This window comes from Lethenteron reissneri, chromosome 26 (assembly GCF_015708825.2).
Source record: "Lethenteron reissneri isolate LAM-NWPU_2019-01 chromosome 26, ASM1570882v1, whole genome shotgun sequence".
Lineage (NCBI taxonomy): Eukaryota > Metazoa > Chordata > Hyperoartia > Petromyzontiformes > Petromyzontidae > Lethenteron > Lethenteron reissneri.
Genome location: NC_083804.1, coordinates 17,165,101 through 17,424,013, shown reverse-complemented (window position 1 = coordinate 17,424,013; position 258,913 = coordinate 17,165,101). Strand labels below are relative to the sequence as shown.

General features: G+C 46.3%; 14 protein-coding genes and 1 long non-coding RNA gene across 37 annotated transcripts; 8 read left to right on the top strand and 7 right to left on the bottom strand.

Annotated features, from left to right (window-relative positions):
* Positions 1-4,853: 4,853 nt before the first annotated feature.
* LOC133347404 (uncharacterized) lies at positions 4,854-8,835 on the bottom strand. The gene is made up of 3 exons (XR_009755707.1): positions 8,536-8,835; positions 6,543-6,672; positions 4,854-5,293 (listed from the first exon to the last, which is right to left on the bottom strand). It is a non-coding gene; the product is annotated as an uncharacterized LOC133347404 (long non-coding RNA).
* A 4,454-nt stretch (positions 8,836-13,289) lies between these two features.
* LOC133347744 (ADP-ribosylation factor-like protein 6-interacting protein 1) lies at positions 13,290-21,757 on the top strand. Its single transcript, XM_061560288.1, has 6 exons — positions 13,290-13,520; positions 17,110-17,243; positions 18,478-18,597; positions 18,921-19,038; positions 19,398-19,482; positions 20,145-21,757. Exons 1-6 carry the CDS (start codon positions 13,488-13,490, stop codon positions 20,261-20,263), a joined length of 609 nt encoding a protein of 202 aa, XP_061416272.1. The 5' UTR covers positions 13,290-13,487; the 3' UTR covers positions 20,264-21,757.
* Positions 21,758-24,553: 2,796 nt separating this feature from the next.
* On the top strand, positions 24,554-32,777 carry PTCD1 (pentatricopeptide repeat domain 1). Its single transcript, XM_061560284.1, has 9 exons — positions 24,554-25,075; positions 25,978-26,118; positions 26,490-26,714; positions 28,081-28,182; positions 28,800-29,501; positions 30,103-30,222; positions 31,189-31,305; positions 31,973-32,155; positions 32,514-32,777. The coding sequence occupies exons 1-9, from the start codon at positions 24,662-24,664 to the stop codon at positions 32,619-32,621; spliced, it is 2,112 nt and encodes a 703-aa protein (XP_061416268.1). The 5' UTR covers positions 24,554-24,661; the 3' UTR covers positions 32,622-32,777.
* A 177-nt stretch (positions 32,778-32,954) lies between these two features.
* C26H16orf89 (chromosome 26 C16orf89 homolog) lies at positions 32,955-43,786 on the top strand. Its single transcript, XM_061560285.1, is given in 9 exon segments — positions 32,955-33,710; positions 34,422-34,592; positions 34,907-35,138; positions 36,365-36,479; positions 37,886-38,021; positions 39,223-39,339; positions 41,159-41,221; positions 42,312-42,471; positions 42,473-43,786. Coding segments are annotated over 9 exon segments (1,458 nt in total). The 5' UTR covers positions 32,955-33,325; the 3' UTR covers positions 42,552-43,786.
* Positions 43,787-43,953: 167 nt separating this feature from the next.
* LOC133347743 (XK-related protein 8-like) lies at positions 43,954-54,591 on the bottom strand. Its single transcript, XM_061560287.1, has 5 exons — positions 54,557-54,591; positions 52,050-52,392; positions 50,890-51,080; positions 49,843-50,162; positions 43,954-48,904 (listed from the first exon to the last, which is right to left on the bottom strand). The coding sequence occupies exons 2-5, from the start codon at positions 52,376-52,378 to the stop codon at positions 48,506-48,508; spliced, it is 1,239 nt and encodes a 412-aa protein (XP_061416271.1). The 5' UTR covers positions 52,379-52,392; positions 54,557-54,591; the 3' UTR covers positions 43,954-48,505.
* Positions 54,592-58,024: 3,433 nt separating this feature from the next.
* Positions 58,025-118,597, bottom strand: ZMYND8 (zinc finger MYND-type containing 8). 14 transcript variants are annotated; one of them, XM_061560280.1, is made up of 26 exons: positions 108,847-109,119; positions 104,443-104,535; positions 98,230-98,303; positions 91,602-91,810; positions 91,232-91,438; positions 87,630-87,743; positions 83,403-83,495; positions 81,030-81,117; positions 79,545-79,600; positions 78,404-78,481; positions 77,049-77,164; positions 73,721-73,950; positions 71,977-72,168; positions 71,536-71,676; positions 70,041-70,196; positions 68,673-68,965; positions 67,668-68,049; positions 66,098-66,568; positions 65,390-65,673; positions 64,336-64,416; positions 63,406-63,484; positions 62,039-62,278; positions 61,181-61,377; positions 60,385-60,417; positions 60,110-60,199; positions 58,025-59,667 (listed from the first exon to the last, which is right to left on the bottom strand). In XM_061560280.1, the coding sequence occupies exons 3-26, from the start codon at positions 98,252-98,254 to the stop codon at positions 59,581-59,583; spliced, it is 3,942 nt and encodes a 1,313-aa protein (XP_061416264.1). In that variant the 5' UTR covers positions 98,255-98,303; positions 104,443-104,535; positions 108,847-109,119; the 3' UTR covers positions 58,025-59,580. The 14 variants fall into 14 exon arrangements, with proteins under 14 accessions (XP_061416264.1, XP_061416255.1, XP_061416256.1 ...); XM_061560271.1 differs by lacking the exons at positions 104,443-104,535; positions 108,847-109,119 and adding an exon at positions 118,420-118,597; XM_061560272.1 differs by lacking the exons at positions 104,443-104,535; positions 108,847-109,119 and adding an exon at positions 115,885-115,993.
* A 5,702-nt stretch (positions 118,598-124,299) lies between these two features.
* LOC133347738 (EF-hand domain-containing protein 1-like) lies at positions 124,300-139,508 on the bottom strand. Its single transcript, XM_061560267.1, is given in 10 exon segments — positions 124,300-125,740; positions 128,121-128,334; positions 129,019-129,159; positions 131,017-131,240; positions 133,482-133,668; positions 133,884-134,030; positions 135,146-135,433; positions 137,330-137,380; positions 137,382-137,564; positions 139,206-139,508. Coding segments are annotated over 10 exon segments (1,677 nt in total). The 5' UTR covers positions 139,266-139,508; the 3' UTR covers positions 124,300-125,558.
* Positions 139,509-142,212: 2,704 nt separating this feature from the next.
* SPTY2D1 (SPT2 chromatin protein domain containing 1) lies at positions 142,213-166,596 on the top strand. Its single transcript, XM_061560266.1, has 6 exons — positions 142,213-142,384; positions 149,007-149,121; positions 150,235-151,833; positions 153,152-153,314; positions 161,344-161,421; positions 162,224-166,596. The coding sequence occupies exons 1-6, from the start codon at positions 142,325-142,327 to the stop codon at positions 162,327-162,329; spliced, it is 2,121 nt and encodes a 706-aa protein (XP_061416250.1). The 5' UTR covers positions 142,213-142,324; the 3' UTR covers positions 162,330-166,596.
* Positions 166,597-169,376: 2,780 nt separating this feature from the next.
* On the bottom strand, positions 169,377-173,115 carry LOC133347965 (uncharacterized). Its single transcript, XM_061560730.1, has 4 exons — positions 173,110-173,115; positions 172,309-172,755; positions 171,027-171,160; positions 169,377-169,966 (listed from the first exon to the last, which is right to left on the bottom strand). Exons 1-4 carry the CDS (start codon positions 173,113-173,115, stop codon positions 169,795-169,797), a joined length of 759 nt encoding a protein of 252 aa, XP_061416714.1. The 3' UTR covers positions 169,377-169,794.
* Positions 173,116-179,002: 5,887 nt separating this feature from the next.
* Positions 179,003-185,009, top strand: LOC133347733 (uncharacterized). The gene is made up of 2 exons (XM_061560258.1): positions 179,003-180,272; positions 184,078-185,009. Exons 1-2 carry the CDS (start codon positions 179,010-179,012, stop codon positions 184,090-184,092), a joined length of 1,278 nt encoding a protein of 425 aa, XP_061416242.1. The 5' UTR covers positions 179,003-179,009; the 3' UTR covers positions 184,093-185,009.
* Positions 185,010-186,763: 1,754 nt separating this feature from the next.
* On the top strand, positions 186,764-189,891 carry TMEM258 (transmembrane protein 258). The gene is made up of 4 exons (XM_061560265.1): positions 186,764-186,879; positions 188,751-188,860; positions 189,310-189,464; positions 189,788-189,891. Exons 1-3 carry the CDS (start codon positions 186,877-186,879, stop codon positions 189,434-189,436), a joined length of 240 nt encoding a protein of 79 aa, XP_061416249.1. The 5' UTR covers positions 186,764-186,876; the 3' UTR covers positions 189,437-189,464; positions 189,788-189,891.
* A 153-nt stretch (positions 189,892-190,044) lies between these two features.
* On the bottom strand, positions 190,045-218,106 carry LOC133347734 (guanine nucleotide exchange factor for Rab-3A-like). 6 transcript variants are annotated; one of them, XM_061560261.1, is made up of 12 exons: positions 217,993-218,106; positions 212,185-212,588; positions 202,746-203,262; positions 202,308-202,403; positions 200,722-200,799; positions 199,940-200,167; positions 198,616-198,744; positions 196,139-196,251; positions 194,580-194,603; positions 193,460-193,562; positions 192,804-192,870; positions 190,045-191,855 (listed from the first exon to the last, which is right to left on the bottom strand). In XM_061560261.1, the coding sequence occupies exons 2-12, from the start codon at positions 212,577-212,579 to the stop codon at positions 191,773-191,775; spliced, it is 1,833 nt and encodes a 610-aa protein (XP_061416245.1). In that variant the 5' UTR covers positions 212,580-212,588; positions 217,993-218,106; the 3' UTR covers positions 190,045-191,772. The 6 variants fall into 6 exon arrangements, with proteins under 6 accessions (XP_061416245.1, XP_061416243.1, XP_061416246.1 ...); XM_061560259.1 differs by having other exon boundaries at positions 190,045-191,847; XM_061560262.1 differs by lacking the exon at positions 194,580-194,603.
* Positions 218,107-219,516: 1,410 nt separating this feature from the next.
* Positions 219,517-224,563, top strand: LOC133347732 (DBH-like monooxygenase protein 1 homolog). The gene has a single exon (XM_061560256.1). The coding sequence runs from the start codon at positions 220,161-220,163 to the stop codon at positions 221,988-221,990; it is 1,830 nt and encodes a 609-aa protein (XP_061416240.1). The 5' UTR covers positions 219,517-220,160; the 3' UTR covers positions 221,991-224,563.
* Positions 224,564-224,601: 38 nt separating this feature from the next.
* On the top strand, positions 224,602-238,694 carry LOC133347731 (bestrophin-2-like). Its single transcript, XM_061560255.1, has 10 exons — positions 224,602-225,355; positions 226,213-226,307; positions 229,142-229,375; positions 231,132-231,286; positions 233,120-233,197; positions 234,456-234,608; positions 235,250-235,330; positions 235,633-235,784; positions 236,637-237,033; positions 237,348-238,694. Exons 1-10 carry the CDS (start codon positions 225,204-225,206, stop codon positions 237,384-237,386), a joined length of 1,536 nt encoding a protein of 511 aa, XP_061416239.1. The 5' UTR covers positions 224,602-225,203; the 3' UTR covers positions 237,387-238,694.
* Positions 238,695-240,782: 2,088 nt separating this feature from the next.
* INCENP (inner centromere protein) lies at positions 240,783-258,592 on the bottom strand. Of its 5 annotated transcripts, none has more exons than XM_061560252.1 (16): positions 258,511-258,592; positions 257,583-257,753; positions 256,880-256,966; positions 255,860-256,248; positions 255,238-255,322; positions 254,360-254,414; positions 253,400-253,580; positions 252,265-252,301; positions 251,615-251,717; positions 250,593-250,742; positions 248,719-248,831; positions 247,538-247,628; positions 247,272-247,342; positions 246,546-246,603; positions 245,292-245,460; positions 240,783-244,619 (listed from the first exon to the last, which is right to left on the bottom strand). In XM_061560252.1, the coding sequence occupies exons 2-16, from the start codon at positions 257,729-257,731 to the stop codon at positions 244,423-244,425; spliced, it is 1,935 nt and encodes a 644-aa protein (XP_061416236.1). In that variant the 5' UTR covers positions 257,732-257,753; positions 258,511-258,592; the 3' UTR covers positions 240,783-244,422. The 5 variants fall into 5 exon arrangements, with proteins under 5 accessions (XP_061416236.1, XP_061416238.1, XP_061416234.1 ...); XM_061560254.1 differs by lacking the exon at positions 258,511-258,592 and adding an exon at positions 258,307-258,476 and having other exon boundaries at positions 257,583-257,751; XM_061560250.1 differs by lacking the exon at positions 258,511-258,592 and adding an exon at positions 258,357-258,433 and having other exon boundaries at positions 257,583-257,751.
* Positions 258,593-258,913: the final 321 nt, after the last annotated feature.

Genomic DNA, 258,913 nt, shown 5'->3' with positions numbered 1-258,913 from the left:
GGAGGCCCAGGAGCGGTTGAAATAATCGTTACCGGTGGTGGCCGTGAGCGGGAATCGAACTCGGGTCGCTGAGTTCGTAGCGCAGCGCACTACCCGCTACACTACAATGCGTTACGCTTCCACGTGCGCGGGTCACGTGACAGATTTGACGTCACAGCTCACTTGCCGTGCAAAAAATATCTGCATTGTTGAGCTCCCCCCCCCAAAAAAATGTTTATTTTTTATCATTTTTGCATGGTGTACAGTCTGGAAAGTACACACAAAGAAAATTTCCAGTTTGTTGCATGTCGGGAAGTACGCTAAAGATTTGGAATAGACACACAATCACAACTTTGTCTTTTTTATATATGGAGATAACTCGTAGAGCACAAGTCAAAAAAACACACGGAAACGTGTACAAAAGCATGCAGCCTTTGCGCAGTGTATGCAAAAATCAGCAGTTCCTGATTAAATTCATTGTTGCCACTCTTGCAAACGTGACAACCCTTACTAGTTGGCTGTGTCGGTGGTGGAGGGTTTAACGACACATTTAGATATTTACGCGATCTAACCCGAAAAAAACCCTCTATTATGGACACAGACAACTGTAGACCGGTTTTGTTCTCATGAGAACTCATCAGCACAGTAGAGTCACCAATGCTCACTGCTGAAAATCTTGCCTCTGGGAACCAAATACGTAGACTCCCCATTTCCACACTCTGGTGCAGATTTACAGATCATGAGGTCCATTTACGGATTTGATCATACAACACATTACAGCAGCCGAAAGCACAGTCGTGATTTGCTGCACTGCACGTCTCTCCGATGCGTTTTCAGGAATGATCCTCGTGCTGCTTTGGCACGATGTCTGACATAATTTCCCTCGTGTTTGTGGGGCCGTCCATAAATGACGTCACGCGATTTTAGACGATTTTTGAACCCCCCCCCCCCTTCGTCACACGGCGTCACAAAAAGTCAGACCCCCCCCCTAAAATATGACGTCACAAAGCTCCCCCCAAAAAATTAAACATTCCTCAAATCACTTTAAACTATTGTCATCGTAGTGCGTATTTAATGTGGCGCTGCACTCTGATGTTGTAGGAGAACACATTCATTAAAACGTCTATTTAATTAAGTAGAACGCGTTGTCTATATTTATTTAAAGTTGCGCATTTTTATGTGACGTCACATTTCTCACCGCCCCCCCTCCCCCATCGTCACACATCGTCCCAAATGTCTGACCCCCCCCCCTCCCCTAGGTGCGTGACGTCATTTATGGACGGCCCCTGGGAGCTTCTTTTGGAACGCAACAACGATGTCAGGAATTGAAGAAGCTCCCAGTACACGGAGCGAAAAGTCAGACATGATGCAGAACAACACCCGGCACAACCTGAAAACACATTGAAGAACCACACAGCACAACTGATTAAAAAATAAACCCTACACCGCTGTAACTGGTGTCATGTAATGATCATTTTCAGCATTTCCCAACAAGTCACATTAGACTATGCATTCTATCATTGTAACAAAGCGACCGTACCTTGTGTCCTTTTCCCATTTTCTTTATTGCCTCAAGCAGAGCACAATCTGTCACATGTGATACCGAGAGCCAGTTTGATCAAGCGTTCTGGAATGTTTACCATAATCAGAGGACAGTAATGGTGAATCATTTTCAATGCTATTGCGCTTATATCACTGTTATATTTTTTTTATTGCACTTCATATGAATTGACAAAATATTGCACAACAATTTTCTAAGCATATGTATAAATTCGATGCTGTATAAACTTACGACAAAGTCTGCACGATTAATAAAGCTCTATAATGTACTGTAATTGGTGATTTTGTAGGAGATAAATAATTTGCAATGCCTTTATAAAATGTGTCACGTGTAATTTTGTCTCATCTCTCCCGACGTCTCTCATTCGTCCAAACGACAACAATGCACTCTCAATTCTACCAGTCTACACATCGCGTCCGGCATGGCTACATTTTCTGCTGATAATTAGCTATGTTGGGTAGTGACGGCTTTAACGACACATTTATATTTACGCGTTCTATCTCAAAAACAACATTTATACTGGAAGGAACCTCCTGGTTCCAGCAGCCCACAGGGGATTATTGTGTCCGTGCATCCGTCGTGCATCCAAAAATGGCCCCGCCCCCCTCCCTCCCGATACGTTCCATTCATTGGCTACCACATTCTGATGAGCTCCCTCCCCTCTCCTCCCCCCTCAACTCGCTTTTAAGGGATTACATCTTGAATCATTGCCTCACTTGATGCAGCTAATCTGGCTGTGACGGTCCCACCTGATGACGGAGACTTGTGTTGCCTCCGAAACGTCGTGATCTTTATTTTATTTTTATTAATTTTGATATTTTACCTACGTGACTTTATCGAAAAAACCTAAGAATATGGTAGGGGTGAGGCTGGGTGGAGAGGGGAGGGTGGGGAGGGGCTGGGTGGGGAGGGATGGGGAGGGGAGGGTGGGGAGGGGCTGGGTGGGGAGGGTGGGGAGGGGCTGGGTGGGGAGGGTGGGGAGGGGCTGGGTGGGGAGGGTGGGGCTGGGTGGGGGGTGGGAGGGGTGGGGCTGGGTGGGGAGGGGCTGGTCACCCCGTGGTGCCCTTATAAAACTCAACGTTTAACCTACTCATGCCGACTTGTGCCCGCCCTCACAGTCGGGCATATTTGCGGAATACACCACGCCGCCGTTGACCCTGGCCATTGACTGAGCAACCCAACGTTCCTACCAGCTCCCTCCGCAGGAATGTGGTTATGGATTATATTGGTCGTAAACGCCGACGTGTTATACATATACCACACTCGCGGAGTATCAAGAGGAGGAACGTGCTCCATTGGGATGTTTGGCCAGTTCCTTTTTAAGGATTACTTTGCATAGAATAAGACATTGGGATCACCAGGAGCAACCGCACCACACACACGATGGGACAACTCAAAAGTTCACGATGATGGGTTCAAAAGTCCACACGAGTGAATCCCATATTGTACTGTATATCTCCTGGCACCAACATGTTTAGAAATGTCTCCTGTTGGCTTTGCTTTAGCCCTCTTCAATTTCTTAAAGCCAAACTTAATGACTATATCTTTTCCTATACGACTATACACGTATGTTTTATTTGCACGGTGTATTTACAGCGTTTCAACATACTTACCTAATCTGATTTTATGGTTGCCTTTGACAAAATCACCCGAAACGCACCCAATGTTGTTGGTTCTCAAAAACGAAGATGTGCAAGCCAAGTCAGCACTTGTTGGATAGGTGGCCCCCAGGGCTTGCCAGGCGAAGTAGGAATGGAGTTGTGAGGTGGCCAGGAGATGGCAGTGTTAAGCATCACGCCTATATAAAATGCGTTTCTCTCCAGACACTGACGTTTTTTTTTTAAATAAGGGATATAGTATTCTTGGTTCTGTTGGTAAAGTCACGTAGAAGGGAAATAAAAAATAAAATAAACATTAATATATTTGTATATTTTATTATTTCCATTCTACGTGACTTTACTGAAAGAACCAAGAATATGAATCCCTGCAGTAACGAAAGCTTTAAATAACAATTTAGGAATATAGTCGTTCAGTGTCCATGGTGGGGGCTTCTTTAGGAAAAAACTCAATTCAGTTACTGTAACAAAAACATTCTCAGCAGCACATGGAGCGAAACGTCAGACATCTAAGCCAAACAACACGCGGTACAACTCGAAAGCACATCGGAAAGCGATGCGACACAACGGCGAAAGCTTCGGGGCAGGAGTATTAATGGCATTGTCCAAACATCCCAATGCAGGACCCTTCTGGGGATTCCTAGATACAGGACTGCGTGTGTACAGTGGATCTACCTAAATTATAAATCACCCTTGTCAAGCCTGTCTCCTGTGCAATGGTGAAAATAAAACAATTGTAACGACTTAGCATGGAGTTTAAATTGAGTGCAAAGTTAATGCAAAGTTACACGTGCGGGATGCATCGTGTAATTACGCGATATTATTTTTTTTCTCCCAAATTCAGTTGCCGGTTCGATGTAATATTGATCCGTGTATTATTATTTTTCTTTTTAATGTCGCGTTGCTGGCCCCAGAACAAGCCTCGAACAAAGCGGTGAACCTGCCTTGCAGGCAAAAATGCGTGGGGCATGGTAACTGGAGCACGAAACAACACATCGATGACAAGTGGAGCATGACGAAGAGTGGCGGTCCAGACACGCACAACAGCAGAGACAATGCCCTCGCCTGTGCTCTGCCGTCGCCCGTTAAATTAATAACGCTCGCAATTCAAGGGCTTTCGTTTGAACGAAAACTACAATATTTGTACGTGCAGTGGCTTGCAGACTGCGGGTGCTTTAATGGGTGCGCTTCGTAAATTGTGTCTACAGCACTGACGATTACTCGACAACGTTAATCAACGATCGGTTGTTCATTCACGGCAACGTTATTAGTCACAGCGGCGTTATTCAAGTCACAAGGGCAATGAATAAACATTCATGTACAGTCGTATATACAAACATATCTTTTTTTCCCCCCAGTTAAATCCCACTTCTCTGTACAGTATATCCCAGTTTTACATACACATGACACCACTTGATATTACAATATGCTCAATAACCCCTAATAGAGGGTTTTTTTTGGGTTAGATAAATAATGTTAAGGGGCATAACCGTGCAACAATCACAATCATTTAATAATATACCCGAGGATCATAAGGACTCTATAACACTAGACATTATACATACTGTAATATGAACAATATGGAACTTAAACGTAATGGAAGAGGGTAATTGATAGGTAGAGAGATGGAAAAAGGAATGAACATGGGCAGATAGAGTTGTAGGCAGAAAGAGGGAGATATGAACAGTGAGAGACATGGGCAGAAAGGGCAAATGGACAGATGGACGTGGGTCAGATAGAATGAGTGGCGACCACCAATCCACGCATTCCGGTGGTGTTGAGTGTGGTTTCATGGATGGTCCAACTCCACCTGTGACTGCCTCCACAAAAAAAATATCCCAGACTAGGCACAGGAAGATGATAACCAAATTTAAGCCCCTCGGAACGATGTGGAAACGGCAATCCAGGCAGCGAGGGACTTCTGGATGACTTCTTGATGAAGTCCCTTCATGACGAGTAAAATGTTTGAGCTTGAGTAGCTGGTCACATGGGATCTGCAAGGTGGTTGTTGGTGGTCTAGCAACATCATGGACTTGGTGATCCTTTATGTAAGGTCTGGAATCATGAGGGACAACATTTTGTCCCTCGCAGTGTCGCACGTGTTCTCCTTAATCACGGTCAATTACATCGGCCCCACCTGCACAGCCATTTAGAAACAACAGGCTTAGAATGTACCCCATCACCCCTGTGTCCGACACATGCATCACAGTCCTAGATTCTGAAGGCAAAGCAGTAGCAGAACCACAACATGTACTCACCCATTCAGCAGAGAGATTGAGATAGACTGTCATCAGGAATAGATTAACTCCATGATGATAATGCAGAAGCAAGTGTGAAATTATTATTTTAAAATGGGTTTGTCCCATGGACTGATAGTTTGCGAGCAATCGTAATGTAAACAGATTTTGTGCAATACAAAATTAAGTATCTATTTTAATAACATACACAGCATAATGCATTTCTGGAGTGTTGTGTACTCATATGTGTGGATTTCGTGAAATACTCTGGTTTTCTTCCACAGGAAAAAACACTGATTGAGCCAAATATTCCCAGTAGAGCCCTATTGAAATACAGTCTTAAGACTCAGGGAAGCTTTCGTGGATATATAGCATTAATCATCTGGATGGCACGGTGGTTAGATCATTAGGCTTACAATAGGAATGTTGTAAGTTCAACTCCCGTTTGCGAGTCAAATCTGCTTTTCAGTACTGTACCACATTGTGGAAAGTCAGGATTGAATGTTCTTATAGAAAGACTGGCTCCCACTGTGAGAATATGGATTTTTCAGCTGCACCAACAAATATTATCACAAGCCCAATACTTACACTTTGAATAGCATTGCATATTCCCTTTACACCTATGACCAAATCACTCGGAATGCACCAAATCTCGTCACATCTTGGAAGCTAAACAGAGTTAAGCCTGGATAGTTCTTGGATGGGCGACCATCATGCATAACAGGTGTTAAAGGCTGCAGGGCTGCGTTGCGAGCAGCACAACACCCTCAATTGTACTTTACAATGATCCCACGTCTTTCCTTCCCACCTTCAGCAACCCGCACCGACAAGTGTGGTGACGTACGGTCAAAAAACTCCCACGACCTGCATGCACAACGTCTTGAGACCCTCATACATTGATTTAAAAAATCGCTATATATGTATATAGTACACTTTGGGTCCTTTTCCACTGGTTCAATCTAACTACAGGTGAACTGACAGAATACACCGAATTGTTCGCTTGTATATAGACAGGTGATGACAACTAAGCATGCCTTTAGTAATACCACTCGGAAATACTTCAGCATGTACCGCCCATTTGGGCAGTATGTAGAGCAAGGGGGCTATGGAGTCTGTGGAGATGCGATGCAGTAGTTCACATCTACACACGTTTGAGGTGAACCATCTTCTGCACTGCATAAGATGACACCCCGATGCCCAGGAGGCCAAGCAGGATGGCCAGACGGTTCAGACGGACATCTGCAGACTTTGTCATCTCCACTCCGGCGGAGACCTGGTTCTAATAACATCCCAAAAATTATAACGATTTTCTTGGTGTTAAATTCCATTTTTAAAGCACTCGTTTTTTTAAAGCGAGCATTTTGAAATCTGTAATAATAGCATGCTGTAAGCATTTGGATGGGATTCTCAATAAAAGATAATTAAATTTGGAAAGCAACCAATATTATCCATAATAGGTGTTTTATTGGGTTGTTAAACCCGCCACCACCCAACGCAGCCAATTATGTGTGTCACATAAACTAAACATGCCAATTCGTTACTAGTAAACATGCCAATTCGTTACTAGTAAACATGCGTCTGTCATGGTCATCTGACCTCAGGTATAAGGATGGCATTGAGACTGAGATGTTATAGCAGGCACAGTATTCATGGAAAGTTCGGCCAACATTGGTCCAACGTTTCATGTTTACTGGGGATGTACATGATGAGACTAGTCATGTAATATGGAAAAAATGGTAACACGTTTAAATGATTGCACGTTAGAACATGTTTGCTATCAAGGTGTTTACTGATTGTGATCTCTAACTCTGTTATGATGTTTAACTCTATGGATATGTTGCATGCAAACCTATTTTGCTCTTGCTGTGCTCTTGCTGTTATGATATTTGACTCTGCGTATTAATATATTGCACCATGACCTTTGCTGCCTCAGTGTCTCTATTTTACTCACGTCTCCCTTTAAAAATAGACGTCTGAATCTTAATTTTGGAGCTTTTGTGACTGCAGGAATTATTCTTTGGCTTTTTCGGTAAAGTCACGTATAAAGATTAACAATTATTTAATTTATTATTTTATCTTTATACGTGACTTTACAGAAAAAACCAAAGAATAATAGACGTCTGACCTCAATTGCATTTTTAAAAAAGATGACACTGGATGAGTGGAAAGAAATAATGAAGGTTTTCGCAAGATGGCCTCCAGGACATGTACAGTAGCATCTGACATTTCCCTGTATGTTGACTTTACATAGATTAAATGTAATTACTGCTTATAGGGAGTGACCCAGGGACAAAAGCAACACGAATATTGTATTAACCTGTACCAATCATAACCCTCATCAGCCGTAATAAAGGATTCCCCAAGCTGTCGCCATCTCTCACATTCTCGCATTACAACGATCCATGTCGCTGCGACACACAACCTGGCCTCATCGCTCCATCTCCTCCGTGGACGTTCCCTCGAGCGTGTACATTCCCTCGGATGCCACTTTATCGTTATTCTCAACCACTGGCTATAATTCCTGTTGACGGTCTGTATTTTGGTGCCAGTAAAGTCAGTAAAGTGAATGCAAATGGAAATTGAATTGCGTTGGTGCAATTCATATTAAACGCGCATTACTCAAACGTAGATATTTCCCCTTCAGTATTTACATATTATGTCTGTATATTCAGCATTTAATTTTAGAATATACCGTGTGCTTCCACAATGATCCAGATCAATTGCCTATGAGACTGGGTTACAAGCACCAATATCATTGCATGACAATTCCTTAATAAGCAATAACATCCAAATAAAAATTACACATTCAATTAGGAAATAACATGCATCATAATACATTTTTCTTACAGTATTTGTTTAGTACCTCAAAGTACTTTTTATTTTCCTTTTCGATATAAAATCTGGAAGTAGTTTAACACGTAGGTTTCCGAGACCAATATCATCCATCCATAAATGTGTCTTTAAACCCAACACCATCACCACCCGCCAGCCAATTAGTAAGGTTCGTCACGTAAACAAAACGTGCCAGTTAGTTACTACTTCAGCAAACCGGTGTGTTGGAGAGTAAACCCATAACATTTACAATTCGAATACAACGTTTCCTTTATTATGGATAAAGCGGTTATAACTTCATCAATCGTACCTGAAGTAGACGGGAGTAGCTTGGAGTAAGTCTCCACAGTCCAAATGCCATGGTGTTGACAGCATAGAAAATATACTTGTTGACGGTGTATTCTGGTAATTATTGTATTTTTCTCATATTTCGATCGTGCTTGTGTTCTTGTTTATCAATGTCCTCATCCGGAATGGAATCTGCCCACAAAGCTGAAATGTTTTCAAGTTCCTTCGATAAAATCCTGGACATGTCAGTCTGACTCCCTTCAGCGAAAGCGGTGAAGTGTGTGTAAGACCCCTGTGCGTAGGCATGCGCATGCGTGCGGGGAAAACTGGGTGCAACCATGAACCAGCTATGCCGAAGCAGAAAAAAATATTAAATGCACCAAAATTTTACACGCACAAACGAGGGAAAACTTTACCTCGGCCCATAATTCTGGAGAGATGGCCCTTTGGTGGAGTTCTCGACACATTCGGAAAGTAGCGACTTCAAATCTTCTAGATTTGAAGCTTTCGTGACTGCAATGATTCATATTCTTAGGTTTTTTCGGTAAAGTCAAAACCTAAGAATATACTTCAAATCTTGTCCAGGAGTCGCCTCAGCTCATCGTTTCTGTGACGTTGACAAAATGAGCACCGCATTTTTGGAAGTCCACATTGACTGTCGTCTGGAAAAAATGGTCCCCATTACACGAAGTTTTAAGTTCCATGAGTGGCTCCCTAACAGAGACACAACTTCGTAGGGTTCTGAACCGTAGATCTGCCTGAGACCCTCCAGTACTGTGCGTGTGGTCTCAATCACAGTTTGAGTCTGGTTGATGTCTTTTTGAGGTCTGTGAGTGAAAACACACATTCCTAGTCTCGTATATTACAGCAATTTTGCTTATACTCACAATGTGTCATCTTACGATCAACTTAAACTATTTCAAAGTAGAGCAGGAACGTCAAATATATATAAAAACAGTAAATGTATGCATAATAGAGCACACTGCACTAACGTTTTTGAATTAGTAAGCATAATGAAGACACTGTAATATTAGTTATTAAAATATTTGCTCTTTCAGTCAGGTAATGAAATGTCAGCTATGAATTTCTTTCACCTTATCAACTTGACGTTTGTCTCGGTCCTTATCTGTGGAAGGTACAACACTAACACACATTCATGCAGGCATGCACACAGAGCCAACGTGTTTGTCAAATCTCATCGCTGATCACAATTGTGCAAACTCGCCCATCTGCCAGCTAAAGCGGATTTGCGTTCATTTAAAGCGTTCCCTATCTTGTGTACTGCTAAATTATTTTTTAACGTTTTAAGGGATATGGGAATACAAGTTTTGTTTCAAGTGTACTTTTATCATTATAATCTGTACATTGTAGTTCTTTTATATATACACAGTCATGCGTGCAGTGCTCTGTCATTCCCAATTTGCAGTTAATAATGTAAAAAAATTCTGGATAAAATACTGTATTATATTGGGCATTACATGCCTCCTACACGTAAACAGTACAGTATATGCGCTCATAGCACACACTGACTGCAGGGCAGTCCACATAATACAGTTAAACTACGTAAACTACAAGGTTAAAATATAATAATATAATATTTCCAGTTGTGTAAAAAATCAATGGTAGTGTCTTTCAATGCTTTTAAATTAATTCATTTTTATTAAAACATACAATGGCTGAAATGTGAAAATTTGTCACCAATCTTCACCGTCCTGTAATGCAACAATCAATCCCTCTGGCTCCTGCACATAAGCTGGTCTCATCACTCCACGTGCGCGGTGATCATCCTTTTTCGGTGTGTTCCCTACTTTGGCTGACATTCAATCACCAATCTCGTCCATAGGCAATCATCCCCTATCGTAAAGTGTCCTGCCTAAGACCACTAAGTATTTTCTAAACAGTCATGATGTATAAAATTAGGCACTTGTTCCCTGATCCGTGCGTTCTTTATCTCAGTGAAATTCCAAATATAAGCTGTTCTGATCAAAGCAACGCGTCCTTACGTTACACTCATTATAATTGGTGACAATGTGTTGGCTATTGCCAAAAATGCCATGTTATATATTTTAGATTTTCTCAATGTTATTGACGAATATGTTGAATTATTTTCTTACATTACACTGGTGGTCACTTCTGATACAAGCATACTTCGGATATAAGCAAGGCAGGTCTTCCTCCAAAGGAGTGTATTTATATCCTGAATCTACGGTGCATGTATAGCCTGCAACACGTGTATCTTAATGTCCCTGAATGTGTCCGCAAGACACATTCCATTTGCAGAGTCCTATAATGTAGTTAAAAAAAAAACTGAACACATTCGCCAGTAACGGCAAATTACACAAAGTAACACACCGGTGGGCAAAAGCAGTGAACTATTTGTCTTTTGTCAACGTGACACTTTTTTGCTAATTGGCCGTGTCGGGTGGTGGAGGGTCGTAAATTTATAAATGTGTCGTAACACATTTATAAATAACGCGATCTAAACCCAAAAACGTTGATTATGAATAATATTGGTCGCGAAAGCCTACGTGTTAAACTTACACAAAGTAAAATAACACGCTGGCGAACAGTGGAACAACACGGACGCCCAGAATAAACGCCTAATTCCAGACCCAAACATCACACCTTCTTGAATTCCGCCCAAAACGCTGGTAGAACCATAAATAACATCAGACCATCAACAGGCACTTCTTTATCATTGCAAATTTTAAGACACGCCAAGTTAGTGCGAGTGTGGCCATGCAAGCCAAACTATGGACCACATAGCAAACCACTATAGTCTTAGCTGCTTCAATGGAGGAGGAATAGCAGCAACACGATACGAACTCTCTCGTGACGCCCTCTTGTGGCAAGCAAACGTAGACGTGGCATTTAGCTCCTGAACAAATTGCCACCCGCACGAAAAGCATAGAACCGCATAAAGACATAATAGGCGACGTTTCGGGCAATGGCCCTCATCCACCACTGCCAACGCAGTACCACCAAATAATTTGTATTGTATTTGGGAAAGGTGAGATCGTGGACTTAATTCAGGATCCGATGCTTGCATTGGGCCGTCAAGACAAAATTAAATGCCTCCACCTGGTGGCAGCACCACGAATCGTGGAAGTTCTGAAATCGAGCACAGATGGGCAATGTCAGAAGAGCTACAACATCGCAAGGTATAAAATATTCAGTGACTGCTCTGGTGAGGTTAGCGATGAGATGGCAAGTCCTCTCAGGTGTTACTCTTTGGTTATTTCGGTAAAGTCACGTAGAAAGAGAAAATAAACAATTAAATAACAGCATACAACGTTTCGATTGCAACACAAGCAATCATCATCAGGTACAAATGAATAAGAAAACAAACCTAGTAAACTTATAAATATAATGCAATACAACACAGAGAGTCGGCTAACATAACAGTCAACACCCCACCTGGTTGATTACGTTCTTCCAAAGATTGCTAAATTTGAGAGAGAGACAAAACACAGACACGGAGACACATAGACAGACACAAAAGCAGAGAGAGATAACACAAGAGACACGCAGAGAGAGACACACACATAGGTACACAGAGAAACAACGCCTCTATGTCGAGGCCTTAAATAGAGAGAGAGGGGGGCAGAGAGAGGGGGGGTAGCGAAATTAGAATGACAATGAGAAAACTTGGCGCAATATTAGGAAACAAAGCAACAAAACGAGGGGAGACAGAGAGAGAGAAACCACACTAAATCAAACAAACTTAGTACAATTTGGAAATGTAATGCAATGCAACACAGAGTCGGTCAACCCACAATTAACTTATGGCCTAGTTGATTACGTTCTTCCAATGATTGCTAAATTAGAGGTTAAGGTGAAATTTGAGAAAGAACCAGTCACGAAAGCGCCAAATAAAGTTTTTTTCATCTCAAGTGTTCCCTGAAGCTATTCTAGCTTTCTGCGTCTTACTAATCACGCCATGACAAGGACATTATTTTAAGTTTGCATTTTGACTGCTTGTGTTGTGGTTATTGCAAACATGATGCCTTGTATAAAGGTGTCAGTTTTTGTACCAGTTGAAAGGATAAAAACCTATCACTATAAGGACATTGTTTTTGCAAGAGATGCAGTCACCAAGCTGGTTGTGTGTGGTACACAAACATTTATGTTTTATTTGGAAGTGTATGGTCCATTTATAGGGTTGTCACTAGTCCTGGTTTGACCTGGACAGCTCTGGGATTTGCATAATGGTCCGGGTGGCGGGAATTGTTTTGTATCGAGATCTTGTGATTCTGTTTTGAACTGTATTTAAGTAAACTGCACAGTTTTGATAGACCGAGGCGACTGAGATATTTGTCCGGGTTTGGTTTGTGGATAAGGGAGCCACCGTCATTCTCATCTCAGCTGCACCCACCCACCCCTTAGGGGCCGTCCATAAATGACGTCACGCGATTTTGGACGATTTTTGCCCCCCCCCCCCTTCGTCACACGACGTCGCAAAAGGTCAGACCCCCCCTCAAATATGACGTCACAAAGCTCTGCACCCCCCCCCCCCCCCAAAAAATAAAACATGCTTCAAATCGCTTTAAACTATTGTCATTGTAGTGTGTATTTAACGTGGCGCTGCACTCTGATGTTGTAGGAGAAAACATTTATTAAAAAGTATATTTAATTAAGTCGCACGTGTTGTCTATATTTATTTAAAGTGGCGCATTTTGATGTGACGTCATATTTCTCACCCCCCCCCCTCGTCACACATGTCTGACCCCGCCCCCCGCCCCTCGCCCCGCCCCCAGGTGTGTGACGTCATTGTGGGCGGTCCCTCAGTCGTCAGTGACGGGCGCTGGATCCGCTCAGCAGCAGCAGCAGTCGCCTTTTGACTCGCTCGGAGCAGCAAACAACAACAACAACACAACCACCACGACCACCACCACCGCTGTTACCTCCACACGGACACACACAGGGAGAGAGAGAGAGAGACAGGGGCCGGTGTTGGGCAGCCACAGCAGCGATATGGACGGCGACAACAAGAGCACTAGCGCCGTGGTGAGGCAGTGAGGCCTATCTGGGGCGGCGGGGAGAGGCCTCGCTCGCGGGCGGGTGGCCACTAACACGCTCGCGAAGGGCGCGGCCATCAACAACAACAACAGCAGCAACAACAACAACAGCAGCAACAACAACAGCAATATCAACAACAGCAATAACAACAACAGCGAGCAGAGTCGAGGATTTAGTCGCCTCGCCCGTGGTGTTTGGCCTTCCCTGCCGCGTCGCATTCCAGTCTGGGACGTGAGGATTGCTTGCTGGCGGGTTGTTGTTGTTGCTGTTGTTGTTGATGTATAGGAGGAGGAGGTGGGCGGGCGGGGGGGTCCATGGTAATGGCCTAAAGAAGGCTGGATACTGTCGAAGGGGTTTGTCTTTGTTGTTACACAAACAGGGGTCTCGGTGTGCACAGAGAGAGAGAGTTGTGTCGGGTTTGTGCGGTGATGGCCAGGGTCTTGTGTGTCCTGCGGGGCTTTGGTTGCTTCGTGCATTGTTTTATGGCTTTTAGGAGGTTGAGTTTGGTGCGTTTATAGCACAAAATCCAACCATCGTGTGACGAGAGGTCTGGGTGGGTCTGGCCGGGTCTGTGCGATGCAGGGGGCCTGCTGTGGCCTTGCTGTTGCTGGCGGGGTCTGGCCCCGGGGAGTTTGAGATGCGAGAGGGCCCAGGCAGCCCGTGGGGACCTAAGCGGCCTGTTCATGTTTTAATTGCGTCTCAAATTATTGTGTAAAAGTGTATAGTAGTGGGGTTTTTTTAGACACGTGTCGCAGTGTGTGGCCGTGTTGTAGAGTAAGATTTGGTATTTATATTATGTCTGTCTTTATTGAGATCTGTTAACGCCGTAAATATTGTCGGAGGCAAGGACGCGGCACAAAATACCATCCCAGGCCAGGATTTGTGGCCACCTGATGTGGGATTATTTGCTGTCTGGAAAATTTACCCAGTCCCGCAGTGTTGCAGTAACTCTGTGGTGAAATACTGTTTCTGCATCCATCCCTTGCTGTAAATCTCGACATTAAAGTGGTTTCGTAAAAACACCTTTTAAAGATGTCACCCCCACCCTTGCAGTTTCTGTATAAATGACCGCAGGCGAACATCGCCTTAAGGTGGTTTATGTAGCTTGGCCGCATGCATCTTAGACACTTAGGATAAGTAGATGTTGTGCCTAGGCTTCGGTGGAACAAAGGAAAAAAACCTAAGATTATGGAACAAAGTCAGTTTGGATGTGGTGAACACAACCATCCTATCCGTCGAGTTAAGAGGGCCAGATAATGCATTTGTTGCTTTTCAAATGGCTGTCTGTTAAACTATGGACCGCCCGGAGGTTAACATTGTGGAATTCGCCAAATACCCGGCATGGTATGGAGTCTCCACCCCCATGACACAATGAATTGTCTGTCTGTCATGGGTCATGATCACGATTTGATTTTAATAATAGATTACCATGTTGTGAATGTATAATCTCTTAAGAGTGCTTTCACAGTTTACGTTAACAAACAACGCACAGTATACGAATGGGAAATACAGGACTGTAATGGAGTATGCACATTTGGCGCATGCATTGTGAGCGTAAGAGTCAAATGTAATTTCTGAAACTGTGTTTGTTCCATGCCTCTCGAATACCACTCAACAAGATTTCCCCCTGTATTGTGATAATCATTAAATAGTTTAAATTGACACGAAAGTGTTCACTGACTAATAATGCTCTACTGCATTTAAGTCACGATTTCAAACAGCGTGTGATGCGGTGTTTCTTATGTTAGCATTGCAGTAATGCATTCTTCAATAACAAAGTGGACGTTATAAAGACACTAAATGAGTTTTTGGTCCACACCGGCGACGAGGTTTAAACAATGAGTGATGGGGGATGGGGGTTGTTAAAGCAGCTGGTGTCGCGGCCGCAACGCGGCCATGGTTCACGTTCATTAATACTGCATAGGTTGCGGATTAGCCAGGTCCCGATACAACAATGGGACACCATTAGCAATTCGGCTGTAGTGTAGCGAAACAAGCCAAGTGATGCACATCGACACATGTATACCTGTGAAATATTAGATATACGCTTACTGCTAAAGAGAACTCGAACAATAACTAAACAGCTCAAATTTTAAAAAACGAGGTTATGTCGCTGCGAGGATATTTTATAATGCCGTGCAATTTAGGCTCATCCAGCAGTGGATTAATATTTTCTGATGGTGATGATGGTAACTGTATAATGAATATAATGTAAGCATACACAGTGATATGAAATGCTTGTGTACTAATGGTATTATTTTTAATGTGCACAAGGTCGTACAATGTCACTTTAAATGGGTTCACGAAATCATTTGCAACATAGGATTGTAATTATGATCTCGTGAATTTTTAGCTTAAAAAGGAAAAGGCCCTCTATCCATACTTATTGGAGGCCCCCTCTGCAAATAGTATGAACAAGACCCGTTCTGTGAATATCAATGTTGAATAGATAATTATTGTAGTACCATTGCAAAATGCACTGGCATGCACGCGAGGTCATGTTGCCATGTCACGGCTGTAACTCGTAGAAGGTTGACACTAAACATTTTTTGTTATAAGTTAAACCAAAAATAACAAGCATTGACTTGTACATATTGGAGGAAGCACATGACTGCTGTTTATTATGCTTGATATTTGTATTGCTGTTTTATTGGCACAGTACAGTAAAAATGTGTGACAAGATATTTCAAATGACAATCTGATGTATCTTTTGACATCTTTCAATGGTGTAACCTGCTGGCTTCAATTAAGTATCTACTAGACGGATTTGGTTTATATTTCAGATTGATTTTACAATTAAGGCCAATTTTTTTGTTTTTTCCTGCAGTTGCGCTCTGTCATGTCACGAACAACTCTTCGAGTGCGCGGTTTAACATATCCTTGATGGCAGAGAAAGCCTCGTGAAAGTAGATATCACAGTCGTATTTGAACTCATTAATTATTGTTTACATGGCCCATGTGTTTTTTTCCGTGGAAAACAAATAATCTAATATATTTTCGTGCAGTGCAGAAATTAAATACTGGGTTGAGACAATCAGCTGACCACACTGAAAATCCAGTTTGGTTTAAAGTGGCTGAAGCCTGTATTTAAACCAAGGATGTCAGTGGAGCTGGCGCTCAGTGCTTTTACACGGCCGTTTTGAACTCTTTGAGCCACCTAGCCACCACAGGTGTCGGTTTTTCCCCATGTCTCCTGGTGAGTGGTGGCAGAGGTCGCAACCGGGTACACGATACCCGTACCCTACCCAATACCCGGCTACCCGTACCCGGCCGGGTACGGGTACCCGTTTGCGACCCTGGTGCGGCTGGGTACGGGTACGGGTAGACGGTGAGTAACTGTTTGTCACTCATTTCCCAACGTCTTGTCTCTTCTCACAATTCAAGTTCCTAGAATCAATCCACCCACGCCTGCAATATGGCTTCATCCCAGAGGTCGCAATCGGGTACCCGATACCCGTACCCTACCCGTACCCAGCTGGGTACGGGTAGGGTACGGGTACGGCCGGGTACGGGTAAGGAATCAAAACCCGTTTGCGACCTCTGAGTGGTGGTAATCGCTGGTGTTTGGTCCTATCAGGCACAGGAGACGGCCCGCCTGGAGGAGCAGCTGCAAGGCTGGGGGGAGGCTCTGCTGGCTACAGACCGTGTACTTCGCTGGGAGAAACCATACTACCCAGCTCTCGTCGTTTCTGCAACCACTTTAATCTTCCTGTAAGCTACGTTCGTGTCAGTTTGCGTTCAATACAACCTCAACTCTCCTGTATAATATTTAGTGAGAACCACAATGTTCTGTTGCGGTACGTTCCGAACTACACATTTTGATGCACAGTACTTTGTGAATGTTAATGAGTACTACTGTGGGGACGTTGACAGTCATTGTCATCTATGGATAGATACATCCTTTCCAAAGGAATGTGGAATTTCCACCACTGCTTCAATGTTGTAAACAGGATATGAGCACAGTACTTTGCTCAGCTGAGCAGGAAACCACTGAAATGTTTGTTTATATTTCAAAACATTTTAAATAGGAACCTGCATGTCATTGTATTAATATAGTCAGTGTGTACAGTACAATGATGGATATCTGACCATCTCAGATCCACCCTGATCAATTGACCACCCACACCCAGTGCAGTACTTTTGCATGGTGCAACTTGTAATTTTCTATAGATATTAACAAATACAACCTTTTCACTTACAACAATGTATATTTAATCTCGGGTATATATTTACTTCTAAAGCACAGTCAAGCATATTCCCATGTCTAAACCAGTTTTTGCTTAAATTGTCCAGTGACCTATTTGTGCACGGTATATAACCATCGTTTTTATAGACAGGCGATCCTCGACTTCAGTTTGTTCGACTTATGTCGATCCACACTTACAGAATGACGCCAACTCATGCGCCGGTTCTGCACACAAATGTCGCCCAGTCAATCTGCCTCCCCAACGTGATCCAGTGCAAAACCTCTGTGCATTCGGAGTAATATTAAAGTTTTTTTTTTGTTTATTTAATCCTTAAAATTGTTTGATAAAAGGAAAGGTCATTGCTCTCGTGAAGATGTTAAAAAGATTGTAGCAGGCCAAATAAGCCAGGAATTGCAAAGAATCAAGGTAAGAACTTTCTAAACACTATTATTTTTCTTTGCATATCATTGATAGTTGATTAAATATTCTATTTGTGATCATATGTATAAAAAGTAGCATTTTGGAGCCTTTGTCAGGAACGTAACCCACGATTATATCATTGTTTCTCTGGGAAAATCAGTCTCGACTTGCGTCGTTTCGACTTACGGCACCTTGTCTCGTAACGTAACCTGATGTAGGTCCGAGGACCACCTGTATAACTGTTCACATATGCCTCTGTCCCCAGCAAGTGGTAGATGCAACATTGAACTGGAACTGATTATGTACCATATAAATAATGGTGTTCATTGCCGTTTCAGAGTGATTTACTGGCTGGACCCATCTGTGCTTACGGGCCTCTCAATCGTGGTGATGTTGGTCTGCCTGGCAGATTACCTTATTCCAACCCTCACTGCTAAGTTCCTCAGTTCAAAGCAATGGTGGGTGTACATCTTTCACATCCTTAATTATATTTCTGGATCCATGTGTTGGCTAAAATCCTTTAAAGCTCAATTTTTGACTGATATCCGCGTTTGTGATAATAGAGTAATTTGCCAACAAATAACATGGACAACGCAAAAGCATAGTTGTACAGTGTTGCCCAATAACATTGCGGTTTGAAATGTTGGTAGTGGTTGGGTGCTTCCAGATCCTTAACCCTGCAGCTGATAAAATGCATGGGGGTTCATCTTTAAACCAATCGGTCAATGCCATTGTCTGCAATTTAAGATGAAGTGATTGCCTCTTGTCCTGTACGTGTTAGGACTACGGAGCAGCAGCAGCGCTTTCATGAGATCTGCAGCAGTCTGGTGAAGGCCCGCTTGTCTGTAGCTCACTGGGGACACCAACTGTTGGCACTTAAAGAGGAGAAGCCAAAAGTGGTACGTCACAGCTGATTAGCAAACATCCTTATGCAAATAAATCGTTCAATATAGCGTTCGCTGATAATGATGACATGTTTTTTTTTATCCCTTCTGATAAGTTTCTGTACCCTCTTAAAGTGAACATAACCTATTTTAGCAATGAAGCCGATTCGAACCCAGTGATGGATATTATTTGTGTAACCTGATGATATTCTACTAAGACCTCACCTTAATTTCCTTCCACTAGATTCTGTACGAAAACATTTCCTTCCTCAAGTACAAGTGTGGAGATTTAAAAATACTGAAAGAAAGTTTTGAAAAGCACAGTGTTTTAAATACCCCTCTGACTTGTAGTTTTCTCCTGTGCCTTTCTGCAGTACTTCATCTCCGTGACTACTGTCCTTGCTCTGGCTGCTTGGATTGGTCAGCAAGTTCATAACCTTCTTCTTACTTTCCTGATTGGTACGTCTGATAAAAGCACAGACTGGGAATAAGATGACCTTCATGAGATAATTTTGCTTCATGAATATATATGTTCAGTAGGTAAATGACAAATTGTGCCCCTGAGATTGAATGCAATCTCGTGATTTTATGGACAACTCTATTCAAGAATCAATAAAATGTTATATTATTATTTCATCCATTTGTATTCTGTATATCCAATCTCGTCCGTTCCATCATCCTAATGGAAGCTTTAATTTGCATAAATTTTTATGGATGGATTCTTACACATGACATACATACTATGCACGTATCATGAGGGTAACAATCTATCAGGGTATCATAAAATGCCTACATGATTCACAAGTTATGTATAGTATACTGCCCTTATGGTGCACAATCTGTAGTAATAGGAATCCAGAGAATCTGTATATTCTGATACTATGCATCATAAAAAATGTATTTTCACTCCCACAATGGGATGCATGTATTATGAGTGTAAAAATATGTCTATGCATGCATAACTTACCTGATTTTGTATAGTAAAACCACAACAATGGGCTGCATGGATAAAAAGGTAAAACATTTGTCCAAATATCATTGTCAAAGATTTTTTGTTTAAACCCATTTGAACATGCATTTTAACTTGTTTGTAAACAATTATTGTGTTGATGTCATTGCAGTGACTTTTCTGCTGCTCTTTCCTGGACTCACCCAACAAGGGATAATCTGCAGTTATGTGGGCATGGCAAAACGAGAGATCAACAAGCTCCTTAAACGCAAGGAGAAGAAAGCAGAATGAAAAGCCTTTCTCATTGCTGCACCGTTCTGGTATAATTAACATAGAGTGGACCAGTCGACTTGCTCCAAGTTAGCCTGCAAAATGTAGTTGTACGCTATAGCAGAACATTAATGTGTTAGGATTTTGTATTTACTGGTGTGAACATGTGTAATCTATTTTGAGGTTTGATGCAAATGCACTGTGCATCAATATTGCATGATGGGTTTTCTGCCTAAAGGTTGTTTAAAGAAGTGGCATTTTAATAAGCTCTCATGACTGAATTATAATTAGTAGTAGTTGTGTCTGCATATTTCCGAAACGTCTTCAGAAAACATTTCAAGGGCGCTTCAACAGTGGGACTATGTTATCTTTGCTCTGTAAATGTAGAAACGTTCAGATGTTCTACAAAAAACTATATTATGCATGGGGTGAATTCTCAACCACATACTTTGGTGTCACACTGGAGATTCTTGCACTAAACGATCGGTGTTAACGTTTTACTCTTTGCCATTCTTATTATTCCCACAAGTATTTACCAATGTATTTTTTAATTTGGTTGGTCCTTTTTGCATATGTGCTTTTCTAGAAGAGAATCTTCATTTTAAGTAGAAAATTTGCTTTCAAACCTTTAAATACACTGAACTAAGCAGCCGCAGATACAGTAAAACCGCGATGTAATTGTGGCGTGAGAAAACAAATATATAACGTAAATGGATGGAAGAAAAATACAAATAAAGATTGGTTTGCAAATGGTGTGTCACCGTAAAGTCCCAAATGTTAAGCGGCGAATCCAAAACCCACATCCCCTCCATTGGTCACGGGGTAGTTGGCAAACGGCCATCATCCCTTTCAGCTCCCTCAGTCGCACATGTGCAATTGGGCACACAGATGCATGCATTTTCCATTATCACGTGGATAGCCGAAAACGAAGGTGTGGTATGTATTCCAATGCCTATGAAATATCCAGCCTTTACTGGATTGAATTATTGAACCCACAAAAAATGCATTAACTGGAATACTAGATCAGAGTACTGAAACATTGTGGGATGACAGAACTATTGTGGTTTTTGAGTCCAGAATTAGTCATCTAAATGGCAACTGAAGATGCAAATTGAAATGTGGTTTAATGAGTATGCAGCTCGAAGAAAATAAGCAATTACCAACCATAATAATGGAAGCTTTTTTCTTATTAACTTAAGATTTTGTTCCAGTAACTTATTGGCAGTGTTTTTCAGTCGAGGGGATCCCTGCAAAGTCTCCTTTGAATGAACATTAAAATGCAAATTTTATAAGCCACAAGTTGAACTAACCGCACCGGCATACAAAACTTAACTTCATTTATAAATTTGAATATTAATATATGCACAATGTCAATGCATCTTGGCACAGTATCACGAGGATGGAGAATAATTTATTTGCTGGTTCTGTTAAGTGAAATTGCCTGTAAGTGCACAATTGTACATGAGGGAAGTTTGAAAAAAAGGCACCATGTGTATTAAATTTATGCTTAAAGAATTGTGTGGACACAAGCTTATTTCCATGGCAAGAGTACAGATGTGTTTTGCTCTAATTAAAATATAGCAGTTCGGTTGTGCAAGTGGTGGCCATGAGAGCACTACAGATGGGTGAAATATAATAGTAATTACTTAAGGGTATAGATGTTGTAAAAAAAGTAAGGCCAGTGGTATACGAAGTAAACTTGACTACAGTAGACGTCAATCTGCTTTGAAGGGCCATTTATAGGCTAAAATAAACTTTTGGTAGTGTATATTTTGCTGTTGTAAGACCGTAATAACAATTGTGGGGCCGTTTTGTAATTGTCCTCAACTTTCGGGAGCATAAATGAGTGGTGAGCCAGTGAAATTAAGGCTGACGTGAGGCTTAAGTTGTGAAGCTGTTAAATTACATGACAGTCTCATCTTGTAGAAGGTCAAGTGAAAATTCCAACACCAGTAATTTGAAACTTCAAGGGCAAGCATTAATTTAACTCCAGCAAGGAAATGCTACAAACGAGACAGAATAACCTAGAATTGAAACCACTCAACTTGGTTTAATCGTCTGTGCCCAGATAGGACAGAACAAAACCCAATCCAGAGCAAATAGATTCCCAGCATTGAATCATTGACGGAGTGTGGAGCACGCTCCTGTATCGACGTATCGGTAGTCATCGCCTTAAGAACATCCGCACTTACGAACGAACTTCCATCAGGTATATTTCTTTAACCATCCGACTTGCCAACTTGCATGAGCGAATCGAACTGCGGAACTATTTTGTTCAGTGGAGCAATCTTCAATCTTCCTTGATGTAATGGGTCGCAGCATGCCGCTGGCAGTGTGTGTGCGCGTACGTGAACACATTCCTGCGGAGGGAGCTGGTAGGAACGTTGGGTTGCTCGGTCAATGGCCTGCAGGGTCAACGGCGGCGTGGTGTATTCCGCAAATATGCCCGACTGTGAGGGCGGGCACAAGCCGGCGTGAGTAGGTTAAACGTTGAGTTGTATAAGGGCACCACGGGGTGGCCAGCCCTTCCCCACCAGCCCCATCCAGCCCACTCCCCACCCAGCCCCTCCCTGCACGACGGACGGACTGACACAATAATCCCCTGTGGGCTGGTGTAACCAGAGGTTCCTACCAGTAATATGAGTGTGCATTGTGGGGAGCGGTAGTTTAGCGGTTAGCGCTGCGCTACGAACCTCGCAACCCGAGTTCGATTCACGCTCACGGCCAACACCAGTAGCGATTATCTGAACCGGTTATTGGCCTCCCCTAGGTCGACTCGGCCTTAAACGAGTACCTGGTAAGGTGTGTAAACATCGCCACTGGGGAGACAAATGCGGCCGGGCGTGGTGCTGGCCACCCACCCCCTCGTGTGCCGTCTCGTGCCTTTATAGGCGATGCTCGCGAATAGCATTTCCCCCCCAACAGACTTAAAGCGAAAAGGGGGATCATTGTGTGTGGACGTGCTATTGTGGGAACTCATTGTGCCCCTTCCGACAAGCAAGCCAGCAGCCTAAGGGCTCAAGGCAAGTGAAACGAAAAACTGATATTTGCTTCTATTCGTGTTCCTTTATTTTACGTGTTATTTACTATACAGCATTTCTCACGGCAGTACATGCAAGCGTACACTTTATACTGGTAGGAACCACCTGGTTCCACCAGCCCACAGGGGATTATTGTGTCCGTCCGTCGTGCATCCAAAAATTGGAGGGGTGGGGCTGGGTGGAGAGGGGCTGGGTGGGGAGGGTGGGGCTGGGTGGGGAGGGTGGGGCTGGGTGGGGGGTGAGAGGGGTGGGGCTGAGTTGGGTGGGGCTGGTCACCCCGTGGTGCCCTTATAAAACTCAACGTTTAACCTACTCACGCCGGCTTGTGCCCGCCCTCACAGTCGGGCATATTTGCGGAATACACCACGCCGCCGTTGACCCTGCAGGCCATTGACCGGGCAACCCAACGTTCCTACCAGCTCCCTCCGCAGGAATGTGTTTATTACGAGTGTAACAATACCTCCCTTTGTGTTGCTGTACCTTAGGGGCCGTCCATAAATGACGTCACGCACCTGGGGGGGTGGTCAGACATTTGTGACGATGTGGGACGAGGGGGGGGTGAGAAATGTGACGTCACATCAAAATGCGCAACTTTAAAAAAATACAGACAACACGTTCTACTTAATTAAATATACTTTTTGATAAATGTTTTCTCCTACAACATCAGAGTGCAGCGCCACATTAAATACGCACTACAATGACAATAGTTTTAAGCGATTTGAAGCATGTTTTATTTTGGGGGGTGGAGAGCAGAGCTTTGTGACGTCATATTTGAGGGGGGGGTCTGACTTCTTGTGCCGCCGTGCGACGAGGGGACGGGGTAAAAAATCGTCCAAAATCGCGTGACGTCATTTATGGACGGCCCCTTAACATTTCGATTTAAAGCATTCCTGACCGCAGGGATTCATCTTCTTGGTTTTTTCGGTAAAGTCACGTAGAAGGGAAGTAATAAAATAATAAAAATAAAACATATTAAAATGAAATAATAATATAAAATATAATTAAATAATATTTTTATATTATATATTAATTCTCACACTTTTCTTTTTATTATTTTATTACTTCCCTTCTACGTGACTTTACCGAAAAAACCAAGAAGATGGGGCCCCTTAACACATTGTACCACTGACCCTGTGTGCTGTGCGATGCGGTCCATTGCGTTCCCGACTTACGAACCGCCCGACGAAGGAGCCGACTCTGTTCGTAAGTCGGGGCCTTTGGAATCGATTCTCGCTGCTTGCACGCGGAATCGTTTCTCCGCGATTCCTAAAAGGTCAACCCGTTTGACGTGTGAGGGAGCTCGCTTGAGTTGCCGCTCCACACGCACGCACAGGAGGAGGGCGACAGGAACACACGAACCCACCGTCCCCCTCGAGCGATGCTCACCGCCGCCGTAGCGCGCTGCTCCCGCCGGGGGCCCCTGGGCTCCCTGGCTTCGCTCGGCAGAGCCCTCGCCGCGGGGCAGCTGCGGCGTGCAGCGGGCTGCGAGAGGCCTAGTCCGGGCTGCGGGAGGCCTGGTCCAGGCTGCGGGCGGGAATCCAGGCGAGCGGCGTCTGCCTCCTCCTGGGAGCGCCGGGAGAGGACGGAGTCGGCGGCGATGGAGGACGCCGAGGAGGAGGAGGAGAAGAGTCTCTCGAGTCGTTTCGCGGCGCGCTCCTTCAGGAAGAGCGCGGGGACACACGAGGAGGAAGAGGAGGACGGGGGGGAGGAGGAGGAGAGGGTGCGGGGAGGCCGCAGGGACACGGCGTACTGGTTCCACGTGCAGTGCAAGCGCCTGGCGCGGAGCGGACAGGTGCGGCTCGCCACGCGGGCTCTGTACCGTGCGTCTGGGGTGGTGTGTGGGGTGGTGTGTGCGTGTGGTGTGGGGGTGTAGGGTGGTGTGTGCGCGTGGCGTGGTGTGTGCGCGTGGCGTGGGGTGTGCGTGGGGTGTAGGGTGGGGTGTGGGCGTGGTGTGTGCACGTGGCGTGGTGTGTGGGGTGGTGTATGCGCGTGGGGTGTAGGGTGGTGTGTGGGGTGGTGTGTGCGCGTGGGGTGTAGGGTGGAGTGTGTGATGGTGTGTGGCGTGGTGTGTGCACGTGGGGTGGTGTGTAGGGTGGTGTGTGCGGTGGTGTGTACATGTGGGGTGGTGAGAGCGCGTGGCGTGGTGTGTAGGGTGGGGTGTGTGAGAGTGTGGGGTGGTGTGTAGGGTGGTGTGGGTGGTGTGTGTGATGGTGTGAGAGTGTGGGGTGGCGTGTGCGTGTGGGGTGGCGTGTGGGGTGGCGTGTGGCGTGGGGTATAGGGTGGTGTGTACACGTGGCGTGGCGTGTGGGGTGGTGTGTAGGGTTGTGTGTGCGGTGCGATGGTGTGTAGGGTGGTGTGTGCGTGTGGGGTGGGGTATGCATTTGCGGAGCGGTAGTGTTGCGGTTAGCGCGCTGCGCAATGAACGCAGCGTCCCGAGTCCGATTGCCGCACACGTCCAACACCGGTGACGATTATCTGAACCGGTTCTGGGCCTCCCCTAAAGCCGATTCGTCCGCAAAATGAGTACATTGTGTGAGTGTGTTAACATCGCCACTCGGGAGGCAAAGGCGGCCGGGCGTTGTGTTGGCCACCTACCTCTTCGTGCGCCGTGCCGGCCTTCAATAAGTGCTCGCTCACAGCACTTGCCCTAGCAGTCTGTTATAGCTACACGCGGGATCTTTGTTTTTGTTGCAGCTGGAGGAGGCGCTCCGTCTGTTTGAGGAGACGGGGCTGAAGCAGCAGCGCCTGCAGCCCGAGGAGTTCAACTTCACGGTGTTGATCGGGGCATGCGCCCGCGCTGGCCTCACCCGCCGCGCCTTCCGCCTCTATAACGATGTGAGCGGTGGCAGCTGGCGCCCGTCCCACAGCACAGGGCCACTTGGTGCAGCAATAAGCACCAGTGCGGCTAAATTACATCAAGTGTGTGATTGTTTGCTATCGCCACAGCATCCATGTGTCGTACTGTGCCAAGTTCCACATTGCCACTGTTGGCTGAGATTATGTCGGTGGCCCCCTAAACAAATCCACTCTTTTCCCCCTTTAAAATATTTTCCCGAGAAATTGGTTTGACCACCTCCCATAATCTCATGCCTCACCTAGTTAATCCATGGTGCCCCCTACTCTTTTTGATACTTGTCCACCTCCGATACATTGTTGTGAGCCGCTATTTCTCCTGACAGTCTATCATGGTGTCCCGTGTCTCCCAGATGAAGAAGCGTGGGCTTACCCCGAGCTCGCACACCTACACGGCGCTGTTTAACGCGTGCGCGGAGTGCGGACGCCCCGAGCAGGGCCTAGCTTTGGCGGAGAAGCTGTGGGCCGAGCTGCAGCAGAAGTCTGGAAGAGCAGATACGCATCTTTTCACGTACCACGCGCTGCTCAAGGTGTACGCACGCTATGGTAGTCTGGCGCCCGCCATCGAGGTGCTCAAGGTACTCGCCACACCAATCGTGACACTCTTGGAGTAATATAACTTTGTTTATTAGGAGCAAAACTCAATTAACATTCACAAAAAAGTATTGCCATGCGGTACACCAAGTTTCATCCTGAAACGGAAGTCTTGCTAAGTTCTGGTGCTTGTGTAATGACAGGGTGCCACCTATCGGCCTGAATGGGTTAATCGCGGTTATGGGCATGTTACGTAATCTCAATTATGAGGGGGGCATATCTGGGGTAGAGGTGAAAGGCAGAATCAGTCGGGAAGCTTCGGGAACCTGCTCGAAGGTTCTGGAAGGGGGCGTGACCAGAGGCGGGGCTTGGCCGTGCCAGGGTGTATATAAGGGGGACCGAACCAGAGGTTCAGTGCTGTTGCGGGTCCTGGGTCCTGGCTGCGTCGCTGCTTGCCGTCATCTCTCTTCATCGTCCGACCACGTGGTCAATCTTCTGCAAGGCTCTCATCGTCGCCGTCGCTGCGCTAGTCAGACAGCTGTGCAGTTGGACGCCGACGATGACGTGTAAAAGGGTCAGCTATGTGTAGCTACGTAGAACGTTACATAGATGTATCGCCTAGTGTTGTGCTTAAGGTGTGAGAATAAACAAGAAGCCTTCTACACGACGTGTCTCGGAAGTCGCTCACGACACTTGAATGTCACACAGGCTTCACGTGTGGTGTGCAGGCAGCCTGAATTGGTTGGTTGTGGGGACGTAATAATTCTCACATTCTAAAACTAGGTCAGTGGATCTCAGGGAGAAATATTGTTGATGTCACCACACCTTGTCGATTTCTTCTGCTAGGATCCATAATCGGTAAAACATAAAAAACCCCACAGTCATCCACATTTACAGTATCCCACCATCCAGTTTCAGGGCTCCTCTTACTGTCTAAATGCTTCCACTGTCTGGCTTTAGGTCTTCCCCTTGGTTGCAGACCTCCTGAGTGCTACTTGACTACCCATCTCCAATGCCTATTGGAGAACAGATCATTGTATTGCTCGTTGTTGAATACCCACAGCTGCATCTGTGCGTCCACTTTCAAACCCTATTCTATCAACACATTTCTGGTGGCACATGGAACTAGCTGGTGTCCTAAATCAGACCTGATACCAGAAAGTGAACCGAGAGCAGTAGGACGTTGCAGTTTATGCTCCCAGTAAGTGTAGCACCAAGTGTAAGGTGGAAATGTAACTGACGTATTGGATGGGAAGTGGGGTGGGTGAATTCGTTCACACAAAACCTGGGGGGGGGCAGGGTTCACAGTCAATTGTAGTGGAGCACCTCCTGGTTGCTGACTGTGCTCATGAAATCTTACCTTTGTGGGATGCCTCCTGACTTGGTTTGACTTTGTTGTTTGATTGCCAGGAAATGGTTGGCAATGGTGTGGTCCCAACCTCCACCACGCTGAGCTTTCTGCTGGAGGCAGCCAAGCGAGATCCCTCGGAGGGCTTTCGCCACGCCCTGCAGGTTCGCACCACAGTTCTATTGCACACACCACACGACTGACCAGTACAGACGCACAACACAAATACATACACAGCAACATCAATAAAGACGCCGCAGTTCAACGACAACAATTGCCGTTCGCCACTTAGTGGCGGTGACATGACCAGCGTACTTGTACCAGGCTAGGTGTACCTTGAGGCCACGGGACAGACCCAGCTGTTATCAGTTGACTGGGGCGACTGGCAGATGCACCACTTGTGTTCCCCACTGTGCCAACTGTGTTTCTAAAGACACACATACACATGACCATCAATACACAGGTATCCTAGTTAACATCGAAGATTACCCACACACACACACCACTACACAAAACACATCCCATTAAAAATAAACATACACCACCATTATACACAAACACCACTACAAATAGACAGATGCTATATCGTTTCGGAGTAAACACTGATTGGTTTAAGTGACTTGACGACATCACTGTTATGGGTATGAATGTTGAACTTCTTTTGCACCGTATGAAGCCAACCGTGCTAATCAGAGGTGTGAGGAAGGACAACTTAACACAAAAAGGGTCGTGAGTGAAGCTGGTTGTTATACGTGTGCCCTTGTGTGATTTGTCGTTGTAGCTGTGGCGCTGGATGGAGCGTGTCGGGGTGGCACCAAACCTCCACAACTACAGTTTCCTGCTGTCCGTTGCTCGGCAGTGCGACATAGGCGACCCGGCGGTTGCCACTGCTCTGCTGCTAAACGATTCCAGTGAGAGTAGAAATATCGGGAATCTTCCAGTCCGCAGCCAGAAGGGAGCCAAGAGACGGACTTCTACGAGTGCAGCAGTGGCAAGTGTCCAAGACCTTCAAGGGCGACTGTTCAACTCTCAAAGAGCTTGTCCACATCCAGATTTCGTCCAAGAGGACAAGAGTACGAGGGGTGCACACGAGAGGCAGCTCGCCCACGAGCAAGCACCACAGACGAGAGCTGACCAGCTGTCCACGAGTTGTGCATCTAGGGAGCGAGCCGATGTCGAGGAGTATCCCGAGCAGATGGCAATCGCACAGCGGCACTCTGACCAGATTCCCCAGCACTCAACATCGCTGGCACTTTTGCCCGAATCGCCGGGCAGTCGCCTCGAGTTACAGGGCAGTCTGCTGGAGCCAGGCCGGCGCAGCGCCAAGGGCCACGTGCTGTCTCTGAGGGCGGCGCCCGACCCCGCCGATCGGCTGGCGCTGCTGGGCGGTGTGGCAGGAGTGCTGGGGGCTCTACGCAGGCACGGCCTGGCCCCCAACGTGCTTATCTTCACACAGCTCGCTATGCTGTTGCCTGCTGATCAGGTTCGCATGCTGCTGATCCGCACGGACAACGGCAAATACTCAAATTATTCATCGTTACGCTTAAAGTTTGAATGATTTGTTGACGGTAATAGTTGTCCCAATTGTATCAATCTTATGCCTGGGTAGAGTGACGGGGCAGTGGTTACCTGCTGCACTGTGAAATCGGTGACCTGAGTTTGATTACCAGCCATGGCTGACGTCAGCGGCAAGGGATATGTGAACTGGTTCTGGACATCACTTTGACCAACCCACACTGACCAACATGCCGACATGGTTAAACGTGCCCCATGACTGACACGGCGTCGGGAGGCATTTATCCATCAGCGAATTGACAAAGGGCTGCGAATTATTTATTTTTATCCTTTTGCAAATCATATTTATTAGAGATATGACTCGCCATGATCCCGAATTGTGACAATTCATGACATGCCACTACTTTTTCACACAAACCCTGTGCCTCACAAGGCCACGCTGCACATTGCTCTCCACGGCTTGTAACTCGTGCATTGCCCACTAGGGCACGGTTGCCCTTGAGTTTCCCCAAACTCCCCCCCCTTGTGTGTTTGGTGTTTCTCTTTCCTCACCTTTACGACCCGGGCAGTTTGATCAAGACGAGCGGCTGCTGCAGGAGGCGAAGGCCTGCGGAGCGGAGCCAGACATCACCTTGTACAACGTGTTGGTGGGGCGCAGGAGCCGCGCCGGCGACCTGGCTGCAGCGCGCGTAGGGGCCGCAAGCACAAACACACACACACATCCTCGCCTGTTTACACGTACATGTGTGTGCATGTTGAACTTCTTTCGCACCGTATGTAGCCAACTGTGCTAATCGGAGGTGTGGGGGAAGGACAACAAACTAAACACAAAAAGCAGTTCTGCACATTCATACCATAGTCAGCCTATATGAGTTTAATTTGTAACTTAATTTTGTAGTTGGACTGTGATCAGTCTAAAAAAGAATCGTCCACAGCCAGCTTTTGCCAGCAAGGAATTAATTTAACGTTGATTTACGTTAATGTGTTATTTTCTATTGCTCGCATGACGAGGCAGTTTGTTTTTGTTCTGCTTTCTATTTGCTCTCCTTTTTTTTCTTTTGTCGTCTTGGTGACCAAGCTCGCTCCTGTAAATCAGGCTCTCCTGGGCTCTTGAGTTCTCACCTGGTCTAAAACAAAATAAACTAGAATGACACATACGTACACTCTGACGCAAACATGCGCGCGCACACGCCGCCTACTAGCATGAACACATGCGTGCACACACGTCGCACTTGAACGCTTCCATGCAGACACACACACTACCTACACACACACGAATGCTGTGATGAAAGCATGCACACACTGTATACACGAATGAGCGCTGCCATGTACACAGGCACGCACATATCAACATTTCCATGCACTTACATGTTACGTCGCATGAACATTTTGTGCAATAGGTTGATGGAACAAGAGACAGAACCAACTGAATAGAACGTACAAAGCAGACCTACGAAAAAAATAATCCATCCTGCAATCTTGACCCCGGCTTGTGACAATTTGTCAAACTGCATGAGTGGATACAGACTCGTTACGTGCCTACTACACACGCATGCCCCTGTCTAAAGCATGTGTGCGCGTGCGTGCGTGCACAAGTGTGCCTGTTTTTACACATACGCTTGCCCGCTCATGAATGTGCACTTGCGAGCTTGCAGGCGTTGGTGGGGGAGCTGGTGCGGGAGGGGCTGTCCCCTGACATGCACACGTACAGCGCGCTGGCCGCAGGCTGCCAGCATGAGGAGGACGGTGTGCAGCTGCTGAGAGACATGAGGGTGCGCACCTTGCGATGAGCATAACATCGTCAGCTGTGATCAGTGGCACTGCTAGATGAAGACATCCTGCCCTACCCGACAATGCTTTGACATCTCACACTGATCTCATCTCATTATGGCGGATGTCTTCTCAGGCGTGTCCTCTCCTTTGGTTGCTGCTCTGACAGAAGTATTGACCCACCAGCCATCGTCCCTTCTAGCGACGCGTCATGCCCAAACCAAATTTTCATCAGTTAATTGGAGCAACTTTTCCCGCTGCAATGATTCTTATGTAAACATTTGTACTCATGTCGCTAAGTTGAATATTAACCTCAACACTGGAGGAAATGTCTTGCCGTGGGATCTGATTTTATTGCCGAGTGCTGTGTACGTGTTTGCGCATCTCGTAGCTTGGTATTTTTACGCTTCCCAACCAAGTTTTAAATCGTTAATGCGTTATCTCTGTCCATCTGTCCAAATCGTGGCAATAAAAAAAAAGTTTTAAAAGTATCCTAAGTGGCCAAGGGAATTGGCATGTCATCTTTTGTAGTCATATGTGGCTTCATGTAACTTGTTATGCGCTTTAAAAACGTACCGCTATCGCCAATTTGGAGGACAAAAGTTTTTTGTGAAAGCTTTGTAGAATCCATGCGTGTGTGCGATTCTTGTTGTTTTCTGCTTCCTACAGACAAGCGGCTTGACTCCCAATTCCCACGTGTGCGGGGTGATCATCTCCGTGGCGATCCGTCGTCTCGACTACTCGTACCTGACCGCGGTGCTCAAGGAGATGGCTCGGTCGCACATCGCCGCCTCGCCCGCCATCCTGCGGCAGCTCGACTTCGCAGCCCGCTACCCACCGGGATACGATCACGTCAGCACACGCAGCACACGGCACCACACGCCGCACACACCGGCAGCACACGTGGCACAACAGTTGGCGCTTTCACCGAATAAAAAATTATTCTATTTATATATAGTGCTTTTCATCAACGATCTCAAAGCGCTGTACAGGACAGCAGCAGTAGCAGACACTCAACGTTAAAAATAATTATATTATAACTACATTTAAAAAATCTACTAAACGAACGAAAAGTTTAATAAGCGAAAGCATGGGGGATAATATGTCTGTGTTGGAGAATTCAGCCCCGTTAAAATTATAGTTTAGATATTGGGAATCTTTGTGATGTGTGTGTCTTTGACACAATGTCAATATGTTTCTCTGTGTGCAGTACAGCGCATCGAACGCCTATCTGGATAAGATTGACGGCTTCCGTGGGTTCTACCAGCTCTGGCTGAAGCACACCTCTGCCGTGGACGACACAACGCAAGTCCGGTGAATCTGTTGGCCTTGTGAGCCAAGGGTGTAAAGAGACAATAAAATATTCCCCACGAGAGACCATTCCCACACTAGGCTGCAGTGCTGTGAGCTGCATTTCCTGTGCCAATGACGACTGGACAAATATGCACCCCCCCCCTCACCTATCCGGCTATCGTACTTGGCACAAAGCAGTGCACATCACCCTGCCTCCATGTGGGAGCTAACAAAGAGAGAAGACACTCGTGGAAATAATTCATCTCGAACTCGGCGCTGTTACAATTGCAACTTCATTATCGCGATGAAAGTAATGGCCAAGTGAGGTGGTGGTTGTTTGCAACATTCGCGTGCGTACACTCATCCCTGTCTCAACACTGCACAAGAGAGCGAGAAGTGAGCATTACGCTGCCATGTCAATAAAACCCGACTGCATCTAACGCTTATGAGTTGTATGTTGCCAAAGAGAGAGCGTGAGTATGGATGTGAGAGATATCGGGTGTGAATGCGTGTAAGAGGATCATTACACCTCCTGCCGCGTCTCTCGCGGAAGACTACACCATTGATCGCATTCACCAGCGGTGTTAACGTCCACGCAGCCGTGACGAGGAGGTGGTGGGGGCAGGCTCCGTGTCGTTTGTGTGCGTACCAGTCGAGGAGGGGTGCTGCCCGTGTACTTGTGTTGCATCAGATGGTCCCGTTGCCAGTGTCAGGATACGCAGAGTGTGCATGCGCATGCTACAGGGACGCTTAGTAGGGATGGCGACTGCAGTGCTGCTAATAATCGTAACTTTAATCGGCGCTACTACTCACACCCCTTCACCTGGGACCGGTCCACCTGGGAAGTGTCCTCGGGGTGAGGATCTCGGTGGTGCTGGGAGTGTGGGTCTCAGAAGAGCTGGGAGTGAGGATGTGGGGAGAGCTGCGAGTGAGAGTCTGGGAGGATTTGGAGGTGAGAGTCCGGGAGAAGGTGGAATCGAAGACCTGGGAATGCCGTCTCGAGAGGAGGCTCTTCACGCCACGGTGCAGGCGCTGGAACGAGCTGCTCGTTTTTTGGAGGCGTCGCGGGAGCTCCTGAACTTTGACGGCGTCATCGGATTCCGCATGATGCACGGTGGGTACTCGCTCGCATCGTAGGCCAGGGCAGGGCCACTTGTAAAGGAAATGATTACGCTGACCACAAGGGCTCTTGTCAGGTATTCATGCACGCTTACGATGTGATACACAGGCTAGAGGGCAACAGTTATACAGTAAAACCTTGGATTGCGAGCATAATTCGTTCCGGAAACGTGTTTGTAATCCAAAGCACTCGTATATCAGTTGTGATCACGTGACACTCGGCAGACAAAGTGTATACGTACTACTCGTATTGCAAGACCTCGCTCGTTTATCAAATTAATATTTATTTAGAAAGTTTACTCGTCTTGCAAAACACTCGAAGACCAAGTTACTCGCAATCCAAGGTTTTACTGTACATTTGGATACAGAGCGAGAGTTACCATTATATTTACTAGTCACCATTTGTAGATTTAATACTGACCACAGTCGGCTTAACTCTATACCAGTTTTGTCATCTGTTAAATTAGGTCTTGGCTCGGAGGGCTAATAAGTAGTCATGTGGTGAGCACACTGTGCAATTCTATCGTAGACCCTCGTTTAATTTCGCAACCGGAGCTAAAACAGGTAGCAAGCGGCACGTGCCCTGGGCCTCGCCGAGCTTGGCTATGAAAGAGACGAAGGCGGCCGCTCGTGCTGTTGGCCCTTCATAGGTGCTCGCGCATGGCACTTCAAATGGGGCCTCCCCTTCGTCTTTGTGCGTGTGCAGCTCAGTTGGCGGACGGTCTGCAGCTGGAGGCGGCGCTGTGTGGGGAGCGTGGTGGAGCGCTGCGCGTGACCCCCATGGTGGAGCGCGTGCGGGAGCTCGCATTGCGCGTGCACGAGCTCAGTTCAGACGCCCTGCAACACGCCTGCCTCTCTCTGCCCCATTACTGCTGGAGTAAGCAAACAGCAGCGCCGGGCCGTGTGGCACGGTACTCCGCACCAGACTCTCCACCTTAAACACGCCCCCCACAATCGCTGCCAACTGCCAACAACGCACACCCACCGCAATAGCTAACAACAGCACCATGATCACAAACAACACCACCGCTTCCTGCGGTACGAGCCCCCAGAACAGCCAGGCTCCGTGACGCCGCCTATAACACCACTGTCACCACCATCTCCGTTATCGGAAATATACAGCACACTGTCATTTTATCAAGAAGATGACTCTTTTTTCCCTGTGTGCGTGTGTGTATGCGACATCTCCAGAGATGGCTCCGTTGGCTATCTCAACTTTGTGGTCAAACACAGAGCCAAGTTCCCGCTGCTCGCACATGCCCCTTCCAAACAGCCGGCGGCACGCAACTCGCATGGAGGCAGAGGAGACGGCTGAGAATTCACTTGAGAGCTCCATGGAGTCTCTCTTCCCTCTGCCGAGCTCGGCGTGCATCCGTGACGAAAACTCAAGCGACAGCTGCCTCAGCAGCCTGCTGGGCACCAGGTACTGAAACAAAACTAAACTATTTTTTTTATATTTTACTCGGTAAAGCTCACTGAGCCATATAGATCTTTTCCAGAGGTGACCTGGCCACAAATGATAGCCCAATGAAGTGGCTTATCATCACGTGGAAATGTATAGCAGTCACATACTCTAAGTGCATGCTTTTCTAAATGTGGAGGGAAAACCGGAGGACGTAGATAAAAATCCACGCTTCCACAGAGAGAACTTGCAAACTCTATACAGGCGTCAGGGTTGGGGTTGAACCCACGACCTCTTGTATACCAGGCAAGGTAGTTAACATCTCGCCACCAAGATGATGATAGTTATCAGAACATTTGGTATTCGCACCATTTCCCATAGCGCACGTCTATCCGATGGGCATGTAAAATAACCACCACACCCCCACCCGCAATTCGGTGAATTGTCACGAATACGGATCGCAATTCAAATCAAGAATCTATATTTTATCGTCTCGTATAGACATCAAATATTAATAGATTCATCCAAATATCCCAATTTCAAGATCTTCCCAATAAAGCCTGGTTGATAAAAGTGCTTGAGTATTTACTGATATCCATAATTTCACTAATTTTCGTGCAAATGAAATCCTGATTTTGGTTACATGACATCATTTTAATTTGAAGCTTTCGTGACTGCAGGAATCCATACTCTTTGGTTCTCTCGGTAAAGTCACGTAGGTATAAAAATAAAACAAAACAAACACGTAAATAACCTCTTGTTGTAATAGCTCTCTCGCTGGTTCAGCAGTTCCACTGCTGGATTATTTTTTCCGCTTGAGGACGATCGCTTGTGTTGCGATCGAAACGTCGTGACATAATTTTAGCAATGAAAAGACTAGAATTGCCTAGTTCTGCTGGTTGTCAGTTTATAGACGATGTTTTTAGGGTTCGTTTGAAAACACATTTATTTTCTCTTGCGTATTTGTCTGTTTAGGCTTGTTTGCCTCTTAATTTTAACGCTCAGGGTTTTTAATGCGATGCTGTTGTAAAGGCTCTGCATAAAACTGAGTTTTCGCTTACTACCAACATTTTCAATCAAGGCACGTTTGGGTCAAGACTTTTGACTGTGCCGCCGATATCACCTGCTCGCCTCTCATCCCCTCTTAACTTGCGAGCCTCCCCCGCTTTGCGCAGCCTCCCCTGCTCCGCTGGCTAGCGAGCCCGGCACTATGCAGTGGAGGGTAATGATTGTTGGTGTGCGTGTAGGCCCGGCGTGGCAGTGTGCACCGTGCCGACGCCGTGTGCCCGCTGGGCGCGTGCTAGTGGGTGCACAGGCTACGCGCTCTCCCATCAGCTGCTCTACCTGTTCGTGGCAACACAGGTAAGCACCTAACACTCGCCACAAAGACAGAGATCCCCCCGTGTAGCCTCAACAGGGTTTTGGGGCAAGTGCTGTTAGAGAGCAAGGCCGGCTCGGTACACCGAGGCAGTAAGTGGCCAGCACCACACCCGACCGCCATTGTCTCCCCAGTGGCGATGATTACACACCGCACCAGGTACTCATTTGAGGCTGAGTCGACCGAAGGGAGGCCCAGGGCCAGTTCAGATAATTCATCAGCACTGGTATTGGCCATTTGTGGGAATCATATTTAGGTCGCCGGGTTCATAGCGCAGCGCGCACGAATCGCTCCACTGCTGCTCCCCACTTACCAAAAAGACACGCACACAAGATTGCCTTTGCTCATCTCCAGTCGGGTCCATTGAGAGATCGTCTATTTTGCGAGGGAGATCTGGGGATCAACAGAACTATCAAACCAAGAATTACAACCTTTTGTCACTCCACTGCTGGATGAAGGCCTCTCCATGCCATGTCGGTACTGTATGTTGGTGCATATTGCCTGCTATGATGTACGTGTGTAGGGTGCATAGATTCGGCAGCACTGGTTTGTCGCAGGCAAACGTTGGACCAATTTCAACATTCAGTGTTTCACCAGCAGTGAGGTTTGCTTGAAGAAATGCTGGTGAACTTCCAGATGTTCATAGGTGTCGTTCGTAGTTCGACACAGAACTATCATATACACATACACAAGATAATCCATTGGCATTATTGTGGAGAACACGAGTAACAAAAAAAACTGAGCAGATGTGTGCCTTGTTAATCTTGTCAAGGAGCATAAACCATCACGCGGACCCTGGTCATCCTCGCGGAGTCTTTTGGCTTGCCATCGAACAAAGGCGGTCACTGGATCACACGCTTTCGGATGCGCTCCTGTGGCCGTCTGGAACGCTCTTCCGATATTAGGAAGCTACCGGAGCTATGCACTTTTAAATCATCTAGATTGAAAATTCATGTCGCTAGAACTGCTATTTGTATTTAGTTTGTTGTCGTTCCCCGCACACCTCCGATTAGCGCGGTTGGCCATGTACGGTGTGAAAGAAGTTCAAAGTGCAGGACATACAGATTGGCAAGATGCCTCCGTTACGCGCGTGTCTTCCATGTTATAGGTTTTTTAGGTTCGATCGCATAAATATAAATGTGTCGTTAAAGCCGCTACCACCCGGCAATTGTTAATGTGGATTTGCTCTCGAACACACCGGTGTGCTCGACTCGTAACGAATTGGCACGTTCTGTTTACATAACAAACCTCACTAATTGTCTGCGTTGAGTGGGTGGCGGGTTTAACGACAAAGTCATATATCTACGCGATCTGACCCAAAAAAAACCTATCATATGGATGATATTGGCCGCGAAAGCCTACGTGTTGAACTGATGCGCGCGTTCCTCAGATCGGCTGCCCCTGGTCTCGGGGCCCGGACGTATCGGCGCAGCAGGGGGCTCTGTGCGCGCGGATGATGCGGCACAACGGCGCCCTGGCCGCACTGGGACTCCCACAGCCGCAGGAGGACCTCTTCGTGGAGAACAGTACGGGAGTGAGACACTTTAGGCCCGGATGTCGATGGGGCCCATTCGCTAATGCCAACGATCATCAAATTTGTTGTGGGCCGCTAGAGTGTGGAGGTGTGGACTCCCCAGCGGATGGCTTCCCACAGGCAGACTTTGCAGCAGTGAGCATTGGGGACTGTGCAGGGCTGGTCCAGATGTCTTGTGACTGCCAATGAATTGACCCCTACCATTGTTTTTCCTTTGCTTGTTGATTCCTGATAATAGGGGCTGGGTGGGGGGTGGGAGGGGTGGGGCTAGGTGGGGAGGGGCTGGTCACCCCGTGGTGCCCTTATAAAACTCAATGTTTAACCTACTCACGCCGGCTAGTACCCGCCCTCACAGTCGGGCATATTTGCGGAATACACCACGCCGCCGTTGACCCTGGCCATTGACCGAGCAACCCAATGTTCCTACCAGCTCCCTCCGCAGGAATGTGTTCTTTTTTTTATCAGCGCGAGTGCAATCATCTGTGGTGGTGAGGCGAGAGAGTCCTCGTGCGTGCAGTGGCTGCTTTCCCGAATTTTATTCTCACGGCAAACCGGTTGACGAATATTTGAACCGGGTTTAGGCCTCCCCGAGGTCGACTCCGCCTTAAATTTACTTAAATATCAGCACTCGGGAGACAAAAGCGCCCGGGCGTGGGTTGGACACCCACCCCATCATGTGCCTTGCCTCCTTGCCTGCCTTCATAAGTGCTCGCTAACAGCACCTGGCTCAGCAGTCTGTGAAATATTCTTAGGTTTTTTCGGTAAAGTCACGTAGGTAAAACATCAAAATTAATGAAAATAAAATAAAATAAAACAAAAAATCACGACGTTTCGGAGGCAACACAAGTCTCCGTCATCAGGTGGGACCGTCACAGCCGAATTAGCTGCATCAAGTGAGGCAATGATTCAAGATGTAGTCCCTTATAAGCAAGTTGAAGGGGGGGGAGGAGAGGGGGGGGGAGCTCATCAGAATGTGGTAGCCAATGAATGGAAACGTATCGGGAGGGAGGGGGGCGGGGCTCAAAGACAGCACGGAGTGCTCAACACATGCGGCAGAGAGGGGGAGGGGAGGCCTGATACACATGATAGACAAAAGAACGAAAATGCCCCTGTTTATACCAATGCTGGCTGAACAATGAAGAGAGTACTGTCTGTGAAAGGCTACATGTGGATTATTTGTCTTTGTCGCGCAGTGCTGTTGTGCTCCATGGCGGGGAGGCGCATGGGGCTGCAGGCTGCGTGGCTCAGAAGAGTCGTGCACATGCAGCACCCACACAGCGGCTGCTTCAAGACTCCCGCAACACGAGGCAGTGAGAGACGACCACACACCCAGCCACTCACACCTTGGAAGGCCACCACAGCATGGGGGGGGGGGGGTTCAGAGTGACTGGCACCACACCCTGCGGCCTTTGTCTCCCCAGTGGTGATGTTGACACTTTGCACTCATTACGCCTGTTGATCCAGGGAAGCATTTCAAGTGGTTCTTACCAAGTGTTTGCAGCATTTACATTTAAGGCCGAGTCAACCTAGGGGAGACCCAGGACCAGTTCAGAGATTCGTCACTGATGTTTGCTCTGAGCAGGAAGCTACGTGTTCGTAGCACATTGCACTAATCACCACCGCTCGCCATACACTGGCAGTTCCCCACATGCACGCCATCACTGCCAGAGTTGACATGCACACTTCTAGGATTTTAATTTACAACCTTCCAACTGAAAGCCATGAGCTCTAATGACATCTTTCCACTTGGCCAAATTATGTGGCAAATTGCTAAGTACAGCGGTAAAGGCAAAGGTCCCCCCCCCCTTGCCTTAACAGATTGTTGGGGCAAGTGCTGTTAGCAAGCATGTATGGAAGCCATCATGGCACACGAGGTGTTTGCCAGCATGGCACGCAGCACCTTTGTCTTCCTTAGTGGCCATGTTTACACATGGCACCAGGTACTCGTTTGGAGGCTGAGTCGACTTAGGGTAGATCCAGGACCGGTTCAAGTAATCACTGGTGTTGGCCATTAGCGGGAATTGAACTCGGATCAGCGTGTTCATAGCTGAAAGCACTAACCACTACACTATTGCTCCCCACAATACACACAATGGGTCATTAACCCCCCCTCCCCAACAAATTCGTCATGTGAACGTCTTCATACAGCAGTAGATTGGCAAACGCTGATGATAATGATGTTTACTGCGCCGTTGTTATTATTCGTAGCTGGCATCACTAATATCGTTTTCTGAGGAAGCTCACTTGTTGCGTGCATGACGGACACAGTGGCACGGGAGCGAAACTTTATATCTTCACCTGCGATGATGCTCCAAGAGCAATCGTCCACCTCCCGACACGCGCACGCATCCCAAACCGATGGGTGTTCCAACCGTAAGTTAATGCTCAATCATTGCAATCATCCCTCATGTCAGCATCGTCAGAAACCTGTCAATACCTAGATTAGCTACAAATATAGACACAGATCCCCCGTGTAGCCGTAACAGACCGTTGGGGCAAGTGCTGTTAGCGAGCACCTATGAAGGCTGGCACGGCACACGAAGGGTGAGTGGCCAGCACCACGCCCAGCCGCCTTTGTCTCCCCAGTGGTGATGTTTACACATAGCAACAGGTACTCATTAGAGGCTGAGTCGACGTAAGGGAGGCCCAGGACCGGTTCAGATAATCGTCACTGGTATTGGCCGTGAGCAGGAATCGAATTCGGGTTGCCAGGTTCGTATCTACAGCATCACGTCTCAACACACACACAGCATTTTAGGAAAATGCAAACCAAAACACAAATGTCTGTTGTAGGCCGCATGCTGTCGGCTATCCTACAAGAGTTGTAACCTTCGGAATTGAGAACATAATTTTCGAAAGAATCACTGCCATGCGCTCTGTCACTGTGTTCTTGTGATGATGCTGCATTCATGTAGTAACATACCAGTGATGTCGAGTGGTATAATGACACACTGGCCCGTAAATTGAAAGTCTTCTTGCCCCATCAAGACCGCTTTAAACTCGCATAGGACAGCCAGGGATGCACAACCTCGGTTCGTGTCTGCAAGATAACCATTTGTTCACTGGGTTGTCGTCTCCTTTAATCCCGGTTCACCACACACGGCGTGATGTCCTGCACCGTCTCGACAGGTTCCCACAGGGAGCCAGTGGGACTCGAGCGGCTTCACAAGAGGAGAGAGAAGCGGATCGATGGTGAGTTTAATCCAGCAGCACTAGTCTCATCATTTATACGCGAGCCTCAAAATCTTTCCTGAGTGAATATTATTACCTGTTGGAGTACCCACAGAAACCTCGTGTGTGTGTGTGGATAACACAAAACAAATGTGCGTCAAAATGAAGACGTTAACATAAATCAATGGAGTTTTTTTTTTACGTAAAAGTCTTGCTTTGTTCAATTAATTCTAGATTTGAAGCTTTCGTGACTGCAAGGATTCATACTCTTAGGTTTTTTCGGTAAAGTCACGTAGGTAAAAAATTTTAATTAATAAAAGTAAAATAAAATGTTGCCGCCGAAAAGTCGTGATTTTTATTTTATTTTACTTTTATTAATTAAAATTTTTTTTTACCTACGTGACTATACCGAAAAAACCTAAGAGTTTGTTCAATTACTTCACAAGCTCTGCCACTTGTCACATCCATTGTGAGACCACAGAGCAACCGCACAGGACCCAGCTTCTCCACACTCACCCGGCTGAGACAGAATGAGGGGCGCTGTGGCGATTGAATTAAATTCGTGAACGGAAATAAAAAGTGGCGATGTGTGTGTGTACGTTTTCATCGGTGCTCGCTAACAGCACTTGCCCCAACAGTCTGTTACAGGCTACACGGGGGATCTTTCTCTTTTGCATACGGTTAGCGCGCTGTGCTACGAATGCGGTGACACGGGTTCGATCCCCGCCCGCGCAGTCAACACGAGTGACGATTATCTGAACCGGTGCTGGGCCTCCCCGAGGTCGACTCGGCTTCAAATGCGTTCCTGGTGCGGTGTGTAGTAAACATCGCCACTGGGGAGGCAAATGCAGCTGGGCGTGGTGCTGGCCACCCACCCCCTCGTGTGCCGTGCTGGCCTTCATAGGTGCTCGCTCACAGCCCTTGCCCCCAACAAGTCTGTGGTTTTCACACCTGATGATGATTGCTTGTGTTGCAATCGAAACGTCGCTGAGAATGTTATTGGTTTATTTTTATTTCTCTTCTACGTGACTTTACCGAAAGAACCAAGAAGATGAATACACGGGGGATCCTTGTTGTTTTGCCTGTGTGTGTGTGTGACCGTGCGGTGGAGGTGGCTGCTCAAGCCACAAGACTGCGGTCGCCGTGGGTCTCCTGGGTTGCTTTGTGCGCGAGTTGCTGCCCCTCGTCTCCTGCGCCGCGGAACCAATTCTGCCACGGAGTGGGCGTCGTGGATGGATGGATTCCCTCCTCGCCCTACCCAGCGATTCGGCTCCCAGTCGCAGGCAGGTTGTGGAGTAAACGCCAACAGGGCTCGTCGGAGACGACCGCTCGGAGTGAGAGTTTTCTCTAGTACAGTATATCCTTGGATTGCGAGTAACTTGGTCTGCGAGTGTTTTGCAAGACGAGCAAATTTTTTAAGTAAATATTAATTTGATAAACGAGCGAGGTCTCGCAATACGAGTAGAACGTGTATACGCTTTGTCTGCCGAGCGTCACGTGATCACAACTGATATGCGAGTGCTTTGATATACGAGTGCTTTGGATTACAAACACGTTTCCGGAACGAATTATGCTCGCAATCCAAGGTTTTACTGTAGTTTTAAGAACAGCGCCAAATAAATGTTGATTGCGATGAAGGTTTCAGTCGGGGAGAGACGCTCTCTCAGAAGTATTTCAGAATCACAAGACTCATTCAGACTGGAGGAGGAATCTGCCGATGAGCTATAAGGCTCTTTCACAGATGTTCAGCAGGAGCGGGTCAGAATGTTACAACAGCAAACAACACAAAGACACCATAGGAGGTGCAAACGTATCAGAAAGGTAAACAAATGACGAAGCAAAATGAGCTTATTAGCTTCTATTTGTTGGCGAGTTGTCACAGGGTTTCCAGTTACCGCGACCCACGTGACACACTAAGCAATCAACACTGGCTTATCACGTGGAACACGTATGCACACACACGGAACACGTGCACACACGCACCTCCGTTTAGCACGGTTGGCTACGTACGGTGCGAAAGAAGTTCAACATACACGCACACTGAGATCTTAATTCGAATTGGCTATTAACGCAAGACGGAGCGTTCATCGCTTTGCGCGTCACACAGGAGCCTGCTGGAACGAGCTAATTCGTATTTGAATGGGGAGTGAATTGGTAAACGGAGAAAGATGTCGCGTGGTGGTTCGCGAGGACTGGAGTTTGCGAAACCCGATCTTTGAGTGGACATCTCGTTCGTAAAAACAAATTCGCTGTTTACATCTGGTTATTAAAACAAATTCGCTGGAATAAACGATTCACAATAACAACACATGAATGCTCCACAAGAGCTTCAAGCCACAAAGTTTCACAACAATGATGCAACATTAAAACAAGTTCGCTGCTTAGTTGAAGCTGCCTCGTGTTTGAGAATTGTTTTTTTCTTCTGGGTTTGCTTCACCTTCGTTTGTTAAGACTCCGTACACAACGCTTCTCCACTTTCCCCGGGGGGTAGGAATTGACAGTTACAGCGATGTGCTTCTGTGAGCGTGATGTGTGGGCATTTGTGACTGTGGATCGATTCGTTCGTCATTAAATGCCCTACAAACGCTTGGTGTGGAAGTGCTTTCTTGTCGGTCTGATGTGAACAGCTCATTGAGACCCGAGTCTGGAGAACCAGTGTCATACAGCGTATCCGTTTTGCTCTCTCACAGCCAATGCATGAAACACTCTGAATGCATTTAGTCAATGTAACAACATAAACATACACCGATATGTACAGAACATATCCAAATGTTTTATTAACACAATGTTAATATTTAAAAAAAATCATTGACACAAAGGTAGTTTGACTTTTGTTTACAAATATTCAGGTTTAACATTGAACGTTTGAAACGTAAACCTCAAATAGTACCCAGTTAACAAAGTGTACGGATTATCTCCCTGGGATATTATTGTGCTGGTCAGAAAGGCACCATCAAATGACATGACATTAAAACATTTTAGGAATCATCCTTAACACTTTCACCACAGATTTTCTCAGTGTACCAGACATCATTGGTTTACTGATATCACAATGCACATTTCACTACACAAAAACATACACTTTACCACAAGTCCAAACCGCAAAGGCAATTTAGAAGGATGCGTTGCAACGGCAGAGCGTGCGACTCACAAACGTTTGTGAGTTTAAGTCCTGGTTGGGGCACGACTCAAGCAATGAACCTTTCGTGTGGTGAGACTGGCCAGACAAGAATACGGCATTTCCACCACCGGCTCAGAACTGCAAATGACAAAGTGCACTGTGCAACACTCAACTGACAAGAGAGACATCTTTTACTGAAAGTGAATTTAAATAAAATACTGGAGAAAGAAAATATCAGTTCTAATAGACATATAAATACGTCCTCGGAATTAAACAAATCGCCATCCATTAACGTGGTGATGGATTTCCACGGCCCGCGTCCCACATATACCGACAGAACCAAGGCTTCGGGTAAAGAAGCCCCCATATTTCAGCAAGTTCCCACAAACAACAGAGCCATATCATGTGGCAGAACGACGTCACAGCTCCAGCTGCAACCATGATCAGTAGTGCATCTTCATGCCAAGCGAAGCGAGTGTTCATCTCTCGCCTGCTATCTACTCATATATACCAGCTGTCTTGAATACAGTAATGCAGTCAGTTGCTGCTAAGCACAACAACACCAGGCCAGTTTTAATATCGGGTAGAAACCTGGGATTCACATCCGGAATCTCAGCTGAATTGTTCCCATAAGCCATCCAGCTGCCTCAGAGGAATAATTTCATATTTTATGGCATCCAGTTATACCACGTATTTAACTTTACACAGCAGCCACACAGCATCTGGTCACTTTAAGAAAAACACAACGGTTTAGAGTCTTTTAACATTTCTTTCCATACATTATTTGTGAATGAACTTACCAACGACTATTTCACGTTAACTTCGGATAGGTGCTGGGGTAACCCCATAGAGTTCCAGGGGGATTTTGTGCCTCATGAACATTTATCAACTGGAAAAGCTTAATGTGTTATGTAATCTGTATAAAAAATTTCTCCAGTAAGTCACGGACAAGACTTGGACCCCATTTGGTTCACAACATTTGCCAATCGGTCCAAGATAAGAAAGGCACCGTGCAGTTTGAACAAATAAATTCACATCCATGAATCTACGCGCTCAACAAAAAGGCTCTTACGACAAAAAAACGTTGTATCTTGTTTAAAATTGCTAGGAATCTCTATCAGCTGGTCGCGAGCTATTACGTTGTAAACAAACTTCAGTGCTTTCAGAAAGGCAACGTGAAATATACCAAGTGCTCAATTATTAAAATCACAGGTAGAGTGACTCCATGTTTTATACCTGCCACAGAGTAACTACACAGGATCCTTGGGGAAATAGATGCCCTGAAAGGGGCTCTTATGATCACCGGTGGCCCACATGCAGGGAACAGTCTTGTTTATGTGTAGCCGGTACATGATTACTGAAAACACACTGAAAGCTAGGAGTCAGATTTACATCTTAACAAAGCAGCTTTGGAGATTTCCTCCATTGTTGGCAAGACATTGACACATTTTCACCAAAAATCTGATGCAAAGCAACATTTGTTCACACGTGAACTGTATAGTATAACTGAAGTGTGCAAATGGTATAGCAGAGGAGGGAACTGTCGTATTTGTACGCTGGAAACTCCCTTGTAGAAACTCTTCAGCTCCTAATGCTTCTCCTGACCGACTCCACCTTTCACCGCCTCCTAAAGTCACCTTGGTTCCTTACAGGGTCTGTTGACTCCGGTTAAATGAATGTATAACTTCTTTCGCACCGTACGTAGCCAACAATGCTCATCGGAGGTGAGAAATATGAGTGCACCTGCACGCGAGTGTGGATGCTAACGCACACTACTATTTTGCACAAAGTGGCGGTGACATCACCACGGCGGTTGTGCCAGGCTAGGTGCTGTGGCACACACTGCTTTGGAGAAAAGGGATGTTGGACCACACAGACATTTGTCAGATTCGCTGGGCTGCGAAGTGGCCACGAGATGGCAGTACAGCAAATGGGTTTATGAACCCAATGCTGTGAATTATTGGGTTACACCCTTGCAAGCATGTGTTTTCTCCAGATACACGTATTTTCTGTCAAATGCAAAACATTCATTAAAGTGGAATAGCCAATTATGCTAAGGCAGGAGAAGTCTTAAGACTCAGCAAGGCAATCTGGATAAATACATGGCATTAAGTCTTGGGCTGTACTCTTACATTACCATTCTGGACACATTCCCACTTCTCTCCGTTCTGAGGAGACGATGGTGGCTTTACACAGCCGTGCCAGCCGCTAATCTCAAGCACAGCACAACATTCTATCTTGGCTGTCTCCCCAATCAGTTGTACTTGATAGAACAGACATTCGTGTTAAATACTGCACAGTGTTCGTACAAAAAACACTATTCATCAACTTAACATCCTGATGGTTAAGTTGACATGTACAAAACGTATGGGAAATAATAAAGTCTACAAGTAATTGTGATTTAATTTAGTTATTTCTATTTATTTTTTTATTCTTAATTTTAAATTTTATTTTTTCACCTACGTGACTTTACTGAAAGAACCAAATAATAAAGTCGACAAATAGTTATTTTAAATCAGTCCGCTGCTGGAGGACGGGCTTTCTCGTGTCATGAGGATTGTGGGGGGACATTTACACAGCTGGTCAGTGTGGGTTGAAGGTGGGTAGCATAGATGTGTTTGCACAGTACAGTACAATAATAGAATTTGCTGCACTCCCCTCCGCCGCCCAACACACAGCCCCAAAGCGGCCGATAGCAATTCATAATAAAGTTTTTTTTGGGTTAGATCGCGTAAATGTGTCGTTAACTTACCACCACCTGACAGCCAATGAATAAGGTTTGTCACGTAAACAAAACGTGCCAATCAGTTTCTACTTCAGCGCACCAGTGTGTTGGAGTGTAAATCCCCGATATTTACAATTTGAGTACGAAGTTTCGCTGGGAATTACATCCAGCATCATTGGGCGATTTTGCCAGAATTGGTCAAAAGTCATATATGTGTCACGCAAGCCTACGTGTCAAGCCTATAGCAACTTATTATGCATTGTGATCTCCCATCCAAGCTTGTACCAGGCTCGAACTGGCTTAGCTTTTAAAAAATGCCAATTTGGTCACAGGCATTGTAAACTGTAAATACAGTACAGTACGTACAAAATTAGGAAAACTACATTTGGCCGGGTCTTATAACAATCTAATATAAAAAGGCAGTAAAAAAACAAAATAACTTTGACAACGACTGTTAATCAGGACATAAAATCCAACTCTTGGCCTAAGTGGAATGTAAATGTTTAGATTGTGTTAAAATAAATTAACACAAAATGGCAGCTTACAGCTAGGGCTCAGGATAAAGTAATTATGAACATGTTGACAAAAAATAATTAGGGTTTTTGCACAACATGGATCTCAACCCGCTCTCTCTCGCGTTTTCGGGTCATACATCAGAGTGCTGTTCAGCACAACTTAAAACCTAGTAGAGGCAGACCTCGCTTAGCGCTCAAGATGAGTTCCTGGAGAAGTGAGCGCTAATCGAATCGGCGCTAAAAGGGGTCATTATACCATTCTATATGTGGGGATGCGTTCCTGATAGCGTTATTTATTTCGTATGAGCAATATATGAGGGCTTCATTGGGGTATCGATAATAGCACGAACAATAATACAGAGGGCGAACATTATTTCATAAACAAATATAAAAATGTATTTTTACATAAGTATTTTTTACTGTACTCACGAGTGCATTCTACTGGACTCCTCCTACAAGGCAGCGGTGGTGGGAGATGAGGTTGGAGGAGCTGTTGCAGTCCCAATGTGGGTCACTCTCAGAGAAGAGCTCCCAGGACCTCTATGATCTTCGCGATGACCTCAGTCTAAATTTCAGTGGTAAGGTTTATTTTCGATGGAGCCTGGGACTCGTGAGTTCTCACCGAGCTAAACAAATACTGTACTGTAATAACATCGCATAAAAACATGTAAAAAAACAGATAAAAGTTTTATCGTGACTGAATCACAATCACGGGGGTTGGGTCTGGTTGGCTAGGCAGGTACGTTTCCTTAGCCAGCGCTTGCGAGTTCTCACTCGTAATCGCTTTTAGATTTTCTTAAATTTTTAGGAAAGATTATCTCCAGGTTCAAAGAGCGCTACAACGAATCATCATTCTACGGCGTAGCATTAAGCGAGGTCTACCTGTAGTCCTCACCCTGAATTAAAAATAGGCTCAGATTGTAAAACGCTGCCATTCCCTGCTGCTATACAATTCTAGAGCGGATGTTGCTGCCATTACGCTGGCTGCTGCGGCTGCTGTTGGGCAAATGTGGGTACCCTACAAACTTTGTGATTCGCTTGTTCACCTGCTCGGTGAATGGCTCCACTGGCCCATCTGTGTCCACTTCAGGCTGCACAGACTCTACGGCTGCCAACGTCACACTGGGGTGGAGGCACCTATAGTAAACACAGCGTACCACGATTCCACAGGCATAGATGAACACCAGGGGGACAAAACACAAGACCACCAGCTTTTGAATGTCCTCGCCAAGGAAAACACAATACACCACGATCATGATGATGATGTCGACGAGTACAGCGGAGTGGTAGATGATGCTCCTCCACAACGTCCTGGCTTTCGACACATTGAACCAGGAAAAGATCTGTACACAGATACACAAACATTAACATTAGTCAAGCAAACCATGGGGGCAAGTGCTGTTCACGAGCGCCTCCCAAGGCTAGTGCAGCATACAATAAATGGTTAAGGTAAATGTTGAACCATCACTGCCGAGAAAAAAAATATTCATAACAAAGCGGGAAATTGACAGTGTAAAGACCTTTCATCAGCTGCATTCAGCTGCATGACAAAAATGCATTGCAACACATTTGAGATATTAATAACATGTAAAAAATATAAATAATATTCCTTTACTCAGGTAAAAAAAAACCTCAATGATTTTTTAAACAGTTTTTTTCAGGAGGGACCTATATTGGGATGTTTTTCCCCAATTTAAAAAATGAGCATTTGGCACTTGAGATGAACCAGGAGTATCTGGAGAAAACTCAAAACTCTGAAAAAGATCAATTCACCTCGCAGTCCAAACCCTACAACAACTGGTATTCTCAATATCCAAACCAGACTCAAATCCTGCTTCGCTTCTAAGATCCAACAGGATCGGGCGATTTGGTTCTTGGATTACATTGCAAAAATAATGGTGAGGAAAGTTGGTGCAGGTGCACGTTTGTGATGTATGCATGTTGGACTTTTTTCACACCATACTTAACCCACCGTGCTAATCGGAGGTGCCGAGGAAGGACAACGAAACACAAAAATCAGTTCTCAAGAAATGAGTTTTAAATTTAGAATTAAAAGTGCATGGCTCCAGTGGCTTCCTAATATAAGAAGAGTGTTCCAGACGGCTGCAGAATCGCATCTGAAAATGCGCAATGCAGAGGCTGTTTTTGTTCGAAGGTTATCCAAAAGCCGCTGCTAGGATAACCGGGGTTCGCACAATGGTTCATGCTCCTTGACGAGATCAGCAAGGTACTGTGGTTCATTTATGTGTGTAACGAGTGCAACCACATAAATATCACGAACCCATATGACGGCCACGACGCTGTTGTAGACGAACTCCTTCTTCTTGGAAGTGGTGAAATCAGTGTGCTGCAGGCGGGCCCACACCAGCATGGCGAACCACCACAGCGCCACGTGCACGGCCACCATGGGGCCCACGGCCGCCACGTAGAAACCCAGCGTGACGACGCGCGGCACCACCAGCAGCAGGTTCCACAGCAGGTAGACGAACGAGGCCAGGTAGCCCTGCAGCTGGAGCTTGTGGTTCAGTGAGATGCGCAGCGCTTTGTGGTAGTCGAGCAGTATCCAGGAGATGGAGAAGAGGCAGACGACTGCACTGAGGCCTGCACACGTCACGCACATGTGCAAACGCACGCACGCATGTGCATTCATATTTGCACAAATGTGCACAAGCATGGTAGTAGACATATATATCAAAGAAGAAGATCCCCCATATAGCCTTAACAGACTGTAGGGACAAGTGCTGTTAGCGAGCACCTATGAAGGCCAGAACGGTACACGAGGGGGTGGGTGGCCAGCATCACGCCCGACCGCCTTTGCCTCCCTAGTGGCAATGTTTACACACCGCACCAGGTACTCATTTGAGGCTGAGTCGACCTAGGGGAGGCCCGGGACCGGTTCAGATAATCGTCACAGGTGTTGGCCGTGAGCAGGAATCGAACCCGTGTCGCCGGGTTCATAGCGCAGCGTGCTAACCGCTACACTATCGCTCCACATATATATACACATACGTGCACATTCATGCAGACACAAGGTGCTACTCACGAGGAATCTTCCTGCCGCCCTACACAACCAGATTTGTTTTTGTTAATTTCATGCAAAAGCAAGATGGATCACTGCATCGCAAGAAGGGCCACAATTTGGTGAGCCGTTTGTCATCAGCCAAACATTGAATGGCTGATGATGTTTAACAATTCACGCAGCAACAACACGAGAGAAGCCAGCCATTAGTGAAAGGGGAGATCTGTTCACTTTTTGGGTTTCGTCTTTCTTCATGGATAAAAGTGTTCAAATGGATGCCCGCGTGCAGCACAAGCGTGGCGAACGCACCCTCCATCAGGTTGACCCGCTCCGCCTGCACCATGCGTCCGATGAGCAGCACGAGCTGCGGAGCGTTCTCTATAAACGTCTTGAATAGGCGCAGCATGGTGATGTCTGTCGAGCGGTAGACTGCCTCAGCTGCCAACCCCTCGCCGCCATCCTGTATCGCTTTCCAGCCCTTGCGGAGCGCGCACACAAATCTGACAAATAAATTGCGACATTGCCAATGGGGAATATTCACGAGGAATGTGTCACGAGTCAACTCCCGCCTCATAGCGATTCAACCAATGGGTTCATAGCCCAACACACAGCGGAGAGCTATAGCATTGTCAATTATTGCACAAAAATGTTTAAGTAACTGTATGGGCAGTGACACATTTTCACAAATTGAAAAATATCACCAGGTTCATCTTGAACACAAATACATATATCTATCAAAATCTCACTTTCGGTTATGATTAAGGGCAATTGCTTAACGCAGCCTATTATTTGTTATAAGACAATTTTCATTACGAACGTGGTAAAGATTCTGTGGAGACTAAATCATGTATTGTGAAAGTGATCATTGACTTGTAAGTCTTACGTAGCTGAATCAAAGTTAGTTTTGCATTTGAGAATTTTACTTGACTGGTGTCCACACAGCTTTTTGCAAAATCCTCAAGTAATCCACAAGGAATGATTTTCATTCATCCAGAAAACCCTCACCAAGTCGAACCCTTTTTTTCTAACAGAGTCTTAGGTTTTGCCAATTCCAGCTGTAGAGAACTTGTTTAGAGGTTATTTCAATTTACTATTTACATGCTGGCCTAACGTGAACGTCTTGTAAGAGGTCAAAGTACCCACACCTTACCCCATCGCACATGACCTGTTAAGACGGTGGTGTTACCCATATTTACACTGCTGGATAGACAGTCAATGTGACACCTCTTCTTGGTTCTTTCGGTAAAGTCACGTAGAAGAGAAATAATAAAATAATAAAAATAAAACATAATAAAATATTATATTATAATTTTTTATTATTTTATTATAAAAAAATTAAACATAATAAAATATTATATTGTTATATTTTATTTTTATTATTTTATTATTTCTCTTCTACGTGACTTTACCGAATAAACCAAGAAGAAGAATCCCTGCAGTCACGAAAGCTTTAAATCGAAATGTGACACCTGTAAATGAGGCCAAGCTGCAGCAAGTGCAGCACTTTGACCACCCATGAAGGTCGCGGAAATTCCAAGTTTTGATTCGTGCGTCGCTCTTCCCAGTCATCGTAGAGCCACGCCAGGCTGAAGAACTGCACCACGATGTCGGCCGTCAGCCTGCACGCCAGCAGCAGGGAGGCCGACACAACATGGCTGGCGAGGTACAGCTTCGTGATGGTGTGGATGTCGGTGCCGAGGTCAAGCAGCGTAGAAACGAGCCCCACGCTTGCCCAGAAGAGGTCAAAGTAACCGAAGTGGAACCGGCGCAGGCCCCCTGGGCTGCTGGCGTTCGTCATCTCAGGAACAAAGCCTGCGCGACACACGCACGTGTACGGTTTAATAAGAGACGCGACTCGAAAGTGAAGAACATACACATCTGCGTAGGTTTACACGGTCATGGGTGAAAACGTCAGCTCAATTCAGTCATCCACTACTATTTCTATTTTACCAGGTAAGGCCCATTGAGCTATGTAGCTCTTTTTCAGAAGTGACCTGGCCACAAATGACAGCTCAACGAAGTGGCTTATCATGTGGACATTTATAGCAACCAAACACACGTTGGTTCTAAATGTGGAGGGAAAAACTGGAGGACCCCAGAAAAAAAAAATCCACGTGACCACGGGCAGAATATTCAAACTCCAAATACACAGCAGGTGTCAGGGTCGGGATCGAACCTAGGATCTCTGCCCCAGGCGAGAGAGATAACATCACGCCACCGAGCGAAGGCATCGGACACCATGCGGAACAACACGTGGAACAACCAGAACACGTCTAAGAAGAACATAACACAAACATGTGACTCAGTCCTGTACGGAACAATGTTTTTCAAATACAAATATATTTTATGTCCAGCCTATGGCCACATTATCAAGAACGCGCCCGATCTCGTCAGATGCTAGAAGCCAAGCAGACCTTGTGCCTGAACGTAAGAATACCTGGTAATACCAGATGTATGTACAATACTGTAGTCGTGTGTGGCAGTGTACACACACGTGTGTTGTACATTGCCTTGCGAGTACAGCATATACCATAGCGTTGCACAACAGTAGCCTGTATTTTGGACAGTATACAGGATGGCCCAAAAGTCAGGACACACAAGGTTATTTTATTTATTTTAACACAAGCATTAAATATGTGTAAATGTTTACGATTAAAGTGAACATTGTATAAATTATCATTAATATATATTCTTCTTCTTCCTGTGGGTCAACCTTAAATTCGTCTTTTACAAAACTCGACCAGGAACTCTGAAAGAATTGAGACAAAACGCAACTGATGAACGTAATCAAAAGTAACCCTGTGATGAGTTAAAATAAATATAACCGTGTGTCCTTACTTTTGGCCCACCCTGTATCCTGTCGTGTGTACACACAACAGTATTGTTGTGTGTATTGTTGTATGTGTGTACACATTACTTATTGTGTATATACACATTACTTATTGTGTATACTGCACTGTGTTGCTGTCGCGTGATGCAGTGCGAGGTACAACAGCATATACAGGACAGTATTTTATTAATTTTCATTCACTTTATTTTCATTTTTTTTCTATCTACGGGACTTTACCGAAAGACCCAAAAAACAGGAAATATACATAAAAACAGGAAATATATATGTGTACAGGACAGTATATACATACACACACATGACTATATTTATATACAGTGTATACATACACACACATGGCAGTGTATATGTACAGGACAGTATATACACACACATATTATATTTATATACAGTATATATACATACACACATGACAGTGTGTGTGTACAGGACAGTATATACATACACACACATGACTATATTTATATACAGTATATAGTATACACACATGACTATATTTATATACAGTGTATACATACACACACATGGCAGTGTATATGTACAGGACAGTATATACACACATATCATTATATGTATATACAGTATATACACACACACACATGACTATATGTATATACAGTATATATACACGAATGACAGTGTGTGTGTACAGGACAGTTCACACATCACCCACACGAAATAAGAAAAGAAGCCGGGACGTGGTAACGCAATGCCTGTGGTTTCTCTCTGTAACACCCCCTCCCACATCATCTACAACATCTACAACATCAACATCTCAAACATCTACATCTCCAACATCAACATCCCAACTGAACATCTCAAACATGATCATCTCAAACATCTACATCTCCAACATCAACATCCCAACATGAACATCTCCAACATCTACAACGTCAACATCTGCAGCAGCAACAACAGCGACATCGTTCCACGGATGAACGCGTGGGAGTCTGCAGAGCAAAGTTGCTCAACATTGGTACGGTATTTATTAATCTTATCCAGTCTATTCGTGTACACCCCACGCAGAGAGGGGGTGCCGATAACGAAGTGGGCGAGCCGAGGGCGTCTTGAGAAAAAGAGTTCGACACGAAATTGGCGAGAAGCGAGAAGACGTCAGAAGGAACTCACGACAAGCCGCTCCGTCATGGCGGTCGGGAAGCCCGTGTGACGTCATCCCCCATAGCCCCCCCATTCTTCCCCGTCCCCCCCATACCCCCCCCCGTCCCCCCCATACCCCTCCCCTCCGTCCCCCATACCCCCCCGTCCCCCCATACCCCTCCCCTCCGTCCCCCCCATACCCCCCCGTCCCCCCCATACCCCTCCCCCTCCGTCCCCCCATACCCCCCCCCGTCCCCCCCATACCCCTCCCCCTCCGTCCCCCCCATACCCCCCGTCCCCCCCATACCCCTCCCCCTCCGTCCCCCCCATACCCCCCCGTCCCCCCCATACCCCCACCGTCTCCCCCCATACCCCTCCCCCTCCGTACCCCCCATACCCCCCCGCCCCCCATACCCCCCCGTCCCCCCCATACCCCCCCGTCCCCCCCATACCCCCCCGTCCCCCCATACCCCCCCGCCCCCCATACCCCCCCTCCGTCCCCCCATACCCCCCCGTCCCCCCATACCCCGCCCCCTCCGTCCCCCCCATACCCCCCCGTCCCCCCCATACCCCCCCGTCCCCCATACCCCCCGCCCCCCATACCCCCCTCCGTCCCCCCATACCCCCCCGTCCCCCCCATACCCCTCCCCCTCCGTCCACCCCATACCCCCACCGTCCCCCCCATACCCCTCCCCCTCCGTACCCCCATACCCCCCCGCCCCCCATACCCCCATACCCCCCCGTCCCCCCCATACCCCCCCGTCCCCCCATACCCCCCCGCCCCCCATACCCCCCCTCCGTCCCCCCATACCCCCCCGTCCCCCCCATACCCCCCCGTCCCCCCCATACCCCCCCGTCCCCCCCATACCCCCCGTCCCCCCCCCATACCCCTCCCCCTCCGTCCCCCCCATACCCCCCCGCCCCCCATACCCCCCCTCCGTCCCCCCATACCCTCCCCCCACCCCCCTCCGTCCCCCCATACCTCCCCGCCCCCCCTATACCCCCCCTCCGCCCCCCCCCATAAACCAATTTTTTCCGAATTGGTCGAAGAAAAATTGGTTCTTGTTATTTTGGTTTGACGACCCCTTGGGGGGCCGTCCATAAATGACGTCACGCACCTAGGAGTGGGGGGGGTCAGACATTTGTGACGATATGTGACGAGGGGGGGGGGGTGAGAAATGTGACGTCACATCAAAATGCGCAACTTTACATAAATATAGACAACACGTTCTACTTAATTTTTTAATGTTTTCTCCTACATCAGAGTGCAGCGCCACATTAAATACGCACTACAATGACAATAGTTTAAAGCGATTTGAAGCATGTTTATTTTTGTGGGGGGGGGGGGGGGGCAGAGCTTTGTGACGTCATATTTGAGGGGGGGGTCTGACTATGTGACTAGGGGGGGGGGGTCAAAAATCGTCTCAAATCGCGTGACGTCATTTATGGACGGCCCCTTGCGCAACTCGGCAGACAGCCGCCTCGTGCAGTTTCGCTGTTCCCCTTTGTCGGAACGCATGTACCGCACGTGGCGAGGGAGACCTGTTGTTTCATTGCGTGCGGAGGGAAGTTCTTTTCCCACTGCAATTTGCGGACTTCAACGTTGTGGACTTTGTTGTGTCGCAAGTTAACAACTACAGTCATGTACAACACACATAAAAAAACAAGGCATCCGACGCAAATGTTAACCCTCAACAAACGCTAGCACTGGGCAAAAGCGGGCTGCGCATGAATGATGGATGTAGTATCAGTGACGTCACTTGGGTTGGTGTCATCCAGTGGGGTAACTCATGGTGTCACCCCACAGGGACCTCCGTCCGTATCAGACCGTACAGAATCCTTAGCAATATTCTTAGGTTTTTTCGGTAAAAATAAAAATTAATAATTTTAATTTAAAATTAATAATTTACATTTTTTACCTACGTGACTTTACCGAAAAAACCTAAGAATATGAATCCTTGCAGTCACGAAAGCTTCAAATCTAGAATCCTTAGTAATGTTTTTTTGGTACTAAAGTTACTCGTACATCGTAATTCCCGTAATATCACTGAATGTAATGGCAATAGTAGTCACATAAACAAATAGCACAATTTAAATTACACCTTTAAATTATAAATATTTCCTTTAATTACTTCATTCTCAAAAAAGTTATTGATACAGGTTCACAAATACTAATTACCACAATATTGTAGCTAAAACACCTTACAATTTGACAAAACCAGCGACTATAAAAACACGAGCAGCAACGAACACAACCGCGCGTGCTCGAAGCGCGTGGCAGACGAAACCACGTGACTCGAGGCGTCACTGCAGTTGGGTAACAATGACAGGTCTGATCGGAGAGCATTAGGTGGTTCTAAAAGTAAATTAGCATAGATTTTAAGCCTTGTAGGTATATTGATACAGTACATGTAGCTGGGCTTACGAAAAAAATGTTGATATAACTATGGGGAATTTTTTTTCTAAAAAAAATAAATGTCTGCAGAAACACTGCACAAAAATTGTCAGACAGTCGTTTTGGTATCACCCCCTCTGATGGTGTCACCCGGTGCGTTCCACACCCCCCGAGTGGCGCCACTGCCTGGAGCATCACTCCACCCCTCCTGTGATGTTTGAATGCATCTATCACTCAATATTGTTACTCTTGACAGCCCAAGGTACAGCACAATGTGGGCACGTTGTGACGCCTTCCCATTTCGCATGCAAATGATAAACATGCATTGCACATTCGATATTTTAGTCTTAAGCAATGGCTGTGGTTTAATAACACTATGTAACACGATTTTTGTTCCTGGGTAGTAAGTGTTCTTTTCTAATTGCTTATGCCTCAAAAGTATAGAAAATGGCTATTATTCCCCACAAACTTTGCTTTTGCGACCAGGACTTTATGTGAAGGAAAAACACAAATGCACACGTTCTCACAGAAAATAGGTGGGGAATAAGCCATTTTCTGTACTTTTGAGGCATAAGCAATTGGAAAACAACACTTACTACCCAAAAACCAAAAAAAAATTGTAACAGTGGAATAAATGGTAACGTCAGGCGGCCGTTTAGGAATCTGGTACAGTAAACTCGGCTCTCCTTAAGGCTTGAGATCTGAATGGTCTTATCTGGTTAATATATCATTCCATTTGACTTAATTTAGCATTGCTTCCCTAAGTAATGCAGGTGTCAGATTTACATCACTTTCTCATCCTTATTGTAAATGTAAAGTATTCGTGTATTTTACATAGCGACTCACTTGTACACTGTTTACCTAAACATGAATACTTTGGACAAAGCCAAAACACTGCTGTGAAATACTAAACATTTTATGTGCTCATTACATGTCCACATTTGCACTTTTAATTATAATTTCTTAGAAGTCAATCTGTGTAAAACATGCTACCATCCAGCAATAATCATTTTTAAATGTATCATATATGCTAGGGCTAATGGCGTGCTGTTTTTGTTAATCCTGTTTTAAATCTGTATGATACAAAAAACGTAACACACCAATTTTCAAGCATATAGGTTTAATATTCAAAACAATAAAGTTAAATTTACAAAACATACATTCATTCATAAGGTATCTTATGGTGAGACCATACCGCAAGTTACACACAACACTCTTACTTGCTGTTCCAGAAACAATGTGGACTGTTAAAAAATATCCATAAAATGTTCTCCAGCGTTACATTTCAAGGATCACAAGTATGCCACCTGTGTCAGCCATTATCTCCCAAAAATTCGTTGGGGAATAATCGCAGAAATACTTTACAAAACAATGCTATCGTTCTCTATATGTACACAAGTGCTGTTTAAACTGCTCTTTATACAATTATGAAGGTCTGGTAAAAAAATAACAATTAAGGAGGAATATCCATTTCTTATTTAATAAGCAAAGACATACGTGCAGTTTACACAAAGCCGATTGTGACACGAGATAAATTGTCTGCAATGGACGTTTCAGAGCCCCCTATAAGGGGACTTTCCCACCGCAAACAAACGGGCGACTGTTACCACTGGGGTAGACACATGCACTGCTGCACCATCATCCACAACCACGAGCTCCTGTGGAGCTCTGTGCTGCCACCAACCCAGTCAGGGGGTGCACTTCAGCCGCTCTTGGCCCCTGTGTTTATTACAAATGTAGTGAAGGGAAACTATGTACATTTCACAGCTTACAATTTATATATATAAAACTCCCTGCAATTGCACAGAAAGCATTCCTGGTGAACTCCACCCTAAACTCGTTCTCAGCACAAGAAATCAAGTACGCACATGCTCTCCCTTATATGCATTATTAATACACTGTGTTACAAAACTACTGTCATTTGAGACTGACTGCATACTACCGGGTTTAGCATGTTTCTATTTTGAAGGGCTACATCGAGATAAAGCACAGATGTCAACGTGGACATACATTGGTCACATCCCAGTGGTCTTATACAGTGACGTACCCAAGCGCAAAACCTCCGAATTGTGTTCTTCATGTTTTATCTTTGTTCTTTTATTACAAAAAATTATTGTAAACAAAAACACACGTCGTATATGTTAATGGGGCAGCAGGTGCATGCTTGTCGTCGGTGGGCATGACAATCTTTTTTGTTTCATTTACAAGTCCTGGATACAGCACCTACGTTTTAACATTGGCCTTGTATAGTGTCATGAACGTACAACAATTTACAGGCGTCTTCACCGATGGCTTGACCTTTGTACAGCATACCTGGCAGTGTGGATTACCCCAGGCTCTGAGGGTATTTGATTATTACAAAAAATGTAAGTCTTGGAGTGAAGTGATGTAGACAAATTTGGGAGTAGTGGCAAGAAGAGCATATTCCAGCTTCTGTTGAATTATCCAGAATTCTTGATTGCATCACAATCCTTCAATCAAAATTTCTGCTAAACAGATCAAGTTCAGTTTCAGTCTTCTCGGATCAACAGTTTTCTTGGCGTGATCAAGTCTCGGTTTTTCTTAGGTGTTCAAATAACGATTCTTTGCAAGAGCTTGTATTCTTGTCTTAACAGTTCAGGGAATTTTGCATATACAGTATAAACATGCTCGGGGACCCTCACAGCCGGCGGACTTGCAGCGGCATGCTAGTTTGCACGTACTGGACACCTTGCCTCACAGCGGTTCCCATCACCACCGGGATGGCCTGTGGGAAAAGTAAAGAAAGAGATAAATGTGCACGTGTTCGCGGTGCATAGTCTGGTATACCGAGCGCAAGCAGCCGAAACTCACTGGTGACCTCTGCGATGAGGCAAAGCCAAGCCAGTGAATCTTGAGGCTGCTTACTGGGCACAGCAATACACGCCTGTGACCTAGTGTTTCTAGGTGAAGGTTGGTGGCCTGTGCATATTTGTTAAAAACCCAACCTCAGCAAACTAGGCAATGCCCAGGAATAAAAATACGAGTCATTATGCAAAAGCGTCTCTGCAGATATTTCCACGGTACCTCTTTTAATGCACGAGTTGTTCCGTATGCGAAACAGTCTTTAAAAAATAAATTGGGCCAAGCATCCTCCCATGTAACAGTTCCAAGATTCAGAGAGGGGTTTCTGGATAAATTACTTTATTCTCATTATGATTACCACTTACAATTGTGGGCTGTGCTGTCTGGATGAACGTTGTCTGTGGTTGCACAGGAATCAACTTTATGGGCTGGTTTGTGGATACGCTGGTCACTATCTGCAAACAAATGAGACCGTGTGGAATTAATCAGGCATAGCAGAAAATATGTTGATGCATAGAAGCAACCAACTGGTTCACATTGGGGAGAAGTTTTGGGAAAGACACCACGCCACAAAAGAGTTAGGTTGGAAGACACTAATCTCTACGATGCCATTGTTAGTGCACACTGTCATTCATAATACCTGGGCAGTCGGGCTTGTTGGAATGAATTTAACCTGTGAGAAAATGCCAGAAAATGTATTGACTCACCACCATTGCAAAGGTAATATAATAAATTGCATTAATGTATGTAAACATTCCTTCACACCGTACTTGGTCAACCGTGCTAATCAGAGGTGCGGGTTAAGTAGAAACTAAACACAGTTTTATGCCTCTTCATGTACATTGAACATGAATAGGCATATACGATAAAACCACATCACTCCAATATGGGCCATGCCAGTCTGCATAATCAGTACAGGGGCTAACTAGAGATGTGAGCAATCCTTGGAGTTTTAATGGGTTTGGGTAGGAAATGATCATGTATGGCGACATGCCATTTATATGAGGGGGTAATGCTAAATCCCCTCAAATGTCTGCAACCTACTTTCTGTACTACCTGCTAAATGCTACCTTTCTGATACAACATTTTTCACATCACTGGATATTCTTTGACATTCATATTCCCGCAGGCCTCAAAATGTTCTTACTGGTTATAACTCAATGTACAATTTCACCTACATGCAATTTAATCAGCATCATTCGCAAACAATTAATTCTTACGTGCACATTTTGAAAGTGCATACAAGTAAAGTGCAAGAAGCTATTTCAAGAGATGAATCGAATAACCAGTACATTGCTTAGAGCACACAGTACGGCTTTACTGTCTAAGAGACATTTCAATAAGTGAGCGTGCTGCGTGAATGAACGTCACATGGGGGCGAGTGCCGCCACGTGGCGACGCAGCCACGAGCAGGATGGTTGCCCCGCTCGGCGTACCGTAACGTTCTCCTGCCCCTTGTCCTTGACCTGCTCCTTCACCCCCATCGCCGTCGCTGCCGCCGCCACCACCACCGCCGCCGCCACTTTTCCCTCCGTGTGCGTGGCCGTGGAGGTGGCAGTAGCTACCTGCTGGGCCGTCACCTTTACCGCCGTCTCCGGCACCGCCTCTGCCTCCACCTCTGGCTGGGTGCTCGCTGCAGCCAGCCGCGGGGCACAGCAAAGAGACAAAACACACTCGTGGTCAAAAGCGATCGGGCAAAGCAATGAAGTTAGTTACTATTTATTTGCTCTTGCCAAAACCGAAACCAAATTAACCGGTGAGGAGACATTTCTAAGCCTCTCTCGTGAGTAATGTCTACTGTGGTGGACCTGCTATTGTTTAGGAACTGCTAGTAAAATAGGAACATTTCAGGGATTCCTTTGACTCGTAAGTTGACTTTAAACCAAAAAAAGTGTTTTAGCTTTTGACAATTCATTCATGAGAGGGTGAATCTACTTGCAAACAGAAGAATATTTTAAACCTCCTTTACAAAATGTTGAATATATGCATTTCAGATGCAATGACTTTTAGTAAAAATTAGCTAAATGTAACAGATTCTATCCAATGACAGTTAAAATCAGGTTACTCCTGCCAAAACGGCAAACAACTCGCAGGACACCATGTCAGTTACTGGCATAGCAGTGAGTTACTACTCATTCATTTACATGTGATGAGAATAACCTAAGTTATTTCGCCTATTCCTGGAATCTCAGACCGAGTGTTGTGAATTTGGAAACCCAGAATTAGCGAGCACTGCAAGAATCCAAATGAAACCAAACCGGCGTGCGTACCGAGATGGGCGGGTTGAGCCCCACCTGACTGCGTGCAGGTCTTCATGTGCTCGGGCCAGTGCGCCTGCTGGCAGGGGTAGTCGCAGTAGCTGGTGTTCCAGCAGCAGTAGAAGATTGCCTCCTTGCGGCAGTAGGCGCACCACTGCTTCTTCTTGGTCTCCTCCACCACGGCCAGCTTCTCGATCTCCGTCTGCTTGCGCACCTCGCCCATGAGCCGGTCTCGCTCCTGTTCGAAGCTCTGCCGCATCTCCGCCATGGTGAGCTCTGAGGGAAGAGGACGCACGCGCACGCTCCCCTCAGCACGGAGCCCCCCGTGGCAGTGGATGCTCAATAAGTGAGCGTCAACACGGTCCAAGTGAACATGGGTTGGTGCCCGTAGCAGATCCCGTGCCAGTGGTGGAAAATCCACTTTTCTATGATAGAACAGGTCTGTCAAAAATATTTTCGAGGCCCAAGGCAAATTGCCAGATGAGGCCCCTTCTCATTTCCTTTCCATGGCCCTTTGATGTCCCCTTGGACCTGAAGTCTGGGTCAAATGCCCCAACTGCCCCTCCCTTTAAGGCCCTGATGACGGACAGCACTGTCTGTGGGAAGTCAATCGTGGTTGTACTGTATTATGGACAGGCATGCCCTGCCCATTACAATTCCCACACTGGCTCAAGGCTGCAAAACAAGAGGATGAGCACTGCTCTCCACGCTCATTTTTGAGAATTTTTTTTTTAAGAAATGTGTTGAACCTCTTTTGCACTGTACATTGCAAACCGTGCTCAACAGAGATGTGAGGGAAGGACAACAAACCAATCAACAAATGTGAATATTTGTACTTTCAAAAATCCTTTTAAATACAATAGTCTTCAATTATCCTTGCTAATGACGGGGAGGATGGCCGCGGATAATTTAAAATCGCCAATAATCGACAAATATCCATTTTCCGTGGATCTCTATGCCAAAAACCACTAATATAGGTATAAATTAAGTTTAAATTAAGAAAATCGAATTTGTTAATGAACAAAAAAAATGTAGTAAAGAATCGACGGATCAATACATTTATTTAGTTTAAGCATGAATAAACATTTCCAAGAATAATAATTACCTTGAAATTATTCATTTTGGTTAAGGTAAAATCCACGAGTTATTCATTTATGTAAAATTTCAGGTTCGGGGTTAATCCGCAAATCGGATAAACCGCACGCGGATAATTATAGAGAGTCTACTATACGTGGTTTGTTCTCATTCACCCACACCTTTGATTAGCACGGTCGGCTACGTATGGTGGAAAATAAGTGTATTGGTCAAAATAAAGGTAGTTAAAAACAACATGAACGCTGCCAATTTGGTCAGCGCATTGGATTGCACCAGGGATTATGTGTGTGATTCCAACGGTAACTTGCCTGCATTGTGCTTCATTTCCAACAACTCCTGTTGATGAAGCCACTGAAGCTTTTCAATTTCTATCCTTAACTTTCTTATCTGTGGAAAAGGAAATTCCGTAGATGAATACAGCACAACAATCGCGGGGATTATGGACACCCACCGTTCATACTGTGGTAGCCCATGGGCGCCCCAAATATCAGATATTTTACTTTTCCATACCACTTGGGGTGGCAAAACTTCAGTGGTAGTGATATTTATATGTTCATTACAAATGAGTGGATTATCTCGAGCGGAATAACGATGCATCCATTCAAGTATAGATTTTTAAGCTAACGATATCAGATCGTGTGTGTATAATGTTTTTTTTATTCATATATGTTATAAGTTATGGGATCACATGACCCCTGTAACCACTAGACGTCGCTACATTTACCACGATGTTCACAAAATGTTCACCATAATTTTACGGGACATTTAATTATTAGGGTGTTGGAGGGGGGGACAATACACATGTTATTGGGCCAATAAATATATCGAATGTTTTGCCACCTCAGGTGCTAGAAAGTAATGCTCCAGCCCATGGACTATTGCAAACAAGGACTAGCACTCTGCAATCATTGCTATAACCTGGACACACCACAGCATTGCTTATTAAACAGCACAGGCGACTGCTGTGACACGGGGAGGCTTGAGCATTCCATTTGCGTAAGAGTGCGCATGCAAACAAAGCTCTACTTTCCCTTACCATAGCCTGTCAAACGAACAGGGCAGGGAGAAGATAACTTTCCCTGTCCTCCCCCCCACATCACCCTGGGTACCTCCCTCAAGCAAGCCACAGAAATCTTTCTCAACCAGTGAAGGCAGGCAAAGCAGCTGCGATGTCTCTGTCTGATTCACATTGGTATAAGACGCTACGAAAGGCCCAGAGAAAGGCAGGCAGTCTTTACCTCCGCTAGAGTGTTTCCAGAAGAACCCGAAGACAGATCGTTGTACATCTCCGTTACGGTGCCTTTGATGGCTTCCATCATCTGCTAACAGAACGCATTAGAAAGCAATGAGCTTAGCCCTTGCTTCCGGGCCGACCCGATAACCCGTCTAAGTCACGCAACCTGCATGGGTAAGGAATGAAGTATTTGTCAGTAACACTGCTCCTCCATTGCCACTTGAGCTTTTTCTCTACCACCAAGGCTGCTGTTTTATAGCACTATGCCGTGGTAGAGAATTCCTGTAAATTTTAACTGCTTGCCTGACCAAAGAGTGAAAAATAGGAGTTAATAATTGGAAATGAAAAAAGAAACTAAAAAAAAAATGTAAATGAAATGAAGCTGAAAAATGGTAACAGAATGACAATGGCAGACAAGATAACCCTCCTAAGCTATGTGCATAACTTTACATTTTGCCGTCGCTGTGTTTGAATTGTTAATGTATAACTTAGCTGGCATACATTGGCTTTTGTTCATTAATCTGAATTGCAATGGCTTCATTACTACTGCAAGATATAAACCAATTTTTTGCAAACTAAGACCGCACTATTCATGCGAGCAACTATTATGGAATGAACTATCGTTTCTGAGCCTCCCTTCAGAGCCTCCCTTTCATTTCAAACCTCTACACACACCTTACCTTGCCAAGCACTGCGACAGAGACACCAGCTATTTTTACACAGAAGAAAATAAACTCCAGAGCAACCAATCGTTCTGACGATACAAAATAACCTACCGTCATTCATTCAGGTAGGTTATAATTTGTAATCAGCAGTGTACCGACAGATCGATGACTCGATTAAAATTTACCTTACACCCACAATACATGGAATGAATTGTGAGTTCACTAGTTCACTAAAACGTGACTGCTGCAGCTACTGGGAGCCCATTACATTCACCATAAATGCAGTGAACTGGCTTATTTTCTTTTGTGTAAAGAGGGCTTCCGTAAACCAACCATTTAGCCCAGTTGCAAGCCAAACCCATGCACGCATCAGCGAGACTCGTCTCCCCGCACCTTGCTCGTGTACTTGGCGATGTCAGCCGCCACCTCTGCAGAGTTGCTCCCAACGCTGGTAGTTTCGGCTTTGGAGAGGGGGGGGATATTAGCACCCCCTGCGCCCCCTGCTGCTCCTCCTCCCCCACCACCGCCCCCACCCTCGCCAGTTGCAGGCAACTTCCGACTCCCGGCAGATGAGGTTGCTCCCGAAAACGAGCTGGTAACCAGGGTGACTGTCGCCGTGGTGACAGTTGGGGTGGATTTTGGGGGTGGTGCTGGCAGGATATCTTTCTCCTGGGTGGCTGCATTATGACCAAGCAAGGGGGGAACACAGACATGGAGTACATGTTATGCATAACACAAGGGCGCAATTTTACTAGTGCTTGAGTGGCCTTGTTAACAATTTATTGAATGAAGGAACCTATGTATTACATCATAGCATACATTTTACGATTTACTGGTGTTTTCAAATTCGATGCATTTCTCTAGCAAATCAAATCTCCTAACAAGTATATCTGAACTCGTTTTACTGTAGACTGTGTAAATAAAAATGGTCACGATGACAAAAACATTATCAATGATGTCGGAGACGATTACAGAAATATTGCTGATTTTTATAACAGTAATGATGACAAGACGATGACAAGACCATAAAAATGGATGATTAACGATAACGGCAACGATGTACATATTTGCGAGTATATTTTCAGGAAGCTGCCTTCTGACCTTTAGTTGCCTGCCTGGTGGCGTAGCGGGAGCCCATCCCTTCTCGCTGTTGCTGCTGCTGCCTCTGCATCCGCTGGTTGTGCCACTTCTGTGAGGACGTCTGGAACTTGCCGGGGACTGCCCAGGAAGACGAGCGAGTGGTTGTTGTGGTGGATGTGGTGGCGGTGGCGGCGGCAGCGGCAGCAGACCCACTGGGAGTAGCACCCTGCCCTCCAGCACTGTCCTTGGGCAGAAGCAGCCGCTGCTTCTTGATGGGACTCACGACTGCCACCGTCGCAGGGGTGGCTGGGGTGACAGATGAGGTGGAGACGATGGCTGGTGGGGAGGTGATGGATGGCGAGGCGGAAGGAGAGGAGAAAGACGAGGAGGACGACGGCTTGGGGTTTGCAGTGGAGGTTTTCTCCTTACCAGTGGAGGAGGGCTCGGGGAGCTTGGCCACTGGTGGGGGGCCTGCCGAAGAGCTGGCACGATCTGCAGTGACATACGCGCATAGCACAGCCACGCTGGGAAAAGCTCTGTAATGACGTTTAAAACAATCAACTCTTAGATCTGCCTGTGAGCACAGTGAAACCTTGGATTGCGAGCATAATTCGATCCGGAAACGTGCTCGTAATCCAAAGCACTCGTATATCAAAGCGAATTTTCCCATTAGAAATAATGATTCGTTCCACAACTCAAAAATATTCATATAAAAATGATTAATACAAAATACTGTACCTTTTTATATTTTAATTTAAAATTAATATAAAGTAATCAAATTTATTAATTAAATGTAATCGTGGCTGGTGTGAGGGAGACGAGAGAGAGGAGGAGGGGGGTTATTGTGTTGGACGACTTTCACTGTCAGTAACGGAATCACTGCCATCTGTTGGCTCACTGGAATCTTTTTCTTTTTGTGCGACTTTCACAAGGAACCTATCCAATGACACTTGCTTTTGCCTCCTTTTGAGGAGGCAAAAAGCATTGTTGTAGTACAGTTACTAAAGAACAGTAACTACACTTGGACACAAAATAAAAAAATGCTTTACGCACACTCGTGGTCACAACACTACAGTAAACAATCTACGCTCACACGGATGTTGACTATACGAGTGAGGCACGCCGACTGAGACCGAGCATGGGAAACGATTACCCACAATCCCGCAGCGAGAGAGAGAAGAACCATTGGCTCAGTTGATCACGTGACGCTCGGCAGACAAAGCATATACTGTATGTACTGCTCGTATTGCAAGACCTCGCTCGTTTATCAAATTATTATTTATTAAAAAAATGTGCTCGTCTTGCAAAACACTTGCAGACCAAGTTACTCGCAATCCAAGGTTTCACTGTATACATTAATATTCAAATGCACTTACGAGCATGAGGCAATGTCTGCTTACAATAAAATTAACTTGACAGAATATAACTCTTCTATGCCACTCCTCGGCGCACTTTAACAACCCGACTTTCACAGCCATTTCTCTTGTTCGTCTTTTGCGTGGGAAACAAGGCTACAGCGCAGTGCCGCCCCCCCACCACCACCCATGTTCCGCGTAAAGCGGCCAAAGGCACAGCACGACAAGCGACTCACTGTTGGTGCTATGCTGCGTGGGATTTGAGGGTGCCTCTTTTCGCGGTGGAGATCGGCTCGTCCGTTTCCCTGTCTCGCCATTCCTGCCCTTTCGCCGTGAGGATGGTGGCGGTGCTCCCCTTTCATCGCGGCTCTCCTCCCCCAGGTCAATGACGAGCTCGCTCTCCGAGTCGCTGTCCAGGCCAAGGGAGTGCGGCGAGTCTGGGTCGTCGTCGTCGTCATCGTCGTCGTCATCCTCCTCCTTGCAGGGAGCCGCCCGCACACGCAGGGAGCGATGTGCCTGCTTCTCATCAGCATCGCTCGGGCTGCTCGAAGCTGCATCCCTCCGTCCAGAGGGTTTCTCCTTGCCCGCTTTGTCCTGCCTGGCGCTCATATTCCCGTTCTAGTAGCCGTGAAAACGCATTCAAAATAAACGACAAAAGACACTATGGTGAGATAGCTATTTTTAATATTAATTTAAATAATGTACAGCGCTTCCCCACACAGTGTCAATCGTAGGGGTTATTTGAGAGTACTTCAAAACGCTAATCAGTGTGGGTTGGTGAAGGAGAATATTCAAGACTGCTTTATGTATCACTGATTATTGACATTAGCTTTAGCTGGGAATAAAACTCCTGAATTAGCAAATAGAATACAAATAATCAATTGCATTTTACGGAAATTTTTGGACATCAAACTATCAAGCCATGTACTGTCCTGTAGTATACAAAAACTACCACACACTGCACCGTGAGGGATCACAAAGATTGGAATTTGACAAACACTGGCCAAGTCATTCTTTAACAAATTTCAGACTCCCTTAATGGACTGGACTGGCTTCTTATTATTTGCAGCAGCGGCACGTGGCCTGGTCCCCACAAGTACTAATCACCTGGTGGGGGGGGGGGGGATGCGGTATCACATGAATGTCTGAATAGATTGGAGGCTCCCTTAAGAGACTGGTATGCGTCACGTTATGTCTGTGTGCAGCCAGCCAAGTGTCCTGGATCCACCCTTACGACTCACCTGGCTCAGATCCTGCTTGACACCACCGCTGTCACTGGCCGCCGTCTCTTCTCTGCCAGCACTGTTGCCGCCGCCGTCCCCCTGCGCGATGGCGCCACCCCCGAGTCCTCGGCCTCTGCCGTCCGCGCCCAGTGCGCCCGGTGCCGAGGTGGCAGAGGCCGCCACGCGCCGCGCCCGTCGAGCCGCCAGACCCCTCTCGTCGTCGTCCTCAGCGACGCTGTCGGCCTCACTCTCGCTCGAGTTCTCCGACATCTCCCAGTCGCTCTGCTCCTCGGATGCCATCTTCTTGATGCCTGAGTTGGTGAGCGGGCAGTTTCAAGGAGACAAACAAGCACCTTTAAAAATGGCAAAAGGTTAAACGTCCCGTTTTGTGTAAGAACACACGACATGTAATGCTCCAAAACGTGCAAATAATTTTTATACACTTTGGTTATTATCTTGAAATGTTTTCCTAGTTAACTAATTTCCTAAAGCCCATACAAAATACTATTAGTTAAACCACAACAAGTTAACAGCTGTGGGATATTACCTGTTGTTATCATGAACATCAGCAACGACCAAAGGCCCTTCAGAATGTACCCAAGTATCACAGGTTTAAACAAGGGTCACGGCAGGCTGTAACCTGTTCATATTACACTGGCCGTATAATGAACTAGGCACCAAATGCTAAAGGTAGCTGTCAGTCCAAATAACATCAAAAAGGAACTAGGCACCAAATGCTAAAGGTAGATGTCAGTCCAAATAACATCAAAAACATTCAAAGGAGAGGTCATCAAGACAATACCATGACACTTTGCCATGATTTGTTCCATTAAAAGTATAAACTTATGTGTTTCATGAGCATGTGGCTGTCTGCCTGTCTCCTCTTCAAGATTACATCTACAATGCCATGACATTTATAGCACCCTCGTGCACGAACGTTTTTATCGTTGCTTTGTTCAATTTCAGTAGACAGTTGCATAACACACTTAAAAGCGGAATTTCCATTTACAGCAGTTTTCTGTAAATAAAATGCAAGGTATTGGTGAGAAAAGCTTTGCTTAATGTAGTTGTTTTGCTGATACTGCTTGGCATCTGGGGGGGATACTGGACAACCCACGAGGGGAAAGCAGTCAAAATTCTGTCCGGATGACTTTAAAGCAACGCTGCGCTGCCATCTCCTGACCACCTAACAGCCCCAGACCTACAATATCCGATAATCCTGGTGGTGACTTATCAAAGTACTACGCTTTACCCGACGTGACTTCCCTGGTCCCCATGGTGCACTGACCATGACGGTAACATAGTAACTACTCCTGCCTCGCTCAGTCTACTAACACGCATAGGCAGGAGGGGGGGGGGGGTGTTATAAATAACAGGTGGCTGTACCGAGGGAGGCTTTGCAGTTGGCGATGGTCTTGTCGAGGTTGAGGAAGAAGCTATTTTTGATTTGTTTCTTTGGCGACGGGGCCATGGCAACGGGCGCGGCGCTCTGCTGCACGGTCTCGCTCAGCGCCTCCAGGTCCATCTCCGCCTTGCTACGGTCTGGACGAGTTCGCAATCAGAACAGAGGGCACACGCACGCCGGGTGAGTGTGCTGCTGCTACAGCAGAGCGAGATTCAAAAGGGAGGCGATAGACGTCGATGTTTCGTGACCCAACCCCGAACGGAAACAAGGTGTCGTTTGTGCAGCAAGCAGGCTGGTGTTTTATTATGCATGTTGCGGTTTGCCCTCCCTCAAAATTGCATGAATCGCAACAATTTGACATCGCGATTTGACTTAAGAATCAATGCTTGAAACAAATGTGGTAAATTCTGTGCTTCTAGTACCTGCGAGGTTTTACGTGAAACAATTACATACAATACATATATACGAACTGAAATGTATTGATTCTGACACGCACGTTTTAAGAGTAACAATGTAATTTAATATATATATCTATAAAGAGCTTCACATTTTTGTAACATATCCGTGACATTAATATGCACAGAAATATAACGTGCCATCATGTTGGACATACGAAGTAAGATTTAAAATTATGTTATATACATAGCCGTGCACCCTGTTTCACTTTACCCAATCCACAAAGCATTCTGGGTCTACATAAGCCTAATATTATGGTGGGGATTCTCTCATAATGACAGGCATGTCAGTATATATGACCAATGAAGAGCAATCGTTAGAGATTCAGTTCAAATTATTTAACCATTGAATGATTTTGTTTTAAGAATGAATTGCACAATCACCACTTTCAAATTTAGATACGGTCCATAATTTGGTGTTCATGGCAGCAAGTTTCAGAATCCCCAATTCAAAAGATATGGGCTAGGTGGCACTAAATTTGTTTGCATCCTGTATTTAACCCGGAGCCAATATGAAACAGCACTGCCCATTTTGCAAACGCGAACTGGGTTACATCAAGAACAATAAGAACACAATATTTAGAAACCATTTAAATAACAAATAGACTAAATGTGTGAATACAATATAATGTGAATAATACCAAATAAAAAGGTAAATTGCACTTAACACATAAATACATTACAAGCAACAAAATTCCTTAAGGAAACGAAAGTGAAAAAATTTGGCAAGTCGAGGTAATGGGAGAACATTTCACAAAATATGATTCAATGTAACCAAAATGGTTCGGGAAAAGTCAGAAAACGTTAAAACAAAGTCAATTTAAAAACATATTACAAGAGTTTACACATTAAGCCTCTTGCTCATCCATGTTTCTTCAAACTCGGCTATGGTCGGGACTGACTATGAATGCTCGACATCGTGGGAGGTGGAGCCGCCTTTGCACTTCAGGCGGCTAATGAGGGCAGCTGCTGCAACCCGTGTGCTGGGTGCGAAAGAGGCAGTGGCCGCACGGCCGCTCACCCAGCTTGAGGTTGAGGATGCTGCTGGCCGGTGAGGTGCGGGACAGCTTCTCCGATTTAGGAATCACATTGCGGCTTGATGACGAGATGGAGGAACCCGGGCTCTCCACCTTAAGCGAGCCCTTGAGAGTACTCGGTGACCCTGTAGACCCAAATGCAACAAAGCGTGCTATTGCAATAGAACACGGGCACAGAGCTGTGTCACGTAAAGCAGGCACATTTTTAAAACACGTTTTTATGGCGTTCAAAATGGACGCCAAGCACTACTAATAGATAATAATGGTCACTACCATAATTTTAGGTGAAGAAACAAACTTCGCACAAATTAATTTAGCGCTCTATTTAAAAGTCAAACCACAATCCTCATTCTTTGCCGCGCACACACGCAAAGAGCATGCACGAGTCAGCAGAGGACCCGCTATTTGTGATGTGCGGTACGCACCCCGGTCTCCTTCCGTCTCAGCATCCGAGCCCGTGGGGACTGACGACACGTTGCTGAGCGGGGAGCGCGTGCCCACGGAGGAGGCGTGCCCGCCGTAGCCCAAGGAGCCACCTGACATCCCCAGACGGCTCAGCACCACCTTGGGTGAGGCAGCCATGTCAAATGACAGCTTTCCCCGCTCGACCTCCTCATCTGCAAGGCACGGGATGTTGGCGGGGAGGGGCACACACACGCACCAACGGAAGCAAGCACTGTTAAGTGACATCTTACGAATAATACACGACCAACTACACAAGCAGTTTCACATGCAAGGGGACAATAAAAACGATCATCGTGCTTACAAATGCACTCGCGGAAATGCAAGTGGGCACACGTGTCAACAATCACAAGGCATTTTCTTATGACAATGTGCAAGGATAAGCGCACAATGCACGCAACCATTACCTTACAAAAAAACACATGCAACAGACATGCCATGACCCATGTAAACACACTGACAAAAAAAATTATTTTGAAAAATCAAATGCTAACACAAACACAAGCCAAGTCGATTTATTTCAGGTCAACATGTGGCACCTTTCTGGCACAAATCTGCCACTCAAAAAGCCACAAACCATAAAATGCCGTGCAAAAATAATAACATGCGATAAATATTTTCGCGCTGGCAGCTTAAAATTCTTTGCTGTAGATGCCTTTGTACAGTTCTGTCATTTAATACATAATTTTAAACAAAAGGGCTATTCATTTTTATATAGAAGTCAATTCACTTTCAATTATTGCTTTCCAGTAATCCAACTGCGGTGAAATAATATATTCATGTTGCACGGACAAATTGAACTGCCAAACTTTATGCGTGCTAATAATAGCACCTGACCATATTCTACTGGGCACTTAAGCCATGGAGGATAAAATTTAAAACACCAGTTATCTATAATTAGCAGTAATTGGACAAATTAGTATTACATCTTGGTCACCGCTGATAAAATTAGTGCTATGCTGACAATTATTCTGCTTTAGGATCTTATCACACCTCCGAATTCGCACCTCCGACCTCTTGATCGGAAAATATTTTTTCCGTTTTGTGAAATTTGCCTTGGAAATTGTGTTATATGATTGTTATTATCATAACAGAACCAAAGAAAATCCACAAAAAAACAGGATAATCATGTTTATTTCACACATTTAAAACATGCAAACCAAAAATCTAAAATTTAAATTGAATTCTAATCTAAGTTGTGGGTCAACTCAATGACTCGGAGCTGATAAAATACATTATGCGTCATTTTCATAAAATTTTACAAAGATACATTTAAGGGTCCATACGCAGGATCAGTTTGCTGTTCAAAAACAAACACTGTTGGAATACAATTGTTCAGAAATCCATTGGATGATTATTATCATTTATAATTATTATACTTGTTTAACCAGGAAATCCTCACCGAGTCACATGACTCTTTTTCAGGAGAGTCCTACCAAGGTTTTTGCAGAAGGGGGTGATGATTGCTATTTATAATATCAATTGATGGTTTTAAATGTTGTTTTACGGTGGTGAAACAACACCCTTTGTCCATTTATTTATTTAATTTAGTATTGCCCAAACTACACAAATTGGCAAAACACCACAACAGAGCACACGGCCGGTGAACAATCTTGAGACAAAGCAAGGCTGCTGTTCTGGTTAATTAAATAACACTACTGCTGTTCTCATCCTTGTGGGTGTCGGTGGCACAGGCAAGCGTCTCACCTGGACTGGGCTGCATGCCGCTCCCGGGGTCTCGCAGGATCTGGAAGCGCGTATCGGGCGTGTAGGGCGTACGGTACTGCGCGTAGTTGAAGAGGCCGAAACGCCGGCGGATGTTCTCCACGTACACCTCCATCTCAGACATGGCGTTATTGAAGATGCCACGAGCTTTCTTCACCGAGAAGGGAATCTCCTTGGACATCAGGTAGCAGTTGCTGACCGGCACCCACGCCCTGCATGCAGGCGTGACAATCAACGAGGTCAACACCAGCGATAAATACACGACTACATACTTAGCCTTCTCTTAGGGTGGGGCTTCTCAAACTGCAGGCCTTAATTATTATATATTTTTTAAACATATATTTTTTTACCAGTCATCAGCTGTGTGTAAGGTGAAATTATTAAATTAGCATTTAATGGCCTTTTGTTGTAGGCTCCTGCAGGGCTTTGTTGTCAGCAGAGGGCAGTGCAGAAAGATGTAATGTTGTACTGTATGTACTATGCTCCAATGTCTATGCTCTCACCCTTCACCAACCAGCATGGTGACGTATGGTCAAACAACCCCCACGACCGACAAGGTGTGGGAGAGGCTTTCGTCCAGCAAAGAATTGACAAAGGTCTGTAAAGTATTATTATCGCTTATTAATAATCATTCATTTGGTGAGGCATATGTAGTAGCAGCATATGGACGTATTGGCCGTACACCAGTGCACCATAACACTCTGGTCTTCAGACAACAGTCCGAAATCTAAATTTGAATCCGCAAATCTGTTTATCAGTCTTTAATTGACGCTGTCGCCAAGTTTGATGCAATTCGAAGGTTTATTCAGTCGACTGAGACTTGCTGAAAATGTCAACATTGACCGTTGATTTGGTTCTGGGCTACGCAATTTTTTGGGCCGACCAGGAGGGCGAGCGCCCAGAGCAACAGCAGCAGCTTTCTTGCCTGCCTTACAAGCCTCAGGTGGGACTGGAGCATCATCACCTTCGTCGTCTTGGACCGCCGATGGATAGTACGGCAAGTAGAACGTTGGGATTGTGTCGTACTTCTTCTGAATGCTTTAGGGTTTAGGAGCCATCCGACCAAGTCTAGGGCACTAGTCAAATCTGTCTAGGGCACGAGTCAAAACGCGGAGCCAATTGCCATCAGCCTGGGTGCTATGTGGCAACAAACTGTGAAGCTTCATGTTCAGCTGCTCATAACATTAATCTTCCGACTGCTTCGAAGTCACGAGAACTGAAATTTGACGCACCCCTCAAGACTCTGACCAGGGTTGCAAAACGCCGGAAAATAAATTGCAAAAAATTTAAATAAAAATGTATACCATGCACCAGTGTACCGCCAATACATTCATATACAAGACATGTTTATTGATCACAGCGTATAAGGCACTCCTATTGTAAATTCTGTACTGCAGCATAAACTTTTATGCAGGTGATTTGTAATACATGGACAGCCCCTTTTGTCAATCCACTGCTGTTGGCTGAGGGCTTCCCCATGCCTTGTGTCTTGGGGATTATTTAACCAAACTCCACCAGTGAAGGTGGGAAGCAAAGATTTGGGAGCATAATCATGTTTCTCTGCATTAACCACTGCCGCTCACCAAGCCCCCCTCTGTGGCCTATTATGACTAAGCCACCTGTAATGCCCCTGATTTCGTCAGGTCTCGAATGGTAAGTGTGCTTGAGCCTGCATAGTGCTTGAATGGGCGACGACCATGTATGACAGGTCGGCTGTGGGGATGCTGATGTCGAGTTGCTTAATTTAACATGTTCAAGAGATTCCATATGCCATCCTTCAAGGTATTCATCTCATGCTTTTATTGTGCGGTAACATACTGAAGTGTATGTTGCCATTTGGATTAAGAAATTCTGCATCATTGCTTATATAAACGATTCTGCGACAATAGCATTCAAAAGAACAGGTCACTTGCAAGCTGTGATCTCATCCGCTGTTTACATGTACAGTATATCAACAAAGCGAACTAAACGTTAGACTAGACAATATATGCTCTGCTCCAGAAACTGGCCACAGGCGGTTCCAGGGCGATCTGACAGAAACTGCAATTTTTGATACTTAAAACAATGTTGCAATAGCATCGACGATTCTTGAGAAACAAATCAAGATATAAATGAGGCTGCAGAAATCAGGCAAATATTGATGATTCACTGAGGACAGGGTGGGTGGAGGGTGAAGTGTTAGATTCTTACTTGCTAAGCTGTGTCCTTGGGCTGTCCAACATGGGTTTCAAGCCGGTTTGATTCAGAAATTTATTTAAAATTATGGTCAAACATTCCATAATCACTCTCTCGCAAGGTCACTGTAACATTTTATTAAAGTGTATTCTACAGTAGAAAGGTCGAAGTGATGTCACCAGAGAGCTTCTAATAACTCGCTTGACCCGGGTTTTGAAGTCTTTTTTTTATCTAATTCACAAAATACTAAACTTTAAATCGGACAAACTGGGGAACCACCTCGGTGCTAGTCTTGGGAAAATTGCGCTCTCCCTCCTTCCTATGGTCACGCACTACAATTTTATCAATTCAATTAAGAACAGATTCTTCTCTAACCTGGATGAGGGTAACATGAATATATCCTTTGCATGAAACATAATTTGCCAATTACCATGCATGCTTTTGGATGAATACACCCCAAGTATCATTATATATCAATGAATTTCTATTTAAAGCTTTCGTGACTGCAGGGATTCATCTTCTTGGTTCTTTCGGTAAAGTCACGTAGAAGGAAAGTAATAAAATAATAAAAATAAAACATAATAAAATAAAATAATTCTCACGACGTTTCGGCTACAACGCAAGCAGCCGTCTTCAGGTGAAGAATGAGACACTACCAAGCTAGGAGCTTATATATAAGCTGCGTTGGAGGTGGAAGAGCGCCTTAACAAAAATAATATTCATGAATATGCTAAATTCCTCTTCATATGCACATTCTTTTTGTTAAGGCGCTCTTCCACCTCCAACGCAGCTTATATATAAGCTCCTAGCTTGGTAGTGTCTCATTCTTCACCTGAAGACGGCTGCTTGCGTTGTAGCCGAAACGTCGTGAGAATTATTTTATTTTATTATGTTTTATTTTTATTATTTTATTACTTTCCTTCTACGTGACTTTACCGAAAGAACCAAGAATATCAATGAATTGTTAAATACATACTAGGTATGAAGCTGTTTGATTATAGATTAAATCATGCTTTAGTTTTTGCACAGCACAACACTTGTTGAACTGCAGGACTGAGAGACGGTGATGGCTTGGGAACAGCTTCATCCAGCAGTGGACAGATTATGGCTGAGGTTGACACTTGCAGAGACTTACCGGTCATGCTGGCCAAAGAAGCGCACATCCACTTGTCCATCCCGCTCACGCAGGGCCTTGGCTGGCCAGAACGGAAAGCCCTTGAGCTTGGCCCAAACCAATGGGTGCGGGATGCTCTGTGAACCAACAACATCGACATGCCAATTTACACGCCGAAGCCTCGATATAAACTCCGAGTCTCTCCTGCTCAACAAGCGTGGGATGGTGCTCATCTTCTTTTTACCCCAAGTGGTGGAAATTCCACATTTCTATGGTGGACGGCAGTTTCTCCCAAGTATGACTGCAGCTGATTTCCATAAAAAATTGGTGCTCATTTTAATCAACCGCAGATGGATCAAAAGCCGAGTAGGAAAGAAAACAGCATGTGAACTTGCAGCATTCCAATTAATGGTGGATCGATGGATTCAGTCCGGTCGATTAGGTAAATGGTCACAATTCAGGGTCTCGATTTAAATGATTTATTTTTATTTTGTGACACTGAGAATGGAAGTGCCTTTGGTGGCCCATTAGTTATCTTGTTTTAGCAGAATAAAAATTTGTATAATCTTTATTTTCCCTGGAAGAATCTGATGAGCTATGAAAGGCCCACCATTCATGTTAATGTACTCAGGGTATTTTATTAATTCCACAATCTGGCAGGACTGCACAGGATTTATACTAATCTACAGTACACTGTTCAACTAACATGCAGTTCCTTCCTCCTACACTACGTGGCAAACTGGGCATTGCTATAGCATAACGTAACGTCAGCCGTGTTTTTCATTCAAAACGTTGTATGGGGTTATAGCTGTTGCACAGTGGTTGGCAGCACTGAGCTGTTTCCCCAGAGATCCAGAGGGAGAGATGGAAATGCAAAAAGGCAGATGCAAAGATAAACGGAAATCGAGACACATGGAGAGACACCAACAGATATTGAGACAAAAAAGAGATGCAGAATTTGTTCTAGTTATTTTATTTACTTTACGCCTGTCGCACACACTGTTAACGTGGACGTGATGTCGTTTTAGTAAGGATTTTAGCATTTTTTCTACTTGAATATTAAATCATCAAAATTATGAACCTATTGCTAGTCACGTGACATATTCCTCCTTAAATCCCCAAAACGTATGTGCGCACTGCAAATTCTCCTCTTATGGAGTCCGCAGGCTTCCCCATATCACAACGGATTTGTACACGGAGGCAGCAACTTGCAAATATATGCATTGCACGTATGCATGTTGAACGTCTTTCGCACTGTACGTAGCCAACCGTGCTAAATCGGAGGTGCAGGAAGCCACGCATCTCTTTGTGTGCCACCAAGGGAGGAGGAGGGGGGCGGCACGGGTAGTAGAGAGCATGAGAAACCGTCAACGTACACATGGCTCGCAAAACCAGTTGTCTCGCTTTTGGCATGAGGAGAGGTAGCACTCGGGACACACTTCGATTTCGTTCATCTGCACACACACAAGACGGTACACAAAGCAGCGAAGAATTGTTACATTTATAGTTGTGCAAGTCTGTATGAAATAAAAAAAAAGACTTTTAAGAAAAGGTGAATTCCAAAAATATTTGTGTAGGTAGGCGTTCATATGATACCTCTACCCCCCCCCCCCCCCCCCCCCCACGTGTACACAGTACAATATCGCCTGTCTTCGCATTCACACGACTAAAAGCCTATTTGTACACATCTAACAAATCACCCTCTCCTATGATAACAAATATTTACTAGGTTTTATGACGGTCGCTTGTGTTGCGATGGAAACGTCGTGATCTATTTATTTTCTACCTACGTGACTTGCCCGAAAGAACCAAAGAGTATGGATTCCTGCAGTCACGAAAGCTTCAAATCAACATTGATGGCTCGATTAAGATGCAACACAATCGGTTCTTTGTCTCGTCTGTACCGTTTGGTTTGTACCCTTTCACGTTTTTTTCTATGTATTGTAACGTCATGTTCACCCCTCACAGTCTAAATCAGTGGTTCTTAACCTTTTTGGAGGTACTGAACCCCAGCGGTTTCATATGCGCATTCACCGAACCCTTCTTAATTGGAAAAATAAAATATGATTTTTTTATAATTCAAAACATAGGTATATGTTTTACTGGTGCACAATCATATGAGTCGGGTGTGTGTCTTAACCTCCGCCGAACCCCTGAGACTGAGTCACCGAACCCCTGGGGTTCGATCGAACCCAGGTTAAGAACCACTGGTCTAAATGTATCGGTTGCAGTTTTCATGAACTCTAAAACCAATTCTAATATGCACAGTTATATGCGTGTACCGAGAGTTAAAGCACCACAAATCAATCAATGAATCAGTGCATGCCTATTAAGCATGTTTGATAATACGTGTAAATACTGCAGCATATTTCAATCACGTTCTAGTATACAGTAAAAAGAAAATCACATGTTTGTGGACACATTCAGTTTCAAAGGAGTTAAACACGAGGGATTTCAGGCATTTTTAGAACCCAAATGCTGTGTAAGTGGTTGATATCCTTGAGACTCCAGCCTCACCTCGTGTTCACAGATTTTGATGATCATTTTTGCAGTGGTGGTCAGCTTATGATTGGCTGAAAAATAAGAATTCAATTGTCACTTGAAATGCCCATTAATATGTGAAAACAGAAATTGTGTCCTTGGACATACAAAGACATAAAACTTCCCTGCAATAGCAATATGCAGCCAATGACTCCCAATTATTATTTTGCTTTGTTCATTAAACATTCAAATGGTTCTCAATTCCAGTTTTGAGACCACTAATGTCCTGAAATATGTTATTACATATTTATTATTAGGTTTGCTTACCCAGGAAAGCCTCACCAAAAGCCTCGTGATTAGTTTTCCGAACGGTCCTGCCAAGTTAATATAGTCACGGGTGACGATTGCTCACCTAGATTCCAATTGAGTCATTTGCGGATAACTTCACATTTTTTTTGCCAAATTTGGACCATGACACCGGCACATGATTTTTAATGGCCACTGTGAAACTTTACAGTATTGAACAGAGCAGCAGCAGGATTACAACAGCGAACCTCTCCAAAATAGTGGCATTGCTAATGGGCTATGCCACATCCCATATGTAGCAGCAGCCTTCACTTGATACTTTCCCTTCTTGGTTCTTTCAGTCACGTAGAAGGGAAATAATAAAACACTGTTTTTATTTTATGTTTATTTTTATTATTTCCCTTCTACATGAATTTACCCAAAGAACCAAGAAGATAAATCCCTGCAGTCCCGAAAGCTTTAAATCGAAATAGATACTTTAAGCACGTTTGAGCACATACATCCATGTTAACACTGAGACCTGTGCTGTTGTGTCCAATGCAAAATGTAAAAAATAGTGTATAGTCAAAGCAACACTCCATTGAAGGCTTATCTTTGTGTGTACTTGTCATAGATAAGCTAGTTCTGCAACAATACAGTCACTGTTGGCAATCTAGAAATGTTAAAAATGTATTTACTAACTGATGTGTTTAAATCTGCAGTACATTGTACTTGTATTTAAAAATAACTGATTATATTTGGAAGCTTTTATCATTGACGACCAATATGAGCTGTAAATGTGTACGATCTACGTGGCACTATTGTAATAGATTACATAATAACCACCAAGTCTGTGGCCAACACTAATCTACAGTTTCCTTCCACACATACACAGATTATCCAGAGACTACCACTTGGAAGGCATCCACACACACCAGGCTTATCAGGACCACTCGCTTATCGCAAATGAAAGTGTACTCAAGCACGGGTTACAGTGTGTGCCCCCACCAAGCGTTCTGTTTACAAAGGAAAGAAAACCACCGTAAAAGAGCAAGTTTGGAAATATATACTCATTTACAAACCTGAACGGTGTATAATTATATTGCAGGATGTTTTGCTAATATGGTTCTAATGGATTGCGTTGGTGCACTTATTTAATACTTTACAACATGCCAGTGATGCCATTACTTTATAGGGGTCGCAAGTTCCTTTGCACGTTAGGCCTTGTACACTTACCTCCATTATAGATGATGCAGTTATGAAGGATCCATTTGCAATCTGCAAGGAATGCTTCCGTGCAGCCATATATTTTCTTTTTTATGTTCTGTAAAAAGAAATCAATTCCATCTTAATGTGGAATTCATATCTTCAACACATAAGCAAAGGAATGGCTCAAAATAAGCATCCGATTTAACATGACAGTTGTGTTATTTTGCCATATTCCGGTTTAAATTCCACAGCATCCATGAAACAATGTTCATAACTTAATTTTAAATTGTATTCATTTATCCAAAAAAGCCACACCGAGTTTTAGGATTATTTTACAGTAGGGTCTTGTGACGTTGGGGTCTCATTTGAAGATGTGTTCAGTAAATTGATGTTAATACGTGTGGGAGGAAACCAGAGTGCCTGGAAGAAACCCACACTTGCACACGGGCAACAATAGATCCCCTTACAGATGTTTACAGATGGCCATTACTCCACTTTCTATACTGCATTTTCCTGCCGAGCCAGCATATGGCACCTCGAAACCCACGGAAAGGGAGTTTTACAACATGTGTGATCCCACCAATCCTCGCCTCCAGTGTTGGATTACAGGCGTGTCAACGCCACCACCACCTGGCTAAACACCCAGATGATAAGTAACACCATGCCGCCCGGGTGCACATTCAGATTAACTTTGTAAGAAACACTGTTGATGAAGGTATACACAGTAAAAATGTATCTCTTCAATGCATACTGCAAAAATTACTTTGTAATGAAATAGATTGTAAAAAAATAACATGTCTGTAAAAGCCAGTCCATTAGCAGAGCATTTATTCAGCTAGGGGATTCAACTGAAAAAAACATTATTGCACGTAAAGACACAAATAGAAACCTGCTTGAATATGTGCTACTGGGACATAAAACGACATCTCCAACATCAGCACACACCTGCTGACACTGCACAGTGGTCAATATCTATCGCCACACTGTGGCACCAAACGAGCTGGAAATTAGAATTTCATGCGTTGCACACTAAATATAAACAAAGCGCAACTCTACACCTGCCTGGAAATAATTCGCCTTACTGGACATCACCAAACACAGAACTTTGGTGACCAAGTTACCTTGCAATCTGATCTAGTCAAACCTAAGAAGTTAGTCAAAGCTAGGAACAGGTTAGGAGTTGTTGAATAGGACTCACCCTGGGAATACAATGTGTTTTAGGCTAGGGCTGTAAGGTGGGCAGAAGATGGCAATAAAACATTGGATTCTTGAATTTATATTTGCAGAGCTTTGAGTTATTCCCTCATTTGCATGGTTTTATCGGGATATTTAGGTTTTCTCACACATGTCCAACACTCATCAAGGGAAGTGGCTAAATATCGCAATCCAGCACCCTACTGATAATGATAGTATGGTTCCCACCCCCAACCAATTATCTTCACACACAAGCTTGGTGAATAAAAAGTTGGAAGATGGGAGATAACTGGATGTGAAAATGATAAATGATTGAGCACCACTATATGACAATGGCGATAATGCATCTAGAACGGTGGTCACGAAACATTCTTAGCATATTTTATTTTGATTTGGAGATTCCAACATTACTTTAAAGTGACTGAAATTAAGTGTTTATTAAATGTTAAGTTCACGATGCAGAAACAATAACAAAGAACAAATACCACCGCGCATGCGAAACAGAGTTCCCACAAATAATGATGAATTAACTTTCAGCTAAATTGTGGCTAAAGAAACAAAGACACACCAAATATCAATTAATTTTTTCTTTAAATTATGTTAAGCACAAAACATGGAAAAATACCAACTAGAACCTGCCTTCAAATAACGCAATGGGGGGCAAAATTTAATCAGTTTCATGCGTCATCACCTCAAGTTGTAGGAAGTCATGAATCAGCAAAACAATGTTATTCTGCCATTCTATTTACATCGATTTTGACGATGTTTTTCAACCAGCCCAAGAACAAAAAAGGGCACAGGTCACAATCAGCCAACGCATAGGAGTCAATTAACAAATATTAAGTGTATTAGATTGAACTTATGTAGACCCTTACTTAGCCAACCGTACTAATCAAGTGTGAGGGAAGGTCAACACACTAAACACAAAAATCTGTTCTAAAGAAAAGTGTGTCGATGACAAAAAAAACAACGACATTGCAAGTTTAACAGTGAACCTCCCTATGGGAATTAACCTCCAAACATTAATCCACCAGCATTGACTTTATACAAATGTAAGCACGGAATTTATTTTGTTTGTTTAGTAGAACAGGTTGGCAGCTGTAGGGCTGTTGCCATTACATTCCTGACGTGAAAATACTGCCACACCCCGCAGTGTTTCAAAGGAGCTATGAATAATGGAGGGTCGGCTCAAACACTCTGCCTCACCCGTTCCAGCGTGCTCAGATCCATGGGGTTGAAGATATACTCCGTGTAGTCAGGATGCTGCTCCAGAGAGACGGGTTTCTGAAATGGCTCCGTCTGTTCATAGAACATATGACACAAAAGTGATGACATAACACTTGTTAATAACATAAGAATACAGCCGAATCTTCCCAGGCGTAAGGTCACAAAAGCTCAAGGCCAAAGCATCTTCCTTGATCAAATGAGAAAAAGACATATGTGATGTTGAATTGCTCTCATGCACCACTGCCAAGGCAGCATCACTAAATAATTTGTTTGAGGAAAGGAGTGGAGCAATTTTTTTCAGTGGCCCTGAACCAGTGGTGGAAATTCCAAGTTCCCATGGTGGGAAATGTATCTCTCAAATAAGATACCACTGTTGACTTCCAACAAATACAAAATGTACTGACCCATGAAGAGATTCCAAACTAAGTCGATACACAACCAAGGATCTAACGTGCAACTATATAACCGAGTGGGGCACTCAAACAGCAGGGTCAGATAAAGCTAAAAGTACAATTTTAAAAATGCAATGAAGGAATTGTGCGCTTTCCAGTGATCGTATAAAGATGCTGCAAATTTGTAAATTAAACCACCATAAACATTACAGTACCCCGCTGTCTACAATCTTAAAACAAAATACAGGTATCCCGCGATTTACGGTACAAAAGGGGTGCGTTTTAAAAAAATTACGTAAAATGAAATGTATTCATGGGAACAGCTATTCCCATTAATACTATAAATTAGGGACGCGTTTCGGAAAGTCATTCCAACTTAACTCCTAACCTAAAAATAGACACCTATATCACTTTTCACAATACAAAAAAAGGTTGAATAATTAATTGGAAATACCCTTTTCAGGCAACTCACAAAAGACCTGCACGTTGGAATGACTAGAGAGACGATTTGGAGGCGGTACTGTTGCACTGCAGGCATACCGTTGACACTGTCACAGATGGATGAAGGAGCCTCCCGGCGCTTCTTACTTGATGTCATGGCACGTGGCCGTATGAAATTTCGTTAACGCAGAAATTCGATTTCGTTAATCAAAAAGTGTCCATAATTTGTCAATTGTGTCAACGAGACTTTCGTGGAACCGAACATTCGTAAATTGAGGGGTACCTGTATCCCACATTAAGGCTTTCAGGTCATTATGTATATATACACATTATTTAACCACACTCATGTCAGCTTCGGCTCTTATAAGGTATATTACAATTAGAATGTGCTCAACGAAAAACATCCCTTACTATAAGTGTAGATTTATACAGCTTAGCCTAAAAGCATTTTCCTAAAACTTAATTAGTCAAAGTACTCCAAAATGTTGGCGATGACCAGTTGTGTTTACATGACAATGGGCCATAATTTACGTGTTGTTGGCAAATGTTCATTTTCTTTATGACTTTGGTGAAAACGTGCCCTTGTTTCCAACGGCCAAGGAAATGTTTTACAGATGTTGTCAAGATGACAATCTGGACCATTATCTCGACGGTGGAATAATAACCTGCTCACAGCTTTCATATCACTAGCAGAGACTGCCCGACAGTACGACCACAGACGGTTGTTAATTTAGTCAGTCTTCACTCAACGTGCAACAATTCTTTGATTAGACTGATTTTGAGATTGCAATACGTGCATCTATCGATTGGTTCATAATTTACTCAAATAACATAAAAAGCACATGCTAGTGATACATTTGTAGTATTACAACACAAAACCAGGCAAGCAACATAGACAAATCAAGCAACTATAGAAACAAGACCGTGAAATCAATACACGAAAGACTCAATTGTTGAGTCGAATTGTGACCCTGAATCAATACAATTTATTGAAGCACTGGGGGATAAACGGAAATCGTTACACAACTGGCTTATAGCGGGAGCAAGCAGACAGTTTCACAATGACAGCCAGTAGTTAATTTATAGTCAGCTTTTCATTTCGTTGAAGACAGCAGCATAAAATGACCTGCTCGTGTAAAAAAAACATTACACGTTAAACATTAACAAGTAAATGGGATGAGTGATTACGACCCTGTCAGGCCAAATACACAGTAAGCCCCTAAATGCTTGCACACAATGCTATCCTTGCATGGCAATGGCCAAGTTTCGCTCAACGCAATATAAAAGATTACCCTGTCAACTTAATGCACTCTGGAGTGACAATGCATGTTATTCCTGCTTTAAAATAAGAGAATAACACCTGCCCCCTGTGCTGTATTTGCAAATCAAAGTTATTTTTGGGAAAAATTCAAGTAAAACACACTTAGTTTCTTTTTACCAGTTACAGCCTTGGACGCGTCATTATGTATGCATGCACCCGAACACATTTTGCAATAGTTAAGAGTATGAAGAGGTGAGGATTGCTTGCAAAGTAGTGTTTCAAATATTCAATTCTGAACTATCACAATTACCATCTTACACACAGACGTATTTCATACAGTTGTGCAGATTTCCAATGTTTTAAAATACAGTAGCATTGGAAAATGCTTTTCATTGTAAGCATTTTATATACGTTAATGATGCATGCATAAAATAGTGCATATAAAGAAAAGTGATTTACAAACGATGCAAATGAATTGGTATAGTGCTTACATGAGCACATTGAACAAGACAGAACAAACAAGAGACAACACAAACAGGCAGTACAAGACAGCAAGACAAAACAAGATTAGAGTCTTGAACTGCATCATGACCGAATTGACAATTCATCAAATCGCATTGGTGGTGATGAGGTGAATCGTTGCATCCCCAGTACTTATGGACAGTCCTCGATTTATGAACACCCGACTTACGAACATCCGCACTTACGAACCAGCTTCTACGAGATAGTTGTAGTCTTAACATACTTGAAAATGCAAGTAGTAGTGCAATGGTTAGCACTGCTATCAACCCGGCGACCTGAATTCAATTCTCACTCACGACCAACACCAGTGACGATTATCTGAATGGGTCCTGGGCCTCCCCTAGATCAACTCAGCCTCAAAAGATCTTCTTTCGCAATGTACGTCACCAACCACACTAATCGGAGGTGCAGGGGAAGGACAACTAAATAAACACAAAAAATCAGTCCAAAAGAAATTCGTTTTAAATCTAGATTTAAAAGTGAATAGCTCCAGTGGCTTCCTAATATCGGAAGAGCATTCCAGGAGGCCGCAAAAGTACCTGTTGGGGTGTGTAAACATCACAACTGGGGAGTCAAAGGCAGCCGAGCATAGTGCTGGCCACCCACCCCTTTGTGTGCCGTGCCAGCCCTCATAAGCGCTGCTCGCTAACAGCACTTGACCCAACAACCTGTTAAGGATATCGGGGGATCGTTGTCATTATTGTTTGTGTGCGCACAATTGTGGGGACTCATTACGCCCTTCCGACAAGCAAGCCAGCATTAGGACTCAAGTTGTGAAAATAAAACTGATTTTTTTTATTAATGTTACTTTATTTATGTTTTGACTACACAGTATTTATTACAGTATTACATGCAAATGTACAATTTTGATTTTTATTTGAGTTAAACAATGCTTCCCTGACCGTGTATGCATTTAAATACAATACATTGTGTTCCGACTTACGAACCGTTCGACTTACGAACGGGTTTCAGGAAAGGAACCCGTGTGCAAGTCGAGGACTGCCCTATTGTAAAACGGACTTTATTTAATAAAATAAAAATCCAGCCGAGTCATCGTGAGTTCAGTGGCTACAATTCGCTTACACATCATGTTGTGGAGAAGCCACACAACGCACATTCCTCTTCTCATGCCCCCTGCCTGCCTGGCTGCTAAACAATCACCCAACACTGCGGTTCTCACATTAATTGGCCCAGCACAGCACATGGAACGAGACTGAAGGCCATGACACTTTTGGGACATTTTAGCGCAATCGTTGTTGGAAATTGTCACTGCAATGCATGTCCTGTACAAACAATGGCAATAGCACAGTCGAAGAGTTCTGTCGAGCAAATGAAAACAGTTAGTTAAAAATTGTTTCATGAATTACTGCTCAACAGCACACTACCTTGCGTAGTCATGTGACCTCCGATTTGATTGAAAGTGTACATCTTGGTTGCCTACAATAGGAGAGATAATATTTGTCCAATTGGTCAACTACACGCTATGCAACAGAAAATTGTGTTGCAACCATTGCAGGTCACGAATGTCAACGTTGATTATTGAAACATTTCCCGAGTGCAATATGATGGCCTTTTATGGATGGTACTCACCCCTGTGTGTTTCATCCTCTGCAGGGCAAACTTGAGCAGGTAGCTGAGCTGGTCCGTTGTGAGCATGGACATCGCTTTGCTCTGCGTCTCTATGCACTCTGCCACTGTTACTTTCTGCAACGGACGAGACAGAATCAAAGATAACATTAAACTCAGAATGTCTTGCAGACATGGTGGTTTGAAGGAAGGTATGTAAATGAACAAAAGAAAATATAAGTCAATTAATGATCAAGCATACTATCATTTGGCAAGATACACGATATAACTATTTACGAAGTTGCACAAAACAAACACTGGCTGGCACATCTCCAATGAATACCCTCAGCCAGAGGTGGAAATTCCATGTTTCTATAGCAAGGGATAATCATTACAAAGAAAAAATCAATGGCAAACTCTCACAACGTGGTCGAGCATGCACTTGAGTAACATGGAGGAACACGATGTACTGAGTCAACCCCTGACAGGGATATAAACAAAGGGCCTTCCAAACCTTTCTATGACGCATTTTGGTTCTCAAGTTAGGAATAGAATGCCACCTCTCCCCACCCCGTGTCCAGAGTTAATTTCCAAGTAAAGATTACCAACTGGCAACCCAAGTGACCTCTATGTGAACAGCACGGTTGGCTACGCAGTGCGAATGAAGTTCAACATACATACAACAGGTAAATCTCATGCGTTGGCATTCAATGTTAACCTTTAAAAAAAACAATACTGCCCCCACTCTCCAGGTCAGATCATGTACATTTAAAAAAAGCAATCAACTTGGTAAACAGATTTTTGTGCTTGTAGATTTTGGATTGTTGTACAGGAAAACCTCACTGAACGTGGTTTTATTGAACACATGTTTCGGCTATACCTGGTTTACTTTAAGAGGTCTGTTTTCCAGAACATGGCGGTGATGTTTCAGCGATACACCAATTAACGTTGCTATGATAGTTGTTAGACAGGCTTGCGAGACGTGAGTGCTGCATTCGTTCAAAGGTGCTGTGGTGTGGATGAATTGACTAAGAATAATTTATTTACCACGTATGCTTTTTTGTGTAACTTTTTTTCTCATTCTTTGGGTTTTTCAGTAAAGTCACATAGATAGGTAAAAAAATAATACAACTACTACGTTTTGATCGCAACACAAGCGGTCGTCATCAGGTGGAGAAAAAAATGGGGGTTAGCCTCTAAAGGTAAACTGTTTATAAAGGTTTAAAATGGGCGTAGCCCAAGTGTCAGAACGGAGTGGGCGGGGCACAAGAACCCTGGGGGAGTACGAGCGGAGGAGCTTATGTTAATGTGAGGGATTAAAAAACGGTGGGCCTCGGCATATTGAGCGGAGAAGGTTATGTTAATGTGAGGGATTAAAAGACTGGTGCGCAAAGGACAGTACTAAAATGGAAACATTACAGCCAGTTATGACTTAAACTGGTTGATAACGTCCTTCCAGAGATTTCCGAGTTTGTACCTATCCTCTCGGTTGAAATTGTCTGTCTAAATATATGGATGGCTTCATGAATTCATCAGTGTTGATAGTCAGTGGGCTTGCAAAGTACCTTCGTCTTAGAGAAATCAATTTCGTGTGAGCCAACCGCATTAAAACAATGATCAGCCACGGCCGAAGTATTGGTCCTACCGTGTTTCAGATCTGCCTTATGCTCACGAACACGGTCCGAGACATGTCACTTAGTTTCCCCATTGTAACTATTGCCGCAGACACAGCTTAGTTTGTAGACGCCGGGGTATTGCATGTCAGGGATCACATCCTTCACAGATGGGATCAGATCACAAATTTGACACTGTTAAATCAAACCTGTACCTTGTTTGCTCATAATTTTGAAAATCTTTTTGGTGACCCCTATGTATGGCAAGGTGATGGTTTTGATTGGGTCCTCAGATGGTTCTTTCCCAACGGTTGGGGTGATAGCTTTACAGATTGTGAAGTCTGAATATCAATTCGTCTTGAGAGCTTGTTGTACGTGTTCCAGTTCACTGGCTCGGTGATGGTAGGAGATACATCAATCTCTATGGTGTCGAGTTTTGATGAGGCAATTCTTCTGGGATGGATGGTGGTGGGAGTCAGGTTTGAGGTAAGCATCAGTATGGGTCGCTTTCCTGTAGACAGTGGCCCATTAAGCCATCTGGTCTCTTTTCGATTAAAACATCCAGGAATGGTAACTTGCCATCCTTTTCCACCTCCATGGTGAATTTGTTGGCTAGGTGTATGGAATTGATGTGGTTGAGGAATTGGTTCAGAGCTGGTCGGCCATATGACCAGATGAAGAACGTATCATCTATGTACCTCTTCCACAGGGATGAACGTAGAGTGGATGCCTGAATGGCGTCTGTCTCAAATCTTTCCATGAAACATTGGCGACAACCGGAGATAAGGGAGAACCCATTGGGGTGCCTTCAACTTGTTTGTAGAATGTTCCATTCCACGTGAAGTAAGTGTTGGTGAGGCAGTGTCTCACCAGGGCCGGTACATCAGCATTCAGTTCTTGTTGGACCAAATCTTCAATGATTGCAATGGTGTCAGGCACAGGAACTTTGGTAAACAAAGAGACCACATCGAAACTAACGAGCAAATCACCTGGAGATAGTGAGATGTCCTTAATTAACGATACCAAGTGAGCCGAGTTAAGTACAGCTGAGGCGGGCTTACCAGTGATTGGTTGTAAGGTCTCAGACAGAAATTGGGCGAGTTTGTATGCGAGTGAGTCAATGGTGGAGACGATAAAACGAAGGGGTGTACCTTCTTTATAGATGTTTGGTAAGCCATACAATCTGGGTGGTCTAGCAGCAGAGGGTTTTAAGGAAAACCGCTTGGTTTGTTCGATTAAAGAAGTCGAATCAGTGATATTGTTGTTTTTTGTAACGAGGCTGTTGGTGGGATCTCTTATAATTTTTGTATAGCTGCCATCATTAAGTAGGTCCTGAATTTTGTTATTGTATGTGGTTTTGTCCATGATGACCGTGGCATTGCCCTTGTCGGCTCGAAGATGACGATGTCATTCCTCTTTTTTAATTGAGATACAGTACCTATCTACGTGACTTTACCGAAAGACCCAAAGAATATGAATTCCTGCAGTCAAGAAAGCTTTAAGTAAAGTTTTTTTCTCATGTGGATAATGTAACATATATATACTCGACACTCACACAACGCAAATGTTCACACAATGCCCCATTCATCGAGCCATCCACTTGTTTAGGACGTCAGTCATATGGATGCCTAGAAAACGAATCGTTAACGTTCAAGTGTCAATTTCAAGGGTGAGCGTTGGGCTTTAGGTGAAATTGAAAAATAAAGTGTGCAAACACAAGAAATGGAGAGCAACTCGGCATCCTTTTAGTACAATAACAAGAGAGGAATTCATAAAATTAGCTAAACAAAGAGATAGGGAGAGAATTTTCAGAACCAGGAACAACCCTATTTTCCCATTAAGTCTATTATTTGTTGAACGCGGTTTTGCCCAAACACAGCTTTCCCAGAAACATAGCCCGAGCATTAGGCGAGGTTTTCCCATACGACTTTTTATTCTGGAGTGATAATCAGAATGGCATTTTGAAAACTCAAACAGTTGTATTATATATACTGAAAACGGACAATGACTCACCTCACATTCAGGGCAGAACCAGTCTCCCTCAGGCTCCGCGGCGAGTTTGAGACACTTGGCGTGATAGACACGTGGACAGAGTTCGCAGCAAAGCACCTGGCCTTCACGGTGGCAAACCCAACAGTAGAAATCGTTGCGTCCGTCCTGCGGCGCCGTCGGCGCCGTGTCAGAGGAGGGCTGGTAGAACGGTCCGCGTGCCACTGGCATCTAAACAAATAATTACAGGCAGCAGACACGAAAATATATTATCGAGAGGAACAAGGAACCTGTGGTATTGATGACGAGTTATTTCCAAAAACAACACAAAGTCCACACACACACAAAGACACAGAAAATGACCTCACGCACACACACAGGGGTCCTCTCCCACCTGCTCCTTGCCCAGCGGGGTGTTGGGCCTCTTTTTCTTCTTGCCGGGGGAGGGCGAGGATGCGGGAGAGGTATCGCGGGTTGCGTGGTGTCCGTTGGACGGAGGCTGAGGGCTCGGAAGCCGGCGCTTCTGCGGTACCCGTTCGGCTGTGCCTGGCTCCCCGGAGTGCAGCAACACCATGTCCCCCTCCGAGTTGTGTGGGCTTGAGGCTGCACACCACCCCACCTCTGATTAGCACAGTTGGCTACGTACGATGCGAAATAAGTTCAACATAGATACATCACATTAGAACAAAATCCCCCATCACTGTGACTAAAGGAAAACTCAAAGTGGTGCCCTGCTCAATCGACCGTGTAGTGACACTCATCTCCTGACCTCGAACAAAGACACTGGAGAACTTAAAATCGAGTGAGAACTGGGAAGAAAAGACTGGTGACAATGTGGCCAAGTGGAAGCAGAGGAATGACGCCAATTGAAAACGTGGAGAGCCTGGGCAAACACTTGAACACTGCCTGATGCATTGCATCTCGTTAACATCCTGCAGACCAAAGTAACTATTCAAGCTAAGTAGAACACCAGGTCTCCAAGGCCAGTGATGAAAATTCCATATTCATGCGGCAAAGGTGAGTCCATCTATAACAAAGCCATTTCGCACTCCGTGATACTCATGTGAACAAGCCCTAGAAAAAGGACGACATCGAAGGTGTCTGGGATTTTAACACGACCAAATTATCCACCTCAATTCGTAGTAACATGAGGTCCAACAATAGGTTGATCACAGCCGTGGCAAGCAAAGTTCACTTTACTCTATCTCGAGTAATCTACACTCGGCCTGCCTCTTCACTGCATGTTCCTCATCTCTTGGGACTACTTGACCACTTTTCATCCCGTGTCAACAAGTTTCCATCCACACTTTTGATTTTCCACACAAACAGTTTAAAAACAGCAACACTAATTGCTGGGGGAGGAACGATTCAACATGCCAAATTTCGTGAATTGCGTAGGTTACAATTCGATCCAAGAATCGATTGTTTTTTTCACATCGGGATAAATGTTAGCGCTTCTGGTAGCTGCTGGGGTGATGTGCACCCATCACAACCTATAGTGATCTGAAACATCGCTTCATTCGCATACAAATGTATGTGTATTTTTTATAGGCTTAAAAATTTACATTAATAGATCAATCAATACATCATTCCACTCATATTAATTGCCATTTACTCTTGTAGAACAGATAACACAAGTTAATTTTCTATTTGTCCTACAAAGATTTAGGGACAGAGCCCAAATACAATGCACTATCAGAGTAATGAGAGCTCGGGGTGAGCATCTACATCATGGGACCTCCTTTGCCAGTACCAAAATATGAGAATAGGTTTTTCCCCTTTTTCCCCTTGCTGTACGCCTTTTGGCATCCTCTGGTCTAACACCATTTGAGACGAGGCTCAAAAAAAAGCTGTCTCTGGTGTGGACCAATCAGTTTCAAAGACAATGCACATATTATCAGAGTGTTTTTGTTTGCATTGACCACAAGTATTGTGGTTAATGCAGACATGATTCCTTGTAAAAGGTTTCAGTTTGGTGTTTTAACAACTTAACACCTGTTTTGCTACCAGATAAAAGGGGAAAAACCTTTTCTCATATTTTGGTACTGGAGGTCCCATGATGTAGATGCTCAACCCAAGCTCTCAATACTCTGATAGTGCATTGTCTTTGTGCTGTACGACTTTAAGCACGGTTTACTACATATGGTGCGAAATAAATTCCACATACATACATACAAACCACGGAGCACTTTTGTCAACACAATAGAAACTTTTCAATGTATAAATTCTAGACTAGCACAAAATACAAATAAATCATACTTATGCAGCCATACAATAAAATACTCCAATATAAACCTCACAGCTTGCACCAACTGGCCAAATGTAATCTGTGAGGAAGTCAAATGGCCGCTTGTTAATTTTCAGGAGCTCAGCAAGATTTTCTTGGCAGGATTAAACAGTTTCACCCTCCTTGCCCTATTTTTTTCAACAGTGCCTTTGGCTCATGAAGGAAACCAGCCACACGCAACTGTACAGCAGGGTCCAAACATTCCAAACAGATACGTCACCCCCACGACCATGGCGTTAGCACCATGGTCATCTACCCTTTGGCAGGGGACAGCATTGAGTATTCATCAGAATGCCCCTACTTTCATGCACTCAACAAATACCGCATACTCTAGTGTGGTGTACACAACCATGGATTGGTAACAACAATTGCAGTTCTGTACTATTATCTTGGTGTGTGGTACTGCTGCATGACTTTTATTCACATGGTACTGCTTTTAAATTCTGGTTGGGAGCTAAGCCCTCTGGCAAATACATGTATACATGTGATTTTTGGTGACTAGCCCAAGTAAGAAGAATGTGGAATTTACACCGCTGTCTAATTTATAAAAGTGCCAAGTGACAGCCGAGTGCTCATTTTAGTCCAGCAGCGGATTGAAAAAGGATGAAAAAGCAGTTCCATATTACCGATGTTGTTCATGTGTTTTTAATCTTTCCTCGTGCACAATTGCCACGTTTTCCTTGGTCTATAATCAATGACTTTAATTTGAGGAAAGCCTGAGTCTCAAGACACTTTGAGCAGCGTTGAATTGGAATACTTTTCAAACTAAAAATAAAATGACTTACTATGATTAATGATAGGATTCACTCCCACAATTTCCTTTTTGGAGCCATTGAAAAATAACCCACAAGGGCACTGAAAAAGTAAATAAAAAAATCTCGCTGCACGAGAACTGGGACCCACGATGGGCCACTTGGGAGACAAGATGGTGACTCAATGGCGTGTCTTCTTCCTCTGCAGCATCATAACAAGCAGTGCAGTTAAAACTGCAGCACTTCTTTACGATGCGTACTGTACAGGAATATTGCGGTCAACCACCAACGGTCAAGCCACAGAGGCACAATCGGTGATCTGTACCTCAATAAATTTGGCGTGAATGGTCCAATCCGCGATGGGCAAGATTTGTGTACAAGACAGTACTTGTACCATACAAAACATAAAACGGCACAGTATTGATACAAAGAAGCATTAATAAAGAATGTATTGGCCGGTGATAGCAACCCAATATGGTGACAGCAACATGATATGAAATATGAGGCAGCTCTGCAGATGTCTTTTTGGCTCTGCCAATGATTTCTGCTAAATCTCCAAGTCGAGGCAACGCAACAACACCGTGGGTTACTATACCATTAAACGAAAAATGTTCCACCCTTAAAATGTCCTTGTACAATACCAATTCGCTTCTGCAAGATTATAGGGGCTTCAGTTGCAGATAATTTTCAGTACAGTGGTTGTTTTCAGTGCAAAGATAATGAAGAATTTATTCAATGATGCCTATATTTTGTGCTTTTGAATCTATTTCAGATTAAGCTCAAGATACAGTCAATGAATAATATTGAAAATATATTATCCACGATTTAGACAAACTATATAGAATTGTTACATTCATGCTTATGGAGCAAACAATACAAAGGCTAGCGAGCTGAACTTAAATTTGCTCCCCTGAGATATGACACCATTACATTGCAAACTGCATTGTCCTTCCAGTAAACGGAAGTTTTTAATAAGCATTACAGTACTCCCATCAGACAAGGAAATTAGCTTTTATTAGAAGGCGGATATCCAGCAAAGTTAATCGATGCATTAGCATAAGGCGCCATCATAACACTGTCAAAAGCACAAGAGCAGAAATCACGCAACTAATGACTGGTAATGGTTGCTAAGGCCAAGGTATAGAAAGGACAGTGATTGTCTAATTAATTGAAATATTTAAACAATGTACTCGACCCAATCATTTCAATAGGATTCAAGAAATTAGCAGAACGTTAGGGGATGAGACGACCAAAAACGAGCACTCAAACAATACTCAAGTACACTATTGTACTGAATCAATTAGCAGTATGTCTGCTTGTTTTCCCTCCTGGTGCTAGCAACACATGGATGAAGGACACTGGCGAGACAATTTTATAATCGAACGATTGTGTAAATCCGGGTCTCAGCTATTTTTTTCCCTTTTAAACCTCCCCCCTCCCCCACGGTGACTTCCTGTCAACCTGCAAAACAAATCTGTTTTTTTATCTTGCTATTATTATTCTACAAGGACACTGTCACCAGAATGCCATCTCAGGCTGAGGACAGGCGACTCATGCAAAAAGTTCACGACCACTGAGCAATATCACACATTAAATGTGACGCTGTGATGCCTTTCTCAGCCTCCTTTCTCACAGCACATACTTAAGGAATTGCTTTAAGATCGACTTAAAACTTTCGTGACTGCAGGAATTCATATTCTTGGTTCTTTCGGTAAAGTCACGTAGATAGAACATAACAATCAAAAGCAAAAAACCCACGATGTTTCCATCGCAACACACGCGGTCTTCTTCCCTTTTCTCTCCACCTGAAGAAGACCGCTTGTGTTGTGATCGAAACGTCGTGGGTTTTTTGCTCTTAGTTTTTGTTTTCTATCTACGTGACTTTACCGAAAGAAACAAGAATATGAATTGCTTTAATGTATTTAATTACAACTTTTTTTTATGTAAAACCCTGTTGAATAAACTGCAAAAAGCTGTCTCCCTAGTTTCTGATTTAGGAAAATATAAACAAATTCCAAAAGTAACCATTTCCCCCACACAGAATACAGTAAACACATTTGCTCTACTTTCATGTTGCATTTATTAGTCAAATTACTGGACTATTTTGGAAATTGCACATTAAAGACAGATGTGTGAAAGTGTTAGCTTGTGGAAGTTTGGCTGTATATTTTGGCCATGAAATGGAGAAGCATCTATGTTGCAACCTTTACCATTTGTGTTCGCCAGGTGTGGGGAGACCTCTGATTTTGGTACTGGATCAGGTGACGACAAGGGCCTCGATGCAAGATGTGAAAAGCTACTTTTATAGTTTTCTTTACCATTCTGTTGGAATGTACATTCCGAAATTTTAATATTTTTCAACTCACCCAGAAAAATTAAGGCAAACAATTATGGGATTGTGTTGGCAGCAGTGCAGAAGACAAAGTGAATCAGTTTGAATCCAATGCTTCAATGCCTATTATAGTACTATGTATATTAAAAGGGAGTGTTATTGAAAAATCTGCCCAAAGAATTATCATTAGGTTAGTCAACCACTCACAAGCTTCCAATTATAATAAAATAATTTACAGCCCTTTGTCAATCCACTGCTGGATGAAGGCCTCCCTCCGTATTGGTCATATGGGGCTTGTTTGATCATATTTCATGGTGGTCAGTGTGGGTTGGTGATATCGATCGCCATTGGCGTTAGCCATGACTGGATATCAAACTCAGGCGGCTGGGTTAATAGCAAAGTGCGCTAACCACAGCACAACCGCTCCCCTACAATCATAATAATATACCGTTCTGTAATGTGATGCATTTATTTACTAAACAGGTTATCGCCTATTCTTGCACAAACTAAAGCTAATAACACATCTCTATAGAGTGCCTATTACTATAATACTGCACACCAGAAATAGGGCCAGATTCTTACGTTGATAAAATGGCCAAAACTTATCGCCTTCATCAATTTGCCCTTGTGTTTGGTCAAGGAAAAATTGGCATGCTTCCACACATTAAAGCGGTCAAAGAACATCCGGAAATACATCAATCGGGCCAAGGTTCTTTGTTCAAAGTTACAAATAGGGATGTTAAAAAGCACTACTGTAGTATACGTTAATGCCGTCGTGAATGCATGAAGACAATTATTCTGGATAAAAAGATATAACCAATTGTATTGTTGTACAATGAAAGACAAGACACATCTAAAATGGGCTTAACTTGTTAACGTTACGCCAGTTACTATATTTTCAACCATGACTATATGTAAAAAAAACACCACTGTGGTAGAGACACCCCCCCTCGCCCCATAGGTTAGTGCCATACCAATTTTTGTGCACATTCACTGCCTTCATCTGCACATACTCTCGTAATATTATTAAACTGTCAATGTTGAAATGGCTGTATTTCCATCAACAACCATTGCACCTGTCTGAAGAATATAGCGCACTTCCGTAATACAGCACACGCGATACTGATTTGCTTAACCGATGCGATAAGTAATCCTTAAAAGGCGACGCAAGACGATAAAAACAACCCTACAAACAAAGCAGACGGTCAATGTGCATGCGAAATGCGTTCATTTTCGTGGCGACAGCCTGTTATAGTGGGCACTTGCTTGGCACACAGCGCTTCTCCCCTCGCCTGTGGGACTAGGCTGCATTTACGTCGGCCATTTTAGCTGCTCCCTTCACAGTGTGTCATTTGTGATAACGCGTATTTGACTGTCTGTTGTTGATCTTGCCAGCCTCCAAAAAAACACAGGATTAGACTTGTTACAATCTGAATGACGGAGATGACAGCCGGCTCTGTTGTGCGCAAATGTGAACCCCTATGTGCAAACTACCTGTACAAAAAAAAGCTGCAAATAACGCACTGTTAAAGTAAAAACACTGCTACTATTTTAAACGTGGTGCCATAATATGGTATACAGTGCAGCATTTTTAATCTGTCCACTGGTGCTTACCACATTCATTATGGTTTCGCTATGGCTTTCGGCTTACCTCTCAGCCTTGTATTCATCTCCATTTTCCCAGCCAGCTCACCATCCGTTCTGTTAAGGGGTTCCTTTGTTAAGCTATCGTGGAAAAAACACACACACATACAACGGGTTGGGGGAGGGGGGGGAAGGCAGAAAAAGGGTTAGCATCTGCAAACAGCATCACTCTCCCATCGTTGTGTCCGTGGGAACAGTCGTTTTGTGAACGCAACTTTGCATTAATGCAGATATTAGCTTTGGGGTGTTTAGCATGCATACCAGCTGTCGTAAGGGCCTGTATAGGGTGCTGTACAGTGCAGCGGCTATCGTTAACGCCCTGCTTCTCTGCCAGGGTAAGCCATGCTGGCGCCAATTTGAACCAATTCTTTATAAAGCCTCCCAGACATGCTTAGCTTCTTCTGTCAAAACAGGCTGGCCAGTTTAAATGCTCCGTCTTATCAACCACGACACCTGCAGTCTTCCAAAAGAAAAACGAATCAAAATAAGACACTTAAACTAAAATTCCCTGCACTGGCAAGTACAAAAAAAACGACATGCTCTAAGTTTGCCGACTTTACAAAACCTTGCTTACATGACAATGGCTCTAAGAATTGTACGCAAAAAAAATCAACCCAAACTTATAATGCTCAAAGACGACCACGTGATATATTGTGCAAGACCGCACATGTTTACATTTCGGTGCCGTATTTGTAGTCATGTAACATTGCCAAGTGTAATTTAGAACTGCATTACATATGCAGAAAATTCTTTACAATTACAGTTTTGAAACATAATAATACGGTACATCAAATCAAATAAATTATCCTGGGCTGTCTTGTATCTAACCTATAAAAGGCTGCTATTATTATAAAATGCTGTTGTGATGTAGATATTTAAACCATTGAGTAATGTTGCTCCTGTGTGAGGTTTCTGTAGACTATTGTTCTCAGCAGTCAGCATGTTTGCAAGGCACGTATATTACCTTCGATTATAAGGGTGGGAACATTGGTGCAGTGGTTAGTGCACAACACTGCCAAAAACCCGACGACCCGAGTTGTATTCCTGTTCATGGCTTAAATCAGTGGCAAGTAATATCTTAACCGGTCCTACGTTATCCCTTCAACAGTCAATACTAACCATCGTGGTGACTTACAAGATGTGGTAAGGCCTTTATCCAGCAGCGGAGTTAAAAATTTACTATAATATAATTATTTATTCCACAGAACCTCATCAGTTATTGTCCTGCTATATTCCTTGTACCAGTGAGTGCACATAAAATGACATGAAACATAATACCTGTAAATCTCAAATCTTGATATGCATTATTTGTTCACGCACTTATAAGTTAAATATTTTATCATAGCATTGCACGTGCTTCAAGATGGCACCTCTCAGCAATGTGCATCAATGTTTGTTGGCAAATTGAATATCGGCATAAGAAGCCTTTACCGCATATTATAGTACACCATCGTCAACCTCACTTGTGTTTCATAGGTTCACCTACTACAGTTCAGTATTGTGTGCGGACTGCCCTCTAGACAACTACTGCATCTGGCCTACAAACACTTCAGGTAGTTTTCTTTGTGAGCTCACCGAAACCAAAATGAGCTCACTCATATGGCAAACATTTCTTGGAACTGAGGTACCACTTCTCAAGAGTAGGTTTAACAGTTAAAATTAATCGTGCTCAAAGTACTTCTGCAAGATCAAACAACTTGCACAGTATCGCAGACAATAATATCTTGCCTTCGGTGAGTCGGGTCGGAAATTTCAAGTCACATTTTTTACCTGTGCATTATTAACACGTAGGCTTTCGCGACCAATATCATCCATAATACAGCCAGATCTAGCTTCATTAGGCGACAGCCTGTGTGCGGACTGCCCTCTAGACAACTTCTGCAGCCTGAGGAAGCTAGTTGTAATTACTGGCGAAACGTCGTACTCAGATTGTACATGTTGTGGCTTTGCTCTCCAACACAGTGGTGTGCTGTACTAGTAACGAATTGGCACGTTCTGTTTAGGTGACAAACCTTACAAATTGGCTGTCGGGAGGTGGCGGGTTTAACGACACTTGTATATATCTACGCGATCTAATCCAAAAAACCTGGATTATGGCTGTGCATTATTGTCAGTTCAGTTCTTGGTTGTATAAAACACTCGTACGATACTTCTTGGTTTTCTTCTACAGGTTGTAATTTAAATCAACATAAATGGGAACCATAACTGATTTTTTTAAGATACTGCAGTACAATGCCAGGGTGCCCATGTCTAAGAAGTGCATACAATTCCATACAGCATGGTTATTGTACAAACACGTGTCATCTAATGTCCCTGTTCAAACTAAAAACAAGCCAATAGCAGAACCTGGAACCAAAAAGACTAAAACAGCAGAATATGCCGTTGCCCCTGCATATAAGCTAAAATTCCACATTCCTCTTGTGAAACTGAAGGTCAATCTACTGTACTGTACTGAAGACAACATCCGTTCTGCGTTCATGCCAAGACGCTCACGAAGGGGGGGGGGGGCGGCAATACGTGTTCTGAAAAGTACTCTACTCGTTCAACCAATCCCCTAAAGGAAACATTGCACAGTTGTACAATGGCCAAGACTTCAAATCACAATCTCTTCGTATTGGTGGTGGCCCACTTGTCTGACGACTGGAGTTAAACCCTGGTATCTGTATATCCAGCCCGGATGTATGGCCGGTCTGCACAATTTCTGTGGAATGAAAGTAACGCAAAGTAGTGTTCAGTAGGATATATAACCCCGGATTACTTCCCTTTCAAGATCACAGCTTTAAACCTTTCAACGTGTAAAAAAACGCGATTCAAAATGCCGTGCAGAAAGGTTTGTAACTTCTCTGCCCATAAATGAAGAGAGACTATCTGGATAAACAATAAACAATTCCATTCTGATATCTATATTTACGAAGCCACTGGAGCTATGCACTTTTAAAACTAAATTGGGAATTCTGCTTTTCGTGTTTAGTTTGTTGTCTGTCCTATGATCATGGTTGGCTACGTACGGCTACGAAAGACGTTCAACATACACAAGTGGATATGTGCCCAATTAATTAATGAAAATGTGGCCCTCAATTCAAATGCAAAGGCGACTTAACGATGTCGGTAATTACCTAAAAGTACCCATTCCCCGTCACTTGCAATAATACAAAGTACAGTACTGATCTTGAAACTAAAAATACTTGCATACACAATGGAGAATACGAGCATGAACATTTCAGCGAAACATCCGTCACATTTAAGTGACCCTCCAAAGTCTAAACCTTAAATGGCATTTCATCACAAATTAGTGAAGTGTTTCAGGACCACAGCTTGGGGCGAGGATGTGTTAAGATTTTGCTGCATGCGCTACCCAATACAGTTTTTGTAACTATGCATTGTAATAGGTAAGAATCAGGCCTCAAACGCACCATCCATTTCCATACACAGTCGTACGCACAGTACAGAAATTAAGTACTGCACAGAAAAACCAGCGTACAATCTGTTCATCGCACTGTATTTACTAATTTCACGATTAACATAAAATGGTACCTGGGTTAGAGCTTCGACTCTATGGGCCACATTCATTCACATCTTGACAAAACGACCGAAATGCACTGCCCTCGCAATTTGCATTCCTATTTTTGGTAATGGAAACGTGGTCACGTTTTCCCCAACATCATAAACAAAAAGTAAAAAAAAGGAACGTTCAACCACATGAAACGGGCAATATTTAAGCTCAATAAATAGCACTGTAGTCTCTGCCGTAGGCAATACAATGCGTTAAAAGGAGATGGTGGTAAGACAATAGTGGCATTTATTCCATGTCTTGGCTATTTGATGCACCCATTTGGGGGCTACCTGTCATGGTACGGGCATGGCACAAGTCGCGTAGCTCACTTCTGTTGTCCCTTACAGACCCAGTGGGTAAGGCTGTCCTGTAAGCATGAGATTTACTAGCTATACATACCAGGCTCAACGTTACTGTGAGATTCCAAGGTTGGGCACAGTCAGGGTGAGTTTGTTGCGGGGCCAAATCGTCCCCGTGTTTAAAATGCATGAGAATTGAACGGAAGTCAAGCAACTGTCTGTGGAAAATTCAGTGGTTATTTCGTTTGAATGCACTGGCCTCAAATATGGAAATGTAACATTTCCACTCCTGGCCAAGTTCACCAACAAACTCCACCACAAAGCTCGTGTGAGCAGGACAAGGGACTAATTGACTCTTCTGAGCACATACTGCACGAAACTTCAAAAGAGAATGACCTACTCAACGGCGTTTTACCACTTTCCACGGTAAAATTAACTTGTTTGTACACGATACAAGACTGTACTGTCAATCATTTAAGCGCCAATCGACATTGCCAATTAGCTGGACGTATGCGTGTGCTGCACACTGCACAAAGTCATCAGTTCAACCCACACAGTACAGTTCTTATACAGTACATCAGGACTGTAGAGTAAGTATGAATCATGTCTAACAACATCAGGTGCAGGTGTTGACAGTATCGTACCCCTGTTGGAAATGCTTTTGTCCCTTTAGTGAAGGTAGTATCAGTGGATTGTGTATTGGGCCGTGTCAATTACCCTATAAATGTATAGCATTGTATTCAAGGTATAAAGGAGCTGTGGCAGAGTGGCTCATGGAGTGCACCGCAAAGCCAGCAACCTGTGATCGATTCCCTGCCACGGCTAACATCAGTGGCACGTGACATCTGAAGCCCCCGTTCACCAAACCGCACTGATCAGCGTGGTGAAGAAGAATGTTCAAACAACCTCCATGACCCCTGTATGTGGGGTAGCCTTCATCCAGGAGTGGATTGACAAAGAGCTGTGAAAAAACAAAGGTGTGCTACAAATCAGTGGTATTCAATACTGCACACGTGCACACGTGATTGCTATTCTACTCGGTAAGGTCAACTGACAAAGGCCATTACCCGAAACATTACAATAACACGTGTCCCAAAAATCTACTTCAGTACATGTACTGAACCGTTCTAGATATATGCCTCGCAGTGCCTGAACCAAGGCCTAAAAGACGCATATTGAACATACAGTACTTGGACCCCACCACTGGAACCCCTGTAAACATCGGCGCATCATAAACGTTGCTGTTTACATTGCCGTCACCTTTACACGCTGTGGCGCTCTGCATGTTTACACGAGTCGACACAAATCATACACAGAGTACAATACCGCAATGTTACTCTATGCCTTGTGGATCCAATGACGTTTCTCTCTGATAACTATCCGCAGTACAAACCCAGTACAGACGGAGTACGGCATCGCGCTTTTAAAATACAGGACAGAATTAAAACCGTAACACATTACCGCTGGGGTTGTCTCCTGAAATTTAACAAAATATGGACAAAGATCGCGGACGAAAGTATTATACTTCAGTCACCTGGAGTGGGAAATGTTTAATAAAACAGGAGTTAGAACATACTACTGTAGTTCCTCCGGAAACCCATCTCAAATATGTCGTCCAGACTAATTATACACAGTTGTCAACCACAATCAGTGCAGAGAACACATTCGAACGAGGTTGCACAAGATTAATTCTCAGAAGGCAAGTGAAACATTCACTTCCCCGAAGCAGCACAAGATAGTTGATTTCCTTTCCAATCGCGCCACTCAGCCATCAATACAGCACCGTGTGTGGAATAGTTAAAGCCCCTAGGCCTCCTGCTATCACCAGCTGAATAAAGAGCAACCATGGGATTCACTTGCCCATGCTGTGTACAACAATCCCCACTCTGGTGAACACACATGGACCAATAACCCATCCTATACCAAAAATAAACAAATCATACGTCAATTACAAACTGTATGTTTAACGTATTTTGCACCGTACGTAGTCAACCGTGATAATCGGAGGTTCGGGGGAAGGATAACACACTAAAGATAAAAAGCAGTTCTAAATAAATGGTGGGTCCAGTCCCATAGTACAGAATGCAGACCAAGCATCATATAGACTTAGGAAATCCACGAGTGTTATTTTGGTCTAAAATACAGAATACATAGTACCAAAATATTGGCACATAAATGAATAAAACGTACATTAACAAACTCTCCAGCAGCATTAACTCTCAGAATGCAACGGGGCAATTTCCTGTACTTAAGGAGCACAGGAAATAGTTGCCCTTCCAAACAAGGCCACTTTACTCACCAATGCACCATCTGCATTGCAGCCACGGCGTGTGTGTGTGGAGTAAGCCCTTGGGCCTCCTGTTATCACCTGCTGTATAATAAGCCTGAGGGTTCACTGCACTGTGCTGCATCACTGATTCACCACCACCCTGGTGAGCACATGTGGCCAACGCCCATCCCTCTGCCAGAAGAAACAAAAGCACAGCAGCACCTGACCTAACGTTGAGGCAGTGTGGATTCCTACACATGGGAGTCAAATAAGTGGTGAAATGTGGTCCAGCTACATGACTGTTTAACTAACACACTGCGGGGCAATAATACAGCTAAGTATTCCACAAGACGGCTTTTGCTACTAAAGCCACATTGCAAATTATGTCATTTCGGCCAAGCACTGTACAGTAATTACCCTTCAACTGAATCAGGGCAGGCGAGTAGTGACGGTTCACAGCAGAAATATGCACACCGAGTGCACATGCCTGCACACCCAAAGGTGCCACATTTGACAATCCAACAAGGCATTTAAGTTCCACATTAAAATGCGGCCCTCAAATTGCACACTAATACGGTGTATGTAACAGTACAAACTAGTTTAATGCTGCTAGTATACTCTCTGATGTGTGTTCCATGTTCAGCATTAGACTGGACCATAACATGCCAATGCAGTACTGTAATGGACTGCATTGCAGGCAAGTATTAAATAGACTACAGAAGGCTGACTGATGGCATGCGCTGCTGATTTGTGTTGTGCTACTGCTGATGCATGTTGTGCTACTGTGTTGTGAGGATGTGTTGTGCTGCTGCGTGTTGTGTTACTGCTGATGTGTGTTGTGCTGCTGTTGATGTGTGTTGTGCTGCTGCTGATGTGTGTTGTGCTGCTGTTGATGTGTGTTGTGCTGCTGCTGATGTGTGTTGTGCTGCTGCTGATGTGTGTTGTGCTGCTGTTGATGTGTTGTACTGCTGCGTGTTGTGCTGCTGCGTGTTGTGGTGCTGATATATGTTCTGCTGCTGCTGCGTGTTGTGCTGCTGTGTTGAGGCTGTGTTGTGCTGCTGTTGATGCGTGTTGTACTGCTGTGTTGAGGCTGTGTTGTGCTGCTGCTGCTGCGCTGCTGTGTTGAGGCTGTGTTGTGCTGCTGTTGATGCGTGTTGTACTGCTGCGTGTTGTGGTGCTGCTGAGTGTTGTGCTGCTGTGTTGAGGCTGCGTGTTGTGCTGCTGCTGCCGAGTGTTGTGCTGTATTGTGCTGCGTGTTGTGCTGCTCCTGTGTATTGGGCTGCTACTGAGTTGTGCTGCTGCTGTGAGTTGTGCTGCTGCTGTGAGTTGTCCTGCCCATGTGTATTGGGCTGCTGTGTGTTTTTGTTGCTGGTGTGTGTTGTACTGCTGCTGATGCTGGTGGTTGTGCCTGCTGCGTTGGAGTGTGTGTGGGTGCTGCTGAGTGTTGTGCTGCTGCTGAGTGTTGGGCTTCCAATGTGTTTTCTGCTGCTGCTGTGTGTTGTGGCTGGTGTGCTGTGTTGGGTTCATGTGTTTTGCTGCTGCTGTGTGTTGTGCTGTGTGTTGTACTGCTGCTGTTGATGTGTGCTGCTGCTGCGTCATGTTGCTGCTGATGTGTTTGTGCTGTGCTGCTGGTGTGTTGTGCTGTTGATGCGTTTTGCTGGTGTGTGTTGTACTGCTGATGCGTCGTGGTGCTGCTGCGTGTCGTTGTGGTGCTGTTGCGTGTTGTGCTGCTGCTGATGTGTTGTGCTACTGCTAATGTGTGTTGTGCTGCTGAAGTGTTTTGCTGCTGTTTCTTGTGATGCTTATGTGTTATATTGCTGCTGTGCTGTTGAAGCGTGTTGTACTGCGATATGTTGTGCTGCTGTGTGTTGTGCTGCTGTGTGTTGATGTGTTTTGTGATGCTGTGTTGTGCTGCTGATGTGTGCTGCGTTACTGCTTGGTGTTATACTGCTGCTGCTTGTGTTCTGATGCGTGTTATGCTGTTTGTGCTGCTATTGCTGATGTGTTGTGCTGCTCCTGCGTGTTGTGCTGCTGTTGTGCAGCTGCTGAGTAGTATACTGCTGCTGTGTGCTGCTGTGTGCTGCTGTGTGTTGTGCTGTTTCGAAGTGTTGTACTGCTGCTGATGTGTCGTGTTGCTGCTGTGTTGTGCTGCTGCTGTGTTGTGCGCTGTGCTGCTGACATGTGTTGTGCTGTGCTGCTGCTTACGTGTGTAGTGCTACTGCTATGTTTGCTGTATTGCTGCTGTATTAATGATGTATGTTCTGCTGCTGCTGAGTTGTGCTGTATTGTGCTGTTGTGCTGCTGCTGAGTAGTATACTGCTGCTGTGTGTGCTGCTTACATGTGTTGTGCTGCTTACATGTGTTGTGCTGCTGTGTTGTATGCTGCTCTGTGGTGCTGCTGCTGACATGTGTTGTACCGCTGTGTGGTGCTACTGCTGATGCGTATTGTGCTGCTGCTGTGTTGTGCTTCTGTGTTTGTGTGTTTGCTGTGTGTTGTGCTGCTGCTACTGTGTTGTGCTGCTGTGTGTTGTGCTGCTGCTACTGTGTGTTGTGCTGCTGCTACTGTGTGTTGTGCTTGTGTTGTGCTTTTGTGTTGTGCTCCTGCTGTGTGTTGTGCTGCTACTGTGTGTTGTGCAGCTGCTGTGTGTTGTGCAGCTGCTGTGTGTTGTGCTGCTGCTACTGTGTGTTGTGCTGCTGCTGCTGTGTGTTGTGCTGCTGCTGTTAATGTGTATGCTGCTGTGCTGCTGCTGTTTATGTGTGCTGCTGATGTGTGTTGTGCTCCTGTTGGCATGTGTTGTGCTTCTACTGTGTCTTGTGCTGCTGTGTGCTGCTTCTGTGTGCTGCTGATGTGTGCTGCTGATGTGTGCTGCTGTTGTGTGCTGCTGTTGTGTGCTGCTGATGTGTGTTGTGCTCCTGTTGATGTGTATTGTGCTGCTGATGTGCGTTCTACTCCTGTTGATGTGTGTTGTGCTGCTGATGTGTTTGTGCTGCTGATGCGTTATATTGCTGCTGATGTGTGTTAGTGCTGATGTGTGTTGATGTGTTTTGTGCTGCTGTGTTGTGCTGCTGTGTTGTGCTGCTGATGTGTGCTGCGTTGCTGCTAAGTGTTGTACTACTGCTGCTGTGTTCTGCTGCGTGTTGTGCTGTGTGTGCTGCTATTGATGATGTGTGTTGTGCTGCTCCTGCGTGTTGTGCTGCTGCTATGTTTGCTGTATTGCTGCTGTATTGCTGATGTATGTTCTGCTGCTGATGTGTGTTGTGCTGCTTCGAAGTGTTGTACTGCTGCTGATGTGTCATGTTGCTGTGTGTTGTGCTGCTGCTACTGTGTGTTGTGCTGCTGATGCTACTGTGTTGTGCTTCTACTGTGTTGTGCTTTTGTGTTGTGCTCCTGCTGTGTGTTGTGCTGCTGCTACTGTGTGTTGTGCTCCTGTTGATGTGTATTGTGCTCCTGTTGATGTGTATTGTGCTCCTGTTGATGTGTATTGTGCTCCTGTTGATGTGTATTGTGCTCCTGTTGATGTGTATTGTGCTCCTGTTGATGTCTATTGTGCTCCTGATGTGTGTTGTGTTGCTGTGTGTCGTGCTCCTGTTGATGTGTTGTGCTCCTGTTGATGTGTATTGTGCTGCTGATGTGTGTTGTGTTGCTGTGTGTCGTGCTCCTATTGGTGTGTTGTGCTCCTGTTGATGTGTATTGTGCTGCTGATGTGTGTTGTGCTCCTGTTGCTGTGTGTTGTGCTGCTGATGTGTGTTGTGCTGCTGTTGATGTGTGTTGTGCTGCTGTGCTGCTACTGTCTGTTGTGCTGCTACTGTGTTGTGCTGCTACTGTCTGTTGTGCTGCTACTATGTGTTGTACTGCTGTGTACTGCTGCTGATGTGTGTTATGCTCCTGTTGGTGTGTGTTGTGCTCCTGTTGGTGTGTTGTGCTCCTGTTGATGTGTGTTGTGCTCCTGTTGGTGTGTGTTGTGCTCCTGTTGGTGTGTTGTGCTCCTGTTGGTGTGTGTTGTGCTCCTGTTGGTGTGTGTTGTGCTCCTGTTGGTGTGTGTTGTGCTCCTGTTGGTGTGTGTTGTGCTCCTGTTGGTGTGTGTTGTGCTCCTGTTGGTGTGTGTTGTGCTCCTGTTGGTGTGTTGTGCTCCTGTTGATGTGTTGTGCTCCTGTTGGTGTGTGTTGTGCTCCTGTTGGTGTGTGTTGTGCTCCTGTTGGTGTGTTGTGCTCCTGTTGGTGTGTGTTGTGCTCCTGTTGGTGTGTGTTGTGCTCCTGTTGATGTGTTGTGCTCCTGTTGGTGTGTGTTGTGCTCCTGTTGGTGTGTGTTGTGCTCCTGTTGGTGTGTGTTGTGCTCCTGTTGGTGTGTGTTGTGCTCCTGTTGGTGTGTGGTGCTCCTGTTGGTGTGTCGTGCTCCTGTTGATGTGTTGTGCTCCTGTTGATGTGTTGTGCTCCTGTTGATGTGTTGTGCTCCTGTTGATGTGTTGTGCTCCTGTTGATGTGTGTTGTGCTGCTGCTGCTGACGTGTCGTGCTGCTGAGTACGTCCTGGCTGAGAGCACGACCCAGTCGAGAACATGGCTGCCAGGCTGCATCATCATCATCACAGGCAGCAGCAGCAGCCTGTACCTAAGAGCAGCTCACATCACAAGGTGACCATTTACAGACCCAAGCACACTTCACAAAACAAAAAATAAATACAATATACATAAAACACTACAGAACTTAAATTCACTTTAACATCACAGCAAAGCATCACCAGACATTTGTATCTTATGTACTGCAATTACAAAAAAACACAGAGACAGCCACAAAACTCATCACCAGTTAAACCAAAAAAAATGTACCCATTGTAACCTCACCACCCCCTTAGTATTTAACAGCACTGCATACACATCGTGGTATGGCCCACTGCAAACACTGTCCCCTTTACATCATGACAACTGCTCCAGGACGATGACGACGCACTGCTGCTGCTGCTGCTCCCCGTCGCCTCTACGCGGCATCGCTTGTGAACCCGTGAGAGACGGCGACAACAGCCATACCTCTGTCGTGGAGCCAACTGAGAGCCAAAGCTCTGCTCCACTAGTGCCTCAGCCATTAGCAGCCTCTAACCTTGTTGGGGCGGGAGGGGGGGAGGAGGAGGTTGTGGTGGTGGTGGAGAAGAAACAAAGATGGTGGAAGGTTCCAGACATCTGCAGTGGGTTGGTGGTGGAGGGGGGTGGGGTGGTGGTAGGGGGGGGCGGTGGGGGGGTGAGGGTGGGGGGTGAGGGTGGGGGGGTGAGGGTGGGGCGGTGGGGTTGGGGGGTGGAGGGTGGGGGCAGCCCCGGCCGTGCGTGCGTGTCACTCATTAACCCAACTTGGTGAGGGTCCCCCCCCTCCCACCCACCCACCGCTGCCCGCCGACGCCTCCCATTGGCCGTTGAGCTGTATGGGCCACCACGCGGTTGGCCAATGGGTACGCAGAGTCGAGCTGTTGCTACCCTGGGAAGAGGAAGACGACGACGATGCCCCGCCCCCCAGCAGCAGCCAGCGGGTTGCTGTCAGCTGGGCAAAGAGGCAACTGAGTTTTAACTCTGTTGGCAGCCATGTTGACTTCTATCCTCGTGTTGGGTGGTGTTGTTGTTGTTGTTGTCGTGTGTGGAGCGGTGGTGTAGCACTTAGGGCGCTGCACTACGAACCCCAGCTCACCCCGAGTTCGATCCCCGATCACGGCCAACACCGGTGACGATTATCAGAAGCGGCCATGGGCCCTCCCCTAGGTCGACTCGGCCTCGAATGAGCACCTGGTGCGGTGTGCGAACATAAACATTAATTTGGGGAGACAAAGGCGGCCCCCGGGCGTGGTGTGCCGTGCCTGCATAGGCTCTCGCTCGCAGCACTCGCCCCAACAAGTCTGTTCGAGGCTACACGGGGCGGTGTCCGAGGTGTTTTGTGTGTGCCCCTTGCCTGGCTTGTTTCAGAGAGACGGGGGTTGCAATGTCAGCGGAAGTCGTGGTGGGTGGCACTGTGGGGGTGTGTTGTGGGTGTGTGTTGTGTGTGTGTGTACACGCCATGTGTGACCCTAGAGAGGGTGTGGGGTGGGTGGCACTGTGGGTGTGTGTTGTGTGTGTCTGTACACGCCATGTGTGACCCCAGAGAGGGTGTGGGGTGGGTGGCATTGTGGGTGTGTGTTGTGTGTGTGTGGGTGTGTTGTGGGTGTGTGTTGTGGGTGTGTGTTGTGTGTGTCTGTGCACGCCATGTGTGACCCCAGAGAGGGTGTGTGTTGTGGGTGTGTGTGTGTTGTGTGTGCCTGTACACGCCATGTGTGACCCCAGAGAGGGTGTGGGTGTGTGTTGTGTGTGCCTGTACACGCCATGTGTGACCCCAGAGCGGGTGTGGGGTGGGTGTCACTGGGTGTCACTGTGTGTGTTGTGGGTGTGTGTGGTGTGTGTGGTGTGTGTGTCTGTACACGCCATGTGTGACCCCAGAGAGGGTGTGGGGTGGGTGGCACTGTGTGTGTGTGTTGTGTGTGTGTGGGTGTGTTGTGGGTGTGTGTGTGTCTGTACACGCCATGTGTGACCCCAGAGAGGGTGTGGGGTGGGTGTCACTGGGTGTCACTGTGTGTGTGTGGGTGTGTGTGTTGTGTGTGTCTGTACACGCCATGTGTGACCCCAGAGAGGGTGTGGGTGTGTGTGTTGTGTGTGTCTGTACACGCCATGTGTGACCCCAGAGAGGGTGTGGGGTGGGTGGCACTGGGTGTCACTGTGTGTGTGTGTGGGTGTGTTGTGAGTGTGTTGTGTCTGTGTTGTGTGTGTGTCTGTGCACACAATGTGTGACCCCAGAGAGGGTGTGGGGTGGGTGGCATTCTGTGTGTGTTGTTTGTGTTGTGTGTGGGTGTGTTGTGTGTGTTGGTGTTGTGTGTGTGCCTGTGCACGCCATTTGTGACCCCAGAAAGGGTGTGGGGCTGGTGGCACTGTGGGTGTCACTGGGTGTGTGTTGTGTGTGTGTTGTGTGTGTGTGTGTCTGTGCACGCCATGTGTGACCCCAGAGAGGGTGTGGGGTGATTGGCACTCTGTGTGTGTTGTGTGTGGGTGTTGTGGGTGTGTTGTGTGTTGGTGTGTTGTGTGTGTGCCTGTGCATGCCATGTGTGACCCCAGAGAGGGTGTGGGGTGGTTGGCACTCTGTGTGTGTTGTTTGTGTGTTGTGTGTGGGTGTGTTGTGGGGGTGTTGTGTGTGTGCCTGTGCATGCCATGTGTGACCCCAGAGAGAGTGTGGGGTGGTTGGCACTCTGTGTGTGTTGTTTGTGTGTTGTGTGTTGTGTGTGGGTGTGTTGTGGGTGTGTGTTGTGTCTGTACACGCCATGTGTGACCCCAGAGAGGGTGTGCGGTGGGTGGCACTGTGGGTGTGTGTTGTGTGTGTGTGGGTGTGTTGTGGGTGTGTGTTGTGTGTGTCTGTGCACGCCATGTGTGACCCCAGAGAGGGTGTGTGTTGTAGGTGTGTGTGTTGTGTGTGCCTGTACACGCCATGTGTGACCCCAGAGAGGGTGTGGGTGTGTGTTGTGTGTGCCTGTACACGCCATGTGTGACCCCAGAGCGGGTGTGGGGTGGGTGGCACTGTGTGTGTGTGTTGTGTGTGTGTGGGTGTGTTGTGGGTGTGTGTGTGTCTGTACACGCCATGTGTGACCCCAGAGAGGGTGTGGGGTGGGTGTCACTGGGTGTCACTGTGTGTGTGAGGGTGTGTGTGTTGTGTGTGTCTGTACACGCCATGTGTGACCCCAGAGAGGGTGTGGGTGTGTGTGTTGTGTGTGTCTGTACACGCCATGTGTGACCCCAGAGAGGGTGTGGGTGTGTGTGTTGTGTGTGTCTGTACACGCCATGTGTGACCCCAGAGAGGGTGTGGGGTGGGTGGCACTGGGTGTCACTGTGTGTGTGTGTGGGTGTGTTGTGAGTGTGTTGTGTGTGTGTTGTGTGTGTGTCTGTGCACACAATGTGTGACCCCAGAGAGGGTGTGGGGTGGGTGGCATTCTGTGTGTGTTGTTTGTGTTGTGTGTGGGTGTGTTGTGTGTGTTGGTGTTGTGTGTGTGCCTGTGCACGCCATTTGTGACCCCAGAAAGGGTGTGGGGCTGGTGGCACTGTGGGTGTCACTGGGTGTGTGTTGTGTGTGTGTTGTGTGTGTGTGTGTCTGTGCACGCCATGTGTGACCCCAGAGAGGGTGTGGGGTGATTGGCACTCTGTGTGTGTTGTGTGTGGGTGTTGTGGGTGTGTTGTGTGTTGGTGTGTTGTGTGTGTGCCTGTGCATGCCATGTGTGACCCCAGAGAGGGTGTGGGGTGGTTGGCACTCTGTGTGTGTTGTTTGTGTGTTGTGTGTGGGTGTGTTGTGGGGGTGTTGTGTGTGTGCCTGTGCATGCCATGTGTGACCCCAGAGAGGGTGTGGGGTGGTTGGCACTCTGTGTGTGTTGTTTGTGTGTTGTGTGTTGTGTGTGGGTGTGTTGTGGGTGTGTGTTGTGTCTGTACACGCCATGTGTGACCCCAGAGAGGGTGTGCGGTGGGTGGCACTGTGGGTGTGTGTTGTGTGTGTGGGTGTGTTGTGGGTGTGTGTTGTGTGTGTCTGTGCACGCCATGTGTGACCCCAGAGAGGGTGTGTGTTGTGGGTGTGTGTGTTGTGTGTGCCTGTACACGCCATGTGTGACCCCAGAGAGGGTGTGGGTGTGTGTTGTGTGTGCCTGTACACGCTATGTGTGACCCCAGAGCGGGTGTGGGGTGGGTGGCACTGTGTGTGTGTGTTGTGTGTGTGTGGGTGTGTTGTGGGTGTGTGTGTGTCTGTACACGCCATGTGTGACCCCAGAGAGGGTGTGGGGTGGGTGTCACTGGGTGTCACTGTGTGTGTGTGGGTGTGTGTGTTGTGTGTGTCTGTACACGCCATGTGTGACCCCAGAGAGGGTGTGGGTGTGTGTGTTGTGTGTGTCTGTACACGCCATGTGTGACCCCAGAGAGGGTGTGGGTGTGTGTGTTGTGTGTGTCTGTACACGCCATGTGTGACCCCAGAGAGGGTGTGGGGTGGGTGGCACTGGGTGTCACTGTGTGTGTGTGTGGGTGTGTTGTGAGTGTGTTGTGTGTGTGTTGTGTGTGTGTCTGTGCACACAATGTGTGACCCCAGAGAGGGTGTGGGGTGGGTGGCATTCTGTGTGTGTTGTTTGTGTTGTGTGTGGGTGTGTTGTGTGTGTTGGTGTTGTGTGTGTGCCTGTGCACGCCATTTGTGACCCAGGAAAGGGTGTGGGGCTGGTGGCACTGTGGGTGTCACTGGGTGTGTGTTGTGTGTGTGTGTCTGTGCACGCCATGTGTGACCCCAGAGAGGGTGTGGGGTGGTTGGCACTCTGTGTGTGTTGTGTGTGGGTGTTGTGGGTGTGTTGTGTGTTGGTGTGTTGTGTGTGTGCCTGTGCATGCCATGTGTGACCCCAGAGAGGGTGTGGGGTGGTTGGCACTCTGTGTGTGTTGTTTGTGTGTTGTGTGTTGTGTGTGGGTGTGTTGTGGGGGTGTTGTGTGTGTGCCTGTGCATGCCATGTGTGACCCCAGAGAGGGTGTGGGGTGGTTGGCACTGAGTTTTGACTGATGGGGGGGCAGCAACGTGCACATTCTGCGGTGCTGTGGACTTTACACACAAATGGAACAAAGAAGAAAATTATACTCTCGGTCATGTTGAATGTACTGTATCTACACAATGAAATGTGGCCGGTGTATTTAGGGTTTGTCTAATACAGCAGCAACGTAGTGTTTTGTGTGCAAGTGTTGTAAGTCACAATGCAGCTGTGGCCTTTATGATTTTACAGCTGAGAAATAAATCAATAACTAGCATGTGGACATCTCCTGTTTGCTGTTAAACTCAAAATGATTTCCTTGCTCAAGTGAGCCGAGCCAGCGATGGAAATTCCGCACTTGTGGGCAGCCACCATTGTGATCTCCCCCCCCCAAAAAGTGGTACTCGTTTTATCGACCCCCGGGTGAGATGATGGGCTGGGTCCAAGGCCCAACCAAGATATGAACCTTACCATCTCATGTCGTTCGCTCTGCCTCTTGAGCCCACCACCATTGTTAAAACTGGCGTTCAAATCCGTTACATCACACAATGACATTAACAACACACCTAGACAATACACAATACCAGACGACTGTGGATACACAAACATAGTAACAATTCAGGTCTCGAATGTAAATGTACCCGTCTTTACACGTTTCCAACACGTTACGATATGCCAAATAAGTGGCATGCAATTCTGCTAAAACAAGTGTACATCGTTACCAAATGTTTAAAAGATACAGCACTGTCCAAATACGTAATCGACGTCAAATTAAGTAAATCGAAACAAAACGTTACATAAATACGGGCTCAAACGTATCTACCACATTACGGCAAATCTGCTGTGATAAAAAAAACAAAAAAACGCTGTCCCGTAATTGACGTACGTACAGTTGACCGAGCCCGTGGGGGAATGAAGACTTCATTGAAGTGTTGCTGGATTGTTGTTAATGTTTTTGGTTCGAGGTGGTTGGTAACAAAATGCGGGTGGAAATTGGATACTATTTACGTAAATTGTTCAATGGACTGGCCGGTTCCACGACACATTAATTCAACCGTGGATTTGCTCGTCTGCTTAAAAGAGCCATTGCGGCCTGCGTCTAACCAGAAATACACAATGCGCCACTTGCTCTCTCAGCTCTTCTTTTTTTTAAAACCAAGCCCCCGCATTCCATAGAGCTGAGCTCATTTTGTAACCACGTGTGCCACTCAACAGCTCCTAAAGGCTTCATGTTACTTCTCTTAAACTAGATCAATAATATTGGATAAATCATGTCGAGGATTTATGCTTGTACTGGATTCAACAACAGTGTTAAGCTTAACAGATTTTTTTTTAAATCACAAACATTAATCCAGGAACCAACTTGACTTTCTGCAGCCCAAACAGCAGCAGCCTCCATGTCTCAGCCTCCAATTCCACAAACACTTTGCAGAGTAATTCCTATAACTCCACGAATATGCTCAATTCTACTTGAATTCTCTTCCACTTTTTATTATAAAATAGCATAAGCTACCTTAATTATTGTTGCTTACCAGGTAGATGCCCTGGTTCGTTAGCACTGTATTGAGTTTTAAAAAAAGTCACATTTCCGTAGGAAATGCTGCATTGGCCCCTTTGAAGCAAAGACAAATGATCATGTCATTTAAAAAAAATCAATCGCTGCACTGGCATTTTCAGCACGCGTCTCGAGATTCGTAAACTCCACGTACTTGTCGTGTTTCCTGTCCAACACTATTGCACAATATCAATGCACATTACTTGTCATTTTCACTGAAATTGTCCTTGCATTAAAATAACACAACAACAAATTGAGGCTGCTTTTCTCACCGGAAATACAACACATTTACAGAGTATAAAAATGTATATAGATGGGGGCAAAATAGCACAATGAGAAAAAAATATTTGCAAAAGAGCGTCCCAGATTTGCCACCCTGTTGTTCCCAAAGAAACGCATCGATGATCGCCAAATAAAAGAGGCGGTGGTGGTGGTGGTTCTTTTGACTCATACCTTCTCCTTAGGAAAACTCGCACCACCATGATCCTGCGACGATGGCTCTTATCTCCTCCAACCACAGGACACGTGCCCCTCGCCTGCGTCGCCGACGTCGCCGATACAAGCGAAGTGCCCCCCGTCCCCCCCCCCGAGCAATGCCCCCTCGTTTATAGTGTGCGTGTCTGGATTTTTTTTCCAGGCAGCCTCCGAGGAGGGAGCGAGGAGAAGAGAGGAGAGAGAGAGAGAGAGAGCGGGTGGAGGGGACGGAATCTATATAGCTGGGAAGAGAGAGAGGCTCTTTAAGGCTGATCCCGCATGCGGTGGCACAAACCTCGTGTGTTTGGGGCCAGGGACTGTCGATGGCGCTTCTGTATGATTTAGAACACGTTACACCCGTCCTTTCCTTGGGCATGTCACACAGCATGCAGATGGCACAATCACAGGGCTCACTCAGTCACGGCCCTTAATGAGGCCCATGTCAACGTGAAACAATGGAAAGATGCTCCGGGATGAACAGATGCAAGGGGAGGGCTTCATGGGGTAGGGTCGATGTAAAATGGCACCAATTTTCCCAAACATCATGATGGCACAATTATCATAACCGCAGTACGCAAACGACCGCTAGCATTTTTCTCTTACAAAATACATATATTTGGCTCATCTCAGGCAAACACACACGCTCTCGAATGTAATGAAATAATGGTTTGCAAAAAAAAAACCCCATGTCAAAATCTAGTACAATCTCACGAAAAATTTGCCTTACCTTTTTTTGTGTGCAAAAAAAAGAACCGACTGGGAAACAAAGTCTGCAGTCTCAGGGCATAATATGGTGGAAAGTATCTGATCACACCAAAAAAAAACACAATCCTTGCACACTCTATATAGGACTGCATTGGCTGGCAATCACGTGAAAAGAGACCACACTTGATTGGCTCTCAAGAAGAAGAAGGAGAAGGGGGTGTCGCAGCTGGCCGAGCAGTCTGGCTCTCTCATGCACAAACCCGCTTGCTGGTGGCCCCCTGCACAAGTCAAAGCTGCATGCAACAAGCACATCGGACAGCCATTTTGCGCCGTCACAACCCCCAATGATGCACAGTGCCACATTGTCACCAAGCATGCAGGCAGCCATGGGGGCCTGACAGCCATAGAAGGTCAACTGAACACTGGAACTTTGACCCGTAGCTGTATAAATGACTAGAGGTTCTGGCGCAGCAATTGGCATTAAAAAAGCTGATGTGATAATATCGATACATTATGCTTTCTTTATTTAGCATTTTGTCGATCCGAAAATGGTTATCAGCGACGTTGAAATGTGTTAAATTGTCCTTCCTGTTTCACAGGAAGTTCTGTGTGAGGTGAACCTTCACGACAGATTCCCCCAAATGTGTCTTTCCTCTTGTACATTGCAATTGGCTTGAGATAAAAATTGTTAGTAATTGCACTTGTAAGAATAAATATGCTTAATGTTGTATGTATTACACCGCAATTACAAAAAAACATACATTTACCTGCACCTACTCTTTATGTGTGTGTTTTAGCAAGAGTATGGCCACTCTATGCTACTGCAATTAAGCCTAAATCCAAAAATGTAAATATACCTGAAACCGATTTACAAAACAAATCAACCACAGCACTGCAATTAATAACAATCCATAATCCCTACGTTTTAAAACATTTATTTTCTGGATATATTTTTCTAATTCAAAGTTACAGTTATCACCATACTGATAACAATATTTTGCTGCGTATTGCAGTACCAAATCTTCATAATTTAGACTAATCCGGTTCTGTGGTGTGAATATTTTCCTGTACGAGGTGACTATTTTTCCATGTTTTTATAAAAATGTCAAAGAATATGAATAGGAAAATGTCATCATTATCTTAAACCTCGTTTTATCTGCATAACCAGGCCGGTGACTTTACCCAATATTAACCTCCGCCATTGCAACTGTTGTGCTATGTTATGACCTTATTTATATTCCAGACACCATCCTGTATTTATTGAAACACATAACGAAAGCATATTTTACTCTTCAATACATACCAGAAATATCACTCTCCTAATTTCTGTATGCCATTGATAGTATAAAAATCCAAATACTCTCAAGCAAATGCTCTCTTTAATTCTAAACTGGGCATACAATGCAATGTTTGATGGGGAAAGTCACATACACAGTAATGTAGTTGCAATGTGAACAAAAACACTGGGTTGCAGTCACTTCTGCTGACCATATTTCCAAAACGTGGTTAATTTTGCACCTTAATTCCAGGTACCAGTTATTAAAAGCTATTTGTATGACCACAAATCCCGGTTAACAAACATAATAGACAATTTCAACAAACACCATTCACATGTAAATTCGCCGCCATTCCACATGGAAAGAAAGTATGCTTCAGACGCAATATTTGGGCAGCCCATCTTTCTGCACTCTTTGTCACAGATGTGACACTTTCACACTGGCATGCGTCCTACAAGCAGTCACACACCACCAACCATCCAGCAAGAATTCACCAAGAGACCACAATGCCCCTTCTATGCAATCTTCCTACCTTCTCCTCAGGAAAACGCGCACCACCATGGTCGTGGGAAGAGATCAGAGCTATCCTCCAGATGGTTGCCACCGTATGTGCTCGCCGGCTTGACGAGTGAGTGCCCAAGAAAGCCCTCCTGCAGTGTGCGTGCGTTGCGCTCCCACCAGCACCGGCCTCCGAGGCAGCGTGGAGAGAAAGAGAGAGAGGGAGGACGGAAGGAATCTATAGCTAGAGAGACTCAAACAAGGCTCACGGGCCTGCACGCACTACATTTTGAGGCTACTGGCTAACATAGAGGCCATAGTGACATAGATCCGGAGTATTACAGCATCGTGAAGCCACTGTCAAGGATGTACAGCACATGTTGCCCAGTAAATTATGACAGGAATCAGTGAGAGTCAAATTAACAAATGCAACAGCTTGGTGGATATCAAAACTTGAATAAGCAGCCAAAAAGCTGCTTTAATATGTCTAACGTGCTGTGTTTTCATTGGCAAATTAACATTCGATATTGATAAATGAAAACAATTTGTTGTACTCCAGATCCACATAACTGTCGTGTATTTTATTTTACATGACAAATTGTGCCGAGTAGCTTTGATCTTTATGACCAATGCTGGGACCAGAACAGCACTGTCAAAAAATATTCCGGTTGTTCATCCGGACTATAGAACACTAAAACAATCACGTCACATCTGTACTCTCATAAAACATCGCTACTCTTTATGACATGTGAAATTTGGTATTTCATTTCCACTTATTATATTTCTGGAAATATGTATAATCTACAGTGCTCCAGAAAAGCAATGGTCTGCTTTCACTTTGATGGAGAAACCTCAACTTAACAACATCTGCACAAGCATTTTCATTGTTTCAATTATATGTTTAATTGGCAGGCATGACAGAATGCATGTCCATTTCAAGGTTAGAGTGCATTACAGATCATCTATAAATGGTTGTGTGAAATAGTGCTGTTTACCATTACTCTCTTTTTGTTGCGACATCCACATGGCAATAGAACACGGTAGTCAAAACAGTGTTAGCTGCAGCTGTAACTTTCATTGTCTTTGGGTTTATAGAGCCCTGTATTTGGAGTCTATACAGATATGTAAAGTGCAATACAGTTTCGTTGCATTCTCAGTTAGATTATGAGTACATACGCAGAATTTCCCTACATCCAATTCGATGTCAGTGTTTTCTGTTCGTGATCCCATTAACCGTGTTTATCTGCACAGATCACTGTCTTCTTCCACTGCGGATAAACCCAGACAATAGGGTGATCCTGCTACCACCTTTTGGGTCACTCTTATCCACGCAAATGATCAGATAATCGGATGAATTTAACGGTTCCGGTATACCACGTCCGGGTGCAGTATATTGACGTTCATTGTCAATTCTGTTTCAGTCATAACGTACTTGTGTCACGCGTTCTCCACATGACAAATAAAACAGGCAACAGATTATCTGCAATGTTAAACTCCTTATGGGGAACTCCAGGAAACTACAGCAATATATATCACATTGCAATGTACGATAGAGTAACACTGTACTGTAATCATGGGCTTATAAGAAGACATAAAATGTTTCTGGTCAAAATATCCTGCCGTACTATGATACGCTTTAAAATGCACGACCATCAATGGCACAAATTGTCCTCAATAATTGCATGTGTTGTGCTAAGCCTGTTAGTGTCTGAGCAGTACTAACTCTTCATTAGAGACAAAAAATTATTAATAATTTAATAACCATCTCATACTGGACCCTACCATCGAGCCTCCCGGTTTAAACCTTCCACTTCGCCAGTGGTCGACCATCAACCGAATCGGCATGACCTGATGCGGCTACCCGATGGACAAACGGCACATCAAAGATTCGGCGGCCTTGGAGTGGTCCGGTCACGAATCCCAAACCATCGACCGCATCGTAAACACTCCGCTGCTGTCCCCACTCCTTTTAAGGAGGAATGGACGTGATCCACTCTGCTTATGAACAGACAATTGAGTGGATAACAAATCTGAAATTACATCTTTCATCTGCTGCTATTAATCCATTCGAAAGAAGATTAGAGACAATATACAACAAAAATACGAATTGTTTATGAAATCCATCAATAAAGGTACAATATATCAGGGTTAAGGGTGAGTGGGGCCCAGATGTTGGCACTATATAAGGCTCAGGACCACTCCATATGGTAGATTATGACAGCAGGCACTCTCAGGGTTCAGCCATGTTGTGCACATGTTCAATTTCTATACAATGTACCGTAATGCACACACGAACCTATCTATGCACTCATGAAAGAGCAATATATAACAATACAATTGATTGCAGTACAGTGCTACTTTCCTAGAGTGTATGTGTAGTAAGTGTATGGTATGTATTAGGGCACGCATTAGTTATAACACCATACTGAAGAATGTAAAAATTATGTACGCATGAGAAAATGTCGCCATATGTGCCATCTTAATCTATGCTGACAAAATTAATGTAACTGTACCACACACACAGTGGAATTCCTCTTATCTGTGACCATTGTATCCGTGACTCCGTTGACCTGTGCTTCCGAGTTTGCAGGGCCGATGTTTCCTACTTTTTATTATCTGCTATTTTCATGGATCAGATGAGTTGTCCCAGAGTGGTCGCAACAGGAGATAAATTCATCCCGTTAAGTTTCACGGATACAAAGGGCCACGTGGGTAACTTTATGCCATTGTTAGTTTTTTGTGGCTAACAGGAGTTGTTTTTGTGGATAACAGGATGAGAACTCCTCCTCTCATTTAGGGAAATATCAGAAAACGGTTACACCCCGACCATGCCCCCGAGATCAAAGTGGATAAGAGGCGTTCCACTGTATTCGTTGCTGGCACACACACATTCTTAGAAGTTGTTTAGCCTCATCGTGGTAGGGCTTCAGTCACGCTTGGTATCCTTCCTCGCCACAAAGACGAACAAAGCAATAAGCAAACTGCGTCTTGAATCAAACCATCTGGCTATAAGAGCTCCTATATGTAATATTTACCAATTCACATTTTATAAATATTAGAAGTGTGAGGAAGCATCGATTCATAGATTCCTAAGCCCACAATAAATGTATGAAAACTGCCGAAGAATCAATAATTTTACATCTGTATGTGTTTAAATGGGTTCACATGACCCCTGTAGCTGTTATAGTGGCTACCTACCTTGATGGTGGCATTCTAATAAAGGGCATGGTTAACCCAATATTAATTTAGCATCAATAATATTGGCTGCAAATTTTCCAGAGTGTGTACATGGACAAGTTCTATTGTTGGAAGGTTTTTTCACAACATTTGTAAAGCAGAATACTACTTACAGATTTTTTTTAAGTAGACATTATTTGGAATAAAAACATTGAACAAGAAAATTGCAGCACAGCGTTAATAGTGTACAAGACTGCAGATTTCACGTCTCAAACACATCCGTCATTACAAAATCCTCGGTGGAAGTGCGTATTTTCATACATTTCACAGCACAATTTCCTTTCACCTCTAAATATGTGTGACTCTGTGTACTCTATAGTTGTGTGTGGGTGCGCAAGTTTAGAGTGCACTGTGTTCCAATCCCAGCCACCTGGGTTGGATTATCGGCTTCGGACAACACCAGTACGTGTGGCAAGTGGTATCTGACCCTGTCCTGGGCCTCCCGTAGGGTCTACCCAGTCCTAAGTTGGTTGCGTAAACATTGGGGAATATGGTTGGGACTTGTGTTGGCCACACTATCCCCTCGTATGCCATTTCGACCTCACTTAATAGGGTCCTACCAGCACTTGACCCAAATGTCTTTCAGGCTAAATGTGGGTCATTGTCTTTCTATTTTATGCTCATTTCAGACCTCTCAATTTTCACGCATTATTTGTCATGTGGCCCTGGTATCGCCATAACATGTAAGTGTTTTGTCATAGCCTTGGGCTGTCTAGATCTTGCAAGTCTCAATTGAACACCCCTGGCTTTTAATGTGGTCAATTCTGTGGTGTCACAGCACAGGAAAAAAACAATGGACCATCGAGAGGTTCCCCTGACCACTGCCAGTCAGTCCCACGTCCCCTGGTGGCCACTCTTACTCATTTCCCACGTTGGTGCCACAAGATGTTCACTGTAGGAGAGGCACGGCATACCAATTCTAGATGACGGAATTACAATTTTGTTGATACGCATAGCGTATCACAATTGTACAATTTATGCGTGTCGACATAAACGTTCATGTGCACCGTGGCAGTAGTGTACTTACACGTGTTTCAGTCAATATTCATCTGAGGCAAAACACTTAATGTGCTGAGATTGTGTAATATCATACTGATTGGCATTTTGGTTTCAACATTACAGTACACAGTTAAATTGGTTGCCTATGCATCAGTAAATGTCTATACATACAGTACAGTCATATGGTAATCCACGTGAAGATACGGTCGTATTTCAGATTTACTTCCACACAAATCTTGTTTTCTGCATATGTTACCACCACTGCTTCTCTATCACCACCAATGTTGCACGGCATCAGTGGAAAACAACACCACCTTAACGTCCGCTAAAACTCCCTGTAGCACTGGTCAGCTTAAAGATCCACCTCATCACCCACACATCTTAACTCCACATTACACACACCTCATCGCCCAACCACATCAACTCACACTTCATATACTCGCAACACCGTGCGCTGACCTCAGCTCGTATAACACCACCTCATGACGTGTTCACTTTGTAACCCACACCTTGCCACCAATCCATCTCATCATCGATCCAACTCATTTTACAACAAAAAAACCACACCTCTTGGGCGTTGCTGTTGTGATGCCTGTAGTTTGGCTGTAACTATGTTGTACTATGGCTTTTGTTATTGGATGTAGTGTTTCGTGGCTAAGTTGTCGTATGGGTATAGCTGTTGCATTGCCTTGTAATCAGGTTTTGTGGTTATTTTGATGTCGTTGTTGTGATTAATTGGTGTAGAGTATTTTGTTTTATTTAATTTATGATGAAATCGCTTGCAATGTCCCCTATCTCAAATCTTGGAATCTAAGCAGGGCCTGGTTAGTGCTTGGATGTGCGACCGCCATGCATGGGTTGTCATAGGACTATGGGGCTATGTGGTGAGCGGTGCAGCAACATCCATTGTTGTACTGAACTATGCTCCCACTTCCATGATCTTCGCCTTCATCAACCCTGATCCAATAACCCACCTGACCTCCACGGCGTGGGGAGGCCCTCATCCAGCAATGGATTTGACAATGGATATACATTTGATCAGATTGTTGTCACCTGGTTTTATGTTTTAACGGCAGTTTCCAGCAGTTGCAGATACGCTTTTTGAGTCTCATGGTGTTATCTGATACACGATTACCTGTAGGTTGCAGGCAGATTTATTTTTGGAAAGGCAGAAAACTGCCAAAATGCGCCACCCCTATTATCAAGGATTTCATGGTACAACTGCAACCAAACACCACTAAGTCAGTGTTTGTCCCATTAAAAAAAATATCACACATCCATTCATGTGCCCAACTTACAGATACTGATCGTTACAATAACGGACTATAATATCACCAATTAGGGGACATGGGTGTAAAATGACAAAACTTCAAAACGACAAGGTGGTATATATATTGAACTTGTTTAGTAGTGTCCACACACTTTAATACAGGCATTTAAATTGCTTTATTAAAAATTTTGAGTTTAGATATTTCTCATTTACATCTTAATTCAGTAACATGAGCTCTTCACCCCATTTCATGTGATGGAATTAACCTAAATTTCCCCACCCATACAAGACATACTGTACTGTGATTACTGAATTAGCAAGCATCTAAAGCAAGATAAATGTTTTAATTCTTAACACTCAAAGATTAAATATTATCAGCCCAAAAAAAAGCACGGTAATGACACGAACCACAATATTCATTTTTGTATTGCCTTTGGATTTTCTGAAACACATTGTGCATGTAAACATAGCAGTACACTGTAATGTGAAGCTGCTGTAGAGGAAGTTCACCGATAATAATGAATTGCAGGACTATTATCAGTGTGTACCATGATTGAGAGGGAACATTACGCCTGCTCTTCTGTCTGCTTCTTTCTGGAATAAAATATCCCTCCACAGTCTTGATCAGGAGCAAGTTATTGCATCATGTTTTGGATACATTTCTCACCAATTTATCCCTGAAAAGGGGAAAAGTTTACACTTATTTCCATTATTGTACCACGTGGGATTTCGTTATGCACTTCTCTGTATGAACTATAAAAGATACAGAAAATACCAAAGTAACAGCTGAAGACAAATATTTTCTCAACCATTTCTAATCATTTCACAAAAACTACATATCAGCACACATCAATGCCAAAATGTGTAGCACTGCAAAACTTTAGAAAAAAATGCAAACAGCATTTTCCAATGCAACACATACATGCTAACAAGGTGCCTATTTCTATTAAATACTCTATTTATTACAATATATGTGGGGTGAAGTAATAATGCAGTGCTTAGCGCATTGAACTTTGAACCTAATGACTTAAGTTTAATTACCAGCTATGGCTAACATCAGTGGTGAATTATTTTTTTACCGGTTTATATTAAAACTTGGGGAATAAAACAAGCCTGCAGCTGTCATAAGTATGTACGCAAGTTTGCTAGTTTAAATGCATCCATGTAATGAGATGCTAGAGAGCATATTAACTGATATTAATATTTTAATGTTCAAGAGAACCTCCAGAGTTTACAAAGTTCGTTTTGACTTCCTGTGCTGATTTAAATAATGTGGCGTTCAGTTTGTGTTTCATATATATGTATTAAAATGAAATAAAGGTATGGTTTTCGAATCTCAAGTCTGATTAAATTTGAAAAGATAACAGTAGTTAGTCGGCGCCCACATTGCAATATGACTCAAATATGGTATAAGCAGGGCCTGATTTCAGCTGGAACTGTCTGAGTTGCATCCGGCACACCACATACAGTTTACCTATCGCTGCGGATGTCACTACTATTCATGTGCATACTCAAGTCTACTGGTGACCCAGAAATCATTCAGTGGGAAATTAAGCCCTGAGTATAGGGCTCCAACAATGCGATTTGAAATTACTGTATTTCAATCGTATTGCAGTATTTGAAAGCTACAGAGGAGAAGCAGGATGGCAGTGGGAATCATTGTGCTATTACTGCTCCTGCACCGTGGCCGATGCTTCAGTATCCAGTGGCTCTCGCTCCTCATAGTTTGCTGTGTCGTGCTTCTGTTGGAAGGTCTTGAGAGTTGCTTCTGGGATCATTGCAGCATTCTCCTCTAAAAACTTGAGGACGTATTTGTCAGCATCGGTAATAATGTACCTGTGCCCAAAAGCTGCAGAAGACATAAAAACAATACAACACATGCTGCCTGTAAGTAGATTCATGAAGACGTCTTTTTTTAATTTCCCAAACCACATATGAACCGGCTTGACTTGGTGTATGATTAAACTCAGAAACGGTATAATCACAACTGTGGGAAATAAACTAAGAATAGTATTGCAGGTTTATTAACTGTGTAGAAACCCTAGCAATGATTCCACTGATATGAGGTCCACAGTGTAAATTAACTTATATTATAGCTTTTCCTTCTTCATAATGGCTTTAGAGTTACATTCCATTGATGGCAATGACTTGGTTTATCAATGATGGCAGTCATATATATTTAAAACATGTAACACAAGACTTTAAGCAATTTAGAGCTTTAAGATGATGCTGCCGTGTAAGTGAAAACAATACACCTCCAGGCTGTAATATTTGCAGGAGCAAAATCGAAAATGTTAATTTGAAGATTTTTTTTTCTCACGGTGATTAAATAGTTAACTGCAAGTGAACCATTATTTGTAAGTGAACATGAATAGTGTACAACAATAGACCGACAATGAAAATGGGGCTTTACAAGTAACTGTTAGGGAAATAGAAGAGTGCTTGTAAAACAGATTACTCCCACCGATATCTGCACAATTCAAATTTACTTCCCTTTTAGCCAAAACAAATATAAGACAACAAACTACTTTTATATTTAATCATTCCACCATAATGCACTTTAATTTACCCAAATAATGTATTCTGGCTGGGTGGGAAAATGAGGGCTCCACTCAATGCCAGAAGGCGGGTCAGATTAGTTCATTGTGTGGTGGACATGGAGACCTTTCACAGAACGAATCGCTGCAGGAAGCGTGGAGCATCACGACTTGACATGAAATTATGGAACAAGGGGAAAATCCACCTCAGTGTATGCTTTGGCTGGCTACCAATATGCCTGCGGTGTGCAGTCTACAAGCCACCCAACTGTCAACACTCTGCATAATCAGAGGTCGCAATGCCCTGGGACGAAATGGCATTTTCACATTTAAAAAAAACAAACTGCATAACTTCCCTCGCATCCCCACAATCAAAGTCAAATTGTGACGAAAGTGTGCTCTGATCTGTTAAGACTCCCTTGTAACACATACATTACATAATGGGTTGCTCTGGAATAAAGGTTGCTCTGCATGACTGGCTGTGTTGCTTTGTGGGTTAAATCCTCTTATAAGATTACTGCTCTGGCACCTTTGAGACCTCCATATAGTTCTGAGTTTTAATCGTGGACTAAATTATACTTGGCTGTAAGAATGTATGCACAGGAATATACCTTAGAGAGTAGTGGATAGGTGAAAGCAAGCCAAAAACTGGGAAAGGAATATGTGCCTGGCTCTGTGGCTGAGTAACTGAAGTAATTTATAATTGTATTCTAGAACAGCTATAAAGCTGGAATGTATCACAAATACGGTTGAGTCTGGGCTTATAAATACCACAAACTAAAATTTGCCAATTTGTGTGCCCCGAAAACATAGGGCCAAAATGTTGCTTTGTTTCTCTCATACGGCAGTCAGCCAAAATATGTTTCTTCTTTACGTCTCGTGATAAACACTTCATAATATTTCATTAATATCTTCAGTGAACCAAGTCATTTGGCTCCTGTATAGTGTGATGCAGAGCCCACTACTGGTTTATAGTAATAACATTATATGTCACAGCCCTTTGTCGACCAACTGCTGGATGAAGGCCTCCCTATACTGTATCAGTCATTCAAATTATTTAGCCATATTTCACCCTGCTGGTCAGTGCAGGTTGATGAGAGGGCAGGGGACAGGACCGGTCGATATATCACTTGCCACTGATGTTAGCTGTGGCTGGGAATAACCACCCCCTCTTGTAGGGTGGTGGTCCAGTGGTTCATGCACTACGCTATAATCGTGACGATATAGTATTTTGGTCCAACTCCTAAACATGGCTAACATTAGGACCCCTCCCACTTCATCAACCAGCAATGACCAGCATTGTGAAATATCGGCAAACAACACCCACAAGCTTGCACACACAATCAAATAACATATATGTATATACACTACATGCAGATATAACGTCAAGCAAAATACTTTGTGTAACCTTTTGCTTTTGTGCTGTATAGCTCTCTGATTTGTTTTTGGGTTGTACCGCGTGCTGTTCTGCATGACGTGTGACATTTCGCTCCACGTGCTGGAAGCTTCTGCAGAAACTAAAAGTTGCGCCTAGCTGCCAGCACATCGAGCGAAACGCCGAACATCATGCCAAACACCACGCAGTACGTCTCGCAAACACATCGGAGAGTTACCAAGCGCAATGCGTTGGTATCCTTCCACTTAAGGGGCAAGATACGGTGAAGTGAAACGCCACAGGCATGCTGAGGATACCGTGAATAGTAGCGCCAATGGCAAAGTCGGCTGGTCCGTAGTACTCCGGGCTCTCGGTGGAGGTGTCGGGCTTGGAGATGCGTGTCTTCTCCAGCACCTTGCCGCCCACGATACCGGAGTTACGAACGGGTGGCTCGTAAATGCTGACCGCGTCCGTGGACAAGTAGTACGAGATGATAAACCGCCGTCCTTTCTCAACTGCCCGCACAGAGTCCTGGAGAAGACACACAGGGGATAATGCAGTTGTCATTAGTTATTTCCTTGCTGTGCTTTTCACACCTGATGATGATTGCTTGTGTTGCAATCGAAACGTCGTGAGAATTTTATTGTTTTATATTTTTATTATTTTATTGTTTCCCTTTTACGTGACTTTACCGAAAGATCCAAGAATAAGAATCCCTGCAGTCACGAAAGCTTTAAATCGAAACTGAGATACATTGTTGTCGAATTTAATAATAATACTTTAACAAATAATTCACTTTGATTTTAAATACCATATATGGGTCATCAGACATGTAAGTGGTGGTTTTAAGGCAAAACTGTTAGGTGTCAACTTTGCAAAAACGAAGGAATGCAGTGTAGCGATGTGTTTTAGGGTTGCACTCAATGTAGTTTGGCATGATGCTCAACGTTTCGCGATCGTGTACTGGGGAGCTTTATCAGCACAACATGAGGTACAATCTTAAAACATATCAGAGAGCCGTACAGCAAATCCGTAAAAACCTTCGTAGGCAGTAACAAAGGGTCAGCGACGACAAGGTGTGGTGGCATCGGCCTTGCTGACCTTTTAACCTCGACTGAATTCCTTGCAAGGAGCGAGCTCTTAAAACCCTGAGCCTTCCCATTGATATTAAACGAAGGGATGCCTGTCGTGGACCATTCACGTGTGACCTCTCACCAGCACAGCCTCGTATCGCAGCACCTTGCCGTTGTTCTCCAGCATTTTAACAACATCCTTCTTGGGCGGCTGCGGCACCAGAGTGAGGCAGTTTTGCAGCGAGTCCTCCAGGGACCCAAGCCCATTGTATGGTGGAATTTCCTTCAATGAAACGAAATACACATGAGCCGCATTCATATTTTGTATTTCACCTCCGGATACAACACTTTTCAAGGCACATAAAAGCGGCTCATTTGAACTGTCGGTTTAGGTCTGCCAGATAGAATGTTGTCAATGGAATATTCACTACATGTGTTGGTCTCGAGAGATTAACATTTATGCAGCTGTAGTGTGTCCAACTGAGTCGCAGACGTTGTTCCTTTTAGAGGCAACACATTTATTTGTAACACCGTGAAACACAAAGGGGTAACTGCCCCTCTACCAGATACAACCTAGGGTGGTGACCACCCAATTAACTACACTATACAGAGGAGTTACTGCTACGAAGGGTCGGACCCTCACTCGGGTGTCCGACCACGTGGTTCCTCGTAGGACGAAGAGTTTCCAGCTTGTAGAACGAAGAGCCCCCGGTCCCTTTCAGGGACCCGCCTTATATCCCCCTACGGTCGGAGCCGCTCCGCCCTCGGCCCCGCCCGCCTTCTCGAGCATTCTCGTTCCCTCTCGATCCTTCTCAAGAGCTCTCCCCGGACACGTGATCACCCACTAGCCCCCCCCACCTGGGGCCCCCTGTGTGGACACTCGGGATCACGTGTCTACGGGGTCAACCAGAGTGCCATGGCCTCGGGCAACCCTGCCCCTGGGCTGACACTCACCCACTCCCCCTCGGGGGAACCCCCACCACACGCTGTGCATGGTGCCTGCACTATCCCAGTGCTCGCCGAGCCCCGCTAGGGCTGGTGTTACACACAGCCACCCACATTGTGCTGTCCACGATGTAGGAACATCGAACGGCGCCGCCCTTCTGGGCCAGCACCATACAGTGACATCCCTGATGTCACTACACAGCTATAAACTGATATCAAACATTTGTTTGATACTTGAGTACTGTTCTAAGACTTGCAGCTCTGGTAATGTATCATTTAGTTAATTATGTATCAACTAGCCTTTTGCATATCCAAGGACGGTGGTACTGCAGATCATCTGAAACTTGCAAGCGAAAAGCAGACCGCGACGTGATATTCATTGCATCCATTCGTGTGCAATTTGTAAGGCCGTGGTGACAGACTTATTTTAAGGTTATAATCCCTTGTTCATCACGACGTCCTTTTTACTTTGATGTCTCAATAGCGTTACGGAGATCACGTGACGTGAGGGTTCTGCCTTTGTAGTGAGGGTTGCAAGTTGACGCCGAGGAGGGGGGAGGAGGCGCCTCGCCCCTCCATGTGGAGTGACGTCCATGTGGAGGACGTAACCTGTTCATGATTATTAATGAGGGGGGCTGGTCGACGTGGAGTGACGTCACGAGTGTTAAGGACAGGGTGATTATAGTAGGTATGAGTGAAATCAAAATTAATGTAATCATGTCATTGTAAATACATACACAAATAGTCTTCGTAACCATATACAGTAATACCCTGGTGAATGTCAGGGGATGCTTTCTCGAAAGGTGCGATGACAAATATTGAAACGACGTAAATCAAATAAACTTACAGGGTAGGTGGAGGCGAAGGCTGAGGCGAAGGATACGAGAAAGGATGGACGATGCAGTCAGCGATGTAAGTGTGGATTTAGGTAACGCAAATTAATAATTTTAATAATAAACCGACGACATATTTGCGAAACAACTGTCAAAGGGGAAGGTGTAAATCGGGGTATTACTATATATCAAGAGATCGAGTGGTTGTCATACAGATGTGCAAGCATGTATACAGGAGTCTAAATATTTTCTTGAAGAAAGTGCACACAGATGTCGACCACCGTGCAGTCACAAATGAACGCATCCGTTTCATATGCATGCAATATCAAGACAGACCCAATGGGTCGAGCAGTGAGCCTCACCCGTGTGATGGAGTACGAGGGGTACTGCTGGGGCGGTTCCACGGGAGTGACATCTGACATCTTGAGGTATTTCTGGTAGAAGTCCTTGGTGAAACGGTCCGCGTCGTACAGCAAGAAGCGGCGTCCCATTACCTCCACCTCCTTCCCGAGGACCAGATCCTTGGGCGAGAGCCACCTCGACACCTCCTGGTCTGACAGCTCCAGGACGCACGATGGGAACGTAGCTGCGGGGGGGGCAGGGGGCATAGTGTGAAGGGCGTCTCACCTCGCACTGTGTTCAACAACCATACTGCAGGACGTACGTTTGTATGTATGTTGAACTTCTTTCGCACCGTATGTAGCCAACCGTGCTAATCGGAGGTACGGGGGAAGGACAACAAACTAAATACCAAAAGCAGTTCTAAAGAAATTAGTTTCCAATTTAGATTTAACAGTGCATAGCTCCAGTGGCTTTCTAATACCACAAGGAACAGCATTTCAGACGGCTGCAGAAGCATACGAGAAGCGTGCGATGCAGTGACCGTCTTTGTTCAATGGTTCACCAAAAGCCGGATGACCGAAGTTCTGCGGAATTATTTATACTCCTTGATGGGATCAGCAAGGTATTGTGGTTCATATGTGGCAAGCACTTTGTGTGTAATGAGTGTAACCTTATAATGCAGCTCAGTAGGCACTCGATGGACATGGTCGGATCTTGCATTATCCGTCACGACACGTGGCAAATAATATTGGACACTCTGCAACTTGGTAATGTATTTTTCCAGACGTCCCGTAGTGTAGTCAGTTGCAATAATCAAGCCTTGTCGATATAACTATGCTACACGCCACCGTGTTGGCTATGTCATGACTCAACAATTCTAGAATGTATCGTAGAGCCCTGATATGAACATTGCAAGACGCGATATTTTGTAGAGTGGTGATCAAACGATATATTCTGGTCAAGTATGGTGCCGAGGGTCTTTAGATGAGTAGAAAACTGAATCCTGGAGGCTGTGACCGCCACACCTAATCCTCCCACATATTTGTTTCACCTGAGCCCGAGTGCCAAAACACTTGTCATACTTATTATTTTATTGAGCCTGCTCGACTTTGATATTTCATTCCTTCATCTCGTTTTCCCAAGTTCTTAGAATCTTGCTCAATAAAAAAAATATAACTCTTATCTTACTTAATTTGGAGCTTTCGTGACTGCAGGAATTATTCTTTGGTTAAAGATAAAATAATAAATTAAATTAATTTATTATTTTATCTTTATACGTGACTTTACCGAAAGAACCAAAGAATAACTCTTATCTTGTACACCGTCATGAATGTTGTTTATCGCTGGCCCCTTGGCGTTCTGGGCTTCTGGGCCTGTGCTTGGCAGCTGTGATTTAAAAGCATCAGTGTCACAGCGCAAGGAGCTCTGCCGTGTAAATTGAATCGTAGGTGTAGTAGCATGGTAATGGGCTCAGGCCAGTCGCAAAAAAACCCATCATTGATTTGGTTTACTTGAGATTGATTGATATAAGAACACTCGTTACAAATCTTAGAAAATAAATAACCGTAGTCAGGATAAAAAGGTCTGTTGAAGTGACTTTAGGTCTGTGACATCTGTGTTTGTTCTCTGACACAGGGTGATGCAGGCTGCGATAGAGCCAAAAGGACATTTACATGTGTCAAGCGATGACTTGGATATCACAATTGCAATGTAATCTAAATCATAAGAACAAAGAAACAGGTTAACACGGTATAATGATTCATGTAGAGTATTTGCCCTAAGTATAATTGTGCCATAAAATTAAAAATGTTTTTACATAAACATGGTACGTTCATTAAAAATGCTTCAATACGCAACATGGACCAATTAAAAGCTAATCCAATGTAAAAATTAAAATCACATGCTTATTATTATAATATCCAATAAAAATTATCATTACATTTGTTCGCGGCCACGTGTGGTCTGTTTTTCGGGTGCCCCCTAAGCCCAGGAGAGGGCCCCCTCTAGTGGCCGCGCGCTGCACCTATAAACAAAAATTAAACTTTGTATTTTACCAGGTAAGGCCCACTGAGCTATATAGCTCTTTTTCAGAAGCGACTTGGCCAAAAATGAGCTCAACGAAGTGGTTTATCATGTGGACATTTATAGCAGCCAAATACTCTAAACGCATGTTGATTATAAATGTGGAGGGAAAAACCGGGGGACCTGGAGAAAAATCCCCGCGACCACGGGAAGAGCGAAACACGCAAACTCCAAATATACAGGCATCAGGGTTAGGATCGAACCCATGACCTCGTGTATACCAGGAGAGGTCGTTAACATCTCGCCACCGTGGCACCCATTGATGTAAAATTATGCTTAAAATGAGATAGTTTTTATTATGATTAATTTATTATTACTAATTATAATAATTAGAAAACTTCTATAGCGCCTGTTCATGGCAAGCCATTATAAGGACATTGAACCCTTGGAGTGCGGGACCCACGGCTGATGGAGCCACGATCCTTGGGGATGCGCTGTCGTCGCAGGAGCACGGGAAAGGGGTCCCGGCCATCGTTGGGTTGGTGAACCTCTCGCACTTCCAGCGTGTCGTCCACCAGGTAGTACTGCAGCACCACGGGCCGAACCTCGCCGCTCTCCTTGTCATCCCATACGCAGTAGAACCTCAGCACCTGCCCAACACAGAGCACAACAGCAACGTTTCTCTCCGGATCCTTGAGTTGCTGCAGAAGCTGCCTTACACGTGGAACAAAATATCAGAAATAATGCCGAGCAACTTACGGTAAAACCCGGTAGCACATCAGAGGGTTATAATTATATTTGTGATCAGGTGCTATCAGATGTAAATGGCTGAGCGGCTTCCTCACATGTGTCAAGGAAAGGGTACCTTGCGGTCCATGGTGAGAAACTGGCCGAGCTTGTCCAAGGCGGTTTGCATTGGGGCAGCCGGAGCTGGCGGAGGCATCTCCTGGCGTGGATTTGATGGCATCTCCTCTGGCTCATTCAGCAATATCCCCTCGCTCTGCAGAAAATCCTACAGGAAGATCGCGCGGAAGAGGACACCATGATGTACGCACTGAGGCATAACGTACAGATCATTTAAGATAATATATACACTGAAGTATAATATATAGAAATAATATTTTTAAATAAGACTCGTGTATCAGCAATGGCAAAGGCCAGGTGACTGGGCGGATATGTTATGTGAGTGCTAAACAAATGCAACATAAATTCACGTACATTGAAAAAATGCATATGCTGCTATAACCATTTGTCGTTTTGTTAATTTTTACATTTCGTTATATGCACATTTCAACATTATCAATGAAACAAAGAGCAATAGTAAAAAACATATTCTACGTGCATTTGTTTAAAAAAAAAACTCTTATGAACAATTCATAAAACAAGGCGAAAGGAAAGTAAGGAAACAGGTTGTTCCTAGATCATGACCTTGCACAATGATCTTCAACAGTATCCTTGACGCTGTATGGACACACGTCAATGTCTCAACTGAGACTCAACAGTATTAGCCCATCTTAATCGTTACATTACAATGCTAAAATAGTCAATTTGGAAGGTTATTGACTAATATACATATGGGCATGAGACGTCAATACCTATGGAGAATGGAAAATGAACTCGTGAAATGGTACATAAACCACAAAACCCATATTAAACAACAAAAAATGTGGACAAAAGATGCGACATACACTACTCTATATAGATGCTATACAGCAGTGGTTCCTAACCCTTATGGATGCGTGGACCACTGTCAACCCTCACAACAATTTTTTCAGACCACAATTCAGTAAAAAAAAAATCTATGGTGTGCAGTATTGTGAAAATAAATATTGGATCTGCAACAATTCTGTGGACCACTTCCCAATTCTGTAGACCACTTCCCACGGCTTCACAGACCACGAGTGTCCCATGGGCCACCATTTGGGAACGACTGATAAAGGGCAATGGTAGGGAATTTCATTAGGACTGCTTTGTGAGTTTAGTTAGTTGTCCTTCCCCGCACCTTTGATGAGCATGGTTGGGTACTACGGTGCAAAAGAAGTTCAACATACATACATACAATGGGAATAAAAATGCAGTGAATGAAGTGTTTTATTGATTTGTATATAAGTAGGCTTTGGTACGTACGGCAGTGAAGCGGTCGCAATTGATGATGTGGAAAGTCTTGCCGTACATCGTGATGCTGGTCGCCACATTGAGGTCCTTCCAGTGCCAAGTGTGCCCCTCGTTGTTCTTAGGCATTTGCTGCCTCTTCATGAGCTTCCCCTGCGTCAGACCAGAGTTCTCCACCGGGGGCTCCATCACCACCATGCTGTCATCCTCCAGGTAATAGTATATAATGACCGGACGAATGAATCCGTCTTCGTCAGAATACTCGTCCGCATTCTGCTTGAAGTAGGCATCGAACCGCAGCACCTGGCACAAGTAAAGCAAGGACATTTTTACAACAGAATCCTGTTTTATTTGTGACAATATTACAGTGTTTTATGTTGCCAATATTTCGTATGCATTTTAAGTTTGCAGAATGCCTCTGTTTGTTCCAAGAACATCTGACTGAGGTGGATACATATTTGTCACAGATTATAATGTTCATTGCAGCTTTTATAAATTGAACCAAAATGTTTTATATTGCTTAACATTGTTGATTTAATTACAGTACAGTATTTGTACAAGGCAATTCACTTGGCATAGTGTGCTCAAGAAAGTAGTTAGCAGAGGAGCCAGGTGCTCAATTGTATAAGTCAACTTGTTTTAAATAAATTTAACCTTTCTTATCACACATAATTCGTATGTATATAGAACTTCATTCACACCGTACGTAACCAACTGTGCTAATCGGAGGTGCCTCATAACAAGACACCGCGTACTGTAAGACTAACATTACTGCCCTAAATGTCTTGAGATTGGGGTGCGTTTAGATGTTGTATTCATAGAAATGACATCATGAGGACAAACGGCAAACATATCTAATCATTACAATGTTTCAATCAAATACCAGGACCAATTTATCATAGCAGTGCTGATCTGTAGAAGTGCCATTGTCCAAAATCTTAGCGTGTTTCATATTTTATGTATGTTTATTTAATAGGGGAGTGTTAATGACGGTTCGTGCTTTAACAACACTAACAATACAGTCCCTTATTTTCGTCCTGATAGTCACTTGCACTTTATTTGACAATGTTCTTCGCATTGTCAACAGTTTAAAAAAAAAACCTTCATGGCCTCTCAATATGCGAAAGTGGATAGAACACTGGATACTGTGCTCACAGCTTTGTAATAATGTCAAGTGGCTGCACTTGCAAACAACTTACGATGTTCAACAAGTTCTTGAAAACTTGTGACATTCAAGGATGCCTGAAACAGTAATGAAGCACCATGTATGATACCTGCTATTTTTAGTAATTCTTCGAAAATGTTGTTACAAAAATGCTCAACATTTTACTTTTTCTGTTGTAACAACAAAATTGCACCTGAAATCTTTAAATGAATACAGTAGTAGTGCAAGAGTGTTGAAAAGGCACATTAATCTAAACACAGTTCTTCTGGTTGACTTTACTCCATTAGTGTCGGTGACTTACTAAACTTTGGTCTCAGTAAACCCTTTATTGTGAATTATCAAATAAGTTAAACATTCAACTTTGAATCATATAATTTTAATCCTAATACCTCTGCTCATATTAAGAAATACACGTAATGCAATCAGTTTATAAGCCATCCATATAGAATGTGATACTGTATCGTGCATGACATAACATTAAATACAAATATAAACACTTTCTTGTAATTGTTTTGTTGCCATTGGTAAGTTGTATCTTAAGTTTAGTCATGATTGTTTAAGAGGTTTTCTAGCTTTCTGGAAAATAATGTGAAGTGTCCGCAAATGGACGGACAAACTGACAGATAGACTTAACATTTCATGCTCATTGTAACAAGCAGCCATCGCCTCCCAGTGATGTAGCCTGGTTGGCATGGGCCCTAGTGCATTAAATTAAATGCAGCTCCCCTGTCCAATTTCCACACCCCTCTTAATAGCCTGGCCACTTTAGGCTGTCCGATCTGTGGGTCTCAGTGCAGTTTTATGTAACAGGCAAGGCCCACTGAACTATGCAGCTCTTTTTCAGAAGAGACATGGCCACAAATGATAGCTCAACGAAGTGGGTTATCACGTGGAAATATAAAAGCAGGTAAATACTCTAAACGCATTTTGATTCTAAATGTGGAGGGCAAAACTGGAGGACCAGGAGAAAAATCCACGCGACCACGGAGAGGACATGTGCACCACCACTGCTCCTGCCATAAATAATGTATCACCTTCTTGTCCCAGATGACGTGCGCAGGCACGAACGGCGGTGGTGGTGGCTGTGCGGGGTGGCCCATACGTAAGAAGGGCCTGCTGCGTGGCCATCTCCTCCAGCTCGGCCAACGAGGGCTGCACTTGCGTCGGACCCCACTGTGGTGCCTCTGTGCCCACGCCGGCGCTCGCCACCCGTGGCTGCGCGTACCCATTTCTGTAGTCCAGCGTCTGCAGCCGATGGAACCTGGGCTTCTGCTCTCAGCAAACATCGTTCAAGGGTTACGTGTAAGTTTGCTGTTGCGATTTGGCTATGTGGAATCGTAATTCTGCTGTGATTATAAACAGCGTGAAAATCTCAGCTTATCATCGCACATAGACGTTAAATTGAGTACAACTTTATGATAAGTCAATGGACAATAGACCCCAGATATGCACATGCACACTGCTGATGATTATGCTGATGATAAGTCAATGGTTGCACTGGTATAGTACCTCCAATTAACACGATTGACTACGTACGGTGCGAAAGAAATTCAACATACGTATTCCATAATATCTGGATTGCTGGCTCTCCCTCTGTTTGAAGATCTTGCTCAAGACTCGTCTTTTATCTTCTGCCTACGATTCCCTACAATAGTAATTGCATTTGTTTTACTATTGTTTTTTGCCTGTTTTAACCTTTCTCTATTTATACTCTTTGGATCTGACTTTACCGAAAGAACCAAATAGTATGGATTCCTGCAGTCACGAAAGCTTCAAATCAAGATTACTTTCTCTATTGCACTTAAGATACATTTAATCAGAATTCCTTTCTGTCAGGCATCTTGCGATATTTTTTGTTTACATTTGAACACTATAAAAATGAAACGTTTAATTGTATGGATTTCCACCCCTGACTCATGAACGCAAAGAGACAGATACAATAGGAAACAGGATTTCTCCACAAATCTGGCTGTCGCCTGATGAAGCTAGTTGTAATTACTGGTGAAACGTCGTACTTGGATTGTAAATGCTGTGGGTTTACTCTCCAACACACCGGTGTGCTGTACTAGTAACGAATTGGCACGTTCTGTTTACGTGACAAACCTTACTAATTGGCTGGTCGGGTGGTGGCGGGTTTAACGACACATTTATATGTAGGCGATCTAACTGAAAATAAACCTCTTATAGAGACAGATAAATACAGCTCCACTCTCGTTGAGACACTGGAATACACCCTCTGCCTTAAATTAAAAACACGGACAATTTTTACCGCCTTACTATGCTTTAATGCACGCGTCATTATCAAGATATGTTAGTAAATCCTGTAAAATGCTTTTGTGCAACTTTTATGAAGTCACGCACACGGTGCGGTTGAAAAGAACTCGCCACAAGAGGCCAAATACACAAACAACAACAACAAGAAGGAGGATCCAACGTGGAAACAATAGACACAAGAGTGGAAGCGAGTAACACAAGCAGACACAAAAAGGATATGTAAGGCACCAAAGAGAATACACACAAGAGGGAGACACACACGAGGGAGGCACAAGAGAGAGGATCAGCATGGTTGGCTACGTACGGTGCGAAAGACGCTCAACGTACATGAGTAGAACAGGGGACGTAAGAGATGCAGGAGAATGTGTGAAAGGCGGAGACATGATATACATAAGAGACAGAAAAGGGATCACAATACACACAATGAGGAGATATCAGAGGCGACAACGAAATAGATGAGAGGGAGAAACAACACGTACACAGGATGAAGAGACACAAGAGAGACACGCACACTGTGGAGGAGACAAAATAACACGCACAGGAGACGTACAAATACACTTTTAAAAGGGGGATTCACAAGGGCAGAGAGGGGGGGGGGGTGGTTCGAGCCCCCCACGAAGTTCGAATCTCACTCACGGCAGGGTCCCTGAAGGAGTTCCCGGGCAAGAATGGCAGCTCCGGCGTGGACAGAGACATCTTCAATCTGACAACAACAAGAAGAACAACAACAAGAACAAGCAAACCAAACTGAATCAATGGCCACACGGAGAGAGCGAGAGAGAGACTCTCTCTCACTGCTACAGCAACAGCAGCCTCCCCTCTATCTCTAACTCACTGCTACTGCTGCTGCTGCCACCACCGCCACCACTCGTGCTGGTGCCTGCGGCTCACAGCTGCGGCTGCGGTGGCTGTGGCGGCGCGTCCTTGCGTCTCCACGGCGACGGTTGCCAGGCGACGGTTGCCAGGCGACGGTTGCCAGGCGACGGTTGCCAGGCGACGGTTGCCAGGCGACTACCTCACATCAACAGCCGGCGGTTCCACGTGCGGCTGCTGTTACAAACACAAAGATTCTCACACCCCCGTCCGCCTGTATCGACGTAAACATATTGTTGGGGCAAGTGCTGTTAGCGAACACCAATGAAGGCCGGCGGTGCACACGACGGGGTGGTGGAGTCAACAACAAGCACGCCCGGCCGTCTTTGTCTCCCTTGTGGCGATGTTCACACATGGCGCCAGGCGCTAGTTTTGAGGTTGATTCGACGTGGGTAAGGAACCAGGGCCGGTTCAGATAATCGTCGCTGGTGTTGGCTGTGAACGGGAATCGAACTCGGGTCTCGGCGTGAACGCACTGCACCAGCTACTGCTGCTGCACGCGTCCCATCAGCTGCACGGCCCACCGACCGGCATTGATTCAACACATAAGGGGCCGTCCATAAATGACGTCACGCGATTTTGGACGATTTTTGATCCCCCCCTCCCTCGTCACACGGCGTCACAAAAAGTCAGACCCCTCCCCCTCAAATATGACGTCACAAAGCTCTGCCCCACCCCCCAATAATAAAACATGCTTCAAATCGCTTTGAACTATTGTCATTGTAGCGCGTATTTAATGTGGCGCTGCACTCTGATGTTGTAGGAGAAAACGTTTATTAAAAAGTATATTTAATTAAGTAGAACGCGTTGTCTATATTTATTTAAAGTTGCGCATTTTGATGTGACGTCACATTTCTCAAACCCCTCCCCCCCTCGTCACACATCGTCACAAATGTCTGACCCCCCCCCCCTAGGTGCGTGACGTCATTTATGGACGGCCCCTTACTGACGGGGGTTGTTTGGGGGGTGCGACCTGAGCGTTGACCCCCATAAGAGAGACACACTGCTCTGGTGGAGTACAAAGCACAAACAAAGACAACAAACTCTGTGCATTATTAACACGGTGGCCTTAAAAGGAAAATGTTATAGGTCAGGTGACGTTTCGGACAACGGCCCCAAGTCATTTCATAGCGGATATAGATGCTATGAAGGACCATTGCCTGAAACGTCGCCAATTGCATACAATATACGGCATTAATTTACTGGTAGGAACGAAGTGGACCAGCCTCCAATACATTATATCGTCCGTCCGTCCGTCCGTGTAGCAACATCGCTCCCTACTGCAAACACTTGGCATGACCCTACAAAAACCTTTAGACTCAGGCTTTCCTGGCTAAACAAGTGTAACATTCCCTTATAATTCCCTCAGATAGCTTTTAATTAAAATATTTAAATTAATAAGGCTTTCCTGGCTAAACAAGTGTAACATTCGCTTATAATTCCCTGAGATAGCTTTTAATTAAAACTTTTAAATTCAAATTTAACTCACAGCGCCCTAAAGCCTACAGCTAGGCCTAAAGCCTAGAACTAGGCCTCAAACTCTCCCTTCGTATCGTACCCTCGCGTGTGTGCAAGGGAGTTAATGTTTAACAATGTTACATTCCCTGATGCTTTTAAATAGAAACATTTAAATTTAAAGCTTTTACATAAATAATAAAAACATTTTAATTAAAAATTAACTCACGGCGGCCTAAAGCCTACAACTAGGCCTAAAGCCTAGAACTAGGCCTCAAACTCTCCCTTCGTATCGTCCGATTAGGTGTAGCAACATCGCCCCCTACTGCAAACACTTGGCAGGACCCTACAAAAACCTTTTGACTCAGTGGGGCTTTCCTGGCTAAACAAGTGTAATAATACATTATGTTTATATTTGGTTATTCGTTCCTACCAGCCCACCCCGCAGGGTCCTGTTTGTTAAGGCCACACACACCCACGGTGGTTATTGACGAATGCGTTGAGTTTTTTTTTTGCCCAAGCGAAAGTAAAACGCGGCGTGCGCGATGACGTCACGCGGTAACGACGTCACCGCGTGACGACGTTTCCGAACGTCATGACGTCAGGCGGCGGCAAATGCCGTCGAGAAAAAAAAGATGGCACTTCAACAGACTCCTGGAGGCGCCGGGTACGCAGCGACGTCACGCGACGAAAACGTAACTGCGCGATGATGTCACGCGACGAAAACGTATCTGCGCGATGATGTCACGCGACGAAAACGTAACTGCACGATGACGTCACGCGACGAAAACGTAACTGCGCGATGACGTCACGCGACGAAAACGTATCTGCGCGATGATGTCACGCGACGAAAACGTAACTGCACGATGACGTTACGCGACGAAAACGTAACTGCGCGATGACGTCACGCGACGAAAACGTATCTGCGCGATGATGTCACGCGACGAAAACGTAACTGCGCGATGACGTCCCGCGACGAAAACGTATCTGCGCGATGATGTCACGCGACGAAAACGTAACTGCGCGATGACGTCACGCGACGAAAACGTAACTGCGCGATGACGTCCCGCGACGAAAACGTATCTGCGCGATGATGTCACGCGACGAAAACGTAACTGCACGATGACGTCACGCGACGAAAACGTAACTGCGCGATGACGTCACGCGACGAAAACGTAACTGCGCGATGACGTCACGCGACGAAAACGTATCTGCGCGATGACGTCACGCGACGAAAACGTATCTGCACGATGACGTCACGCGGCGATACACGTCATCGCGACGAGAAGGCGTCATTTTCCCCACCCAGCCGGCGGCGGCGGCGGCTGCCATTGCTGTGCGGTTTAAAGGTCCTCGCTTTCGCGTCGCTTGTTAGACACCACCAATAACGACACCAAGAGCACGCGACGCGGGATAGCGTCGACAAGATGGACTTCAACAGACTGATTTCGGAAGCTTCTAAAAACAAAGAGTCCGTCCGCACCGAGGTATGTTGTTAAGGGGACCCGCTTCGTCCCCACCTCCCCCTGCCGCTCGCCTCGCACCAAATCCGGCGGAAGTTTCGGGCAAGGCGCGGGGTCCGACCGCCCGCACTAGGCCTCGTGGTTTAACGTCGGTTTTTGTGGCTCTTACCCGCGTTAGACTGAGAAATTTAATAGTTTTTGAAGCGCCCAAGTCAGCAAATAAACTTACATTTTATTTAAATTTTAATGCCTTTTTAGGGTGCCACGGTGGCGAGATGTTAAATACCTCGACTGGTGTTGGCGTGTATTTTTCTGCGGATTCTTCAGTTTTTTACTCCACATTTTAAAAACGTGCGTTCCGAGTATTTGCCTGCTATACATTTCCATATGATAAGCCACTTCGTTGAGCTGTCTCTGTGTCCAGGTCGCTTCTGAAAAAATATCTAAATAGCTCACTGGGCCTTACCTGGTGAAATCAAATAGTATAGACACGGTGGCGTCGTGGTTGGTGACACCGCGCTATGAACATCCGCCCGAGTTAATTTACCGTCCACGGCAAACCTCAGTGGCGAGTGGTAGATGGACTTTACCTTTAGTTGAGACTGACCAGCGTGGTTGAATACGGTTCGACCACCCCCATGACCAGGGGTCGGCAGCCGACGGCTCCGAAGCAGCATACGGCTGTTTAGGGATTGCTTCGTGAGGTTATTTATTAACAATTCCAATGTATAATGCGCATTCCATCCAATGGTCCGAATGCGCAATGCATGAAAAGCAGGAAACTAAACAGAACCAGGGCAACCGACCAAACTAAAGAGGGAAGGCTCCGTTTAAAGAGATGGGGTTTTCAAAGCAGGCATACATCTCCCTACTCTGCCTGATTTCAAGTGGAAAGGCGTTACATAGTTTCGGTGCCACGCTAACAAAAGCACGATCACCAAAAGAGCGCAACTTAGACCTGGGTGGACCGTCTCGTGTTCACATTAATTGCGGCTCTTGAAATTTTCATTTTTTTTTACCGAATTCGAAAGGAAATTACTTATCTGGTTATTTTGGTTGCCGATCCCTGCCCGTGACCAACACCGCGTAGGGTGAGGCCCTCATCCAGCAGTGGAGTTACAGTACAGCAAATTGTTTCACGTGTCCTTTTGGATAACGCGCGGGAACACGAGCCTCATTAAATCAGATTATTTTTCTTATTTTTTAAAATGCTTAGCTCGGTGCAGACATCGGTATTAAGCTTCGTTGTAAAGAACAAAAACTTTTCAATTGCGATCACGCCCTGAATCACTTAAACAGGATCCTGCGGGGTGGGCTGGTAGGAACGAATAACCAAAGAATATAAACATAATGTATTATTACACTTGTCTAGCCAGGAAAGCCTCACTGAGTGTAAAGGTTTTTGTAGGGTCCTGCCAAGTGTTTGCAGTAGGGGGCGATGTTGCTACACCGAATCGGACGATACGAAGGGAGACTTTGAGGCCTAGTTCTAGGCTTTAGGCCTAGTTGTAGGCTTTAGGGCGCTGTAAGTTTTTTGTTTAATTTCAAAGTTTTAATTAAAAGCTATCTCAGGGAATTATAAGGGAATGTTACACGTGTTTAGCCAGGAAAGCCTCATTAATTTAAATGTTTTAATTAAAAGCTATCTGAGGGAATTATAAGGGAATGTTACACTTGTTTAGCCAGGAAAGCGTCACTGAGTCTAAAGGTTTTTGTAGGGTCATGCCAAGTGTTTGCAGTAGGGGGCGATGTTGCTACACGGACGGACGGTTGGACGGACGAACGAAATAATCTATTGGTGGCTGGCCCACTTCGTTCCTACCAGTATAAAACATATGGTAGTGATGTCATTCCACGTCAACTAACATCACTGCAGCGCCATAATACGATGGACCTGAGGAATTTTTGTCGCCTTTTCTGCTAAATACTCTTTTTTTTACGAGTGGAAGGAAACCATGAGAAACCCTACAGGCGAGAACACTGAAACTGCTAAATTAATAGCCGGTTTAACAAAAAGCAACTTGCCGTTCTACCTACTACAGCCCCTCCCATTACTCAGCAGCATGTCTCGCTATGTCCATTTCATTATGAACCACCACCCCATCCACCGAGTTCTACTGAAGTTTCGGCTATGACCCAGGAAACAGTGGGCTGTCGGCATGGACCACACAGTTATTGTCCACAGGAGGTCATGGATGTATGGTTTGCCCACTTAGTCGCCATAAGCTCTGTTCTTATTACTGCTGGATGAAACCTTTCCATGCCATAATCATCCCTCATGAGGCCGTGATGCCAGTCCATCTCACTCCTGCACATGAATCTGTCCGCATGGCTGCGTTTCCACCATGATCATATCAGGCATTCTGTCCTTTGGTCGGCATTCCGTCACTAGTATTATCTATTGGCCATTGTGCATTCTAGCGATCTGTCCACATAAACAGGGTTGGCATAAAGAGTTACATTTCTAGGTTTGTGACATTTGCTTTTTATTATGTGTGGTTTACACTGGTTGATGTCAGTCAAAAAGCAGTAAAACGTATCATACCTTCCGTCAAGTAAAAAAAACGGGAAAATGTCAAAACTGGGTGGTTTTTAACTTTTGCCGACAAAACTGGATCCCAAATATCAAAACTGGGTGCACCCTGGGTGGCCAAAAACTTGAGTTTTGGACACTCAGGGTGCACCCAGTTTTGACATTTGTCAAATACACTTGATAATTGTATACTAGCACAGTGTGCCAGCACCCCATTCATCCAAACACTTGGTATTTGTATACTGGCACACTGTGCCAGCACCCCATTCATCTAAACACTTGGTATTAGTATGCTGGCACAGTGTGCCAGCACCATATAACTACACACACTTGATATTTGTACGCTGGCACAGTGTGCCAGCACCCCAACGACCAACATTATCTACCGTTGTTCTACTGTAGTAGGTGTAGCATGCAAGCTGGCACACTGTACCAGTATACAAATGGCAAGTTCGTGTATGTTCGCGAGCTGAAAGTGTTACTGTAGTTGCAAGCTGGCACACTGTGCCAGTATACATATGGCAAGTAAGTGTTACTGTAGTAGCGAGCTGGCACACTGTGCCAGTATACAAACGGCAAGTAAGCGAGCTGGCACACTGTGCCAGTATGCAAATGGGAAGTTTGTGGTGCAAGGTATGGAACATGAGCCACGAGAAACATCATTTGGAACGCTCTAAATCTGTGGCGACATATGGATGAATAACGCAAGGACCTAAACGTGTACAAAATGATACATTAAATCGTACACCTTCTTCACCCAGTTTTGACATTTGTCCACATTGAACATCACCCAGTTTTGTCATATCAAAAAGCACCACCCTGTTTTGCCTGTCGTTTTCCAAGACCACCCAGTTTTGACATTTGGGATCCAGTTTTGTCGGCAAAAGTTAAAAACCACCCAGTTTTGACATTTTCCCTAAAAAAACATTCTCTATGGAGCATTTTTCAGTGGACGTGGCACTCGAGGCAGCTTACTATTGCTGTATGCATTTATTTTAAGATAAACTCGCTTAAAAGTCAATATTAAGGGCTGTTAATGGCTTCAATCTGTGTACTTGCGTGAAAGGGTGGCAGTCATGAGCAAATCACTTATCTGGCATGTACTTTGCCAAAAAAATACGATATATGCGTCGAATTTATACCGAGGCTCCAATACTGTTAGGGTGTCTGGGGATGTTTGTAAATTGTATTAAAAGTACATTTAATTCTATCACTACACCACCCCTTCCTCCTCACCACGTAATTTTGCAAAGCTTGTGATTAATTTCTAAAAACACGCTTGGAATATTGAGCACGTTATAAGAGGAAGGCTTCCTGCCTTAATGTCATAGTCTGATCTTAATCACCGTTACGTAAAATTTAGTTTTTTTGTGCATTTCAACAAAAACACGGAAGCAGTTCTGTTGTCTGTTATAAATTGGCCCCGAAAAAGGTGACAACATGAAGTGATTTTTCCCCCCACTGCATTTGCCAGCAGATTGTTCCCCCGTTGGCATTTGGTTTGGACATTTGCAACAGACGCTACAATGGCAAGCTACTCCTGCTGTGCCACGTGTGCTGAAAATTGCACTGTAGGGATTTTCAAATGTTATGGAACATCTCAATGTATATTCGGATTGTACAGTGGTCCCTTGGTTTACGGTGTCATCGATTTATGATATTTCGGTTAACCATCCGCATCTTATTGGGTCCCATTGTTTCTATTAACGATACCTTTTCGGTTAACGATATGTTTACGATATCACGCGACCGCCAATTTCGGCCAACCGGAGCGCTCCTAAGTGGACTCAGCAGACCTCAGCCAATCATCGACGCCCTTCTATAAGCGGTTTGAGAGCAACTGGCTCGCTTTTAAACTTCTCCATTTACCCCTTAAGCCATCCCATCTTCTTAGCCTAAGGTAATTTTATTTATTTTGTGCTCTATTTATGCACATTTGTACGCTCCGTTTATGCATTATTTATCCATGTTTCTATTGAAAATAATGCTTTCATGTTCTTATAACGTTTATTTATTAAAATTGCGTATTTAAGTTTGATAAACTTTGTTTTTAGGGTGAAAAAGGTCTGCTTCCGATCGTGTTGGAACAAATTAAGCCTTTAATATGTATTTCCTACATTCGATGAACAATAATTTTAATTAACGATGATTTTCATGGAACCAATTAATATCGTTAACCGAGGGACCACTGTACACGCATCAGAGAGCTACACAGCACAAGCGGAAACATCCACGCAATAATCAAAGATTTGTTATTTGACGTCTCTTGACCAAAATGAGCCAGTGGAATGCCACAGATGTATCATCTTCCCGAGCTTACAAATCTAAACCTTAATCCTTCACTCAAAATGTAACCTATTGTTCATTAGTCCAACATTTAGTCTTAACTAACCTAACCCCATTACTCAACCATATAGTTAATTGAAGCGTGAGTGACAACCCAAAATATGGGCTTTATCTTCAATTACTACCGTAACACTTTGATCTGCTGATCTGTAATACAATAAGAATTATTTAATGCTTTCGATTTAAAGCTTTCGTGACTGCAGGGATTCATCTTCTTGGTTCTTTCGGTAAAGTCATGTAGAAGAGAAATAATACAAATAAAACATAAAATACAATTCTCACTAAGCTGCAGTGGCTCTGCCTTGGGCTGCAGTAGCTCTCGCTATACAGTAAAATCGTGGATTGCGAGCCTAATTCGCTCCGGAAACGTGTATGTAATCCAAAGCACTCGTATATCAAAGCACTCGCATATCAGTTGTGATCACGTGACGCTCGGCAGACAAAGCGTATACACGTTCTACTCGTATTTCAAGACCTCGCTCGTTTATCAAATTAATATTTATTTAAAATTTTTGCTCGTCTTGCAAAACACTGGCAGACCAAGTTACTCGCAAACCAAGGTTTTATTGTATTCCTGCCTCAGCAGTCCGCCTGCTATATTTGTTCACCTGAGGAAGATTACTTGTGTTGCGATCGAAACGTCGTGATTTTTTATAATTTTATAATTTTTCTATCTATGTGACTTTACCGAAAGAACCAAAGAATGAAGTTACACTCATCTAATCCTATTATACCGTTATCAACGGATGTCTACTATTACCTGTGTTTTCATTATTCTGCTATGGTGTCTTTATGTAGTTATCTGTTCTGACAACATAGATTAGGCTGTGGCTATCCTTTGTCTCGTGTAAAGTAGTTTAAAAATGAAAAATGGGTCTTTTACATGTTAAGTGGGGCATTGCCAAACTGCATCATCTGCACCTACTTGATTGACAAGAAGGGTTAGCATGCCTTGGATGCTTTGAGCGTTGCATAATCGGTTGCAAAAAACGTTTTGCTAAAATAAGCATTGACCAGGGCTTGCCTCCTGTTTTTTTTTTAAATTCTGATTGCTGTGACCAATATCTATATTTATTGCTTTTGTACGAAGATAGCTTTCCTTATACAAAATTACAGAGTCTCCTTTCACAGTTTTTGTTTTTCCAACATTTGTTGATCATATTTTTGAGGTATCTATAAATGTATTTATTGCCTCTATAGAATCACATTGTGATGCATTGCCTCCAATAGTGTTCTAGAAGTCTGAGGAACATGTGCATGCAAAGAGATAATTGTATTCATGGCTAGTGGGGTCTCGTGGTTAAGACGCCATACCAACATCAAGTTGTCCCGGGTACAAATCTTGGCCACGATTCCAGCATCGGCGGTATACAATTTTAACCTGGGCCTCCCATAAGACATTTCAGCCTTCATTAAGTATCTGATGTTACATGTGAACATCGGCACTGGGAAGATAAACATGCTAGCCACATTTCCCTCTTGTGTGCCATTTCAGCCTTACAATAAAAACAATAAACATGTAATTTACAAAGTTCCCTACAGACAGGTTCACGAACCGACTTGCTGTACTACCATTGCCTGGCCACATTCCCATTCAACATGTTTGAGAGTTTCACAAGTGTGCATTATCTGCGGCCGACGCTTATCTCCAAACTGTTGGATTGCAAGCTTGTGCAATCTTAGTAGGTGCTCTCCTCAAGCATCTCCCCCCTACACTGTATGAAACTAAACATGGCATCTGTGTGTGTTTTTTGTTTGTGTGAGAAGAAGAGGTATAGCCTGGCTGTGGGCCCCCCAAAGAGAGACCCCAAAGTGAAGGGGGTGCAGTCTGCAGCTGTGCAGGCCTTCCTCCGTCGAAGAGAGGAGGACGAACGTAAAAAAGGTGAGTGTACGAGACAATGGTTACTGAAATACATGGGTACATTTTCCAGTAGATGGCACCATGTGACTCACGATTTGGAAGGGTATGAGTTACAATGCTGGTCAGGGGTTGACTCCATCCCTTAGTCTTTGCAGGATCAATGAAATTAGTTTCTTTGTGAGAAGCCAACAGTGGTTGTCATGGATAGACTGGCTTTTGCCATGAGATTGTGGAATTCCTATAGCCAACTCAGGCTCACCAATGGAAGTGAGGGGACCACTCGTGCACAATTAAATGGGGAGGCCACTTTCACTGTATAAATTATGCATGATGCAATACATTATGTTTTTCAAAGCAAATCAAACACTGCATTCTTACGTTATGAAAGTTATGTTTGTAAGGTAGATGTAGGTATCCTTTGTTTACATTGGCCCTTTAATATATTTAAGATTGTTGGGAGCACACGGAAATGACAGCTGTCTTGCAGTGCAGACCTAGAAGTCAGTCTACTACGATTGCATTTTCACAAAGTGGTCCTCATTTGAATCACCTCCGAGGGGTGAAGGGGCTGGGCCAGATACCTGACTGGTATTTGAACACGTAATCTTACAATTCTGATGAATGCACTTCAACCATATCAAATTATATGGAAGTTCCCAGTACAGTTTAGTGCAGAATGTATAAATGATTAGCTCTCTTGACAATCCACTGCTGCTGGAATGTCTTCCCACCCTGTGTGGGCCATGGGAGTTGTTTCACAATACTTGACCACACTGGTCAGAAGATGAGGAGCATAGTATAGTGTAACAATGGATTTTACTGCTCTGCTCTTTGCCTACATTGTATCCACGCAGCAGCTTATAACACCTGCTTTATTCGCGGTGGTCATTCATCCATGCACTATCCAGGTTACAATCCTGGTTAGCTTTCTAAATCAACATAAAACTCAGTAAAAAAATAACCCAAAACAAAGCAACAGAGTAAAAATTATAGATGGTGCCACACTAACATAGTGCATTTCCGTGTTAAAAGTTTTTTTTATAATAATCTTGGTTATCCTGTGTAAATAAGTTTTATATATATTGTGTTATTTATATTAATGCTGCCATGGAACTAACTTGTTTGTGCGCCCAGCCGTGGACGATGAGAAGCGTAAGGCGGAGCTGCTGGCTAAGCGCAGCGAGCTTAATACCACGCGCAAGGCCCGGGCGATGGCATCACGAACCAAGGACAACTTCCATGGCTACAACGGCATCCCCGTCATCGAGAAAGAAAAGCCCACTCGACAGCAGCGGGAAGGGGAGCAGCACCAGAAGAAAAAAGATCGCGAAAAGCACTGCGCTAGCGACTCGAGTGACGGCGACAGATGCAACGTGCACAACAAGCACTCGGTGCAGGAATCGGCCACCACCTCCATTCCTGCCAAGCGACCGCGATATGACTCCGGCGCACCAGCACGGAGCCAGGAGCGGGTTCCGGGGGGTGTGGAAACGTCCAGGGATAAGACGAAAAAGGTGGCAAAGGCGCAGTTTAAGGCGGCGCCATCGCTGAGCTTCATGGAGCTTCTGAAGTTGGCGGAGAAGAAGCAGCATGAGCCCGTGCCGCTTGTACCGAAGGCGCCGCCTGTCAAGAAGGAGGTCGATATCAACGGACTCACACAGCTGGAGGTCCGGCAGCGGGAGTACCTGGATACTGTCCTCAAAAAGAGGGAAAAGGGACAGCCTAGTGACAAGAAAGAAACCAAAGAGGACGGCAGGGACGGCAGGGACGGCAGGGATGGCAGGGACGGCAGAGACGGCAGGGATGGTAGGGACACCAGGGATGGTAGGAACGGTAGGGACATCAAGAATGGTAGGGACATCAAGAATGGTAGGGACACCAGGGACGGTAGGGACACCAGGGACGACAGGAATGGCAGGGATGATAGGGACAGCAGGGACAGCAGTGGCAGAGAGGGCAGCAGTCGGGGGCATGCCTCTGCAGGGAAACCTGCACCAGAGGGTAAGGCTGCCCTGCCGGTAAAACTTAATGGCTCATCATCTGCTGGTGCCAAGGTGAGCCGGCCCTCGTCATCATCGTCACCATCGTTGGCATCATCAGCAAGCCTTAAAGGGCCCAGCAAACCTGTGATTGTGAAGCAGACACCAGACAAAGAGAGCGGGATTTTAGGTCTGTCCAAGCAGAGCATTGATCAGGAACCACGTTCCAAGAGCCAACAACTACCCAGAATTTCGAGTAAACCTCCCCATGGCAGCAGTAAGCCCATCAGCAATCCGTCAGCAAGACCGAGTGTTGAGCGCCAGGGAATAAAGCCGGCATCCAGCCATGGACAACCGAGGTCCAGCCAAGGACCACCGAGGACTTCCCAGGGACTACCGAGGCCTTCCCAGGGACTACCGAGACCTGCCCAGGGACCCAGAAAACAAGCCGGTCCGGCTCAGGCACCAAAGCAGGCAGAACCACGGAGGTTCGATACTGGGCCCAGGCTGGGAGTGCGGCTATCTGGGCCCCACGAGGGCTCGGGAGGAGTTGTAGGGAGCCAGCCACGGTGCACCGTGGTGTCGGAGACCGTGTCCACCAGAGACTTGGCGCAGAAGCAGCAGGAGAGAGCGGCCGCGCTGGCGGGCCGGAGCCTCTCGCGGGGGCCACAGCAAGGCGCGACCATGCCCTCGAGAGGGCCACCGCCAGGAGGGCCCATGGGCAGGAAGCCTGGACCACCCATGGCCTATCGAGGTGAGCTCCCCAGCAAGATTGTTATGCTAGTTACGTGTTAAGAGGCCGAGCTGTGGATTCAAGGGTTGATGGCAGAGATGAGCAGTGTAAGTGATGTAATTTAAATGTGTAATTTCTTTTCCTTTGTAATTGTTAATTACATTTCACACCTCAAAGTAATTGGCCGTTTGTATTTAAATTATACTAAATATGGTTGATTGATCATTTGTCTACTCTATATTATTCCAGTATGTAATTTAAATGGCTTTTCCCATCTCTGATTCATAGGTTGCCGATTTTTTATTTGCTGGGCCAGCAGGTTTAGTAATGCCTGATGGCCAGGAGTCAGCTGATAAACTTTTAACTAATTTTTTTAGACCCTTCAAGTGTTCCCACTTATTCCAGAGTTGGTCTGCTCTGGATACCCTGGAGGAAAATGCTTTTCTCCCCATGCAAAGGACTCATTAAAGAGCAGTATCCAAACATCAAAATGGAAATGCAAGACCCTCGTGAAAAATAGTGTGTGCATGGGGTGGTTCTGACCTTTGTTGGTGGCCCTGACCCAGTAGTATATATCCCACCTTCCTATGGCAGAGCCAGTATATCTGAATGGAAATTGCTTCTGACAAAGCGATACACATTTGTATTAACATGATGAGGATAATAGATTAGACAAAATTGGAACTCGTAACCTTGAGATCGTCAATCAGGCGCTGTAACTAGTGGGTCATGGTGTGGGGAATCCTCATCCAGCAGTGGATTGAAATACTCCTTCCATGTCGATTGTGGTAGTAAACACACGTTCGTTTGCTGGTCTGTGTGGATTGGTGGGAGTGGAGAGCACAGTGCAGTACTCCATTGTTTTGGTTCAGTGACACCCACGTAGGCCCGTAGCAGTCTATAACACCTGTTTTGTGCATGGCAGTAGCAGATCCAAGCGCTATCCAGGCTCAAGTTTGCTTAGATTCCATAATCTGATGGAGTGGTGAGATATAAACTACCTCGCCTGGAATACAGGAGGTCGTGGGTTCGATCCCGACCCTGATGCCTGTATATTTGGAGTTTGCGGTGTCTCTCTCCCCGTCGTCGCGTGGTTTTATCTCCGGATCCTCCAGTTTTTCTCTCCACATTTTAGAAACGTGCGTTTTAGAGCATTTGGCTGCTATACATTCGCACGTAATAAGCCACTTTGTTTAGTTATCATTTGTGGCCAGTTCGTTTCTGAAAAAAGAGCTATATAGCTCAGTGGGGCCTTACCTTTTAAAATAAAAAGTTTAAATTAGTTTTTAGTTTATTCCTGGTGATTTGACCACAAGCGTGTGTGAATGTATTTCATTAGGGCCCCCTCCTGGGATGGCACCCCCTCATCGGCGGCGGATTGAGGATGACGAGGAGGAGGAGGAATATGACTCGGAGATGGACGACTTCATCGATGACGAAGACGTGCCTCAGGACGACATCTCGCGACATATCAAGGAGATCTTTGGCTATGACCGCAGAAAGTGGGTGTACGCACACACTTAAGAAAAAAAGCCAACTGCTATGATGTAACGATTATTTGCAATACATACCATAAGATTTTTGTGGTGCTTATGTCAGGCGATATGTTGCAGTTTTCTTTCAGATCAGGAAAACCCTTGTTAGTGCATGCTTATTTTGTGTTTGTATGTATGTATGCGTGTGGTTTTGTATATTTGTATGTTGGGAACGGTCGTGTAGTGGTGACAAATATCTGAACCTGTCCTGGGGCCCCCCGAGGTTGACCGAGCCTCAAATTAGTACCTGTTGCATTGTTGATGTAGAGGTGGTACGTGCTGGGGGGGGGGAGGATCGTGAGACAGCGCGTAGTGGGTGGCTACATCACGGTCCGCAGGCAGGTGTCCACATCGCGGTCCGCATAGGCCCCGCCCCCTGGCGTGGAGGGCTATGTAAGGCGATGTGCAGCAGCGCTCGGGGGGTCGTCAACCAGTGGAGACAGAAGACGGAGCAAGAGATAGGGCCCTGAGACCCCTAGCCCCGCTGCCCTTGTAAGGGCCGGGACTCTGTGCGGCTCAGAGGCGAGACCTTGGGGATCACGGCCTGACGTCCTTGTAAGGGCCGGGCTGTGTGACCCAGAGGTCGAGACCCGTACCCTGGCTAGGACGGGTCCGATAGCCTCCCCTAGGCAGCACGTAGCCAGAGGGCCTGAGAGCGTAGCCGAGTTAGGCACGCGTAAGCGTAGGCTGTATCTCGGCTGTATCTGTTACTGTTGTGTTAGTGTTAATAAATAAGTGCTGCCCCGTCAACTCATCTCCCGCCATATTTGAGATACTACACTTGGCGTCAGAAGTGAAACCGTCTTTAAAATATGGATACTAGGAAGACTAATCACACTCACGAGTGAGACCGGGAAGACGACCACGACGTACCGGGCCAGGAAGCTTCGGGAGGAGAGGAGGAGGAGCTGCCGACACCGCAGCACCTTTCGGGGACGGCCGACGCTCCGCTCGGGTCCGACACCGGACTCCGGGATGCACACTCTCGCCTGGCGGAGCTGCTACTCGCCGCGGCTTCCATTTTGGCAGAAATCACGGCATCTGGAGGAGGAAGGACGATGGCGATCGTGGAGGAGGGAGACCGGGCGCGGGCTCGCCCCAGCACCGCGCCGCACGCCGAAGATTCCCGCCAAACTACGCTTCGTGCCTCGAATATTGAAAATGGCGCCATTTTTACGGATCGTCCGTCGATTGGCAGGAATCGCGACCACCATGTGACCGGGGGACTCCACTCTTCGTCGCCCACGTCATCGGCGCGCGCCAAAAGTTCCCAGGAACAACCCACTGACGGGGCCGCCATTTCTCACAGCGACGGCGCAGCGCGGGAAGGTCATCTATCGGAAGATGACCAGGTGTTTCAACAACGACTTCCTGCATTGACGGCCTTGAAAGCTGAGGGGGGTGACTGGGGAGCCTTCCAGCGGAGATTCCTCGCCCATCAGGAAATGTCAGGGTGGTCTGATGCTATGGCGCTACGTGCGTTACCAGCGACGCTGGACGACGACGCACTCGCTGCATTCAGATCCACCCCAAGATCGGCCCGCTCCACACTCCAAGCCGCCGCTACGCCTCATGGCCAGGGTCTATGGGCCACCCTTGGCCTGCCGCCACCAATTCTACAATCGACGGAAAGGTGACACGGAAACTCCACTCGCCTACCGCACAGCGCTGCTTGCCCTCGCGGACGCCGCCTTTCCCCGCATGGACGAGGAGGGGAAGGACGCGATGGTGACGGAGCAGCTGCTGGCGTTGGCGCAGGACCTGGGGGTCCCTATCAACACGGCGGACGAGGTAGACATTTGTTCCTTGCGGGTTGCTACAAGTATCCATGCACACGAGGTCCTGAAACGGAAGCGGACGGTCGTCTGTGCATCAGCCGCGGTTTCAACACCTACCTCGGCGGACGGCGACCCCCAAGTCGTTCTACCTCGGGAAGAGGCCTTCGCCACGGCGAGACCGGTAGACTGGAGGGCTGGAGGTCGTTCGCCCCTGCGATCGGGCCGCAAGCTGGAGCAACCGAAACCTGCGACGTCTCTCGTCATGCGCTACAACTGCGGCCTTCGCGGCCACGTTGCATCCGGGTGCCGGGCTCCGCGTCAGCGCGCCATGGGACCTCGTCTGGACGACGACCAAGGCCCAAAGTCGTCCCAGCTACCCCCGGCAAGTCGCGGCACTACACATTCTCGGTCCACATACACGTCGCACACGGGTCGCCGCTTCGCGGCGGAGGGAACGCGCATGGGGGCCGGGGATTCAGTTCGGCGAGGGGGGTTCGTACAGGGGCTGGGAGCGGCCCAATGGTCCGAGCTGGCCCACCGGGAAGTGGCTGCGTCGGCCGGGTCGTCCGTAGTTACGGGGTTTATAGACGGAGTTGAGGTCCAGGTGCTGGTTGATACGGGCGTGTCGGCGACTATCATTTCAGACCTTATTTATAACATTCTCCCCGTCCAATGTCGACCCCTGCTCCCGGTAGACGTGCCATGTTATGCGGCGAACGGGGGCTCCTTGGGTATCGTCGGGCAGATTCGGGCGACCATTTGCATCGGGGATATTAAATTGGCGGGACCTGTTTTGGTCTCTTCTTCCCTGGCGGTTCCATGTTTATTGGGCACAGACTTTTTGGCTAAAATGCCGATTAAAATTCTCGTCGATCAAGGGTGTATCGAGCTCCCATCGGGTCGCCGTATAACATTTTTATCGAGCCCTACAAAACTACGCACTGTTTGTGCGACGGTCCAAGCGCTGGCAACCCAGACGGTGCGCGTACCCCCGGGATCGCAGATGCTGGTACCCCTTCGGTTACGGAAACCCTTGGGGGTGGATACGACGGGGCAGGGCGTGCTGTTGGGTCCATCGAACAAAGCTGTTGGGGGATTGGACCTGGCGGTGGCTCAGACAATGGTACGGGCGGACAGGGACCCATTCGTCATGGTTTTGAACGCGGGGTCGCGGCCAGCCGTCATTCCACAGGGCACCGTGCTTGCTCACGCGACGCCGGTGCCCGTGGATGAGCAGCTCATTGCGCACGTTGATTCCACTCCGGGTCCGTATCTTCAATCGGGGGAAGATCAACAGTGGTTGGACTCTTTGTGTGCGGGCTCCAGTAACCTGTCCAGTGTGTAATTGGGGGCGCTGCGCACCCTGCTACTCGAATTTTCTGACGTGTTCAGCAAACATAAATATGATATTGGGTGCACTGACCTGTTACGCCACCGCATTGAGACGGGTGATGCGGCCCCAATTCGGCAAAATCCCTTCCGGTTAAGCCCAGCCGATAAGGAACATGTGCAATCAGCTGTTAATGACATGCTGTTCGCCGACATCATTTCGCCCTCATCCAGTCCATGAGGAGCTCCCATCGTCCTTGTTAAGAAACACGACGGATCCTTGCGGTTTTGTGTTGATTTTCGCCGCCGATCTCGGTGGCGGACGCGTATCCGCTCCCCAGAATGGACGAATCCCTGGATGCCTTTAGCGGGGGCACGTTTTTTTCCGACGCTAGACCTGCTATCGGGATTCTGGCAATTGCCCCTCGATGAGGAGTCGAAACCAAAGACCGTCTTCCGAACACCGGTAGGCCTATTTCAGTTTAATCGGTTGCCCATGGGACTTCATTCTGCTCCCGCGACGTTCCAGAGGCTAATGGAATTGGTTTTGTCGGGCCTGCAATGGGATACCTGCTTGATTTACCTTGATGACGTCATCGTTTTCAGTCGAACTTTCGAGGAGCACCTCCAACGGTTGAGGGTGGTGTTCCTCAGAATGCGATCTGCTAAATTAAAGTTTAAACCGGGAAAATGCCACCTACTTCGGGAATCGGTACGGTACTTGGGGCACATTGTCGGCCGTTCGGGGATCTTCACCGATCCCGCTAAGACACGTTGTGTCAGTTCATGGCCGACGCCCACTTCTGTTACTGAGGTCCGCAGTTTCATTGGGTTTGCCTCCTACTACCGCCGCTTCGTTGAGCACTTTGCCACCATAGCCAAACCCCTGCATGCTTTGACAGCGAAAGGGGTGAAGTTTCGCTGGGGGCCGGAGGAGGAGGCCGCGTTTTGCTCCCTTCGGGATGCCTTGGTGAGTGCTCCACCCTTGTGTTACCCTGATTTTACCAAACCCTTCCTGCTTGACACGGATGCCAGTAACACGGGTATTGGGGGAGTGCTCTCACAGGTGATCGGGGGAGTCGAACATGTGGTCGCCTACGGTAGCAGGGTTTTGTCGCCGGCGGAACAGCGCTACTGTGTGACCCGTCGCGAGTTACTAGCTATCGTTTTTTTTATCCAGCAATTCAGACCGTATCTCTACGGCCGTCTTTTTACTGTCCGTACGGACCACGCGGCGCTGCAATACGCGTTGCGTGTTGCCCAACCCACGGGTCAGTTATCACGATGGTTGGAGGTCCTCCAGGACTACCAATTCACGACCACTTACCATAAGGGATTGCGCCACACCAACGCGGATTCCCTGTCGCGGTTGTCGCCTCGCTCGGAATGTGCATGTCTTCTGGGATTGGCGCGTTGTAAACCCCCTGTCGCCGTCCCCATGGGGAATTTGTTCGCCGCCGTCGACGCGCCACGGGTCGACGTTCCCGCTGCTCCGACGGGCGGGGACTCGTTACTCGCATTGCCTCTTATTGAGTGGGGCCGGCACCAAATGGCCGACAGCTCCCTTCTCACGTTGCGTTGTAAGGCAAAGGGTCCCGAGGGAGGGGAAAAGGGGGTCGGCTCCTGGGTGGTCCAACAGGGCCTCCTTATGAGGTGGGACAGTATGTCCTGGCGACATGCGCTTGTTGTGCCGTCTGCTATGCGGGGTAGGGTCGTTCTGGCCGCTCACGAACGGCTCTTGCATTTGGAAGTTCATAAAACGCTTGCCCTGCTCCAGCGGGACTACTATTGGCCGGGTATGGGGAGTGATGTGGCGAACATACTCAAGGGGTGTGTGGGGTGCGCCCGACGAAAACCGCCGCCCATTGCGGCTAATCCACCGCTACAGTCTATTCAAGTCTCGCGCATAAACGAACTCGTGCTGGATATCTTGGGGCCCTTTCCGGTAACGCCTCGGGGTAACAAGTACCTGCTGGTTGGCGTGGAATACTTCACTCTGGCCCATGGCGTGGCCGCTCGCCAACCAGTCGGCGGCGGCCGTGGCGGATGCCTTTGTCCAGGGCTATGTCTTGGACAAGGGTGCCCCCGAACGCTTGCTGACCGACCAGGGAAATCATTTTTCGGGCGTTTTGTTACGAGAGGTGTGCGACCTTTTGGGTACAAAAAAAGTGCGTACCTCCCCGTACCACCCACAGACTGATGGGATGGTGGAGCGGCTCCACAGAACGATTACTTCCATGTTATGCCAACAGGTGTGCGAGGCTCAGGTTGATTGGGACTTACAGGTCCCCGGTGTCCTCACCGCGTACAGGATGGCCCCCCACGTGGCGACGGGGTTTTCCCCATTTTATCTCATGTACGGTCGGGAGGCCGATCCGCCCATGGATGCCCAGCTGGGGATTTCCGAACCCCGTGCTAAATCTAAATTGGCCGACCATATCAAATTTAACATTGCTAAGCTGGCCGAGGCACGGGAAGCTGCGAGGCTGAATTCGAGGTCTCGCCAGATTGCTAACGAGCGGTTGCGTGCACAGAGGGTGTACATGCACGAATGGAAACCGGGTGATAGGGCCTGGCTGCACTGCCCGCATGCGCCGTTGGCTACGTCCCACGAAACTGCTGAGGCCATGGCGGGGACCCGTTGAAGTCGTGCGTGTTGCATGACCCCAGTGCATTCAGATAAAGTGGGGAAAACGCCGTTGGTACGTTCACCTCTCCCGGCTGAAACCTTTCGCGGCGCCACATGGCCTTTCTTCATGTCATGATGACCGAGCATGTGATGTGGCCGTCGACTCGGGGAGGGGAATGTCACCGCCTGATCCTCACATGTCTCCGCCTGATCAGCTCCCAGATGTCTCGGAACTGACGGCTGCTGACCGTCGGCAACCGGATCCCCGAGGCACGCGCGGACCTCCAAAGCCTGCTCCGTGCCTTCCTGGACTGCCGGAGCCGCCTGACGGCCAAACACGTCCTGTGCCGTACGACGGGCCGGCCAGGCGGACCCGTGCAAGGTCCCGCCGTGTCACCTCGCCACAACGTTTCCCTTCCGTCCGTTCTAATGTTCCGTTCAAGGGGCGAGCAGGGGTCGAGGGGACGCTGTACAGGTCGTTCTTGTATATAATTTATTGGTTTTACTTGTCGGTGTGTACATATGTTCTTGTTATTACAGTTAAGGGTTCGGATTTATTGCGGGGTTCGCGGGGTTCTCGTTGTGGTTGGGTTGTGATTGTTAGTTTTGGTGTTACGGGGCGCACACGCGGAGAGTTTTTTTGTTGCAGCCGAGCCGGCTGCGAGCTATGTGGAAGGGGGTGATGTAGAGGTGGTACGTGCTGGGGGGGGAGGATCGTGAGACAGCGCGTAGTGGGTGGCTACATCACGGTCCGCAGGCAGGTGTTCACATCGCGGTCCGCATAGGCCCCGCCCCCTGGCGCGGAGGGCTATGTAAGGCGATGCGCAGCAGCGCTCGGGGGTCGTCAACCAGTGAAGACAGAAGACGGAGCAAGAGATAGGGCCCTGAGACCCCTAGCCCCGCTGCCCTTGTAAGGGCCGGGACTCTGTGCGGCTCAGAGGCGAGACCTTGGGGATCACGGCCTGACGTCCTTGTAAGGGCCAGGCTGTGTGACCCAGAGGTCGAGACCCGTACCCTGGCTAGGACGGGTCCGATAGCCTCCCCTAGGCAGCACGTAGCCAGAGGGCCTGAGAGCGTAGCCGAGTTAGGCACGCGTAAGCGTAGGCTGTATCTCGGCTGTATCTGTTACTGTTGTGTTAGTGTTAATAAACAAGTGCTGCCCCGTCAACTCGTCTCCCGCCATATTTGAGATACTACATTTACACCAGCAACTGGGAGACGGAAGGGTGTGTGGTGCTGTCTCTATGCAATGCAATTGCTGCTGCAGGTGGGGCAATTAGCTTCTGAGACTTTAGAGGAAAAGAGCTTTGCTTGCATGTCATGTTAGGAGAGACCCCTAACATGATGGGCTGATGATTTAAACTTCATCATAGAATGCCCTCGAGGGTCTCCCCACGCCTTTCCCTGCTGACCTAGTGGCATTTGGTAACGTTTTGTGCCACGTGTCACAGGTGGGCGGGAGCCCCACGGATAAACAGAGTTCGGGAAATTCTGCTCAATATCTGGGGTTATTCGTGGTCACACCTGAATAAATGAGTGATTCCCCAGTTGGGACCCCAGATATTTGTCACTGGGGTACCCATGCCCCCTGTTTACCCTGAAATAAGTGGAGTTTGTATGCATGTCCATGTGTGTAAGCGTTTGTCTTTTCAATCCGTTCTATTACGTGTGTTTTCATAACGCAAATTGGATATACTGTGATGAATGTATTAGGGAACACATCTTTTTATACTGCTGGTTGCTACCCACGCGCCTCAGTCTTTGTTCAGCCTATATATGCATCTCATGTGTTATCGCGGACTCTGCTTTACCCTATGTTACTATAACGCTATTTTTCCAGAACTTGTTCTTGTTCAGGAACGCAACCACTGCTTTATAGGAGAACAGACTATCTGTGAGCTGTATTGACACCCGGCAGTTCTCGTTGGCGAGATGTTAACTCCCTTGCCTGGTGTGCAGGAGGTCGTGATATTGATCCCGCCCTCTGACACCTGCTGTATATTTGGAGTTTGCGTGTTTTCCATGTGGTTGCATGGATTTTTCTCCTGGTCCTCCCGTTTTTCCCTCCACATTTAGAATCAACGTGCATTTAGAGTATTTGGCCGCTATACATTTCCACGTGATGAGCCACTTCGTTGCGCTATCATTTGTGGCCATATAGCTCAGTGGGCCTTACCTGATAAAATAAAAATGAGTTTCTAGTTTAGTTTTTAAGCTGTCTGGGTTTATTTCCTGTCTTTCTTTCCCGCTTGCTGTGAAGGTACAAGTACGAGAGCGACTCCGTACTGCGCTCCATGGAGACGAGCTGGAGAGAACAGCAGAAGGAGGAGGCGAGAAGGTACCCACAACCCCCCACACAGGAGGCTTATTGCCATATACGTGGAGGCCGGGGGAAACCGTAGCTCCACGTAGAGCCAGAGTCGGGTGGCGCAGTGGTTAGCATACCGCGCCATGAAGCCTGAGTTCAATTCTCGGTTGCAGTTAATATCAGTGGCAAGTGATATTTGAACCGGTCCTGTACACCCCCACCTTCAACCTGCACTGTCCAATGATATGAAGTTGGGTCAAATAACCCCCATGACTGACATGGTGTGTGGAGGTCTTCATCCAGCAGTGGGTTTCCTAAGGGCATTGAATTTAAAGTTAGTGCCTCCCTGTGCAAATGATCATTATGGCAGTGCTTGGGGCAATTTCTAGCCTTTAACCAGTGTTGGAAATTCCACATTATTCCCTGGTGGGAACCAATCTCTCCGTAGGGGGACCTCTGTCTTCTCACAATCTGGTGGTTATTTTATTAAACCTGTAGGGGAAGATAGGCAGATTTGGCCCAGACTAGGATTTAAACTTGTAAACTATCAACCTTTAGGTAAAATAAAAAAATTTCTAATTCATCCACAATTATGACCGCATATTATTATACCTGTATTACTATTGTCTGACTAGATTCCAAGAACACAGGATGAGCTGTTTACTATCCTTTGTGCAAGCACTTCCAAGAGTTCATGAACAGTGAGCCTGGTGAAATTTGACTAGATGATACTGAATGTTAAGTGCTGGGAATCGCAAACAAATTATTGCTTCCCCATGGTGGCATGCCGACTAATGCTGTTCTCCCTCGCCCCCGCTTTACGTGTATGTAGCTTGAGGCTGGGAGTCATGGAAGATCAGGAAGATATCAAGAAAGAGGAGGAGGAAGAGAAGAGGAAGAAAATGCTTAAAGATTTAAAGAACAAAAAGTTAAAATGAAGGACACGAGAAGTTTTGTAAACAAAAGCCCAAATGCAAACACTGCCCTTCCATGCAAAACACGGTACCTGCAAAATCGTCAAGAGGTTTGCCGGGCGCCGTGGTGTTCTCAGGCTTTGGACGGGCGTGTGGCGTGAACCTTCTATGCAGACAGTGCAGCGTGATGCGATGTGTGGCGAAGCTCACCTTTGTCGAAGCCAGTGACGTGTTGGTTGAGTTTTGTGGGTCGGTGAGTCCTGATGTCGTTACGCACAAGGATGCCCCCTTGCCTGGCAGGGAGTTGTGGTCCCACTCGAATGAAACTAATAGTTTCTAGTTGGCGCTCTGTACAGCAGTGGAGTTGTATTCTCTCATGCACCTGTTTTTTTTCCCAGTAAGTCTAGTTTCATACCAGATGCCCAAACAGGATCTCCCTGAAAAATTCTTAACTTGGAGAGGCTTTCCTGCGCAAAGAAATTCGAGCTAGAATAAACAGACTCAAACAAATCTAAGACTACATTAGTCAGTGAGCTCAATATATGTTCCTGTTTTTTTTCTTCCTGCAAACAAAATAACCCTAAATTCACCCAATCTTTTGTGTAAGTAGGGTTGGCCTGCCACGTGTTGTATGTAGATGTTGGGGTTGTGTGGGGGCTAGGAGATGGCAGTGCTTAGTCTCTCCCCCTCGTGTGCTTGGTGGATTTTCTCCCAGGTATTCTGGTTTCCTCCCACATGCCAAACGTTCATTCATGGAATTGGCCAAACGACCCAATGCCATACCTTCCTAAACAATAATACTGAGACCCATTGAAATATTTGGTGGATAAATGTCATCAAATACAGAGCAATACAAGCGTGTCTTGCTTAACGAGCGAGATACCGTCCGCAAAAATTGGGGTGGGTGGCCAGCACCATGCCCACTCACCTTTGTCTCCATCGTGGCGATGTTTACACACTATCAGGTACTCATTTGAGGTTGAATCGACCTAAGGGAGGCCCAGGACCAGTTGAGCTAATGGTCACTGAGGTTGGCCGTAAGCGCGAGTCAAAACTGCTCGCTTGGTTTGTAGCGTCGGCGTGCTAACCATTACACCACCACTCCTCTCCCGCCATCCACCCATTACATCGCCACCATGAGGCCCACTCTCCCCGACACGGAACACAAGGAGCACACAGCCCAGCTGATAAACAAATTGCTGCGGGCCACGGTGCATGCGCCCCCTGCCGCCATGGGACGCATATTTATCGATTGGTCTCTCACTTGATAAACGCACATTTTGCTCGTTTTGCGAACAAATGTTTTTTTATTTCCAATTGCTCATAGCTAATTTTTAAGTAAAGAATGCTCGTTAAGCCAGATACCATCCCTACATCTTGTTCCTCAAGCACCCTCAGTACGGTTAATCAAAAGTCCATTATTTAGTAATTTTAATTACTTCTAATGGCAGTGGCATCGGTTACATGAATTCCCATGTAACATTGTTTGAGTAATGCAATCACGCATCAGCACGACTCGGACCCAGATCAGATATTTCATTGAAAGTGGAAAAATTTAGTTGTGTTATGAAGGTCTGTAACGTATATTATACTAGGATGTGTTGGCCAGTGAATATGTTTATTTATTCTCTTCTACTGGCCATGTAAAGAGATTGGGAGTGAAGTCTCAGTACTTCCAAGTGGTAGAAATGTTTTCTTTAGTCCATGGATGTTACTGTGAAGTCTGGTTTATCCTTTGACGAGGTCAATGTGTGATTCATCTGTGTACAAGTCCCTTAATCATCACCTGTTCCAAATAGAGTTTCAGTTTGTATCAAACTGATTAAGTGGTGAAATCGTCAGTGGAATAAGCATGACACCCGTGTGTGTCTGTGTGTGAACGTGCTTTGCTGGCATTGTGATAGCGACGGATGGTTTGTGGTGCCTGGCAACACGGATTGCCCGAGCCCAACTTCGTGTCAGTCTGGGCACGTAACGGTTTTTCTTACAAAACATGCAAGTAAAAATATTACGATTCTTGCAAAGGATGTGCATCATGAACGTTTCGGCTAATTTTACAAACGGGACACTGCAAACACGACGGAAGAAACGGGACAAAATAGTTGATTATTGGATCGCATTCATCATGCCATTTGGTTTGCGGAGTTTTTGAATCGTTAAGTTCTAGTCTGTGGAGCTGTGAGAGAGAGAGCAGAGCCTTGGAGTTTGTGGCACTAACCCAAACTTACATGCGGTGATTTTTCTTTCCCGATACAAGAATTTGTCACTGCTTTGAACTCGCGATGTGCTCTCATTTCCGTAGGAAGTGCTGTTTCTAGCCTAGACCGTTATTGGGCAATGAACGATATGATGACAATTTCCTTTGTCGTTTCCTGTAACTTCACTTCCCGATGGAATAAGACCATGACTATGGGTGAGTTATTGAATTAGAATTTAAGTCATGTGCTCATCTGATAGCTGCTGTCAAGGTCTCTGCTTTATTGCGTCATCTGCACTTGAAATGGTAAGACACAGTGCTGCGCAATTCCGACGGTAGCAACCGAGCTGTGGACTTGATGATAATCACTCAACCATAATGTTATTAATATCAACACGTGGACCAGTCTCTATAAGTGGAGACCGCTGCTGCATAAGATGATCGACCAAGTGCCTAAAGCTCTGTTTCTGTGTAGATTTTGCTATTATTTACCCCGCTATCGCCTAAAGCCAAAGCTCTGGATGTCTTTAGCAGGAGCTGCTGTGTACACAGGGCATCTCGATATTGTCTTAATTTCAGTAGAACTGCATAGGCGTGACAGCGACTGACCTGCCTTGCTACCATATAGCATACATGTATAGCGAGACTAGCTTGTCTTTTAAAGGGCAGTACAGCAAGTTTGTTGCTTAGGGGTTCTGTGTTTTCCCTTTCTATGTGTCGGGTTTCTCTGTGCACTGCTTTTTCTGGGGGGCTTTTTTCCTACTGGAAGTAGAATTTCTCAAAAAAGGAATTGGCCAAACCATCTCAAATTGAGACCCTCTCAAAACGGAGTCTTGAAAAACTCCGTGTGGCCTTCAAACTTTATTAAAACTGTTACAAAATAATTTGTGTCCCCCCCACCCCCTTTCTGTTGTGTTATGGAACCTATACAATGCAATGATCTTGTCAAGCTGATGTAAATAGGAAGCTTCTTGATGATGGGAAGTAGTTTGGAGCCGCGTGTGATTCCTGAAGGCCACGATGAATTTGGGCGACCCAGAGGGCAATTGTCACCAGCAATGATTGCCAAGCCAGTTTTGCCTTTACAAGTTTTAGTTACCCAACTCGGTACCAATTGTATTGAACCGTTTCCCCAACTGGGCAACTAGGTTGACAACTTACACACAGGCAAGTCACATGACCGAGGCTGTGTGCTCTGTAAACGAATTATTCCTTAAACCCAATTTGCAACCAACACTTTTCACTGGCTAAACACAACTTTTGGCATACATGCCAGTGCCATACTGTGTTGCAATAGTTGCTTGTGTTGGATGTGGTGCTGCTGGCACTTTTGCCATTCATGGCTGTATTGTCGTGGCCATCGGGCTTCAACGCGGTAGCAGCTTGGACAAAGTTCTGGAGTCGTGAGATAAGGAAGGTAAACGAGCTAAAGATTGTTCTCAATTTATACGAATTGGTGGATCTGGCCGGATTTCCCCCTCCGACACCAAAGACTGCAGTCATTTGCTGTAATCACGTACCTAGAAAGGGAAACTTATTTTATTTAAGATTCTACTTTACAAAAATAAGAGTTGAGTGATTATGTTCACTTGAGACAGAGTTAAGTGATTTACAAAGTAGCATTAAGTGACTGGTTGGTGCCATGCGTCGTGGTTTATTCAAAAGCGCAAGTTCATGTCCTGGTTTGTGCTTGGCTCGTAATCATCTCTTTGGGGCTGAAAACATTTGTATCACTTTTGTTGAAAGTCAAGAGTGGTCATTCAAGGAAGAGAGTGAGCCCCCATCCTGGCACTGTGGAATTTCCACCAATGTCTCTGAGCCCCCGAGTGGAGATGAGCACTACCCTATGCTTAGTTGAGCAGGCAGATGCGTTGAGTCTTTGACTTAAGATGATGCAATGCGATGTGCTTTGTTCTGTGATGGATGATTGGAAATAATCTGCCAGCCAGTCGCGTCCCCATACAAAAAGTGACATTGTGTTGGGGTGAGTGGGTGCAATGCTTGCAATGCTATGCTGCTTGAAATAAATGCATATGCCGCGACATTTATTTATTTTATCGTAAAACGAAAGAGTAAATCTATTGTACAGTACAATTGAGCATGTTTTGTGCCTGTGTGTGCTTGCAGTCTGTGTGGTTTGTCGGGAAAGAGCTGCATGCATGATGCGGTTTTACCACATTGGTTTTCTCCATACCACTCGGTCATCAGTCTTTTGAATTAGACAAATTATTTGATGATGCTGCTGCTGCGTTGCCAGTGGTGAACAAGCACAATTAACATACACAAACTAAACACATTCGTCAATAACACTGCCTGAAAGAAACATAATCGGTAACGTTTCGGGCAATGGCCCTTCATAACACCCCTCTTGTCGTTCAAAACCTCTGGTGGAAGTCAACAGCAGTTTTCCTCTGAAGAGCCTAGCCAATTTTATCTGAATATAAAATTTCTACCATGAGTTTGTCGCCGCTAGTTTCGCACTTCTGGTTAGCACGGTTGACTCCGTACGGTGGGAAAGACGTTCAACATAGATTCAGACACTAGGCATTAAACATTACATTCCGCATGATTTGTGGTTTGTCCGATCAGGGGCAGTTCAATCTGTAGGGAATGCGTGTCTCACCTCGGCAGTTCAAATTCCCGATACGTTGAAATTACGAAAGTGTTCTATACATTGAAACTAAATACGGTTAGCGTTTGTATTAGAAACACCAGTATTACACTGAAAACAACGTCCGTAACATTTTTGTACAGTTTTATTTGGTGAATTAAAGTGAAAAACACAGGAACTTTGATCTATGACAATTTGAAATGTATGAATGCTGATTCACGTGGGATTTGCCGTTTGTCAACTTTCGTTGTGCAATGGCCAAGTTGGCAGAGGCCAAAGTATCGATTTGAACGTTTCATCATGTCCAGACATCGGTGGAAATGGCCTTTTCTGCCAACTGTCACTGAAAATGCCTCGGCCAATGCAATAATTACGCCCCTTCATGCATGGGTTGATGCAGCACGTGCACATTCGTGCTCATTACGTACTTTAGGGTCGACTTTTAAGAAATTCGCTTGGCGTTCGTGTGTGATTGCATAAACATGAAAGGCAGGTAATGAAACCCATCACTGAATACAAATCACGTTTTGTAGGATAAATATATTCACATGTAAATAAACTGATTAACACAGAAAGGGCTGTTTCACCGCCCAAACAAAATTACCGTTTAAATCCATCCGCCAAAGAATTCTAAAAGAAAATCACTACTTTCGGACCTGAATGGGGTTTTTGTTTAGTTTTGGGTAGGGAAATATGAGCGCTTCTGTTTATTTGCTTGTTTTTATTACTCACGGTCGTCCACCAACAGTATCGTATCAACAGCATAACACATTCCTGCGGAGGGAGCTGGTAGGAACGTTGCGTTGCTCGGTCAATGGCCAGGGTCAACGGCGGCGTGGTGTATTCCGCAAATATGCCCGACTGTGAGGGCGGGCACAAGCCGGCGTGAGTAGGTTAAACGTTGAGTTTTATAAGGGCACCACGGGGTAACCAGCCCCTCCCAACCAGCCCCGCCCCTCCCACTCTCCCCACCCAGCCCCTCTCCAGCCAGACCCTGCCCACCCTCCTCACCCAGCCCCTCTCCACCCTCTCCTCTCCACCCAGCCCCACCCCTCCCATTTTTGGATGCACGACGGACGGACGGACACAATATTTCCCTGTGGGCTGGTGGAACCAGGTGGTTCCTACCAGTAATACACGTGTACCCACGGTCGTGCTTTGGGATGGCAACCGTGACCAGACAAATCGCTTCACACACTGCAGTTTCTTTTTTTTCAGTTTCATTTATTAGGTATAACCCTGTGAGCCATGCGACTCTTGACTCGGGTGCAACCGCAACGAAACAAAAACATGAACGAGAAACATCTTAAAGTGACTACAAGCAACAGAAAAATCCTGGAAAAAACAGCAAAGCCTTCCACAAAAAACACCACATTTCAACGCTGTGTGCAAAAATCCCAGTGGGATGCAAGTCAAACAATAACAATCATAAGACAGTGTAGATTAAAGTTATCAGTCTAACTCTGTACTACAACAAACAAACATGGCCAGACCAAACCGTCCTCAAAATCACCAAAATTAAGCCACAGAAACAATGTAACAGTGATCATAGGAACTGTGATTCAAATCTAACAACAAACGATATAAACAACATGTACGATCAAACCCCGCAGCCACAGCTAGCTGGATGAGTCACTCCATAACCGCAGGAGCATCACTAGCAGAAACCAAATTTCTCAATACACCTTTAAAGATCAGCACCACAATCAAAACTCAAGGTCATACTTTGCAGCAGTCATCTGGAATAATACATTTGATTTCGGGCCATTCTGAATAGCAGAGGCAAGAGCGCAGCACTCGTCTCGGCAGATATGGACGACTGGGTGATTAAATATACGATGGAAACGCAATGTATAGAATACAGAATGTTGCGGTGAGTGGGGGGGAGGGCGTGTGCAGGTGAGTGAGCGAGTTTATCAGTGGAGTGCATCTTAGAGAGAGCATGTCGCGTTAAGTGCTGAGGGTGCTCTCTTGCCTCTGCGCACAATAGTACAAGCACATTACTGCAGAGGGAGCAGGTGGGAGCTGGAAGGAACGTTGAGTTGCTCGGGTCAATGGCCAGGGTCAACGGCGGCGTGGTGTATTCCGCAAATATGCCCGACTGTGAGGGCGGGCACAAGCCGGCGTGAGTAGGTTAAACGTTGAGTTTTATAAGGGCACCACGGGGTAACCAGCCCCTCCCCTCCCAACCAGCCCCGCCCCTCCCACCCTCCCCACCTAACCCCTCCCCACCTTCCCCTCCCCACCCAGACGGACGGACACAATAATCCCCTGTGGGCTGGTGTAACCAGGAGGTTCCTACCAGTATTATACAATGGCTGAAGAATTGCGCCTGACCGCTGAGATTCTTCCATTTTCGAAAGAAACTTAAATGCCTTTTTTCCCTATATGTTTGATAAACTTAGATGCATTTTGTGTGCGTGTTTCTTTAAAATACACTTTACTGAACTGCTATCTGAACCACTTGTACGGCCTCACATAAATGTAAAGATTGCGATTATTGAGTTATGCAGCATCTACGTGCACAATTAATTAACAAGCCGTCCCAGCAACATTACACGGCTAGGTTTATTCATTCTTAACGTTTTGTGTGCAGCATATTCCTGCTTGTTAGGGCCCGGCCACGGCCGTGAGTGCCCTCATCAACCTCGGCGTCGTCGCCACTGCCCTCTTCGTCGCAGTCACCGCAACTTCTTGAACTTGCGCATGGCCTCTGCGCGCACGGCCAAGCTCTTGGCGCACGTGGCCAGGCCGATGAGGAGCAGGCCGACGAGCAGGATGATAAACGGCCAGAAAACGCAGTGGAACACGACCGCCCGGCTGTCGTCTCGATCCAGGATGACATCGTCTGGCCTGGGGAGATGGGGGGTGGGGATAGAATCAGAATCTTTATTGAGAGACTGGAGGAATCCGATGAGCGTTGACGCTCTTTTTTAAATCCTTTATATTAAGTTCGCTTGCTTGCGTGCTTGCTTGCTTGCGTGCTTGCGTGCTTGCTTGCTTACGACCGTGCAAATCTTTCGGTCGTTTTTTTAACCCACTTCCCGTGATCCAATCGAGCTGACATTTTCCACACAGACTCGTTGTGCGAGACAATTAATGTTCGTGAAAAAAATTTCCCAAAATTTTACACTGTTTAGGGAAAACAAATTAAATATTTAATTACCAATTGCTTAATACTGGCAGACAATCATCTGACCCATAGGTGGCAGCCATCTCAAGCCAGAGGACGAGAAGACTCGAGCCGCCACGCATATAAAGGATTTAGAGTGAAAAACTTTGTTTTTACGGGTTTACTTGTTCACAGATGGGCCAGTCTGTAAGTGACAATTCCAACAGAGAGGGGAAGCGAGATGGAGAGATGAGTTTACGTGCATGAGCGACATGGGTGGTAGCAGCACTGATCCGTGAGAATGGTGACGGCATTGGAAGACAATTAATGGATGACGATGGCTGTTGTATCGAAACGATGGCTGCTGGGCCACTCAAATACTATCGGAAAATCAATGGGTTTCCATAGCCGACGAGACCAATCTTGCCTGCAGATAATGTCCACAATTATGTAAATGTCCAATATCTTACGTGGAAAACGCTCTCCCTGCCACCATATTTTCGGCCTCCCTGTTTTCCACACGTTTCCACAGTCCCCGCTTATTTCCCATTCTCTCTACAGGAATGGGATGAGTCTTGCTTTGCAGAGTCTCCATAGAACATGGCTTAACGGTGGGCATGGGAGGCAAAATAAGCGCCACGTGTCAGCGTGGAAACGCGCTTCGTACCGCAAGTGCGGACGGCGTGCGTCCCGGTGTTCCGAACTCGGGATGCTGATGATCACGAATTAACTCATTAATACCGGGAGGAAGGATGGGGGTGCGGGTGTGGATTTGCAGGTTATCATCATCATCATCCTCACCTGAGCTGCCCGTCGAAGTAGCAGGGGAAGGAAGCGGAGAGCTCCAGACTGCGCCGCCAGCGCGCCGCCCAGCCGCTCACGTTTCGCGCGTTCTCGGACGGGTCCCGGTGGCACGAAGGCGGCACGTAGGAGCACTGCGGGGCGCCGCCAAGAGAGGGATCCCGACGACGACGACGAGGAGGAGGAGGCAGGGAGAGGAGGCATCGTGCCGTGTGCGTTATCTCTCTCGGTGTGGGGAGTGGTAGGGTTCGGCGAAGGTTAGCGCGCTGCGTTCCCTAAACCGCCGGCCCCGATTTTTTTTATTCCACCGGTGACGATTTATTCAACTGGTTATGGGCCTCCCCTAGGTCGAGTCCGTCTCAAATGAGTACGTGGTGCGATATGTAAAAATTTCCACGAGGGAGACAAAGGCGGCCGGGCGTGGTGCTGGCCACCCACCCCCTAATTTACTGTTCCAGTCTTCATAGGTGCTCGTTAATAGCACTTTCCCCAACAGTGTTTCCATGTGTGTCTTTGTCTCAGTGTCTGCATGTTTGTTCATCTCTGTGACTGTGTTTCTATATCTGTGTAAGTCTCTGTATCGTTACCGTGTGTGTCTCTATCACTGAGTGTATCACCATGGATGTGTCTATCTCTGTGTATATCTGTGTGTTTATCTCTGTGTCTATGTACATGTGTGTGTTACTGTCTGCGTCTCTGTGATGCCGTGTATCTGTGTCTCTGTTTGTCTCCTTGTATTTAGTTATCTTCCTTCATCTGTTTGTCTGTGTCCATGTGTCTGGGTCCTTATGTCTGTTTCTCTATAACTTTATCTCAGTCTGTGTCTTTCTGCGTCTCTATGTCTCCCTGTATATGTGTCTGTAGTCTCTGTCTCCCTACAGTGTATTTGTCTCTGTCTGGATGTATCTATCTGTTTAGCTTTTGTTTATGCGTGTGTATGTCTATATATATCCCGTGTTGCTGTGTCTGTCTATCGCCTAGGTAACAGTTGTTTCATTCTGTCTTGTCTCCCCTTCTCTGTCCCCACACTTTAAATAAAGGCAACTTGTCGACCCACCTACCATGTATTCGCCCATCCACTTCTAAAATAACCCACCTACCTTTCTACCCAGTCACCCATTCACGTCTCCAACCCACCAACAAACCTGTCCACTCACCCACCCATGCATCCACCTGTCCACGCACCTATCCATCCGCCTACCTGCCCAGTCACCTATCCACCATACCCGTCCAACGACTCACCCATTCGCCCACCTATCTACCTCTCCACCCACCCACCCACCTTGTCCACCGGCACGCACCCTGGGGTTGAGCGAGAGCTGCAGCAGGTCCTGGTGGAGCAGCGCGACCCTGCCGGAGGAGTGCGCGAGGCGCGCGAACACGCGCACGCACGGGTAGCGGGAGTCGCCGCGACTACGCGGGGCCGCACGAGAAGGCGCACGGCTCCCCGGGGGGTCCCGTCGTGCCGCCGTCTCCGGCGTCCACCCTCGCCACGGAGCAGTTGTCCTCCCGGGTGCGGGCGCGCAGCTGCAGCGCGGGGCGCATCCAGCACAAGGCGAGGGTGGAGAAGGAGGCGAAGGCGAAGAGGACGAGGACCACGCCGAGGCGGATGGCGCGGTCCTCGCCCTCCGACGCGAACGTGGGGACGCCGCGCGCGTGTCGCCCCATCGGCCGAGGAATTGACTGGCGGTGATGGTGGTCGAAGGTTGGGTTCGGAAGTCGATTTATTCTAATTCGGCCGATAGATCGTTCGGTAACGGATCTCGATTACCTGTGTGATCAGTCAACCGCGCGTTCGTTCGCTCAGTCGCCGATTCGTTCGCGCACTCACTCGCCCGGCACTCTCTCGCCACTCACCCACCCACCGACTCACTCGACCACTCACTATCGCACCCACTCACCCACCTACTCAATCGTCGACTCGATCAACCTACTTACTCGACCACCGACTCACTCGGCCACGTGCTCGTTTACTCACAGACCGTAATCATAACCTCACTCACTCGGCCACTCATTCGTTCATGCATTCACCTGCTCACGCATCTACTCAGTCACTCGCTCATTCGACCAGTGCACCACTCACGTCCATCCACTCGCCTAGTCACCAAACTAATACTCAGCATTGAGAACAAATTCCCCCAAAAATGACAATGCTCAACCTAAACATGTAAACGTTGTGAATGAATGAGCGAGAAATATAAACCAAGAAAGCTTTCGGCAAAATGTTACATAAATGCCCTTAGCCGAGATGCCAGGCAGAGCTCACGAATTATGCCAACTGGAGATTTAGACCATGCTGGCTGATGCTGTTAAGAGATTTGTTGGGAGATTGCAGCGATTATGATTGCGTGATGGAGATTTAATGCATTCGATGGGTGATTTAAATGCTTCCTGATCTGACATAAGGAGAGTGAGTGGAACAACAATTTATTTGTATATTTCTACTACTAGATTTTGTAGCAATAGATTAACCCTGACACGTGCTCACGTTTAACAAAAATCAGCTTGCTTCATGTTACCAGAAAAATGTATAGACATCTAAAGTGCGTGCAGAAATAATGTGAAAAGTTCAGAAATATCTTGAGCAAAATCATAGCCCAGTAAATCCATAAGGATCTGGAAAAATAAACTCATACTTACCAACCAAAGGTGGCTCTTAGTGCCGTCCAAATGTCTCTACAGCTAAAGCATCAAACGCGGAGAGGAGAGCGACTTTATGGTGATGATGAAGCGACGTGAGCTGTGACCTCTTGAGTGATTTGAGGGGTGAGACAGAGAGTTCTTAAAGGGCGGAGTGAAAGCCCGTGGACAGACATGATAATGGACTTCGTACAATCCACTCCACGGAGAGCACGTAGAAATATAATTGTGACTTAATGGAGAATTTGGCGTTGGTTGATCTTGGTGGTGTAAGGTTTATGTAATGCGGTTCGTGGATCTCGTTGGTTGGTGTTGTAGGGTTCATATTGTGGTTATAGGCTTGGATCCTAACTGGCGGTTGATGTTTTTCAGTTGATGTAGTGTTAGTTGATACTTCGTCATTGATGCTACGTGGTTGGTGCTATAGGATTGTTTACACTCCTGAGACCCAGAAAATTGCAATGTTATCGAAATTTATCTGAGAAAACACATTGCATTTTTAAAATTTTCATTAGAGGGCTCTATTTAAGATTAAAAATTTGGGGTCGCCCTACCCTTTGGGAAGCTTCTAGATCCGCCTACGGTTAGTTCGGCGTGGTTTGTGCTCGAGGATGGGTTTTGCGGTAGGCGTCATCGCCATGGGCGCCACGGTGGCGAGATGTTGACTACTTCACCTGGTATACAGGAGGTTGTGGGTTCGATCTCGACCCTGACGGGCTGTATATTTGGATTTTGCATGTTCTCCCTGTAGTCGTGTGGATTTTTCTCCGGGTCCTCCGATTTTCCCCTCCACATTTAGAATCAACATCGTGCGTTAAGAGTATTTGGCTGCTATCCATCTCCACGTGATAAGCCACCTTCGTTCGGTTCTCATTTGTGGCCAGGTCGACTTCTGAAAAAAACTATTGAGCTCAGTGGGCTTTACCTGGTAAAATAAAAATAGTTTTAGTTTAGTTTTTACTTAGTGGCGAATGGTGGGTGTTTTTGTTTTGCGTGCTGGGTGGACCCTGGGGAGGTTTGTGCTACTTGGTCGGCCAGCCTGGGAATTGAGCGGCCGGATTACAGCATCAGCCAAATATCTCAGAATAGCCATGATCCGCGTGATGCCTGGCTCAAAGCGAAGGGATTAATTCCAAAGCCACATTCTGGCTCACCTCACATCCTTGAGCCGGATTAATACCGAGGGGGACACAGGCATAGAAATATATACACAGACATGTTATCTATCCAACACACATGTACATAACATGCACTGAAACTCACCAACTCTCATACAACAACAGCCGTCATTCGCCACGAAGTGACGGTGACCTCACCACGGCGCCTGTGCCAGGTCAGGTGCACTTTGAGGCCACGTGAAGTGTCGAAGGCTCACTGACAGGAGGTCACGGGACAGACCCAGGTGCCATAGGTTGACTGACTGAGATGACTGGCAGATGCACCACTTGTGTTCCATACTGTGTCACCTCGCATTTAATCCAACCGGCGTTCTGCTCGTTATTGTGAGCGTCGCTACTCTGCCCTCCGCTGTTGTTGGAGGGCGACTGCCTCTGACTATTAGCGTCCCTCACGAGGTTCCTCCATAGAGGCTGATCTTGAGACCGCTAGTACCAGTCGTCAGTAAGTCCACCGAGCTCCACATCCCCCTGTTCCGCAACAATCCACGTTTTTACAGTTCGTGTCGTGCTCATTTAGCCCAATTAATCCAGCAAAACTACTTGGGCATGCGGTGGCTGGCCATGCGAGCTACAATGACCCAGCCAACACAGCCTGGCCTGCCGGAGGAGCTCATCGATGGGATTTTGTCCAGATTTTTCAAGGATTTGTGAGCTCCTCACACAATCCAGGCAGGCCAGCCGAAATATTTCTAACCGGTGAAGATGTCCCTTTAGGTGGGTCCACGTTTCACAAGCATACGGAAGGGAGGGCGTGACCGTGGCCGAGAAGACCCATAGCTTCGTGTGGAGCGACAGACCAGGTAGCTTCCACACACCAGAAACATCTTTCTTTTGAGCCTAGTCTCAATATGGTGTTAGACCAGAGGACACCAAAAGAAAGCTGTCTCTGGTGTGGACCAATCAGTTTCAAAGACAATGCATATATTATCAGAGTAAGTTTTTTGTTTGCATTCTGACCACAAGCATTATGGTTACTGCAGACATGATTCCTTCATAAAAGGTTTCAGTTTGGTGTTTTATCATCTTAACATAAAAATGGGGAAAACCTATTCTCATATTTTTGTACTGGCAAAGGAGCTCCCATGATGATTCAGTGTCTCATCAACAGTAAGGATTGCTCGAACCAACAATGTTGGGCGGATCAACCGCCAGATGCGGGGAAATGTCACCAACAAGATAAATAAATCCCCTCGCCCTTTCGCCATCTGTCTGTAAACCTCTCCCCACGTTACAACGTTGCCCCCGTGTTTGGGTATCCACGTGTTTCTCACGCCCTCCAGTGGCTGTCACGCAAATGTACCCTCCTCAACGTCTGCATGAGTTTCTCGACAATCGTTGATGTTGTTTAACCTTGCTTGACACGTGAATATATATATGACAAGACATTGCTTTGTTCAGAGATATGTGTAGAAGACGCGTCATGGGAAGGTGGAATTCACACCACTGGATTAATAGAGATGAGTGTAGTCTCTTTTTAAGGGAGACCTGCTGTTCTGTAGTTTTACCATGAGTAGTGATTGGAGTTTGGGTTTGGAAGGAAAAGCGGTGAGTTTATTTACGCGTTATGTTTGGCCCCGTCATATAAATGTGTAATTTCCACCATATTGGAGTAGAGAAGTCGAAAAAGTTTGTTTTAGTCAGAAGCAGACTTTCTCTTTCCATAGGAATGTGGATTTTCAATGAGCCAATTTTACGTGTGGCCTGGTCGCTTCTTAAAACGAGCTACTGTATATAGCTCGGCGGGCTTTATCTGGTACAAATAAAACATAGCAGTAACAGTAGTACTTTATATCCCCTCCCGCCACTACTTTCTCGCTAACGTATCTTGTGGGGTTACCCCCTAATCCCCGATCTCCTTGTGCACTAATTTCTTGAGTTATTTACCTAGGGCTTGGTTCCGTGTATTTATAACTTCTTTTGTGCTCAGTTTGTTGTCCTTTCCACGCACTTCCGATTAGCACGATTAGCTACGTACGGTGTGCAAGAAGTTCAACAAACAAACAAAAACATTTCCCATTATCTGGTGTAGGAATGATGCCTCTAGCGACTTTCTAACTCGGTGTGTACTGAGTTGGTCATGTCATGTTTGTGTCATGTCCACCAAGTGTTGCTGAGAGACAGGGGTGGTGAGTTAAGGATGTTACTGGTGGCGTGGGGTGAGTTAAAGTGACCAGTGTTGAAAAGTAGGCCAAATACCCTCTCTGAGTCTATGGGGGGAGGACGGCTCTCTACACTTTAGAGCAGTGGTTCACAATTGGGGGTACGTGGATTTCTGGGGCTAACGCGAGATGATTTATAAATGTGTGAATTAATATCATACACGAGGGCCTTTGGTGAACAATCATGTGTAAAGGTGTAATTGCGCATGGCTACGAATGTTGAGGTGTGATTATGCATGGCCACGGATGGCCAACAAACACAAGGGGCGGGGTTACGGCCGTACACAAGGGTGGCGCTAGCACCGACGTCCGCATGTGTATCCCCCACGGGCCCCCCCCTCGGGGGCGAGTCCTATAAAAGGTGATGAGCTCGAGGGCTCGAGGTCGGGACTCAGCTTTAACCAGAGAAGACGGAAGACCAGCTAGTGTAGGCCCCAGAGCTCCCCTGGCTCGCTGTCCTTATAAGGGCCGACCAGGGCAAGCCGGTGGCGTGGCCCCGAGAGCCCAGACGAAGCTGGTCTGGTGACTCAGGGAGCCGGGATCCCAGCTTAACCAAGCTGGGACAGATAGCCTCCCCTAGTCCCGTAGTGGAGGAATTGGTATAGGTTAGAGGGGTTAGCTGTCGAGAATCCCTGTAGCCAAGTGACCTGTACAACTGTGTTGGTGTAATAAATAAGTGTGCCTCCGATCCTGTCGTCAAGCCTCCATATATACTTATTACATCTGGTGTCAGAAGTAAACGTCCAACGATGGACACACGAGGGACGACACGTACCAGGGATTCATCTTCTTGTTTCTTTCGGTAAAGTCACGTAGAAGGGAAGTAATAAAATAATAAAAATAAAACATAATAAAACAATTCTCACGACGTTTCGGCTACAACGCAAGCAGCCGTCTTCAGGTGAAGAATGAGACACTACCAAACTAGGAGCTTATATATAAGCTGCATTGGGGGTTGAAGAGCGCCTTAACAAAAAGAATGTGCATGTGAAGAGGGATTTAGCATATTCATGGAAAATGCGTAGGCGTTGGGCGGGGGGGTGTCAAAGTCATATTATGCCCATGCATTATGCAGGATCAGCAGCAACCAAGGGGGGTGCAGGGATTAGCAGTAACAAAGGAAAGGAATGTTAATGATATGTAGCTGCAGTTACTCAACAACCACGTAGAAAACTAAAGTATAAACTACATAAAAAACTAAAGTATAAACTGCATCGCACCATCAGTATACTTACTATACTCTATAATAAGCTGAGTTACTAACAGCAAGTAATACATTACAATTTTACCTCGTAAAAATTCTATAATATGCTTCCATCTAAACCTTATTCTCTTACATCACACGAGCATATACCGTACTATATACTGCCATAGATCAAGTACGGTATATGCTCGTGTGATGTAAGAGAATAAGGTTTAGATGGAAGCATATTATAGAATTTTTACGAGGTAAAATTGTAATGTATTACTTGCTGTTAGTAACTCAGCTTATTATAGAGTATAGTAAGTATACTGATGGTGCGATGCAGTTTATACTTTAGTTTTTTATGTAGTTTATACTTTAGTTTTCTACGTGGTTGTTGAGTAACTGCAGCTACATATCATTAACATTCCTTTCCTTTGTTACTGCTAATCCCTGCACCCCCCTTGGTTGCTGCTGATCCTGCATAATGCATGGGCATAATATGACTTTGACACTCCCCCGCCCAACGCCTACGCATTTTCCATGAATATGCTAAATCCCTCTTCACATGCACATTCTTTTTGTTAAGGCGCTCTTCAACCCCCAATGCAGCTTATATATAAGCTCCTAGTTTGGTAGTGTCTCATTCTTCACCTGAAGACGGCTGCTTGCGTTGTAGCCGAAACGTCGTGAGAATTGTTTTATTATGTTTTATTTTTATTATTTTATTACTTCCCTTCTACGTGACTTTACCGAAAGAAACAAGAAGATGAATCCCTGCAGTCACGAAAGCTTTAAATCGAAACGTACCAGGGAGTCGGAGATGGAAGACGCCGCGGCCGAATCTCCACCAGTGATGGCCGGGGTCGAATCGGAGCAGCCGGGGCCGAGTACGCCCGCGCCGCTACGACAGGAGGAGGGGGATGCGTCGGCCGAAGGACTCCGGCTGGCCCACTCCCGCCTGGCGGACCTGCTCTACGCCGCGGCCGCCGCGTTGGAGGAGATCACGCGGCTGGGGGCTGGAGGAGCAGCGCGGGTCGACGACGGCAGCCGGCGCGGGGCGACGTTTCCCGCCACCCCGACGCGGCTCGCGGTCAAATTTCCCGCCATCTCTACAGTACGAGCGGAGGGCGGGGCCGGCCCGCGTCACGTGTCTGCTGAGCGCCAAGCACAAGCCGTGACATCATCAACGCCGGCCGGCGCGTCAACATCAGAGCGACCGGCGATGCCATGTGCACGGCCCGCCCACACTGTATCATCGGCGGGGAGCGACGGAGAGCGTTCTGCGGCCACGGACGCCGCCTTACAACAGCGTCTGCCGCCTCTTAAAGAATTTGTCGGCGCTGACGGAGACTGGGGCGGCTTCAAGAGGCGGTTCATCGCTCATCAAGAGATGGCGAACTGGTCGGACGCCGAGGCTCTACGCGCGCTGCCAGCGATGCTGGACAACGACGCCCTGGCTACCCTCACCTCGGCGCCGAGGGAAAAGCGCGCCACTCTACACCTGGCGTTGCAGCTGCTGTCAGCCGTCTATGGGCCGCCTTCGGACTGCAGGCAGCTGTTCCACGATCGGAGTCGGGGCGCCAACGAGTCACCCCTGGCCTTCCGGACGGCTCTCCTGGCTCTGGCAAAGGCTGCTTTCCCAAGGATGGACGAGGAAGGAGTGGATGCCATGGTGGCTGAGAAGCTGCTGCTACTCGCTGACGAGCTGGACGTCAACGTCTTGGCTCAGGACGACGCGGAGATGTCGTCCCTGCTGGTCGCGCGCCACATCCACGGGGGCTTGCGGTCCCTGCGTCGGAAGGCGGCAAAGGGGGCGGCCGGCCATGCCATGGCGACCACCGCCCTCCCATCGGAGGAGGTCTGCGGGGTGGAGCGGCGAGGGGAATGGAGATCGGCGGCACCGCAGGCTCGGAATGGACCGAGCCGCCAGGAGCAGCCCAGGTCATCTGGGGCGCTCACACGCTGCTACAACTGTGGCCTGCAAGGCCACGTTGCGTCTGGATGCCGGGCTCCCCGTCAGCGCGGGGCGACACCTCGTCAGGACGCCACGCCGTCTCCTCCCAAGCTCCAGCAGAGAAATACGGCGAGTCGCGGCACCTCACACGTTTGGCCCACGCACACATCCGACACACACTCACGCGCTCAACTAAACAGGGCTCCAAATTCCCCGTCCGTCGCGCGCGATTGTTCGGTAATGCGGCGAGCGCTCCAACCGGGTCAGTGGTCGGAGCTCGCCCATCGTGTCGTTGCTGCGTCGGCGGGATCATCGGTCGTGGTCGGTCACATTGATGGGGTAGAGGTGCGGATTTTAATTGACACAGGGGCATCGGCGACCATTATATCTGATTTAATTTATAACATCCTTCCCGTTCAAAGTCGTCCCTTGCTCCCTGTTGACGTGCCGTGCTATGCCGCTAACGGGGGCTCTCTGGGCATTATTGGCCAAATCCGCGCCACTATCTGCATTGGGGACATTAAATTATCCGGCCCTGTTTTGGTTTCCTCCTCACTCGCGGTTCCGTGCCTGTTGGGGACGGATTTTCTGGCCAAAATGCCCATCCGTATCCTTATTGACCAAGGGTGCATTGAGCTCCCATCGGGCCGACGCGTTACATTTCTGTCTTCCCCCACCACGGAGCGTCGGGCGTTTGCCACCGTGCAGGCGCTCGTCACAAAAACTGTGCGCGTGCCTCCGGGGGCTCAGATGCTCGTCCCTCTTAGGTTGCGTCGGCCGTTTGATGCAGGGGTTGCGGATCGGGGGGTCTTGTTGGGTCCATCTCGGGCCGGGGTCAATGGACCCGATTTGCTCGCGGCTCAGACTATGGTGAGAGGGGATGGGGACCCCTTCATTGCAGTCCTTAATGTGGGATCGCGAACGGCCGTGGTTCCTCAAGGGACCGTGCTTGCACACGCAACGCCGGTGCCCTATGAGGAACCACTCGTGGGTCAGGTATCCACCGATCCTCCGTCGCGACCGCATTCGGACTCTGATGACGGATGGCTGGATGCGCTTTGCGCGGGTTCAGTGGACCTGTCTGACTCGCAGCGCGCGCAGCTGCGAGTTCTCCTGAGCGAATTTGCTGACGTTTTTAGTCAACACAAATTTGATATTGGTTGTACAAAATTGCTGCGACACCATATTGACACGGGTGACAGCGCGCCAATCCGCCAAAATCCCTTTCGGTTGAGTCCCGCCGAAAAGGATCATGTCAAATCGGCTGTTGATGACATGCTAGCCGCCGATATCATTTCCCCTTCCACCAGCCCGTGGGGCGCGCCGATCGTTTTGGTGAAAAAACACGACGGCTCACTGAGATTTTGTGTTGACTTTCGGCGTCTCAACAAAATCTCTGTGGCAGATGCGTACCCGCTTCCTCGGATGGATGAGTCGCTCGACGCCTTGGCCGGTGCGCGATTCTTTTCCACCCTTGATTTGCTATCTGGATTCTGGCAGCTTCCTCTGGATGACGAATCGAAACCTAAGACTGCTTTTCGTACACCGCAGGGCCTCTTCCAATTTAACCGTTTGCCGATGGGTTTACATTCTGCGCCGGCAACTTTTCAGCGGTTAATGGAATTGGTCTTGGCAGGTTTGCAATGGGATTCGTGTTTGATTTACTTAGACGATGTAATCGTCTTTAGCAAATCCTTCGAGGAACACCTCCAGAGGTTGCGTGCTGTTTTTCTCAAAATGCGGGCTGCCAATTTGAAATTTAAACCACAGAAGTGTCATTTACTCCGCGAATCGGTGCGATATTTGGGTCACATTGTTGGGCGCTCGGGGATATCCACTGATCCCGCCAAAACGGAATGCGTCAGCTCCTGGCCGACTCCCACCTCTGTGGGAGAGGTCAGGAGTTTCATTGGGTTCGCGTCGTATTATCGGCGATTTGTGGCTGACTTCGCTACGATTGCGAAACCATTGCATGCCTTGACGTCCAAGGGAGTCAGGTTTCATTGGGGGCCGGAGGAGGAGGCTGCTTTTCGCGCCCTCAGAAATGCTTTGGTGGGAGCTCCGCCGTTGAATTACCCGGATTTTTCACAACCCTTCTTGCTCGATACTGACACAAGTAACACAGGCATCGGGGGTGTGCTGTCCCAGCTCATCGGGGGCGTAGAGCATGTGGTGGCTTACGGTAGTCGGGTACTGTCTCCAGCCGAACAGCGGTACTGCGTTACCCGTCGGGAATTATTGGCCATTGTTTATTTCATTCAGCAGTACCGCCCGTATCTGTACGGTCGGCGGTTCACCGTCCGTACAGATCATGCGGCCCTACAGTACGCCCTGCGGGTTCAACAACCATCGGGCCAGTTGTCTCGATGGTTGGAGATCCTCCAAGACTATGACTTTGTCACCACATATCGTAAGGGTGTCCGCCACACGAACGCTGACGCCCTGTCACGATTGCCACCCACTTCGGAGTGCGCGTGCCTGTTGGGTTCGGGGCGTTGTAGGCCCCCGAACGTCACCACCGATTCGGTCCTCGTGGCCGCTACCGATGCACCTTCGGCTTCGGGTCCTATCGAGCAAGAAGGGAGGGATTCGTTGCTGGGGTTGCCGGTCGCGGAATGGGGACGCCTCCAAATGGAGGACACCTCCCTCCTCGCTTTGCGCCGTCGCGTCGGGGGGGCTGGTCAGGGGGTGGAAAACGTTGACTCGTGGGGGTTGTTCCAGGGTCTTTTGATGCACTGGGATGGAAAAACCCGGCGCCAGCGGCTTGTGGTGCCTGCTGCTTTAAGGGGTAAGGTGGTATGGGCTGTTCATGAGCGGCTTCTGCACTTGGGGGTTCACAAGACCTTTGCCACGCTCCAGCTGGATTTCTTCTGGCCGGGCATGGAAAAGGACGTGGGGGATCTCTTGGGGTCATGCACGCAATGCGCGCAGAGAAAGCCGCCTGCGAGGGGGTCCAACCCTCCGCTGCAGTCCATAAAAGTTTCCCGGGTTAACGAGCTCGTCGCTCTGGACATACTTGGGCCATTTCCCGCTACGCCCAGGGGCAATAGGTATTTACTAACGGGGGTTGAATACTTCACGAGATGGCCTATGGCCTGGCCCCTGGCGAACCAGTCGGCAGCAGCCATCGCGGAGGCCTTTGTCCAGGGCTATGTCCTCGACAAAGGTGCTCCGGAACGGCTGCTTACTGACCAGGGTAGGAATTTTTCTGGTAAACTCCTACGTGAGGTGTGCGACCTCTTGGGTACGGAGAAGGTTCGGACCTCTCCGTATCACCCACAAACTGACGGGATGGTGGAACGGCTGCATCGGACCATCACGTCCATGCTGTCCCAGCAGGTGTCGGTATCCCAGACGGATTGGGACCTCCGCATAGCCGGTGTGTTGCAGGCCTACAGAATGGCTCCTCATGCGGCCACCGGATTTTCCCCTTTCTTTTTAATGTATGGGCGCGAAGTTAACCCCCCTGTGGCGACCCAGCTGAAGCTCTCGGCGCTCCCGGCGAAGTCTAATTTGTCCGAACACATTAAATTTAACATCGCTAAATTGTCTGAGGCGCGGGAAGCGGCCGTGCAAAATTCTGAACTCCGCCAGAAGGCGAACGAGAGGCTTCGGTTGGGGCGGGTGCAGGTGGTCAAATGGGAACCAGGGGACAGGGCGTGGTTGCACTGTCCTCAGGTGCCGCTGGCAACCTCGTCGAAATTGGTACGGCCGTGGCGGGGGCCAGTGGAGGTCGTGCAGGTTTTGCGGCCGCAATGTGTTCGCGTCAAATGGGGGAGGCGCCGGTGGTATGTGCACCCCTCAAGGTTAAAACCATTTGTCGCGCCGCCCCGTGGTTCACACACACACACGCATGGCCAAACGTGTGAGGGTGTCGCCGACTCCCCGTCGCCGCTGCACTCGCCTAACCTGACGCCAACTGTTCCGTCCCCAGGTGAAACAGGAGTGACGGGTCCACACCCACCAACCCCTCCCGGAGGGGTCGGGGGTCACTCGGCAGCGACGCCTGACTCTCTTGCACCCGGACCGTCAACAACCGTCACTGAGAGTGCCAGGACGGGCCCTTGTGACGGGCCCGCCGCGCGGACGCGCGCCAAAACGCGCAGACTATTGTGAGGTCGGCCGTTGGGGGGCCTTGCGGACAATGGGAGGGGTGGCGTCCGGAGTGTGTGTATATATGTTGGTTTTGGGGTATTTATTCGGGGGGGGTGCGTCGGGTTATTTTTTTTTCCTCTCTCTCTCTCTCTCTTCCTGTTGTTGTTCTTGTTAAGGTTCTCTTGTTCTTGTTAAAAATTACGCGAGGCACACACACGGGGTTTTTGTGAGGGATGCACCTTTATTCTGATTTTTTTTTGCAGCCAGGGACGGCTGCGAGCTGTACAGGGGGGGGTGATGTAGAGGTGTAATTGCGCATGGCTACGAATGTTGAGGTGTGATTATGCATGGCCACGGATGGCCAACAAACACAAGGGGCGGGGTTACGGCCGTACACAAGGGTGGCGCTAGCACCGACGTCCGCATGTGTATCCCCCACGGGCCCCCCCCTCGGGGGCGAGTCCTATAAAAGGTGATGAGCTCGAGGGCTCGAGGTCGGGACTCAGCTTTAACCAGAGAAGACGGAAGACCAGCTAGTGTAGGCCCCAGAGCTCCCCTGGCTCGCTGTCCTTATAAGGGCCGACCAGGGCAAGCCGGTGGCGTGGCCCCGAGAGCCCAGACGAAGCTGGTCTGGTGACTCAGGGAGCCGGGATCCCAGCTTAACCAAGCTGGGACAGATAGCCTCCCCTAGTCCCGTAGTGGAGGAATTGGTATAGGTTAGAGGGGTTAGCTGTCGAGAATCCCTGTAGCCAAGTGACCTGTACAACTGTGTTGGTGTAATAAATAAGTGTGCCTCCGATCCTGTCGTCAAGCCTCCATATATACTTATTACACATGTATGAATTTGCCAATATAAAACAACTACGATCATTTTTAAATCCATATGGTAACCTAGAACAATATAAAATATGTTTAGACATATTTTATATTGGTGGTTTCCAAGAGTAACCAGCGAGCAGGAACATATTTTGCAGTTATACCAGCTAGTGAGCATACCTCACAAAATTGGCATTTGGTTAAACTATTGATGCTCATTATTCATAAGTTTGTTTCTCAGAACCACGTTGGGTCGAGCAAGGGGGGGGGGGGTGACTATTCGGTTAAAACAAAATTCAACAATTAGCCAAACAAGGTTGTAGCAACAACTTGTTCTAGTAGTAAAAACAAGTTGTTCGGCTACTTGTTATCGTAGTAAAAAAAAAGTTAAGCTCGTTGTTCTGGCTACTTGTTCTGGCTCCTATAAGTAACCAGTCTGCCTCAGCAGCAGGCCAAGCTTGTCACTGATGCTTCTTCACTCGCACTACTCCACTATGAAATTCCCTCCCGGCATCGTCTCGCTCTCTTATTGTTTCGTTTGTTGCTTTCTCCACGTGAAAGGTCGTCGGTGCTGTTTGTTGCTGGCCGCTTGGTGCCTCGCAAAACGAGATTGTAGTTTTAAAGCAACACGCGAGGGGCGGGCTGGGCATTACCATGGCAACGCGGAAGGAAAAAACAAACGTCCAATCAGAGCCCTCCAACGCTTGCGCGTGACCCCCCCACCCCTCCTCCCCCCCACCCCACCCCCCTCCTCCCCCCCACCCCATCTCCTCCCACTCGTCCTCCCCCCCACCCCTTCTCCCCCCACCCCTCCTCCCCCCCACCCTCCACCCCTTCTCCCCCCACCCCTCCTCCCCCCCACCCCTCCTCCACCCCTCCTCCCCCCACCCTCCCCCCCACCCTCCCCCCCACCCCATCTCCTCCCACCCTCCTCCCCCCACTCGTCCTTCCCCACACCCCTCCTCCCCCCCACCCCTCCTCCCCCCACCCCTCCTCCCCCCACCCTCCCCCCCCACCCCATCTCCTCCCACCCTCCTTCCCCCACTCGTCCTTCCCCACACCCCTCCTCCCCCCCACCCCTTCTCCCCCCACCCCTCCTCCCCCCCACCCCTCCTCTCCCCCACCCCTCCTCCCCCCCACCCCTACTCCCCCCCACCCTCCACCCCTTCTCCCCCCACCCCTCCTCCCCCCACCCTCCCCCCCACCCTCCCCCCCACCCCATCTCCTCCCACCCTCCTCCCCCCACTCGTCATTCCCCACACCCCTCCTCCCCCACCCCTTCTCCCCCCACCCCTCCTCCCCCCCACCCCTCCTCCCCCCACCCCTCCTCCCCCCCACCCCTCCTCCCCCCACCCTCCCCCCCACCCCATCTCCTCCCACCCTCCTCCCCCCACTCGTCCTTCCCCACACCCCTCCTCCCCCCCACCCCTTCTCCCCCCACCCCTCCTCCCCCCACCCCTCCTCCCCCCCACCCCTCCTCCCCCCACCCTCCCCCCCACCCCATCTCCTCCTACCCTCCTCCCCCCACCCCTCCCCACCTCCCCCCCTCCACCCCCCACCCCTCTTCCCCCTCCCACCCCTCCTCCCCCCACGGGCTCGAAGTAACGAGGCCGCTGATTGGTGGAGGCGCGCTATTGTATTTACCACACCGCATTGGCGCGGCGCGGCACACGTCAACGAACGCGGGTCGCTCATTGGCCGCGCGGGGCTCCCGTGACGCGGCGCCCCGCCCCCCGCCTCGGCGGTGGCGTTTATCCGCTGTGGGAAATTCAGTTCCTCTCTGGTCGACGTGTCCCGAGTCGGAGCAAGCAAGCAACTCGCCATGGTGAGCGCAGGCGACGGCTTCCCCCTCCCCCTCACGCAGCCTCTCAGAGGCGACAGCAGTCCGTCTCCAGTCGTCGTCGTACGTTGTTGTTGTTGTTGTTTAATGTCGAGTAACTTGCGTCAGTCGCGTGGCGTCGCGGCGAAGTCCACAACGCTTCGGGCTTGCGGCTGATGGTCGAGCGCGGGGTTTGCCTCGCTGAGCGCTACTTAGGCCTCCACCCACCCCCCCATTCATTAACAACGCCAGAGGCGTGGGGATGATGCGGATTTGATCAAACAAATCGGTCTTGGCTATCGTCGATTGCAACACCGTCGTGGACAATCCTGCAAGGACAACGACGAAGTGACTGCACACGCGTGGCCCTGACGCCAGTGGAGGATGAGTGGCGCTGTGGTCGTTGCGGGACGGGATCCCGTCACAGGAACGTGGAAGTTGCTCGCTCCGTTTGCCAGGGAGGGAGGCAGTCGAGTTGCATGGGGAGACACGGGCATGGGCCGTCGCATAGCGGAGGCTTGAATGCCTCGTTGCATTGGAGATACTTCGTGTTTAATTTGTTACAGGGATAGGTCTCATTACGAAGCGCTGCTTGATCCGGCCATGATAACGTGGAGGTGACCGTGTATTTGCTGAATGGAAACACTGAAGTGTTTATTGAGGATCGATTGGAATTGGTTGTAGTAACGTGGCATTTAATGTTCACTGTTGCAGCCAAGGACGTTGTTTTTAATGAGGCGGTGGTTAGTTTTAATTGGAGACAAGGAGCGACCGTGCCCCGGCACAATAGCGTGGACTATGGGAAATTACTTAATGGATCAGGGAATTTCCTGTGGAGTGATTGGGATTGACGACTCTTGTGTTCGATTTGGGGTCAAAGTGGCCGGGTCGTGCAGGAGTCCAGAGACGCTGATTGATCCGGCACCGCTGAGATCGTGGGTTCCGAATTCGGGTTTCTTCCGCCTTTGACTAATCCGGGTTCTCAAATGACCGCACAAAAAACCACCTTAATTAAATGTCGTTTTTGCTCTTACTTTAGATACACTACCGTAGACGATTAATATATCTGTTTTGCTGTTAGAGCAGGTGGGTAAGCGTTGCTCGCTCCTGTGTGGACCAGACGTTACTTGAAGGAATCTCACTCATAGTTATGTAATGTCTCCTTCCGCGAGTCATTCTCTGGCACGAAAGGTGACACTGCTCTGCTGCAAGAGATCCGATTGTGTTCTTCATTCCATGACATGACGCCTATGAGACAATTCGGGATGCAATTGGGAAAACGAACAATTTATTGAAGGAGCTTCGTGAATTTTCAATGCCTCGCATAATCGGTGTTCTAATAGAGTATATTTAACTGGGTATGTATACGCAAGTCATTGACAATGCTTGGTTCCACGTCTTTGGTGAAGGTGGCAGGCTTCATGTTATTAAAGATGGTGAAACACTGCATTTGGGATGTTTACAATGGTAATAATGAAAACAATTCTTACACCATTTTGCACATTAGAGATCTAATGGTTCTTAAAATGTATTTGGACGGCAGGATAAGCACATCGAACCATGTGCATAATAATTATTTCCAATTGATATGTATTTTTAAAATACTATATTCTACAAATTTACACGCCATAGATTAACATGCAGCAGGAGGGTAAAAATCTAAATTTATTTGCCATTAAAATCGTGCCCTCGGATTGTGACATCTCTGGTGAAATGCTAATTACCAATAATATGATTGCACAATAGCAACGCTGTAATATTAATTGATTACCAGTATTTGCCTTTGATAATCTCACTACATTAGGGCAATGTTACGTTTAATGCGCATCTCCCAATACCGTGACCCCTGCGTTTCCGTGTTGTGTGTTGTGATGCAGGAGCTGGAGTCGATGAGCCGCTACAGCAGCCCGGTGAATCCGGCTGTGTTCCCGCACCTCACCGTCGTGCTGCTCGCCATCGGCGTCTTCTTCACCGCGTGGTTCTTCGTGTATCCTTAACACTACCACCGTCAAGTTGATGACGCTTGAGCTGTTTTGTCAGCTTTTTGAGCGAGGAAAGGTGGAGTTTTGTTCTTTGTAGTCACTCTGCCAAGCTTGAGCATACAATCAGGTTCAATCTTAAAATCACAAGTACTGGTGTTGTCACTGAAGTTGGCTTGGGCAGAACACGTCGCTTGCTAGAAAGAGGGTCGATGAAATTAACGACGAAGTGGTATCCAAAGGACGAAACGTGCCCTAAGTACATTCACCATAGAGATGGAGTGATGAAATCAGCGATGTGCAGGCACTAGACGGATTGTTACGTTTCAGAACAGTGCGGGGGATGGGGAAGGCCCTGACCCGGCAGTCGATTGATCGTGGCTAATGATGGTATGCACCAGGAAAGTGCCCTCTCTCGTTGCTGCTTTGGGCCTTGATCCAAAAAACGATGGTGCAGATACGAGGTGACGTCCACCAAGTACACGCGCGACATCTACAAGGAGCTTCTCATCTCGCTGGTGGCGTCGCTGTTTATGGGCTTTGGGGTCCTCTTCCTGCTACTCTGGGTCGGGATCTACGTGTAGCTGGGGAGGACGATGACGGCGGCGCTTGGTACGCGGTGCAGTGATACTGCCGGAACGTTGAATCGCACTGCTTTTGTTGAATCTTCCTTGAAACTTCTCTTGTGATAATTTCATTTGTCTAGTTGCCTCTTGAACTAATTATTCGGCAATACTGGGTTGGCGGTGCATAAGCACAAATAATTCAACGCATTCAATAACACTGCCTTAAAAGGAAAAGTATGTAATAGGTGATGTTTTAGGCAATGCCTCTGTACAGCAGAGGCAGTGGATAAAAGTCGTCTGTTCTGTACTTTGTCGATCTCTGCTCTTGGTCGATAAATGATGTTCACACTGCTGTTTTATTCCTTTCAGGGTCGAGGGGAGATGGAAAGGGGCTTTCACTGCGATTTTGTGGACCGACTGAACCATTAATTTGTCACTTCATCACAAGGAATAAAATTTGTATATAAAAAATATTTCCTTGACTTGTGCACCTTGCACTGTGGACTGCTGTCTTACGAAGACCTCCCCATGTGCACCTCGCGTGGCATAACTATCATGGTGACATTCCCAGTGGTGGATGTTGCGGACGTCACATGAACACAAATTACAACCTCGAACCAGGCCAGTTGAACATACAACACGCTGTTTATTTTTGTTATTTTACAGTAATACATAAGGAGTCTCATCAGGGGTGGGAATTGGCCATGAAGTTGCCGGAGAAGGCACCACTCCTGCAGGCCACTGCTCACAAAGGGATGGGCCGTGGCACCTGCGTTAAACGTCATACAATCACCTCTCCATGCCCGTCCCCCACAGTGGCCAACCATGTTTTTAAACGGCTCATTAAGGGCCAGATTGACGTCTTAACAAAGTGACCAAAACCCTTCGCCATGGCACTTGGTCCCATTGTTGACGGAGACATTGGGCATCTTCCCCAAAAAAAAACAGACAAAACGAGATATTTGCCGACCCGTGAATTGTGGCCCCTGAAAGCGTTTTAACATTTCCCCCGCAGTGGTGAAAATAACGAAGGTGCATCTGCCAAGCCGTTATTGAAGTTTAATCATTTTTTTGCATAGAGAAAGTGGCGATGCTTAAAAAATATATCCCGTATATATGATCTTGGTAGGACGTAGTTGTAAACCGAGACGCCGAAGTGAACCTCTCACTTGTGCGTGTCACCAGGTGTAGAGGTTTATCTTTTGTTAATGACTGCACTCCGCAATAAAGTGCATCATCGTATTAAGCGTTCCAGAGCTGATCGTATAAAGTATTCACGTTTTGTCATTGGCCTTTATATACTGTACAAAGGACACGGTTGTCCTGTCACGTTCATATATAACACGCTTTCATCAAGATTGTACGAGCCTCGTTCCAGCTTTCTACTTGGCTGACCACTATCAAATATAATTTCCAAAGAAAACAATTATAAAAAACGATTGCACCCGTCGCAAACTTCTTTCGTGTGAATGAATGACCACTCACACTTGAGCACTCCATGGGTCTGTCTGTGGGGGGAGGGGGTGGCTATCAACACAGCAGCTCTTCATGAAAAAACATGTACCAATAATCTGGGCATCTTCACACAAGACAACCCCAAGCACAGATGGTCGTGGTTAGCTGCACACCAAGGCTTTCTCCTGGGTTCACTGCAAATTTGAGTTTTCGGTTGTGATGCATCAAATAACAGGCGCAACATGGTGCTCTCGTGGTAATCACTTCTGAGCGTATTAAGCGTGTCAGGTTTGATGTCACTGTAGAGCTATGATGCACCTGACCACAACTTCTCTTGGTGGCAGCTGTGCAGCCAAGGTGTGCTTATTGGGCTGTTCCAACATGAGTTTCAATCCTCATTCGTCCAAACAAACACTTAAGTGACTTTTACAAGTGCTTCAACGATGTAGTTTCAGCATCACCTGCTCATAAGATGTTTCCATGACAGCGTTCCCAAAAGCGCCTTTAAAGTCGTGTTGGACAGCCCAGAACACGAGTATTTTAAATAGTTATGTTTTTGATGTTTCAATCTGCTAGAAAAAAAATCAACACTTTGGTCAGTTTTCCACCAATCAAAACCCCTCCACACCCACCAAACACCCTGCTTCACTGGAAATGCATTTCAAATATATTCATTTTCACTCTGCACGCCTCTCAAAAACAAAACCTTTAAATGGCCAATCGTACATTTTAATGCTGTTATATTCACGTTAAGTACCGACAATCGCCCATTGGAGCGCTACTCCTTTGGTAAGCCTCGCTTCCCTGGATGGCTAGCAAGGAGAAGGGGTTGTTCCCTGGGGCCTGGCTGAAGGGGCGTGGAAGGTGAGCGGAGGAGGTGAAGGGAGTCCTCGTGGCTGTCACAGCTCGTCCTTGAAGAAGCCCAGCTTGGCCACCGACATCTCCCTGCGCAGCTTCATCACCTCCCAGAACATCTGCTCGGCTGTGCGGAAGACACGGACAAGTTTCGGGGAGATACGAGGGATGGGGAAGGGTGGTGGGAATAGAAAGTTAAAGGGAAACGTGTGAAGATAAGTGGAAAGGTGGGGGAAACATGTAAGAAGCAGAGCAAAGGAAGAAACGAAGAATGCAGGGATGACCTGAGACATGGAGAGAAGCTGGAAGACCAAGGGAAACACGAAGGCATGGTCATATGGGAGATATTGACCTAGAATGAGACATTCAGGGAGACACGCAGATGCGTGGAGAGGTGTTCTCTCCCACCTCATCTGGCTGAGAGGAGAAACGGCACTGTTTGACCTCGGAGCCCTGGCAGGCTGACCGACAGAACATGGTGACGCGTTATAGCTATTCATCTCCACTCCCCCAACAAAACAAAAAAGGAGGCATGTGTTTTATTTAGGCCTGATCGGTGAGGTCCGGTTCCACCGGGAGTCGCCTAACCTGTTTGTGTCTGCGTGTTATGTTTACCTGTATTTGTCCGGGTATATATGTAGATCTTTCTGGGCGTGTCACTATGAAGGTGTGTGTGGAAGTGCGGCTGTGTATGGAAAGTGTGCATCTATGTGGGTGTGTCTGTGTAGATGTGGGAAGGTGACTGTGTGTGGATGTGGGTAAAGTGGAGCTGTGTGTTATATGGGTGGTTCATCTCCCAGTCACCCGAGTCAACCAATAACACATTTGGTTTTGTCCTATGATCTGCCAGCGAGGTTTTCCACTTCACGTGGCACTTCACAGCCTAGTAAAATGTCTGCGGTGATGTCACAGCCACTTAGTGGTGACTGGCAGCTTTTCATGTTGGTCTTTTAAGGGTGTGCATCTGCAAGTGTTCCGTGTGCGACTCCTGCTCGATACCGGCCAGAGTGTGCGCACCAACAGAACAACAGTATCCGGTTACTGAGTTCAAAGTTCATAGAGCACAATCGCTCACCATCCTGCTTGACAAGCCCCTGCTGGATGTAGCGGATGTAGGTGAAAAAATTGCAGACGGCCGTTATCTGAAACAATAAAATGATGTTACACATATTCAGAACGCTGTCTACTGCTAGCATCAGTCACACGTGGAAGGCAGTATGGGTGCAGGAACAGGTAGGAGGGTGAGTGGCTCATGGGTAGGGGGCAAGACGGGTGAAAGGGTGAACAGATAGGTCGGTGGGTGTAAATTAGCATGAAGGCTAGATTTGTTGACCATTTCATTTGTTGGTGTTAATACATTTGTCAGAGGTAGGCAAGCGAGTTCGTGATTGGGGGTGTTAATAGTGCGTAAATTAGTGAGTGAATGCATTGGCTGGGTGTGACCACATGGGCCAGTGGGTAGGTGAGCAGGCTTGTGAGTGGATGTGTCGGCCGGGTGTGTGTTGTGTTTGGGTGAGTATGTGGACGAGTGGATTTGTCAGCTGCAAATGAACACTCGGGTCAGGGGTGAGGTGAGTGAGTTTGCAAGTGACTGGATGTGTCGGCTGGGGTCCTTTAGGAGTGAATAGTTAAGTAGTTAAGCGAGCGCTTTGTTGGCCACGTGAGTGAATACAACTCATCGGCTAGGCCGCTCGCGCGGATGGAGAATGTGGGCGAGGTGCGTGCGCGTACCCGCGCGCGGCACGATGGCGACACGTAGTAGTAGTGGCTGCTCGCCTCTCCCAGCTTCACGCGGTGACGGCAGGACCGCGACTGCCCGCTCAGCGCACACTTCCTGCGTCCACATGCAGCGTCACGCATCTTAGCACAAGCCACCGGTGGCACCGCCGCCACCTTTGCCTCCCCTCGTCCCCCCGGCCGCTCAACCACCGCATTTCCACAACGATAATGCGACGACATGTCGGTGGACACGTCCGTGAGCAGCGTTTGGGATTTCGATCGCAGGGACAGTGTTAGAGGGTTAATTAGAAAGTGGATCGATGCACAGAAAGTTATCAGCATTGTCTGTCAAGGGAAGGTTATCACACGCACGCACGTATACAAATGCACGCATGTCACGGCACACGAGAAGAGGAGGCATTCCGGCTAATGGGGTTACGGAGAAGTGATTGGGCTTGGAGTTCCATAATTGCTGAGCCAGTAAAAGAGATTGCTTATCTGGTGCTGTGATTGCGAGACCAGTTCTGTTCATAAGTTCTGGTAACTAACATTTCTGAAAGATGTCAGAACTTCTGTTTTCTCTTCAACCGGGACAACAACTTTTATATGATGTCCGCAAAAGTGTTGTATGTCGCAATCCAACGAAAATTTACATTCTCAGAGCTGGTATTAAATATAATAAGCAGCAACCCAAGTTTTGAACCATTTGCTTTTTTTATTTATGGTCACCGAGCTGGGACTAGCAACTCATTGCATCTGCGAACCCGGGTTTACTCATTCATGGCTGAAATTCCGATTGGAAGCCAGGATTCTCTGCAGTGCCAAGCTCAGCATCTCTGACACGGGATTTAACCTCCTGATCCAGAATCAGAAAATGAAAATCTGAATCTGTATTTATACTGGAGGAATCCAGATGAGCTATAAAGATCTTTCTCACAGATGTCCACTTGACCCCACCTGGACACCTCCAAGCGATCACTCTCTCGTGACGTGGTTATCCGGAACGGCTCCGCACAACATGATGCCTCGCAGTGGGACGGGGAGAGAGACAGGTTTCAGCAATGCGAGCGGGATTAGTGGGTATCCAGGGTGGAGAGATTCAGGAAAACGGACCGAGAGTGAAGTCACTTACGTAACTATTTGAGCCCGCCGACCGCTACAACAGGGACAGACACCGAAATCAATGAAAAAAAAGAACACAAATTAGCAAAACAAAGACAACAAGCACCCAAACCAAAAAGAACAGCAGCAGCAGCAAGTTCCCAACAGCAACAATAACAAAACACTTAAAATAACAAAAAAGTGAGTGTTTAAGGTAACTTGAAGAAAGATTTTTAAAAGCAAACCACAACGACATTTAAGACCACGAAGCGATAAAAGAAAAGGCAAATGTTTGTGAGTGCAGCGTTAATCATTTAACCTGGAAGGCATGTGATGTGTTGAGCGTGTGTAGAAGTTTGTCGAGAAAATTAGACGTAAAATCGATCGACGTCTCTACACGCGGCTGTAACGACCCATCCCGCACAGAAAATGCTGCTCTTCAGTGAAGAAACCCTTCACATAGTGGCATTCGAGCAGACAGTTTTCATTGTCAGTGATGGAATAAGCCAAAATAAATTACAATTTAATACGCTATTCTTTTGTGTGAAGTCTGTGGTGATCAGGCTAAGTACCATTGAATAGCGACACCAATCATGGGTTCCGTAAAAAACCCTGATCTAAATACAGGATGTCAGTGGTGGCCCGGCATGGTTATTGTACCCGAAGCCCCCGGCCACCCCGTAACACCACTGAGCAGAGCAAGTGAGCAGTGATAATATCTCCCTAGTATGCAGGAGATCCTGGGTTGGATCCCCACCCTGACATCCGTATATATAGAGCTTGCATGTTCTCCTCGTGGTCCTGTGGATTTTTCTGCGGGTCCTCCGGTTTTTCCCTCCACATTTAGAAACACGCGTCTAGATTATTTGGCTGCTACAAATTTCCAGATAAGCCACTTTGTTGAGCTATCATTTGTGGCCCGGTCGCTTCTGGAAAATAGCTAATATCTCGGTGGCCTTTACCTGGTAAATAAAATCTTTACTTTGAGACTCGACTTTTACAGCAGCATGTGAGTGTGTGTGTGCACCAGGGACGTGCGGTAAGGGGAGGCAGGGTCTCACCTGTCATACTCCAATGAAAATAGCTGTTCCCGAAAAGTAAAGCAGATAATAAATTAAAATGTAGATATTTCCACTGATCTGTGTTATTATGTTATTTCTGTATGATTCCAATCATTACAGAGAGATAGTAACAGGCACGTGCTTATTGCCCGCACTCCATCCAGTTTCTGAGGGGTTGTGCAATCAGAGGGGAGGCTGAGCTCGTCGCTGCCTCACCTCTCGTCTCTCCCTGTATTTGCAGCGGAGCTCCTGCAAATTTAGGGATTTTGACGACAAAAATTATTGGAATCGTACAGAAATTACATAACACAGATCAGTGGAAAAGTCTTAATTTTTTTTTTTACTTTTCGTAACAGCTATTTTCATTGGAGTATGGCAGGTGAGGCTCTGCCTCCCTTGCCTCCCCTAACCGCACGTCCCTGGTGTGCACGCGTGTACACGCGTGTGCACGCACGTGCACATTGAGGCTCGAGTGAGTGCGACAAGCAAATGTTACCGCCATCCCGCCTGCCCATCCCCGGACACTCACTTGGGGCCTCCGCACTCGATCGCTGATGCCTTGACCACGGGCAGCGACTGCACCCCGACCGGCTCCATGCTCAAAGTGTTGTTCTCCACCGCCATCTGGATGGCCTGGCCCAGCTGTGCGTGCAGCAGGCACGGATGTACAAGCACACAAGGCACCCAATTCACCTAACAAACTCTAGGGGCGAGCAATGTTAGCGAGCGCCTATGAAACCTTTCCCATTCCAACAACGTGTGTGTACGTCATCAGCTTTTATTCCGGTTCCGTTTCAATGACGTACACGTACGTCATAAAATAACTTTATCGGCGCTATGCCTCTCTAAATAAAATTAAAACTAACCGCTTGCCCATTCCGAGATTCAATAGTGAACACGAACCACCCTGCAAATTGCAGACGTCTTAGAATGAAAAAGGGTTCATGCTGACGTGACACACGAGGGGGGGTTGGTGTAGCCAGGATCGTACAAGCTCCGTCTCCGCAGAGCTGATGTGCACGCACCGTACCAGCTACTCAATTAAGGCAGCATTGACCAAGGTGAGGCCCGAAACAGGTTCAGACATGAGGGATCACTGATGTTGGGAATCGAATCCAGTTCACTGGATTCACAGCAAAAAACCACCTCTCGCCGCATACACACACATGTACACCACCCAACACAGGCATACAACATCGCAACATGCACACAAAAAAAGACAAAGATCCCTCGTATATTCATAACAAACTTTTGGGGCGAGCACCTAAGAAGGCACAAACAAACAAACAAACCCAATACACACGTAACAAAGAACCTTTCTTTAGCTCAGTGGTTCTTAATCTTTACTGTAGCCTGCACCCCTTTGGTTCTCAGAAAGGGCATCTCGCACTCCCAGGGGGTGCAATGCACCGTAGGTTAAGAAGCACTGCTTTAGCTGTTACAACTGTGAGAAGCAGGTTGTGCAGGATAGTGACTTCAATAATATGATTGATTCTGTCATTTCTAATAATATCATTTACATTAATTTGTCGTCACCACAATGATGTACGAGTTTATTGATTAATATTCGGCCACTCAACTTGCGGTCATAAGGTTATGAGTTAAAATTGCGAGCTGGTTCTCTAATATGAGCACTACGATGTTATAAGTCAAGAGTGTAAATGGTATAGAGAGACTGTCCCCCCCACCATAAGAATATGGAATTTCCACCACTTGGCCCCAAGTTACTTTAGCAGGTAGACACTGACTTCTACATCGCTTTTGTGAACACATACATACAAATATCCCCCCTTAATAGACTGCTTTAGGCATTAATAAACTGTTGAGGAAAGTGCCGTTTGCGACCACCTAAGGCCAACACAGCACATGAGGGGGTGGGAGGTCAAACAGGTTGTGAGAATGAGATGGATATCTTAAATTAAACCATGCTCTCACCATGTACTGTTACGGTTATTTTGAATTCCTATCCTCTCGTGATAATCCAAGCACAAAGTGAATGTGTCAGTGTCGGCGATGGCTGCAATAGGAAATGAAGCTGTAATTGCTGGTCTCGTGTGGCCTCTCAGTGTCGAGTTTCACAGCGTTTTGATCTCCCCCCATCACCGGGGAGCTCATTACGAACGAACTTTCATGTGTTAAGAACACACGCAACATGGAGCTGATTTTACCATGTGCGAGGTACAAGCGCATGTGTGTGGATGTATGCAAGTTTGTGAGCGGGTGAGAGTGTGCGTGAGTGTATAAGTTGGTGGGATCATGTGTAAATGAATGTGTGGTGGCGTGCACGAATATGCTTGTAAGTGTTTGAGACCACGTGTGAGTGTTGGTACAAATGTGTACGCGTGCGAGCACGTGTTATTATGTAAACATGTGCGTATGAGCAAGCACGCATTGTGTGTGTGCACATGCGAGTATGTGGTGACGTGTTTCAGTGCGAGTGCATGTCAATGGCTGTATATATGCTGTATGCTAGCTTGTCTGTGCATGCGAGTGCGTGTGAAACTGCGCATGTGTGTAGCAGGGAGCGGTAGTGTAGCGGTTCGCGCCCTGCACTATGAACCCAGCGACCCGAGTTCAATTCCCGTTCACAGTCAACACCAGTGACGATTATATGAACCAGTCCTGGGCCTCGCTTAGGTCGACTCGACCTCAAATGTGTACGGTGTGTAAACATCGCCACTGGGAAGACAAAGGCGACCGGGCGTGGTGCTGGCCACACACCACCCCCCCCCTCGTGTGTTGTGCCGGCCTTCATAGGTGCTCGCTAATGAAATCAAGTCTGTTAAGGCTACACGGTCTTTGTCTTTGCGTGTGTATGCAAATTTACTTGATGTAACCCATATTTGCCATTACACAAGAGGCAATGTTGCGAGTGCACGGACGCGCCCATGATTGTGAGTAGCAGCGCTGTGTGTAAGCATGCGCTCGCGCGAGCGATTGCGAGCGAACGAGGCGTATGCGATGTGCGAGCGTGCGGATTTGCCGGCATCTGGCTCGTTAGCGAACCTCGCCCTTGGGGAAGCAGAGGCAGGGCGTGATGTCCTCGCGGTAGATCCTCTCCAGGAACGGGCACGTGTGCTCCAGCGTCGGCGCATCCTTCCATGCCTTGAACTCCGCAAATGCCAGCATATCCACCTGGGGCGATACACGGGCAGCTGTCGTCATCATCATCATCATCAGCAATTATCATTTCACTGCTGGATGAAGGTCTTTCCAGGCTGCCGCCATCTCTCACGATCATGTTACGCGACAACGGCGAAGTAAAATAGCAGCACTTTGGAGATACACGTCTAGGCTGTGACCTGGGCTGTCCGACAAAAGTTGAGTGAGACCAGGCTCAAAGATGTAAATATGCAGAAATGACTTCGGACCATTGTCACTGGTGTTCCACACCAGAAGTAGTGACACTCGACTTGTTTATGTCCAACTGAACACTGCGATACGTGAATTACCGGAACCCTCAAGTCGACCCCAACACCCTGGGGCTCCCCGTGCTGTCACAAATCTCCCCCCCACCCCCCATCTGCCACGAAGCTGCAACCCTCCAAGAAATCTTGCAAATCCAGGAGTAACGGTCGCCTTCCGATTCATCAGGATCTCAATAACGTCCCTCGTCATCGCTTGAAGTCACAGAAGCCCTTTTGGATCCATGTGCTGAACCGAAAACAACGTGAATTTAACCCCGATGAAGCTTGGAAAGCTAAATAGAGTTCAAAAGAACTCACAAACACATTGGAAAAGACCCAACACAGAAGATCCCTGGTTTTGATTATCCATCAAGCTCATGGTCCACCTTAAAACTGCATCCACACAAGCAATGTCAGATGCGGAAACCCGATGCACAAATGGAAAATTAAAAACTCTGCAGTGTGCGACTGAAGTCATCCAGAAAAAAAAACCACATCGCATATAATGATGCAATGCTCGATTCACAAATACGAAGGAGACATTACAGCGATAAACTCCACTGCTCCTGGCTTGACGACCTGAATGTGAAATTGTAGTTATTGTTCTACATCTACATCAGCCATACGAAAGAAGAAGACTGGTGTGCCATAACGACGTGCTTGAACGCAACTTTTTTTCTCAATAACGACAACACGAACTCTTGCCATTCAGCCTTGGTCACAGCTGATATACACATATCTACAAGTGGGATTTGTCTGAGGTAATTTTAAAAGCTAAACACAACAAAACACACAACAAATGAGCGAGTGTGCGAGCAAGCGCGCGTTTCAAAGCAAACAGGTGAGCGAAAGACTGAAGAAACACCACAGCGAGCCGCCTCTCACCACCCACCCCAAACCCACCGCCCCTCCCGACCCCTGACCTCTCTGCACTCGCGAGCGAAGGCATAGAGCACGTCGGGGGCCTCGGCAAAGCTGTTGGGCGCCAGTATGGCGCTGCTCGTGCTCTTGTTTCGGATGTGTCCCTTCTTGAAGGGCGCCGCCTTGCCGGACGGCTGCAGCTGAGGGTGCAGCTCCTTGTTGGGAGAGCTGGGCGTGGAGGTGATGACCAGCGTCTTGAGGGCCGTCACTTCGGCCTGAAGCACGTCGATCTGGGGGCCACGCAGACGCCGGTGAGGAACGCGAAGGCTACATTTTGTGCGGCGAGGGGCACACGCGGGCGCGCGCATCACACACGCAGGTCGCAGAGATGACAGCGATGCTAATGATTACAAATAGGAGGGCGATTGTGACGGTCGCAAATGCGGCAGTGTAGAATACAATACGATTAGGCTTTTTTGACAATGTCTTAATGTGACTGCATTTCATAAATAAAGATGACGACTACATGCAGGGATGATTACAAAATAAACAGCTGTTAAAATTATTACAACGAAAACGACCAGGATGACAAAGACTCTGATGACGATGCAGACAACGATAATGATTATTACAAGATGATGATGGGATTTACAATATTACAATGTTTGTGAGGAAGATAATGAAAATGATTCCGAACAACAATCATGAGTACAAAGATTACCGTCATTACAGATGATGATGACGATGATAATGTAATCATTATCGTTATCATAATGATTACAAACATTATGAGTCCCCGCTTCTCTGGTTCATATGCCACCACCCCTCCCACCCCACGACGTACTTTGCCCTGCGCCTCGTTCAGCTGCTTCTCCGCTGTTGCCTGCTTCACGTTTGCTTCCCGCACCATCTTGTGCGCTTCCTGCACACATGGGCCAAAATGACGGGCGTCAAAACAACAGCTGTCACCATCGACATCATCACCCTGTGGGGCTGGCTGACCTGGTGACCCTTGGCATTCTGTTATGAGGTCGCGCCCCCACACATCCGGTCGTCCCCAGACATAGCTGGAGGCCCGAGCGCGAATTTACCAAGACAAAGTGTCACTTCGTACTCAACATCGGTCTCGGTAAAATTATGTTTGGGGCCCGCTGCGTGTACACATACCGGACGCGCCCTACACTTGCATACAATGTGTGAAAAGAAATCTAGGTGCAGTCGCCAACACAGGCTGGCCTCACGCTCGCTTCATCCCAACTGGTATCAGTTGTTGTGCTTCACCTCCCCGCCACCTTTGTCTCAAGGTAGTAGAGATGGTGCTCTTCTATGTCTCAGTGAAGTTCAGAGAGAGATGGCCAATCACCGAGCATTGCCTAAGAACACATCACCCTGGATGTGTTGGTATCATCACGTCTTGGAAGCTTAGAAGCGTGCTTGAACCTGGTTTATACGTTTTGCATTTAGTTTGATGTGCTTCCCCTGCACCTCCAGGAAATAATACTTATAATAAGTAAAAACTATTTGTAAGGTGTAAAAACTTTACACAACAGACAATTAACTGTGTGATCGTGAAATCTGAGGTGCAGACCACAGGCCCGTGGTTCACAGAATGCCAGCCTGAACAAGTGGTTCAACTTGTGCCAGCATGAACAAGTGCGGTGCCGTCAGCCAACTCATGAAGGCAGAGGGAGTTTTAATGCTTCATATGTGCTGTGGGAAAAAGTTCCAGATGTCTGTCGGGGGCATCCACAGAGAAAGGTCACTCAGTCAGGACAACCTGTCCAGCCAGGACAATCTGCTGTAGGTTGGGTTCCGAGGAGGCCAGGAGTTAGCCATGCAGCAATTTAATTGAATCCATCTGTGTGGAACTGTGATTGTTCTGTGTAAATACTTTCAAGGTACTCCTATATCTCTCCCACACGTCAAATTAATACAACGCAATATATATCCACTGGTATGGGCTACTAAGCAACCTCGAGTCAACACAGTGAGCCGTGCGGGCGGGCACGAGTGATGAGCAATGGAGCGTCGCAAGGACTTTGAGCCGCTATTTAGGTTTTGTATTTGCTGACCACCTGCATTAAGTGGATAACAAACAGTGCCCAATTCACACATTGCTGGCGAATGCCCCCTTCACTCCATCTTTTAGTGAAGAAGTGCCCGGTGCCTCCATGACCAACAGTGATGCAAAACGCCAAGGCGCTGTGTTTCACCTGTTTTCATTGAGATGCGAATGTGACCCACAGGATTTGTGCCAATGTCTCGTGGCATCACACGTAACTCGTGAATATTCCACATCATCACCATCTCCAACAGCAGTGCTCTATCCACTGCTGGATGAAGGTTTCCTCCCCCCCCCTCCTAGACGTCACTAATTAATCACGGTTGCGTGCGTTGGTGCAGGCATGCATGCAGTCTCTGCAATCGCACCTCAAAGAGGCTGGCTGTGAGCTCCTCCAGCTCCTGGCCCAGCTGATCGCGCACCTTGGACAGACGCTCGCACTCCTCATCCTTCAGCTTCAGGTCCTGCTCAGCGAGAGGGTGAGAGCGAGCGACATGGGGGGGACACACAAAGCCGGAGCGAGACGGAGAAGCAAAGGGGGACAGACACAACGCCTATTATGCCCCGGCGATCTTCTACCCGAGCACTAACCAGTCCCAGCGCCTGCTTAGCCTCCGAGATCCGACTAGAGCTGGTGCATTCAGAGGGACGTGGTCGTGCGGCATCCATTGCCCCAAAACCTCCCACAGAGCATCTCGGCATTTGTCCTACTGGACATCTGTGCAAAAGAGCTTCATAGCTCATCGGATTTCTCCAGGATGAATACAGATTTTGATTTGCGAGCTGTGTGTGTGCGCTTCCCCTACCTCCTGTGCCTTAGCGAGCTCCTCCTTGAGCCTCTCGTAGCCCTTCTCCTTCACCTCCTTGACGGACGGGCTCCGCAGTCGTGAGATTCCCGACGTGAAGCTCTCGCCAGCATCCTCGTTCCCGCCCGCCCTGCCCGGATGAGCCGGTGCAACCCTTGCCCCCGCCACCGGGCGATTGCCACCGCCACCGCCCCTCTCATCGTCATCGCCCCCCTCGTCGTCCCCGTCATCCTCATCGTCGTCATCATCGTCGCCGTCATCCACCCTCACAGGGTTGCACGGCCGCACGGGCTTGCAGTCGTCGCTGTCGGCCGAGTCTGGGGACGAGCGGTGGGGGGACGAGCGGTGGGGGGACGAGCGGTGGGGGGAGGGCGACCCCGACGCCCGGTCACTGCCGCCGGCACAGCGCCGCAGCGGGGGGCTCCGCGCCGGTCCCCTCGCCCCGTCGGCCGCTCCGCGCTGCCCGGGGACGCGTGCCCTCATGAGGCCCTGAGCTGCGCCGGTGGAGGCCGGGGCGCTGTTGGGAGGAGGGGAGGACGTGCACGTGGAGGTCGGATGTTAGTAGAGTGCTCATGCACTTGGTGATGAGTATAATGACTTGACTGGACATCACTGCACCGGAATACGCATCATCATCATCATCGTCGTCATCATCATCATTGTCACTGCAATCATCATCAGCAGCGTAATGATCATCATCGATATGTATGTTGAACTTCTTTCACACAGTACATAGTGAACCGTGCTAAATCGGAGGTGCGAGGGAAGGACCACAAATGAAACACACAAAACAGTTATTAAGAAATGGGTTTTTAATCTAGATTTAAAAGTGCGTAGCTCGAGTGGCTTTCTAATATCGATATAATCAGAATTGACAAGTAAAATGCATAACCGTGAAAACTACACTAGCCCTTATCATTATCATCATCATTATAACAATCACCAGCAATAATCAACACCAACAGAATTACTGGGATCGTTCAAGACCATCACATGCACATTTATTTTAGTACATGTTACTACTTCACGGTTGAATCACATTATTTGTAGATTATAACCAATACTTTAATCACCAGAGGCCTCATTACATTGGCGCAAACACTTACACTTGTGCTGCCGACGTTGCTAAGCAATTGCCGACCGAGCGCTCTTAAATGACTTTCAGTAAAAATTGGAAAACGGGGAAAAAAACATTCTGCTGCGAAATCGCAATAACGAAATACGCACGCTCAGCACCAGTGCGAGATCGCGTGCCTCGCGGAGGAGAACGCAGCTGACAGTGGCCGCTGACAACAGCTGACACACGGCTGCTGGTAAAAATGCGCGCAACGCGAAACGACGGAGACACACACACACACGCTTCGTGTGTGTGTGTGTCTCAATTGTACGCGCAACATGACACGACTGAGACACACACACATGCTCCGTGTGTTTGTTTTAAACGTCTCACTCACGCAAATAAAAAAAACATAGCCGACTAACACAGAGATCCCCTTATTGGACTCATGTGAAACTATGTGACATCTGTTATAGTTTATGCTCTCTATACGAGACTATGGGCCCTATGTGAATCTGTGGGCCCGACATGCAAGTCAATGTGCCCTATGAAAGTCTACGAATGATACGTACGTTTTTGGGGCCAGTGTAAATCTATGGGTCTTGTGCACGTCACTCGGTCCCATGTTAATCTATGATCTCTATGGTAGTCTCAGAGCCCATTGTTAATCGATAGACCTTCTTATTCTTCTCTCGTATAGCAAGAGATGATCGTCAATATTAAAATAGCCATGTGTGGAATACTTAACAGAGTAATAATACCGAGTGGTCGTCTACCTTGGAGGTGGATCAATGAAATCAGCTCCTGTTCAGGAGATAGATAAATGTTTGCTTCACAAGCCCAAGATAGATGGCAAAGGCTTGGGAATTCCTAGATTCAGCAGTGGAGGAATCATGGCTCATTATCAACAGCTTTGCAAGTGGCTTGGTGTAAATAGGATGCTGCGAGAACATGATTGAAGTGGGAACGTTGTACAATGTGGTCCATTGTTTGCGATTGTGTGCACAGTCTGTGCATTATATCTCAATCTATGGACCTAGCATTAGCATTTGGAGATTAAATAAGCCTATGAGCCCAGTGTTTGCCTATGGGTTTAATGTTAACGGTGAGTCGAATGTTGGTCAAAGGGAGCCGATATCTATAGATCAATTATATCCCTGGAATCTCCAAGGTAGTCTATGGGCCCAGTGTTAGCCTGTGAGGTACACTACTGTGCTCTAGAAAGACAAAATGACCAAACATGCAGTCGCTTGGAGCTGGTGGTCTGCACAAGGCATCTGTGCATGCATTGCACATCTTAGTGCGTTGGTTATTAAGCCTATTTGATTTCCAGCGTCCGCTAATCTTTCTATTGTGGTGAGGTTTTCTCATCATGAACAGATTTAGAAAAAAAACTGCCCGAGTGCAGCCACTGTAACCCTAACCCATTAACAAAATAAGATCATCGTGCTCCGTGGGGCAGGTTACAATCAACAACAATTTTGATAAGAGAATCACAATAATCTAATTTCGCAGGGGCACTTTTTGTCAAATCGGTCGCGTAAAATCGAATTTAATTCTACTTCGCATACGTGCAGCCAGTCACGGAAGATCACTCAACATCGGAGACGGAGGGAGCCACAGGAACCAAGGCTTTCGGCCCGCGAGTCTCCTCGCCCAGACTTCACGGCCACGCGCAGGAAAGGAAAATACGCGCATGCCACCGCTGCCGGTCCATCAGAGGTCGCAAACGGGGTTTGATTCCTTACCTGTACCCGATACCCAGCCGGGTACGGGTAGCCGGGTATCAGGTAGGGTACGGGTATCGGGTACCCGATTGCGACCTCTGGGATGAAGCCATGTTGCAGGCGCGTGTGGGTTGATTCTAAGAACTTGAATTGTGAGAAGAGACAAGAGGTTGGGAAATGAGTGACAAATGGTTACTCACCAGTGACTCACGGCCTACCCGGCCGCACCAGGGTCACAAACGGGTACCCGTACCCGGCCGGGTACGGGTAGCCGGGTATCGGGTAGGGTACGGGTATCGGGTACCCGATTGCGACCTCTGGGATGAAGCCATGTTGCAGGCGTGGTTGGGTTGATTCTAGGAACTTGAATTGTGAGAAGAGACAAGACGTTGGGAAATGAGTGACAAATGGTTACTCACCAGTGACTCACGGTCTACCCGTACCCGGCCACACCAGGGTCGCAAACGGGTACCCGTACCTGGTCGGGTACGGGTAGCCGGGTATCGGGTAGGGTACGGGTATCGGGTACCCGATTGCGACCTCCGTGGTCCATCCACAGTCCCGGGGGCTGACACCTCCTATGCTCTCGGCTTAAGGAGCATAAACCATCACGCAACATCCTCAGAGCAGCGGCTTCTGGCTAACCATCGGACAAAGATGGTCACTGCATTGCGCTCTTCCTTCCGATATTAGGAATCCACTGGAGCTATGCACTTCTAAATCAAGATTGAAAACTCATTTCTTTAGAACTGCTTTTTGTGTTTCGTTTGTGGCCTCTTCCCCCGCACCTCCGATTAGCACGGTTGGCTATGTACGGTGTGAAAGAAGCTCAACATACATGTTCAAAGCCCAGCACATCTGGGTTACATTTCACGAGCGGGTCCAGGGAAACCGCCGTTTTGACATCTTCAAAATTGCTTCCAGATTTCAGTTGCATTGACAGGAGAGCGACAATTTGTCTTTTCTTTCATCATTACAGTCATCATCAGCCGTGGTCAATCCACTGCTGGATGAAGCCCCCCCCCCCCCAAGCCGCCACACCACCTCTCATGATCCTGTGATGTAACTATGTATGGTTAAGCACCTGCACGCCAATTCCATCGCTCCATCTCATCAAGAGACGCCTCTCGAGTGCATTCCATTCCTTGGCTTCGTTTCCTACTTAAGATTGTTGTGTTTTTTTGGTTTCCTCATCTGGTGAAATGGTTCTTTGTATGGTACTATTTTATAAAATCTATTCCATAAAATGGTGCGGTTTTGTAATATTGTTCACAAAATAGTACTGCACTATTTGAATGTTTTACTGGAATGGTTTTCTAAAATTACCAAGCTGCAGCATGTACAACATTCTTTGGCACGTGTCGTGATACGTGTCGTCCCCGCACCTCCAATTAACACGGCTGGTTACATACGGTGCGTAATGTTCAACATAGAAACGTACTGCAAGATCTGACCATGTCCGTCCAGTGTGTGCCGAAGTGCATTGGCTTCCGATTGCAGAACCAATTCATTATATAGTCGCACTCATTACACACAAAGTGCTTGCTACAAATGAAGCACAATACCTCGCTGATTTTGTGAAGGAGCATAAACCATCACGCAAACTCCGGTCATCCTCACAGCAGCAGCTTTTGGATAGCCATCGAACAAAGACGGTCACTGCATCGCGTGCTTTCAGATGCGCTTCTGTGGCCGCCTGGAACGCTCTTCCTTCCGATATTAGGAAGGCACTGGAGCTATGCACTTTTAAATCTAGATTGAAAACTAATTTCTTTAGAACTTGTTTTTGTGTTTAGTTTGTTGTCCTTCCCCTGCACTTGCAATTAGAACGGTTGGATACGTACGGTGCAAAAGAAGCTCACAATATTTACATAAAATTATTTCAAGTATTATTACAGGATTTATAAAACAGTGCGTTTTTATGAAAACAAGCATTGCTTCTATACTCTTTGGTTCTTTTAGGAAAAGTCACGTAGGTAGAAAAAAAGACAAAAATATATTTCGATTTAAAGCTTTCGTGACTGCAGGGATTCATCTTCTTGGTTCTTTCGGTAAAGTCACGTAGAAGGGAAGTAATAAAATAATAAAAATAAAACATAATAAAATAATTTTCACGACGTTTCGGCCACAACGCAAGCGATTGTCTTCAGGCAGAAAAAAAATATCCAACAGTAGAACTGCTGAACCAGGAAGAAGCATTGCTTCCTAACAGTCTGGTTTTATAAAATTGGTTATATAACATCGTAGTGTTAGTTCGTGGAAGATGCTCATAGTTTTCCAGCATCCTTCTCACACTGTCCCGGGCCAGACAGACGGAATGCATTGTTGTTCACAACCAGAAATGTCCGAGGGTCGTCTGGGATTTATAATAATGCACGCTTGTTTTTTGCGCAGAGCACATTCTTTCCTTGTACCTGAGTCGCGTTCAAGTAAAATCTCAAAACCTTCCTCTTTCTCTGCCTATGACCGACTTACTCTCTCTCTCTCTCACACGAAGTGACTACTCCCTTCATCAAACTGGTGTCTCATTTCCCCATCCTGCAGGGTTGGCGTTCTCGCCTACACACCAATTTCACAACCACCCCGGCGATTCGTTGAATCGTCATAATTCAGGGTTACGATTTGATCCAATCATCAATTCTCTCTCTAAAACATTGTTGTGGTGAGTGTAGAGCGGCCCCTCGTGCATGCAGGTGTTGATGTGCGCATTACATTCACCATATTTGATTTTTTATAAACGTGATTCGATGCTAGTATCGCGAGCTTAAGAGCAGATTATAATCAATGCATCATTACACCTTTAAAACACTCAAAATTATTCAGATGCACATGTCCCTCTCCCCCTACCCACTGCGTGTACAGTGTCTTGAGCATTGGTCACATCTTATTGATAAGTTCCTTATTTAAGACAACAACGGGCTAAGCCTATCCCCCAAACCAACCAAATCACTCTGGCTCAGTGGTGAACAGGTACAACTTAAAAACGCACCACGATTCATCAATGAAACTGAACATTAAAATAGAAAGAGATATGCAAAATGTAGCTTTCGGAAAATGGCCCTTCTTTATTCAGAGGAGTGACAAACATCACAGAGAACGTTCGACTTATGGAGAGATTGACCGACTCGGAGCCAATGCCTGACTCATTTATCATTTCCAACTATAAGTCAGCCAATCAACATGCCTGTTAATCTGTGCCCCCTCTGTTCATAGAGGCACATTGTCCAAAACTCTGGCTTATTATCTCCTTCTATTAATTACAACTTGGTAATATTACAACACCAATAATAATAATAATTTGTTGACTGCTTGAATGCACTGCACACGGCTTCACCGCCAAAGGCAGCCGTGCGTCCACCGTACCTGTTATCGGGGTCGTCCATGACCGAGCGAGCGAGCGATCGCTGCATCACGGTTCGATGGAAACGCTGCACCGGGCACAGCCGTGCGATCTGTCCCACTCACCGACGCTGCTCCCACTTCTCCACTCACCACGACCTCGCGGGGGCCCGGATCGCCTCTCTGGCTGGTCGGCACTCCAGGCCGAGACGACAAAATTACGCTACCCGCCGCCCCGGCAAAACGTCGGCGCAGAGAAATGAAATGGGATGGCGATAAACGACTCTGCCTCCTAGGCTGGGCAGACTTTAAGATTCGGAAACTAAGCGAGCCAAGAAAACTTTGCGGGTGCCACGAATCTCGGCGCGGAAGAAAACACAGCTGGTCGGTCCCCCACACTCTACCGCTCTGCCCCTGCACCCCCCACTTCCCTGCCAGGGCAGAAACACGACACGCAGTCCCGCATCCTCACAGGAAGGAGGGGGCGGAGGAGGAGGCTGCCACGTGCAGAGCAAGGGCCGAGGCCGTCAGCACACTGCAATAACGGCGTCGACACTTCCTCTCGCTTCGGGTCCAGACAACAGGGCCAAGTGTCTCGCGTTGCCCACCATATCTCTCCTCTCCGCGTCTCTGCGCCTTTCTCCAACCCTCCCCCTCTCCATATCGCCCTCTCTCTCTTGCTCTGTCACTCTGTCTCTGATTCTGTCACTCTGCCTTGCTCACTTTTCCCCATTGTTTCTGGCGTTCTCACTGTCTTGCTGGTGCCGTTTCTCTGCCTCTTATTTCCACCTAATCTCTCTTGCTCTCCACTATGTATTTGGCTCTGTTTGCTGTCCACATTCCTCTCTATCTCACACGTTATGCAAATCAATTATCTTAATTTAGAACCAGGTAATATCCCATTCAGCTCAAGGCCATTTTCACAACGTGTGGCCACTTGCATGAAAATACCTTTCGTATAATTTCCTCTTCGTCACATGAAGCAGTAAAGGTCAAACGAAAAAAACCTTTCAAATGTTTTATGTGACTGGGCACTGATGTACAAATACAATTTGTAAAAGTCAACAGCACAAAAATAAATTGCAAAAATACACAAAAACGTTCTATGGTCAAGCGCCCTATTTGGCTTTGATTGTTTTATATATTTTTCTTTAAAAAAATGTGTTATTGTTATTTAAAACACATTCTCGACATCTGGAATGCTCGCTCTCTCTCTCTCTGTTTTCATTAAACTCGGAGGTGGGGGTGCAGATCTCTTGAGATGCTTTTCTGCAGCTCTGAGCATAACGCACCAGCTTCAAGAAACGCCACCGCAACCACGCGCGCCACCGTGACCACGCGCGCCACCACCGCGACCGCGACCTGCGCAGCCAGCGCAGGCACACGCCAATGAGCCTAGTGACTCGTCACTCTCTACTGCCCATGTGACAATTCACTTCGTATGCCACAAGCGACAACTCTCCACTACTACTACTACATCATCTGTCTTGTTCAATCCAGTGCTGAATGAAGGCCTCCACCCTAGGCCATTGGATGTTCACGAAACATGGCCATTGAATGGCATGTGTAAGAATTTATATTTTGAAATCTTTTCTGTTATTAGCAATGGGGTCAATATGAATGTCTGCAGTCACAAGTTGCTGCTACATTCATCCCAATGAAATAATAATCGATTCTGAGACCCTGAATCACCATGATGGTGAACCACTACACTTATGATTGCCTATTATTTATACTACATCTTATTGTTACATGTATTATGCCAAGACATTGATAGCTGCATTGTTTTGTTTTTTTCTGCACCGAGAGAGTTCGAGCCATGTCTGTGCATGACCCAGGTCTCCCTATCAAAAACGCAACTTTCTCCTCCGCGTGCCCTCACGTGTTACAGATTAAAAGTTCACGCGCACTACGCATGTATGCGCTCCCGAAGGACAGCGCTCCCTCCTGCGTGGCCAGCGCTCGCCTCTCCCCGCTCAGCTCCTCCAGCTCCAGTTCTGAGAAATACGGCACCGGATGCTGATGGGAGCGATTGCAAAGCAGATGATGAAGCGCGAGTGCCTCGGCTGGAGAAATAAATCAACGCAGGCAACTGCAGGCACTGCTTCACACAAGAAGCATTCATCAGCCAAGGTGGTCCGCCGAGAGAACGGGAGAGAGCTGGTGGGTTTGTTGTGTGCTGCTACCCCCCGAGTGCTTCGACTGATTAATTAGCGGCAGATGCCTCCTCAGCTCGGCAATATCCTTGGACAACGCACTTTTTCATGAACAGCAGTACCATCGGGTAGCACACAGTCGCCGTTAGCGATTGAGTAACGATTTCCTTCGAGTGCCAAAGGAGCTTTTGCTTCGTAGGCCATTCGTCTGTGTTATAATTTGTTTGCTTCGCTTGCGGATATTACCCCGCTTCTATCTTGCCTTCTTCTTCGATCACAAAACAAACAAAACGAAGCTTTGGGATACCTCGTGGCACGAAAACCACGACATTACCGTTGATGCTGACGTTGTTTAAACAACAACAAATTTACATTAGTTTGATGCAATGATGGATGACAGTAGAAATAAATATCATCATTATGATAGATAAATGACCATAAGAATAGATGATGATCCAACAAATATTATGTTTATGATAATGGTGACAATACGCCACAATCATTGACAGTGGAAAAGCTTTGCACATAATTAGAAAGGAAATCCTCATGTTGGAATTTCACCAATCTAAATGCAATCCATCAACCCTTGCCTCACAAGTGTTGGATCACACACTTGTCACGACACCCTGCTCAAAAGCACATCCCCGAGCCATCCAAACGTTGGCAAAACTCGACATCTTGCCGAGGCAGCAACTGCACGTGTGCTCTCCGACTTACTCCAGAAGCTGCTCCACCTGTATCTGGACACAGGACACCGACTGACTTTCACACCGCCGTCACAGGGAGGCAACGCATGCTCATTAGTGCTGACGGTGACCAGAAATTAAGCCTTGAGTTTGGGGAACCCTTTGGGCGCATTTCTTGCTTGTGCACGCAAAGGGACTGCGCGAACAGTGGCTTCCCCGAAGCGCTTGGCTCAAAGAACACGGTGCTAATACATTACAAATAAACAGTGCACAGTGTAACAAGCATTCTGTTCCACCTCCAGTTCATACCAAACCCAGAACCCCAGTACTAAAAGCTTGCCGGGCAAATATAGACAACACAAGTTAGTTTGCACGGTCCTCTTCGTCAGTCTCCTCTTATCTGTGTAATCCAGATCGCATTTATCTGCATTTGCATAGCTACACAAATCATGTCCATCAGCCTCCCCCCCTCACCTCGCGGGCCGAGCGACCCCGTTTGGGGTCGACTTGAGGGCTCTGTACGCCGGCTTTGGACTGAGCCCTGCACCCGTGTGCCACGTGCCCGGCACAGCAGCAGCGGTGGTGGCGAGGCTTGCGGGACGGGGCGACGCGGACGAGACGACGTAGGTGTTAGCGACGGCAGCGGTGGCGTTGCCTGGGCCAGAGCCAGGGCCTGACGAGGTGCGTGGGGGCGCACGGCGGGCGTGTGCGATGGTCGGTACGTAGACGGCGATGCCGGCGGCGTTACGCCGGGTCAGCTGTGCCGCCCGGCGCGGGCCGCCCCCCTCCGCCTCGTCCACCGCCTCCTCCGGAGTGGTGGGCGAGGAGAGGTTGACCTCGTGGAAGCCCTCCAGGGCGTTCCTCGCCATGCGCCACACCTGATGGGGGCACACGAGTGGCGCGGGGAGAGAGGGGGAGGAAGAGGAGGGTTAGAGATAGGGAGGGCAGAGGCTGTTGTTTACGGCACAAATGTTCTCGCCGTACACAGACTAGATGAAAATAATTCGAGTAAACTAGCATTTTAAAATCAAAATGGCATTATTGGCTTATCTATCAGCTTCAGTACGTGTGTTATTACTCGTGATTATCACTGCTATAAATGTATTTGTATCCCCGTTAAATATAACTAAAATCATAACCATCAATCTTGATTTGAAGCTTTCGGTAAAGTCACGTAGGTATAATATAAAATAAATCATGATAATTCGATCGCAACACAAGCAGTCGTCCTCAGGCGGAAAAAATAGAATCCAGCAGTGGAACTGCTGAACCATCAATATGAACACTATCAACCATCAATATGAGCACTATCAAGGGCTCATTATGTTCAATGCTATCGATGTAAACACAGCCTTCATATGGAACCATATGAACAGCGTCTTGAGATGCATTCACATTTTAGGCTAAATAAACTCAAAACTGTATTGTACTGTATGTAGGGATATAAGAAAAAAAACTGCCGAGCGATCTAATGAATTATCACAATTTTGAGCCTCGAATCAATCCAGAAATTATATCACTTTTTTACGTTTTTACTTGAAAATGTCTCGTTTGTACATCTTTGCTCTAATCATTAGCCTCAATATAACATAAGCAAATAATTAGCAAATATTTTACCAACACCAGCATTAATACATTCCCACACATATGATTCAATCTATGTGAGTTGAAGAATCTACTTTAAATCGATTTGACGTGATGTGCCCAATATCTAAACAGGAAAACGTTGCTTTTATACATGGAAACAACTGCATCCCGCAAGTGGAAGGCAAACAATCCGGAAAAACCTCGCGACTGCCAAAATAAAACCTCTTACTGAGCACAAATGCGCCCGTTTGTATTCGTGCCACCAAGAGCAATTCTGTACTGATGTACAACAACAACAACGTCTGTCAAAACGTTTAACCCAAAAACAACTGGTTTGGTGGGGGGAAAAAACAACCGATGACAACAAAAATACAAAACGACTTCACTTTTGACACAGTGTGTGACACAGGTCAATGGCAACGAAACGAGGTTTCCACCACAGCGAGCATGGTGAGCATGGCACTCATGTGACCAGACACAAAGCATCCATACACGCAAGCCACATTCCACAAACAAGGAGGGCTTAATCCTATGATGCCTGGCACACACTTCTCCATTGACGGGCTGTACCGGGTGAACAAAAACCACCAGAGCATTCAATGTTCCCAAGGGCACAATGCAAAGGTAAATGTTTGACAAATAACCGCCAAGGCACAGAGAACCCTCAACCGCCCTTCCCAACCAAACCCAAGTCAAATTTTATTTTAAAAGCTCGGAGTGAAGGGATCAACTGAGATATTTAAAAAAAGTCAGTAGGAAAAGCAGGAATGAAACCAAGCAAACCCAACCCCGGTAATGAGAAGAGTAGGTGAAATTAAAACTCTGTCAGGTGTTTGTTTTCTCTCCAAGGCTGAAGTCTGACAGAAGATAAAGAGGCTAAGCACACTGAATGTGGAATTAAATCATTGGCTTCCGAATGAACTCAGAACAGCTTGCTTCACATGCACACAGAGACAAAGAACCTCCATCTAATTTTTGTAAACTATGGAGCAAAGTTGTTGGTGAGCACACACCTACGAAAGCTGGCATGACACACGAGACACATACGATATCCAAGAATCCAAAAGCACCGTGGGTAATCATTTCAGTTATAGTTAACCTCAGAGAAACATAGATGCAGGTCACAGTTCCAACAGCACTTGCTGTACATGATAATGTGCGTTTTGACCGTCTTCATGTCTTCCTGGATCGAATAAAGGAAGACATGAAGACGGTCAACGCATCCCCTGAAGATGCCCTGGACCGAGCCAAATGGAGAAGACAATGCCGAAAAGCGGACCCTGCGCCACAGCGGGAACAACGCGAGGAAGAAGAAGACGAGCATGTACAACCTATTTGCTGTACTATTATCTCAGGCCCTAAAGTTTTGGAGCTTCACAAGTCTGTGTGATCCACCAACCCTTGCCTCGAAAGTGCCAATTCTCAGGTGTGTATTTAAACAAATGCTGCTGAAAAGCATTGGTTCGGAAGGCTCATTCGTGAATATTTTGAATGTATTTAGTCTTCAAAACAGAAGCCTTCTCTGAAAATCGCTAAGGGACCAATGTGCAAAGTCAACACAAGTTTTGTTATAAAAAAGGAATCTTAACCTTTATAGCCCAGATGACATTTTGCTTAGCAATCATTATGAGTATTGCCTTTACAGTGTTTGTTCTAGCACTCCTTTATTAAAGTTTAACCTGAAAAAATCTGTTAAACTCTAACGCTTCAAAGTAGTATCATTCATAAAGCCCTCGGGGCTTAGTTCATCTGTAAACAGTGGTTACCTTATAGATGCACAATGCTTGCTACAGAAAAACAAATGTAGACCTTAAATACCAATTGAAAATAATGAACAGTGTCTCCCTACTTAGACAAGCATGGATCAGCGATTATTGTCTCTGCAGGTCACAAACCAATTATGACAATTACACATTCGTATGGCAGAGACTAGGTGTTCAATAGGAAATGCAGTTGACGTTCTGAAAAGTGCTCCTCATTTAATTGATCTCCGATGAATGATGGTGGGATGATTATATCATCTTTATTTGGGGTAGAATGATGCATCCGTTAATTAACATTGATTGTCAAGATCAATATGCATCCATATATTTGCGGGTGTAAGAATCGATGTTTTTCAATTTTTAGATGTCACATATACACGACTCCTGAGACCACTGGCTGCGCTACCATCCACTGCACTATTACAACAGAAATATTTAGAAGTGAAAATCACCACCCCAAATCGTAATAATTCATGGCAACGCATTATGCTTCGACTAATTTCCTTCCAATTGTGCAGATATAACAACACCAATATATATCATTCATATCGTTGTAATTAAGAACGCACTGCTAAGACATGAAGCTAAGTATATGCAACTGCACCGTGGTGGGTTATGGTCTTCCATACCATTGGTCATAACAAATAGCTGATTGATCATGGTTAAGAATAATTAATACTGCAGTTACTTTTCTATATTATGTTGTAATGGCCCCCAACTGTTACATTCATCTTATGCTTATTTTAGGCAAGATGTGTTACCTCCGTAGGTATATCTTTAATAATAATTGGCAATCGGTTTTAAATAATAACCTTTACTCAGGAACACATTATAGTCTCTGGTCTTTTTTTTAGAAGGGTCCTGCTTGGTCAATTCCATTTGATTGATTGACACATGAAAGTACACTGGAGTACTTGTAGGAAATAACACTCAAATCTTCCATAGAAATATCCCAAATCCATTCCAAGCGCTAAACCACTAATTTAGAGATGTCGTGAGATCTGGTACATTCAGGGTATTGGTCATAGGCAATCAGGCTACTTGCTTAACATGTACATAACAGGCGCTAAAGAACAAGATGTTTAAAAAATATATTTCATAAAGCAACTGTGCTATTCAAGAACAAGAATTCAAACAACAATAAACTTCTAGGAAAAATGGGGGAAATAAATCAAATTGCAACCAAACAATTTAAAAGCGAATGCCCTAGATGTGAACGTTATTACAAGTCGTGACTAACGTGATTTCCTTTGCTGAAGAACATTAGTTTTAATTTCCTCCGAGTTGGTAGAACACAGACCAGTGGCTGGCCAACTCGTTTGCAAGGGTGTGGATACTGAACGGGCTGCACACTGCACAACACCAATGACAGACGTGGCTACGATCACTAGTCAAGGTCATGTAGAGCGATAAGCTCTCAACGATGCACATTAGCAGTGTGAGTAACGCACACGCGAATTGCGTGTGCATTTATACTACTCGCATTTTGTTTCATCTGTATATATAGTTCTGTAAAAACATATATCAAAAGTTCATACACCGACACATACATAACAGAGAACACCATATACTGTATTCCTCCAGTTATGCGCAGTGCACTACACAATTAAGAGTGACATTCTCAACACTGCAGCTTATATTCATATACAAGCGTTTAAAAGCCAGTCACACATTCACAGGACCACATGCTCTTAGGCACAGCATCATCTATTTATTGAGTAACACATACTTGCCACCACACTCTTGCACAGTAAAAAAAGCATAAAACCATACATCAGCACAGTAACAGACAATGCACAAGTATACGCAGTAACGTGCACTAAAATAGAATTATAAAGTGCCCCGAAGCAACTATCATATACTGTATACCGAAACCTACCCAGTAAAAAGCATTCATGCACTGTAAAAAAAAACACTCACAACCCCACAAATGCATATGCTATATAGAGGCACATATAATGCCACTCTGCCAACTCTAAATAACATTAATGTACAATTCAAGGCGTGTCAATACCTTGCATTGAGCAGTTTCTATCTTCAATGCAGGTATGAATTGGATTTTGTGGAAATTCCACTTATTTATAAAAAAAGATCCCTATACACACCTAAATAACTCAACCACAAATGGAATGTCCTCATTTGTGGCGTGAACCAGTCTCTCAACCGTAATTCAACATCTGATATCTCCACAGTGTAGTAAGTGGTGTTGAGACTTCGAAGGGACAATGATGATGATGAAGAAATCCTTAACCATCTCAAAGGCACACCAACAACCGCTGCTACTCATGAGTCATGAAAAGCACACCAGCAACCCAAGCTCATGGCAGAGGCCCATCAACCGTCCCACATCACACAAGCTCACCAAACAACTCACGCGTACACCAACGATAAATGATCACTCACATAAATGTAACCATCCGACGCGAACTTAACATAACCCTCCCCTGCTCCCCGTACAACCGGCACCCTCCCTTCACGTCAACCACACCGACACATCATTGACAACTGTTGGGGTAGCCTTACGTTCATTCACTCTCGCCTGAGACCTATACTGGACCGTCAATGACCAAGCCGCCGAGGCGTCTGTCGATTAGGGGAAAAAAAGACCGCAACAACAAGCGACACTCAAAGCAGAGCCCGGTGTTTAACCCCGGACGTCTGTGAAAACGTAGCTCGTCGGAATTCTCCAGGATAAATATTCTGATTCTGAACCCGAACGACGGGAGTTCGGGGTCCTTACGCCCCGACCACTGCTCGGATAGTTTTTTCACCGGGAAGGGCGCACCTCACCCGGTTGGGCGACTAGGCCTCGACGGGTCGGTCTAAATTTTTATTTTTAAATGTATGTTAATTGGCACAGGGGATTATTCCCGTCCGCGCTTGCGACATTTTAAAGCAGAGCAGCTCTGAATGTGCGAGTGACGCGTCTCACCGGGGGTGATTAATCCCGCGCTGTTAAACGAAGCCAGCCGCTCATTCCCAACGAGCGGCATCAGCCGCCTTTGCCGACGTCTTGACGTCACTGCCCTTGCTGACGTCATTACGGTCACTTGACGTCATTGCGCAAAAACGTGACGTGCACCCCTCCCCCTTTTTTTTGGGTGCTGCGTGACGTCACCGCATAAATTTGCATCCGTTCTTCCGGGCGTCAATTGACGTCACTATCCCGTCAAACGTCATGTTACACGTGACATGACGTGTGCCTTAGCATGACCGGTCTTCGTGTTATGGGTGGCGTCATCTAATTGTGCATTACGTCATCGCGTTCCGCTTGGGGTCACCTCATTATGCGTGACGTAGTGTCATTATGCGGCGGAGTGAGCGCATTATGCGTGACGTCACGCATTATGCGATGAACTCGTTTTTTTGCAGGAAATTCAAGCGGAGTCAAACGCTCAAATGTGTTGCAAACCCACCGCGTGTCGCTTTGTTCCGTGTGAATGCGTGATCAAGGCTGAGATCTCTTGGCCTTTACCCAGAACGACGCATTGCAAACGGTCAGATCCGTCACCCTGCGTCACAATGCCACCCCCGTGTTTGAGCAAATAACAAAGAACCCCCATGTATCTTCTTGGTTCTTTCGGTAAAGTCACGTAGAAGGGAAGTAATAAAATAATAAAAATAAAACATAATAAAATAATTGTCACGACGTTTCGGCCACAACGCAAGCAGCTGTCCTCAGGTGAAAACCAGGTCTGTCGAGGCGACAGCGTCTGAATGAAACAGCACACGAGCTTGGAGCATATATATAAGCTGGGTTGGAAGGGGGGGAAAGGGCGCCTTGACAAAATAATTTGCATATCAAGAGGAATTTAGCATATTTATGGGAAATGCAGATATGTGATTAGTACTACTTATGCCCGTGCATTATGCAGGATTAGCAGCATCAAAGGGAGGGGATAGGGGAAATGTCAAGGCGCCTGTTCCCCCCCTTCCAACCCAGCTTATATATATGCTTCAAGCACGGCGCTGTTTCATTCAGACGCTGTCGCCTCGACAGACCTGGTTTTCACCTGAGGACGGCTGCTTGCGTTGTGGCCGAAACGTCTTGAGAATTATTTTATTGTTTTATTTTTATAATTGTGTTACTTCCATTCTTCTACGTGACTTTACCGAAAGAACCAAGAAGATGAATCCCTGCAGTCACGAAAGCTTTAAATCGAAACCCCCATATAGCCTTCACAGACTGTTGGGGCAAGTGCTGTTCGCGAGGAGGACATATGAAGGCCGGAACAGCACACGAGGGGGTGGGTGGCCAACATTATGCCAGGCCGCCTTATCTCCCCCGTGTCGATGTTTCACACATTGCTCCGGAGGCCCAGGACCGGTTCGGATATTCGTCACTGACGTTGGCCGTGAGCGAGAATCTCCGGGTCTCCTAACACAGCGTGCTAACCACTGCGCCACCGCTCCCTTGAGTGACTGCCAAGCAGCCCGCCCCTCCGCTGCACCCCAATTGTGCGTGCACCGCTCGCACGCTGCTGCCTGACTCTTATCTGGAGGCTCCCTTGGTAATTGGACCAAGCCCTCTTTTTTTGATAACTTGACCGGGCCCCCGTTTCACTTTGTCTGTTTTTTAATAGCGCCAGCCCCGCTCTGTGCTCTGTGCGCCCGGGGTTTAGCGGACGAGAAGCCGGGCTTGTTCCGTCAGCTCAGGCACCATTAATTGTCTCCAGCTACATACAGTCTTAGTGGGGTGGACGAAAATTTGTGGCTTGTGAGGCGAGACTCGGTCTGTGGATTTCGCGTGGTCATTCGCTTAGTTTAGCCGACTAAAGCCGTCACAAGTTGAGCCAAATACCCTCGGAGTGAACGCACTCCGAGGGTATCAGCTAATCACTGCACTCAGTGAATAGAAAATACACGTGACTTAACATTGCACTTCGCAGTGCACGTTACTCGCTTATCTTAGGCTGCGTTTTCATTCAGGCTCGTTAAATAGGTCTCATCACCGTCGGGTTTTTGGTATTTGGTGGTTAACCATAGGTGATTTTTCGCGCAACCATAGTCGCAATCGTTCCGTCAAATTAAACTGCTGACCATTCTCCGGAGCCAGAGGTATCCAGATTCCCCGTGGACCGGACGGAGTGAAGGTGCATCATGATGACCGCTTCTGCTCGGCTGTGCCTCGTGGTCCAAATAGCGGCGGTGGTCGTGGTGGCCCTGACGGACCCCAGCGGGGCTACGGACCTGTCTTTGGAGGAATTCCAGCAGTGGGCCAAGCTGCACGACATGTTTTTGGTGTCGTGGAACGCCAACAGCTCCTACATCGTGTTCAAGCTGGAAGTGCAGACCCGCGGCTACGTGGGGTTCGGCGTGTCGAGACACGGCGGCATGCAGGACACGGACATGCTGGTGTGCGGGGCCGACCATGCCGGTGACCCTTACTTGTGCACGGACCGCTACTCGGTGAACGACACGACCCCCGTGAAGGACGACTCTCAGGACGTCCACCTCTTCGCTGTCGACGTCGTCGACGACACCCGCGTCGTCAGGTTTGGACGGCAGCTCAGCACCGGAGACGCACGCGACGTGGACATCACGCGCGGCACGGTGAACGTGGCGTTTGCGTTCGGGATCGACGAGGTGATCTCGTACCACGGCGATAAACGCGGCACGAGTGCGATTGTGCTGCTGCCGCCGCTGCCACCACCACCACCCGACTCTCCTGAGAGCGTCGTGCCACCGGGGACAGGCATAAACGTCGAGCTTCTCACCAGCAACTTCACAATCCCGTCCGATCGAGACACCTTTTACTCGTGCACGATGTTCAAGTTGCCCGAGCTGCCGGAGAAGCATCATCTCATCAAGGTGGAGGCAGTGCTGGCGGATGTCAGCAAGTCGTACGTGCAGCATATGGTGCTCTACAGCTGCACGGGTGACATCGAGGGGGCGCACAATCATCAGAGCCAGTGCTACCAAGCCAACGCGCCGCTGGCGTTCGGGCACTGTCAGGGCATCGTGGCCGCTTGGGCCATCGGTGGCGAGCCGTTCGAGTACCCCGAGGACGTCGGCTACTCGCTGGGGATGAAGGACGACCCCAAGTATGTCCTGCTGCAGATCCATTACAACAACCCTAAATTGGATAAGGGCGTCGTGGACAACTCTGGCTTCCGGCTCTTGTGCACCGATAAGCTCCGGAGGTACGACGCGGGTATCTTGGAAGTGGGAACGGACCCGAGCCCCTACCACATGATCCCTCCGAACGTGTCCGGCTTCGTCACCTACGGCCTGTGCAGCACGGAGGTGCTGCGGCCGGGCCCCGTGTCGAGTGTTCGGGTGTTCGACGCGCTGCTGCACGCGCACGTGGCCGGGCGACAGATCCACGTGCGCCAATTCCGAGATGGCAAGGAAATCGGACATCTCGGTCAAGACGACGGCTACGACGTCAACTCTCACCAATACATACACTTCCCGCGGAGCGTAGAGGTGATGGCGGGTGACATGCTGGTGGTGGAGTGCACCTACGGGACGGAGGGGAGGAGTGATATCACCACGGGAGGCTTCGAGATGCGGCAGGAGATGTGCCTGGCGTACCTGCACCACTACCCGCGCGTCGGCCTCGCGCGCTGCCGCAGCACCGTCCACGTGCCGACGCTCGCTCGCGACCTGCTCGGCTGCGAGGTGACGGCGAGCGACAAGTACAGATACGTGGTCTCGGCGCCGAAGAAGTACGAGGGGAGGCCCCTGGAGTCGGTGATGGCCGAGTACGAGTGGAGCGAGGAGCGCGTCGAGGAGTACTCGCGGCTCCTGCGGAGCGCAGACTACGACGTGAGACAATACCTGCTGACCACCGACACGTGGCTGTATGAGACCGCACGGCTGCCGGCAACGGGCAGCGTGGGTCGCGTTGGCCGCCTGGACCCGTGGCTGTGGTGCGGGTGGGAAATCATCGTGACCACCGCCGTCGCCATCCTCCTCCACCTGTGAAGCCCCACCTCGTCCTCCCTCTTCCCCCTGCGGCCACCCCCGGCCTGTCCCCGCAGCTCCTCGCACCCAGGGCCGGATTAAGTTTATGTAGGTCCCATGGGCTACAGGTTCTGTGAGGCCCCCAGTAAAGAAAAATAACATTTTTTTACAAGGCTAACAACAAATAAAATTCAGCATTCACAAACGAAATAACTTTTCGCTTCAATCTCTGGAGGCCCCTGGGCTGCAGCCACTAAAGCCCTCGTGCCTTAATCCGGTCCTGGTCGCACCTCCGAATATTTGTTCTGGGCAGATTTACGGGATCGGCTGTGTACAGAGTCAATCGTCACACTCATTCCGAGACACGTTCACTCGTCCCGTGCGCCGTACGAATGCAATCTGCGGAGATTCACTCGGAACATTCACTTCAGTTTCACTTCTCGTGATATTCACTCGGTTAACGCCGCAGAGGCACAGCTCAGAGACCACTGCGCACAGATGTACTCAGCAGTCGGTCATCGCGGTCACTACAGATTCACTCCACACAGAATCACTCCACAGACAGTCAGTCACTCGACACGTTTTCTTCAGATTAAGTGGTAGGTGTCTTGAAACATCGGTGTGTTTATACATCGCCGGGGGAGTGCTGTACCACCAGATTATACTGTAGGTATTATGAACGGGCTCCACCACCCTGCTTATGCCTGGTTGCGATTGCCAGCCAGTACTGGAAGAAAGCTTGTCTTTTTAAATCCTTTATATTAAGTTCACTTGCTTGCTTGCTTGCGCGCTTACGATCGTGCACATTTTTCGGTAGTTTTTTAACCCACTTCCCGTGATCCAATCGAGCTGACATTTTGTACAGACTCGTTTTGCGTGACAATTTATTTTCGTGAAAATTTTCTTGTCACTATTTTTGTTTAAAAATTTTCCACTTTTTAGGGGAAAAAAATTTCACTAACACAATCATATATTTTTCCTAAACACAGAAAATTATTCAAGAAAACAACAAACGTGTACAATATAAACAATCATACAAAAACTGAAAACCTTATAAGCCTTATATACGACTTTCCTTATATTTAATTTAAAATACCAATGTGATAAAAATGAAACTCTTACTCAAGAAAAACAGAAATGAATAATAAAATAAAACCGATACCACGCATATAAAGGATTTATAGTGAAAAACTTTGTTTTTACGGGTTAATTTTTTTTTCTGTACACAAAGCACAAACTCGACAAAGTGGAGCACCTTCACTTTGTCTAGTTTCTTCCTCACTACACTTATTACAAGTCTACGTGAATCAGGTTCATGGAAGATCCAGGACTCACTCATTCGCTGCACTCACTCGTTCACCGGCAGTCAGTCGCCTTCTTGTCACTATTCCATCGCTACAATCGCGGTTACTGTTCCTGTAAACTTCACTCATCGATTCGTCCACCATGTCGAGGGCTCGGTCTACCAGACGTGTGTGCCATCCTTGCTGTGTTACATCACAAACACCGCAGATTACAACGTGTTTTTCTGCTTTGATTCCACTTTGTAATTCCCTCCCCTCGTCTGTTTTTCCACAAGCTCTCATAAACTTGCTCAATTCACGGGCCCGTATCCAGAAATTGTGTAAAAAAATTATCCCATAATAGTTAATCTTTTACGATGCTATAGTTTACGAGTTCACTTAGCCATTGTGGTAAAGTATGGTCAAAGGACCACTGAGACTCACACGGCGTAGGGAGGCCCTCATCCATCATTGGAATTGCAAAAGGGCTAGACGTGCATATTATACATTGTTCACTACAATCTACAATGCTCACGACATTGACGGTGATTGTGTATGACCAATAATGGCAAGCAATACTCGCAACTATTATTCTCAGTCATATAGCGATTACACTGCTTTTGCTTTGAGAGTTGGTGGATTGCAGATACACCACCTTCAATTAACATTGGGGCAACGCGATTTGTTAATTCATAACTCGCATTAAACTTCTGTAAATGTCGGGTCTAGCTTACTCTCCAGAATATTACGCATTAATAATACATTACTGTATATCGATTGACATATGTTATATTTACACGTGATTGCTAAATTATACGCAGGGAGACTTTGCATGCCGGAAAAAAAACTGCTGAAGGAGTGGTCACGTGATCTTTTGGACGTCATCTAGCAATGCGTACCGCTAAACCGCAAGAATTTACGTAGTTTGTGTTGCTTTTGTAATAAAATTATGCTTTTTTTAATACGTAAAGAAGTGTTTTTATTTTATTAAAAAAAACTCGGCTTTTGTAAGACCAATTACGCACAGCAGCACTAAGCACTTTTTGAACCGTAGTTCCATGTAACATTGCAATTAAGATGTACTTTTCAATCGTGCCATTTTCCCAACCATCACCAAACCTCAAGTCGTCATCGCCACCACCTTCACAATTGCGCGGAGCTCTCGCGCTCAACATAATTCCGGATTTACACTCCAAAAATCCACGCCACGCGCCCGTTGTGTGAGCGGCACAATGCCACCCATTGTGCCCTCGTGGCCTGATACCACCACCCAAACATTCGCAAGTAGAAGAAACGACAAAACTGACCACAGGCAGTCGAGGGGAATCGTTTTACTGGCGGCAGTCAGGGCTGCCATCAGCGTATTTCTAATGAACACAATTCGCAATTGCTTTTTATTTGTCGTCTCCGCTTAGTAAAGGGGAGTGAATTGTGCGTGAAAAAGTGGTGGATTTTTTTGTGCGTAAGCCATTTGAACATAGCTCGTGTTATTATTTTTGTTTGACTGACGTATCATTGTAGGATATTTATTTCTGAAGCCAATTGCTTTTTTGTATCTTATACGTTTTAAAGGAAGTTAGCAAAATTTTCCTGAGGTAGGCAAGTGTAAAAACATTACATTTAAAAATCCAAAGGTGAGTATATTTGTTGATAAAGCTTGGGATCGTGTGCAGATTATTCCACAAGCTTTATAAAAAGGAATCCAAATTTAAATTGTCTGATTGCTTTTGCAATTCCATTTCGACATGAAGGTCACGTGTTGTCAGGTGTAAGCGGGCCAGGTGAGAGTGAGGTCCGGGCCAAATCACATTGTGTCCAGTCAAGCTCATCTGGGTCAGGTCATATTTTTGTTCCAGATCAAGGTCAGGTCAGACTTGGACCATGTTGAGCCAGGTGTCAGGTTAAGCAAAGAGCACGTCGGGGTCAGGTGAGGGTTAGGTAAGATCACGGCATGACGGTTACCTACTCCAACAAGGTGGCCAATGCACGACTCGGGGGCTTCTCACAGCTGCTCCTGAGATGGAAGGGGTCCATCTACAAGCTTCTCTACAAGGAGTTCTGCATCTTCCTCGCCTTGTTCTTCACGCTCAGCAGCGTCTACAGGTGCTCGGGTGATGCGGTCCAAAGATGGGGGATAGATGCTGTGAATCGTTCGGAGAATGGGGTGTTGGTGTATTCACTGCGGACCATCACATACTGGTCTGTCAGTCTGTGTAAAGACTCCAACAGAGACCAATCTATGTATTGAAAAAACGGCCCTATCAGCCTCTGGTTTGACTTTTTATTGTCTAGAAATCATTCAAAGTCTGGGCAGCATGATTGTTTTGCGGGTTAGCCTGTCAGTAAAGTATTGAGTTTAGATACCATTGGCAGCTATGCTATGCTGTGTGTGTATAATAGTCTGACGATCTCACCAAACATAGATTTGTCAGTATATTGTTATCCAGTAGACCTCATCAGAGACTGGTCTATCAAATTGTATGCTTTAGAGACACAATTAGAAACTGGTTTATCAGTCTGTTGTCTGAATACCTCATCAGAGATAAGTCTGTGTATTGTATAGACACCCCATTAAAGACTGCTGTTAAGACTTCATTCGAGTACTTAATGCTAATCTTCTGGTCGATGGCGTGAAGACCTCATCAGAGATCAGTATTTTGTCTGAAGCCTGTTAGAAATACAGTATTGTCCTGAGAGCAAAAACAGAAATCAAATTCAAGTCAATTCCAGCTGGTCACTACATCGTATTATTTAGCTATCACTTGATTAAAGGCCAGTGACTTGTGGCTATAAAACTGATTTCATTCCATTAGATGTAGGTACTAATATCAGCCCTGCGCAATAGATGATCCAGAGACTTCCCTGCCGATTTAACTGGGGAGGGAGAGCAGCATAAGACCAGGAATGATGTCTGTTTTTATGATAATGATGATGCTGACATTTGGTTTCATATTTTTTAGGTACATGCTTTCGGAAAATCAGAAAAGATATTTCGAGAAGCTCGCGATGTACTGCAACAAATACGCGGAGCTCATTCCCGTCTCATTCGTGTTGGGTAGGTGTCTCAGCAGTGGCGGCTCCTGCAAAATCTCTCAGGGGGGGCAAATGTCTGGATGATTGATAAGGATAAGGTCCACCAATGCAATGGATAAATTAACAGCTTAAGCATGTAAAGGGAACTTCACTTCTTTAATATTAATGAAAAATAAAGTGACTCTTACAATACATCTTGTTTGTTTCTATCTCACTATTATTACAATCCACTCACTTTCTTTTATTAAAGATTCCACTAGGTGGCGACAAATAATATTGTTGACTGAAACGTGCTTACGTATGATGACGTAAGCACGTTAGTGCGAGCCCTCCCGGAAGCCATAGAGAATGCATTGCAGCGCCCGCCGTTCGAAAAAAAAACATCTTTGAATGTAAGTCTATGGGAACACTCTGGGTGATTCTCAGCCAGAGTGAAATCGCCCAAAAAGAGGCGGTACTCCACAGAACGTGACATGACGCTGATTGGACTATATCCAGAGGCACAGTAACGGCTGAGATTGGTGGTGCGTCGCCCAATCGCCCTAATGAAGAAACCGCCCCGGTGTCTCAGTGACCACGGCTGTCGGTGCAGAGTCTGTTATCAAAGTTGAGAGTGCAAATACGTGTCGGAGAGATGGATGCACGCTTGGAATTACACTGAGACAGTGGCGTGGTAACTACGTTATCAATTCAGGGGGTGTGGAAATCGGTGAAGTGGGGCCTCAAATTTGTATTTGTCTCGCACGTTCGCAGCCAGGCTGCATATCACGACTCCTCTTGTCTAATAACATTATGACGTAAGTTTTTGTTCTTTTACACTGTCGCTGAAAACACATCTCATGGTGGTTGTCAAGGCGGCCCCAAATAGCTTTAGCCACCAGGATGGGAGCAAGGCACCCCCTGCCCCCACGATAGTTATGCTACTGCACTGAGAGAAAGAGGAATGACTGTTAGGAAGAGTAAGTGGGATTGGATAGATCACGTCGCAAGAAGGGCAGCTGATGGCTGGTCGTCGAGTCGAGGCGAGCGACGTTGAGGCAGCCACAGGAGGACACGTGCCAGTGAGGGTGTCCACCGTGCATATGGAGCGATGCGATTGGCTCGTGTTGAGGAGCTCGAGAGATAAATCTTGACTTAAAGCTTTCGTAACTGCAGGAATTCATATTATTTGGGTCTTTCGGTAAAGTCACGTAGATAGAACAATAAAATAATAAAAATGAAAATAGAGTGAATACAAAATAATAAAAATATCACGACGTTTCGATCGCAACACAAGCAATCGTCATCAGGTGAAAAAAGAGGGGGAAAAGCTGCTGAGGCAAGCTGTCTTAAAGGTTTGAAATGGTATCGCCCAAGGGTCATAAACGAAGTGGGCGGGGCTAGTGATGTTAAAGTGAGAAAGATTAGCATGTCAATGTAAGAGATTAGCTTATCCATGTAAGAGATTAGCATATCCATGTAAACGGTGGCTATGTTAGTGTGAACCTGTTAATGTAAAATCAGAGAGTCGAAAGTAACTGCGAACATCGGAATGTAGGATGGAAACATCACAGCCAGTTATGACTTAAATTGGTAAATAACTTCCTTCCAATGATTGCTCAGTTTGTACCCATCTTCTCAGTTGAAATTGTGTCTGTGTCTATTTCTCTGGATGACTTCATGAACGAATCTTTGTTGATAGCCAGTGAGTTTGCAGAGTACAGTACCTTTGTCTTGGAGAAATCAATTTCGTGTGTGGCCACCGCATTAAAACAATGATCAGCCATGGCTGAGGTATTGGACCTACCGTGTTTCAAATCTGCCTTGTGTTCACAAACACGGTCCAAGACATGTCGCTTAGTTTCCCCAATGTAACTACTGCCGGAAACACAGCTTAGTTTGTAGACGCCGGGGAATTGCATGTCAGGAATAACATCCTTCACAGATGGGATCAGATCACGAATTTTACGTACTGTTAAATCGAACCTGGATCTTGTATTTGCTCATGATTTTGGAAATATTTTTGGTGACCCCTGCTATGTATGGCAAGGTGATGGTTTTGATTGGGTCCTCCGATGGTTCTTTCCCAACAGTTGGGGTGATAGCTTTACGGATTGTGCAGTCTGAACAGCCTTCCTGATAGTAAAGCAGCAGCGGATAGATCGTGGCCGACGATGAATCGAGGCGGCGGGGGGTGGGGGGGATACGTGGGTGAATCGTTAGATGTCCTCTCGACAGCTCTGCTGGGGGGGGCTGCGGTGGCGAGATGTTATCTCCCTCGCCTGGTATGCAGAAGGTCGTGGGTGCGATCTCGACCCTGACGCCTGTATATTTCGAGTTTGCATGTTCACCCCGTGGATTTTTTATCCAGGTCCTCTGGGATTTTCCTCTCCACATTTAAAAACATGCATCTAGATTATTTGGCTGCTATACATTTTTCACATGATAAGCCACTGTCGTTGAACTATCATTTGTGGCCAGGTCGGCATCTGAAAAAGAGCTATATAGCTCAAGTGTGCCTTACCTGGTAAAATAAAAAAATATAATTGAATAGTGATTTAAAGCTTTCGTGACTGCAGGGATTCATCTTCTTGGTTATTTCGGTAAAGTCACGTAGAAGAGAAATAATAAAATAATAAAAATAAAACATAATAAAATAATTCTCACGACGTTTCGGCCACAACGGACGGCTTGCTTGCGTTGTGGCCGAAACGTCGTGAGAATGATTTCATTATGTTTTTTTTTATTAATTTATGATTTCACTTCTACGTGACTTTACCGAAAGAGCCAAGAAGACTAGTTGAATCGTTTTAACCGATTGGTGGCCCGCTCACTGCGCTACACGCGGGTCCCCCGTGCGTCTCACTGTCGGTGCAGGCTTCTACGTGACGCTGGTGGTGTCGCGCTGGTGGAGCCAGTACGAGAGCCTGCCGTGGCCCGATCGTCTCATGCACCTGGTCGCGTGCAACGTGCACGGCGCGGACGAGCGCGGCCGCCTGCTGCGCCGCACGCTCATGCGCTACGCCAACCAGTCGGCGCTGCTCATCCTGCGCTCCGTCAGCACGGCCGTCTACAAGCGGTTCCCTACCATGGACCACGTCGTTGAGGCCGGTGCGTGGACTTCCTCGCGTCCACATCTGCTCGAGAGGCTGGTCGTCCGCTCTCTTCCCTCGGGCGGTTGCTTCTCGTCTTCTGCTGGTCCCGGGTCTAGAACTCGTTTGGGTTGTCTGCATTTCTGGCTTCAGTCAAGTCCTTGAACGAGAGCTTACGCTCGTCTCTCCGTCGTACTATCACTAGACTTTCTCTCTCGGTGGGTGACCGCTTCATCTCCTCTGCTTCCCCACATTGAGTGGACACCCACACGTCCACCTCTGCTCGAAAGGGTGGTCGTCCGCTTTCTTCTCTTGGACGGTTGCTTCTTCTCTTCTGCTGTTCCTGGCTCTGAAACTCATTTAGTTGTCTGAATTTCGGCAAATATCGCCATCTGTTTACACATCCATATGACAGTATATAATCATCATCATATATTTGTTTAATGTTGAATGTTGTTATAGCTTATTTTTGTAAATTGTGATGTGATCAGTCTGAAGGTAATGCACTTTAGCCGACATGTGCTGCAGGGAAATACATATTTTTCATTTATTTATGTTTGAAATAATGTTGATTCCTCATGTGATAGTGTTTTGTGTTTGTTATGATCTCTACATAGTTAATTGCTGCACATTAGTTGTCATCGTGATGACCCAGCTTACTCTTGCAAATGAGGAACATCCTGGTCTTTTGAGCCTTCATCTGGTAAAACTAAATAAAGTTGAAGCTTGCAAATGTACACGGCTTATTCTCCTCTGCACCTGAGCGTACCGAGGAGAAATCTGTGTGACAAAGCTTTCAGTAGTCGGGCACCTCGTTTGTGGAACGTTTTGCCTCTTAGTCCGTGAGGGTCGCTCCGTCAATCCACGTTTTAAGGGCTCGTCTTGAAATACATTCATTTTCTCTTGCGTATAGGGTTGTTTTACCCTCATCGTTTTAATGTTAAGGGTTTATTGTTTTACCCTCATCGTTTTAATGTTAAGGGTTTCTTTTTTACTGGGACTATGTTTTTTTTTACTTAAAGCTTTCGTGACTGCAGGGATTCATATTCTTGGTTCTTTCGGTAAAGTCACGTAGAAGGAAAATTTATAATAAAAATAATATAGTTTAATATATTTTTATGTCTTTATTTATAATAAAAATAATATAGTTTTATATATTTTTATGTTTTTATTTCCCTTCTACGTGACTTTACCGAAAGAACCAAGAATATGGGACTGTGTTGTCAAGTGCCGTGAGGCACTTTACAAGACAAGCCTTTGATTATGTCTCTCCATCATACCATCGGCCTTGAGCTCTCACTCTCCCAGATAAACTCTAAACAACTGTTAAACGCTGAACAAATGAGTGCCGATAACCATCTGCATTTGTCTCCCAGTGCATTCTGCACTGCTGTCACTCCCGGGAAAGGCCATATGACCTCTCATCGCTTAATTGGCAATGGTAATTAAGAATGGGGGCTGAGTCTGCAGCTGCTGGCGCGGGCGGAGTCCACAGATCCCAGTTAAAGACACGAAAAACTCGACACACTCGTCAATCTCACGGTGGCCTTCGATGGAAAAAGATAAAACATTTGACGTTTCAGGCAATGGCCCTTCATCTTATTATTATATATACACGCAGTATGTTTTGTTGCGTTGGCAGTGTTGCCTTTATAAGGCAGCAATGCCCATACCTTTATAAGGCAGCACTGCCAACGCACCCGCAATGACCAACGAACTGAGTGAAGAGGGCAAGAGACGCGGACTTTAGGCGCGCGAGATGCCACCACCCGCAGGCTTCATGACTCCCGCGGAGCGCCGCAAGTTCGACGGCCTCCGCTCTCCGCACAACAAGTTCTGGGTGCCGTGCGTGTGGTTCGCGAACCTGGCGGCGCAGGCCAAGGCCGAGGGACGCATTCTCGACAACGTGTCGCTGCAGCTCATCCTCAACGTGAGTGACGGGGACGACAAACTAAGAAAAACTGGAAGAAAAAAAACAACGATTTGATCCACAATAGGGGTTTTTGGGGTGAGATACGAATGTGCCGTTAAACCCGCCACCACCCGACACAGCCAATTAGTAAGGTTTGTCACGTAAATAAAACGTGCCAATTCGTTACTAGTTCGGCACACACCCCGTGTGTTGGAGAGTAAACCCACAAAATGTACCATTCGAGTACATTTGAGTGGGGTTACTGCCCAACACACCAGTGCGCTGAATTAGTAAAGAATTGAATGTTTTATTTACGTGAAAAACCTAACTTATTGGCTGTGTCGAGTGGTGGCAAGTTTATCGACACAATTATATTTACGTAATCTAACCCAAAAAACCTCTCATTTGGATATTGGTCGCGAAAGCCTCCGTGTGAAACTAAACTATTTTATTTCACCAGGTAAATCCCACTGAGTTATTCGCTCTTTTTCAGAAGCGACCTGGTTATCACAAATTTGTGGCCACATCGGCTTCTGAAAAATAGCTACTTTAGCTCAGTGGGCCTTACTTAGGGTCACACTAGCGGTGGACATTTATAGCAGCCAATTAAGCTCAACGTGTCATGATTTTAAATGTGGAGGTGAAAACCCGAGGACCCAGATAAAAATCCACGCGGCCACGGGTAGAGAGAGAGGCGTCAGGTCTGGATTGAATCCACGGCCTCCTGCATACCGGGCAAGGGAGCTAACATTTCGCCACCACGGCACCCCAAACAGTAAATGAAAACCGTAGCTACCAGGGTCTTAATTTTTTTTACCAATTTTTTCCGGGCACGTGTCCAGCAGCAATGGCCATACCGAATGGTATACTGGATGTGGTGGCCGGGTGTGGGAATATTTTCTGGGTCGCTAACTCGGAAAAGAATGTGGCCTCTGTTAAAGATCACCTCTAATGCTCGACGTTAACCACTTTGGAATAGCAGAGAGGTCAACTTTTGTGTTAAGAGATGGATGAATGAGGCAGGACCAATATCTATGTTACTATTCTGGACGATAACAAAGCAATAAGCTATTTATGATAAGTTACATACGGTTAAAACACGGAAAGCAATGGAAAGATAGGGTAAACAACTGGAGGCTCAGAGTAGAACGTGGCTGGAATGTGTTTATACTGTAAATGTAATCAGGAAGGGAATGTGGAGGAGGTTGTGATGAACGGGGTGCGTGTGGAGGGAGGGTGCAGGGGAGCGGTGGTGTAGTGGTTAGCACGCTACCGAGTTCGTTTCACGCTGACGGCCAACACCAGTGACAATTATCTGAACCCTTGGTCGACTCAGCCTCAAATGAGTACTAAGTGTGGTGTGTAAACATCGCCACTAGGGAGACAAAGGCGGCCAGACGTGATGCTGGCCACCCATCCTCTGGCGTGCTGTTCCGGCCTTCATCGACACTGTCACCGCTAAAGGCACTCGCCCCAAAAGTGTGCTAAAGGCTACACGGGGGATCTTTGTTTTCACATGACAGGTCGTTGAGACTGGCGGTGGAATGTCACCCAGAGGTCGGTAACCAAGGGGGACGGCTGTTAGAGCGGACCCAGGAGATTGGGTGTCGACTCTGTAAACTCTGCAACAATGGCAGGATACGGCAAAAGGAAGAAACGGTGACGGGGGATTGTTGTGGTGTCAGTGTATGGGCGTCGTGGTGGCAAATAGGCATTGGCCACGATTTTATTTGCATCTGAAAGTACATTACAGTGCAAGATAATCCCCCCAAAAAAACAGTTCGACCAAGTTGAAGATTGCAATAAAAATGAACAAAATAGCCTAAACATAGGCTATTTGCCGATTTCCAGGACCTGAACAACTTCAGAAGTTGCTGCAGCATGCTGTACAGCTACGACTGGGTCAGCATTCCCCTGGTGTACACGCAGGTAATGTCACCTGCCGCAAACCGTTCTCACCTGCACCCTTCCCCCCGTGCTCTTCCTAGCCACGCAAATGCTGCCACGTCCTTGCTGTTCACTCAGATTCACAAACGATATTGCCCCGTCTGCCTCGACCTGTGTGGCCATGACAGTATACCGGTAGTATTCGCAACGGCCAAGGTTAACTTTTCGCAGCGGCTTTTGGCGAGCCATTGCGCTTCTGCGGCCGTCTGGAACGCTCTTCCTTCCCATATTAGGAAGCCCACTGGAGCTATACACTTTTAAATCTAGATTGATAACTAATTTCTTTAGGACTGCTTTTTGTGATTAGTTTGTTGTCTTTCCCCCCGCACCTACGATTAGCACAGGTAGCTGCGTACGGTGCGAAAGAGGTTCAACATTCCACAGCGCACACACACCTCTCGTGCTTGCTCGATCTTCACGTGGTAAACTCAACCACACACATCACAGCGGGCCCTTCATCCATCAGTAGATTGATCGTGGCTGATGACGATGATGGTCATTGTGTGTGTGTGCACGCTGCTTTCTCAAGTAATATGCTGGCCTTTGTACGTCCATCTGGATTTCTGCGTCTGATCTACTGTGCTCGTCTCAATGACTGTGTGTGTATTTAATTGCTTGCTGTTGATGCCTGTGTGTCTACGTGCTTGTTCATGAATTTATTTCATCGTCCGCGTTTCTGCCGATCAATTCAAAAGAAAATACTGCAGCACACCTAGACGTGTTAACGGCACATCGGTTGCACCGCATTTAATTTTTTGTATGGCTGACATAGATGCAGAGCAACAACTACAATTTTACATCGATCAACCAAAAATGTGTCGTTTAAATTGTCCTGGAGGTGGGACCACCACACCCTCAGCCCAACTTATATCTCCACCAGCTGACTGTGGATGCATTTAACATTTGGTTACAAGCTTTGATGGCCCGAGTCCAGGACCTGCTTAACGGGCAAGTGTCCATTTGCTCAGCGGTCCAGTCCAACCCTGGTGGCTGCTAGGTAATGTGTATCATTACTTGCATGCCCGTGATGTCGTACTGTCATGCTATACCTTGCTCAGCATGTGCAATGCTGTTCCACACCACGTGGACTCGTGCATGTAGCCTGTGCAGTATGGTGCATGAAGTTGTATGGTGCTCATGGCATGTGCGGTGTATGCCGCCAATGTGTGTGGTGGCAGGACATTGAACCATCTGTGTGGTGCCGAGTTGACTCGCCTGTGTGGTGCGCGCGGTGCTGCAGGTGGTCACGGTGGCAGTGTACAGCTTCTTCCTCGCCTGCCTCATCGGCCGCCAGTTCCTGGACCCAGCACAGGGCTACCCGGGCCACGACTTAGACCTCTACATCCCCGTCTTCACCCTCCTGCAGTTCTTCTTCTACGCCGGCTGGCTCAAGGTTCGGGAGGTGCACGCTGCCCGGGATTTGAACCCTCGACCCCACGGCTGAGGAGCCATGTTGTTCAGCCGAGTTGTCCTTGTCCAATGAGTCAAGAATCAAAGTGTCTCCTGGCTCAGTCAAGCTATAGTGCGGTACTCCTTGACAATTATGACACTAAGCCAGTGGTGGAAATTCCATTTTCCTACAATGCGATAGTGCGGTGCTCCTCTCTTGGTGTATAATTCATTCCTACTAAAACTCTAGTGTGCTACTGTGGTCATCCAGAACAGACCATACAACATGCCCAATCCAGAGATATCACAACGATACATTCTGCTGCTTCTAACGTGGTTGTCTGGTTTGACCACCTGAATGTGAAATTGTAGTTGTTGCTCTGCATCTACATCAACCATATCAAAGAAGAAGTATCGAGTGGGGGAGAACACGGGATGTGAAGGTTCAACTGCCATGGAACGTGAGATTAAGGAGGCTTCCCTCGACGTGATTAAGTTATTTTACAGCCAACCATATCGACCGCTTGGAATGTTGGAGTCTTTAGTTTATGCAATGTATTTATGCGAGGTTATTTTCATGTTTATTCTTGGCCGTGAATTTCATGCTGATGATGATTTCCCCTCCATCACGGCCTATATCCACAGGTCGCAGAGCAGCTTATAAACCCATTTGGTGAGGACGATGATGATTTTGAAGCCAACTGGTGCGTGGACAGGAATCTGCAGGTAAGGAGTAGTGCTCGCCACGACCCCTGTAATGTTCTGCACAACTGTCCACTGGAGTTTTTTTGACATGATTGCCAAACATCAAATCTTTTATTATTTAAAGTAAATACCTTATGCTGCACACCAGCATGATCATTAGGTGGCTGTGAGCGAGTGTGTTTTAATAATGCAAGCCAATGTGGGCGCACGCATTTGCACATTTCCCCATGAGCCAAACAAAGCGGAGGCTCCCTTATTGGACCGGCCTGAAAGTTTGTTGTGGGCTGCATTTTCCCCTAACGGGCACAACGCGGTGGCCGCAGGTTTCGCTCATGGGCGTGGACGAGATGTACCGGGACCTGCCGCCCCTGGAGCACGACGTGTACTGGGACGACATCTCACCGTGCCCGCCCTACACCGGCGCCAGCTTGGTCCACCACAAAGCCTCCTTCCAGGGCTCCACCTTCGACATCAGGTGTCCCAGGGGCTCGCACTGGCAACTAGAACTAAAGCGCCATGGTGGCGAGATGTTATCTCCATCACCTGGTATGCAGGAAGTCGTGGGTTTGATCCCTGACACCTGTATATTTCTATTTTGCATGTATCTCTCTCTCTCCCGATTGGTCACGTGGATTTTTCTCCGGGTCCTCCGGTTTCCCTTCACATTTAGAACCAACATGCGTTTAGAGTATTTGGCTGCTATACATTTCCACATAAGCCGCTCCATTGAGCTATCATTTGTGATAGCCAGATCGCTTATGAAAAATACCTATATAGCTCAAGTGGGTCTTAGTTGGTAAAATCAAAAATAGCGAAGTTTATAGTTCAACTCGACTGCAAAGCGTGGATCGGTCGCTCGCGTTTATTTTACTCACAGAGTCAGACGCAGGCTTGAAACTGTTCATTACTCGACATCAACATTACCTCTAGTCGTGGTTGTAATGTCAAGTGTGATCTCTGACATTGCAATGTGGAATTGCCATCATTGGCTTATGAAAGTCAATGTAAAGGAGCACCACTTCAATGTCTATTTGAGAAAAGAAACACTGACTTCATACGAGCCGCTTATGGATTTTCTCGCCTTCTCACATTGTAAATGACCATCTCCCAACTAAATCCTGGAAAATTATGGTCAGAAAATATTGTTGCTAATTGCACACCAGCCTCCCTCCCGCACTTCCAATTAGCACGGTTGGCTACGTACGGTGCGAAAGAAGTTCAACATACATACATACGCCCCATGGGCAACACCCCCAACACCCTCCTCCCTAACCACATCATGACCAGATGTGCCATCACACACCAACCCCTCTGCCGTCCGCCCCAGCATTCCTGCACAGGAGATGGAGTTCCAACGACTGGATCACATCTCGGAGGAAGCCGAGCGATGCTCGTCTCCAAGCGTTGCTGGCACCAGCGATGGCAGCCTCACACCGCCGCTGCTGCTGTCGCCACCGGCAGTGCCACCAGCGGGGAGGGGAGGCCCGTCGCGCCCCCGCTCGCTGCTCACCATGCTGGCTGCGGCCACCATGCCACCGACAGCGCCAGATCATCGCGGCTGGAGCAGCGCGCCACAGACACCCGTGCTAAGACGCACGCAGCCATTGCTGCCGCTGCCGCCGCCGCCACCACCCAGGGGCCGCCGGTGCGGGTGTGTCGTCAGCCACTCCGATGGCCTCGTCGTCCCGCTCGGCACAGGGCAGCGAAGCAAGCACGACGCACAGGTGTGGGACAGTGTAGATATATATGCGTGTTCAAGACCTATGGAGGCAAGGATTGGTCGCTCACACACCATCATTAATATAATGTAATCTGCATTATAGCGGAATGGGTTGATCTAAATGAGACGAATGCTATGTGCGCTGGCGGATAACACGTTGATCTGCGGAACTCGGGGTCGTTATGGGATACAAGTTGGTCAGTTAGCAGTACAGCAAGTATGTTGAACTGACCCCTGCGATCGCAATACAACCCATATGTTACAGAATGCTCTCGTATCTAACAACCCTGTGCGTTTCACTGCTCTACCCCATGACAGGTCAATGGGAGCTGCCACGTGGACATGTCTACTCTTTAAAGTGACGTCCGCTCAACACATCACGTAGAGCAATGCTCTAATAGGACTGGTGTCGATTCAAAAATTAAAACATTACATGAATTATCTATCTAAACCTTTTAAATGATGCTACATTTCTACTTAAGGTGATTTCATCCAACCAGCCACCCATACCTGCTTCGAATCACAATGAAACATACGGGTTAATTGCATGAGCTTACTTCAGTGTGCAATTGTCATATATTAGGCATATGAAACACCCGTGCAGAACTTGTCTTCTGATGTTCAAAGAATAATTTGCATTAAAAGCCTCCCCAATACGACATCATCACGATCCACGGGCAGGTAGCCCGTCGTTGTCCACTGCACATTTAGCCATACTCTTTGGTTCTTTCGGTAAAGTCACGTAGGTAGAAAAATAATAGATCACGACGTTTCGATCGCAACACAAGCAATCGTCATCAGGTGGGACAACCACAGCAATAAAACACTGCTGAAGTAGGCGAGAGATCTGCCGTGGGTGGGAGAGAGAAGGGGGGGGGGGCTGAAAGTGGACCCCGCAGCAGCACCCGGGTCACTGGAATAGAGATCGGAGGGAGATGCACAGAGAGAGAAAGACACACAGAGAGTCGGAAATAACAGCTGACATAGGCAGGTAGGATGGAAACATCACTGTCAGTTAAGACTTTACCTGGTTCATAACGTCCTTCCAATGATTGCTCAGTTTGTACCCATCTTCTCGGTTGAAGTTGTGTCTGTGTTTTAATATCTGGATGGCTTCATGAACAAATCTCTGATAATAGCCAGTGGGTTTGCAAAGTACCTTCGTCCTGGAAAAGTCAATTTCGTGTGAGCCCACTGCGTTAAAACAATGATCAGCAACGCCAGAGGTATTGGTCCCACCGTGTTTCAGATCTGCCTTGTGTTCGCGAACGCGGTCCGAGACATGTCGTTTCGTTTCCCCAATGTAACTGCTGCCGCAGCCACAACTTCGTTTGTAGACACCAGGGTATTGCATATCAGGAATCACATCCTTTACAGATGGGATCAAATCACGGATTTTGTGTACTGTGTTGAAACGAACCTGGATCTTGTGTTTGTTTAAGATTTTGGAAATATTTTTGGTAACCCCTGCTATGTATGGCAAAGTGATGGTATTGGTTTAAATTTGTATTTTGTCTTGTGCCAATATGCTCAAGTAGTGCACATCTTTCTGGTACCAATCTCTTGTCATCACACCATTCTGTTAAGTATTCCTCTCTTTCCATTTGGGGCCGTCCATAAATGACGTCACGCACCTGGGGAGGGGTCAGACATTTGTGACGATGTGTGACGAGGGGGGGTCAAAATCGTCCAAAATCGTGACGTCATTTATGGACGTCCCATTTCTCCAAACACACTTTACATTTTCCTATTGTTACCCATCTTACGTGTATCCAAATAGTTCCAGTTTCCTTCTCATTACTGCCTGCAACATGTCTTCTATTTGATACCTTTTTCTGACTTAGACATTGGTCTTTGGGTCCAGCTTAGATGCAGTATCATTTTGTAGAACTATTTATGCCAATATCAGACATTCTTTTATTATTTCCCTTCGACGTGACTTTACCGAAAGAACCAAGAATATGAATCCCTGCAGTCACGAAAGCTTTAAATCGAAATATCTTACCTCGGTCAGTCTTTTTAAATTCCTCAAAGGCATAAAGCTATACTGAACACGCATGTTCTTACGATGTTCAGTTTGATCTTTTAGCCGATTTTATTGCTTCTCCGTGTGTTATTGAATTCTGCTATTACTGATTTTATCTTTGCGATCCTCGCTCTTACATCGTTCGTGCAGTCGTCCCATGTCAGAAGACTTTCCTTTACATTCACAATCTTGCTGCTATTATTGCTTCTTTTTCAATGTCCTCCCTTCCGAACACCATAATCTTTTCCACGTTAATCTTCAGCCCTGCATCCTTTCCTGACTTAGTGTACGGGCACTTTCCTGCAATACTACACCGCTTTCTTCCATCAGATCTATGTCGTCCACGAATCTATGCTTACTTATTCCTTCTCCTTGCAGAGATGTTGCCGTGCTGTTGTCCTCAATGGCATCTATCACTTTTTTCATGTGTCGAAGTTGTTTGGTGATAGTGGATCTCCTTGTCTATCTATTGTTGTTGGGAACCATTCTCATATTTCTTGTCCAAATTTTACTGCCAACTCTTGACATTTCACCTATATCCTGCAGTGTTTTATGGTCTTAATGTTTCCGACGTTAGCTTGCTTAGTCGAACACCGAATGCTTTCTGGAAATCTATGAAACAGTTGAAGATCAGTCTATTATTTCTCTTTGCTTTCTCTAGTATAAGCCTTAACATCAATATTTGCTTTACTGTGTTTCTATCTTTCCAAATTTCTCCCCGTTCATCTGCCAAATAGCCCTCAGTATGCACTTTTAATCGATTTAATAGTACTATCGTATCTCCCCCATGTGGATCATTAATGCGACGGTTGTGTATTTTTTACAATCGGGGTATCATCACAAGTGTAATGACAGGGTGACACCTGCTGGCCTGGGAAGGGATTCACGGGTACAGGCACAGAATTAACAACCAATCAGGGAAGCTGTATCTGGGGCAAAGGTTAACAGGTGGAATTAGCAGAGATACTCCGAGAATCTGCTCGAAGGTTCCACGAGAGGGCGTGGCCAGAGGCAGGGCTGAGCCACGCCTGGGTGGATATAAGGGGGCGCAAACCCCAAGCTTGGGGCTCATGTGTGGGGTCCTGGCTTTGTCGCTACTCGCCGACATCTCTCCGTCGTCAAGCCACGTGGAAGATCTCCTGCGTGGTTTCCATCGCCGTCATCGTCACACAGCTAGCTAGCGGCGTGGCCGAGTGATCGGCGGCGTCGCCAGTAGAGACGTTAATATCGTGTTGTACTCAGTGTCAGGAAGAATAGTGTTGGCCTGTGTTATGCCCAGTGTGAGAAATAAAGTACCGTCTGCATGACGTGTCGTGGAAGTCGCTCATTACACCAGTATGGAATTTGCATAGCTCATTTCTCCGCTTATACTGCCCACTCCTAGATTCTTGTTTTCCTTCAGATGTTTTATTGCCTTTTCTACTTCTTTGTACAAGACGTCATCATTTTCATCATCCCTCAATGGTGGGATATCTTTTCTACTTCATCCAGCAGTTCTTCATTCTCCCCAATACACCATATCTAATTATTACATTTAGTCATTTTCCTTAGAAATGAATTATTCACACCGATTACACATACAATGTCAGTGAATCCATATCAAATCTCTATCCACAAAATCAATCTGACTCAACCCAACCTCTCTACCAAACTTGAAGGATTGTTTTAAACTTCTTGTACGTGTAATAAAGTATTTCCACAACGGAGCTTGTTGAATGCTTCTTTATTCAAAACGGTACCACACAGCTTCACTTCCCTCCCGATGGTTCTACTCTCCCAACCCGTGGACGAGGCGCCTCTCTCTCTCCGCGTTCCCGGGGGGCTCACTCCACTCTCCGGCCTCGTCGCTGGCTGACGGCGACGCTGGGAGCGGAGGCGAGCTCCGAGGGAAGACCCGTCCCACGTGGCCCGTGGCGAGAAGGCAGCACCGCCGTACGCAACCCAGGCTTCCACACTGACCCCGAACCTTCCCCCGCTCTCCCTTTTATCCCCCTTGGTGGAGCAAATCCTCGCCTCTGGCCACACCCCATCCAGGGAACCTTCGAGGGTTCCCAATGCCTCACCAGCCCGATCATATCCCCCCCTCCTCTCGGATTGGACCCCGATGACATCATCGTGCCCGTACTCGTTACCCCCTGGATGGCGCTCCCTCATTACATATGCATGTTGAACTTCTTTCGCACCGTACGTAGCCAACCATGATAATCGGAGGTGCAGCAGGACAAACTCAACACAAAAAGCAGTTATAAACAAATTAGTTTTCAAGAGGCTTTTTGGCCAAAACAAACATTGCTTTCCTTTCAGCAAAAACAAAATTTTATATCTTTATTAAACTCGCTATACACGGCAGTCGAGATTTTAAATATCACGATACATAAAAAAATACAAACGAAGATTGCGAATGGTGCAAGTGGGGAAATTAAATAAAAAAAACCGTGGCACACATTGTGAATGAGAGATGCAAATTCAGTCTGCTGTGATGATCAATGCCCAAACAGTTGCCATCGCCTCTGTTGCTTTGGCACTGGTTCCTTTTAAGACGTTTTGATAATGCCGCTCACATTAATCACTTTCATCGATTGGGAGGAGACTTCGAGGACTGAGTTGTCGTGAGGCGGCAAGGTCGGAGAGTGGCGAGTTTAGCAGCTCGGGGGGGGGGGGGGGTGAAGGATTAAGGGTGATGCAATCTAGGTTGAGCATAGTGGCACACGGCGTTAGGGAAATTCAAAAGCAGTTTCTGTGACAGACATAATTCTCATGGCGAGGTGATATATGAACACGAGTGGGTTAACACAAATCTCCAATTGTAGACTGATTCGACCCCACCTGTCAACGAGGCTGCTATGAATGCAATTTACAATTGCGAATATATTTTAAAAGTAATAATTTTACAGACAGGAGGTTTTCCAAGTGACCAACGGCACATCAACGTGTCCATGGTTAAGGGTAAATAAAGTACCATACAAGGCATTGCAGCAAAGCATTACACCAACACATTCATTATGCATTTCTGTACAAAACGTCAAACTAAATATTCACCACAATCCTGCATAAGAGGCAGTGATTAAGACAGGGCTGCCCAAACTCCAGTTCTCACTTCACCTTTAATGTCCTCCAACCTTCACTGCGATGTAAGCCTGCACACATTCCAGACCTTAATACTGTTGACAATTTGTCTCGCACCAAACAGTGCAGTCTGGGAAGCCCTGAGCAAGCGTTTACAGGCACACCGACAGTAATACAGTACATCGCATTCCTTCCTGCACTAATGGGGGGTGGATGGGGGGGCGGGGAGGGGTTTTAGGAACTTTGCCAAAGATGAAGCAAAAAGAGAACATTAATTACATGCTCAATTCTGACATGCAGTAATGGCATTATTTGTTAATGCGCATCATTTTCTGGTACTGTTAGCCAATAAACGGTCCAGTTGTGCAGAGCCTAAGCCCAAGCGCAGAGTGAGCAAGAGTTTTTGGATTTTGCCGATACCCTGCGTATAAGGCACCCGGTCAAGGTGGAATACATCTAAATATGCATTGCCAAACTAACCTTAAGATGCCAGCACAGAAGTTAAAACTACGTCAAACAACAGCAGTGCATTGTGGGTAGAGGGGCGGCACTGTGCGTCAACGTTGGACACAAACTGCCACCTCCTGCTCTAAAGAACTGCAGTTTTTGTTGCGTCTAAAAGTCTAGAGGCCAATTACGCCTATTGAAAGCATTTTGGCAGCACAAAATGGTACGGGTTGAGTCTGCAATGAAAATACAACCCTATTTCTCTCAATGGTGATTGTGAAACGGTACATTTTGGAATATTTATAGCTGGGAAACCGGACTAGCTTTTAGATTTAACTTTGGCATAAGCTTTAATAAACAAAAATCCTTCTTGACCACGACTAATTTCTGTTTACAAGTGATTTAAGGCAGTAACTTACATGTGACTGCTCACACCTTAAGCCTGCCTATCAATTGGCAAGAACCAGTGCGAGTGAAGATGATGCTTAAATGACTTATTAACACTGGCTTACAAGAGAAACATCTATATTCAGATAACATTTCATTCAATGGCCCCTCTGAACAAAGTATAGAAGGCATGCAAAAGATTGTGACTTGTATTTAGAATTACAATTTCCGACCATCCGCTCAGAAGAACGAGCATTACCCAAAATGCATTCCCAAAATAATCTGTAACAGCAGGATCACAGTGCTGTATACTTTCAAACAGTGGCTCCTGTGCAACTGCCAACAGTGTCCGAGGTTTCATTTGCAGTTCTAAAGCAAGACAGATGCTGGCCTGGTGTCACAAAACGAGGGGAAAACATCACAAAAACCGTCGCAATTGAGTCCTCGGGCTCAAGCATTGCACGTGCAACGTGTCGCTTCAGCAAAATTCATCATAAAAATAGATTTTGTTTTAACTCGATCACACATTTATATTGTTTTAACAGCACAACCCCCGAATGTGAATCACCAAGTAGCGACTGTGTATTGGCGAATGTTCGTGAATGTACACGAGAGTCTCATTGTGTAAATCAGGAGATCTCCAAGGGGGCAGCAGTAACATGGGACAATTATCAGGTGCTGAGAACCAGAGGTGGGACAAAGTCATTGTTATGCAAGTCCAAGTCGAGTCTGAAGTCATCAAATTCATGACTCGAGTCTGACTCGAGTCCAAGTCACATGACTCGAGTCCACACCTCAGAGGTGGGACAAAGTCATTGTTATGCAAGTCCAAGTCGAGTCTGAAGTCATCAAATTCATGACTCGAGTCTGACTCGAGTCCAAGTCACATGACTCGAGTCCACACCTCTGCTGAGAACACAAGTTAAAAGTGCACGCTTGGCAACAGGAGGGGGAGGTAGGGAACCCTATTACATGAATGGAGCACACCAGCGGATCTGATCCTATCCAACTAGACCTTCAAACTCCAACACTAGCCATAACCATAACACTAACCACAGCACTAACCTTACTTCTAACCCAGTTACAATAGTCAACGAGACCCTAGCAGTATCCCAAGTCATAAACTACACCCAAAGGGCCATCCAGACTATGCAAGTAACAATGCACCGATTTATCAATTAAAATGTTATTATGCTCACAAATGAAGCTTAGGATTTTTAAAAAGCATTTTTTTTATTATATGCAGTTGACAGGCCAGTATTACACTTAGGCAAAGTCAAAATATAATTTCTCAAATCTAATCATGGCCGGCGGGTGAATTGTCACATGCCGAAACCAGACCCTACCCCTGCGCCTGCCAGCCAACCAGACGTGATATGAGCAGCCCCTACTGCTAGCCCTATCACCAAGCCCAACCGGCCCGCTGTCGCGTGCGCAGCGCTGCGCTTTGACAGCCCACGCTCCCCACTAGTGTCCCAGGATGCCAAGCCTGGTATTCTTGAGCGGGGGCGAGTTCCAGTTGGCCGAGCTGGAACGACTGACGTAACACTTCTTGCGCTTGTTGAAGATCACCTCCAGGTCAGGTACTTCGATCGCATCAAACAGTTCGTCGAGGTTGGGCGGGGTGGCGTATTGCTCCTGGAGGGTGTGCGCCAGGTTCTGGTCTGTAGGCGGCGTGGAGCACCAAAAGCACGCATACACACAAAACAACAATAACTGATGGTGGCATCGTCAAAGCTGGGTGCACTTTTGAGAGCCATGTGAAGTGTCCAAGGCTTGCCAGCTGGTCACAAGACCCAAGTGTTTTTGGCCAAGTGCTGAGATAACCGGCTGACGCACCCACCTGTCCTGCCTTGCTCTAATTTATCCGCTCGGCGCATTGCTCATTGTGCACGCTTCTCTACTTTCATGCATGCACGCATGCACTAGGTAAGTAACTATTTACCCCTCCTGGTGATTCAATGAATTTCGGGGTTGCTATTAGATTCAATACTGTAATTTTTTATGTCCTTGTTAATGTAGTTTGTATTTATTACTTAATTTGTCTTGTGTACATTGCCTTTTAAGCTATATTAGCCTAAATGAAAAAGTATTATATAAATTGCTCATAATTTGCATAAAACAAGTAATTCTAATGAGCATCATTTTCTGTGTGTATCATGAGCACGGAAATAAATGGAAATCGATTTTAATTCATCAATTCATTGTTGCATGCATGATGGCCACTGTGTACAAAGAAATGTAACCCCCCACTAGCATCCTCATGCTGCCCCAGTTGCTTGCCCAGTGCAGAACATTCCTGCCATTCCCTCTGGCCGACCTGCGGCCCCACCAACCTGTGGCCCAGAGTGGGATGGACTTCTTGGGCGAGCGCTCGTCATCTGTCGAGTCCCCGCTCTCCAGGTCTATGCCGTAGTTTTCGCCTATTATCTGAGGCGGCTTGGGCACCGTGGCGGATTGTGGGGTCATCTCGTACGTCTGTGGGCTGTCCACCATCTGCGGCTGCTGCCACCAGACGGGGGGGGGGGCGGGACATGGGTGAACGAGAATCTAACAAGCAGGACCTTGCGAGCCGATGATGAGCTTGCATGCCAACATATGGGAATGAATTAAACGGGGAAATGCAATCAATAATACAAAGCAATACATTTATATAGTGTCTAAGGAAGACCAATCTCAAGATTCTGTAGAGAAACTGGGCATATTTTATAGGTGGAGGGAGCTACTCATAGGACGGTCTTGAAAAGGGACAGGGAGTAGACAGGATGGATGGCAGGGGGAAGGACATTTCAGACTGAGGGTCGCAGAGGTGGTAAGGAGAACCAGAGGTCTAAGTGCACACACACGCATGCACCCAAGTGCACACAAGCACATACTTGCACATGCGTAGAGGTACACAAACGTGCATTAATGAAAGTGCACTCGTACACATGCATACAATTGCATACACGCAAGACATACATTCACACACCAACACACACTTACATTCAGGTACAAGATAAAGATCCCCTGTATAGCCATAAGACTTTTGGGGCAAGTGCTGTTAGTGAGCACCTGAAGGCCGGCACGGCACATGGCCGGGGGGGCGGGGGATGGCCAACATCACGCCCGGCCCTCTTTTTCTCCCCCAGTGGCTATGTTTACACACCGTACCAGTGACAAACAATCGTCACACTGGTGTCGTCCATGAGTGGGAATCAAACTCAGGTTGCCGGGTTCGTAGCGCATGGCACTAACTGGTACACTACCGCTCTCCGTTCAGGTACACATGCACACACATGCATACAATTGCAAGTATTAATATTCGCGGATGTAATATTTGCGCTGTTCTCCAGAAAAGTATCCCCCGCTAATATGAAGGGTTTACTGTACGTGCTTTTGTATGTATGTAGAACTTCTTTTGCACAATATGTAGCCAACCGTACTAATCTGAGGTGTGGGGAAGGACAACAAACCAAACTGCTTTTTGTGTTTTGTATCAAACACTCCACCCCATCTCCTCACGAACACAAACATGCACTCGCATACACGTGCGGGCACACAAGGGCACAGCCTTGTATGAAATTCCACGAGGTTGCTTATGCATTCACCTTTATCGATTGGTTGAGAAGCATTTTGGATCCAGGATTTAAGGTGGTCTTGACAGCCCTGTTAAACCCAGCATCACAAACAGTTGGGCAACACACACACACACGAAAAACAGCCCTTGTTTAGCTTTGCAGACAATAAGGGTAATTATACTTTTAGTTCTTTCGGTAAAGTCACGTAGGTAAAAAATGAAATTCAAATTAATAAAAAATAAAAACAATTTCATTAATTTGAATTTCATTTTTTACCTACGTGACTTTACTGAAAGAACTAAGAGTATGAATCCTTGCAGTCACAAAAGCTTCAAATCTAGAAATAAGGGTAATTACAATCAGAAAGCACCTACTAAGAAACTCATGCCCCATGATGGGGTGCTGTGGGTTTAGCACCATGCCTGGGCTGCCTAATTTTACATTAACAATTTTCATTCCTGTCAATCTACTAGCTGGATAAAGACCTTCCCATGCCACGTTGGTCAAGGGGGTTGTTTAACCGTACTTCTACAATTTAGTCAGTGCGGTGAAAGAGGATTGCCCTGGATCAGTTCTGATCTCGTTCGGAATTAATGTTAGCCATGGCCGGGAATAAAACTCGCGTCACTGGATGCATGAGTGGTTAGCATGGTATGGCACTAAACAAAACAATCGAACCGGACAACTCTCCCAAGGCAAAACCGAGAGGATGGAAACAGATCGGAGCAGTGCTGTTGACAACGTGATCACCGTTACCTGAGCAGGGGCACGGGAGTCTTGGGGAGCTTCTTCGCCTCGTTTGCCTTGCGCAGTCGCTCCTCCTCCTCCTGCGCACGTGGAAGCAAAGTCACGACGGCACTGAAACACAACGTTCACTTACGCAGCATCCGAAGTTAATATATTCCCTTTAAAATTTTTCGTAATTGCATTCCAACATTCCAATGTGATCGAGACGCAGAGATGAATCGGATACGGTGGCCAAGAGACTAAACAATGCAGATGCCGTGCGTGGCGTTGAGAACCTTTTCCGTTTTTTCCTCGGCCTTCCTCTTCTTATTGAGCTCCTGCTGTTCCATCTTCTCACGAGCCTTCTGCTGCCGCTCCTCACGCTTCCTGCACACTCCCAGACACCGGCACGTCATGCAACACGCTTGCTGCGGCGAACTTGCCATACACTGCAATGCCACGTAATACCGCACTGTCGACTGAGGTCGATCTTCCCCACCGTGCCCTTCGCGTCTACTCAGCGTGGCGGCAAGTGCAGGGTCGGATCGCCCTTTGGTGTCTCGTGGGGGGGACCGATACGTCGATCGATTTGCGCCTCATGATGATGATAGCATCTTTCTTGCCGCTAGCCATCAAACAAAGATGGTCACCGCATTGTGCACTTTCAGATGCGCTTCTGCGGCCATCTCGAACGCTCTTCCGTTATTAAGAAGCTACTGAAGCTATGCACTTCGGAATATAAATTTAAAAAGTATTTCTTTACAACTGCTTTTGTGTTTAATTTGTCCTTGCCCGCACTTTCGATTTGTATGGTTGGCTACGGGCATTGTGAAAGCTTTACATACATAGCCACATTGATCCACACAGATGCGGTTTTAACGGCAAGACAGTTTTCAGTGACGTTTGACAGATAAATTAACAAAATACTGCTCCATTCCTCCATCTCGAACGCTCTTTCGTTATTAAGAAGCTACTGAAGCTATGCACTTCGGAATATAAATTTAAAAAGTATTTCTTTACAACTGCTTTTGTGTTTAATTTGTCCTTGCCCGCACTTTCGATTTGTATGGTTGGCTACGGGCATTGTGAAAGCTTTACATACATAGCCACATTGATCCACACAGATGCGGTTTTAACGGCAAGACAGTTTTCAGTGACGTTTGACAGATAAATTAACAAAATACTGCTCCATTCCTCCATCCTTGTTATTCTGGCAAAAATGTGGAATCTTACCTCCCCACTTTCTAAATGAACCAGGCTCCTGGTATTAACTCAATAATACAAAACAAAAATGAACTTTCCTTGTGGGAATGAGTGGCAAAAAGCATCTAAAAGACAATATTTCTGAATTACAAATGTATAATCTTGATTTGAGGCTTTCGTGACACAATGCAATTGAGGATTTGTGCAACTCAAAGTGTATTGCATTGAATACGGAGCAACTTGATGATTAATGCCGTAGCACTTGAGGTCTCACTTCTTCATCTCCTCGAGCTTCTGCTTCTTGGTCTCCTCGGCCTTGCGTTTGCGCTCTTCATCCATCTCCTGCTTCTTTTTCAGCTGGTCAGCCAACGCTTGCCGCTCACTCTCCTGCGCCACAACCACCAAAACAGACGATGTTCACAGTATCCTGTCGTGAGGGATACGTTCCAGAAATGCACGTGAATCGAACATTTGTGGATAATTAATGAATTACCTTAAACACATAAATAAGCTATTAAATCCATGAAAATTATCATAACACGCGATCACTTTGTCCCATCACTTTCTCACATCACATTCTCTCATCGCTATACTCTTTGGTTCTTTCGGTAAAGTCACGTAGGTAGAAACAATAATAGATCACGATGTTTCGATCGCAACACAAGCAATTGGCCTCTTTTCACCTGAAGACAATTGCTCGTGTTGCGATCGAAACATCATGATCTATTATGTTTTCTACCTACGTGACTTAACCGAAAGAACCAAAGAGTATGGATTCCTGCAGTCACGAAAGCTTCAAATCAAGATTATCTCATGACTTTATATATCTCTCTTGATGCAGCTGTGCAGAGTTCCAGATGTGATTCGCAGATTGCCAAAATCATGGATAGCAACTTCGTGAAAAATCAATACTGGCGTAATAACCAAGTAATGCTCACCGAGATGGGAAGTCTCCTTTTAAAAGGGAGACCTGGGTTTAATTGTGTACAGAGAAGCAGGATATACTGACAAAGCAATCCACACAAGCCAGAGTGGGTTGGAGCGGTAGTGCAGTGGTTCACGTATTGCACTATGAACCTGGCAACCCGAGATTGGCTAACATCGGTGGTAAATGATTTCTGAACCATTGTTGGGCAAGCCTCTTCTGACCAGCGTGGTGAAGCATGGCATCAAACAAAGATGGTCACCGCATTGTGCAATGTAATACAAGGAGTATTAATTAATGACTTATGAAAATACCCACGATTTACATTCAGATCTATCAACGTTACTCATTAACATTTTCACAAACTCCTCCAAAAACGATAAGGAGAGACACGTGGAATGACAGTGATTAAGGGCAGGCTGGTTCTGTTCATAACAAAAAAAAACTAGAAAGCCAAGTGAAACATCTAAGTGTCTCTCTCCCTGCTTATGTGAGAAACGAGGTAGTTATTGTCTCCATTGATGGCTATGAGCTAGTGATGTGAATTCCACCTTTGTAAGGTGTGGGGGTCACTCTATCCATAGGATAACTATTTAATTCCAACAAAATGGTTCTTTAGGTAAAATGGTTCTCATTTTATTGGCACTTTAAATATTACAGACCGAGTTTCCCTCACCAAGACATATCTCACAACTCTCCAATTGCGAGTTCCACTTTGCCCAAAACATCTAGTTGTTCATCGTTAAAGCGGTCTACTCCTCATGAAATTGACATTTCAGTTTATTTTACCTTGCAGTTTGTTAAAACTTTTCACATGCTCAACAGCTCCTTTTGGCTTTGTACTGCTGGATGAGGACCTCCCCCACACCATGTGGATCGTCAGGGTTGTTTGACGATACTTCACCACCACTCGTCAGTGTGGGTTGGTGAAGGCGGACAACGTAGACGTTGGAGCATGGTTCAATAAAATATTGAGTATTGCAATTTTTTTTGCAATGCCACTCTGCTGTCAATGTAACCATCTATGGCACCTGTTTTATGCATGGTCATCACCTATCAAAGGCTCAACCCTACTTCGTTCCCGAGATTGGACACAATCCAAATGAACTGGTTATAGACGATCAACAACACCAATCTGTAACAGGAAATCCTGCCAGCTTCCTCATTTCAATCCACAACTCCGATCCTCACCACCCCCGCGGAGGGGGCCGGCATCCTCAAACCTTGGAGTCAGCCTTGCGCAGGGCGTCGGGCTTGACAATGGCCTTGGGGGTTGCGGGATGCCCAACCAGGAGTGGCCTCCCTGGTGAAAAAACCTTGCAAATCTGGCTCACAAAGCTGCGTGGCCCGGTCTCTGCAAAAGTCACTGCACGCTTCACAGTGTGAGGGGGGGGGGGGTAGGGAGGGGATGTCATCACAATAATGTTCACATTTATTTAAAAAGCCTCAACGAGTACTTAAGATTCCTTTGTTTTAGGTAGGTAATGCATTGGTATGCTTCACCAATTCCTTTTCAATCCGTGTTTCACTTTGTGTGGGAGGAAACCGGAGTATGGCAAGTCCTCACTTAATGTGTGTTCGCACAACGCCGTTATTGCTATAACATGGTTCTTCTATTCGGGAACAGTTTTTGTACAACTTGGAACACGCCCGTTATCACGCAGTTTCTGAGCCGTAAGATACAGCATGCAGCATACCCCCTCCATTTAAGTTTTTTGCCATCTCGTGGCTACGTCACCAGCCCAAGCTTATAGCGCCTGTTATTCCTGTTGTACAACACTACTCAGGTTTAAAAACCTGATAAGTTTCCAAGATCAGAGAAGAGAAGCATCAAGGGTAATTTGGGCATCTGCAATTTATCATCTTACATTAAAAGACCTGAAGATGGACACATGGGGCTTAAAGCACATGTGAAAATCACAGATATATTGACTTAACAAAAGTGGCCTTAGCTACAATGTCTCTAGAAGGCATAATGACCAGTGGTCGAAAATAACTATGGTGTGGCAGCGAAGGTAGATAACGCTCCCGAGAGGCTATTCACGGCAGAGATGGAGTGATGAAATCAACTCATGTGCAAGTGCTGGGTGGACTGTGGCATCGCAAGACTGTGTGATGTGGCGGTGGACTTGGGGGTGGGGACCTGAAGAATCCAGCAGAGGATTTATAATTGCTGATGATTGTGATGACTGAATCGATACAAAGACAACTGCTGTGCTTTCACACTCAAGCGCAGGAGCTATACCTTGAGCACCTTGGCTGGGATGGTCTGAAGTCTCTTCCTGGGCGGTGATTTCATCGGGGTGGTGTTGAAGCCGATGAGCAGGGCTCGCTTGAGGCTGGGTCTCCTGCATCATAGGGAGGATATCATCAGCAACATTACTACCTTCATTATACCATCACTACCACCATCACCAATAACACCACCAATGTCATCACAAACAATACCATCACTATTATCACCACTCACAAGCTTTACCATTATCAGAATTACGCAATATTTTTACCCTGACCACATCACCATTAATTACTACCATCATAATCATTCCCTCTCCCCTCTATAACACTGCATTGCTACCCTCACCACTTTACCCCTATATATTATTTCATTTTCTATTATTTAATTGATGTATGAAGCCGCAGCGTATCCGCTGCCGTCTTACTTACGTGTGTGAATAAACGAATATAAATGACCGTTTTTAATGTTATTGACAATGACCTTTGAAGTCACCATCACTTCCATCATCACAACATTCATTACCAAAATTACCAAAGTACGTTGGTTGGAGTAAAATGTTAACTACGTACAGCACTCACCTGATATTTGTTTTTAGTTCTGATTCTTAACTTGAGCCTTAAATGTAAAACTCACACTTGAGTGGCAAGGAAACTCACCTTACTACTTGCATCGCATCTGCATCGTTTCCAGTCTCTGTAACAAACAAATTGCTTTGCTTTAAATGAAAACTTTCATAGACAAAACCCCACAATAGTTTGACGTGCTCACCGTGTTACACCTACATTCATGTGATCCACAATTATTATAAAGACAATCCTTGACTTATGAACACCCGAATTACTAAAACCCATACTTACGAACCAACATCCATGAAATATAAAAAAATTCCGTTGACTTAAAACGCGAACTCGCACTTGCAAACTGAACCGTGGAACTATTTTATTCAGAAGAGCGATCCTCCGGAAGATGTAACGAGTTGGCCTCGCACTGGGAGTTTTTGCGTGTGCAAATGAATGTGAACGTGTGTTTGGGGAGCGGTAGTGTAGTGGTTAGCACACTGCGGTTCGAAAGCAGCGACCAAGTTTGAGTTTTGCTCACGGCCAACACCAGTGACGATTATATGAATTGGTCCCGCGTCTACCTATGTCGACTCCGCCTCAAATGAGTACCTAGTGCGGTGTGTAAACATCACCACTGGGGAGACAAAGGCAGCCGGGCGTGGCGCTGACCACTCACCCCTTTGTGTGCTGTGCGGGCCTTCATTGGTGCTGCTCGCTAAGAGTACTTGCCCCACCAGCCTGTTAAGGCCATAAGGGGGATTGTTGTTGTTGGGATGTGTGTGCATGCTTCCATGTGTGTCTATGTGCGAGTGTGCACGTGCCCTGTGTGTGTGCAATTGTAGCCTCTCATTGACCCCACTTCCGACATGCAAGCCAGCATCAGGACTCAAGATAAGTGAAAATAAAAGTTATTTTTTGTTACTTTATTTCGTTTTATTTACTATACAGTATTTTTTTAGTGTTACGTGCAAATATACAATGTAATAAGTTTAACAATACTTCCCATTTTGTTAAACCGTAACACATTTCATAACACCGACCATATTGTCATTTAAATACAGTGCATTAGTGTTCTGATTTACAAACGGTTCAACTTACGAATGGGTCTCCGGAATGATTTAGGCTCGTAAGCAAGAGGGCGTGGGCAGTGAGTGCATACGACAATCACTAAACACCCCGTCTCACAATTTCCCCATACGTGGCCCCTGGTGTAGGTTGGTGCTTTTCTCACCTCTCGCGCTCGGGGTTGAAGAGCAGTGGGCCGAAGGGGTGGTGGACATCACGGCAGGGCTGCTTCGTGTGCTCGTTAGTGGAGCCTTCGTGGGAGTTGCAACGATGTCTTTGCCGGTGGGGGTCGTGGGGTTCCTGCGCATCGACCGCATGGATGCGTTCCGCAAAACCTTGGCCAGCTTCTGAAGGCGTACAGTCAGTTCAGCGAGTTTCATTAATGCTTTCCAAAAAAGGTGTAAAGTATTAATCCATTAGCTTTGTCAAGTCCGTCTGCCTGCCTGTAAAATAGGGTCATGTTAATTCTGGTAAAGATGATCAAATATAAATGTTTTTTTAGTATAAAACTGTGTTGCTGTACGGTATTTACTCTATAGAAAAAAACTGAAGAAATTGATCAAATGGATTCCTAAAACTTAAGGTGTTTGTGTGGAGCCATTGAGACCATAACATCTCCACATTTAACGATCCAGTTTAATGATGGGCTGCTGAAACCTGGATTTGAATACAGGAGAGTAAAGATCTTAGTAGTTCAAGCTCAATTCTCGGACATGCAACCACCTCTCCAATTTGTAAAATGTAATGTACCTTATATAACCAATGCAATCTAATAAAAATATGTTCCCATTTCGATTATTGGATCATATCGACTTTCATGTCCTTTATTTAATCCAAAAGTCGGATTATATTTGTCCTTCATTTAACCAGTGTGTCACATTGAATTTCTTTGTATTAAACATCACATTCAATTAAATCCTTCATTTAACCAGGGTGATACATTCAATAAATGTAACCAATGTTCAAAACCAATAACCTTTTCCTAACCAGTGTGTCAAGTTCAATGTCCTCGATTTAAGAACATCATAATCTAAAGAGCGTCCTTTATTTGACGAGCCTCTTTGGTTTTAATAGCAAGATGTCATTTCAATGGAGGCTTCACACCATACATTTGAGAAGCACGCACCTTCTGTGGTTGTTCTTTCTCTGCTGTACTCTTCTCCGATTTCTTCTTCTGCAACCTGTGCAGTAACACATTCGGATCACACAATCATAAATCAACAGCACAGATCAACAGCATTGAAATAGACGAAAATACCCTACTGACTAATGCTATACATTATTAGAGCAATACAGCTATTTGTCTATCTAGGAAGTTGCGTGACTATTGCAGTTGGGTTGTACATTAGGATGTTTGGACAATTCCATTTTATTGGAAGGCACAACACAACCAATATAGCCCCCAATCAACCTTTGTTCAGTAGGAAGGGCACTCAATCTCCTCTGCGAACCATAGTCTGGAACTCCCTTCCCCCAGCTGTCCAGGACTGTCTGACATGAGATAGAATATTTTACTTCATGTGGGAAGAAATCAATACCCAATCAGTGCAGAGAGAATACCAACCGTGCACATGAGGAGGTAGCTCAAAGGCTGACAAACGGGTCATGAATCAATTTGGTATATTTCCATTTCTTACATACTTTAGAGACCCATGGGTTTGAGTATTGCAGCATACGATAACTCATGAAATCCACATCCGTGCCTCTAAGCGTTGGATTACAGGTGTGCACCATCACACCTGGCTTGAGTAAATATACACGACTCTTCACGAATATAAAAACCCTTAATATTCACCTGTTTTACGAATGAGTCACATGGCAAACTGATCCAATTCATGTTTTCCACTACCTGAAGTGGTTGGTCACCAGAGGTGATTATGCAAGCGTTTTCACGAATAATAGTTACCTAAAAGAGCAGACAGATTCACACTGTTATCCAGGTTTAATTAAGACATTCTGCAGAGTTTGGCTGGCATGGACACTGTGCATAGCCCACTTGCCTACCTCGTGAGGGTACAGTGGGGTCTCTCCTCCTGCTTCACTTCATTTTTCTTCACCTGCAGTCGCTCTGGGACCTTGTCAGCATTTTCTAAATAACAAATTACAGTACCAACACAGCAACATAGGGCGAAAGGTTGGCGATTAAAGCAGCATCCATCGACGCAATGCATAGGCCATTGCTAAGATAACATTAAATGCCATTTATCTAGGAAAGTTTCAAAATACTTCTTTAGTAGGATGCTGCATTATTTATTTGTATTTAACAGCTTTTGTTTTGCTTTTTGGAGGAAACTAGAGCAACCCAACCATGTTCATGAGAGCATATCACTCAAAGCTAAAGGCAGGTTAACGAACTCACTTTTTGTATCGATATCTACTGGCCACCTCATAGCCCAGGAGGCTTGGGTATTTCACAAATCTTCATGTTAGCCACCAACCGTAACTGTCCAAGTGCTAGATCAAAAGTGTGAGGCATCAACCTAACAAAACAGTGTTATCCCCTTCTCTATGGACCAAGGTCGCTTGAAGGTATCGCAGATCACAATGAGAATAACATATGGAAAAGGTAAACGAAAAGCAAATAATAAACAGCAGTTGCAAGTGATGTGTGTACAAACAGCCACACCTGTGGGCTGAGGGGTAGGTGAATCAGTCAGGCTGGTGAAATCCTTCATCAGGGTGCGGCAGATATTGTCAAAGCCAGGCTCCACTGCTGCGACTTCACTCGACTCTGGTTCGTTGACTTTTCCAGGTCCCACCTGCGTCTCCAAGTCACTACTGCCACTACCGTCATTACATTGTAAGACAAACTTCTCCTTCGCAGATGCCACAGCCAACTCGACTTTGCCAGTGACAATGGCTAGTACCGGCTCGCCCGGCGGCGTGGCCTGTGTGGCAGCTTTGACCAAGGGTGATGCTGTTCCCCTCTCTGTGAGGGACGCAAGCACCGGGTAAGGGTGTGTCTTGAGGAGTGAGCGGCGAGCACTGCTTCTGCGGCCGGACCCCCACGAGCATCTGGAAGCAGGGACAGTCGGAAGCATGCACACGTGCATACATGTAAATGCACATACGTGCACTCAACGCAGTGCATTGTGTCGTGCAGCGTATGCTCGTACAGTCAACGGCAAATATGTCCATGCTCCAACAAGTAGGGCAAAGCTCACCTCTTCAAGTGTGAAGGTTTAAAACATTATTTATTTTTTCTGAATTGTAATGCCCTCAAGTGAATGCAGGTGTCAACGTGAATCTACTACATACCACATACAATGATTTTAAACCATCAATTTGAAAAATCTATTCTCACGTGTATGATTTAATCTACTTAATTTCGATGGTAAGAATAAATCTCTGTGAATCTATCCGATACAGGCCTATAAATGACACGTTCTTTGATACATGCCAATCACAACACAGGACAATTAGTCCTGGCTTTCCAAGGATCAAAACAGTACTCAATTTGCCAGCCCCAGAGAAAAAATATGCAGAGTCATTCCCCAACTAGGATTTACATGTGAGACTCCCGGAGGGAGTCGCGCATTCTGATCACAATAACACCAGAGCGGATTGTAGTTGGCAAACAAAACACAACTGGAATTACTCATTTATGCAGGCTTTGGCAATGCAGACAAACAATATTGATACGTACTTCCTGGGGTCTTTAACGAGAAGGGACTTGCGTTTCTTTTGGCGGTTCTTGGCTGACGGTGTCTTTGGCAATAACTCAGGCTCTCCGCTGTAGTCGTGTCACACACCAATGCATAACAGACACAATGTACACAAACATCACAAATACACATTATATACATAAGAACCTCACAAACACATCTAAGACATATCACACAACATAAAAAAAATGGCACACATCCTACAAATACATACACACAAGCACATACAACACATGCCCACGACAAAAACAACACACAGTCACTCGAACATTGCACGAACACTATAAAAACACATAGCTGCTTCGAAGTCCAAGCATCCTCTAAGCCTTCAGCGGCAAACAATGATGGCTTACCAGTGGAGCAGAGAACATAATTCGTTCAAAATGGTGATACATGCATCAAATTCGACACCTTAGCCACCAATAAATCAAACATAACCACCAACATCAAACATGGATGCCGCAAAAAAGACCATCTGGGATAAATTGCGGCAAAGCTTGAATCAAAATCGAAAGATTCCAGTGAACAAAATGCACTTACACGCTCCACTACAATCGACATCATTTATACAAGTATTTGTGAATGTTTACCATTTCAATTGCGTGCCGATGTTAGGGGGGGTTAGTGTTAGGCTCGCAAATAACGCAGCTCGGTGACACACAGAACCCAGGATTACGGTCGCACCAGCAGAAGCGTCCTTTGGCCTCTCCCAGAATCTCATCGAGCCAGACGAAGTGCTTCTCTTCCACCTCGCGCACCATCTCCTGCAGCCGCTGCTCCACCATCTCATTGAGAGAGGTCAACAACTCCGCGAACGATGCCGCGTCGTCCATCGCGCGCGCTCCACCTCCGCCTGTAGCCACGCCGCCCAGAAAAAGCGACTCGTTAACGCGAAACCTGACTATTGCACATCGATCGACCCCTGCGTAACCGCAAGTACATGCGTTGAACTTTCTTGTGTGGTCACAAGTCGATTGTGGGTTTTCCCCCCTCCTCCCCCGAGATCGCAGAGCGACTCCAACACATATTCTTAGGTTTTTTCGGTAAAGTCACGTAGGTAAAACATCAAAATTAATGAAAATAAAATAAAACAAAAAATCACGACGTTTCGGAGGCAACACAAAACGTCGTGATTTTTTGTTTTATTTTCATTAATTTTGATGTTTCACCTACGTGACTTTACCGAAAAAACCTAAGAATATGATTCCTTGCAGTCACGAAAGCTTCAAATCTAGAATCGACTCCAACACGTTTCCACAAGTAAACCCGTAACGAACACATTCACCGATTTAACAATCACCAGCGTGTCGGTCGTATATTTAAAAGAACATTTTTTCAGAAACATGTAGATTTAACCACGGCAAATGACACTCGGAACTAAGCAGATGAAGCATCGGCAAACACTTACAGCGTACAGCAATAGATTAACATTAATAATGCGAATTTACTCGAACGTACTATACATTAAAACTTGCGAGGCCTAGCTCAGGCCTTGCTCAAACGAGAGCTCGATATCGTGTCGTTGCTTTAACTCTCAACGAGCTGGCGGTTGACGCGACGGTGGCGCAAAAAAAAAAGTAATGGAAATATAAACGGAATATAAAACGTAACTTGTATGTTGAGGTAGACCGAAGGCGGGAGCCGTATGTCGATAGCGACTATCCACGGCAACAAACGTTTAAATTCAGCAGCTGGGTCGGCTCAGCCAATGAGAACGTAGAACGGTCGTGACGTCACCGCGCCGAGCGAACGTCATCGCGAGAGTTGGTGGATGACGTCATCGGAGCGGAGAACGAATCGCAACCCGCTCACATCCGTGACGTCATCTTTCGCTTGTATTTCTCAGAGATGGCCAGTAGGGGCAGCTCAGAACGTTACAACAACAGTACAAAATAATCGATAGGAGTGCAAAGTACAGGAAAAGTAAACAAATCACTTAAAAAACTATTTAACCCAACCAAAGGTCCACTGAGCTATTAGCTTCCTTTTTCAGAAGTTACCTGGCTAAAAAGTAT

What these genes read in the sequence shown, in the direction of transcription:
- LOC133347744 (XM_061560288.1), top strand. Translation starts at nt 13,488, where the DNA reads ATGGACGGCGACAACAAGAGCACTAGCGCCGTG. An exon ending in TTCCTCAGTTCAAAGCAATG is followed by an intron (nt 18,598 to 18,920) that starts GTGGGTGTACAT and finishes TGTACGTGTTAG; the next exon opens with GACTACGGAGCAGCAGCAGC. An exon ending in AAGAGGAGAAGCCAAAAGTG is followed by an intron (nt 19,039 to 19,397) that starts GTACGTCACAGC and finishes GCCTTTCTGCAG; the next exon opens with TACTTCATCTCCGTGACTAC.
- PTCD1 (XM_061560284.1), top strand. Translation starts at nt 24,662, where the DNA reads ATGCTCACCGCCGCCGTAGCGCGCTGCTCCCGCCGGGGGCCCCTGGGC. An exon ending in GCCTGGCGCGGAGCGGACAG is followed by an intron (nt 25,076 to 25,977) that starts GTGCGGCTCGCC and finishes TTTTTGTTGCAG; the next exon opens with CTGGAGGAGGCGCTCCGTCT. An exon ending in CCGCCATCGAGGTGCTCAAG is followed by an intron (nt 26,715 to 28,080) that starts GTACTCGCCACA and finishes TTTGATTGCCAG; the next exon opens with GAAATGGTTGGCAATGGTGT.
- LOC133347743 (XM_061560287.1), bottom strand. Translation starts at nt 52,378, where the DNA reads ATGACGAACGCCAGCAGCCCAGGGGGCCTGCGCCGGTTCCACTTCGGT. An exon ending in CAGCTTGGCCTCATTTACAG is followed by an intron (nt 51,081 to 52,049) that starts GTGTCACATTTC and finishes TTTATTTGTCAG; the next exon opens with ATTTGTGTGCGCGCTCCGCA. An exon ending in GCGGGTCAACCTGATGGAGG is followed by an intron (nt 50,163 to 50,889) that starts GTGCGTTCGCCA and finishes TGACGTGTGCAG; the next exon opens with GCCTCAGTGCAGTCGTCTGC.
- ZMYND8 (XM_061560268.1), bottom strand. Translation starts at nt 109,421, where the DNA reads ATGGCTGAGGCACTAGTGGAGCAGAGCTTTGGCTCTCAGTTGGCTCCA. An exon ending in ACTGGTTTTGCGAGCCATGT is followed by an intron (nt 77,165 to 78,403) that starts GTACGTTGACGG and finishes GTTGGTTCACAG; the next exon opens with AGCATCCCGCACCCATTGGT. An exon ending in TGAGACGGAAGGAGACCGGG is followed by an intron (nt 71,677 to 71,976) that starts GTGCGTACCGCA and finishes TTGGGTCTACAG; the next exon opens with GGTCACCGAGTACTCTCAAG.
- SPTY2D1 (XM_061560266.1), top strand. Translation starts at nt 142,325, where the DNA reads ATGGACTTCAACAGACTGATTTCGGAAGCTTCTAAAAACAAAGAGTCC. An exon ending in AAGAGTCCGTCCGCACCGAG is followed by an intron (nt 142,385 to 149,006) that starts GTATGTTGTTAA and finishes TTGTGTGAGAAG; the next exon opens with AAGAGGTATAGCCTGGCTGT. An exon ending in GGAGGACGAACGTAAAAAAG is followed by an intron (nt 149,122 to 150,234) that starts GTGAGTGTACGA and finishes TTGTGCGCCCAG; the next exon opens with CCGTGGACGATGAGAAGCGT.
- LOC133347965 (XM_061560730.1), bottom strand. An exon ending in GGTGCGTGCCGGTGGACAAG is followed by an intron (nt 171,161 to 172,308) that starts GTGGGTGGGTGG and finishes GGCGCCCCGCAG; the next exon opens with TGCTCCTACGTGCCGCCTTC. An exon ending in TACTTCGACGGGCAGCTCAG is followed by an intron (nt 169,967 to 171,026) that starts GTGAGGATGATG and finishes CCATCTCCCCAG; the next exon opens with GCCAGACGATGTCATCCTGG.
- LOC133347733 (XM_061560258.1), top strand. Translation starts at nt 179,010, where the DNA reads ATGGAAGACGCCGCGGCCGAATCTCCACCAGTGATGGCCGGGGTCGAA.
- TMEM258 (XM_061560265.1), top strand. An exon ending in TTCACCGCGTGGTTCTTCGT is followed by an intron (nt 188,861 to 189,309) that starts GTATCCTTAACA and finishes ACGATGGTGCAG; the next exon opens with ATACGAGGTGACGTCCACCA.
- LOC133347734 (XM_061560259.1), bottom strand. Translation starts at nt 212,579, where the DNA reads ATGGCGAGGAACGCCCTGGAGGGCTTCCACGAGGTCAACCTCTCCTCG. An exon ending in TGAACGAGGCGCAGGGCAAA is followed by an intron (nt 200,168 to 200,721) that starts GTACGTCGTGGG and finishes CGTGGCCCCCAG; the next exon opens with ATCGACGTGCTTCAGGCCGA. An exon ending in ATCGAGTGCGGAGGCCCCAA is followed by an intron (nt 194,604 to 196,138) that starts GTGAGTGTCCGG and finishes TCCCTGTTGTAG; the next exon opens with CGGTCGGCGGGCTCAAATAG.
- LOC133347732 (XM_061560256.1), top strand. Translation starts at nt 220,161, where the DNA reads ATGATGACCGCTTCTGCTCGGCTGTGCCTCGTGGTCCAAATAGCGGCG.
- LOC133347731 (XM_061560255.1), top strand. Translation starts at nt 225,204, where the DNA reads ATGACGGTTACCTACTCCAACAAGGTGGCCAATGCACGACTCGGGGGC. An exon ending in TCCCGTCTCATTCGTGTTGG is followed by an intron (nt 226,308 to 229,141) that starts GTAGGTGTCTCA and finishes CTGTCGGTGCAG; the next exon opens with GCTTCTACGTGACGCTGGTG. An exon ending in TTCCCCTGGTGTACACGCAG is followed by an intron (nt 233,198 to 234,455) that starts GTAATGTCACCT and finishes GCGGTGCTGCAG; the next exon opens with GTGGTCACGGTGGCAGTGTA.
- INCENP (XM_061560250.1), bottom strand. An exon ending in TTCAACCCCGAGCGCGAGAG is followed by an intron (nt 252,302 to 253,399) that starts GTGAGAAAAGCA and finishes TGTTTGTTACAG; the next exon opens with AGACTGGAAACGATGCAGAT. An exon ending in CATCCCACTCTGGGCCACAG is followed by an intron (nt 244,620 to 245,291) that starts GTTGGTGGGGCC and finishes CGCCGCCTACAG; the next exon opens with ACCAGAACCTGGCGCACACC.